The sequence below is a fragment of the Acinonyx jubatus genome, chromosome A3 (assembly GCF_027475565.1).
Source record: "Acinonyx jubatus isolate Ajub_Pintada_27869175 chromosome A3, VMU_Ajub_asm_v1.0, whole genome shotgun sequence".
NCBI classification, from domain to species: Eukaryota; Metazoa; Chordata; class Mammalia; order Carnivora; family Felidae; genus Acinonyx; species Acinonyx jubatus.
This window is the reverse complement of record NC_069388.1, coordinates 30,054,977-30,343,334: the sequence shown is the minus strand read 5'-3', so window position 1 is coordinate 30,343,334 and position 288,358 is coordinate 30,054,977. Positions and strand designations below refer to the sequence as shown.

The window sequence follows — 288,358 nt, the reverse complement described above, 5'->3', positions numbered from 1 at the left end:
ATGATGTCTGCGAGTTCAATAGTCAACACATGGCGGGCAAGGCTGAAAGATTTATTCCCTCTTCTTCACTTTCTTCCCATTGGGATTCCAATGGGTCTAAAAGTCGAAGGAACAATTTCTAGGAAAGGGATTAAAAGATGACATACACCAAATCCAGGATGTGTGACAGAACCCAAGAATCCCTAAAATCAAGTTAAGCTCTGATGGAATACCAGCTGTTTGCGGAAATTTTCTTGTTTTGATTCTGTTGAGTATTTTGCTGATTTCCCTTAGGATTTAGCATTTTTTCATGTTTCCGGCTCTCTTAGCTATGAAGAGAGGATGGGGGGGGCACTTTTGTTCCCAAGTGGGCCAGGCTGTGATAGGGGAGCATCCCAGTGCTGGGGGCAGTGGGCTGACAGCCTGAGAGACTCCAAGGGGAAAACAGAAACTCAACTTTCCCATCAGAAAACTTTCCTCACGTTCTACATGACAAGTACGCATATACATATACATCTAATACATGGTTATGTGGCAACTGTCAGCATCCTGTCAGGGAAGCAGAACTACTATGAGTATTATGAAATAAGGGATTTATGTGGGAATCAAACCTACACAGAGGTGGGAGGAGCTTGGGAAGTAAAAGTCCAGGAAGGGGCCTTGGAAAACGAGAGAAAAGTCTTTCCCCAGCCGTCCTGGGACACTGGGGCAGGGGGACAGGTTGGAACTTGCAGGGGAAGTGGGGAAGCCTAGCAGGCACACCCACCTGCCAGAGTGGGCTTGCAAAGGGGAGGTGGCAAGTCTATACAAGCCTACTGCCTCTTACAGCTACCACCTCTGAGACTGTAGCCAAGAGAGGGAATCCAGAGGGGGCACCCAGTGGAAATGCCCAGGGCTGCTGTTGGTCAGCCGGACCAGGGTGAAGTGCTGGATGCTGGGTAGGGGAGAGTTAGGATGACGTAGAACCTGCCCCCACCTTGTTTGCCTTTGTCATTATATCTGACCACAGATTTCAGAGAATAGAGGCTGCTGACGTATTTTTTTCCCCCACATCTCCTGCAAACTTCTCTTTCAGCCAACTCTAACCCAGAATCACACAGAGAAGGGGATTCTGGGAAGAAGATTCAGTGTAGTCAGGTCAACACAAGCACAGGACCGTTGTACATGTGTGTGTGTGTGTGTGTGTGTGTGTGTGTGTGTGTGTTTAATTGCAAAATTCACACATATACCTGTGCTTGCTGAAGCAAATTGAAATAAAGTCATATGATATAAAAGAAAAGAAAAATTTATCTCTCCATTTCCATTCAGGAGTAACTACTTCTAAGTCTTAGTTTTTCCTGTGTGTATATATGATATATATGTACATGCATATACATTGTTATACATGTACAGATTATACATATTTACAGACTTTTTATATATATAAAAAATAGAATCAGGCTATAAATATTCTTTTGCAGCTTGTCTATTCAATGAATGCTTCGTTGGCTTCCCGTGCCATCGTTGCATTGACTATATAGCATAGCATTTGTTTATATGGGCTAGAGAGTGAGATCTTCCTGTCTTTTTATTGCAAATATGTATATATGTCGTTGGGTGTGTGTATGTATGCATACACATGTTTCTGAGTTTGTGCACAATTTCTATCAACCATATTTCTAGAGGTATAATGTCATTAAAAACCATATTTCTAGAGGTATAATGTCATTTTACATTTTGGGGGCTCCTGGGGAGCTCAGTCAGTTAAGCGTCCAACTCTTGATTATTTCAGCTCAGGTCCTGATCTCACCATTTGTGAGATTAAGCCCCTCGTGGGGCTCTGCGCTGAGAGCAGGGATTCTCTCTCTCTCTCTTTCTGCCCCTCCCTTGCTTGTACCCTCTCTCTCTCTCAAAATAAATAAATAAACATTAAAAAATTTTACTTTAATGACTCTAAATGAACAGTCCCCCCAAAAAGTTTATACTAATCCATACGCTCATCTACAGGATACACTTACTTCTTCTGTTCCGCATGGATTATGCCCATTTTTCCAATGTACTATTTGTCTTTTTATATTTATTTGTCAACTGTTAAGTACAGTGTGGATGTATAATGTAATTCAGCTGATTATCTTTTAATTTGTTTGGCGTGTCTTTATTTCAGAAATTTTATGTTTAGACAGAACCTCTACACTCCAGGATTATAAAGCTTTCACTTATATTTTATTCTGGTTCTTTAACTTGTCTTTTATTTAGATCTCCAAGCCACCTGCAATTTGTTGTGATGTGTACGTGTGTAGTAAAGCATTTAACCTTGTGTCCCAAGGGGTCTGGCCTTTAATCTCAGATTCTGGGAAGTAATCCCTAAGTCCTTGAAATGTCACGCTTGATAGGAGTGTCTTGGCTTGCCCGGGAGCCTTATGTCAGGATGGATAGTCTAACTGTATGATTTATGGTAGAGGCCGAACAGTCTTAGAACAAGGGCTGGCCATGCCAGAAGAACAAACAATATGACTTAGGCTAAGGGCTCTGGGGTCATGTGGTATCAGATGACCGGCAGATCGAAATTAGCTACATGGGCGATCAATCAATCAATTAATCATGCCTATGGTATGAAGCCCCAATAAAAACTCTAACATCAAGGCTTGAGTGAGCTTCCCTGGGTGGCAATAGTCTGTGCATATTGTCACACATCGATACCGGGAAAGTAATGCATCCTGACTCCCAGAGGAGAGAACAATGAATATTCTATATTTGTTACACGGCCCCAGATTCCACCTATGTGCTTCTTCCCTTGGCTGATTTTCATCTGTTTCTTTTCCTTGGAATTAACTGTAACCATAGAGATAATAGCTGTCCATGAGTTCTATGAGTCCGGGCAAATGATGGAAAGTGAGGACGGTTTGGGGGAGCCCCCCACACCCACAATGGCTGTCAAAAGTGAGGGTGATCTGATGTAGACTACCCCCCCCCCGCCCCGCCTTCTCTGCAGTTGGCTAAACTCTCTCAGGGAGATAAGGCAAGAATCCAAAACTTTTCTCTCTCTTTTCTAAATGGACAACCAATGTCACCAGCTCCTTTTCCCTCTCACAAACTTAGAAGGAGAGCTCAATCATACACTGAACTCAGGATGTTGCATAGAAATAAAATATTGATCTGTCTCAACATGAGACTGAACTGTTTAAGGAAGTTTGTGACTGGGTGGAGATTGGTAGGAGACGGAGGTGGGTTTGGCGTGCTCCTTGGGACCATGTTGAAATCAGCGCCGTTCTGAAAGAAGGAGTAAGACACTTTCCATACCTGTGTCTTTCTCAAGCCCTGTTCCCCATAGCTGTGGCCATAGGTTTCATGCCACAACCCCCAACCCCCATCACCAGCTGTCACACAAATGCATCGTCAGCAGGTACTAATTAGACTCCTTTGGATGATACCGTGGAACCATCACAACAGGAGGCACCCATCTGAGAGTCGTTATTTTACTCCATGTGTCAGTTTCTTCTCATCTCCCATTCTCACGTGTGTCCCTTCCCGGGGTATTTATGGAGTGACAGGAACTGTCTCCACAGCCCCCCATCCAACAGGGTCTTCCCATGGGGCTTCTGGCCGTGTCCTCGTTGGAGACATAGGCCCAGGAACAGTAGAATTCACCTCAGGCAGTGGCCAAGTTTTTCTGCAATTCCATTGTTTTGTTTTGATACTTAATCAAAAGCATATTATGCATAACTGCACAAGAATCCTCTTGAAGCTGGGGGGTCACTTCTTTCAGAGTAGAAAGTCATGGGAGAGAACAGTGTTTCTGACCCGTCCTGTTTTGAAAGGCCTTGCCTAGTTCCTCTGATTGCCTTTGCTTTTCATCTGTCCTTATCCTCTCCTCTGGCTGTAGGGACAACACACTTACGAACGCCTCCTCACTCCTTAGTCAAAAGGCCAACGCTTTTTTTCTGTCTGTAAAGGACACATTCCAATGAGGAGAGACTCCAAAAATCTAGAAATATTTCTTTCAGCTGCTCTTTTGCCCCGGGAGTGCAACCACCTTGGCCTTCAAGGCACCCACATGCTTCACCCCAAATTTTTCCATGCTGAGGTTTATCCTCTCAGCCTAGCTGCTTCCAAAGGGACTATTCCATACGGCCTGCACCACCTGAGCCCCTCCCACACGGGGAGAGGAACACAGCCAAGCATGCCAAGCAGCTTACGTGGACGCAAGAAACCCAGCTGAATGTGCAGTACAAAATACAATTTAGTAGAGAAAGCAAGATTCTGGAGCTACGCCGTCCAATGTGGTAGCCACTGTCCACACATGGCTACTAAAATTTAAATTAAGTGAAACTTAAAAAGGGTTCATAATTAAAAAATTTTTTTTCAAGTTTATTTTTGACAGAGAGAGAGAGAGAGACAGAGCATGAGCAGGGGAGGGGCAGAGAGAGGGAGACACAGAATCTGAAACAGATTCCAGGCTCTGAGCTGTCAGCACAGAGCCTGACACGGGGCTCGAACTCACAGACTGCGAGATCGTGACCTGAGCCGAAAGTCGGACGCTCAACTGACTGAGCCCCCCAACAAAGGGTTCATAATTTAGTTTCTCAGTTGCACTAGCCACATTTAAAGTGCTCAATGGCCACAAGTGGCTAAAGCTGCCATGCTGAGCAGTACAGGCGTAGAACATTCCCAATCACTGCAGAAAGTTCTATGGAATAGTACTGCTCTACAATAAGCCCTTCTTGGTTTGCCTGGAGGCCTGTCTTCCACCTCTACTGAGTCATCTTGGGGAAACACTCAGTTCCTTTTTGTAACTACCATTGTCTCTATGTCCCTAGGGCCTTGTCCTCTCTATGGCTACGAGTGCTGTTTTCGCTGGTGTGCCCCAAGTCATATATTTTGGCAGAAAATGTTGTTTACAATTCCCAGGGGGGTGTTTATATTTTGATCCTCGGCAGACCAGCTGAAGTGAGAATGGGTGTCATCAGTCACAAGCATTGAAAATCCAGTAGGTTTAAATGGAAACACATATGAATGTGTGATGGACGAGCCCAGACATTCTTCTTCAAGGAGCATAGTTCGTTTCCTACTTGGTAATTACCATATGAATAGAGAGGAGGCTTAGAAGACAAATATTCCAGCAGAAAATCTGTTTATTAGCAGGGGCTGCGCCCACGTCTTTATACTTCCAGTCGGTGGTGCCGGGAGACACGTCTGTGGGTGATAACAGCAGGCTGTCACTGTTGCCAGCCTTCCCTAGCGATCCTCTCACCCGGACTTCCTCGCCCTGCCCCTTGTCGTAGGCCATCGATACAGCGTGATGACATTTTTGTTTGGCCGTCCAGAGATCCCCAGATGTTCTCATTCTTGGGTCTCCCCACTCCTCCCCAGGGGTGTCAGTGGTTTCGTAGCTGCAGCCAGACCACAGCTTCTCCATGCATCTTTCTAGTAACTAGCGACCGGCGCACTCTTGCTTTTCGCTCTTTGGGAGGGTCACGAGCATCTCTTGAACATGCACCAGAGTTCATAACCGTTGCCCAAGGAACCGGCAGAAAAGCAAGTAGAAACAAAAGAAGTGCCTCCTGAAGACCAGCGAGGTCTTTAACTGTATGTTCGTTTAACTCCTAAAGCTGCTATCTCAGCCAGTGGAGTGCTAGCCATGGCCTTGCTGTGTGAGGGTCCGTTGCACACACTGGCAGACAAAAGGAAGCCATCACCTCCTGGAAATGGCCGAGCTGGAAGCCGTGGACAGCCGCGTCCTACCCTGGGAATACCGTGGCCCAGGATGCTTCAGGATCCGAGGGTGCAGCCTGCGCGAGGCAGCTCAGGGGGCAGAAGGAACCCCAGGGTGAGGAGCTGAGAGAATCAGGTCCTGGTTGGGTGCTGCCATTTCTGCACAGTGGTCTGGGCATTGCCTTATTCCCTCCCGGCCTCAGGAGGAAACGTAGATCACTCTCAGGAATCTACTGATTCCTGGAATCGCATGAACCCCATGGAATCGCAATGTGCTGAAATGAGATGCACGTAACCGTGCTTCTCAGACTGCAAAGATCATTTATTGGGTATGTGCTGTGAAGAAACACTACCCTTTTACCCTCGTCCCCTGGAGGGGTCTGAGGGACATATGAGAACCCCACACCTGACACAATGTTTCTCCTGCAATGTCTATTTCATAGTTACCCCCAGTTAAACCCAGTTCTGTGTTCTCTGTGGCCACATTCAATATTCGCACATTAACCACGATCTCTAGTTGTAGACTGGAGGCTCTGATTAATCTTTTGACAATTGGGAGTCAGAATTGGCAAGGAAAGATTGGGGATATTACTCCTGATAGTGTAATTCACTCATGGCCCCGTTTCTTCACCTCTCTCCCATGGCTACACTTTTGGCCAATAACTTTTCACTTTCTCTCACTAAACAGGGGAAGTCTATTTCCTCCCCATTTGGATATGGACCCAACCAGGTGGTTTGCCTTGGCCAACGGAGTGTTGCAGAAATGATAGTGTGACAATTTTGAGCCTAGACCTGAAGAAACCCTGCATGGAGCAGAGATACTCGCCCCAGTCCTCCTGGCCAAGGCCAGCCTTTGTGACTGACTACACAACAGTCAGCTAGCCCCAGACCACGAGTGAGTCCGGCCAACACCAACAGAGCTGTCTAGAGGACCCCAAAAACACAAGTGATAAATGTTGACTATGGAATGCCACTGAGGTTGCGTGGGTGTTTTTTATGCAGCGTTATTTTGGCAATAGAAAACTGATACCCCCTTGTAAAATGAAGAATGACCCCTTCCTTATATTGGGGATAGAGTGAATCTCTCCGAGGGAAACAGGATTTTGGTAGCTGTTCTAGAAAGACATCTGGGCTTTAAAATTGTAATCTCTTTCTGCCACTGTAAATTTTTAATTCTCCTAGGTGAAGCCATTGACTCTACCTTGGGCCCATTCTTGCTCAGACCCCTAGGCCAGTCAGTTTACCATTCTAGTAAGATTTAGGGAGCCCTATAGCACTAGCTCAATGATTCAGAAGTTCAACCTAAGGCTACTTTGCTGCAGAATCTGTTCTGTTCTCATCTCCTTCCTTGTGACTAAGCCCTGTATTATTCTCAGATTCACACAGCCATGACCATCTCGGTTCTCAGGGTCCACACTTTCTTACTCCTTTGGGTTACTGGAGCCCTATGGCTGATGTCTGCTTTCCAAAATGGAAGCACCACAGACTGCCTCTTGCCATAGTTACGTGTCTAGGGTATAAGTAATAAACAACAACAATGGATTACCTTTACTCTATAATGTATTTTCTACTTTTACAGCTGGATTCTGTCTCCTCCAGGCCCCAAATGCCTGGTCCACTCTGGAGGAGTACTTTTTCTGTCTTCGGTCTCATCCTACCACCAACCCAAACCTTTCATGACGGAGAAAGCTGGGGTTTAGAGAGGTTACATGACTTTTCTAAGGTCAGAACACTAGTAAATAGGTTTAACATCCAGGTCTACCTTCCAAAATCTGTGCCATTATTAACTCTTCAACTTATCAACTAAGTTAACCTGCCTAGGATGATCTGGCATGGAATATTTGGTCAACATTCCCAAATTTTCTAAGTCTAAAAAAATCAGAACCTGTCTTTTCTCTGATTCTTTGCACCTAGGAATGCTAGTGGCTTTCAGTCTAATAGCAAAACAAAAGCAAAACCAAAACAAACGACGACAACAACCCAAAACAGGAGGACTTGACTCCCTGACTTGGGGGGCAGTTGTACACACAGAATACTCGACACCACCAACAGATTATTTTTCAAACTCTCTCCTCTGTGCCACAAAATCATGTTCTTTAAATGTTTATTTATTTTTGAGAGAGAGAGAGAGAGAGAGAGAGAGATAATGTGAGCGGGGAGGAGCAGAGACAGAGAGAGGGAGACCAGCTCTGTGCTGTCAGTGCAGACCCCGATTATAGGGCTCAAACCCACGGACCATGAGATCATGACAACTGACCGAGCCACCCAGGCGCCCCATTAACTGCCTTTCAAAATGAATGTATGAGGCATTGTGTTAGGGCTGACCGTAACTGGGAGAGCTTCAAATTGCCTTCTCTGTAGAATACAATGTTTATGATGGATAAATAACAAACCTGTATTGATATGAAGTTCCATATACATTATCAAAACTCTACAATACTCATCATAATTATGTAGAATGTGGTCTAGCAAAAAATTTGGGGGGCAAAGAAGAATTTTATCACATTGTTTAGAAATGCTGGCTCACATGATAACAGAAAGCAGACTACTTTTTACTCGTTTTTTAATACTCATCTGAAATTCTCAATAGACAGTGTACCCTTTCACTGCCAATACCTGAACAGAACACTCCCACCTCCCACTGTTGGCGTCCCGCTGCTTTGGGGGAACTCAACCCGGTTCAGGGCCCGTTCCTTCCTGTAGGGAATGCCTTACACTGTTGGAAAGATTTAGGGAGTTCCCACTTCAGGAGAAAAATGACTATTTGGGGGAGTTCTCAATCTTATAGGGGAGAAGTAGTGACTCACCTCTTTAGAGAGGGCTGAGGTCAGGAGAACAGGGTTCTTCTCCTGGGGAACCTGAGTCTGGGTGGTTTGGAAAGAGTTCATGTTCAGAAATGGGGCTACCAAACCAGGATGGCTCCATGGATATGACTCTGGTTATGATGGTACATAATTTGTTACGGTCATGGAGACACTGACGTGGGAGGACCCTAAGATGACATTAAAACACAGAGGGAGTGCTCTGCTCCTGTATGTTTGAGAGGAAGTTTACGTCTTTGGATTAGGTTTGGGTTTACCATCAATGAAGCTTGCCTTTAAAAAACTTTTTTTCTTTAATGTTTATTTATTTTTGAGAGACAGAGCACGAGCAGGGGAGGGGCACAGAGAGAGGGACACACAGAATCTGAAGCGGGCTCTAGGCTCTGAGCTGTCAGCCCAGAGCCCGACACGGAGCTCGAACCCACAAACCGTGAGATCATGACCTGAGCTGAAGTTGGATGCTTAACCGACTGAGCCACCCCGGCACCCCCAGGAGCTTGCCTTTTGAAGCAGGTAGACAGGAGCATGCTGACAGTGATTCCTAGATGCACGCTAGGGCTCCCCAAGGGCCAAAGGCGGGCGAAGAATGATGGAGATTATCTTCAAACCACCCTTAAGAGCCTGCCAGAGTTGACCAGGATGGATGGGACCAGGGTGCAGAAACTATGCTCTGCCATCCACCCGCTGGGACGTATTCCTCTCGGAGTCTGCCAGAGATTTTAGCAGGCAATGATTCTTTAATCCGAATGAATTATGGAGAAAGACAGCTTATGAAAACTTATGTGAAATTTGGAAAGACTGGAAGCTTTATTGTTCTCAGCCATAAACTGCACTCTTCAATTAAAACAAACAAGGTCTGGCCAGATGTACTTTAATGAATGAAAAAGAGGAACTTCTGATGATAATTTGTGTGCCTGTCTTCATTTAGGTTCTGAGTGGTTTAAAGAGAGTTCTCAGTAACATTTTTCTGATTACAAAAATAGTGAAATCATTCTAGAAATCACAGAAAAATATCCAAATTGTCATCACCCACAATTTTATCTCCCATTGTGTGTACAGATTTTTACATCTTGTCCTTCTCACTTAATAGTGAGCTTAAACATTTTTCTCTGTCGTTCATCATTCTGTGGAAATACTTTCAATAGACGTCTATTATCTCTTTGTGTGAATATGCCCTAAATTATTCATTCTATCGCCAATCACCAAACTTAAATATTTTTAATGTTTTCATATAGTAAATAGCACTGTGATGAATACCCTTGCTGAGAACTCTCTATATAATTCTGAAGGCTTCCTTATCATAGATGCCAAATTATGGAGTTATTGGAGAAAGGGGTGGAAGGGTTAAACTGTAGTGTAGGGCTAACCTGTAGCCTTGAGAAATAATAGCTTTGTTTTGACACTATAGGTTAAGAGTCTTATCAATCAAGGAACAAAAGTTCAAGGGAAATCAACTGGATTGGTGTTTGATTGGATTGGGGCAAGGGCATGTTGAGAACTTTGAAAAAATGGCACCGGAGGCAGGGTCAAGGAGATCAATTGCGGCTTACCGGCAGAAGGTCTGAACTGTTTCCACCCCCATCTGGGAACTATTTCTTTGTTCTGTTCCCAGGTGATGATAAGACGATGCGGTCGGCTATAAAAACTCTGTACCCCGGCTGTTCGGGACCGCACTCTGGTCAAGAGTGTCGGTCCCGATCGGTCGGCCTTGCCTCTCATTGCAATAAACTTTGCTGTGACTGTCACTGGTGCCGGTAGCATTCTGTTTCAGGAGTCGTGTGGATGCAACCCTTAGACACACAAGAAAAGAACAGCTGGTGAGGTCCACACTTTCAGGATGGCTCAAGAGGGTACCTAGCCCAGGGTGTGGCTCAATGAATAAATAATAACAACTGATTCTGAATGTGAATGTAAAAATCAGTGCTTGTTCAACTGGAATTTATACTGAATTTAGAATCCAATCAGGTCAGGGACAAGACGCTTACAGAACTGATTCAGGAAACAGAAATTTCCACCCATGTTTTATAATAGAAGATTAAGTTGGGGAGCTAAGAAAAATTGGATATAACTGTCCTTACTCCCCCCAAACCCCCTCCTCTAAACAAACCCCTATCATTTAAAGCAGAGACAGTCTTCCCACATCACTCCTTCCAGCCCAGGGAAACAGCCTCAGTCTTTCTCAACACCATACTCTGGACAACCAGTACCAATTAGGTGAGCCGAATTGGTATACCTGGTGAAAAGTATTTGCAATCCCTTGCCCCAAGGTATTCAGATCATCCAATTAAAATGGATAATGTAAATGAATTGCCGATGAATAAATAATAATTATCTTTGTACACCAATAAAAAATCCAGCACTACATTGTCCCAAGTTACTGGATATCCACACCAATATACAATCATTAGGAATAGCTATAGTTTTGGTTTCTGTTTTAAGTAGTTAAGCAGTTGTGATTGCTAATTAGGTAAAAATGAACAGATTCAAAAGAGTCTGAATGTGAGTGTTCTATCCAATTTCTCCTAGAGGCACGAGCTCAGACTCGCAGACACATGTTGACATCAAGGTCAGGATTGGTGGAGATAATGCAGTGAGGGCAAAATAGAGATAGAAGGCGGTTCAGGGCTCAACGTTATTCTAGAAGAAGCTACAGGGTCATAAAATGATACCCACGTGGGTGCCTAAGGTTTCACAAAGAAGGCAGGGCCAAGAGAGTTATTAGCATTAATAACTGTCATCTATGGAGCAGTCTGCATGAGCCAAAATCTCACTTAAATATTACAGCTATTAAAAAACAAAATTCGAGGGGCCCCTGGGTGGCTCAGTCAGTTGAGTGTCCGACTTCAGCTCGGGTCATGATCTCATGGTTTGTGAGTTCGAGCCCCGTGTTGGGCTCTGTGCTGACAGCTCAGAGCCTGGAGCCTGCTTCGGATTCTGTCTCCTTCTCTCTCTGCCCCTCCCCACTTGTGCTCTGTCTCTCTGTCTCTCAAAAATAAATAAATGTAAAATAAAAATTAAAAAAAAATAAAAAACAAAATTCAATTGAATAAATTTGAAGGTATGATTTGTCTCATTAAGTGATTCATGAAAATTCATGAATTGGGCAGCATCCCATCTAACAAATAGAGAGATGTTCCAATGAATTGTATAAAATTAAAGATTTTTGTAGACAGGAGGTTGGGGCAAGAAAGTTATTAGCAAAAGGAAAGAAAGGATCGTCTCAGGCCAGGACTTCTCCTTTTGGGGGAATGGGGCCCTGAGGGTTTTTATCATGCAGATGACCTCACTAGTGCTGGTCAGGAAATTTCCCATGGACTTGAAAGGTCTTGTTCTTGGGGCACCTGGATGACTCAGTCAGTTGAGCATCCAACTCTTTGATTTCAGCTCAGGTCATGATCTCACTGTCATGATGATGAGGGACCATAAGGCAAGCTGAGGGCCAAGCACAAGATAGCACAACCCCCCCCCCCCCCCCGCCCCCGCCCCCAAGTGGGACATGTGTGATATTCCTCAGGTGTTCACGACTGCCCAAGAACAAAGGAAAGGACAGAAAACAGATCGTTAAACTGATAGAGTCTCCAATCAGTTTACAAATATCTTATCAATAGCCAATCTCCTGGAACTCTCTACTGTCTTAATGATAATGCTTTGCCAGAGGGTAAAACAACTTTAGCTTTACAATAGCAGGCATCCAGTAATCTGTGAGTTTTTATCACATGGAAATCTCTTCAAGAAACTTCCTCTTGACTTTACCTCCCCCCCCAACTCCACATTATACAAGCAGTCACTCTTCACAACCCCAGTGCAGCTCTTTCTGCCCAGGGGTCCTATCCCTGTGCTTTCATAAAATCACCCTTTTGCGCCAAAGATGTCTTCAAGAATTCTTTCTTGGCTGTTAGCTATGAATCCCACCATCACTCCAGAACCTTATAAGTGAGATCAAGCCCACATCTGGACTGGGCATGGAGACTGTTTGAGATTCTCTCTCTCTTTCTGCTCCTCCCCCTTCACACTCTTTCTCTCAAATAATAATAATAATAAAGTAAAAAAATAAAAATAAGGGGCTCCTGGGTGGCTCAGTCGGTTAAGCGACTTTGGCTCAGGTCATGATCTCTCAGCTACTGAGTTCGAGCCTCGCATCAGGCTCTGTGCTGACAGCTCAGAGCCTGGAGCCTGCTTGGGATTCTGTGTCTCCCTCTCTCTCTCTCTGCCCCTTCCCTGCTCGTGCTCTATCTTCTCTTTCAAAAATAAACATTAAACATGAATAAAATAAAATAAAAATAAAAGAATAAAAAAAAGAAAGGTCATGGTCCTGGGATAGATTGAAACTGTAATCAAGTTTTGGTTCACTGCTGTGGGGGCAAATGACTCCATTTTGGGCTTGTCTCTGTCTCTCTGTCTCTCTCTCTCTTTTTCTTTTTCAACACATCTGTGTAGGGTAAGTTTTATTCTCCTTTGGCCCATGAACAAGCTAAGTCTCAGGGAACTGAGCGGTATGCTCGGGGTCACACAGCCCATAAGTGTTAACATTTGAATTTGATCCAACAACAGCGGGATCCAAAGAAAGCTCTGTAAATAACCACACTAGACTCTTCAGATGTGGCAGGCATGTGGCCCCAAGGTAGATGCTGGGAGGCTTAGGCCCACGGAAAAACATGCCAAGAAAGGCCAGAGATTGGGCCACTTCGTGGCGGACTCTCGGCAGAAAGAGTGAAGGGTCCCTGGAAAAAGACAGGCATAGTTTTGGTGGGAGCAAAGTCATCCTAGGCCCCAGGCCCTCTCGGCCATCTCGTAAAAGATTGTAAGAACAAACAGCCACTATCCGGAGGTAGCCTAATCGCATCAGGAACAATAAAACTTCCAGCACTGATTCAAAATTGAAGGTTGAACTGAGGCATGTTGAGTTCTTTACAGGACGTAACCCCCTTTGAATACTCAGATACCAGACCAACTGCAGCCAGAGAACTGAAGTAGACCGTTTGCCCAATTCCAGCTGTGTTCCCCATTGCACAAGCCCCTTCATGAATTTACATGCATCCTTAGCTTAAAATGAGAGGCCTGAGAAAATTGAAACATAAAAGCTTAAGTTACCGGAAACTGAAACCTAACCAAGCTTAACCAGCTTGTTCCGCTTCTGTACAATTGCTTGGCGTGCCCATGTATTCCTGATCAATCATAGTTGCCTGGCACAACCGTGTATTTCTGATCAACCATTGTTACTTGGCACATCCGTGTATTTCTGATCAACCATTGTTGCTTGGCACATCCGTGTATTTCTGATCAACCATTGTAACTTGGCACATCCGTGTATTTCTGATCAATCATAGTTGCCTGGCACAACCGTATATTCTTGATCAACCATTGTTACTTGGCACATCCGTGTATTTCTGATCAATCATTGTTGCTTGCCACATCCGTGTATTCCTGATTTCCCCATGACTTGTTTGTACCTGTCTATAAAAGGGGTGTAAAAACCTCTCTCAGGACCTCTCGGCATCACCGGCAACGAGTGCGCGGAGGTCCAGGTTTGAACCTGCAATAAATGACCCTTGCTGCTTAGCTTTGACTCTGGACTCTGGTGGTTCGTTTTTGGGGGTCTCTTAGACTCTGGGCGTTTCAAAAACTTGTCCAACACTGCTTGGGGAAAGATCCCTGGGGTTCTTTACTTGTTGCCAGTAAATCTCTGTCTTGGTGGTGTCTTTTGGCTCGACACCCACCACAGGGCCAACCCGGTGTCAGGTAACTGGATGAGATGTTGGATAACCCTGTCACTTAAGTTATGCATTTTAATTTACCCGATATCATTAAAATAACAAGATGCGGGGCGCCTGCGTGGCTCAGTCGGTTGAGCGCCCGACTTCAGCTCAGGTCGTGGTCTTGCGGTTTGTGGGTTCGAGCCTCCCTCGGGCTCTGGGCTGGCAGCTCAAAGCCTGGAACCTGCTTCAGATTCTGTGTCTCCTTCTCTCTCTCTCTCTCTCTCTGCCCCTCCTCTGCTTGCGCTTCTCTCTCTCTGTCTCTTAAAAATAAATAAACATTAAAAAAAAACCCAGGATCTATTAGTTAACTGCTTTATTTAGAACTGGCTAGGTACAGAGCTGCAAGAGCCAACAGGGTGTTAAAGAAATAGAGCATCTGAGTATAACGGGCTCCTTAATGTTACCTTCTACGCGCCTGTGTGTGGCCCCAGCCTCGATACTCCCAGTCCAATCTCTGGGCCAGTAGTGCAGGCCTTGCCTGGGTACATATAGACATACAGTCTCAGCCGCCACCCAAGACCTACCAAATCAGAATCTGCGTTCTTTTTTTTTTTTTTAATTTATTATTATTTTTTTTAATATGAAATTTATTGTCAAATTGGTTTCCATACAACACCCAGTGCTCATCCCAACAGGTGCCCTCCTCAGTGCCCATCCCCCACCCTCCCCTCCCTCCCACCCCCCCCCCCCTCCACCAACCCTCAGTTTGTTCTCAGTTTTTAAGAGTCTCTTATGCTTTGGCTCTCTCCCACTCTAACCTCTTTTTTTTTTTTTTCCTTCCCCTCCCCCATGGGTTTCTGTTAAGTTTCTCAGGATCCACATAAGAGTGAAAACATATGGTATCTGTCTTTCTCTGTATGGCTTATTTCACTTAGCCTAACACTCTCCAGTTCCATCCACATTGCTAAAAGATCCTCAGACCATGTGCACTTTAAGGTGGGAGAAGCACTGGTCCAGGGGGCACAAACCAGAAGGAAAGATAGGATGTAAAATACCAAAAGAACCAGCTAGCTATACTCAGAAAAAAAAAAAAAAGGCAAAAAAGATGTTTTGTTTTGTTTTGTTTTTCTCAGAAAAAAAAATAAGGTAATCGCAAGTTTAACTCAGGGAGGTAATTTTTTTTCTCCCTGGTAAAATTATAAGCAGATTCTGTTCACATAAAACAGGATGAACGAGACTACCGGCCTAGGAGAGTTGTTACATCTGGTGCGCACAAAATTGGAAGGAGCTGAATAATACAGTCTTGCTATTCCTTTGTGCGTGAGCTAGGCCCGGTGGCTTCAGGGTCGTTTTCTTCCTTTGTGACATCCCAAACCCAAGGAGATGCATGCTGTTAGAAATTATAAAATGCCCATAAATGTCTTGCAGAGGGAGTGGGAGAGTGGCAGGGTTGGGACGGGAGGGAGAGAGACCACTGGCTTAGGCGAGAGAAATGGAAAACCCTGGAAAGGAGGAGGGGCTTAGGAAGCTGACACTAGCTGAGGAGCTCAGACTTCTCCGTGGTTACGTTCAATTTCAGCCGTCTACAAACACAGCTCTCAGTAAGTAAAGAATAACTTTGTTGACCAGGAAATGGCCACCTATTTTTTTCAAAATGGAAATAGCTGGGGCGCCTGGGTGGCTCAGTCGGTTGAGCGTCCGACCTCAGCTCAGGTCATGATCTCACAGTGTGTGGGTTCGAGCCCCGCGTCGGGCTCTGTGCTGACAGCTCAGAGCCTGGAGCCTGCTTTGGATTCTGTGTCTCCCTCTCTCTCGGCCCCTCCCCTGCTCATGCTCTGTCTCTCAAAAATAAGTAAATGTTTTTAAGAAAAAAATGGAAATAGCTTTATTGTTTTCTTTCCTGATTATGAAAATTATACTTATTGCAAAGAAATTAAGAGTGAAGACAAAATGTGAAATGGAAAATGAAAATCACTTCAAACCCCAGACAGAGAACTATATACTAATATACTCACACGCGTGCGCACACACGTGCACACACAGACGCGCGCCATCCCATGCACGGAGTTTTACAGACCTGGTATCACATAAAACACTTTCTCAATGCCAGGCTCGGAGAATGTAGTGCTTTGTGCTCCTAAAACCCAAGGGATGGACAATTGAGATGGTCCTCTCTAGTTTGAGGGCTAGAAGTATACACAAGTAACTAATAATAATCTGAAAAAATTTTTAAGCTGTTTTATCAGGTCGACGCTAAAACAACAATATTCCTCCATGAAGTTCCCCTAGGTCAAGGTATATTTGTACAGCTAAAAAAAACCCCAAAAACAACGTAGCAGGTCAACCTACCCTCATTTAACTAGAATCTGTAACCCTCTTTCATTCGCCCTAATTCTGTGAACTCAGAGAAAATATAGGAAATGGGGAGGGGGGTTGTGGGGAGTGATGGTTAATTGCTTCAGGGAGGCTGCACTAGGTTGTAGGTGCCTGTGGCCAAAGCGCTGAGCTGGGCAGGGTCAAAGTCTTTAGATGGATGCCTTCAACACATTCCAGAGCTACAGGCGAGTCAATCCACCTAAACGGAGTCTCAGGGGCCCCGGGGGCCTCCTCAGTAGCCCCAGGCTTTGGAGCAGCAACCCCACCCACCTGTCTGGGGCACAACTGGTCACCCACCCTGCAGCCTGGATCAGTCCCTTAACTTACAGATTGCAGTCTAATAAATGCTTGCTGTGAGCCTCCACTGTGAGTCGAATGTTGACAGAGTGGCTTCGGCACTGTTCAGACACCAGGCTTCTTCCCCCGGTCTGGCCCATGTGCTCCTCCCCACTCGGAACCCCCACCTCTGGCTTTCTGTCTTACTAACCTTAAGAATGAGACCACCAATGATTCTACTAGCAAAAAATGGATTTGTTTGCAAATAGTAGAGAACTGCAATCTGGGACAAACAAGCCATGGCAAAACCATAGGTAAGTCCAACAAACAGAGGAGAGGACCATTGTTTTATGGAGAAGAAGGGAGACGTTGGGAGCGGTCATTTTGAACAAAAGTCCATCGAGGAGAAGCAAGATTTCACACTGGCCGAGGTAGGGGGTGTTCCATTTCTTGTGGGAGATACACAATACATCTTTTCCTGTTGGGACCTGTCATTGATAGTCTTTCCTCTTGAGATTCTTCTGTTGGGGTCGGCAATTGACAGTTCTTGTCATTGACATTGGGTGGTAAGGCTCTCCCCACCAGCCTCCCCTTCTAGCACCCCAAGTCCACATTAGTCAGGTTTCTCTTTACTGTCACACTCTCTTCCTCTGGAACCTAATCCAAGACCGACCACCTTGGCCTTGCCTGATGCTTGCAATCTTTCCCTCTTCAGACTGCGGGTCTGCTTGGTCCCCACACTGCTTTCTTTGCTTTGAGATTTGGCATCAGTGCCCTGACCCTGGCCATAATCAAGCATCCTGTGACTCTTAGAGCTTTTAGCAAGAGGGTCCTGACAGTCCTTCCTTCCTCTGCTAGCCTCCACATTTCAGGTTAAGTTTTCTTGGGTCAAGGCCTTGGCCACTTCCCCCACCTCCCATTTTATTTGCAAAACTGATGTATCTGCATCAGGGAAGGTGGTGATTTAAGGGCATAAGAGAAAAGTTAAGGTAGTTTCCATTACACTAAGTGGGGCAGAGAAAGGGGGCAAATTCCTCCACTGGAAATCCCACAAATATGAAAATAGATGAGAAGGTGGCATTTTTTTTATGCCTTGCTCATCAGAGGATAAAATCAGCATCATTTCCCTATGCTGTGAGAACTAGGTTGGAGGTGTCCCTTTAGGAAAAGGTTTTTTTTTTTTTTTTTTTTTTTTTTTTTTTAAATATAGAGTTCTTGGTCACTTTCCCAGATTCTTTTTAAAAAACAAACAAACTCTAACCCAAAGGCGTGTGCGCACACGCACACACACACACACACACACACACACACAGATGCACACACTCCTAATTTGCATTGATTCTAACCAATCCTGACACTTTGGTTACCAGTGCCCTTGAGGCCAGAATGAGGACCTGGCTCCTACCTGCTTCTTCTTAGGCTAAGGTTGATGATGCTGAACATCACAGTTGAAGACTGCCAAGTGGTAGCCAAGTCACAGAGCTCGTTGGCAGAGGAAAAACTTGGCAAACCATGGGTATCAAGAAGGGAAAAGACAATAATTGAGCACTGGGTATTATTTATAGATGTCTGGGGCTGGCTTGATGTGGACTCCAAACAAGCAGTTGATTTGGTAGGAAACTCAAAGGAGGCATCTTGTGTCATGCTGTCACGAGAACCCTTGGGTCTGAGTGAATTTTTACCTCTTCCTTTGGCTGATCTGGTTCGTGTTATTTTCCTGTTTCTTCTTGTGGATCCTCTCAGGTCTGAAGGTCAACCTGAACTCACTCTCAGCTTCTTCTGCTGAGTGACGATGGCCTTAAACATAGATTTGGCTCACTCGTCAGAACAGTTCTTTGAAGAATCCAGTTGGGAAGATGGCAACACGGGAGGTGAGGTAGCCAAGGTCACCAGGAGGGGTAGAGGAGCTGGAGCTAATCTTCCCTACAAGTCATCTGGCCTTGTTGGCCTTGCTGTGCAGAAATGCTGTGACTGTGTCATGTGTCCTCCAGTCATGGCTGATGCTTGAATAACTGACTGTATGTCCTACCCCAAACCCTGGTTCTTGTGCTATTCAGAGCAGTCTTCGCTATTGATGGATCATCTTAATTTCTTGTGTCACGTGGTTTTGTTTTTGGTTAAGCTTAACTTGTAGGACTTGGGCTTGAACTTGGGCTTTGAAATTGGGTAGAATAATACTGGAATAATATTTCCCTGCCACTTAATACCATAAGCTTAGTGAGTTTAACCTCCCGCTAAATCTCTCCGAAGAATTTTTGCCCTTTTATATCAGGCCGTAGTTCTGTTCAAATGCTTGATGTCAACTTTAATTATCGTTTGGAATAGTTACTCAGCTAAAAGGATCCGTTTCTTGCCCAAAAGGTAATTATGAGAATAAAATCGGTCCTATAAAGACATGTAATTTACTTGAACCTCTTTATAAGGCCGCCACAAGGATACAAGGACAGGAGGGTAACTCCTTTTGCAGGCACAAGAAAAAGTGGAGAGACACAGGAAACACACATCACCAGCTTCACAGCTGTCCTCAGACTTGGTCTGTCGGGAAGGTTCCTTTGAAGCAGCCACTGGGGGCGAAGAAGAAAGGATCAGAGCAATACTTTCCCCAGGCATGGGCAGGAATGGGAGGTAAAATTTAATTTGCGACAGTTTCACTCTCATCACACTGATTGATTTGGGGACTGAGTTGAGCAAATTGGTTGTTGGCTTGGGGCTTCTGGAGATAAACCTCATCTTCAGCCATAATTCCAAGTCTTTTGGTGGCAAATCGATGCAGTGAATTCTGTCCAAAATCCAGCCAGCCAGCCAGCCAGGATGTTTTGGCATCATTATTGGAGTTTGACTGGATCATTGCCTGAATTCAGAGAATCTTTTGGTGTAGAACACTGATGTTGCTACTTGAAAATGGCCATGTTTAGCCCCCTGTAACTGAATTGACAAGGTATTTGGCTGTGGTATGGCCGAAACCCAGCCATGGTCATAATCTCTCTGGGTCTAGTCTCTTCACTGGTAAATCGGGAATGAAAACATCCACCTTGTTTCTCACACATGGATGTTGACACATCACATGAGAAAAGAGTGACCCTTTACCATGGTATAACAAGAACACTGTAACTACCATGAAAGTTTCCAGAAAGGAGGGAAACAATCAGTCGTCACCAGTCCATGGCAGGACTGGGACCCTCCCAGGCAGACCTTGTGAAGACTGTGCCCTAGAGGTGCTGGAAGCTTCCTAATTGGCCCTTTTTCCTCTAAAGCACTGAGTGCATTGCAGTTCTTGGCAGGGAGCATACGTTTCCCTGAACTCACCCTACTCTTGTAACTTTGAGGTTTCCGTGTAGCTTTACAAGCACAGGCTTTGTAGGCCAGGCTCATTGTTTCTCTGACAATTCCTTAAAAAATATGGCACGCTTCTCTTCAAGTGGCTTCTAGTTGGCTCCCTGTGCCAGAAACAACATCCTATATTTTTTCCCCCAAACGTATTCCCCAAGTCTGCTTGATTTCTTTGCTTCCCAACCTATACATTTGTTTTTTCCATTATAGGTAATGTACCTATATTGAGACCAGCTGAATCAATGGGCTTGAGAAGGCAACATTCTCAGTGTGACCCTTGCCACAGGTCTAAGCCCCATTGGTTTACTGGAAAGTTTTAATGAGATTGTGCTGTTCAAAGCCTTTTTTGGCCTTATCTCTTAGGATTTAGGGTCCAGAAGCCGTCGGTCTTCCTAATATCTTAAGGCCCTTAGTCTCTGAACTTTATGGCTTTCACTCTCTGCTTATAAACCAGACACGCTTGAGTTCATCTCTCTCTCTTTTTTTAATTTTATTTTTAATTTTTAAAAATTTACATCCAAGTTAGTTAGCATCTAGTGCTACAATGATTTCGGGAGTCGATTCCTTAGTGCCCCTTATCCATGTAGCCCATCCCCCCTCCCACAACCCCTCCCGTAACCCTCAGTTTGTTCTCCATGTCATCTCTTTTTTATAGTAATATCTTCTAAGCCCAGCAGCAGCCAATACGCACTCTCACTCCGGATTGTTCCACCAACTTCTTTAGAGCCACAGAGTCAGCAAGCGTGTGGTCTGCTGCCACGACATCACACCAACACGGGCCTCCATCGTTCCTTCCGCTACCTGTGTCACCCCAGCACTGCCGCCTGATTAGGCCAACGCTGTGCAATTTTAGTCTTTTGAAGATGGCAGCATAGCACTTCCTGGCACGCATTTTTGTGCTAGGTTGACTAGGGTAGACCGCGATAACAAACAGACTCAAACGCATAAGAGCTCAACACTCGGACCCTTGCTTCTCATTCGCAGAATAGTTCAAGCGGATTCCAGACCAGCAAGGAGATCGTGTGTGTGTTTGTGTGCGTGTGCTTCTCTGCTCCACGCAAGTCATTTTAGAGACTGACGTTTCCTATGTGGCTTCCGTGGCACTACCCCATCATCCCATCAGCTGGAAGGGAAACGAGAGGGGGGAGGCTTTCGTGGGCCCAGACTTGCAGTGGCACACATCACTTCAGCTCATCTTCCTTCGGCTGGAACTCAGTCACATGGCCACAACTAACTTTAAGAGAAGCTGGGGGATGCAGTCTCACCGTGTGCCGGCCCAAGGAGAAGAGATGGACTTCTGTAACCAGCCACAGTGTCTGCCATAGTGCTCACACATCTCATCCGTAGAGAACTGGCCTCCCAGGTCTATGAGGAGGAGAAGGTGAGGCAGTGTTGTGGGAGAGCCCCTTGAAATGTTAAGGCATTGGGGATAGCATAATAAAATACCAGGTAAAATATAATCCAACAGAGAAACTGTCTCCATGTGGACTACGTCAGTAACTGTTTTCATCTGCTCTAGATCATTCCCTTATGGAAAAGGATGCCTCTCCATCATCAGAAGTAACCTCCAGATACAGGAACTGTACATCTAGCACATAATTTCTGGCACCTTTCACAAATTGTCATTGAGGAAGAATGTGTCAGCCTTTTATGCAAGAGCTTTGACAATAATGTGATACCTGAGCCAATCCTAGATACTCTGTCTACAGTAAAAAAAAAAAGAGAGAGAGAGAGAGAGCTGGAAAAACGAACTGTCGCTTCTGCATGGCTACATACACACGCCCCGCATCTATGCCAACTTGGGCCATGTCTGTCTGTCTGTCGGTCTCTCTCTCTTTTTAATTGAAATATAGTTGACACACAATGTTACATTAGTTGCAGGTGTACAAGGCAGTGATTGGACAACTCTGTGCATTATGCAATGTTCATCTGTCACCATACAAGGCTGTTACAATACCACTGACTATGTGCCCTATGCTGTACCTTTCATCCCCATGACTTAGTCATTCTATAACTGGAAGCCTGTACTTTCCCCTGCCCTTCACCCATCTGGGGCCGTGTCTCTTCATAAAAAGCCTGGTGGTGGAGCCCAACCCTACAGGGAAATATTTTCAGAATGAATACTGGGGAGCATGTGCATCCCAGGATTCTTTGATCTCAGGAAGGGTCCAAGGGGATGCAGAGATGGAGGGAAGTCTTCTGGTGGCTTCTGGGATGAGAAAAGGAGTCAACCCTTGTCTTTGGAAATACCTGAAGCGTTAGAAAAATCTGGTGGCAGTGGAATGGTTTCTGGGAAAAAAAATCCAAGCAGTTAAAGGGCATTTGATTAAGTGTCTGCATTTGAGGGCTAAAAAGAGACTTTTTTGACATGAAAGGTCGTTGTAAAAGCATATCTCATTTTATTCTTTTGATTACAAAACAATGTTTTCACTAAGCCCCCTCTCCTGTCTTCTTGAACCATATTAGCACAAAAATTGAAAGGTCTTGGCTACCTTCCCAGAACAAAATGAGGTATCAGTGTGTGTGTGTGTGTGTGTGTGTGTGTGTGTGTGTATGTGTGTGTTTCTAAATTGTTGGAAAAATCCTTGTCTTTCTACTCCTCAAGGTCATCCAGGGGTATAAGCAAGTAGTGATTTTTAAATTTTTTTTTTAAGTCAAAGTGAAGTATGTATCTTTAGCCTTAGACTATATTTCTTTTTTTTTTTAATTTTTTTTTAACGTTTATTTATTTTTGAGACAGAGAGAGACAGAGCATGAACGGGGGAGGGTTAGAGAGAGAGGGAGACACAGAATCTGAAACAGGCTCCAGGCTCTGAGCTGTCAGCACAGAGCCCGACTTGGGGCATGACCTCGAGATCATGACCTGATCATGACCTGATCGCCCAACCGACTGAGCCACCCAGGCGCCCCTAGACTATGTTTCTTTATCTATATATGTGCAAAATGTGTGTGCATATAGGAAGTGATTCTCATGCAAAAAAAAAAAAAGTAAATGGATCAGATCAGTACTTAAGGAGATGTGATTGCTTGTGTTAGTTCTAGTGTTACCAGTGATACTAATGGTGTTATTATCACTATTTAAACATCTTTTTAATTGAGATGTAATTGACATTACTATTAATTGCCAAAAGTATTAGTGTTAGATGCTTTAGTGAATGACCTCCAGACAGTAGACGAACCCTAAGAGTTTCGGTTTTATGTTATTCATGTTGAATTACCACTTAGTATAACATATCACGTGCTCAACACACTTTGTTTACGTTTATGCCCCTTCATTCCCACTTTTACTCACATTCTGAAGGGGAAACATGCATTTTAAATTTTTTTTTTAACGTTTTATTTATTTTTGAGACAGAGAGAGACAGAGCATGAACAGGGGAGGGGCAGAGAGAGAGGGAGACACAGAATCGGAAGCAGGCTCCAGGCTCTGAGCCATCAGCCCAGAGCCCGACGCGGGGCTCAAACTCACGGACCGCGAGATCGTGACCTGAGCTGAAGTCGGCCGCTTAACCGACTGAGCCACCCAGGCGCCCCAGGGAAACATGCATTTTAGATGGAAGAAACAGCCTATACAAAGCCCTACAGGTAGAAATGAGCCTGTGATGGCCAGGGACATCCTGTGGGATTTGGTTCCTCCAGTTATTTTGAAGATTAAAAAAAAAAATTTTTTTAATGTTTATTTACTTTTGAGAGAGAGAGAGAAAGGGAGACAGAGCATGAGTAGGGGAGGGTCAGAGAGAGAGACACACAGAATCTGAAACAGCTCCAGGCTCTGAGTTGTCAGATGATGCCTGATGTGGGGCTCAAACCCACAAACTGTGAAATCATGACCTGAGCCGAAGTTGGATGCTTAACCGACTGAGCCACCCAGGGGCCCCCCCTCCAGTTATTTTGAAACCTGCACAGGGTCTGGGGTGGGGTGGGAACATCCTGGCACTGCCCTTTGGGGTTCTTCTTTGGGACCTGAGTCTGGAGATGGTTCAGTCAACGTAGGGAATCTGCATGAGAGGGTGGGGCGTCATTTGGGCCAAACCTGAGGCTACGTGGGGGCATGCTCAGAATTCTGCGTTATTCTAGCACTTAAATATCCTTGCCCACTTTATGAACGGCCAAAAAAAGCCAACCTTACCTCAGTGGATGCAATTAGTGCTGTCAGCCGAACTAACACCCGAGATCATTTCCTTCATCAAAACTCAGTCCTTCCCTGAGCAGCTCAGAAATCCTGCTCAAGAAATGCTAGAAAGACAGGAATAGGTGCTGCACTTTCAGAGTTTAAAGCCTATTTCCGGGTTTCTTTTCTTTTCTTTGTTTTTTTTTTTTTTGTTTTTTTTTTAATGTTTGTTTTTGAGAGAGAGTAGAGGAAGGGCACAGACAGAGGGAGACCCTGGATCTGAGCGCACAGTTTGATGCGCAGCTCGAACGCACAAACCTTGACATCATGACCTGAGCCCCGAAACCAAGAGTCAGACACTTAACAGACTGAGCCACCCAGGCACCGCCTACTTCCAGGTTCTAAGCCAATAGTCCACATCTGGGCTTCCAGCCGCAGGATTTTGTGCACTTGTCCATGTACACGTTTCCTCCCTAGGTGAGAGTTCTCTGCTTTCATAAGACTCTCAAATGGGTCCATGATCCTGGAAGTTTAAGGAGCATGGGTTTGGTACAGAGGCCGAGTGTAAACAGTTCAACCTTTGATTATATCGTGCTGTCCCCACATGGAAATGGGCCACCCAGCTGCTTCTCGCGCGCTCTCCCTAGAAGGGCGCACATCTCGTCTTACACGCTGGCTAGAATTGCACAGCCACCCCTCCTTCCTTCTCTCCCCACTCTTCTAGTCTCAAAAACCTCCGTACCTCGTCTCCCCCTCGACTCACCAGCATGGCTAAGGCCACAAAGCCATGTTCACAAGGACCGAACCAACCTTTCCCACTGCTTTAGGCTGCTCCCGTCTCTATGTTCCTTAGACTATTGGCTCCGTCAATAAAGTGTTGACATTTCGTGCTATCCTGGAATTTAATAGAGACCAAGCCTCGCCCACTTCTGCATGCCCTGAGGTGATATCCCAGTAACGCTTTCACAAATGTCACCATCCTCATTACCATTCATAACCAACATTCGTAATTATAACCATAACACCATATGTCCTAAAATGCAGTTTCGTTTCTATATATGTCCAGATACGCTTTCTCCCGTAAGCCTGACGATATTGCTAGAGGCAGGCAGGAGAGGTGCTCCCCGTTTTTTCAGAGGTAAAGTAGCGGAGCACAGCCTAGAGAGACGGGCTTGCAGTCCCGAGGAAGTTAGAGGCAGGAGGAAGAATGAAACAGAGATCTAAATTCCTCTGCCTAGGGGGCGCCTGGGTGGCGCTGTCGGTTAAGCGTCCGACTTCAGCCAGGTCACGATCTCGCGGTCTGTGAGTTCAAGCCCTGCGTCAGGCTCTGGGCTGATGGCTTGGAACCTGGAACCTGCTTCCGGTTCTGTGTCTCCCTCTCTCTCTGCCCCTCCCCTGTTCATGCTCTGTCCCAAAAATAAATAAACGTTGGAAAAAAAAATAAATTCCCCTGCCTGCTCCAGGGCCACACTATACCTTTGTGTACATTTTTTTTTTTTTTTTTTTTTTTTTTGGACAGGAGTCGGGCTTTTTATTTTAAGCCACTCCAAGGCCCTTAACTGGCATCTTGTTTTAATTATGCCACTTGCATGCTGAATTTATTACGGTTGCCATGAGAAGATTTGATGGCTTAAGTCACTCTGGAGGAAAGCACCACAACCGGATTTTTAATTGGATTGGCTGAAGATAAATCAAGCATAACCACATGCGAATTTTTAAAATGCTTCTATTAGGCAAATAGAGCCAGCTTTTACCCCTGCACATTAGAGTTACTAATCATCTCCTATTCCTGATATTTTTTTTCTAGTCTTTTCTTTTCCTTTTGTTTGCCCGCTCTGCTGGAGACGCTGTGCCTCATGGGGTGGAAACGTGGATTATCGCATCGAACTTATTATGTGAAAATGCTGAATTGACTGCAGTTAGGACACAGGAGCAGGCTCTTTGCATCTCCATCTCCTCTCCTCTTCCTTACTCCCTCCACACTGAACCAAACCCGGACGCCAGGCAAAGCTTTAGATGGTCTGGAATGGGATTAAGAGCCGTGTGCCTAGTCCGTCACTCCCAAGAGGGAAGGTAAGAAATAATCCCCACCATTTGGAAGTCCACAGCTCTGAAATGTCTGCAACTCCACAAAGCTCTTGGACTGAAGGAGGTGACAAAGGCCCTTTCCCAGTGTGATTATTGGCAAACAACCCTTGCCTATTGGACCACCTTCTGCTGGTGACAAGTCTCCCCAGTATAGTGTCAAGGAGGTGCTAAATAAGGTAGATAATTGGGAATCGTGGAGGTAATCGTGTGGGTAATTCATACTAATTAACCCCGTGGACCACCAGAGCTAGCCGTGGGCAAACCAGTACTTTCATATGTGCTGGATGATGCCATTTACAGTGCAGGGTAGTTGGTGGGGTGGGGAGTGGGGTGGAGGATGCAGAGGCCTGGTTACCCCAGAAACCCTTTCATTTTATGAGATTGCGTTCTGGAGCCGATGTGGCCTGGGAAGCATACTGGAAAGAAGAAGGGGGATTACATCGGAAGGAACCGGCCCTGTGGGAAAAGAGGCTGGAACCCTGGACAGACATGGGCTGCTGGACTTGAGTCTTGGAGATGGACAGGGCAGCTCAGGGCCAGAGGGACACTGAGATTCTTGGCACTGGAACTTGCCATAAGAATCACACTTGAATTAAACCAGGCTCAAATAGTCTGGACATTGCTAATTGCACTATTTCCATCAGGCTATGTGGAAGAATGGCCACCCTTCCTGCATCTCTGTTGTCTCTATTAACAACCAGCCCCCTTGCCTCAGGGCAAAGTCATGAAGCCATTAACTGTGATTTAACTATCCAGATCCTTTGATTTCAAGGAAAAATTCCAAGAGCCATAGGTGATCTTTTGGGCACAGCTGAAAAGGAAAACTCGATGCGAGTATGAGTCGGATTATTTCCTTATTACGACAGAAAACCTATTTTGAAATTTCTCATAAACCCAAACAATAAGAAATATTTTGCCAAACCGGGGTAGAAGATCAAATGGCTAAGCCGATGCTTCCTTGGGTACATGCCTCCAAAGCTTTAAAGAAAGGAGCAAATATGTTCTGCATTCTTTAAGTCAACTCAGGAAATATTTGTTAACTCCTCACTTTGTACAGAGCATGGCACTCTGGGAAAAGAATTTCAGCAAAACTCTATAGCGGGGGATGTAAGACAGAGCAAGCCCCAACACAGAGTTGGTATCTTTCCATTTGTGGAAGCTTCTTTTTTAGCCTGACAAATCAAAGAGAAGCTGGCATCTGACACTTAAAAATGAAAAGATGTGGAAACCCACCATGACATTCTCTGCAACCCCGGTTTCCTAAAACGCGAAAGCCCTCATGGAACACGTTAACTCCAACCCAGTTTTTCTTGGTTCCTAAGATACTTCTTGACTATTACCGCATTTGAAAGATGCATTCATTTCTTCAGAAGCCTAAAATCAAGTGGCCCCAAAGACTGCCTACTGGTGTCCATGGGGAATATTCAACAGGGAGAGGCTTCAATAGTAGAGGAATTCAATATTGCAAAGTTTTCCATTCAGCAAACGGACATGGAATAGACCAAAGATTTGCTTCATGATGGAAAGAGAGTGTATCTGCTAGATAATTTCAGCAATATGGAGGCAGATCCCCTATTTCTCAACAGTGACTGGTCCCCAGACACAATTACAAAGTTGATGAAATTTGCCTTTAGGGACTTTTGCCCTGTTCTCTGCTCCATCCCTGACTTCCAGATGCCCTGCATTCCGGTCTACAGCATGCTGCCCTCGGATAGTTGTCTGTGGACGGTGATTCTGCAGCCAGTTGCCCTGGGACTTTTCTTCACCTTCCACTCCAAATCTGATCCCGTAGTCGAATGCTATTGTTGGCCCACTTAATTCTCCTGTGCTAAGAGGCTAGAGAACATACTGTTAAGATGTTGGTACTTTGAATTTTGTTGCACATTGCTTCACATCCTAACCCATAGTCAATTTGGACAAGTGTTCCACATGCGCTTGAAAAGAGTGTGCATTCTGCCGTTGTTGAACGCAGTATTGTGCTAAAATCTCCACAATAATTATGGGTTTGTCTATTTCTTTTTAGCGCTCTCAATATTTGCTCAGGTATTTTGAAGTTAAATTATTGGGTACATAAAAATTTAGAGTTGTTTTAAATTTTTTTTTAAGTTTATTCATTTTGGAGAGAGAGAGAGAGACAGAGCGTGAGCAGGGGAGGGGCACAGAGAGGGAGACACAGAATCTGAAGCAGGGTCCAGGCTCCGAGCTGTCAGCACAGAGCCCGACGTGGGGCTCGAAGCCACAAACCGTGAGATCGTGACCTAAGCCTAAGTCGGACGCTTAACTGAGTGAGCCACCCAGGCACCCCTAGAGTTGTTTTAGATTTCTGGTGATGCGTGCTTTCATCATTATGCAATATTCCTCTTTACCATTGGTAGTACTCTTAAGGTCTACTTTGTGTGATACCCACATCCTCTGTCTTTTATTTAATGTATACCTCATTATATTTAACTGCCCTTTTACTTTTTTAAAAAAAGTTTGTTTGTTTGTTTGTTTATTTATTTATTTATTTATTTATTTATTTATTTATTTTGAGAGAGAGAGATTGAGCACGGGAGGGACATAGAGAGAGGGAGAGAGATAATTCCAGTCAGGCTGCCTGCTGTCAGATGTGGGGTTCCGTCTCACAACTGTGAGGTCATGACCTGAGCTGAAATCAAGGGTCAGTCACTTAACCAACTGAGCCACCCAGGCGGACCACTGTCCTGTTCCTTTCAACCTTTCTGCATCTTTATACTTAAAGTGTGTTTCTTGTAAGCAATAGTTTTGTTTTGAAAATCTAATCTCACAATCATTGTCTTTTAATTGAAAGATTGTCTCTATATTTATATTTAATGGTATATTTGAATTTATGTTGGCTATCCCCCAATTTATTTTTTCATTTAGCTCATCTCTATTTGTTTCTTTTTTATCCCTCTCTTTTTTTTTTTTTTTACCAACTTAGTGTTTTTATAATTCCATTTCTCCTTCTCTATTATACTATATTCTTTTTTTTTTTAATTTTATTTTAGAGAGAGAGAGAGAAGGAGGGGCGGGGGGGGGAGAGAGAGAGAGAGAGAGAGAGAGAGAGAGAGAGAGAACCTTAAGTAGGCTCCAAGCTCAGCACAGAGCCTGACATTGGGCTCAATCCCACGACCCTGGGATCATGACCTGAGCTGAAATCAAGAGTCAGATGCTCAACCGACTGAGCCACCCAGGTGTCCCTATATTCTATTTTTCAACGTTACCAAAATGACAGCATTTATTTGTTATTTAGGATATAATATACATTGTATTTTACTGCTCCCTGGATGATTCGGAGGCTTTAGAACACTTTAACTCCATTTATAAACCAGGTCTTCAAAAATATTTAGACATCTGGGTTTTTTTTAGATTTGTATTACTCATCTTTTTATGACATTACATTCTTTTATTGTGATTACATTTGCTTTGTCTTTCTGCTATTTGGCATACAACTGGAAGCAATTTTTTAAGGAGTTCTGACCAGTGTGTTTTCTGAACCTCTCAAAGTCTAAAATTGGCTTTCTCTTGCTTTCCCACATGAATGACAACCTCTCTGAACATAAAATGTGGCATTTACAAACTTTAACCCTTGTTGATAACATGACTTTGTTTTTCATCGTGAGGTTTAAAGGAACTTTGCTTCAATATGGTTCAAATGTTTCCCAGTTTTTGTCCAGGGGAAGGTCTTTCCCCATTGATTTCACCTGTTACAGTTCTGTATTTATTTGTTTATTCCTTTTAAGAGACCAGCTCTGTGCCAACGATACCCCACGGAAAGACAACACGATTGCTTTCAAGGAGTGTCAAGGAGTATCCTTGGGGATAGATAAATAAAATATCCTTTACAATTTAAAGGATTAAGAACAATGATATGGCAAATATGAGACAGTGTGGAATCCGAGAAGAAAAGCACAAAGCCCAGATAGAGATTTACCTGAAGTAAATGTTTCCTGGAGGAAATTTGTGATCTTTTTCGCAACCACAATTCTCTCTAGATGTTGTTGTCACTAGTATTATTACTTATGAAACTAGCCTCCACCTCTCTGAAGGAAAACGTGATTGTCATTGTAACAAACACAACTTTATGCTCATGTCGGGGACCCGTGACGGGTTGCCCCCAGGGAACCTGTCTTCTCAACCAGTTAGCCCAGGTGGCGGATCTCCGAGTTATACCTACAGGAGGAGCTGGAATTTAATATTATTTGTGGCAATTAGTGACTGGAAGATCGTTCATTGGTCTCAGTGCATCCAGTTGACTATAGAGTCAGGGCTTTTGAACTGTGCAGTCTCCCCTCCATGCTCCACAGATTTGCTGAAACACATTTCTATGGCCTGATCAAGCAGAATGTGATAAATGACTTGTATGACATCTTCAAATACTGATGGAACCATCCAAGTGCGACTTCTTAGCTTGTACATTTCTCACCTTCCTCCCCCAGCAATGCTTGTTTACAAAGACTAATGAGGCTAAGCGAATCATAAAAATTACCGTTTGTCTTAATTTGGGTATTCCCAGAAGAAGACAAGTTTTCAAGGGCAAGGAGTGAACTTGGAATGCGTGGCTGGCAAACACCAGCAGGGGAGCAGGGCAGTGAAACGGGGAAGGGAGGGCAGCCGATAAAGAGCAGAGGAGCCCCAGGGGACTTGGAGAAAGCCCTCGCCCAGAAGGCTGCAAAAACGGGCAGCTGAAAGTAGGCTGGGGCTCTCTGAGGTGGGGAGACAGAGGGACAGGGAGCCAGTCAGTGTCGCTCCTGGTTCTTCATGCTCTTCGCCCAAAATACACCAGTCTTCACAGAATAATTTATTAAAAATGAAAAACCCATTCCTTTTAGATCCTTGAGATCCTTTTAGATCCCAAAACCTTTTAGAGCCTTGAGGAATAAAAAACACATTTGAAGAGTTCAGGTTACATCATCTCTCCCTGGACCATACAGCAACTCACAAGGAGTTCAAGATGGTCCCTCGGGGCATCCTTACTTATCCAGTCTGCCTCCCCGCCTGAGCTAACTAACTCGCATGGCCCATTTTCAACCTAACCATCTGGGGGGGAAAAATCCATTCTTTCATGGAGGAAACATATTTGAGCAGTTCCTCTGCTCAATAGAACTCCTAGTGGGCCAGTCCGATCCAGTATAGTTCCATTGCTTTGTAGTCAGCCCCAGGAAAATAACAAAGTTAGAAAGATGAATATATGCAAACCATGTTCTCGAAAGTATAACAGAAACTAATAAACAAATAAAAGGTAAAGCGAATTTTGCACATGCTCTTTTGAATAGTAATTGGATTAAGGAGGAAATCAAAAGAATAAAGGCAGCTAATTGAAAAATAATTAAAATCAGGGTAATTCAACATTAAAAATTATGGGATATGCATAAACTTGATCTCACCCAGGCATCCTGCTGTCCTGTCTTTGCACTTAGCCTGGCTCTGGTATGGTTGCAAAGCAATGTCACAATTTCAAGCATCCTACCCAGACATGACAAGATCTAGACAAAGGAAGAGACTGCATCTTCCTTAGATTTTTTTTAAATATTGAGAGACTTTTGCCCACACCGGCAGATACTGTCTAATATCTCATTGCCCAGCATTGGGTCACATGTCCATCCCAAAAATGACCAGCAAGGGAACGTGGTGACAATCATTAGACATCACAGACAGCAGGTAGTCAATTATGCAAACTATCAGATTTTTAGAATAGAGAATCTATGTCTATTTGGGGTGTTTCAGGAGCATTTTAAACATTTCCTCAGATGAGTTCTATGTATTTTTTGCTAAATTTATACTTACTTATATTTTCTCTTTCTACCATAAACAAAATCATCTCTGCTGTTACATTGTTGAACTCACTGGTGTTCTAAATGAAAACTGTGGGTTTCTACATATTGATTTTTATAGCCTGCTTATTTATTATAGTGTCTTTCTTGTTTGAAGAAGTTTCCAGTTAACTCTGCTGGATTTTCCAGGTGAAAGTCATACCATCTACAAAGAGGGATAATTTAACCTTTTCTTTTCCAATGTTTCCAACCTGAAATATTTTTCTTCTGTCCAGGAGGAGGGTCATACCTCCAATACAATGTTAAATGGAAGTGGGCCTCCTTATTGTATTCCTAATTTTAGTATTTATTAATTTCCTTTTTGAAAGTCTTTTTAAAAAAATGAAAGTCTTCTAAATTTAAGAATGGGTCAAATGCCATTTCAACATCAATATATAAAAAATAACGTTCTCTTAAGATCTATTGATATGTTGAATTATATTCCTTTCCTAACACTAAACCCTTCTGGAATGAATTTCTGGAATGAATCCTTCTTGATCATGCTACTATTCTCTTAATGAACTGCTTAGCTGTAGTTGCTCTCGTTATATAAATTATTGATATAAAACTTTAGTGTGCATATTTACAAATGAGATTAGTGTGTGCATTTTCTTTTTTTGTACAATTTATTTTAGCTTTTGGTGTCAATGTTATACTCATTTTATAAAAAATAATTTGGAGGGGCGCCTGGGTGGCTCAGTCGGTTGAGCGTCAGACTTTGGCTCGGGTCATGATCTTGTGGTTCGTGAGTTCAAGCCTCCCATCGGGCTCTGTGCTGACAGCTCAGAGCCTGGAGTCTGTTTTGGATTCTGTGTGTCTCTCTCTCTGCCCCTCCCCTGTTCACACACACACACACACACACACACACACTCTCTCTCTCTCTCTCTCTCTCTCAAAAATAAACAAACATTAAAAAAAATTTTAATTATAAATAAATAAATAAATAAATAAATAAATAAAATAGTAATTTGGAGATTTTTCTTCTTTTCTTATGTCCTGAATGAGTTCAACTAACATTATAATGCTCTATTCTTTAGAGGCTTTCTAGAATTATCATGTGAAATTATCTGGGCCTGCATTGGATGTTCTATGATTGCAAGGAGGCTTATACTTTAAAATTTTTCTCTATTTTTTTAATAGAAATTAATCCACATAGTTTTGGTCCATTTGGTTTTTGTATTTCTTCTAGGATTAGTTTCAGTGAATTATATTTTCCAGGACAATTATCTATATCAGCCAGGTTTTAAAATTTCATTTATAGTTGCATATTTAAAACCTACTTGAATGAAATTGTGCAAATAGTCTAATTAAAAAAAAAACCACTTTACTCTGTTGCTGAGGTTATTTCTCTTTACCCTTTCTTATTTTGTGTTTGTGTCTCCTCTCTTTTTACCTGCTTAAATCTTCTATTTGTCCATCTATTTTACTGATCTTTAAAAAAGAAATAGATTTTAATTTGTTAATCCTCTGTTTTTCTAACTTATTAATTTCTGCTTTTACTATTATGAAGTCCTTCCTTCTTCTTTTAATTTTTTTTTCTTTAAATTTGAGAGAGAGAGAGAGAGAGAGAGTGTGTGTGTGTGTGTGTGGTGGTGGGGGGGAATAGGGGCAGAAGGAGAGAGAGAGAGAGAGAGAGACAGAGAACCCCAAACAGGCTCCATACTCAGCACTCATGCAGGTCTCAATCACATGATTCTGGGATCATGACCTGAGCCAAAATCAAGAGTTGGACACTCAGCCAAGCTACCCAGGCACCCCATTCTTCTGTTATTTTGTGTTTATGTTCCCTAACTTTTTGAGTGGGATATTTAATGCATTGATTCTCTTTGTTTTACTTTTCTCAATATAAATATCTAAGGCTAAATTTTTCTTTATTTGAGATAGAGAGTACATGCAGGGGAGGGGCAGAGGGAGAGGGAGAAAGATCATCTTAAGCAGGCTCCATGTGCTCAATGAGGAGCCCAAAGTGCTGCTTGATCCCACGAAGCTGGGATCATGATCTGAGCCCAAACCAAGAGTTGGACTCTCAACTGACTGAGTCACCCAGGCACCCCTTATGGCTAAAATTCTTCTGAGCTCTGATCTGTTTTTGACCCATAGTTCTGGCATTTATTTAAATGATCATCGTTTTCTGCAGGGCACCTGAGTGGCTCAGTTGGTTGAAGGTCCAACTTCGGGTCAGGTCATGATCTCATGGTTTGTGGGTTGGAACTCCGCATTGGGATCTGTGCTGACAGCTCAGAGCCTGGAGCCTGCTTCGGATTCTGTCTCCTTCTCTCTCTGCCCCTCCCCACTTGTGCTCTGTCTGTCAAAAATAAATAAATGTAAAATAATAATAATAATAATAATAAATTATCATTTTCTGGAAATAATATGTGTCTTAGAGCAGGTTGCTATAACAAAATGTCATAAATTGAGTGGCTTATTAACCACTGAAATGTATTTCTCACAGTTCTGGAGGCGAAAAGTCTGAGATCATGGTGCCAGCACAGATGGGTTAGTGAGAGCCCTCTCTGGTTTGCAGATGGCTGACTTCTTGTAAACTCACATGGCAGAGAGAGGGTGAACTAGGTCTCTGGCCTCTTCTTAAGGCACTAATCCCATTCATGAGGATTCCATGGAACCTCATGAACTAATTACTTCTTAAAGGTTCCATCTCCAAATACCATCACTCTGGGGATTCGATTTTAACAGGAATTTCGAGGGGACAGAAACATTCAGTCCAAAGCACCAGATAAACATGAATGTACTTGCAAATCCCCTGGGTATTTTGTAAAATGCAGATGCCAACTGTGAGAAATAAGCCCACTGACCCAATCAGAGGAGGGACACAGAGTCTCAGAGCCCAGTGAAGGGAGGCTTGAATCAATGTTCTTGCAAGAGCAGGTGTCTGAGGAACAGGCATACTCCGGACAGTGACAGCAGGCAATTTATCTCCTAGTGTGAAGTCCCTCCTTTAATTCCTCATTGGCTGAGTACTACAGAGGTTACAGCCTTACCCGGAAGTGCCTATGCCCATGTAAGGCCAAAAAGTAGTCTGATTGGGACAACCGTACATTCCTTGAGATGACTCAGACACTTCAGTTCTTTGGCACACACTGATTGCAAAGACCACGAAAAATAAGCCCACGAAATGAAGAGGGGAAGAAGAACCAGGAAAAGAAGTGTCTAAGAGTTTGGGACTCCATCTTTGCTGGGGGGAGGGTTTGTACATATTTCCAATAGGTTGTAAACCAATTGCTAACAGCTTTTATTTGGTATATCTGAAAATGAATCATCTCACTTCTCACACTGACTCAGTAGGTCTGTGAGTCTGCATTTCTAACAAGCCCAGAGGGATGGAGATGATTCTGTCTACAGACTACTATTTGAGTAGCAAGAATTCAAAATAGGCTCTTCTTAAAATTCTCTAATCAGTTTTTTTCTGATGTTATGATTCTCTAGTTTTATTTTAATGTGATCAGAGAACGTTATCTGTATTATTTCTGCTTTTTGGAACTTATTGAGCTTTTCTTGGTGGTTAATATGAGGTCAGTTATCATGAATGATCACGTACACCTGTCAAGATGTACTCACACTTAATAGAGTTCCATCGATAACTACCTTATTGGTTATTAGTTTATGTTTTTATATCCTTAGTTAATTTTTGTCCACTTAATTGGTCTTGGACTTAGAACATTGAGTTAATTTTCTATTGTTAGTGTATTTGTCTTGATATAATATTACTATTAGGGGCTAAATAATATTTTATGTTCACATTGTCATGTTTATATAAACATTATTCACAACTGAGCATTGTAGCATACTACAATGTCTCGTTTCTTATTCTTTATTTTTCCTGAAGTTAATAATTGACTTGCTTTTAGTTTTCTTAGACTTCTTTTTGCCCTTTGCTAACTCCCCCTACATCTTCCAATAGCTTCTCAGTATGATTTTCCAAAAGATCACTCATATCAAGCAATCTATAGTTTCTATTTTTCTCTTGGATACCTGCCCTCTGGGAACCTCTATTCTCCTTTTATCAGAGTTAATAACACATTAGGCCTGATGACGTTGAGATGTATTTTTATTGTCATTTTGAAATTCCCTTTGTATTTCTCCTGGGTCGGATTCTCTGTTTCTCAGATCTCATCTCTTCCTCTGTCGTGGTTTATTCTTTCAATGTGATAGAGCACAGGGTGGGAGCTTGAAGTGGAAGACAAGCACAGACTTTGACTTCTAGTGCTTGGAACTTGCCCTGGGGGCTCTGTACAAATAAAATCCTATCATCATACCACATAGTAAAAGATTTGTCTGCAACAGGGAGAGAACATTTGGATCAGGTTATACAGAAAGGCAAAAACATTTGGGAAAATATATTGTCCGTGAAGATGGCTTTCATCTAGGACTTTGTCACCTCCAGAGTCACCTCTGTCTGTCAACTTTTGGTGTGTTTAGTCCAAACACTAGGCATCTGGCAGTCACAGTTGGACTGCTTGGCTTGTGTGCTAGCTTGTCAGAGCCCCATGCTACAGAGGCACTTGCAGGAATCTGTGACTGCTTGATTAGTATGATTCCTGAGTAGAGATAGTCTTGCTCTTCTGTTAAATTCCTTAGTTGTCTTTGAGTGCACCTGCAGGCAGGCAGGCAGCCTTATTCTCTTTGGAAATTGCCAAAAGGCATGAATGCTCTTATCAGTTGACACTGAAATTCCACACCCTTTCCCCAAGCAAACCTTCCTGGGCAATTGTTTAGACTTTTAGTTTGAGCTTCCTATATTGTTCGCAGATTTAAAAGAAGTTGAGTCATCATTCTTAGAAACTTGATTCACTCTTTCAGTCTGACTTGAACAAACTGGGCCCCCAGAAAGAAGTGTCAATATGAGTGAGATGAAAAATTGTCAGGACATGGGAAGCACTCTGCCAGTGTGGGACAAGAAATGAAGATAATGAGAAAGCGTGACAATTCCATGAAATATCAAGGAGTTGCTTAATAAGCCAAAGTCAGAGTCTCTGCAATAAATACTCATGTCGAAATAAAGTGTGGGCTGGTCTTGCCCTCTGAAGCGTCCTTGGAATGTGGGGCAGCTTGACCCTGCTAAAAGAATTCACCTACAGGCATTTGGAATGTGACCCATGACATCTGTTCTAGAAGCACTCGCTGGAAGATCAGGGGCCAAAGGGCATAGTTCCTCCCCACAAAGGATTAAAATTCTAGGAGGAAAAACAGACAAGTTAGCATATAAGATTGAATGAAACCAGGGCTACAAGAAAAGAACAAGAGAAATTTCTTTTGACTGGGGGTTTGGGGAAGGCTTCAGAGCAGAGTGGCATCTAAATTGAGCCTCAAGGAAAGACTTGGTGGGAGAATGGGTCAAGGGGCATTCACAGCTGAAGAAAACATTTGCCCAATAACTGAAGTGTGAAAGGGCTTATCCCATTTGGTAAATGGCAAATGGCCTGCTGTACGTGGAGTTAGGAGGGTGGAAAATGAGGCTGAGAAGGACATTTGGGACAAGATAAAGAGGACAAACCCTCAGAGAACCCTAAACTCCACTTTTAGGACCTTGGATTTAGTATAGAGGAGAGGTAGAGTCTCTCATTGTTTATGGAGGGGGTTACCGAATGAGTAGATTTGTGTTTTGGAAAAAGCCTTCTGTTAGAAGTTGGAAGAAGGGAAATTAGGAGGCAAGAAGGCCACCTAGGAAGGCAGGGCCGTGGAAGGGGGGAATTCCCAACAAAATCTCAAGAGATGATAGGCCTCCGGTCCTTGGACTGTACTGTGAATAGTGAGCTATGGATTGTAACCAAATAAGCAAGGATCACTGAAAAGGCGACTCAGGGGAAAAGTAGAGGGGCAAGTAACTGGGCAATTTTGTGCCAAAGTAGAATGCCATTTCTCAAAGAAACATAAGAAGGACAACGGCCTAGGCTCGGGGTTCTCAAACTTGGCTGCACAAATTTGGAATTGCTTGGGCAGCTCTAACAACTAATGGTAGCTGAGCCCCATCCCAAGAGATTGTGGGATCACACAAGTCGTGGGTGCCACCAGGGCTTCAGGATGTGTACAAGCTCTTAGGGGGATTCTAATACACACCCAGGGGTTGAGAACCATGGGTTAGTTGTTAACAGGTGTGAATTACTCATGCAGGGACACAGAGCTCAGAGATCATTACAGTGCCTGGTGTCCATCCACAAGCCGAGGGTGAGATTATACTGTTGCCAGTGTTTTGGAAGATAAGACATCACTTAAAATATTTGACTGGTTGTTAATTCAGTGTTCGGGAATAAGTATTTAAATTATATTTTCCTAGCAATTCTGAGTCAAGCATATAAATTGGCGCCTTTTTATTTTCTCAACCTTAGATAAAACCCTCATTTCCTTTTTTCTCCCTTTTTTTTTTTGTTAATATAATCTGGGGTTTCATATCAAAACTATAGTTACTACACTATTTTTAACACCAGAGCCCTTTCATTTCAAGAATAGTTTTGGCTTTTCCATTCAATTTTAGAAACAGATGTACAGTTTTCAGGCTTTTACTTTAACTGGTTTCTGAGCCTTTTTACCATGGTTTGCTCAACTTTATGTTTTGTATTTGGAAAATACCTTTAAGACATTTGTTTTGAGGAAGGCTGACATCCTTTGCAAATCCCTGTGTGATGGTTAATGTTATGTGTCAACTGGGCTAGGCTATGGTGCCCAGTTATTCGGTCAAATACCAATCTAGATGTTGCTGAGAAGGTATTTTGTAGATGTAATTAATATTTACAATCAGCTGATGTTAAGTAAGGAAGATTACGCTCCATAACATGGGTGGGCCTCACCTAATCAGCTGGAAGCCTTAAAAGCAAAAACTGAAGTTTCTCCAAGGAGAAGGAATTTCGCCTCAAACTATAACGTGGAAATCTTACCTGAGTTTCCAGCTTGCCAGCCTGCCAAGCCCCACAACCGAATGGGGCAATTTCTTAAACTAAATCTCTTACTCTCTTTCTCTCTCTATCCTATTGGTTCTGTTTTGCTAGAGAGCCCTGACTGATGCACTTTGAAGGTCCCAGCAATATCTTTTGTACCTATGAAATACGAACAACTTGGCTGAGTAAAAAAATTCCAAGGCCACAACTTCTGACGTCTGTGAGCTTCCAACCCTTGTTGTTCAAGAGCAATGATAAAGCAGCCCAACACTTGTTCTTTTGGGGTAATCTGATATTTAGGCCTGGAAGCCTAGAGGATTTTTTTCTCTAAGAGTTTTGGCCAACAAATCTTTAATTTTGGGTATTTTCCACTCATATTCCTTGGAACTCGAGTGAGCCTTTTCCATCTGCATTATTTGGATCTTTCTTTAGCTCAGGACATTTTTTACATTAGCACATTTTCTCAATTCTAAGATGACACCAATTGAAAAGGTAGTCTGACTACTTGGGGCGGGGATGGAAATGGCATGCAAACTAAGATATAAGATGCGTCTTAATTTCAGAAAGATCAAAATGGGGGGAAAGTATAATTGAGGAAATGTGAAGGATTGATTTTCGCTCCATTGGTTTTTGGTCTTTTCTGGGATTTCCCGTGTTTGGATTTTCGGTTCTCCATCCTCTGTTTCTATTGTATTCCCTCTTGTCATTTTCACCTGTTTGTTTTTTTTTTTTTCTGTATTCTCAGATTTGCTCAGTGTGTCACTCATTTTCCGACATCATTTTGGGTAAGTTATTATAACCTTCAAATGTGATTTTAAGTTCAGCATTTATAGTCATTTGAGTCCTTTCAAGGATTTATATCTGGGGCACCTGGGTGGCTCATCTGTTGAGTGTCCGACTCTTGGTTTGGGCTCAGGTCATGATCTCATGGTTTATGGGATCGAGCCCCACATAGGGGCCCATGCTGACAGTGCAGAGCCTGCTTGGGAGTCTCTCACTCTCTGCCCCTCCCCCCACCTCTCTTGCAAAATAAATAAATAAACTTAAAAAAAAAAAAGGATCTAAATCCTTCCTGATCTTGTACATTTCTGCGGTTCTCGTCTAGGTGGCTTTGCATAATCTCCTCATGGTTTTTGTCCCCTGACACTTAGAAGCCCTGTCTTTATGCATGCTGCTGAGAATACCATGCGACTTCTGGAAATTTTCTTTGGGCTACTGCCGGTGATGATTTCCAGAGCCATTCTCATCCCCTGCCTCATCTGGATGTGCTGCTCTCTTTGCTTGGTTCTGCTCAACTTTTTCCATAGGTCCTCTCTTTCCTCCTTTCCCAACTGGCTGGATTCCATCGCTTCCACGGGCAGTCTGCATGTGTCTCCCCGCTCATTTCTTTGGTAGGTAAGACCCCTCTCAGAATCACGGCCAGAGGTAAGGTTGGTATGCAGGCACCTGGTCCAAGTCCCATTCCCAGTAGCCTCTCCTCACCGCACCCTCTACCTCCCACCCCCTCCCCAGCCCAGCTCACCACCCTCTCTACAGTTGCTCACCCCCCCTACTTCTACCTTCTGGCCTCCGGACATCCACGGCAATGCCTGTGTGCAACCCATGGGCCCCAGAATGCACTGCTCTCAGGGCACCTCCTCCTTTTGTAAAGGGGTCCCCCTCACTTGTCTCGAAGTGATTCCCCGGAAAGTAAAAAATGGCCCTGACAGCTGGTAGCTAGCAGCTAACAGCTAGGCTGAAGCAAAGTGTTCCCAAATGAACATAAACAGCTTTCCCAGAATATAAACAATAATCAGGCAAGGCCACTCCATGCCTGAAACAAGGCAGAGACGGGGCCATACCACAACCACAAAAAGAAACCCTTTTCTTCCCTTGCTGATAAGAATAACCGCTGCTTCTTCACCAGTGACAAGCTCTCCAGCTCTGCTTTGGTCCTTCCACCCCCAGGATAAAAATGACTGAGACACCCCGTCACCAGATTGCCGGCACTTTCCGCCTCCACCCCCACCAGCTTTATCGAGATATAATTGACATATAACCCTGGGTAAGTTTAAGGTGTTGGTTTGCCACACGTATGTTGCCAAATGATTACCGTGAGGACGTTAGCTACCACCATTCTGTCACATAATTACTTTGTGTGTGTGTGTGTGTGTGTGTGTGTGTGTGTGTGTGTGGTGAGAACATTTGAGATCTACTCTCATAGCAATTTTCTGACAGGCATGGCACCAGGGCCACTACTTACTGACATATCCCATCCAAACCCAACTGCCAACTTCCCTCACCCTCCTAAGAATCACTCAGCACAAGTCCGAAACCTATAAGAAGAACCTCTTCACAAGCCGTCCTGTGGGTACCCCCCCCTCTCCCCGCCCCGTGTGCTCTCTCCCTTTGCTACAACAAGCTAAATAAACCTAACTTTGACCACAGGCACAGTCCTGGTGGTCTTTGGTTGGTGAGGCTCGACATCCTGTAAGACTAAGTCACTTCTGCTGTCATCATAAGCAGCTGATGTACAGTTTCAAATATTTTTAGGTATCAGCAAGGGATAATTACCGGTAATCAACCTGCTAGTAATTTGGCATGTTGTAAGAGTGTCCTGAGAGGATGTGAAGCTGATGTTCTCCGAAATGTGGCTCAGGCAGCTGGTAAATGCAGAGTTCCGCCCTCGTACGCAGCAGAGGCAGACTTCCCCGTCTGCGTATCATCAATATTGGAAGTGACTAACAGGAAAGTGTTCAGAGTTGGCTTGGCTGCCTGGAGGCCAGGGGAAGCCTCAGCTCTCCCGGACCCCTTTGAGCCTCCGGTTGGTTAGCCCCGATTTTTTTCTCACTTCCTCTCTAGCCTAGCGGCCAAAGCAAGTCCCAGGACCAGCCCTGTATTCACAGTGGGTGGAAGCTACAAAGTCCTAGGACAAAAGGCGTGGATACAGGATGGCCATTAATTGAAGCCATTGACACTATTGTTTAACATCTCTGTGTCTTGTCTGCAGAATGGAGAAAATAAAACCTACCTCACAGTGTTTTCTTGCGAAAAAATATAGAAAATAAATATAATGTGTAAAATAATCTACATGTATATCATATATATGTATATGATATATAAAAATGTATAATATATATGTATATAAATATATGAAATTTATCTAAAAGGAGTTAACATATTGAAAATGTTGGGGTAAGTGTCTGGCACCCGGTGGGTACTATACAAACATTTTTTATTGTTGTCTTGAGTTGATTGTAGTTTCATATTAAGGGTTTCTCGTTTTATACATTTTTTTTGGTTTTATTTAATCATCTATTTTTTGTGGTTGCCTGGTTAACCCTACAGTCGACAGGGGTGCATATTTTCATCAATACTATTTTTGGCCTACTGTTTTCCACAATCAGAGCTTACGACGTATATGCATCTGGGCTCATGTGAAACCATCCAGTTTCTTATTGCGAAAGTAAATATATTGTAATTTCCCTTGAATTCTCTTGATCAGTCTCACATTATTAGATGTGCTTCCCCTGAACTTGTGTTATTTGACTAACTTCCAAACAAAATCTCAAGGTATGTGTAATAAAATCATTGGGTTATTTTTAAGTGCCTAGAGCATACTTTCATAATATAAAATCTGATATAAGCTGAAATTGCAACTTTGAGGGTTTTTTCCCTCTCCAATCCTTGGTAGAGTTCTCTTCTCCACTGACAACTGGGATCGGGAGGGAGAGATTGTCCGAGGGGTCTGTGAAAGGCATCCCTTGGGATTGCACAGTACACAACCTGTGCGATCAAACACAGTGTCTCTGGGACTGTCCCCCCAGTGGACATGAGCTTTGGTCAAAAAAGTTGAAGAAACACCCGTAAAGAGCCACTTCTAGTGTAATTCTCACTGTGCTGTTTTCCTGAGTCCATTTCACTGGTTTGTCTCTGTTGTTTTTCATAAATTGAGGCAAATGCTGTTAACACAGGCTTTTTAGGGTAAGCCAGCATCGTACAGAGACCAAAACGCCTTTTAGATAGTTGCCTCTCAGTGTTGACTTGATTACATTTCACAGAGCTTGGCCAGCTCCAGCCAGCTTTCTTACAGGGATCTTCACAACCTACAGGGTTATCAAGAGACACGTCAGACTTTGAATGGCATGGTCAAGGTCAAGGTCAGGCAGTAGTGTGTCATAGCACTCCCATGCAGCCCAGCCCCTGACTCCAGGCCTACACAATGCCCACCCCACTGTATCCTCTCTTTTTTAAAAACTGAAAAAAAGGGAAGAAACAAAGAAAGCAGAGCACTGAAATCAACAACAGGTTCTTTCTAAAGACAAATGCACCATCTGGGGACAGATGGGATGTAAATATTAAACCTCCCCCCCAAAAACACTCAGAGTTACTGTCTGGTAAGAAACAGGCTTTTAAATTGGTTTTCAAATAGAGAGAGTGTTTTTATTCATCCTTATATAACTGTAAAAATGACTGAACACTTTGGACTATACATTTTTTCAATCTTTCCCAAATGAAATCACCTTTGGTAGAGAACCAAGCATGGAAAATTTCAGCTCAAAAAAAAAATGACTCTGTAAAATCATGGAGCAATTTAGAAAAAGTGGTGGAAAGAAAACATGTGTTTAGCCAGAGATAGTAACACTGGTTGGTCCGAAGTGGTTGAGAATGGATGCTTCTGAATAAACAAATTTCTATACAACCAAAGCATAATCTGTTATTGTTTTGCATGGAAATTCATCAATTTCTTTTCCATTGTTAGCTGTTGAAAATAAGGCAGTGCCAATATTTTTAAAAAGAATCGTTAAACAAATTTGGGGCCACAGTTTCATGTTTAATATCTTTGTCATACAAATGGAAAAGAAATACGGGTGGTAGGATTCCAGAGGTTTGGAATGTTTAAAAAAAAAATCTTTCAATAAATATGACAGAAATGTTTAGGTCTACTTTATGCTTCCTAAAATAACTAGCCAAAATTTTAAAAATAGAATGTCTTCTCAGAAAAAAATAGAAAGTACTGATAAAAAGGAAGAAAATAAAAACCACCTATGGCCAGTGACCGGAGATAGCTAATGTTACCGTTTTGTTTTTATCCTTAGCATTTGTGTGTGTGTACAAATTTAACTTTAGTTCTTCTTGCAAACATGGGATTAAACTTCACAAATTATTTCATAACTTTCTTTACACTTAATAACGTATTGTGTAATATAAGACTTTAGCATTGTTTTCAAATAAATCCAAGTCCCAAAACTGTGTATTTTCCCTTATAACTGTGGATATCACTTTTTAATGCTTTTTGATCAGTTCATTTGATCATTTTATTTTGCTACATTGACTATCATTCTACCAGGAATAAATCATTTAAATTACTATTTTTTTTTAAGTTTATTCATTTATTTTGAGAGAGCAAGTGAGTGGGACAGGGGCAGAGAGAGAGGGGGAGAGAGAGAATCTCAAGCAGGCCTCTCACTGTCAGTGCACAGCCTGACATGGGGCTAGAACTCATGAACCATAAGATCATGGCATTAACCAAGGCCAGATGCTTAACTGACTGAAGCACTCAGGTGCCTCTAAATTACTAAATTTTTATATTATCTTAATTTTTAGGATAAATGAAATGTTTCTAACTCTTTTTTTTTTTTTTTTTTTTTGCTATTCTTTTCTGATGTTCTTTTAAAGGACTTCCACATCGTTTTGTTGAGAGGTAATGAAGAAGATTTTGGATTGGAGAAAGCTTAAATTTATAGGTTAATTTGGGAGAGAATCCTTACAACGTTATCTGCCCATTTCAGAATATTATATATATAGATCCCTTCCTTTATTGACTTCTCTTTTTTAATATCCTTTGGTAAAGTTTTGTGGGTGTATTTATATGCCTGTGCTGCCTATTTGTGGTGCATTTGCTCTGATGGATTTAGCATTTTGCTTCTTTTAAAAGCGGGATGTATTTACTATTTTTTCTTTGATTAAGAAAAACTTTTTTTAATTTTTTTTTTTTTTTTTGAGATAGAGACAGAGTGAGAATGGGGGAGGGGCAGAGAGAGAGGGAGACACAGAATCTGAAACAGGCTCCAGGCTCTGAGCTGTCTGCACAGAGCCCAACATAAGCCTCGAGTTCATGAACTGTGAGATCGTGACCTGAGCTGAAGTTGGATGCTTAACCAACTGAGCCACCCAGGCACCTTAATATTTTCTTTGATTTTAAAGCAACACGTGCACATATTTTTAGAGGACTATAGGAGCGCTTATTTGCCTAACAGAACCTTCAGTCCCATTCCTGAAAAGCAAAAACATTTAGGTTTGTTTGCTGTTTTCATGGTGTTAAATTCTATAAATCCAAAGAATATAGATTTTTTATTCTTGGTATAGTAACTCTGAACTATGTTTATTTTTTTAAATTTTTAAAAAAATGTTGATTTATTTTGAGACAACGCGAGAGACAGAGTGCAAGCAGCAGAGGGGCAGACAGAGGGAGACACAGAATCTGAAACAGGCTCCAGGCTCTGAGCTGTCAGCCCAGGGCTGGAACTCACGAACCGTGAGATCGTGACCTGAGCCGAGGTCGGATGCTTAACCGACTGAGCCACTCAGGCGCCCCTGAACTATGTTTATTAATCGACACTGTCATCTTCATATCCTTCCCTCTTTAATCCACCCAATATTTGATATATTACTTTTAGTTGGTGGACCACGTAAGTTTTCTCTTCTGTGAAATGCCTGTTATTGCTTCTTGCCCAGCCTGTTTTCTTACTGAGTTGCATGTTACATTCTTACGAATGGTGGAAATTCTGTATATATTCTAGATACTAATCCTTTGTTACAAATGAGTTACAACATCTTATCCCAGCTTTTGGCAGTTTTATCACTCTAGAGTGCTTTTTAAAAGATTTTTAAAAATATTTATTTTAGAGAGGGAGAGAGAGAAAGAGAGAGAACACGAGTAGGGAAGGGGCAGAACAGAGAGGGTCTGGAGCCGGCTCTGTGCCAACAGCAGAGCCCAATGTGGGGCTCAAACTCAAACCATGAGATCCTGACCTGAGCCGAAGGCCAATGCTTAACCAACTGAGCCACCCAGGCGCCCCACTCTATAGTGCTTTTTAATGGAAAGAAGCTCTTAGTTTTGATACAGATGAATTCCTCTATCTTTTCATTTAGTGTTTGTGCTTTCTGTGGTTTTTATTTAAGAAATGCTTCTCCACTCCCAGATCATAAAATTTTTTTCCTGTATGGTTTGTAAAAGTTGTACCATGCACATGTGAGGTTTAATTTCACTTGGAACCGATCTTTATGCCTGGCGGGGGGGGGGTGGGGGGGGGTAGAAATCCAATTTCACATTTCCCGCATGGAAAAGCCAAGGAATGCCTAGAAATTCCAACTTTCCCCACAGCTCTGCCGTACTCACTGCGGTCTGATCGGGACTCCATGTTACTGCATATACATTTTAGAATCATCTTGTCAAAGTCCGTGAAGTAAATTGTATCAAGTCTATAGAAGAATCTGGAGAGAATTTTGGTCTTTGTGACATTAAGTCCTTTCATCTATAAACATAACACACTCTCCATTTATTTAGGTTAATATGCTAATATCTTTAATAAAGTTTTGTACTTTCTCCCGTGTTTTTGCACATAGTTTGTTAGCTCTATTCAGAATTGGTGTTGGCTTTCAAAATTGACCTTTTTGGTATTTTGACTTCATATTCGGAATCTTTCCAAATACTTTCACTATTTCTAATACTCTGTTCTATGAAGACCCTTTTATTTTTTCACCATAGACAATGTTAAATACAATGTTTTTTCCATTCCAGTTGTTATACGTTTTATTTATTTTTCTTGAGTCACTTCACTGCCTAAGACTTCCAGTATAGTATTAAACAGAAGGGGAGAGATAGGACATCCTTGCTTCACCATTTTATAGATGCTTTTTATCAGGTTAAGATAGTTCTTTCTATTCTTAGTTTGCTGAGAACTTTTAACAATGAATAGATTTATAGTTTTACGAATTGCCTTTCTTGCATCTATTGAGATGATCACATGGTCTTTATCCTTTCATTTGTTAAGAGATTTTCCTATGTTTAACTTTCCTGTACCCCTGGAATAAAACCAACTTGCTCATGATGATATTCTCTGAATTTGACTTGATAATTTTTTGTTTAAGATTTTATAAATAAGTTCCTGGATGAGATTAGTCAGTTTCCTGCCTTTAATTCTCTTTGCCTGGTTTTGGTATCAAAACTACACTAGCATCATAAATTAATTGGGAAGTATTCTCTATCTTTCTATCATCTGGAAGAGTTTGCATATATGGGAATTACCTATTACTTGGATGCTTGCTAAAACTTGACTTTAATACCACCAGAGCCTAGTATATTGTGGAAGGAAAATTTTAAACTGCAAGTCCAAATTCTTCGAAGGTTAGTTATAGAATATCAGAGTTTCTTTTTTCTCTAGTCTGTTTTGTTAAGTGGTATTTTTAAAGAAATTTATCTATGGGGGGTGGGAGGGAAGGGAAAGTGGGTGATGGGCATGGAGGAGGGCACCTGTTGAGATGAGCACTGGGTGTTGTATGGAAACCAATTTGACAACAAATTCCATATTTAAAAAAATGAAATAAAATAAAATAAAAAAAGAAATGTATCCATTTCGTATGTGTTTCCAATTTATTATTTAATAAACTACTCCTAAGAACACTTCCTCTGTTTTTAATTTTTCTGTATCTTAGCTTTGCATCTTTTTTTTCTCATATTTAATTTTGTTTTTTATCTTTTTTATTGATTAATCTTGCCAAGGTTTGACTATTCACATATTCTAAAAACATACTTTTAGCTTGTTAATGCTCTCAACTGTGTATTTCTTAAATAATGAATGTCTGCTTTTATCTTGTTTCCTTCTTTCTACTTCTTAGGATTTATTTTGCTGTTCTTTTTATAGCTTCTTAAATTGCCCGCTAAGTAAATGAGTCCTAGCCTTTCTCCTTTTCTAATATAAGCATTTAAAATATTAACTTTCATTAAGTGTACCTCTTTAACTACAAGTATAACCACAAGTGTTGATATGTGATTTGTTTTTGTTTTAGTTCAATTACAAAGAATGTTTCTAATTGCCATTATGGTTTCTTCTTTGCTTTATGAATTGTTTAGAATATTTCACTTAGAAGAATATTTAAAATATGCAAACACAAGGGAAAAAAAAAAACCAACAAAGAGGCAGATACAGTTCCAAGCACTAAGCCTGTTTCCTTTGTCAGAACAAGAGACATGGCATGATGCTGTCAGCAAGGGCCTAGACCCAGGGACATTGTGACCCTAAGGGGGAGGAAAGACAGAAACAGAAGATTGAGATTTAAAAAATAACAATTAAGGGGCGCCAGGGTAGCTCAGTCAGTTAAGCATCCAACTTCGGCTCAGGTCATAATCTCACCGTCTGTGAGTTCGAGCCCCGAGTCGGGCTCTGTGCGGACAGCTCAGAGTCTGGAGCCTGTTTCCGATTCTGTGTCTCCCTCTTTCTCTCTCCTCCCCCGCTCATGCTCTGACTCTCTCTTCTCAAAAACAAATAAATGTTAAAAAATAAAAATAAAAAAATAACAATTAAATTTGATGCCCATTCTGCCACTGAATAAATGAGCCAGCCCCATCCCCTTATTTGTAAAGGGAAAATAATAAAAATAGCTGCCAAGGGGTTTTCAAATGTATCCTGTTAGTGACCATGATGTTCCTGACCAGTGGGAATTTTTACTCTCTTTTTCACAGGTGAGGAAAAACTATGGCTTTAAGACATTATGTGATTCTTACTGTACAATGAAGTGTTTAACCTTGCTCAAAGAGAGGTCTAGACTTTGCTATACAATGGAGCAAAGATGATCTTTTCAACAAACGGCGCTGGGGGGCGTCTGGGGGGGCTCAGTTGGTTGAGCGTCCAACTTTGGCTCAGGTCATGATCTCACAGTCCGTGGGTTCAAGCCCCACATAGGGCTCTGTGCTGACAGCTCAGAGCCTGGAGCCTGTTTCAGATTCTGTGTCTCCCTCTCTCTCTGCCCCTCCCCCACTCATGCTCTGTCTCTCTCTGTCTCTCAAAAATAAATTTAAAAAGTTAAAAATTAAAAATGAACGACGCTGGAACAACTGAACATCCATATGCAAAAAACAAACAAACAAACAAACAAAACAAAACGAATCTAGGCACAAACCTTACAACCTTCACAAAAATTAACTCAAAGTAGATCACAGACAGAAATGAAATGCAAAGTGCAAAATGTGCCACTTCTAGAGGACAGCATAGGAGAAAATCTGGATGAGACGGGGTTTGGTGATGACTTTTTAGATACGACCCCAAAGACGCGATCCATTGAAAGAAAAAAATTGATAAAGTGAACTTCGTTAAAATTAAAAACTTCTGTTCTGCAAAAGGCACTGTGGAGAGAATGAGAAGACAAGCCCCAGGCCAGGAGAAAATATTCGCCTGGTGAAGATCTGGTAAGATGCTGTTCCCCAAAATATACAAAGAACCTTTAAAATTCAACGATATGAAAACAAGCAACCTGATTTGAGAATGAGCCAGACATCAACAGCCACTTCGCATAAAAAGATGCACAGATGGCAAATAAGCATGTGAAAAGATGTTCCTGTCCTAGGTCTTCAGGGGACCGAAAAGAAAACCACAATGAGACAGCACTACATGCCTATTAGAAGGGCCCAGGGGCGCCTGGGTGGCTCAGTCGGTTAAGCGTCCGACTTCGGCTCAGGTCACGATCTCGCGGGTCCGTGAGTTCGAGCCCCGCGTCGGGCTCTGTGCTGACCGCTCAGAGCCTGGAGCCTGTTTCAGATTCTGCGTCTCCCTCTCTCTCTGACCCTCCCCCGTTCATGCTCTGTCTCTCTCTGTCTCAAAAATAAATAAACGTTAAAAAAAAATTAAAAAAAAAAAAAAAAAAGAAGGGCCCAAATCCCAAAACACACTAATTCTTGGGGAGGCTATGGAGCAACAAGGATTTTTTTTCGTAGTTTATTTATTTATTTTGAGACAGAGAGAGAGAATGGGGAAGGAGCAGAGAGAGAGAGAGAGAGATTGAGAATCGAGAATCCTAAGCAGGCTCTGAACTGTTCGCACAGAGCCCAACACGGGGCTCAGACTCACAAACTGTGAGATGGGACCAGAGCCAAATGAAGTCGAGAGTCAGATGCTTAATCTACTGAGCCATGCAGGCGCCCCAAGAACTCTTACTCACTGCTGGCGTGAACGCAGAATGGTACAGTCACTTTGGAAGACAGTTTGGCGATTTCTTACAAAACTCAATATTCCTCCCGTGTGATCTAGCAATCGTGTTCTTTGGTACTTACCCAAAGAAGGTAAAGAAAACGTTAAGTCCACGCAAAAACCTGCACACGATGTTTGTAACAGCCTTATTCATAATTGCCCAAACTTGGAAGCAAGCAAGATGTCCTTCAGTAACTAAATGGGCAAATTAACTGGTCCGTCCGAACAATGGAATACTATTCAGCGCTAAAAAGAAAAGAGCTATGAAGCCATAAAAAGACACTGAGAAACTTAAATGCATATTACTGAGGGATAAAAGCCTATCTGAAAAGGCTACATACTGTATAATTCCAATTATATGATTTCCTGGGAAACGCAGAACTATGGAGACAGTAAAAGGATCAGTGGTTGCAAGAGGTTATGGGGGAGAGAGGGATGAAAAGGCAGAACACAGAGGAGTTTTAAGGCAGTGAAACTACCCAATGATGCCATAATGGTAGATGCATATTATAGAACGTACAATAGCAGGGCGCCTGGATGGCTCAGTGGGTTAAGCGTCTGACTTCGGCTCGGGTCATGATCTCACAGTTCGTGGGTTCAAGTCCCATGTCGGGTTCTGTGCTAACAGCTCGGAGCCTGGAGCCTCTTTCAGATTCTGTGTGTGTGTGTGTGTGTGTGTGTGTGTGTGTGTGTGTGTGTCTGCCCATTCCCTGCTTGTGCTCTGTCTCTCTCAGTCTCTCAAAAATAAGTAAATCTTAAAAAAAAAAAAATAAATAAAAGAACTATACAATACCAAGAATGAACGCTAATGTAAACTCAGGACTTGGATGACCAATTATGTATCCATGCAGATTCATCATCCACGTAGGTAATATGAAAACACCCTTCTGGTACAGGATTTTGATAATGGGTGAAGGCTGTACGTGGGGAAAGGAGGTATATGGGAAATCTGTACTTTCTGCTCAGTTGTCTTGTGAACCTTAAACTGCTCTACAAATAAAGCCTATTTAAAAACAAAACAAAAAACGACTGAACAGAGTCCTGCTAATGTCTGCCTCCCAGAGGCGCATCCTGCCTAAGACCCCACAAGAGGCAACCTTTAAACCTAAACGAAGAAGTCAGGGTTCCTCTTCCTGGATGTCCGCAGACACCAGCACCAAAAAGTCTTTCTCTGCCCCTTTGAGGGTCCCCCAAACCCTGCATGTGAGAGCATCTCGTATGCCACAGAACATCTACTGAGCTGCGGAATCCCCTCCGGGTGAATGAGTTTGTCAGAGTCTTTTCTGAGAGCCAAGGTCAGACACCTAAATAGGGGCTTCAGACCCACGACACATCTCTATGTGTCTGTAGGAATATAGAGACCACATCTCTAGGTCTGGGCTCACCGCTGCTCCCAGATAAAGCACTAATCTCCAGATCTCAGATCTGCACATTTACACTTGCTTTCTGTGGAAATGCTTCATTCTTATAGGGGGACTGCAGGCAGCATGTCAGGGGGCACAAGGCCAAGTTTGGGGAGTGCCCAGCCTTTCTGTGATTTTGAAGCCACACTCTATTAAGCGCTGTCTACTTTGCTCATGTGTAGCTGGTTCCGAACACGAATCCCCTACCCATTCCACCTGCACCGGGAGACCAGGGGTTGCCATTAGCGGTGAGAGGGATGGGAAAAGTTATCAAAGCCACTGGAGGGAAGAAGGGGTCAGGAGTAAGGGAGAAAAAAGACAATTAAGAAAGGAGGGGGCTCCTCCCAACTGTAAATCCCACTGGAAAAGATGTGAGGACCAAATCCAGAACCCCATGGAGTTCACTCCAAGTGCATTATGGTGGGACCAGCCGCCATTTCCAACCCTCCACCTGAGGTGGCTTTGCACACGTGTTTGCTCTGACTCAAAGCCCCCCAGCCCTTTTCGCCAGCTGCCCCCAAGTCTGAACTTACAGAGCAGAGCATGGGCACGAGTTCTATCTTTGGAAGTTCTTCCTCTCTCTCACCACTAAAAATAAACCATCGCAGCTGTCCAATGTCATTTGCAACAGACCCTCCCAGTGACCCTACTCCTCCAACCAAGGAAAACAGAGATGATGTATTGAGGGTGACATGGCTCCCCAGCCACGACTTCATTCTCCCCTCCCTTCAGCCCACTTCTCTCTGTCCAAGACTTCTTGGAAACGTTTGACTTCAGGAAAAAGTCATGAGGTTATTAAGCCCCGTGCGGTGTGAAACGACAAAGACAGCCCTTCGATGCCACCTAGGATTTGGGGTTCAGAAATAAGAGCAAGCGGGCAGGAACACAAAGCCAGAATTGGTGGGAAATACCAGGAGAGCGTTTTCCATAGGAACAAGGAACGGGGCCATTATGACTGGGATAAAAACAAACAAACAAAAAATAATTAATTGTGACCTTGAACCGTGCTCGCGAGTGGTCATATCTTTCCATGGTCAACTTTTCTAAGCAAGAACGACTTGAGTGAGTGTGATTCATTTCCGCAAATTTGTTCTAACCTGAGCTTTTAATTTTAGACCAGGGATCCAAGTTAAATATTTCATGTGAATAGACCAAGAATAGAAGATGAGAAAAAAAGAAAGGAAGAAAGAAAACCCTTCCTTAGACAAATTGCAATGCGTATTCAATCAGCATCCGTGGAGTGTCAGTGATCAATCAGGCACTATGCTCCAGATATTTCTACATCCACTCAGAGTCCTCACCTCATCATGCTATTTAAACTCCTGTCATCTTGGGTTCCATTTCCTCTGCAAGGAGATTACTTGTCCAATTATGCATGCAAAGTTGTCCTGAGTGGAGTTACTTCTCCGCGAAGGCCATTTGGCCCTGCCACGCCTAACTCCAAAGGAATGAATTTCTCAAAGTGAAGAAGCCCTGGATGGGCTAGGAAGGAGAGCTATCTGGGATAGCCAGCTGCTTGTGGCTATCTGAAAGTCCTATCAAGGAGAGCTCAGCGGCCTATCACGGCCCATTTCTCTGAGGGAGTTTGCCTAAGATCTTATCTCCCAGGATCTGATGGTACTCTCCTCTTCTGTCCTGTCTACTAAAGGACAAGGCAGCAAGTGCACTGTCAGTTCTGAACCATCGTCTCTTCTCGTCCTGACTCTGAGAGCCGCCCAAGATGTGGTTTGGGAAGCGGGGGGCACCTCATAGAATAGGCATGGACCCCATATATTGCCTTTCTCCAAACCTCCTGTTCCCATGTCCTGACTGGGGCCTCCCAGGGGAACAGACAACTCCCCACGGTTTCTCCGTGTTGGGGTGGGAACGGCCTGGAGGCTTGGCCTCCAGGAGTCTGCTCCCAGCTCCAGAGCCCTGTCCATAAGTGGCTGCAACTTGATAAATGGGCTTTATTTTCTTCTCATAAGACTTTCTACCATTTATATTACGACCTTAAAATTTCACTCTTCATCCAGCGTCCTTTGATCTTCAGGAGCTTTTAGTGTTGGGCATTGTGTCGGGCCAATAGCCTCCATGGAAGGTAAACCCCTCACTTCTCCTTCACCTGCCCAGGGACAAGAAAGCCAAGTGCTGCAAAATACCATGCCAACTCCTGGCACCAGATTACCTCCTATCCTAAAAGGCTCCTCTGGAATCAGCTCCTGCCTAGCCCCTGGAGCATTGCTGGAGCAAGGCCCCTGCAAATTGATTAATGTTTCCTGGGCCAGACAGGTTCCTCTGCAACTATTTTTACCCACTCACTCACTCAGGGTTTTAGACAAATTCCATGGTCAGGCCAATGCTTTTGCCGCCTACCACCCACAGCTTATATATCCCACCACTGAAATCCAAGTCTTATTTATAGTGTGAGCTCAATTCTGCAAAGTGCAATTGTGCATTAAGCCCACACGGATCGCCCCATGCCTGAGAGAGGCCAGTGAGCCTGAAACACAAAGGGCAGAAATAGTTTGGTTGGAAGGCCTCAGCGGCAGGCTTTTCCTCCCTTCCTTCTGGCTGGGCAGAGATGTGAACTGAGACCTTCCGGAAATAATCCAGGGTAACATTCAGGTGGCTGCTCAGGGCTTCAGAGGCAAGTTGTATCTGGGTAGCAAAGAAAGGGCATGAGGGAAGAGAAGTCTTTAATTTTATACTTGCTGTGCGCTAGGAACCGTAAATGCGTGACTCTGTCTCTGAAAACAGCCCTATTATATACACATGAGAGAAGTCTTACAGAGTCAAGACTTTGCTCATGGAATCCAGGTGGTGGATCCAGGTTTCTAGGATGTTGTGAGCTCACGGCGACGCCTCAGCAAAGCTGTAGGCATGGCCAGCTTTGTCTCGAGAGCTCCAGACCTCCCTTTTCTTTCTCTTGGTCATTAACTGGCCACCGAAATCTCACAGCCTCGTGGTCATCATCCCTGAATGGATTAGCCACCAGGGTGCTGTAAGCCTCGCAACAGTGGGAGATGAAACATGTAGAAGAGCATTTTAAACCCATGACAAGGGAGGGGAGTCGGAGCCTCCTTGATCTCTCTGCACATTGGGAGCCCCCACCACGGCTCTGAGCATCTGGGGAGACCCTGGCTCCTTCTGAGGGTAAACCACCCATTGTCAGGGCCCTTAGGGGCCAACTAGAACTGAACTGGCTTGTGCGTGAGCCAAGGCCTTTGAGGCTCTTCCAATAATGCCTCTCATCTCCATAAAGCCTGGAGTCCTTAAAAGGCAATTCTCTCCCTGACCCACACGTTCACCTACACTATCCCTTCCCACCCACTCCTGCCTCCAGCCCTGCCCTCATTCTCCAACCACTTGGCCTCCAGCCTGTGGTTCTTCCTCTTCATGCCGTTTCCTGACGTTGTCCTGGGAGATCCCAATGTCCAGGTAGGTGGCCACCCCTCCCATTTTGTTTTTGCCTCTCAACTCTTCCTCTCTTGCTTCTACTTTGTCTCAGCCTGTCATGTCCAGAGGTGAACCCTGAATCTCCTCCACTCCAGTCTTAACGCTCCAATGCCCTGCTCACTGCACTGACAACTACCCTCCCACATGGCTCCTACTGCTCCTGTTCTGCCACCCTCCCGGAGGTCCTATCCCTTGGCACACCCGCCCCCATTAAATAGGATGTCAGCTGCATCCCGGCCCGGCTTCTTTTTTCTCCAGACTGAATGCTTTTTGTTGGATTGTTCTCTCACCAGAAACTTCCATTTCCTTGTACACTCATCCTTCTGCTCACCTGGCCTGCAAAATGTCCTTCCAGAATCATGACTCCAATCTCCTTTCTCCACTTATGATGCCAAATGCTGCTGGAGAAAACCAATCGCTACAAATTCAAGTTCCCAAACTTGGCTTGACCCTAGGTGCCCTGAATTAAGCAATTCTCTTACTCTGGGGAGGCAGCTTATCTCCCACTGTCCTCAACGACTATTCCAACCTTCTTTGTCCTCATAAGGCCCTTACTAAACCCTTTCCCCATTTCTCACTCTCAGCAAAAGACCCTGCCTTCTACTTGAATGAGAAAGAAAAGTAGGTCATCAGACCTGAGCCCCCACGTGCTACTCGCACCCCCTTTTACACTTATCTACATCCCCAGCCATCTTCACTTTCCCGTACAAGGCAAGGCCTTTGACCCAGTCATCCTCTTTCCCTTACACCTGACCTTTGTCTTTCTCTGCTGGTAACATCCTCTCAGACTCTAAACAATAATGTTTATTTCAGGTTGCCCTCTATCTGTGACCCCCCCCCCCCACTCATCCGCACCTCCCAGAAGACTGTTTACTGCTTTACTCATGAAATCAGAACCATACCTATTCTAACCATCTTCCCACAGAAGTCACCCATTTCCTCTACCCCGTGCTCAGTCCAAATCCTGCTGGAGTTCTTTGCATCTTCAGTGTTCCCACCTCATTGAAATGTTATATTCCCTTCCCTTCCATATCACTGCCTTCTTCTGGTGTCTTTGTGGGCCTCCCTTCTCCATTTGGGGATCCTCCTTTTCTCCACTTGCCCCTTGAAGATCAGCCCAAACCCACTGTTCTTGTTCTCCTGCAATGACTTTATCCTTTTTCAGTTTTTAAAAAATTTTTTTTAATGTTTATTTACTTTTGAGAGAGAGAAACAGAGCATGAGTGGGGGAGGGGCAGACACACACACACACACACACACACACACACACACAGAATCCGAAGCAGGCTCCAGGCTCTGAGCTGTCAGCACAGAGCCCGATGTGGGGCACGAATCCATGAACCGTGGGATCATGACCTGAGCCGAAGTCGGACACCCAACCGACTGAGCCACCCAGGCGCCCCTCCTTTTTCAGTGTTAACTCCCACCCATATGCTAATAACTTCTGGATCCAACCCTCCAGTCCTGACCCTCATCAACTCAAACAGATTCACAGTCACTGAACGTTTCCACTTCATGCCCCATGGGCACCTTGAATTCAACAGATTTAAGTGGTTCTCATCTTCCCACCTCCAAACTGTTCTTTGTTCTAGATTGTCTATCTCAACTGGTGGCCCTGCCACACACCCGGTCAACATTAGAGACTTGAGAGTCATCCTTGAGCCCTTAATATTCCCAACTCTATACATTTATTATCTGACCCCAGTCTATCTGTTTGACTTCCTCAAATAGGTTCTACTAAACAGTAGCATGAAGGCATTTAAGCATTTATGGGATTTTCAAATACAGCACCTTCCTAGTAAACTAAATGAGTCCCATATCGCCAACCAGGAAGAGTGCAAGATGAAATTAATGTGGTTTCTTTCTAAATGTAGAGAAAGGTGTAAACCTATAGAGACAATATTCAAAATTGCATCCTTGATACAAAAAAAAAGGTCACACAATTACCAAGAAGCTGAGAAAATCAGCTGCAAGGTTATTTACAAAAATGATGCTCAGAAAGGGAGTAGCAGGAAGTTTTACCAAGTGTCACTTTGAGTATCACTTTGGGATGTAAGGTGAAAGGTGAATTTCTCACCCCTGACGTTCTCTGTTGGGATCTAACCAACGGTCTACGCACAGAGCACAGATATTCTTGAAAAGCTCATATGCCATCGATGTCATACGAGGGAGATGGTTTAAGTAATGTTTCATTCTCTTTACTCTGAACACCCAGCCTATAAGAGAAGAGATTTTTTTCATACAGTAAATGACTATTTTGAAAGCCACTGGACAGACTAGAAGCAGTCAAGTGTTCAGGAAGAAAGGGTGTGACCACACAAAGAATGTCCTTGAACGATTGGCCTTGACTGGGTGTTGAGTTAGGGTTTCCTTGTCTGTGCCCCCATTTGCCCCACACACATCTCTATCACTGCCCCCATCACACCGAATTAGAATTCTACATGTCTGTTCCTTTATTAGATGGTGAGCTCTCAGCAGTCAGTTTGTAGCAGGATTCTCGCACACAGGGTCATGACACCGAGGCTTTTTTTTCTTTCCAGGAAGCAACTTTATTTGTGCTGGCACTGCTCAGTTGGGTTTGTACCTGAAGAACTGAGCCCCAAATGCCACGTGGCATAGCTTTTTATACATTTTTTATTTTTTTGTTTCCCTTACCTGGTAACATACAAAACATGTAGTCTGATTAAGTGGTCTCATGTTACAAGGTCGTGAGGGATGTTGTCACGCACGCGTATAGCCAGGTTGCCTTGAGGTGTTTTTTTTGTCCTTAGGGAGGGGATCCTACCACCAGTTCACTGACTGGCCCATAGTAGGTGCTCAATAAAGATTGCTAAATGAATGAACAAGGAAGTCAATCAAGATTCATGGAATTGAAAGTGAGGTGGGTTATGTCTTCATAAACTGAACACTGGACGCATTTTTCACACTTCCCTGGGCAACATGTCTCATGCCATGTCTTTATCTCCAAAGAGAATTTAAATCACAACACTCTGTGGGGAGAAGCGGATCATTGAAGTGGGGTGGACTCTGGTCTGGACACAATTCACAAGAAGCAGAACTCTGGGAGGCAGCTCCCATCCTGAATAAGGCAGCAGTGAAAAGGGCAGGCAGGTCCCTGGGGAAGTTTCTCTCCCTCAGCTCCTGAACCTGCTTCTGAGCAGAGTTCTAGATCAAAAGAGAAATGAACGCGGTCCGTGTTCAATATTATTACCAACATTACACCTAACACTGCAAGTTCTACCCATGCTTCCAAAGCCACCCCTTCAGGAAGTGGTTTTCCTTATTTGCCCTCTCCCTAGTCCCTTGTCCTTTCCATGACATTTTAACATTGCCCTGTGCATGCACCATCACAGGCATTCAGTAATATAGATGAGGCATAAGTGGGCCACAATATTTTCAGCACTTGTTTCTGTCTAAGAAATATTTTTCTTAATTGCTTTGTGTATGGGTCGTCCCTCCAAGGAGAGTTGCCCTGAAGAAAGGAGTCTTCTTTTCTTCCCACCGTGCCTAGCATGGGACAGGTATCTTAGCATGGGATTGGGTTCTCCAGAAGTGTTTTCCTAAGATGGTAATACACAAGTAAGCATCTTATAAAGGAAGTCATCTCTGGGGAGACCAGTAAGATAGTAGGGGGGATGGGAAGCAGAAAGGGGAAGGAGCCAAGTATACAGTCTTGGCCTTGGCCTGATCTGAACTGATCACACTTGAGTTTGTCCGACCTCAAGGCAAAGGGCTTTCAGACTGCTGCCTCAGTAGTCTTTGGCCACAGGCACTTCAGGCTGTCCCCAAGTCTGGGCAGAGTGGCTCCAGGGGTTGGTTCAGTTCTTTGAAGAATGCTGGGAATTCAGCGCATTAGGAATGAAACACACAAGAGCTTGGGGTTGGCGCACAAACCTGTAACACAGTCCATGGAAGGGATTTGATTAGAGCAACGACAACGTGCACGACAGCCAAACACATTGTAGTTGTGCATAGGCTGCATGTTGTATCACTGATTTTAAATTCTGAGAGGTGGGGAGCCTGGGTGGCTCCGTTGGTGAGGTGTCCAACTTTGGCTCAGGTCATGATCTCACAGTTCATGAGTTCCAGCCCCACATGGGGCTCTCTGCTGTCAGCACGGAGCCCGCCTCGGATCCTCTGTCCCCCCCTCTCTCTGCCCCTCCCCTGCACTCCCTGTCTCAAGAATAAACATTTTTTTTTTTTAAATTGGAGGGTGATGAATTTCCAGATGGTTACATAAACTTTTAGCTCTTTAAAATGGTTTGGCATTTTGTAGTCAATGTCTGAGTCCTCGAGGGTTGAGTGTTAGCAAAAGCGGGTCCCAGGGAGATGGAATCACCTTCTTTTGGCTTTAACAAGTAAAGACAATATCTCTGAGCTCTTCCATTGTTTCCCCGTAGGTTCTCCCCTATGTTACCAGTGGGTGCTGTGCAGGGGCATACGTGTTCCATCACCCCAGCTCCTGTGCCAGGTGTGGGTAGGATTTCAGACAGGCCGTTGCCAATTAGAAAGCAGCCTGAAATAACTGGGCAGGAAGTGCAAAGAGGGATAAAAGGTAAACATCTACCCACACCTCCCTAGGGTCACTGGGACTCCTGATTCTGAGGGCAATTTCTCACTGGATTGGGAAAAACACAGCATAAGAAGACCAAAGCCAGAAGTGTCCTTTTCATGCAGGGCTAGTCTATACATGAGAGATGGCCTGGTCCCCCAAGAATAAAAACCCACACCCCCCTCATCCTCCAGTGATGACCAACATCACTGCCCACAGCCAGGACCATTTGTGAGTCCTTCCTCTGACTAAGTGATGACTCAGCATTCATTTCCTGGCGTTTCTTTTCCAACACAACTGATTTTCTTCTTTCAGAACCTGCATCTCTCCCCATAATCAGATGCGGGGGATCCAGAAGAGAGGGTGATTGTGGTCTGAAAAGAACGTGAAATTAACTGAACTCAAAAGCATGTAAAACTCCAAGGGCACAGACTTTTTCGTTTCTCACCCCCCCACCCCGCCCCCACCACCAATGATGAGCTTGGAAAAACCCTGCTTGCATTTTGCCCCAGCTTCTAGCTTGTTTGTTTTAGAAAGTCCATGAGGCTTTGAGGGGAAATATAATCCATAGGTTTGACGTCCTGTTAGTTTAACTCATCTTCAGCTTGTTTACGGGAGAGATTTATTGTCTATGAAAATTTTATAGACCTCTTGGATAAAACTCCCTCCCTCATATATAGATGTGATGTGCTTTTCAAAGAGCAGGTTGGTGCTATGTGTATACACTGTCAGTTTCATCCCAACAGAAAAAGAGAATGTCAGCTCGTGTACACACAGGTAAAAGAAATTCACCTTTCACATTGCATCCCAAAGTGATACCCAGAGTGACGTTCATTCTAGTCTGTTTCTGAGCATCATCTCTGTGAATAACTCTGCAGCTGGTTTCACCAACTTCTTGGTACAGAGGAGCAATACTTATTCTGCAAGAAGACATTTACACAAAAGATACACACCCAGCACAATAGAAAGGGTATCTGTGGTGTGGAGACGGGCCTGAGGAGAGAAGGTAAAAAGGGGAATGTATTAATAGAGAGTTAACAGAACAAGATGTTAGGTTTTAAAAAGGGAAGATAAAACCTCTGCTAATCAATTTAAGCCTCTCATTGTACAGATGATGAAGCTCATTTTACAGATGAGACTGCTGGGGCCTGAAGTCACACAGTGACAGATCCCAGGTCGGAACTTGGGTCTGTGAACGGCCATGTAGTGCCCCTCACATCATCCCAGGCTTTCTCAGTAGGGCTTATTTTCCTTGCTGTTTTCAGAGTGTGCACTGGGTCACCCCAACTAGACCCCGAGGTTTCTCAGGGGCTGAGCTGTCCCTTCTCCCTTTGTACCCCGTCTCCAATGTGCCACTGCCCTGCCCCGAGCAATCTGAATAGACCTACAGTCTCTCAAAACCCACAGTCTTAGACTAGAGTTTGGTCATTTGCTTCTCTCGCCTGCACATTTTCCCAGGAGTCATCACTTCCTCCATCATTTTATAGACAGCGAATATTTAGACACAGAAGGAGCCGAGGAGATTGCCTTGTGGACCCGCTCCTTCATTTTGTGAGTAATAGACATTTGGAGAAGGCCACTTCCACACTGAGACATTCTGATGTGGTTTAAAGAATGGACCATTAAATTCCTACCTTAAGAAAAAATCTTCCTGGGGGCTCCTGGGTGGCTCAGTTGGTTAAGTGTCCGAGTCTTGATTTTGGCTCAGGTCATGATCTCTTTGTTCATGAATTCAAGCCCCGTGTCAGTGCAGAGCCTGCTTGGGATTCTATCTCTCTGCGCTGCCCACCACCCCCCCCCCCAAAATAAATAAACATAGAAAAGAAAAGAAAAGAAAAGAAAAGAAAAGAAAAGAAAAGAAAAGAAAGAAAAGAAAAATCTGCCCAATAACACAAACCACCACAGACACCCTCATGAATTCCTCCAAAGAGCAAGTCAACGATAGGAGGAAAAAAGCGACAAGGCTCAGGGAGGTCTTCAGTGAACGTGCATAGAACAAAGTTTTACACATTGATGGGTCATTTTTTTAAAGGAGCTTCCTAGTTTTAGCTTTTACATTTTTGGTCTATGATTCATCTTGAATTAATTGTTATATATGGCGGAGGTAGGAGTTACTGTGTTTTTTTCCCATACACGTATTCCATGTTCTAGGACTATTTCTTGAAGACTTTCCATTTTCCATTGGATTGTTTCCATGTCTTTGTTGAAAATTAAAGGACTATATGAGTGCGGGTCCATTTCTGAGCCCCTTCTGTGTCATACATCTCTCTATTGATTCTTATGCTGCTTGAGTATCGTGACTTCATAGTTAGTCTTGAAATCATGCCTTGTAAGTTCTCCACTTTGCTCTTCCCTTTCCAGATTGTTTTAATATTCTAAGTTCTTTGCATCTCCATACACATTTCAGAATCAGCTTGTGAATTTCTGGAAGGAAAAAAAAAACCCTACTGAAATTCTAACCAAATGATGCAGCATTTTTGTGAGCTTGTCAAAACTCCTTCTTCAAATACCACATGCTTTCACTCGTATGCAGAATCTAAAAAACAAATCAAATAAACGAACAAACCGCAGAAACAGACCCATAAGTGTAGAGAACAAACTGGTGGTTGTCAGAGGGGCTGGTGTGGGAGCATGGGCAAAATGGGTGAAGGGGAGTGGGAGGTACAGGCTTCCAGTTATGGAATGAGTAAGCCACAGGGATAAAAGGTACAGCACCAGAAATATAGTCAATGGTATTGTAATGGTATTGTAATGGTTGCGGGTAGCTGCACTTGTGGTGAGCACAGCATAACGTACAGACCTGTCGAATCACTATGCTGTGCACCTGAAACTTAGGTAACATTGTGTGTTACTTCATTGTGTCAATACTTCAATTAAAAAAAGAAACACCCCTGTTCTAAATTTTCAGCTACGCGTTTAATTAACGATGAAACTGAGACCTACAGGAAATCAGGAGACTTGCCAGAGGCCACAAGTCATACGGGGGCCACGGGGGGGCTCCGGGTGTCTCCACTGCCAGCCTGTTTACTTGACTCCTCATAGCGTTTTGTCCAAAAATCGCTCAGCATCATCCAACGCATGGACCAACACCCACAGGGATAAAGGACTATAGCTGATAAAAGCCTCAGTCAGGGCCACCTTCTCTACACACTGAATGGTTTTCCTATAGGGAAAAAATGCCATTCGTTTTCAAAGTGACAAAGTCTTATCTTGTCACCATGGTAACCTATCTTCTTCGGGCATCCTGACTGGCCTCTTTCTTGAAATAGCTTTTCTTTCAAGCCTCCCAGGCCTGAAAAGCGGAGCCTGACTGTTCGTTCTGATGCCCGCTGGAGGGGGCCAGCACAGGATAGAACAAGGATCCATGTCTTACAACTTCCCCCACACAGGGACCTGTTTGGGAGAGGAAAGTGTCCAAGATGACTCTCCAAGGAGGCTGTGGACGGCAGGGGTTAACTTCTCAGAGTCTTGAGGGTGGACTGACTGGGTGCTGATGTGCATTGGTTCAAAGCCATAATTCTTGGCTTCAAGGACCTTTTGTCTACTTAAGTAACTGGGACGGAAACAAAGCAAGCCAAATTGTCAAATAGAGCCATGTCCCTTTCTCTAGGAAATCTCAGAGCCTTTGATTGGTAGCTCTGCCTGTGGTTCCCAAAAGGAACACGGCATGAAGAATTTCCCAAACTTACTTGACCACAAAGCTGATCTAATAGAATGTTGTTACTTTTATCATTCTTTTTCCAAAGCCTTGGTACCCCTGATGACAAGTAGCCATCCCCTTTGATAAATTCCATAGGCTGAACACTTGCTTATTCATGAAATACTCTTTATTAATACTTCCTATAGGAACAGGTCACAGTATTACTCTGCTCAGTGCTACCCCAAAGGCCCACAATGACCCTTACATGGTATGGATTTTGGTGATATTGTCCTACAGGCCCACATCCCTTAATATCAAACGTTTATTTGAACTCATACAATAAAAGTATATCAAAGATGTCCTAGGTATTTAGACAGATGCTTTATATCCTGGCTAGAACTAATCTGAGCTAGAACAGAAATTGGATTGTGAAGGGTGAGAGAAGCCCTTGACAAAGAACCCATGGGGTAGTGTGTTTGGGGGGATGGGAGGGCATCCACTGAGGGAGATCTAAGAGAGACATCAAGGCTGGGGCCACGAGGACATTTCCCATATCATGTGGTCTAGAAGCCAGAAGGAGAGCCCCTTTCTTAAATTTGTCCTGGGTTTTGAGAGTACAGGCTATTGGATTTTGAAGAAAGTGCAGTTGGGACCCCATTTCGGCAAGAGGTAGAAAATCCTAACCTGACAAGAGTAACTTTTCCACTTAGAATTTTGACTGAGGCCTAAAAGAAACCAAAAGCAAACTTGTTGGGTTAGAAGCACCCACAGAGCAAGTTGAACTTCCCTGAATCCACACAAGTCCACCCCAGCAGCCTTGCTGGTAATTGTTCACCACTCTGATCTCCTGTCCCTGCTCTGATCCCTGGGCTATCCTCTGGTGCCAGAACATTCCTTATATGTAGCAGCTCTAGAGAGGAACAAGTCAAACCCAAAGTCTCTAACTCCATTTGATAACCAGTCAGGATATTCAGGTCTTTATTTGGAAACTGCCCCTAGTGCCAAAAGGTGCCAAGATCTTTTAACTCTTCATAGGGCCAAGATACCCGGCCAGGGCTCTCTACCTAAGAAACCAGAACAACAGGAAAGACGCTTGGGTTATACACCAGGCACTTGCGTTGAAATTGTACATCCTATATTCCTTCAGCCAACCTGATTTCCATCAGAAGATAATAGTTTTGGGCATCTAAGCAAGTTATCCCAGAGACTGAGAACACCCTTTGCTGAGAACACCCCTCCAGAGAGCCCTCCCCAGTTATCCCAGCCTGTAACATTCCCATATCAGATGCCCTACAAAATGTTCTAGGCCCAGTGGTAGGCCTTAGACCTTTATCCCACCTCCTCATTCTTAGTGTGGACAGGTAGGGAGGAGAATCAATTCACCCTAGAGTTGGAATAGCATATATATGACACTCTTACCCCCACTCCCATCCTGGCCTGCGACAGACAATATTAATCAACCACTTGTTCTTTTCTTCTGAGCCCAGATATGTTCTCAAAATCCTTCTGCACAGTAATTGATAGGAACTAGAATCTAAGATGAACTACATTCTTCATTCCTGTTCTAGAGATTGCAGTGTGCTATTAAGAATGTACCATGAAAGAGATACAGGTTAGAATTGTTCAGAGGAAGGAAAGAATGTTTCATGCCTTTCTTTGATTTATCAGATATCTGTTGAGCATTTACTCTGTACCAGGCTCTAGGCTCAGATGATCGAAAGCACCATGAAAGTACAGAATAGGGGCAACCAAATCAGACTGGGGGGGTCAGAGGAGGCTTAACAAGAAGGAAAATTTTTAAGGAAGTAAAGAAACTAGATAAATTTGGAGGCAGAGTGGGGGAAAGCATAGCAGACAGTAAGAACAATTTATGTCAAGGCACAGATGTACAACAGCTACACAGAAGTTTGATGACTAAAGTAAAGGGTATCACAGTGAAACAACAGGAAGTGAGTTTTTATGTGTATTTCTCAGAACTGCGTGACTCAGGGTGTGGTTTGTGGACCAGCAGCATCAGCATCACCTGGCAGCTTGTTAAAAATGCAAAATTTCAGGCCCAATCCCAGGCCCCCTGAATCAGAAACTCTAAAGAGAAAGCCAAGGGAGGTGGGGTTTAATGCACCTTCCAGCCCAACATCCAGAAGCACTGCTCCAAAATGATGATCAGTGCCATTGCAAATCATTGACTTCACCTCCGTGTCCCTTGGGGACACCCACCATCCCAACTGGGCCCAGCATTTCCCCCACGGCACTCAGGGTCGCTTCCTCCCGTTTGGCCTGACTCCATGGAAGCTGGTGCCACCCGGGGTTTCAGACTCTACGTGTTAGTATGACTTTGATTCCCTTCCCCACACCATCTGACACATCCCATCTGCCCTCATGTCCTGGGAGCTTGTTAGTCTGACTAATAACCTGAATCCACTCAATATGGATAAAATGTCAAGAGACGAGATGACAGTGGGCATTGCAAAGGAGGTCATGTCAATCTCTTCAACCAGATGGACCTTTCTTCCTCAACCCCCCACTAGGCAAGGATGGAGGGCCCAGGCTCCCATCCTGACTTCTCCTCTTTCTCGCTGTGTGACTTTGGGTGAGCTGTTTAAGATCTCTGTGCTTCGGGCCCCTCAGATGTGAAACAGAGATAGTATTGGTATTTATCTCATAGGGTTGTTGTGGGGATGAATGAGTTCATACAGGTATAATAATTATTAATTTGTTAAAATTATAATAAATAAAAGTATTAAATCATTTCAAAATCATTAAATGAATAAGAAAGGTTAATAAGAAAGGTTAATAAGAAAGGTTAATTAAAGATTATTTAGAATTGAAATTATTGAAATAATAATATTTTAAAATACTAAGTGTTATTATCATCATCATTATTATTAATTATTATTATAACTATTACATTATTCACCCATTGCCATAGCCTCCCGTCCTCCAGTCTCTCTTCATTGCTCTTGGCCTTACAACCTAGCCCACTGGATATCGTGAGCATGGCAGCTTTGTATTGAACAGGTTATTCCCCTCCTCAAAAGTCTTTAGAGGCTCCCCTTGCCCATCTTTATCATGAATTCTGCATTTTTTGGTAGAGTAATGGAACCCATTGCTTCCAATGGACTCTTACAGACAGTAGTGGACCTTCTTTGGTTGATGTCAGGGGGTTGGAATGCCCTTCCAGCTTCTCCCTTTGCCTTTCCTTGCCCACCAAGAGACATCCCCATGGAACTCTGGGACCCAAGGAATGCAGCACAGAGAATTTGGCTTATGAAATCCAAACAGCAATCATTTTGCCCATTTGCTCCAGGATTATGGTCTCCTTCCCAGGAAAGAAAAACACCATGTGCAATCACACCTCACAGCTTTACTCCAACTGTTCCCTTGGTCCACCCATCAGGATGTTGGGCCTGAATTTCCCCCCTAAGTCTGGTCTCACTCTGCTATGTGTCCTCCCGGTCAGCCCAGCCCTGAGGGACTGTTCCTTCCTCTTGACCCTGGTCTCTCTTGTACTTGTCAGACACCCTCCCGCAGGCAGGGAACAACAGACCCTGGGGAGCTCTGAGAACAGAGGAGCCTAGGAGGAGCTATTTCCAACTCAGAATGTTCTGGCCGGTTGCCCAGGCTTTGTTCCGATTTCTGATGTTCTTTAGAATCTTCTCATTACATCACCGGGAGAAGCACAATTAAGTGCTACCCCCTTCCTTTCTTTTTAATAACTTTTATTGTGTTTCCTGATTGCCAATGTAATATATGGCCAATGTATTGGAAGAAATTTGTAAAATACAAACACAATTCTTTAAAAAAGAAAAGAAAGATAAACTTCATTGGATTTGAGAAACAGTTATTTTAGAAGGAATTTCTGCATGTTGGGAAGAGGAGGGCTGGTAGGTAGAATGATGAGCCTGAGAACTTTCCACACCTTAATCCCTGGGGCTGTGGATATACTGAGATCTCATGCCTGTGACTATGTTACCTTGCAGGGCCAAAGGGATTTTGCAGATGTAAATGTAATTATGTTCATTTCTTAGGCTGTATAACAACGTACCACAAACTGACTGGCTTAAAAGAATAGAAAAGTCCAAGATCAAGGTATTGGCAGGCCCATGCTCTCTCTCCTAGCTTACAGTTGTTACCAGCAACCCTTGGCATCCCTTAGTTTATGGTTACTTAGCTTCAGTCTCTGCCTCTGTCATCGCATGGCTGTCTTTCCTCTGGGTCCACAGGGCATTCTCTTCTCTGTGTTTCATTGTCTCTGCGTCTCTTTTTATTAGGACACCAGTCATATTGGATTAAGGGTCCACCTCACTCCTCATCTGACCTCATCTTGAGTAGACATGCAGAGACCGTGCTTCCAAATAAGGTCATATTCACAGGTATCAAGGGTTAAGGCTTCAATATATTTTGGGGGGACACACAGTTTAACTCACAACAGCATTATGGTGAGTTGACCTTCAAATAGGGAGATTATCCTGGATTATCTTGGAAGGCCCAATATAATCACATGCATGCGTATAGGCAGAGAACTTTCTCCTGCCAGAGTCAGCGAGATGCAACACCAGGGAAAGACAGAAAGATTCCAAGCTTGAGAAAGGTTCCACATGCTGTTGCTCGTTCTGACATGTAGGGAGCCACGTGCAAGGAACAAAGAAAGGCCTCCAGGAGCTGATGATGGCGCCTGGCTGACGCCAGAGAGGAAATGCGGACCTCGTTCCTCCCACCACAAGGAAGGGGATTCATCCAACAACCCAAGTGGGCCTGGAAGTATATGGTTCCCCAGAGCCTCCAGAAAGGAATTCAGACTTGCCAATACCAGGTCTGCCTTGGGAGACGTGGAGACCTGGTGACCTGGCGACCTGGCGACCTGGAGACCTGGAGTGGAGCAACCAGCAGGGTTTCGCTGTGCCTAGTTTATCACCTATGGAAACTGACAGATGATAAACGGGGTTAAGACACTAAATTTGCCGTAATCTGTTAAGCAGCGACAGGAAAGGAGAATATAAGGAATAACTCCAGCTTTCTGTCTTGAGCACCCAGGTAGGTACGGTTGTCTTTGCTCTGGTGGGGAAAACCTGAGAGAAGCAGTGAGGTGGGTGAGGCTGCCAAGAATGGCAGTGTTCACAAGATCTAGGAGAAAGCGCTGGGAGCACAGCAGGGTCACAGCTGGACTCATGAGCCCAAGGGTTAGCAGAGGTCGGGGGTAGAGTTAAAAATGTGGAAGTTGTGGCCCAGAGACAGTGTTCACAGTGTTCACCGTGATCACCCAGAAGAAGGGAAGGCGGTGAGCCCAGATTGAGCCTGGGAACTTCCAACCCTGGCTGAAACTGGGTTGAGGAGAGGAAGGGCAACCAACAAAGACACTGGAAGAAGTGGCCTCACAGAAGAGGAGAGGTCAACGTGGTGGTCAACAGGATGCATGATGGGAGACATCTAGTAAAATGAGGACTCAAAAAATCCATTTCAGTATCCCATACAACAAGCATACACCCACCATTTGACACACCAACCCCATTCATCGGGTTCTACCCGGAGAAATGAAAACGTATGTTCCCTCAAACACCTGTATATAAATGTTTAAAGCAGATTATTTATCTATCTATTTATCTATCTATCTATTTATTTATTTTGAGAGAGAGAAAGGGACAGGTGCAGAGAGAGGAGAGCAGAGAGAGGAGTGCAAAGTAGGATCTGCACTGTCAGTACAGATCAGTCCGGATGCAAGGCTTGAACTCACGAACCATGAGATCATGACCTGAGCCACCCAGGCACCTTATTGTAGCTTTATTTTAATCACCCAAACCTGGAAACAACCCAAAAGTCCTTTGACAGGTGAATGAACAAACAAACCATGGTTCGTCCATACAATGGAACACTACTCAGTCCTAAAAAGGAATGGACTATTGATATACCCAACAACTTAGATCCAAATCTGTATGCTGTATGGTTCCATTTATGTGATATTCTCAAAAAGACAAACTACAGGTGCAGAAAGCAGACCAGTTGCTGCCAGAATCCGAGAGAAACAATGATTACAAAGGGGTACCAGGAAGGAATTTTTGGGGGGGGAGTGGAACTATTTTATATCTTGATTATTGTGGTGATAGTTACATGACTCCATGCATTTCTCCAAGCAGAACTGTGCCCTTCAAAGTGTGAATTAACTTAAACTTAATTTTGTGGATGAAGGTAAATATTAATTTAAAAAATACCCAAGGAATCTAGCCATTTGGAAGTCAGTGGTGACTTTCAGAAGAGCTGTTTGAAGGGACAGCAGGCCTGGAAACCAGCCCAAATAGGCACATGAGTGACTGGGTGACTGGGGGGGGTGGTGGTGAAGGAGCAGACACCTGGATGCCAAAGGGAGGAGCAAGGGCAGAAGCTGGCAGGAGACCAGAGACTGAAGAAGAGGCATTTCTCATCCTCAGGAGCCAAGGGTTGAGTTGACCATGGCCCTTGGTTCATGACCCGCTTTCATCATCAGTTTGTGCAAGGCCCATCTCTGTCATTTCCCTTTAGTCTCTGACGCCCAAATGCTCCCAGGCTAATGTGTTTGTTTCATGCTTGAATATGTATGTATGCATCTGTAAAATATGAAATGTTCCCCTACTTGTCTTGTATTTGTGCTTTTCATTTACATAAATGGCATTATGCAATTGGCCTCGTTCTGTTTCTCCTTGTTTTAAAAAAAGATCTCATGGCTCTACCGCACTGGCTCATTGCTCTGAGAGCAGTGTAGTATTCGTCAATGCGTGTCCTCTGTACTGCACCTTCCATTCTCCTAGCAATGGACTTAAGCTTGCCTGTAGCTGCTCTGGTGGACATTTTTGTGCACATCCCCGTGTGACTGTGAACCAATTTACTTGCAGTATGTCCTCAAGAGTGAGATTGCTGGGTCAGAGTGTACTAAGCCTCAGTCATAACTGCAGACTCCTTCCCTGATCACTGTACCCATTTAGACTGCCACCAACAGCATAGGGGCACTAAGAAAGGGACCAGGTTTTTCACATAGGATTGTGGGTAGATGGAATCTTTTCTTCCTCCATGCCTCAAGTTCCCACAGACAGAGGCAACTCCTACTCTTTTCCCCAGGAGAGAAATGTACTTGGAGACTGATTCTCCTCTCTCTGCCTTCCATTTCCAGAAGGAGTGGCTTGTGAGATTGATAGATTCATGAGTATTCAGAGTGTGTGTGCAAGGCCTGCATCTCCTGGGTGTTTTCTCTTTGGGATTCTCAACCAGAAGATAGGTCTCTGGGACTCCTCTCCTCCATACGGTTTACTTATACGAGCCAGCTCTACCCCATATTGTGGGAGGCCTACAGTTCTACTCTCAAGGGAATGATTGTATCAGGAAGCCCAGCTGGTCAAATCTTCATCCTCAAATGTAACTGCAGCAATCAAGCCGATATTTTGATTTCTCTTTGCTTTAATCCTACGGTCATCTCCCAGTTAGCATCAAACTCAGAGCTACAGTAAAACCTTGGTTTGCAAGCATAATTTCTTCCAGAAACATGCTTGCAATCCAAAGCACTTGCATATCAAAGCGAATTTCAAGAACCATTGGCTCAGTTGCGGTCACCATGTGATGCTGGGCATCACATATGACTTGTATTGCAAGACATCGTTCACTTATCAAGTTAAAATTTTTTAGAAATGTCTGTTCATCTTGCGGAACACAATCCAAGGTTTTACTGTATATGGGGGACAGGGTATGATTTGCCTTACATCCTTAACGCATTGGTGCAAAGGCCTGAAGCCTTGAAGAATGGGTGTAGGGCCAAGCACTGGGGATTTAAGTGATTAAGGCTTGGACCTTGGGCTCATTATAAGACAAGGTCTCACAGTCCTTTGACTTCAGCAGACATGTTAAAATATGTTCCACAAACACGACATTCCTTGCTGACTCTGCTCCCCCCTCCCACTATGGGGGACTTGGCCAGACAGAATCCACGGAAGTACTAGTAACCCGAGTCTGAAAAACAAAGAGGAGCCGGGGAAGAAATGAGGAAGAAGGCATTCATGCCCATCAAACACGGCTGACCCTACATGTGGAGTAGATGCACAGGGACCCAGTTAAGAAACAGGTCCAAATGCTAACACTCATCCAAGACGGTCTGATAAAAGGCAGAGGGAGACGAATACTGGAGGGTCACATGAATGTTGCAGCACAGTGGCAGGAAAGGGATTTGCAGCTGCCATCCAAGTGGCACACGTTCAAGGCTCTGGGAAAAATCAGACAACAGAGTTGGTTCTTACCAGGTCCCTGGTAGCTCAGGACCCAGTGTACTTCCTGCAGCTCCAGGTCTGGAATCTCACAGGGAGCTCTTCCAGCGGAAGCAAACACGGGGACGAGGGGGCACCCCCACCTTGAGGTAGGTTTCATGGGCTTGAGGAATGTCATACGGCTGCTCACAAGAGGTGTCAGAGGCTCTGTCTCTAAACGGCGTCCTCACTGAGTTCATCTTTAAATGTCAGGAGTATAAAATTCAAAATGGTTTTCTACCTGCAGGATATTAAAAAAAGGAATACCTCAGATGACACTTGGTGACAGGCTAGGTTCATTCCATATAGTTAAAAATTTCGCTGAAAAATCAAAGCATCTGAAAAGCCACCCCATGGTAGAGAAGCAGTATATACAATAGACTTCTCCCACAGGTCTAAGGTTGGGGGCCCCGGAAGCAGAGCCTGAGGCAAGGATTTTGGTCCCAGGAAACACGAGTAGGACACGAAAAGTGGAGTCGGGAAGGGAAGAAAATCAACAAAGGGATGCTGCTATGGGCAACTGAGACTCTCAGGGACTGGTTGTGTCCACTCGAGCCATGAGGAAGCTGGAGGGTTTACCCACCAACTCCTCCTGTCCGTCATTTAATTAAAGGCACTGCTTCTGAGGGTTTCAGCTCACTGGTACTTCTGGACAGCCCCATATGTGGTCTGAGCGCACTCCCACAACCAGAGAAAGCCCTCAGCTGGAGAGTCTCGGGTGCTTGCAAGAGGAAGTCATCAACATCACAGTCATCGTGAACGCTAAGAGGATGCAAAAAGGGCACCAACTACATTTGGAAAAACAACGTGTTCTAGTCAGCCTCTTGATGAGAAAATTTCTCCCAGTTGAGGGTCATTCTCATGACACGTAGCCTGCGTAGCCTGAGGCTGGCATCAGGAAGCTGAAGCCCAGATTTTTTTTTTCCCTCTACTCTCCCTCGGACACTGCTGAATCGATACTGTTTCAGCAGGGGTAATGTATATTCGGATTAATGTAAATAATGGGTCCTGCTTGTGATAACACAAAAGGCTTTCTCCCTAGTATTTCTGAATTTCCTGAGCGTGCATCAATGCCGTGACAGTCCTGTGCATCCTCTAAAGTTTCTTTGCCGTAAAGTGTGAGCACTAGACGTTGGGTTGCATGAATCAACTCAGATGTCCTGAAGGAACTGCATCCTGTCCAATGAAAGACGCCCAAACCATGGCAGCGGAGGGGCTTAGACTCCACACAGGCACCTGAGTGAGACCCCTCATGGCTGAGGCCACAGAGTGAACATTGACAAGGGTGATTTAGGATTTTAATTTTTGTGAAGCTCTTAACAATTTTTATTTCCAGTGTCTCAGATGATGTTTACAAGCAGGTGTTTGGGTATTTGATAATGGAAGCTTGAGCTGAATCCCATCATTCAAGTGTAGGACAGTTTTCTCTCACCACCATTATAATAAGAGAGTTTTTAAAATCTATCATCTGAGCTCATTTCATGACCTCAGCTGAGCCATTTGTACAATGAGGCGTCCCCTGAGATGGGAACGCCAAGGGAGTGAACCCCCCCCCCCATACGATGTAGGTCTCAGAGTTGATTTAGTTAATGTATGGTGCTGATGCATTTCAGAGCCTTTAGGGAAAGCACTAAATTGCCCACCCTTGTGTTTTAGAAGATTCTTTTGATGTCAAGACACAACACAATGACACTCGAATAGATGAAAGGCAGAACTCTTTGTTACTTACAGTTCCGAATGAAAGAAGGCTGCCAGAATGAAAGAGCCCCACACACGGCAGGTTCACCCAAGCCAAGGTAACAGCAGGTCTGAGCTGAGGGGGCAGCTTATGCCTGGCAAGCGGTGTGGGGATGGCTCGGTTACTTGGGCTCTCTGTGGATTGTTTAATTTGAATAATCTCCCGGGCACCGGGGCATCGGTACTGTCCCTACTTGTCTGGGACCTGCCCCCAGAGCACTCAGGGCTGGTACATATGGCCTGGAGGATGAAAGCCTGATAAAGGAAGAGGTCAGGAGCGTGGGCTTAATCGGCTGCTCAAAACAGGGGAACTGACCAGCCTCCAGCCAGGGCTTCAAGACTGGGTCCGGACAGCATAAACAAATAAGTCAAACAACCTATATGACTCCTGGTCTCAAGGTGGTGAAAAAAAAATAGCGGCTGGTGTCGGGGTGTGGCTACATGACTGCGGCACCGAGCGCTCCCTGATAGACTGACTGCTCATCTCCTCCCCTGAAGAGGTGGCCACACCCCTGGTGGACCATGAGTTTAGACCCAGTGTCAGTGGACAAGACTCGGATATGTCAGAGGGTGCCATCTTCTCCCTGCTTTCCTGCCGTTACACCAGGACGGGTCCTCACGCTTGTGAAGAGACCAGCACATCCTTGGGAAGGGGTAGGGTTAGGGTTAGGGTTAGGGTGGAAGCCTCATGATAGCAATAGTGCCCGTATAGAAAAAGAAAGCAAAGAGCTTTCTTCCTCTGTCTCTGGTTCTCTGTCTCTCTGTCTCTCTCTCTCTCTCTCCCATGTAAGGCTATAACAGAAGCCAGGTATCCGCTGGCCAGGAAGAGGGCTCTCACCTAACCCTGGATCTGCCAGCTCCTTGATCATGGATTTTCTGGCCTCCAAACTGGCATAGAAAATGTTTGTTGTTGAACCTCTCGGTCTAAGATTTTTTCATGACAGCAGGCTGAAGTGACTCTGACGCCATGAAATTCCCTTTGTCGGAGTGTTCGTTCTGTCTCTCGCATACCCATGTCTTCAAAGCTTGATTCGTTCTCCAGCCCTGCTCATGCCCCTACCCACACCACAGTGCTAGAAGTTCCTTCCTCTTCCTCTTCCTGCTCACCTCACTGTACATTTCTATCCATCTCTATACCTCATAGGTGTTCAGGGGGAGATTGTTGTCTGTCTTCCCCTTGTATCTCCACGGCCTGGCATCGTGTGTGACCCCTATTAGGTGGTCAACAAACGAGGGAATTGTTACTCGGCCAGCGTAAGAAAGCAAAGGGCGAACTTGACTCACAGGTGTTGGGAAAGATGCATTCACTTGGTGTGCCCAAGGTAATTACAGGTCCTGGGTGATTTAAAGGCTGTTTCTGCAGGAGCCAATAAATCTTCTATGAAGGCCTTGTCGTCCAGCATAATTGCCCAGCTTGTCTTTGGCTGTTTAAATGCACCAGGTTATACCATCTGAGACTCTGGGAGTCCAACCAATGATCCTGCCCAGCCGGGAACACTCAGGCACGGGGCTGGAGGGGACAAGGCCCACTGTGGAGCCTTGGCAGAGGCTCTCATGGGAGGAGGGGTCCACACAGGCTAGGAAAACTCAGGGGTCAGAGAGGGGGAGTGTGGCAGAGTGGCAGATTGCATTAATTGCCCCGATGCTTACCCCTCCCTGAATCCAAGTCGTTTGCCATGTGGCTTAGTGAGTGTATATTCCTACCTCCACCCTCCAGGGAAGGAGGCAGGAGCAGAAGTCCAAGGAAAATTCTCATGCTACCTGTCTGGAGCTTGTTCTTATCAGTGCCTGAGAGTAGAAGGCATCCAGCCACTCCCATCAGGTACAACATCCGGGCTCTGGGCAGCTGCTGGCTGGGGAGCAGGAAAGCTGGGTCCTAGCTGCAGAGGGTCTGCAAGGTGTCCTGGCGCAGGCAGTCCCTGCTCCTGTCTAAACTTCAATGTCCCCAGCAACAAAGCAGGGCATTGCACGAACGTCCGTATCTTTCAGGATGGGCTAAGTGATGCAAAAATAACAGCCCCCCCTTCTTCAAATTTCATATGCCTTCAAAACAAGCCAAAAAGGTCGAGGTTTATTGGTGTTATCCTCACTGAGGACCCAGGGTGACAGAGTGGCCGCGCTCATTGTTGCTAGTCACCGAGGCAGGGGACAAAGAAGGGGCAAGGCATGCACACTGGTCCTTGCAGCTCCTGCCTGGAAGGGACCTGCTTCCACTCACTTTTCACGGACCAAGGCATGTCCATGACCAAATTCAACCTCAAACGGGCAGGGAGATACAATTTTACCCTGCGTCTGGAAGGAGAAAGACAGGGAACATTTGCAAACAGGTCTGATGGCTACTTTGCTCTCCAGACAGCCTGATACTTTTAGTGTCTTAAAATATTAAATGTATGGGGCGCCTGGGTGGCTCAGCTCCTTAAGGGTCCAACTCTTGATTTCAGCTCAGGTCAGGTCTTGATCTCACGGAAGCCCCACATCAGACTCTGCGCTGATAGCCCAGAGCCTGCTTGGGATTCTCTCTCTGCCCCTCCCCTGCTGTCTCGTTCTCTCTCTCTCTCTCTCAAGGATAAATAAACGTTTAAAAAATGAAACGTATCATTCTTCCAGCTGCAATCATCATAACTGTCCCTTCGTCTATCTCTCCTGTAAGGTGGCTTCTCAATTATGTGTTTGTAATCCACATACTGACTGGGGCCACCTGTCTTCAAGATTTAAATTAAACTGGCTGAATCCCCATCTGTCTTCCGGTGGCAAGTCCAATGCCCTTCTCCAAGCCTTCTGTGAATTGCAAGGCCACCTCCAGCAAGTCTCATCCTCACTTGCATGTCACCTGCAGTAGCTTTCCTCTCCTCCCTTCATTCTGACATGGAAAAAAAAAAAACAAAAAAGCCCCCTTTTCCTTGATCTCCCCTGAATTGCTTCATGCAGACTTTGCTGAAGGTCAGTGCCGGGAGAAGGATTACATCACAGAGCATGCGCACCCCCCCCCCCCCCCCCAATGAATATCAGACGTTCCTGTTCTCCTGAGATTTCACATCACCCTGCCACTGGGAATTTCTCTCTGGGCTTCGCTCTGCAGGAGAAACTCTTTGCCGTTGGGTATATCCCCTCTCCTGACAGCTTCTACCCACTCTTTCTTATGCACAGCAACATAGCTCCCTACCCTCCACTAGGTTCCACGGGTATGTTACACACAGAACACTCTCTCCGAAGCGTCTGCTAACCAAAGCACATCTACGGTGGGTCCTGGGCCGTTCGGAAGACCAGGGCCGAGGCCCTAAATTCCAGTCCCCACCCGCAGCTCTGGTCCCCTCCATAAGGAGAAGGGAGCAGTATAGAGATTTATGTGTCCACGGATCCCGGCATTGCTGCCTTCCCTTCGCTCCGTCCCTTAAAAGGCAGAAGTTGCTGAAGTCCGTTTCGGTTTTAAATAACTCTCTCTCTCTCTGTTAAATACAGACTCACTTGTTTTTATGAAGCACTCCTATGTGAATGCCAGGTCGCGCGCCCCACCCCCACCCGTGCGGAAGGTCCCAGGCTTCTCGTCAGGGTACAGATAAGGGAATGGACGAGAAGCCCTTGCCTGGGTCTCCCACGCGGCGCCCACGTGGAGCTCAAACCTGGGTCTGTAGCACAAACCCCCCTTTCTCCTCGGTCAAACTGCATCTTTCTGACCTCCTACCCTTTACAAGGAAGGCCTCTGCTTAAAGGAATTCAAGGCCTCTGCTTAAAGGAAGTCAAGAGGTGAATTTCAGGAGTGTTTCCTGCCATCACCCGCCTCTTTGCTTCATCTTGAAATACATGTTTCAGCCAGTGAAGGGGACGTCCACCCCCATGTGCCAAGCTCCGCCGTCTGCACCGGGGGAGAGCGGGGAGGATGGGGAAGGGCTTGTAGTTGAGCCACGGAGGGTACCGCTGTGCCGGAAACAGGGTTTCCTGACGCCCACCAGTGGCCCCCGGGCTCCCTGGGGAAGCTCCCGCGGGGAGGTCGGTGGGGGCTGAAGGCCGGGTATGGGCTGGACTGTTCACAGTCGCTTCAAGGAGAGCTTGCCAAGTTTCACCTGTCCATAGGGGCAGTTAATAAACATTCCCTTACATTTTCCTCTCATTCCCCCAGAAACTTGGGCCCCATCTTACTGCAAAGTTTGATAGCGTCTCACGGGCAGGCTAGGGGCAAACTGCTGGCCTGGTGGTGTAGGACTGATCCCTTCCACTGGACCTCACACCCTGGGAAATGCTCAAATATCCCCATTTCACACATGGGGAAATGGGGAATCCCAGGAATAAAGGACTCACCCTAGATCTCCCAATTCCTTGGTGACAATGGTGAGACTCAGTCCGCACGTCACCAGCAATCCAGTCCTGAAATGCTCCTGGACCCCAAGCCTGCCCCACGGGACCCCAAGTCGCCGGGATGTGGCAGCCAATCGCAACTCCAGCAGACGTCACAGTCAGAGCCGGGCGCGGGCAGACCCGATGCTTTTGGCTGGGTCTCATTAATGAGGGTCGGGTTGCATTTCTCCCTGTGGGTATCTGGGACCGGCAACAATTTTACCACAAAATAATGTCATTCTCTACTTCTCCGAGAGGGCATAATGCTTCCCATTGTGAACTAGTGGTGTCCTTGTTTCTGCAGATAATTTATATAGGGAAAATTCCTGGTCTGGTGCCGTATTCTCGCTACCAGGACGCCCTAATAAATTATACTGGAGCTGAAAATACCATGTGTTTTCCGCACCACATTTACTCTCCAAGTCCTGCATTTTCTAAGAACATAAAAGAATGTACTTCAGAAAAAGCTGGATGCTAAAGAAAGGGAAACCGCTCCAAGGTGGTAACAACCCTGCAGTTTCGAAGGGGCTAATGCTGGTGGTGACCGCTGAGAAGTGGCTTTCAACGCTCGCGTTTTCAAAGCATCTCCTTCCCGGTCAGCTCACGGCCAGTCTCCCTGCTGCTGCGGGAAGCAGAAGGTTCGTGATTTCCCCTGTGCTGTGAGTGGGAAGACAAATCCACCGTGGTGCAGCGGTTCACGGCGGGTTTCTGCTTCCCGGGCTTGGCTCAGGTCACTGCGGTGAATCTCGGGCAAACCGTCCTCTTCCTTTGCTTTCCTGATCACTGGCATTACCCTGTTGCAGTGTAATGGAAAGAGCTCTGAAGCTCTGGATTCAAATCCTGCCTCTGTCGCTTAATGCAGAGGGATCAGGGCACTTTGCCCCCCTTCTTTGAGGCTCAGCTTCCTCATTGATACAACGAAGACAGTGGAACCAAGGCCAAGAATAGAGGAGAAAAATATGGATTCATTTTCATAATGAGTTCATTTGATCCTACATGAACTACTTCCGAAGGACTTGTCTCTAAAGGGGGGACCTGTCTCTAAAGCCATTTTGCCTGCCCAGAGTCCATCCAAAGGAAGGGTGGGAGGCAACCCCACTTCCTGCTGTGGGAATTGGGGAAATATTTCTTTTTCCATGTCTCCTGACAGCAAAATATGGGTTCACGGCCTAAGCATGGCCAATCAGGTCTTCAAGCCCAGGATTTTGACTCTAAAGAGAGTGACACAAAGGGGTAGAGTCCGTTGGAGGTTTTTTCCATGTGACTGGCTGGAATAGAGGATGTCAGAGACGGCATCATGCAGGCTGTGGTGGGGGTGCCCACTGCGGCAGGGACCGAGTGTCCAGCAATGGAGGTCTCACGGGCAGACCTTTTCTATGGTCTCACGTCTTCTGTGAGCTGCCCAAAGCCCTTCCGATGAACTCCACGCAGCCCTAAGTTAAGCGGAAGCGGTTCCCGTTGCTTCTAGCCAATAGTTCTGACTCCCAGATTCTGTCAAATGCTCTATTGAGAGCATAGAGTAAACGTGATACTTAAAACGTGAACTGTTTCTCAGTTGTAGGCCAAGTAGGAAATGGACAGTTTAGTTCATCAGACTTTGCCATGATTCCCAGGTCTTTTAGCCAAGGGTCTCACTCAGAGGAGAATTTCTCCTGGTTATTTGCTGCCAAGTGGTCAGCATTCATTACTAATCAGTTCACATTCATTGAGCTCCTACTGTGTGCAAGAGATTCAGATCCGAATTAAGACTCAAAGAGCACACAGGTAAAGTCGTGCTTTCTTTCAGTCACTGGAGCTTTCCAGTTACCCCCAAATTCAGCTCCTAACGGATGGTAGCATGACTGCTGAATTCTTCCCTTCAATTACCAATTTGCAAAACAGCTATTTCAAAATGTGATGAATTCGGGTTTTTTTTTTTCCTGCTCTCTTTCTCTCTCTCTCTCTCTCTCTCTCTCTCTCTCCTCTCATGCTCTCTCTTTTTAAGATAAACCAGCAGTAAATGACATGATTGGGTCATTTGGGAATGGTCTGGATATCGATGATACAAAAATGTGCTATAATAGAAAGTACAGATTGTAACCCCAAAAAAGTACATTAACAAAACTCTGTGATTTCATTTATTACCTATATGTGCGACACGTACACAAGGAAAGATCTGGAAGGGTATGCACCAGCATGCTTCAGTGGATCCCCTGGTGGTGAGAATGTCTTAATTCTTAAGTGCTTGCTTATCTATATTTTCTGATTTTGTGCAATTTACCTGTACTGCTTGGGTACTAATGAAAGGCTATTTTTAAAAAGAAAAGAAAAGGGAATAAACAATCTAGCACAATACCCAGCAAATGCTAGGCACTCCAGAAATAGAAGCTATTAAGAAAGGTCTCCTTACTAAGACAACTATATATAAATATTTTGGTAGTTACCAATGACTTAGAAAAAACGATGCACCATCTAGAGCAAATTTGGAGACAATAAATATTTGGATACAACCAGATACTTAACTGTCCCTACCACTGCTTAGTCTAACTTTGTTTTGCTCGCCTCTGATTTATAACCAGTAACTTTTTCTTCACAATATTTTCTGGCTGTCCTTCAATAAATGGAAATATACAGCCTCATATTTAATAGATAAAAAGGTTTTCATTCTATGAATGTGCCGTCATTTACTTCAAGGTTTCTCAGCCTCAGAACTTGCCGGTATCTGGGGCGGACAGTTGTCTGTCGACCCATACCTTGTGGGGTGCTTACCAGCACCCTTGACCTCTACTCACACGATGATAGTAGCACTCATTTCTCCCCCAGGGTATCAATCCAAAGTGTCTCTGGACATTGCCAAACATCCCTTGGTGAGAAAACCCACATACATATATCTGTGTTTGACAACCACTGCTTTAACCACTTCCGTTTTGGTGGATAGATAGGCTGTTACACATTTTCCGCATCACAAACAATGCTATGCCAAACCTACCTTGTATGTTTACATCTTTGCCCATTTGTCTGATTATCTTAGAATATGTTCCTAGTGGGACACGTGGGTGGCTCCATGGCTTAAGCGTCTGACTTCAGCTCAGGTCACGATCTCACAGTTTGTGAGTTCAAGCCCTGCGTTGGGCTCTGTGCGGACCGCTCGAAGCCTGGAGCCTGCTTCAGATTCTGTCTCCCTCTCTCTCTGCCCCTTCTCCCCTCACACTCTGTCTCTCTCTCTGTGTCTCTCAAAAATAAACGTTAAAAAATTTTTTTTAAATAATATGTTCCTAGAAATAAAACATCTGGACAAAATATACGGACACAATCAGATTAAACTGATCTGATTATACCTATTCTCCCACCTATAGGCATATAGACACCACACCCAAGAGTATTTTATTCTTGCTAACATTTGCCAATCCAAACACTTAATAATAGTTTATAGATATCATTTTCCATACAAAGGATAACATTTTTGTGTGTTATTAGTTACTTGCATTTCTTCTTTTTTGAACTGTTTAAGGCATTTACCCATTTTTCTTTTAAAGTACCCATCTGGGGGTGCCTGGATGGCTTAGTTGGTTAAAGGTCCAACTCTTGGTTTCCGCCCAGGTCATGACCTTGCGGCTTTGTGGGTTTGAGCCCTGCACAGAGCCTGCTTGGGATTCTCTCTCTCTCCTCATTCTCTGCCCCTCCCTTGCTCGCTCTGTCTCTGTCTCAAAATGAGTAAACTTAAAAAAAATAAAGTGCTCATCTGGATATTTATATATAAATGATGCTGATTAACCTTTTGTTTATTACCCATACTGAAAAACCTTTTCTAGCTTACTAATTGTATTTTAAGTCTGTGATTTTTGTTACTGTACTGAAAATGTTGTTTTTAACTCGCAGAATCTTACCAGTTTTCCACTTGGGGTTTCTGGACATGATGTCTGATTAGAAAGGGTCTTCTGTACTCAAAGATTATTAAATGGTCAGTTATTTGTGCCTACACAATATTTTGTCTAATGATTTAAAATACCAACATCACTATATGCCAAATTCTGTGTCTGGATGTGCTAATCTATTTCATTGATCTATCCATTTTGGCCTACCACGTTCTTATTATTAACTTGGCTTTAAAATATCTTTTAATATCTGGCAAGGCGAGTCTCTTTATATCAATTTTCTTTTAAAAATTGGATGTTCTTGTACAGTGGCCATCATTACACTTTTCCAGAATAACAGTTTACTCATATTTTTTACTTTTAAGGAAAAAATGGTACTTTTTTTTTAAGGTTTCAATAATAGCAAAGACACCTTGCTTTACAAAATCGTTAGAAATGAGAGAAAGGATGTTTTTGAAGGAATAAATCCATGGAAATACCAGGGGACAAAGAGTGCCAGGTGGACCAGAAATTAGGAGGCATACCTGAATTATATAAAAGACAGATGGAATTGGATTGAAAGAATGTGGAATGTGGATTGAACACGGCCCAAAATGTGTTCAGAGAAACTTACTGCCAAGGTAGGAGTTCCCATAGATGTGCCAAGCTAAAGAGCCAATACGTGAAATGAGCAGATCGAAGACACACGGAAGGAAAATTCGATGGGGATCACCTCCATATTCTTCCTGTCCCTCTCCCTCTCCATGGTACTGTAGCACTGAGTGCCAGTGTTTTTATCTGTGAGGCTGGTGACTCCCAAAAGGAGCAGGGAGCCACCAAGCCCAGGAAATAGCTCATCACGACTGCCCGCGTGTCCATCCTTGCCCCCACTGGAGGCAAGCTACAACGGCAAATGCACCCTTTACAAAGAGACTAACAGGAAAAGACAAACAGATAAGTACACAAATCAGAGTAGCCAAACACTTGAGTCAAACTTAACACCATTCACCCAACTCCACAAAGAAGAAGAGCCAGCACCTGGGGAAAGAGAGTTCATGTCGCAAGGAGAAAGAAACATCTACTGAACAAAAACATGCTCTCTGATAACAGAACCAGTTGGGGAGAACTGGTGAGAACTGGGAGAAAGAGCCAATGTACCTTCTAGTAAAGATGTCCAGCTGACTCTAGGCAAGAATCACCTGCACTACTCCAATATGCAGACGTGCTACGGACACAGTGTGATGTTTAAATACATATCACTGAACTCAGAGGTTAAAATGGGAACACTTCCAGGTGTCAAAAATGAAGAGAGAACCTATGGTCATAGCAGTGAGTGAAATTGGATCCATACTCTCCCTCAGTGAATTGAGGATAGGGACTAAGATGGGGATTCATGATTCATGATGAGGAACTTGAACCTCACATCCTGTGCATCACAGGGAGCCGGGAAAATAATGATCTATGAATGAGGACAGAAAATCTTTGCCTGTTTATCCTTCCCAAGCCATATGATGAAATAGAAATAGAGTCACTAGTGAGTGACCAGAACGTGGATTTGTGCCAAGCTTGGGCATAAGCCTAATTCCCATACTCCTGGCAGTACAGGGGGAAAGATAGGTGTGTGGTTGGGGGGAGGGGGGAACGAGCATTTAATGTGTACACATTAAAAAAACAAGGTTCTAATGACTCATTCCTTGAAGAAAAACTCAGCATGAAAATCAGGAAATAACTAGGATGAATGAGTGTGAAAGAAGGCAAAATTTATGGAATGCAGCAAAATGTATTAAAGGAGAATATGTCTATTAGATGTTGGAGCTCCTAGACTGATTCTCTGTGATATTTATCTGTTCTCCTTATCAAAGGGTAAAAAGATAGATCTTTTTCCTCTCCATTTGGAGAAATTTCCTTGACATTAACTACCAGCTCATTTTTTCCCCCACTTATATATTTAATTTCCAAGAAGTTCTTTCTTGTTCTTTGATCATTCCCTTTTGTAACAACCTATACCTCCTTTATTGACGCCATGTCTTGTCAAATATATCCGTTAATTGCCGGGATGTTTCACAGTCCATTTTGTTTACTGAACTCTTTGTGTCCTCAGGAGTCTGTTACCAACGAAATGACATGTTCTCAACTGCCTGCAATTTGCCAGGCACTGCTCCAGGCACTCCAGGCAAGAAAACAAAGCGTTGCTGCCCCTGTGGAGCTTACGTTCCATTTGGGAGAGGCAGAAAATAAACTTATAAACAAATAAAGAAGTTAATTCCAGGTATTGATAACAGTTACGAGAAAGACACGTAAAAACTGGTTCCGAAGCTATGACTCCAGTAGGGCTTGGTCAACCGCCATGGGGAATAACCAACCAGGGCACAGCACAGAGAAATAAACAGATGGAGATACAAAAAGAGAGATTGGACTTGAACATAATGGATTAAGAAGCAGCAACATATTGCTAGATAGGAGTTCCTTTGCCTGTCCACATACATTTTATGTTTTTATTTTATTTTTTTAAATGTTTATTTGTTTATTTTGAAGTGTGCGAGTGGGGCAGGGCAGAGGGAGAGAGACAGAGAGAGAGAGGGAGGGAGCCCAAACAGGCTCCACACTGTCAGAACAGAGCCCCACGCAAGGCTCAGACTCACAGACCGCGAGATCATGACCTGAGGCAAAATCAGGAGTCAGACACTCAACCGACTGAACCACCCAGACGCCCCTCCATGTAAATTTTAGAATAATCTTGTCCATATATACAATACAAAAAAAAAAAAAATCTTGCTGGGATTTTGATAGATATTGTGTTAAACTTGTATATCAATTAGGATTTCATCACTTATTTATATTTTCTTTGACTTCTTTCATCAGTGTTTGTAATTTTCAGCCTAAGTCTTCTTTATGTTTTGTCATATTTAAGCCTAATTTAATCATTTCATTTTTTGAGCAATTGTAAGTGGTATAACATCTAAAATTTTTGTTTTCCATATACACATTGCAAGGATATGGAAATTAAATTGATTTTTGGGTGTCGATCTTGTATCTTGTGAAATTACCACATTTACTTATTAGGTCTGGGAGGTCTTTGGAGATTCCCCGGGATTAATATTTATTTAGACCGTCATGCCATCTGCAAAGAGAAGCAGTTGTATTTCTTCCTTTCTGATATTTCATGCCCTTTATTTCTTTTTCTGCCCTTATTGTAGTGGCTTAAAATTCCAGGATAATGTTAAATGGCAATAGTTTATGTCTTGCCAAACTGGGACATTTTCGGCCATTATGTCTTTGGATACTTTTTTCAGCCCCACTCTGTGCCTCCTCCCTGCTGGGACTCCCCTGACACGGATACCACACCTTTCGTTATAATCCCACATCTCCTTGGGGCTCTGTTCATTATTGTCAGTCTATCTTCTCTAATTCATTCTGGGTCATTACTCTTGTCCTGTCTTCAGTTGCAACCAATCATCCCACTGCTTTCTGCATTCTTCTATCAAGCCCAACTATTACGTTTTCATTTCAGCTGTAGTAAATTTCAGTTGTGAAATTTCCACTTTGTTTTCTTGGCTTTTCTGACTACTTGTTTTCATTTGCTTCAAACATGTCCATAATTGCTCATGAAGCATTTTTATGATGGCAAATAACCAGATAATTCCATCTAATCATTTGTGTTATTTCAGAACTGGGATCCGTTGATTGACTTTTCTCATTCAGTTTGAGCTATTCTTTTTTTTTTTTTTTAAGTTCACGTACCTGTTTTCGTTTTTTTTTTTTTTTAAATGTTTTATTTATTTTTGAGAGAGACAGAACACATGCATGCAGGAGCACGGGAGGGGCAGGGGGACAGGACAGAGGATCCAAAGCAGGCTCTGCGCTGACAACAGAGACCCCAATGCAGGGCCCGAACTCACAAACTGTGAGATCGTTACCTGAGCCAAAGTCGGTTGGACATTCAACTGACTGAACCACCCAGGTGCCCCCTGTTTGAGATATTCTTGATTCCTAGTGTGATATATGTGATTTTTTTTCATTGATCCTGAACATTTTGAGTACTATTTTTTGAAACTAGATTTTATTTAAATCTCATGTTTTAGCAGGTCTCTGACGACAGAGCTCTTGTGGGCGAATGGGGTGCCATCTCCTTACTCCCAGTCGGGTTTAGGAATCCAGGTTCTCCAGTCAGCCTCCAATGACACCCAGGTTGGAAGACATTCCTCATTAACACCTGCTGAGGGTGGCAGTCTAGGATGTCCACATGGTTTCCACAGACATTGGTGGGGGAAGGGGGATCCTCATTATTGCTGAGCAGTGGTGAAAGTCTTGACATCCTCCGATATCTCCCCCAATACCACACTGGTGGGGAGGGACGGGGTGGGGGGGTGCCTCCATATTGCCAGGTGCAGAGAGTCCCCATGTGATATCCATTGGCAGTGTGGAGGGAAGGAGTTGTTAACCTAACGTCTAGGCTCCCTGTTTGATCTTCTCCAAAACTACATGGTAATTGTGTGACACATAGTAACACTAGAACAGCTGGAGCATCTCATAACAACCTTTCAAGGGTACAGGGTAGGGACTTTTCTGGCAATGGTGGAGGTGGGGACATATCAATTTATCTGATCAAAATACAATGGAAATAGCAATCAGCAACCAAAACAGCCTTCAAAAAATAGAAAAGAAATTCTTTATATTTAGACACTAGAAGGCACAGTTCTAAATGACTCATTGCTTAAGAGAAAAGCACCCTGACAATCATCAGATAGTTTGGAGTGAACAACCATGGAAGAAAGCAAATCTGTGGGGAGGCAGCCGTGGAACTTCAAGACTGATTCTCTCTGGTGCTTAACTGTTCTTTTTATCGGGAGGTGAGGCAATATGTCTTCTCTCTATTTTGAGAAATCTCCAGACATGATCTTCAAGTTTCAGCTATTACATTTTTTTGCTTCTATTTTACCAATCACAGATTTAACTTCCAGAAATCCTTTTTTTATTCCCTAATTGTTCTATTTAAATAGCAGCTTGTTATTTTACAGTTGCAACATCCTGTTATGTTTATCTGTTAATATTAACTTGAGTGTGGTGGAGGGCATGGTGTCTTAACATTCTGTTTCATTCACGCAATTACTTGTTTCCCCGGGGGATCTGTTACGTTTTCCTCTCCTGGGTTTCCATTTTCATACTGTTCGTTTTCTTCATATGTGTCTTAGTTTGGTTATCTCTGAAAGCAGATCTTGAGACGAGGGTTTGAGTGCAAGTAAACTAACTAACCAGTCACGGCTGGAGGATTAGGTGAGCCAATTCCAGCGTTGAGCTCTAACAAATAAGGCTGCAACAAACATTTGTACGGAGGATTTTGTGTGAACGTAAATTTTCATTCTTGGGGATAAATTCCAGAGTGTAATTGCTGAGTTACATAGTAATTGCATGTTTAATTCTATAAACTGTCACACGACTTCCAAAGTGGCTAAACCATTTTATATTCCCCACCAGCAATGTCTGAGCGATCCAATTTTTTGCACCCTTACCAGCATTTGGTGTTGCCACTATTTTTTTTTTTATTTTAGCCATCCTGATAGGTGTGTACTGATAACAGTGATGGTTTTAATTTTCGTTTCCCTGATAGCCAATGATGCTGGACATCTTTTTATGTGCTTATGTGCCATCCATACGTCCTCTTTAGCGAATTTGTTTTTCATGTCTGTTGTCTATTTTCTGATTGAATTGTTTGCCTTTTACCATTGAATTTTGCACATTGTTTTCATATATTCTCCATACTTCTGCTTTGTCAGATCGACGGTGCACCAATATTTTCTCCCAGTCTCTTTTCACCTCGTCACGTGAGCTTTCACAGAACAAAAATTTTTGACGGTATATATATATATATATACACATATATATACACATAAATATGTGTATATATGTACATATATATATACATATATATGTACATATATACACATATATATGTATATATAGACATATATATGTGGATATATATATACTGTACATATATATGTGTATATATATACACATATATGTGTATATATATACTGTACATATATATGTGTATATATGTGCATATATATACATATATATGCACATATATACACATATATATGTGCATATATATACATATATATGTGTATATATATGTGTATATATATATGTGTATATATATACATATATATGTGTATATATATACACTGTACATATATATGTGTATATATGTGTATATATATGTGTATATATACATATATATGTGTATATATATATACTGTACATATATATGTGTATATATACATATATATGTGTATATATATACATATATATGTGTATATATATACTGTACATATATATGTGTATATATGTGTATATATATATGTGTATATATACATATATATGTGTATATATATATACTGTACATATATATGTGTATATATGTGTATATATATGTGTATATATACATATATATGTGTATATATATACTGTACATATATATGTGTATATATACATATATATGTGTATATATATACATATATATGTGTATATATATACTGTACATATATATGTGTATATATGTGTATATATATGTGTATATATGTACATATATATGTATATATATATACATATATATGTATATATATGTACATATATATGTACATATATATGTATATATATGTGTATATATGTACATATATATGTATATATATGTACATATATATGTATATATATTTGTTTTTATCCTTCTGAGAGGATCAAACGCTGTGTAATATTATGGGAGTTTTTTTTTTGCGCTTAATATTTCCCCGATTCATCAAGTTGTAGCGGTGTTCCCTTAATGTTGACAGCCGTACGACACGTTATTGTGTGACTGTGTTGCCGTCTGTTCGTCGGATCCCCAGCGTTGGGCATTTGGGTTGTTTCCAGGCTTTGGTTGCACGAACGAGGATGAAATGTACATTTTCCACATAACTTTCTTCTGTAAGTATGAAAGAATTCCTACTGGCGTATGCCTAGGAATGGAATGATTCCTCCATAGGATGGGTTCAACCTGGGGATGGGGCTCAGCAACCTTGTCATCTGTGACTGTATTTGCCTCACACCCAAGCCTCTTTACTCTTTCTTATGCCTCTCCTAATGATACCTTTGCCACTCTATTTTTTGATTATTTTTTAATTTTCATACTAGTAAACCTTTGAGACATTTGGGAGACTAATAGATGGTGATAAAGATGCCTGTTGGCCTCTGTTGCCCCCATTTAATAAAAGAAACAAAAAATGAGGAAGACTCTAACCTCAGGATGAAGGACAGTTCTTCCTAAGAAAAGATGGCTGGCATCTATACTCACATCTAAAAATGAAGCTATTTTAATTACTTGAAAATAGAAAAAAATACACATTTAAAATTTTATTTTTATATGTTTCCATTTTTTAATTTCATAATTTAATGTTAATTTTATACTACATAAGATATAATTTTTCCCTTGATGGAAGCAGGTCAGTGTGTGGCAATATATTGGGCAATAGAAAACACATTAGTGGTTGAATTTCCAACTTTTTTGGGTAAATAGTTTTTAGCCCAGTTGTCAAAAATGGGGTTTCAGGGTTCCTGGGTGGTCAGTGGAGCGTCTGACTCTTGATTTCAGCTCAGGTCATGATCCCAGAGTCATGGAATCAAGCCCCATGTTGGTCTTCATGCGGGGCATGGAACCTGCTTGAAAGTCTCTCTCTCTCCCTCTATCTCTCCCTCTACTGCTCATGGTCTCTCTCTCTCTCAAAAAAAAAAAAAAAAGTTTTATATAGAAACAAATGAAAAAGGTGGAATCCACACTCAAAGTCACCTGTGATGGTTATTTTTATGTGTCAACTTGCCTAGGCCACCAGCTGCCCAGATAGTCATTGTGAGGGTGTTTTTGGATGAGTTTAACATTTGAGTTATTCAGGTAGACTGAATAAGGCAGATTGCCCTCCCTCATATGGGTGGTCCTTACCTGATCAATTGAAGGCCCAAATAGAACCAAAATTCTGACCCTCCTTGTGAGTAAGAGGGACCTCCCCCTGCCTGGTTGTTCGAGCTGGGATATCAGTCTTTTGCTGTCTTTGGATTTGAACTGGAAACATCAACTCTTCCTAGGTCTAGAGACTATAACTTTCAGACTGGAACTTATACCATTAGGTCTCCTCCTTCTCAGGACTTCAGATCTTGAGACTTAGCCTCCATAATTGTGTGATCTGATGCCCATAAGTAAATAGATATGGAAAGGTATACATACATAATTATGTAAGTATACATATTTATTATAAAGAATAAATTTGGGGGGGCACCTGTGTGGCTCAGCTGGTTGGGTGTCCGACTTCGGCTCAGATCATGATCTTGTGGCTTGTGAGTTCAAGCCCCGCATCAGGCTCTGTGCTGACAGCTCAGAGCCTAGAGCCTGCTTTGGATTCTGTGTCTCCCTCTCTCTCTGCCCCTCCCCTGCTCGTCCTCTGTCTCTCTCTCTCTCTCTCTCAAAAATAAGTATACCTTCAAAAAAAATTTTTTTTAAAGAATAAATTTGGGGTGCCTACATGGTTCAGTCAGTTGAGTGTCCAACTCTTGATTTTGGCTCAGGTCATGATCCCAGGGTCGTGAGATTCTCTCTCTCCCTCTGCCCCTCTGCCCTGCTCATGCATGCACTCTCTCTCTTTCTCTCAAAATAAAATAAAATAAAATAATGCATTTGATTTATTAGAAAGAATCACACACTTATGGAGGCTGAGAAGTCTCAAAAGCTGCAGTCAGAGAACCAAGAGAACAGATGGTGTAAGTTCCAGTATGAAATAAACAGATACCCTCTTGGTTCTGCTTCTCTGAAAAACCCTGGCTAATATATCATCTTAAGCCATCTCACTCAATTTGGAACATTCTAGGTGCTCCAGAGAAATAGAGAACAATGGCCCTGTGGTCATCCTGCCTTTCCCCAGCAGGCCTGGGAACTGGGAATGAGGGGACAAGGCTGATCTTCCACTTGAGAGGCTACTGGGGAGATCTTCAGGGCTCCCCTACTCCCCAACGGCCCATGAGGTCTGTGAGGCTGGGGTCCCATCGGCATGATGCAGCGTGCTCAGGGAGCTGTAGGCCTCGAACAAGCAGAGGGATACTTGGAACTCATGGCTCCATTGAGTGAAGGCTACTTCAGGCGACTGCCTCCAATTCATCAACGATAAGAACATAAGCTTCCTTCTGTCGTGACTTGACGTAAATATACATCCGTAAGTGGAGATACACGCCTGTCTACCTCCTCTTCCCATCAAGGCTGAGCCAGGACAGCCTCTGGCTGACCTCCAGCATCCTGCCTTTTACAGATTACCTCCTATACTGTTTTCCTAGAAATTGTTTTCTCAAACAACCCGAATCCTTTTGCCCCAGAACAGTGTAAAGCACCATTTAGACTAAGTTTTCAAACAGAGTGTTAAAGTGGTTTCATAGCAACATTACAAAATTATCTCTCAGACTGTCTGATAATTGTCATTTTGGTCCAAGGGAAACCAGAGACATTGCCCAGGGACACGAAGGATGGGCGGCTAGAAGAGAATCTTCAAGGCCAAATGCCTGGCTCGCAGTTCTGAATTTGAAACACCTGACCTAGCTGCATTATTTTGGACGAGCTCAATCACACGCTCTTGAATGGTTTTTGCCTCCTTTGGTTTAAAAAAAAACAAAAAACCAACCTAACATTCTTCAGAAGGAGCCCTTGAAACACAAAGCCTCTCAATTCTCCCTCGGTGGGCAGTAATTTTCCTATTCAGTTTGTTCTTTGCGGGGAAAAATCGTCACAATTCTAGAAGTTACCATTTTTAAATGCCAGTACCGTGCTGGGTATTAATTGAGGCCCTCTGGGCAATGGATACACCTGGATGCTGGTGGGCGAGGCAAGGAAGGCTGTCTTCAGAGTCCTGCTCTCAGGCCCTACCCTGCTGGAATAGAGCAGGCCCAAGGAGCTTGGCACCAGGAGGCCATGGGGAATGTGTTCCTAACCTCCAGGATGGTCTTATGTTAAAACCATTAGGTACACAAGACTCTGATGTGTTCCCAGCATGCTCTCAAAACACTCAGGGAAACCTAAGTATAAGTCAGTGGCTTTCCTCTTCCCAGAAGATGCAACAAACTTCTAAAAACTAATTTTCTTACTATTAAAAAAGTAGACAAACATGGAACACAGAGTCATAGACTCCAGTGTCCTTGGGGTCTAGACAGATGCTAGAACAATGTGGCAGAGTCAGGCATAAGACAGCGGATCAGTCCTTAGGTGTGACCAACAAACTCAGGTCAGTTGTCACCGATGACCGGTACCTGGAGACTGGAACATCTTGAACCTAAAATAGCCTGCGTTAACATCATGGCGGCCATCCACCCCAGTTTCTGCAATACCTGCCGCTTGCATTGTGTCTGAACATCCTCTTCAAAAGCTTTTCCTTGAGGAGAGAAAAGGGGAAGCAAAGGGTGGAAGCAGACGATGTGCTGAAAGGGGTAAGAACGGTGCGTTTTCAGAGAGCGAATGGCAGCCGACGGTTTTGCTCTAATGGAAGGATTTTAGGCACAGGTAGCAAATGCAGCGGGGAGTAGATGACTTCTTCATGGAGTTGGGGGGGGGTGCATATTTAGCTGCTCCCTAAATTCTCTGAATAACCACCAGCTACCCACTCTGCTTAAGCTAGCTCCAAAGATTGGTTGGGAGGAAAGGGGTTTTACAGTGCTTCTCAAACATAAGCATGCACAAAAATCACCCAGAGGGCTTGTGAAAACACAGAGTGCTGGTCTTTACCTGTGAGTCAGCAGGACTGGGGTGGGATCCAGGATCTGGGATTCTACCGGGTTCACGGAGGATGCTGATCCATGGGCCACACTCTGAGGAGCCCTCGGACAGGGGCCTTGGGACATTGCTCACAACTAAATAACTAGGGGCCATCTCTTTTGTGGACTCACCATGCTCTCTCTCTCTCTGTCCTCCTTCTTCTGCCCTCCCGTGGCTAGAATCTCATGTATTTGATTCCGGACGGTTGGAGAAGAGAGAAGAAGGGAGGGTGGGAGGAGGGGAGGGTGGAAAGGTGGGAGGAGGGGAGGGAGGAGACACCACCACGCTCCATTCTGGAATGTTGCAACACATTAGCAGCTTTCACTTCAGGGAAGAGGTGGCCCAGCTGAGGCCTCTCTACAAAACAAGAGAGGCCAGGGGTCATTTCTTTATGGGAAGTGTGTTACTACCAGTGGCTTCTTCCAGAAAGATTAGGTTCTTCATATTCAAAAATATTTTAAGCCCTCTTTTTAAAAAAATCAAAACTGTTGGCAAGCCAGAGAAAAGGCAGGATGTTGTCTTGTTTTTAAGAAGTCACCATGTTTTCATACTGACTAGAGAGCTGGGAAAGAGGAAGCATCCTTCTAGGAAAGTCCTGCAAACAGCAAAATAACAAATTGAGTGAGGACTGTAGTGTTCCAGGCCTGGGCTGTGGGGAGACCCAGTTCTTGCCCCAGAGAGTGGGGACGACTGCCAGAAGAAAGAGAGAAGAAGGAGAGAGAACGACTGCCAGATGAAGAGTGGGAGACCACAACAGGCACAGGACCCGAGTCGGCCTTAAGGAGGTGCAGTGGGGTTGGGATGTGTTGTCCAGAGCCAACTTCAGGACCAAGGTACCTGCTCCCGCGGCTGCCAAGAGTGTTGACTGATGATAACGCACATCTGAGCCCCCCTCCTAGAATTTGGACTCAGGTCCAAGGGGCTATCTCCCCAAAGGTGACATCCCTCCTCAGGAGCAGCCATTTCTGCGGGCTGGCCAATGCAAGGCTTCAAAGACTGGATTCCTGTGGTGGTTCATTTTATGTGTCAACTTGGCTGGGCCATGATGCCCAGATATTGGGCCAAACATTATTCTGAGTGTTTCTACAAAGGCGTTTTTTTAATTTTTTTCTTCTTTTTTGGATAAGATTAATATTTAAATTGGTGGACTCCAAGTCTGAGTAAAGCAGGTTGCCCTCCATATTGTGGGTGGGCCTCAGCTAATCAGTTGAAAGACTTAGTAGAATAATGACTGACTTTTCCCAAGCCAGAAGGAATACTGCCAGCAGACTACCTTTGGACTCAAACTGCAACAGTCCCCTGAGTCTCCAGCCTGCTGGCCTATCAGATTTGGGGCTTGCAGTTTCCATAATAGGTCAATTCCTTAAATATCAATCTCCTTTTTTGGAATACATATTCTTTTTATCCCCAGCCTGAGGGGCATCTTCCGCGTCCTATTCTGGGATTCTGGAGTTAGAATGATACCAAAGGCCACAGCCCTAGTAGGAGGCACTTCATGCTAAAAGTGTGAAGGAAAAAAGTTACGTTTAGGGCTTATCTTTCCTTTATCTTTGCTCATTACCTCCTGGTTCTACGTCCCCTTCATCCATTCACCCCAAACATCCAGCTCTTTGATGAGGCACATGACTCCCAGAAGGAAAAACGATCACAACCAATTTATACCATGGAATGCATATCCCTTCCAGAACTTTCCATAGCTTAACAAAAAAATGATGCTTCATCCAAGGCAAGCTCTTTGAACAGATGAACTCAGATTCTGAGAGCAGCTGAAGTAGGCATTCAAGCCTTTCTCGTTTTCCCACCAAACTCATTTTCCTACAGGGCACCTGCTGGTTGGGAAGTTCTGATGTTTCTTCACAAAAACACCCATGGTCCTGTCTTTTTTCTAGTCTCTGTGCATGGTCATTTTTAAGGAATAGAACCCAGCAGAAAGCCACATCAAGGAAAAATGCAATCTATGAGTTCATGGAATGCAAAAGCCCAGGGGTGAGGTCGAATGTTTCTATCCGGGCTACAGCCAATTTCAAGGAGACTTGAATATCTGTCCCTTTTTCCCCATCACTCTCCCTGTTTGCCTTTGGGGTGGATTCCTTCCCCCTGCTTCTTTCTTCCTGCTCCAAAGAAACCTCCAGGTGATCTTTCCACCTCTTCACAATTCATCTCAGGGAACTGAGAGACCCTTTGTCTCTCACAACCCACATCAACCTCAGCAAGGATCTCTGATTGGCTGGGTTATATGAACAACGCTCTGATTGGCCAGCTTGAGTGCATGCTCCCACCCCTTGGCTGACCAAGCTCTCCAGGAACACCTGGTATGGAGGAGGGACAGTTTCCCAAAGAGAGGACCCTGGAAACAGACACAACAAGAATATGTAAGCTTTTGTGACCAGAGATACTGGCTTGTTTTGGATCAACGATGCATTATTATTTTCTTCCTAATTAGTGCTAGAGTGTGGGATATGGACACCTACACTGGCCTATCCCCCACGGCTGTTCTTTCTCTCCTGTTCTGGTGACAAGTCTGAGGCTGGCTGGGTAAGAGAGCTTAGGACTTTTTCTTCACAGGTCTCAATGTCTAGCTTTGGAGAAAAGAGCGGAAAGGTCCTACTTTGGCTTCAAATTTCATCCAGCTTCTCCACTCCGACTGATACCAGAGAGTTCTGAATCTGGTGGACCGTTGGGTATTTCACAGCCATTGATGAGGCTTTGGTTCTCATTTGTATCATGACCCTCCGTCACCAGAACCCAGAATGGAGAGGGGGTGATTCTTGGGCCCACACTCCCGAATGTTTATTAGCTGTTATCACCTGTCTTTACTGCTTCCCTAAGAACAGGGACTTCTGACTTGGCTCCCACTATACCCCCAGCGTCTAGCAGAGTGGGTGCTCAAGATGTAATACATTAACTAATGAACACGTTTGGCCAGAAATGCATCCTTCAATTTTGTTTTTCTTCCCAATGGTGACACGTTGACAAACATTGGAAGCAAAGTGTGGAGCCCACTGGAAATAAAAGCCATACCTTGCGTCTGCCAGAAATTCTTTGCAAAGTTTCCCTTGCCAGAGAGCCCTGTGTGGGAGTTTTCTGCAAAGCAATAAATAATAACTTACACCCACCCTGCACAGGCACATTTTATTTTATTGGCTAAATATAAACAAGTAACTGCAGGCTTCTTCACGGACGCCCACGCGGTATCTCTCCACCTTCCCTAGATGGGGTTGTGCCCCTAGTCCTCCTGCCTCCTCCCTCCCCGGAAATAATCCCCCACGGGACCAACCTCCCAGACTCCTGGGGTCAAAGGACCATTGGTTCTGTCAACGGCCAACATGCCGTCGCTTTATCTCAGCCTGCAGATAACATCATTCCTTCACACAGAGAAAGGCTACGTCTCGGAAGATCCGTCAGGGATGGCTTGAATCCCAAGTCCCCAGAAATGAGGCCGAGCAGAAAATTAGCATTTCCCATAGAGACAACACTGCTGTTCAATGAAGGGAAAACTCCCCCGGCTTTGGTGGCTGCTCTTGTATCACCTCCTGAAAAGCACCTCTTTTATCTCTGAACTTCAGCTTTCCAGATTTATTTTCAGAGAGGTTCCCCATTACCGCCCCTTCCCTCATGTGGAACAGCTCCTGTGTACCCTTAGGCTCCTGACCTTGGCGCAGGATCCTTGGAATTGGTGGAATGTGTATGTCTCCCCCGCCCGACTTTGAGAACATCGTGAACAGCAACCATGTCTTAATTTATCTTTAAATCCCCAGAGCCTAACACATGGCAGACCCTCCATAAACATGCTCTAAATGAATGGCGGGGGCCTACAAGTGTGCGTGCACAAATGAATGAATGCACCCGTCTCCCGTGCTTTATATCCATCATCCTGTTGATTCCTCACAAGTCTACAAAGAGGAGGGTTTACCCCTGTCACATCCCCATTGCATAGAAGGAAAGACTGAAATCAAAGACGTTAAACTACTTGTGTCAGTTCACCCAGCGAGTGGGGTGCCTGGGTGGCTCAGTCGGTTGAGCGTTTTGACTTCGGCTCAGGTCATGATCTCATGGTCCGTGAGTTCGAGCCCCATGTCGGGCTCTGTGCTGACAGCTCGGAGACTGGAGCCTGCTTCGGATTCTGTGTCTCCTTCTCTCTCTGTCCCTCCATATCTCATGCTCTCTCTCTCTCTCTCTCTCTCTCTCAAAAATACATAAATATTAAATAAATAAATAAATAAATAAATAAATAAATAAATAAGTAAGTAAAAGTTCACCCAGCGAGTAAATGGCAGAATCAGGATTTGAACTCTGAGGAATCTGACTTCCGAACCAATCCCTCAAGAGATCTTCAAGCCAGTTGAAAGTTTCCCGGCCCCCAGTCCTACCCAGTGGCCAGTTACCTTCTCAGAGGATTGTTCCTCTACAGGCTCACCTGAACATCAGTCTTTCCAAGACTGGAAAGAAGAAGTGAGAAGTGAAGATGGGGAGAGGTAAGGTAAGGTAAGGTAAGAAGCAGGACTAAGTCCTCTCACTTCCTGTAAGCATGCTTTAAAATACAAATCTTGAGTAAAGCTGCAAGGAAAGTTCCTTACTGAACAACGTGCAGCCACCGTTACCAGTTATTTAATCCTCCTCAGTGGTCAAGAGAGAGGCAAGTCTTCCAGAGAAATGAAAACACCCTGATGGAGGAATGTGGGAATGAAACGGATTCAAAACACTTTCTCTGATCCAAAAAAGCACATGCTGTAAGGCAAAAAAAAAAAAAAAAAAAAAAATCATTGAATAAGAAGCAAAGATGTTTCCATTTAAAAAAAATTTTTTTAATGTTTATTTTTGAGGCGGGGCGGGGGGGTGGCATCGCGGGCAAGGCACAGAGACAGGGAGACACAGAATCTGAAGCAGGCTTCAGGCTCCAAGCTGTCAGCACAGAGCCCGATGCAGGGCTCGAACTCACAACCTGCGAGATCATGACTTCTGGCGAGATCATGACCTGAGCCGAAATCGGAGGTTTAACCGTCTGAGCCACCCAGGCGCCCCAAAGATGTTTCCATTTTAAAACCACTTAGCTTGTACCCGGCTCACTCCTTAGTCTACACCACTGCCACCTCCATTAAAAAAATTTTTTTTTAGTTGACGTACAGGATGTTTTTTAAGTACATGTACTCCACTTGACAGATTAGCTAATCTTTTTAACAAACTATTAATCGTTTGGGGGGCTCCTTTGCATTACTTGCAAACTGAAGTCTCAAGAGCATGAGCCAAAATTTTGAAGAATGACAAGAACTAAGGCAGACACAGCAGGTTCCTAACACTGCACTTCCACTTGTCCCTCCCACACCCATAGCAGACCTCTCTAACTGATCACAGCATTGAACTTGCATGAGGGCCCAGAACCATTCTTAAACACATTCTGGTAGGTGGGCTCTAATAATCTGTGAGAATATCATACCAGCCAATCATCCCACCATTCTCGGCAGTGAAACACATGTTGACTTAGGAACTAGGGTGCCTGTGCTCAAGCTGTAACTTTCATCTAATGGTTATAGGACTGGAAACAAGTAATTGACCCTTTCTGGCATCGTTTTCCTACATGACCTAGAGTTCATAGTAGCTGAACCAAAACTGGTCCAGGGAAATAGATGGCCCCAAACCGCAAGAATGACAGAAAGCATATATACAATGAGTCTATCACAACCTGGACAACGATACCGAGGTCACTTGATAAAAAAAATATTGACTAGAAGGTTGATGGCATGAAATCTATGAGGGAAAAGAAGATTGTAAACAGCATCAGCCAAAAACACAGGCAGAGAATAAACTCCAGGAAAGCTAAGGTTTTAGAGAGCCCCAAGCCAAAAATTCACAGACGCAAGGAATGAGTGAGGGTTCTCAAGTATTTGCCAGTGTGATCATTTGGGGAAGAGGGTGTTTTAGCTTCCTGGGGCCTCCCATACGTACCACAAGTTGCATGACTTAAGCAACAGAAATGTTTTTGCCTCATGGATCCGGAGGCCAGAAGCCCAAGACCAAGGTCTCAGCAAGGTTGGTTCCTTCTGACATCCGTGAGGTAGAATCGGTTCCACGCCTCTGCCCCAGCCTCGGTGGTTGGCTGGTGATCTGTGAGGGCCGTTGACTTGTAGAAACGTCACCCTGACCTCTGCCTTCATCCTCACGTGGTGTGCTCCCTGCGTGCATGCGTGTGCCTAATTTTCCCCTTTTTGTAAGGACACTTGTCCTATTGGATTAGGGCCCACCCTAATGACCTCATCTTAACTAATTGCATCTGCAAAGACCCTGTTTCCAAGTAAGGTCACATTCTGAGGTAATGGAGGTTTGAGCTTCAGCATATTAATTCTGGACGGACACAGTTCAACCCGTAACAGGGAACTGTCGTCAGAGCCACTCAGTAGCTGGGTCCTCCTTTTCCCCTTAAGTAGCAACAGCTGGGCACCTATCCCTGCACCAAAGCAGGAGATTACACAGGACAGCCAGAGGAAGCACAGAGCCACACATGGTTACCGAGCCCTCAGAGAGACGGGGAAGCCCCCCTCCCACGAAATAATCTCTTGGTAGAACCCACCCAGGAGTGAGTCCTATATTCCCTTTTACACAACCGTCAGTGGAAGCCTATTAATCCCAGGAATTGTTTTAGAAAATCAAAACCAGCCATTTAACTATAACAGTGATAGTGGATCGAGACAGGCAGGGTTTATCCCAGGCATGCAATGATGTTTCAACAATTGAAAACGTACTAATATAATTACATGACATTCTAAGGATGGGAGACAGAGTCTACAAATACCTCAATAGATGCATGTGATCAATCGCATTCCTCGTCCCAGTTTCTATCCTTTCCCGTATCCACACTTTCTGCCATGTGACCTTGAGTTGCTTCCTCCAGAGGCCAGGTGTATCTCCCCCACATCACTGTTGTCGGGCTTTGCCATGTGACTCGGTTTCACCACTGAGAATGGGTGGAGGCGAGAGTGTCCCAAGCCTAGCCGTCTTGTGGTATCATTTGTTTCTGCTTGTCCCCTCTTATACTTCTGCCATCACCATAGAAGCCACCATTTGCTGGCTAGGTCACTGGTCCCAGAAGGATAAGAGACATTTGAAACAGTCTGGATTCAGCCTGAAGCTTAGAGCCAAGCTAGACTAGCCAAATCCTAGTCAACCCACAAATGTGTAAGAGAGAAACATAATTATGGTACTAATCCACCGAGTATGGGTGATTGTTGCACAATGTTATTGTGCCAATAGCGAAATGATATGACGCAGCAAAGGCCTTTCGTAAAATTCAACACTGGCCTCTGATCTAAAATACACCCCCACACATACTCACACAACTACCTGCCAACTGTAGTCAGCTAATAGGACAAAAAAGCTTCCTTAATCTAAGAAAATTTAAAAAGATTTTTTTTTTTTTGCAAGAAACTTCAAACAAGCTGAATGGTAAAACACTAGAAATAGTCACATAAAAGTCAGAAACAAGACAGAGATGCTTCCCTTCAGGGATATTTTGCAATAATGCACCCTAGACAAAGAATGAAACAAGAGAATAAGAAGAGGTACAAATATTGGAAGAAAAGTGAGAAAAATGTCTTTGTTTACAAAAATACGGCTGCTCATCTAACGAATATAAATTCACCAAAAACCTTTTAGAACTAACACCAGAGTCTCAGTAAATGACCAGACACAAGATCAAGAGATGAAATTCAAAAGTGTTCTTCTACGTGAACAAAAACCAAATAGAAAATAAGAAAGAATAATGGTAAAATATATATATTATATATAGTTATAGTATATATTTATTATATATATGTATTTATTAGATATATAAGTATATAATAACTATATGTAATATATAATAAATATAATATATAATATATAACATAAACATATAATATATAATAAATAATAAATATAATAAATACATAATATATAAATATATAAGATACATATCCCACTTAATTTATAATTAAATATATTTATAAATTAAAATATAATAAATATATAATATATATATTTAAATATATATATATCTCCCATGTATGATAGTAACCAAAAAGAAAAATAAAAGCAGTGATTACTTTTTTTCACAGGGCTCATAGATACGAAAAGACTCCGGTATTGATGGCAATATCTTCCCAGACTGATTGCTACATTCAGTTCACTCCCAGCCATGGCCCCAGTATTATATTCCCTTTTGAGAGCACCTGACAGACCGATTCCAAAACCCATGTCAAAGAACAACATGTGTGCAAAATGCCAAAATAGTGACTATACTGGGGACAGGTGGAACAGGGTCATATATATCCCAAAACGTATTTAAGAAAATTTTTGAAATTATTTTTTTAAATGTTTATTTATTTTTGAGAGAGAGACAGAAAGAGTGTGAGCAGCGGAGGGGCAGAGAGAGAAGGAGACACAGAATCTGAAGCAGGCTCAAGGCTCTGAGCTGTCAGCACAGAGCTGGACACCAGGCTCGAACCCAGGAACCGTGAGATCATGACCTGAGCTGAAGTCAAATGCTTAACCGACTCAGCCACCCAGGAGCCCCAAAAGCTCTTATTAAAAAACAAAGATGGATTCTTTTCCAATCCAACTACAATTTTATTTACACTCAATGTATATATAAGGCACAGAAAGATTAGAAGGAAAGGATAGATACAAGGCAAACAGTGACTAAAGAAAGCTTTATTAATACCAAACGCAACCTAGTTCAATGCAGACAGTAGAAATAGGCTTAGTGTGTAATTAATGCAAGAAGAGAAAAATATTCCAAATTTGTATGCCTTGACACCAAAGCTTCAATATACCAAAGCTTGTGGTGTATTTTTATGCCATTAACCACAAGAGCAACTTCAATAACACAACCGGGTGTGACTTTTCCTCCTTAACACCCCCCACCCCCACCTGCCTGCCTCCCCAAGTCCCACTTCCCTAGGAACATCTCCAAAATAAGCCAGCTACACCCCCAGCGTATTCAGGCTCTGCTTCAGGGAAGCCAGGCAGGCAGAATCCACATGGGTGAGTGCTTTAGGAAATGTTCCTGAGGAGGTAGGACACAGCCCCAGAAGTTTGGACGGGGTCTGGGAAGAGGAATGAAGGCGTCAGAGCATGTACCCGAGCCTGGGAACAGGCCTCAGGCAGCTAGCCGGGGAAGCAGTCAGAGTTGGAGGACGTTTGGCGGAATGGCGGCAGGGAGGGGTCCCCAGAAAAGGACAAGGGCCACAAGGACCGCCCTTGGCATTCTCCTCCTGTCAACTCTGGTCTCCCAGAGGCCCTGGCAGAAATTCAACCTCGCTCTCTTTCTGGCTCCCACCCCACCTCGCATTCCAGCCAAAGCTCAGTCTGGTGCAGAAATGCAACCCTCGCTTTCGGGCACAGGTATCACAGAACAAGAGGCCTCTTCTAGAAACCCAACTTTGTGTTTCAATTTGTTGACAAAGATAACTGGCTTCCCTGAGCAGCCAACACAAACTAGCAGCAAAAGTCCCTGCAGGCGGAAAACCCAGCCCCCACTCTCCGCCTTTCTGGAGCAGCTTTTCTGTGAGCAAGTTCTTGGGCCCAGGGGCGTGGGTTCCAGCCCCAGCTGGGGATGGCCTCCTGGCTTGGTGACCCCGGGATAGTCACTGACCCTCTCTCGGCCACAATTTCCCAGCTGTGCAGTGGGAATAAGAGCACTCCGTCCCCTCCCCCTCCCTCAGGGGTTTTCTTGTGTGAGATGCTGGGGCTTGAAGTGAAAGCAAAAGGCTCTGTTGGGAACCTCAATTTATCTACTGAGGTTCCTTTTTCCGTTCATAAAACATTGAAAGATGCCTACTTGATGTTCGATTGTATGCTAGGCATTGTGGGAAATTCCAAATGTGAAGGCCCCTCAACCAAGAGCCTGTGGATTTGCCTCTTTTCACCTGAACAATTAGCTACATTCTTACCCCCACCCCCATCCTACCAGCTCTTCCTCGAGTTCTAACGTGCAACCTTGACTCCATCCTGTTCTTCCCCCCAGGGTGCCGACCTGTTATGCCCAGAATTCGTGATCCCCAAATACCGCCAGGGAGCCGAGTCCGATGTAAAAGCAAAAGAGCCTTTATTCCAGCTAGCTCGAGCTCAATCCCCTACCTGCACCAACGCAGCGGTGAGATACCGGGGAGAGAGAGCGAGTTTCAAAAGGACAAAGGTTTTATTGGGACCTAGGAGCAGTTGGTGAGGTAATGGCTATGGCCTCAGCCGTTTGGCTGGGGAAGGTTCCAAGTCCTGTTAGGCAGGTGAGGGGGGGGGTTACTCAAGGGGAGGAGGTGTGGTCAAGGTGAAGGACACAGAACAAGATGGAGTCGGCCAGCGTAGGCCCGCCCTTTCAGACCTACCTTCTTCCGGTCAGTCTCTCAGCTGTACTGGCTCTTCCATCTCACCCCCCAGTGTCCTCATGCTTTTCTCATCCTGAAAAAAAGTCTATCTTTAAATTTGCTTTGTCACATCTGCGCCCGGCGTTGTCAACCAAGCTGTGCTCTCGGCTCTCAACTCGGTCCAGACCAGGAGACTGCAAGCTTTTTCTGCAAAGGGTCAGACAGTAAATATTTTGGGCTTTGCAGGCCTTGTGGTCTCTGTCACAACTACTCAACTCCCTCATTGTAGCGCACGGGCAGCCATAGACAACACGTCAACATGTGGCCGTGTCTGTGTTCCAATAAAACTTTGTTTATGAAGACAGGCTGGATTTGGCCCACAGGCTGTAGTTTGCAGGCTCCTGATCCTGGCAGTGCTTCTTAAATGTTAATGTTCATGAATCACCTGGGAATCTTGTTAAAATTCAGTCTCTGATTCAGGAGGTCTGGAGTAGGGCTCAAAAGTCCGCATTTCCTTTTTTCTTTTTTTTTTAAATATTTATTTTTGAGAGAGAGAGAGCACGAGCAGGGAAGGAGCAGAGAGAGAGGGAGACATAGAATCTGAAGCCGGCCCTAGGCTCCGAGCTGTCAGCACAGAGCCTGACGCGGGGCTCGAACTCACAAGCCATGAGATCATGACCTGAGCCGAAGTCTGACGCTCAGCCATGTGAGCTGCCCAGACGCCCCTCAATAGTCTGCAGTTCTAACAAGCTCCCAGGTGATGCTGATGAAGCCGGTCTCGGGAGCCAGGCTCTAGATGGCTTGTGTGACAGGTAGAGCCTGCTCAAGTGCCACTCCAAGCCCCTTCTCCCTTGCTGCCTTCCAAGAGAGAGGCTGGAAAAGCCACATAAGCACTTTCTCATCCTTCCCTCTCAGCCAGGGTGTCCATATGGGCCAGTTGTGGCCAACATGATGAAAGCAAAATGCTGGAGGTCTTTCAAGAGTCCATGAGTTGCCCCCTTCTCCCTCCCCGAGTTCTCAACAATGTGAGAATTAAGACAATGGAGTGGCATTGGAAGGCTTGAATTATTGCCCTTATTACTTATAAAGGCTGTTACTGTGGAAAGCGCGGTTTATTGCGAAATGGGCCTGTCAACTGAATTGCCGAAAGAGGCAGACTGATGGGTCCCACGTGGATGGGACAGACCCTGTCTGGGTGGAGAGATGGGGGTAAGACTTACGGCCCAGAGGAGCAGCAGTGAACTGGTACCTGCCGACAGGCTCCCTCCCTAGAGGAAAACTGGGGTTCACTCTTCCCAAATTTAGCAACACATTCCACCTCCCCTGGGATAGGATAAATAAAAGGCAGCAGGAAGCTGGAAATGTGTCCCAAGGAATGGAACCATTTCAAGTGAGGCAAGCATATCACTCCCTCTCCAGCGGCCTCCACCTTTTGGTTCTGTTAAGACACTGGGCATGAGGCGCCTGGGTGGCTCAGTTGGTTGAGCGTCTGACTTCGGCTCAGGTCACGATCTCGCGGTCCTTGAGTTTGAGCCCCGCGTCGGGCTCTGTGCTGACTGCTCAGAGCCTGGAGCCTGTTTTGGATTCTGTGTCTTCCTCTCTCTCTCTCTGACCCTCCCCTGTTCATGCTCTGTCTCTCTCTGTCTCAAAAATAAACATTAAAAAAAAATTTTAATAAAAAAATTTAAAAAAGTAAAAAAAAAAATAAAAAAGACACTGGGCTTAACCACTAAACCTTCAGTCAGGAGCAGGTGTGTAGTCTAATAGGGAAGCCCCACATCCACCTTCACAAGACTGTAACAACCACTTTTCTCTTGGGACTATGACAACTACTTCTTTGCTGTGGCATTTTCCTGGGAACCCTGGTGCAGAATTTTCCCCATGGCGGTCTGAAATGTGTCAGAAGAGTACATGAATTAAACTCCAAGGTTATTCTGGACCCAGGGCCCCAAATTCGTCCTCTGTTCTAATTTATGGCCCAAATTGTATCCAGGCATGTTGTCCACACCACTAATCAGAGTTCATGGATTCATTCATTTGACAAATAACGTAGTGAGCACCTGTTTTGTTCCAGGCTGTGTTCTAAGTGCTAAAGACGTGAACAAAGATGAACAGCCTGCCCTAATGCAGTCGTATTCCAGCAAGGGGAATGGACAAGAAACAATCATCAATTATATCACACGTTTGACAGTGGAAAGCATCATAGGAAAAAGAAAAAGTAGAACAGGGACGTGGGATCAGGAATGCAGTGAGGTAGGGGAGTGTTGCAATATAAAAGGTAGTCAGGGTGCATACTGGAATTGAAATAAAATAAAATATTTTTTAAAAGGTAGTCAGGCTAGGTCTCTACCTTCAGGAAGATTACATCGAGCAAGCACTTGAAGTGAGGAGTTAACAATGTAGGTAATTAGAAAAATGCATCCTGTACATCAGATAGTCGTTGCAAAGGCCCTGCGGTATAAGTAGGTTTGACCTGTTCAGCGAGGAGCAGATTGGCTGGAGTGGAGTGACCAGAAGAAGGGGGAAATCAGAGAGGTAATGGAGGGTCACATCCAAAGGGGTAGAAATGACCCCAAAGAGGAGGCTCTTGCAGGTGAGAGAAGATGATAGCTTGGACTGAGATGATTAGCAGTCGAGGAGGAGAGAAGAGGTTGAATCCTGGGTAAATTTTCAAGGTAAAACCAGTAGGATTTCTTGGCAGGCTGGGTGTGTGAAAGGACAGTCAAGGACTCCATGGTCATCCTTGCACTGAGATTAAATGAAAATATTAAGATACGTGATGTTGGGGACACCAGGAATGGCAAAGTGAGGAGTGTGGCCCACACAAAAACAATTATTTAAGTGGCAAAAAAATATTAAAAAAAATATTTACAGGTTCTAGAATCATCTTAAGGGCATACAGCAAGTAGAGAAACACTCACTGAAGAAAATCTATGAAATCTCATTAAGGACAGCAGAGTCCATGGTATCTGAGCCATGACCTGCTCCCTCCTCCTCCTCCCACTCTGTGTTATGGAAACTCTACTCTGTTGAGTGTGGCCAAGAAGACAAGGACTCCCTTTTCCCTCAGTTCCCAGGCCGGGGCTACAATTTCGCTCTGAGAAGGGCAAGGCTCCAGTGTTTCTCCAACCCCGTGTTGCAGAACCACTATTCTGGGTGGGTGTGGATGAGGGAACCCACATCCAGTCTCTATTCGTATGGTGGAAGCTCTACTCCAGCCGACCCTGCCCCAGCTCATTCACCAGGTGGAGGTTCCATGCTGATAGGGAAAAGGCAAGAAGACAAGAAGCTACCATCCCTCCTGAGGTCTCGCAGGGCAAGAGTGTCACTCAACGTCCAGGAGAAAAGGGCCATTGTCCCCACTCCAGGTTCAGTGCAGATTCTTCCCAGGGGAAGAGACAGGCCAGAGAAGGAAGAGCTCCACAGTCCTGCCTGAGGGGATTGACTTTATTTGGAAGAGAATGGGGAGAATTCCGTGTTTAAGGGTGTTGTTGAAAACCAGGAGATCTTGGTGAAGGGGAATGGAGGGCGTGCTGGTAGCTCGTAATGCTGGTAACAGCCAGTGAAATGGTGAGTGACCAAAAGTTTAACAAAAAGAAACAGGGTAAAAGCTAAGAAGAACGCTCCTGTGGTCCCAGTTGACCCTGGGGGTCAGGCAGGCTGTGCACATGTGGTGGTCTGTGTGCGGGAACAATCAAAGCGGGACGTGGGTCAGACCTGTAAGCATTCCCCAGTCCACACACAGAACAATCCTGTGCCTCCCAGGGCAGGAGTTTAAGCACAGCCCGTGACGAAACACTGGCTAAACACTGGCTTCCAGGGGGCTGTGAAAAGAGAACCACACACATCCTAGAAGTCTTGACAAATGCGTGCAAGCCAAGGCTCTACCCTTTCAGGAGTGATGCAGGAAGAACTTCCAAGCTAGCCCCTGGCTGAAAGTGGACCCAAACCGTAAATTCCCTGGACTGTGGTAGTAACCTTGAAGCTACACACACACACACACACACACACACACACACACACACAGTCTCGCTGGCTAAAGAAGCCTAAGCACAAACTTTGACCAGTAAGTAGCTTCTGTGGAGTCAAGGATGACGCCCTAGGTACCCAGAAAAACAAATCTGAGCAGGAACGTCAGAGGCTGCACACTGCAAGGGAAATAGACTTTACCAAATTAGTGGAGCCAGGTCACTAAGCAAATAAACAAACATCAAGCACACAACAACAACAATAACCCCAGAGGCGGAGGGGAATCAGTAGCCAGAGTTACTACAATATATCACCGAGATACCCTGAGGCTAAGTGACACTAACCAGTAATTTAAATCCACACTGAAAAATAAAGAGCGCCAGTAAAAGTAATCGTGGAGCCAAGCAATAAACGATGGCATAATGGCATATTTCTTCTCCTGTCTTTAATTGATACAAAGAGTGGTTGCGTAAAACAGTATGTATATAATTGTATTACTGGCTCCACGAAGTATAGAAATGCAATGTATTTGACGGTATTGGGAACAAAGACATACTGAAGTAAAGAAATTAATCCAACCACATGGTAACTGGCATCCACAGGAATGAATGAAGAAAACTTGAAATGGAAAATAAGATTAAGTTACCAAACTGTACGTATATCTTAGTTTTCCTCTCTTAGCTTCTATCAAAGACATTCAGTTATGTAAATTAATAATTATAGCAATGTGTTTCTGGGTTTGCAACATAGATAGAGGTGATATTGGGGACAATAACAAAATGAAAGGGGACGGGCATGGAGTTATACAGCAGAAAAGTTTTGGAATTCATTGGAATTATGCTAGTAAAATCTGAAGAAAATTTGGTAAGGAAGCCGTATATTGTAAGCCCTACAGCAACCGCTGTGATAATAACTTTAAAAATATAGTGGAACAGTCATTAAAGTAATTAAAATGCTATTCTAGAAAATATTCACTTAATACAGAAGACAGTGAAGGAGGAGCAGAGGGGGACAAAAGAGAATGAGGCATAGAAAACAAAAAAGCTAAGTTGTAGGTGTAAATACAGCCATGTCAATAAAAACACCAAGTATAAGGGAATTAAATTATCCAAACAAAAGGAAGAGATTGTGGAAAAGAGCAAGATCCGACGGTGTACTGGCTCCATTTTATTTTCTTAATTGCCTTTGTTAGCATTTTATACACGTAACAAAATGTTATCATGTTAATGATTTTTAAGTGTACAATTCAGTGGCATTAAGTACATGTAGATTATTGGGCAACCGTCCATCTCTAAAATATTTACATCATTTCAGACATAAACTCTAAGCCTACTAAATAATAACTCTCCATTCCTCCCTCTCCCCAGCCCCTGGCAAACACCATTCTACTTTCTGGCTCTATGGATTGGTTACTTTAGGTAAGGTGGAATCATAACAGTATTTGTCCTTTGGTCTGGCTTATTTCACCAAGCATAGTATTTTCAAGGTTCATCCATGTTGCGACAGATATCAGAATCGCATTCCATTTTACGGGTAAATAATATTCCGTTCCTTTAGCGAGGGTGGTATTAGCTATTTACTTATTGATTACACTTTATTGAGGTATAATGGACAAATAAAATTGTATATATTTAAGGGGTACAACATGACCATCTGAATTCTGTGGACTCTACGAAATTATTACCATAATCAGGTTCATTAACACATCCATCACCAACTAAAACATAGTTATGCTTTGTTTTTGTTTTGTATATATATAGGTGAGAATCCTTAAGATCTTCTCTCCTAGCAAATTTCAAGTACACAACACAATATTATTAACCATAGTCGTCATGCTGTGCATTAGATCCCCAGAGCTTATTCATCTTAGAACTGAAGGATTGTTCCTTTTGACCAGCATCTCCCTATCTCCTCCACCTCCTACCCCCTCATAACCACTGTTCTACTTTCTGTTTCTGAGTTCATTCTTTTTGTTGTTGTTGTTGTTGTTGTTTGAGATTTCACATATAAGGAAGATTATACGGTATTTATCTTTCTTTGTCACAATGGGGAAAGAATAGTCCTTTTAACAAATAGTATTGAGATCATTGGATTCCACGCGCAAAAGAACGTATTACGTAAAAATTAACTTGACCTAAATGTAAGAGCAGAAATTGTAAAAATCTGAGAAGAAATCATAGTTGCGAACTTCATGACCTTGGGTTGGTGATGATTTCTTAGGTATGACACCAAAAGCAGAAGCAATGACAGAAAAAAAATACATAAATTGGACATCACAATAAAAATTTTCATGCTGCAAATACATGTTTCACACACACACACACACACACACACACACACACACATGCCCTAGATGAAAAGACAATCCATGGAATGGGAAACAATATTAGCAAATCATATATCTAAAAAGAAACATACCAAGAATATATAAAGAACAGCTCAATACCAAACAGACAACCCAATTTAAAAATGGGTGGGGCACCTGGGTGACTGGCTCAGTCAGTTAAGTGTCTGACCTCAGCTCAGGTCACGATCTCACGGTCCATGAGTTGGAGTCCCACGTCAGGCTCTCTGCTGTTAGCACAAATCCTGCCTTGGATCCTCAATGTCCCTCCCTCTCTGCCCCTCCTCCACTAGCGCACATGCACTCTCTCTCTCTCAAAAATAAATATTTTTTAAAAAGAAAAGGAAAGATCTTCAACATCATTCGTTGTTAGGAAAATGCAAATCAAAACCACAACGAGAGAGCACTTCATACCCACTAGGACGGTTACAATCAAAAAGATGGGCAAAAACAAGTGTTGGCAAATATGTGGAGAATTTGGAACCCTTGTGCATCATTGGTGGGAATTTTAAATTTTTTTTTTTAACGTTTATTTATTTTTGAGACAGAGAGAGACAGAGCATGAACGGGGGAGGGTCAGAGAGAGGGAGACACAGAATCTGAAACAGGCTCCAGGTTCTGAGCTGTCAGCACAGAGCCTGGCGTGGGGCTCGAACTGACGGACCGCGAGATCATGACCTGAGCCGAAGTCGGCCGCTTAACCGACTGAGCCACCCAGGCGCCCCGGTGGGAATTTTAAATGGTTCGATCACTTTGGAACCAGTTTGTCCCTCACAGTAGTAAACACAGTGTTACCATATCCCCCAACAATCCCACTCCAGGCATAAAATCAGGAGAAATGAAAATATACATCTACACAAAAACTTGTACGTGAATGTTCACAGCAGCTTTATTCATAATGGTCAAAAAGTGGAAACAATCCAATGACTAATGAATTACAGACAAAATAAGGCATATCCAAACAATGGAATGTCATTCAGCAATAAAAAAGAATGAGGTATACGATATACACTACAAAATGGATGAACTTTGAAAACATGCTAAGTGAAAGAAGCCAGTCACAAAATACCACGTATTGTATGATTCTATTTATTTAAAATGTCCAGAATAGGCAAATCTATAGAGCCAGAAAGTAAATTAGCAGTTGCCTTGGGCTGAGAGGAGGGTGTGGGGGAATGGACAGTGACTGCTAACAGGCATGGACTTTCTTTGAGAAGTGATCAATACTATTCACACTTAGGGCACCTGGCTGGTTTAGTCAGTTAAGCTTCCGACTTTGGCTCAGGTCATGACCTCATGGTTCATGAGTTCGAGCCCCGCCTCAGGCTCGGTGCTGACAGCTCGGGGCCTGGAGCCTGCTTCGGATTCTGTGTCTCCCTCTCTCTCTGCCCCTGCCCCGTTTGCACTCTGTCTCTCTTTCTCTCAAAAATAAATAAACCTTAAAATTTTTTTTTAAAATAAACTTACATTGTGTTGATGGTTGCACAACCCTGTGAGTGTATTAAAATTCACTGACTTGTATACTTTAAATGGATGATATCTATAGTAGTACATGTATTATATCCCATTAAAGATGCCTTTAAATATCCATACAAAGATGTTCCAATAATTAAATGCATAGACATTGCAATAGTAAAATGCTAACAGGGGCACCTGGGTGGTTCAGTCGGTTAAGCATCTGACTTGGGCTCAGGTCACGATCTCACGGTTCATGGGTTCGAGCCCACGTCGGGCTCTTCACTGACAGTGTGGAGCCTGCTTGGGATTCTCTCTCTTTCCCTCTCTCTCTGCCCCTCCCCCACGCATGCTTTCTCTCTCTCAAAAATAAATAAATAAACTTAAAAACATAAAATAATTACATAAAGTGCTAACATATAGTGACGCTTGAAATTTGAAAATATTTCTTCAAACATTAATTATATCCAGCCCTGCCCCTTACCTGAATTCCAGCCCACGTTTCCTACTGCCTGTAGCCCCCCACCTGGATTTCCTGTTGGCCCCTCATGCTCAGATCCGGTCCTGCTCTTAGGGGCCCCTCACCGATATAGCGTTGCCATTTCTGCAGGCTTCTAGACCGAAAAGCTCCGTACCCACTTTTGACCTTGGGTTGGTCATCTCCCTCGTTCATAAGTCCAGGTGATTTCACTTCTGCCCAAGGTCACCCACTCGCTACCTCCCCTCCATGCCGGCGGCTGCTGCCGTAGTTCAGTCCCTCAGTTTTGCTCCTGCATCAGGGATGATCTCTCACTTCTCCCACCATCCCGCACCAATCAACGCCAGGCTAACACCCCCAGGAAGAACACAGCCACATCACACCAAACCGCAGTGGCTCTCGGTGGCTCCCTGTGCTTATTGAATAAAGTCCAAATTCCTTCTTCTGGAAATTCAGGACTTTCTAGGTACCTTTTCCCCCTATTTTCATCTGTCCCTGACGATTCCCTTCACAAATACTTTATATCAAAAGCCATCTGCCTTTCCCTTTGAGCATCACTAAACCTCTCCTTTGCCTTTGCCATGCTGTTACATATCCCGTCTCCTTGTCTACGAACGTCCAGATGCCTGGTGAGGCTCCTCCAAGAAGCTCTTCCCAAGCTGGTGACAGCACCTCCTTCTTGTAAACGGTCCTCACATTCTATCATGTAGCAGTCATGCTGCAGACAACCGTTCATCAGATATTGTAACCCTCTAGGTGCATCCCATCTTGTACTGCTATTTCTAAGCTCATTCATCCATCTCTTCTTTTCCTTCAATATTACAACCAGTCTTTGCATGGGATTCTTCGGGGCCTAATCTGTGCTCGGAGCTTCCAGCACAGGGCCAGGCACTTAGTAGGTACTCCGTAAATATTCATGAACACAAAGCAGAGAGAAAAAAACAGAAATACTTCCTGGCTTTGCAGAACTTACGCTCTCACGTGGAGGCCAAACATAAATTATTTTGACGCAAGACAGGAGGAGGGAAGTATACGATAAATGTGTCCCTCAGTGTTATCGAGCACAAAGGTGACATTTAACACAACTGAGAGGAACAAGAAGAGGTTACTGACTGGGGTGGGATCCTAAGGGATGGATTTAAGATGAAGAGCATTGCAGATTAAGGGAATAGAATCAACACGTACCCAAGTAGAAAAGTGTCAAACACATTTGCAAGAGGTGAACTGTGGGATACGACTGATGAGTAGGGTGTATGCTCGGTTGGAAGGGGAAAGGGTTCTGTAGCCGGAGACGAGCCTTGAAAATTGTGTTGGAGACAGATCACAGAGAGTGTAGGACTCCAGGCTACAGAATTTGGACATTATTCCGCGGGCAGTGAGCAGCCCTAAAGATATTCAGTTGAGCAATGATAGAGCTCAGGGGTTAAAGGAGACTGAAACGCCTTCCTATAAAGCAAACTGTGTCTCGATGAATAATCAGCTGCTGATTTACCCGATTTGTAAATCTGGCTGTTCAGATTTGAAAAATGCCCCTTGCAAAATGGGGGCCGATGGTGATTAATTTTTAAAGGGACAGCAAAGAGTGTAGCTCCCTTCTTTAAAAAAAAAAAAAAAATTGTTACAACCTCTATTTTCCTAAAGTATGCATAAGTTAACCAAAGACTCCAGGGTAAGTTTCTGTTTGGATAATGTTTATTTTGGTACCTTGAAAGCTTGGCAGTTGTTTAGAAATTCAATTACCACTCTCCTTTAAACAAAACCACCCTTGGGAATGGTGGGTTTGAGCTGATCTCAATATATTAACTTGACATTATGAGGCGGTTACGCTGCAGGTTCAGAGGGTTGATTAAATCTTAAAATGAGCACAGAACAGGCGCCGAAAGCACACACTTTGTTTAATTGGCTCTTTCAACAGACGAGACAAAGGGGGAAAGAAACAGCAACATCAATGGAGGCTATTTTTATTATTGTTTAAAAGGAGGCCTCCGCTGTGTCAGATGGGAAACCTAGCATCAACTCTCGCGGCTTTTCTTCAAGACTGCGGATACGAGAAAAGTGCAAATTGACAGGGCTAGAAGGAAACTGAGGCTCCGAGCCACATGTAAGCCAGCTGAGAGGAAGAAAGGAATGTTAAATACTGACACGGTCGATCAAAACTTTAATGTGCTCTAGCAATTAATCATTGTATATGCGTATACACGTATACATGTTTTTGCACTTGATTCTTAGCCAAGAATCAATAAAAAGGCCAAGAAGCGATACGTACGCATTTTTTTAACCGAATCCAACGGTTTTAGCCCACGGCAGAGATATTTAGATATTTATTGTTCACTGATAATAATCAAATGTTTCTTCCTCATTTCCCAGCCTCCCTGTTGGTTAGATGGAGGCCAGGTGACTGGTTCTGGCAAAGGCACTGAGAGCAGAAATGAGGTGATATCACTAGTGAGCTGAAGCATTCAGGAGCCCGTGTCCTCCCTCCATGCCTTCTCTTCTCCTGTTACAGGGGTCCAGGAGGTCCTGGGTTCCCGGTGAGTCAGCTCAGTGATAGTAGAGTGTCTGTCAACCTGGATTCCTGAGCAAGAAATAAAGTTTAGTTATGTCAAGCCACTGAGATATTAGGGTTTCTTTGTACCACAGCACAGCCTCGCCTATTCTGACTAGCCCATCCCCAGTAGCTATCCTTTCTGTTACCGTGCTGGATCCCCTAATTTCTGTCTGGACATGTGGCTACCCAAGATGAAGACTATATTTTTCAACGTCCCTAAGTGCCTGAGAGAAGCAAGACATTTAAAATCCAGCCAACGGAACGTAAATGGCAGTATGGTCTCTTCCTTAAGAAGCAGCAATAATATCCCTTTTTCTCTTCTTCTTTGGCCTACTCTTTATTGTGCTGCCCGGAGGGTAAATGCTGCCATCTTGGACAAAGGGTCAAGGCCACAAGAGGCGCAACAACAGGAGAAGAAGCCAGAGTCCCCGAGAGCATGGAGCACCACACCCATTGCAGACAGCTTCGCCATATTTTTTTTTTCAACGTTTATTTTATTTTTGGGACAGAGAGAGACAGAGCATGAACGGGGGAGGGGCAGAGAGAGAGGGAGACACAGAATCGGAAACAGGCTCCAGGCTCTGAGCCATCAGCCCAGAGCCCGACGCGGGGCTCGAACTCATGGACCGCGAGATGGTGACCTGGCTGAAGTCGGACGCTTAACCCACTGCGCCACCCAGGCGCCCCATCTTCGCCATATTTTTATGTGAATGAGAAATAAATTTATACTTTCTTCATGCCATTGTTGTTTCTAGAATCTTCCATATATTTAGATGTTTGACTATGTCACCAAATTATCTGTCTTTCTCACTTCTTCTACAGATGTCGTGGAAATAAGTGGCCAGAAGAGAAGGCCAGAGGGGTGCCTGGGTGGCTCAGTCGGTTGAGCGTCCGACTTCGGCTCAGGTCATGATCTCACAGCTCGCGAGTTCCAGTCCCGCGTCGGGCTCTGTGCGGACAGCTCGGAGCCTGCGTCGGATTCTGTGTCTCCTTCTCTCTCTGCCCCTAACCCACTCGCATTCTGTCTCTGTCTCTCTTAAAAATAAATAAACATTAAAAAAAAAATTTGTTTAAAAATTAAAAAAAAAAAGAAGAGAAGGCCAGAATCAGCGCTAGGGCTGCCCAGTAGAGTGGATATTTTAGATCACTCAGGTTACCTAGGACAGCTTTACAACTCTTCAAGAAAAAAAGATCCTGGAAGCAGTAGAGGACATGTGACGACGTAGGTACGGTTAGTAATAGAGTCTCTGATTACCTTACCTAGGAGGTAGAAGCCATAACTGTTCATAACAACTTACGAGTCCATTTCTTTTCTTTTTCTTGACTCTGAGGTAAACTCCTGGCAAGAGAAAAGCCACTTCCCGTCTCTGACTTGACTTTCTCTTTTTTTTATTTTTAGGTTTCCCACTTGAGAGAGAGATTTCTCTCCCCATTCTGAGTAAAACCCATTGCTACTTATTTGCTGAGCGTTTGCCCATTTCTTATTTTTTCCCTTCATGATATGGTCCCTTCCACATCCTGAAGTCTCAGTGGGTGTGAACTTTCCTTATTCTTCCTGTCCATTTCACTCCCATAATTTATGGTTTGCTACTGAGAGCCCTGTTCTGCTATGGAACAGAATAATTCCCATACCCAGTAAGTGTCACTAGAAGGAAAGCTCCACCGAGGCAAGGATTTTTATCGTGTGTCTCTAGTGCCTTGAAAAGTACCTCGCATATAATAGGAATTCTATAAATATTTGCTGAATTTAACATCGAACAGTCTTCTCTGCTTCCCTCACTACCACTCCGCTATTTCCTTCTGTGTTATATCAGCTTATGTGTATTCAATGCACAGAAATATCCCGAGTGACCAACGGCCAGAGTCCAAAAATATATAAATATCGAACTTAAATACACGAATAGGCATCTTTTTTTGGCATAAACTTTGTATAATAGAATTTTAAGCAATGGATAAATTAAAGCGTGAGTTTATTGTAAGCCATACTGCGTTGAGAATACATTTCTGGGTGTACGAGCTCTACCTAGAATCGTGCCGTGATAAAAACCATCTTCCAAATTCGGTGGCATACAGCAAAAAAACACTGAATTCTCATGCTCCCATGGCTGCAAGGTGGCTAATTTAAGGCTGGCTCAGCCGGGCTTGGTTCCAAGTTCCAGGCCAGATCCAGATAGGCCCTACGTGTCTCCATATTTTCCACGCGAGGTGGTTACCCAGGGAATGCTCGTCCCACGACAAAAGGCACTGAGCACAAAAGGTAACTCCAACTGCACAGGCACTCTGCTTGTGACCTACCTGCTAACATCCCATTGGCCAAAACAAGTCACATGATCATGCTCAACAAGGGTCAGGGAGTAACTGACCACTATGAAGTGCTAGCAAAGGCATGAAGGCATACAGAAAGTGGAGAATTGAGATCAGTGATTCACTCTGTCACACCAGGTTTGATAAATCTCCAACGTGAAATCGGGCTATTTTCTGATAGAAATGCATCTCTATTAAATGCTGCGAACTGACACTAGAAAGGAAAGTGGAGCATGAAATCCCCAGAACTTAACTCAGGGGTCCCTAATTCTGGAAAACAGTCTTCTGTTTCTTTCTTTCTTTCTTTCTTTCTTTCTTTCTTTCTTTCTTTCTTTCTTTCTTTCTCTCTCTTTCTTTCTTTCTCTTTCTTTCTTTCTTTCTTTCTTTCCTTCTTTCTTCTTTCTTTCTTTCTTTCTTTCTTTCTTTCTTTCTGTCCTTCTTTCTTTAATGTTTATTTGTTTTTGAGAGAGAGAGCGCAATGCGCAGGGAGTGGGGGGAGCAGGGAGAGAAAGGGAGGCACAGAATCTGAAACAGGCTCCAGGCTCTGAGCTGTCAGCACAGAGCCCGACCTGGGGCTTGAATCCAGGGAATGGGGAGATCATGACCTGAATCTAAGTCAGATGCTTAACCAACTGAGCCACGCAGGTGCCCCAACATTCTTCTGTTTCCAAATGAACCACACATGCTGGGGAAAGGTGGTGAAGGTGTATTCTGGATTCACACCTTCTCCCGAGCTTATCATGTTCCATCCTTGTCTAAAGCTTTTGACTCTTCCCCGGGGGAAACCCTCGCCGGAGAAGTGAAATCAAGAAATTTTATTTACTACTTTTAACCTCATTGGGATGATGGTTCCTTATCTGATTAAAAAGAAAGTACCTTGAATGCCAGAGAGGATTACAGAGTTATGGAGGGTAGGCAGTATCAGAGACCGACCAGATTCCCATCAACAGTATGGGTCCTTTGACATCTGACACATCAATGGCTTCCCAGCCTTGTTGACTGTTGCCTCCCTACTGTGGTCCCTCTAGGGACCCTTGACCTGGGGTCCTCAGACTGGACAGAATTTGGGGGACTCCTGAACTGGGGTGGAAAAAAAATTAACTAATGTGTAGCTAAACTAATGTTTAATTAATATAATAGCATTTAGCACTTCCCTCAATTATGAATGTAGGTAACAACCCATAATAGTGTCAGCAATGCCTGTGCCTTTATCACCAAATCACACATTGTTTTCTTATCACATGATGCTTGTACATATCTTTGGTAGATATCTTTAGAGATGTGTGTGTTGAGCACGACTTAAAAACGCAATAGTTATTAAATCCATTGCTAGATATGGTTCTGTGATGTGTTCTACTACATTAGAAACATGTTTTGCTAATATTTTGAGAACTGTATTTGTAATCTAAGTATTTTGTGTCATGAATGTAAAGACATTATACTGAAATAAGTCCATTGGCTTTACCAGTCTGCCATTGAACAAGTAAGATTAAGAACTTCTCCCATAGGTGAGGTCGCTAGACCCTCAGGAGATGCATTGTGGGTTCACCATGTGCTTGTATGCAACAGCAGGTGCTGTGCCCCAAAATATCTTGGACGTATGGTTTCAGTTCATTCCCTTTTATCCATATTTCAAACCCTTTCCCTTTTCATCGCTGTGACTGTCCTCTGCAGAAACTATCCCAACCCCACTCCAGTTTCTTCTTATGGTTTCTAGACAATCTGTAAAAATCTCTTTTTTTTTATCATTCGTTTATCATATCTTAGTCTCCAACTACAAGGAATGGTCAAGATGGGTTTAACTTAGCAATATCTCCATATTTAATGTTAAATTTTTTTTTCAACGTTTATTTATTTTTGGGACAGAGAGAGACAGAGCATGAACGGGGGAGGGGCAGAGAGAGAGGGAGACACAGAATCGGAAACAGGCTCCAGGCTCTGAGCCATCAGCCCAGAGCCCGACGCGGGGCTCGAACTCCCGGACCGCGAGATCGTGACCTGGCTGAAGTCGGACGCTTAACCGACTGCGCCACCCAGGCACCCCTCCATATTTAATGTTAAAAATGTCCTCCTGATCGTGTTACATCTCTTGAGCTGTCACCAGGGAAGAGAAGTTCACCCCACTCCCTTGTCTGCCAGTTCTTACCTTAGGAACTATCGCCTGATACTGACACGAAGTCTTCTCTCCATTAAGGATGGTTCTGCCTTCTTCCCCAGATCCACTTTGAGACAGCTTCATACCCTCTCCACAGAGTCTTTTCTCTTTTGTACCAAGCAGCCACTGACTCTTCAAATATGGCAAAGGCCTGCTTGGTCTCCAGACCTCGCCTCACCCTTGTCCCCTCTGCATGCCACTGTGGGTGTATGGAGCCCAGACGGGAGAGTGATGCGTTACACATCTTCCACGTGCCACCCAACTCAAGACTTTGCTCATTTCACTGTGGATACATCACGTCTGTCTGGGCGATCAAAGATGAGTTTGTTTTATTGATGCTTCGTAGATGACCAGTAGGGATGATCCAGTCAACCAACCATTTATTGATTCACTTCACATTCACGATCTTGTACAGAATGACCCTATCAAGCCATATATATATATATATATATATATATATATATATATATATATATATCCTGCTATGGACTGAATGTTTATGTATCCTCCTCCCCAAATTTCATATGTTAAAATCTTAACCCCAAGATAATGATATTAGAGATGCGGCCCTTGGGAGGTGATTAGGTTCTAAAAGTGGAGTCCAAATGAATAGATTAGTGCCCTTATGAGAGGCCCCAGATTCGAGCCCTGTGTCAGGCTCTGTACTGATAGCTTGGAGCCTGGATCCTGCTTCAGATTCTATGTCTCCTTCTCTCTCTGCCCCTCCCCCACTTGCATTCCGTCTCTCTCTGTCTCTCAAATGTGAATAAATGTTTAAAAAAATTTTTAATAATAATAATAAGAGACCCAAGAAAGATTGCTCACTCCCTCCCACCATGTGAGGACACGATGGGATGTCGGCAGTCACAACCCATAACAGGGCCTTCACCAGAGCCCTACCGTGTTAGCACCCCAATCTTGGACTTCCAGCCTCCAGAACCATGAGAAGCAAATTTCTGTTGTTTATAAGCTTCCCAGGCTGTGGTATTTTGTTAGAGAAGTCTGAACAAACTAAGATACCACCTGTAATGGACATTATGATGTAACACCAGATTCCCCATCAGAACTCATTGTCCCATCTGCTGAGAGTGCTTCTGGTTGATTTCCCTGAGCTGTTAACTCTTCCTGGAAACTACCCTTGGCTGGAGATAGCTACCTCACCCAACAGGATAGTCACATCCAATGACTGGTCATTGGGGGATATAGAGGCTCAGAACTCTCCTTGTGACATTAGACAACTGTGAAGGGCCATTTCAGCCTCAGAGCACTGCGTAGGTCAGCTGAGACCTTTGTTGAGACTGCATTGCGGCCCAGCTTCTCCCAGTACTTGATCCTGCTTCCTTCCCATTCACAGAGTTTGATCCCCAGAGCTCCAACAGCTCCACATGCTAAAACCTCATCTCAGAGTCCACTTCTGGGGGACCCAACCTGCAGCACTCCCTCACCCCATTCCAGGGCCCTAACCCCACCAGACCTTAAATATACCACTCAGATGTCCTGTTTATTGCCATATCCCCAGTACCCTCTACAAGGCTTGGCACAGAGGAGGAATTTAATAAATGTTTAATAAATTGAATTTAATCTGCAAATTTGACCAGCCTGCCAGAAGTACCCTCCTCCAAGTCTTCTGTAGTAAGAATCTTGGCAGTCTATAAGCTATTTGCCAGTGGGTCAAAATAAACAACTTGCTAGTTAGCCATCTAGAGGTGCTCTCTGAGAGCAGTTAACGGTCCTGGCAGGTGTCTCAGGCCATACAGCCAAACACCAGAAGGCCAGTGCCAAGAGCCTACTTCCTTGGGGTCCCTGTCACCCCAGGTTCCAGGCCTCAGTGAGACCAGCTTATAATAGACAAGTGGGCACCGAGCCCAAAGCACTGCTCTTGTCCTGCACAGAGGGACTTCTCTCTGAGGCTGATGCTTAACCTTTAATCTTGTTTTGCTCTATCATTGTATCTTCTGGTTTTTAACCACATTATTTTTGAGCCATATGAATTTGTTATATTGCTGTAGGTTTCACAGGATCAAATATTGGGTATTTCATATACTCAACCTGAGTGTTATCCAGCTTAATTTTTGATTATAAACATTTATTCTTACTGTATCTAATTTGTCCTAAAACTTGCTTTTTTGTATGTTAATTTATACCTTTTTTTACATCTTACCACTTTGTTCTTTCATTCTTTTTGTTTTAGCTTGATTTGTCATTTTGTTCATTAGCATGTCCTTTTAAATTGGCTTCAGATTAACAAAGCCATTTTCCGTCCCACCACAAAGAGCTGAGTTCCTATGAGATTCTCCTTACAGCCCTTGAGGACTACTGGGAATGTCGCAATTGGTCTCTCCTTTAGGAGAAGACTGTCTTCCTCCTATCTACCCATGCCAAGTACTGCAAATAGGAAAAGATAAGGGGCGCCTGGGTGGCTCAGTCGGTTAAACGTCCAACTTCAGCTCGTCGTGATCTCGCAGCTTGTGAGTTTGAGCCCCACATCTGTGCTGTCAGCACAGAGCCTGCTTTGGATCCTGTCCCCCTCTCTCTCTGCCCCCCCACCCCATGCACACTCACGTGCTCTCTCTCTCTCTCTCTCTCTCAAAACTAAATAAGCTTTTAAAAAAAGAAAGAAAAGATAAAATATTAATCCATGTGCTTGATGCTTACTTTAGGGCACTGGTTCTCAACCTTAGCCCTACATCAGAGCCCCCTGAATTTTTTAAAATTCCAGTGCCATTGACATACAGTGGGTTATACTTTTCAGGTGTACAATATAATGATTCAACAATTCCATATATTACTTAGTGCTCATCAAGGTAAGTGTACTGTGACCCGCTTTACCTATTTCACCCATCCCCCCAAGCCACCTCCGCTCTGGTAACCATCAATTTGTTCTCTATGGTTAAGAGTCTGTGTCTTGATTTGTTTCTTTTTTCCCCTTTGTTCATTTGTTTGGTTCCTTAAATTCCACACATGAGTGAAATTATATGGTATTTGTCTCTCTCTGACTTATTTCACTTAACCTCATGCTTTCTAGATCCATCCGTGTTGTTGCAAATAGCAAGATTTCATTCTTTTTTTTATGGCTGGCTAATATTCATTGTACATACACCACATCGTCTTTATCCTTTCATCTATCGGTGGACACTTGGGCTTCCATGATTTGGCTATTGTAAATAATGCTACATAGACATAGGGGTGCCTGTAAGCCTTTGAGTTAGTGTTTTTGTGTTCTTCGGGTAAATACCCAGTAGTGCAACTACTGCATCATTTGGTAATTCTATTTTTAATTTTTTGAGGAAACTCTGTACTGTTTTTCAGAGTGGCTACATCAGTTTGCATTCCCACCAACAGTGCATGAGGGTTCCTTTTTCTCCACATCCTCACCAACATTCATTTCCTGTATTTTTGATCCCAGCCATTCTGACAGGTGTGAGGTGATATCTCATTGTGGTTTTGATTTGCATTTCCCTGACGATGGGTGTTGTTGAGCATCTTTTCACGGGTCTGTTGGCCGTCTGGATGTCTTCTTTGGAGAAATGTCTGTTTGTGTCTTCTGTCTCTTTTTTAATTAGATTGTTTGTTAGGTGTCGAGTTGTATACATTCTTTATGCATTTTTGGATACTAACCCTTTATCAGATATATCATTTGCAAATATCTTCTCCCATTCAGTAGGTTGCCTTTCACTTTTGTTGATTGTTTCCTTAGCTGTGCAGACGCTTTTTATTTTGATGTGGTCTCAATAGTTTATTTTTGCTTTTGTTCCCCTTGCCTCAGGGGACCTATCTAGAAAAAAGTTGTCACAGCCAACGTCAGAGAAATTACTGCCTGTGCTCTCTTCTAGGATTATTATGGTTTCAGGTCTCACATTTAGATCTTTAACCCATTTTGAGTTTATTTTTGTGTGTGGTGTAAGAAAGTGGTCTAGTTTCATTCTTTTGCTCATAGCTCTCCAGTTTTCCCAACATCATTTGTTGAAGGTGAATTTTTTTTTTTTTTAATACCAATGTTCAGCCATTCTCGATCACATGAGAATATTGGGGTGGGGTCCAGGCATTAATATTTCTTAAGCTCCCCCAGGTAATTCCAATGGCGGTAACTTTGAAAACCACTGGTCTGTGACTGCTCTTCAAAGTGTGGTCCGTGGACCCACAGCAACAGCATCACCTGGGAGCTTATGAAAGATGCAGAACCCGGAGCGCCTGAGTCACTCAGTTGGTTAAGAGTCCAACTCTTTGTTTCAGCCCTGGTCCTGATCTCCACAAGTTTGTGAGTTTGAGCCCTATATGTGCAGAGCCTGCTTGGGATTCTCCGTCTCCCTCTCTCTCTCTCTGCCCCTCCCCTGCTTGTGCTCTCTCTCTCCCACTCTCTGTCTCAAAAATAAATAAATAAACTTAAAAAAAATTTTTTTTTTCAGAACCTTAGGCCCCACTTCAGTCTTGTTGAATTCTAATATGCATTTAGCAAGATTCTCAGGGGATCTGTGTACATACTGAAATTTGAGAAGCATTGATTTAAAACACACTTTGATGGGGTTTGCATTTTCACCCTTCTTTTTAAAAACATCTTTGAAGACTTGAGGATTCTGCATCACAAATATTTGCAAGGTTAATCATTTCTATTCTCTTTTTGATTTACCCTATCTTATAGGAGATAGTAATTTGGCTAGTTGATGATAAAATGCCTCTTTCCCAGTTGGACTAAATTGTTTCTAATTAAAGACGTGGAGAAAGTTGAACTGATCAGAAGTCCCTCTTGAGGAGAGCATCATGTTTCTTTGGAAGGTTTGCCTGGAGAAGCCTGGTGGGGGAGAACAGAGCAGCCGTGGGCAGGACCATCGGCAGGTGCCAAAATCTGAGTGGAGGAAGAAAAGCACTCTGCTAAAACAAGGACAGAGTTGGCTCCTGAGAGGGAGAGGAGAGAGAGAAAGAGAGATGGGGGAGAGGGAGACACAGGCAGAGAAAAGAACTTTCAAGATCAGTGGAAGATGGGTACATGACCCCTCAAACTCTCCATAAGGGTAATGAACCCCTGGGTCTGGCAACAATTTGGGGGAAAACAGTGAAAAGTCTTAGTGCACCCAGGTTATGACATAGAAACGGAGTAGAGATTTGATGTTTGGATACAGAAGCTATGACCAAAAGGACCATGAGGAAAGTGGCCTTCTAAGGTCCACAGAAATCACCCAGGGAATGCTTTGGGCCATTAGAGGCTGTGACACTAGGGTGTAGAGTCCAGTTTATTTTGATATATAGGAGTGGGAAGGCCTTAGTTGAGGAGTGGGTTCAGTGTCTTGCTTCCCCCCTCCTGGATTGCTGGAGACAGGATAGGTCCTCCCCACTGACCGAGGCTGCTTGGAAACTGTAGGTTTGACTTAGGCTTGTTTGGGAAAAGCAAGCAATTCCTGGCTTCCCCAGAAGCTCCTGTCCCTGAATGGTATTTCCAACCACATTTCCCAGAGGTCCCTGAGGACAGTGAGAGCTCTTCCCTGTCTGACTCCAGGCTTCCAAAAAGCAGGTGCCACGTTTGCTCTTAAACTCTTAAAACCTTCAAGCCTTCGCTAAGTTGGGGCCAGAGCCTCCAGATGCTGTGCTGGAGAGGATGGCTTTCCTTCCTCCAGCTGGGAGGACCTGAGACTGTTTCCTCTCACAGGGAGAAAGTTGGACCATCTCTGCAACACTGTACCTCCCCCAAGCTTTCTCACTCAACCAAACTGAGCATTCTTTTGCTGCAGGATTTGGTAGAGGCAAGAAAGTGTTTCCCTTCCTCCCCTACTCAGTGGGACTCAGGACAAGCCTGGCCCTCGTACCCAGCGTGCTTCTCTTCAGACTGCTCGTGTGCTGGCCAAAACACGTCAGCAGCAAGCACGCCATCCTGGTGCCAAGGGGGTGTTTATAAAAATTGTCCAGATGCTTATTTCTCTATTCCAGAAATTGCCTTCTGTCTGATCCAGTTTACCGGTTTGTGCCAGAACACTGGGTCTTGAAAAACTGTAAAGAATATTTATCAACATCACCCAGAAGTTTTCTCCTTCAGCCATGCCATTCTTCAACCCCACCCCCAACAAGTACATCATTCTAAATTGTTAGGGATGGGGATTTCAATACATAGATATTTCCTTCTTTTTTTCATGTTTCTTTTCTCTTTCTCCGCACCCCCCCCCACCCCGTGTTTCTTAATTGTGGCAAAAGCATACCTAAAATTTATCATTTTCAAGCGTGCAGTTCAGTGGCACTAATATTCCATTTCGATGTTGGACTCAAACTGGGATTGTTGGCCGTCTTCCAAGAACTGCCTGCTTTGTTGCATCCCTCTGATCTCCAGCCTTGTTTTTGCTTATAGGACAATGACCAGAATGGCTCTCCTTAATGAAAAGTTTGTCTTCTAATCTCGCTTAGGCTCCCTGCTGTCCTGTAGGTGTGCCCAGCCATACAAAGCTGACTGGCAAGCCCCCGGGAAATCTGTGCGTCTCAGTGAAGTGCTCGTTTGTCTTTGGTGTGTTCTCTCTCTCTCTCTCTCTCTCTCCCTCTTTTCCTCTCTTTCCCTCTCCCTTTCCCTCTCTCCATGCCCCCCCTTCTTTTGGGTCCTGCCTTCACCTGTGAATCATAATAAGTGAAGACTCAGCGTGGGCTCGTGTGACTTCTGATTCCATCTGGATAAGTCTCTGAAGGATGTAGTTCTGCTTAAGTAGAGAAGGAAGGCAAGGTATCCGTGGTGGGATGTGGCACAACACAGAGACCGCTAACTCCAGACTTACTGCTCAGGACACACTGATTAAAGCAGGGCGTAAAAGATCTCTGCAACATAAATCTGAAGAGGGAAATCAGCGTTAAGATGAAGGTGCCAGAGTAAGAGAGGTTAGTTTTATCCTGAAAAAAATAGGAAGCCACGGAAGGTAGAGGAGGAGTCTAAATCAGTCTGGGTAAGGGAGAGCTTGTCCACAAAGAAGACGTGCTGTGGTTTGAGCTGCAGGCCTGCTGGGTCCAGGTTCTGCCATTAGAGCAGGAGAGGAGGGACCCAGGGAGTTGGTGGGCAAAACCCAGGAAGGACCAACCCAGAGAAGGTGGTTGGTGACCGGGAGTTGGGGAGGAGAAAGGTCTCGAAGGGGAGCTCCAGACATAGAAAGACTGCAGGAATAGAGCCAGTCACAGACAGGAACCGCATTCTGAAGAAGTAGCCCAAGCAATGGAGCAGATATTTGTCAGCCCTCGCCCATCTCTCTTCCACGGTGACATCTCCACACTGAAGGGTGCCCCTCGGGAACACCTGCCACCCACGGACGGTGGGCTTTTCTGACTGTGAGAGCCCACTCAGCCCACACATAGGAGCAGTCGGAAGTCCTCGAAAGTTAGTTACCCAGGGGCAGCCTCCTATCCGTATGGACAGGAGTGGTGGACAAATACCCCAGCTCCCTCACCCCTCAGGTGGGAATACTCTGAGGTGCGCCGTTTCTGAGTTCTCCGACGGGACTGAGCCTCCGTTGCCCACTTGGGAATGGGCTCGGTGGCACATCCTTCGTTGGTTGTCTTCCTTTGGCTGTCTATCGAAGTTTCCCTCAGTTCCCAAATAAATCATTCGCACCCTAATCCTTGTCTCTGGCCTCTTTCCAGGGGGGGCCCAACCCAAGGGAAGCCTCCCCCTTAGTGTGTAACCAGAATCCCTAGATATCCACTGAAGGTGTGCAACACTGAGCCCGGGGGTCCCCTCTCCCCTGCAGCCAGCCCTTCGCTGTGGTCTTCTGGGTCTAGTTAACCCAGCCAGGGGAGGAAACAGACACAGGGGGCTTCACAGAGGCAGGGCACCTGGGCACGTGCACCACCTCTACCACCAAGGCCATGGACAAACTCAGGGCTGGGAAAGGGCCCTGGGGGCCTGGAGCCCCCTTCACCACATTGGAGGGAAGACAGGGAAGGTTGTGGACATCGAGGGGACCCCACTGGGGGCAGCAGGTGGGGTTCTCTTGCTAACCTGTCAGACGCTGAGACTGCTTTGCTTCTCTTCATCAGACTGGAGTCCTGGGGACTTTGTGGGGCATCTGTCTGCCACCTTGTGCTCTCCACGCCTAACTCTAAGGCAGAGGAAAAGGATTTGTTAGTTTGATCAGAAAGGAAAAGGAAAGTGATATTGGGACCGCCCACGATAGCACCGAGGCTGCCCACTCTCCAGCTGGCCCTCTGGCAAAAAATGGCCGGGGTTTGCCCATTGACTTGCCTCGGTGCTGAATAAAGAGCTGATGGGGTCTCAGGCTGCTGTCCACATCAGTCATTACCGGGAACTGGTACTGACCCCAGTAGCTTGCTGGAAATTAGTGCGGTGAGGAGAGGTCATCCGGATGCAAACAGGAGATGCCAGACCAATGAGTGAGATGCTGTTGCCAAGCCCAATCTCAGTCCCTCCCAGGCTGAGCCAGGCCCGGCGACTGGGGCTACAGTCTGAACGGTCACGGGGCTACAGGCCCTTAAAAGAGGTTCAGCCGTTCTCTCAACCTGGCCCCTGACACTTCACTGCCCACTTCTCAGCTCCTGTCAGGGATGAGGTCAGGGAGTCCCCTTGCCTGACCTCACAGTGGTCCCCTAGCTGGCATGCTCCTCTCAGCCCCCTCCCTGCCACTCTCTAGGGGCCACAGGCATGTTCCTGGATCTCCTCCAAACCCTACACGGCCCATGGGAGGCTGGAGCAGGGCTGGGCAGGGAAATCTCAGGGCCTTTCAACACAACCAAGCCTCGCCATCATTTTTACTTTGTCATGACCTCTCCCTGGAGGTGCAGGCCACTCTCCGAGGAGGGCTTGGCCTCCTCCCCAGCGCACGGCAAGGTGTTCCCATCCGCTCTGGAGTTTCCAAACCTGTCCCATCTGGTACGCACATCCCCCACCCCCAGTATTTTGACCAAGAGGGAAACAAGGGAGCAAGTCTGGACTCTTCAGTTCTCATCCCCCCACCCATAGCTCCTTTCCTGGAGCCCAGAAAGGGTCCTGCTCCTGCCTTCGCCACCGTGTGACATAAAGTGCGTGTCCCCACACCATGACTTCGAGTGGGACACCGCTGAGTTTTCCCAATACTTTAAGAGGAACTTAGTGGAGCTTAGAAGGCCCTTTCACATATCCACAAAGCCCAGCTCTGGCAAGCACAAATCCTTGCCTTCCGCCATTCTCGTTCTGAAGGGGGCTTCCCTGAGAGCTCTTCCTGCTTCCTGAGCATCAACCACTGAACGCTAACTCCTTTGTCTCCCTCTGGGTCTTGTTTCATCCATGAATCATAACAAGTTGAGGCCCTGGGAACGACAAGAACTGTCAGCAACAAGGAGTGCATCCTTGAGTGTCGAGGGTTAACACCAGATCTGGATCTGCTCGGAAGTGACCTTGACCTCCCGCTTCCCACCGCCTGGTTTCCTGGAACCCATAGTAAACATGAAACATTTACACGGGCTTGCAGGCTTTGGGCCTCCTTGACTCACACAGGATGAAAAGCCGATGGAGAGCAAAAGCTCTGGTTTCTGTGTCAAGGTGACCCGCAAGCACCTTGGCTCCCACTGTGGCAGCCGTACACCCCCTGTGGTCAAGGAGGCCAGAGAAGCTGGGAGCTTGGGGGGCTGCTGGCCCTCCTGATATGGAGATGTTGGGTATCCTTTGTCTCCATTCCTCTATCCTTCTATGAAGATAAGCCTACTGGTCAGGGTTCTCCAGAGAAACAGAACGCACAGGATGTGTGTATACATAATAGAGAGAGATTTATTTTAAGGAATTGGCTCATGTGATTGTGGAGGAATGATGAGTCCAAAATCCGATGGGGGAGGCTGACAGGCTGGAGACTCAAGGAAGAGTTACGGTTCGACTCCCAAGGCAGTCTGCTGGCAGAATTCCTTCTTGCTCAGTGGAGGTCAGTCTTTGTCCTATTAAGGCCTTCAAGTGATTGGATGAGGCCCACCCACACGGAGGGCAATGTGCTTTACTCCAATTCCACTGATTTAAATGTTGATCTCATGGAAAAAACACCTTCACAAAAGCATTCAGAATGTTTGGCCAAATATCGAAGCACGTGGCACAGCCAAGTTGACACAAAAAACTGACCATCATACTAAGTAACCATAGTAAACATAAGGCGATTGATTGCATCTCGAAGCTTCTATTATGACCATAATTGTAACCCACAACTACTGTCTAAGTGCAATCACTGATGTTTCTCTAAGTGCCATTCTGCTCCAAGGGTCTGTGAAAGGCACATTGGCGCAAGAGGGGACCATTTTTTTCCCCACCTGACCACTGGCATCTACAGCCCTGTCTGCAACTATGCAGGGAGACTTTCCCCTACTCTTTCCTTGGCTCTTGCTTTCCTCGCAGACCACACAACAGCCAAGCTTGGGGATGGGCACCCAGCATCGTGCTGACTGCCCAAGAGTCACCCCTTGGCTGACCTGGTCCTTGGAAGGCCCTGGAAGAAGGTCTGCTACTCACGGAGAAGACAAAAAATGCTCAACTGTGGTCTTTTTTTTTTTTTTTTCAAACTTAAGGTCTATTTATTTGAAAGAGAGTGAAAGAGAGTGAGCAGGGAAGAGGCAGAGAGAGAAGGAGACACAGGATCCAAAGCAGGCTCCAGGCTCTGAGTGGTCAGCACAGAGCCTGATGCGGGGCTTCAACTCATGAACCATGAGATCATGACCTGAGCTGAAGTTGGAGGCTTAATCTACTGAGCCACCCAGGTGCCCCTCAACTGTGGTCTTAAAAACGAACATCCCCTCTCATGATGCACAAGACTTTATAGTTTGCAAAGCATTTTCACATCCACTATCAGTTTGAGCCTTCCCAAAGCATGCGAGAAAAGTCTTGATTCTGGCCTCTGCTGCTGCCTGAGGCAGTCAAAGATGGAGCTTTCCAGATTTCCTCCGCCGGCTGACCCAGGGGCTGCCCTAACATGTCTCACTTGCTCACGCTGGCACAGACATGTGGGGGACCCGGGGGAGGCTCAGTGATGGCAGGCTTCAAGAACCCCTCCAGCTCCGAGTCCCTCAGCCTCAAAGATACGTCAGGCTGCCAGCCCAGTCCTGAAGACAGAGAAGCAAGCCATGCCCTGGCACTCCATCAGCCACTGAGTCCCCAAAAGGCCAGGATGTCTGGTCTGGCTTACAGCCTTGAAAAATGGACTCAGCTCGTGTTATCAAGAAAGCCAACAAACGGCCCCGGGAAGTTATAAAAGCCCTTCAGCTTCTCATCTGGCAAGACAGCGTCTGGAAGCCCCGGGTTCTCTGTCTGCTGAGCCCCATCCAAGCCCAGTGGACAGGGTAGCACAGACACAGCTGTGGTTGTGTGTGCCTGTGCGTGTGTGAGTGTGTGTGCAGCTGTGCACATAGACGCATATATTTGTGAGTGTTTGTGAATAAGCGCGTGCATGTGGATAAATATGTGTGTGGATAAGTAGGTACCAGGTGTGGGGAAAGGGGGGCCACGAGGCCAACGTCAAGCACATTTGAGTTGAAAACCCAGCCGGAGTTACTGATAAAGAAAGGAGAGGGCCGGGGCGCCTGGGTGGCTCAGTCGGTTAAGCGTCCGACTTCAGCCCAGGTCATGATCTCATGGCTCGAGAGTTCGAGCCCCACCTCGGGCTCTGCGCTGACAGCTCAGAGCCTGGAGCCTGCTTTGGATTCTGTGTCTCCTTCTCTATCTGCCCTTCCCCTGCTTGCACTCTGTCTCTCTCTCTCAAAAATAAAGATTAAAAAATAATAATAATAAAAAAAGAAAGTAGAGAGCCAAGTCCTCAGCAAGACCCATAGTTCACAGGGAAGCCTGTGGTCCCTGCCCTTGGAGAATATGTCTGTGGAGGAAATAGACACACAGCAAATACTCAGATCCTAGGACGCTGTGGGGACTGTTTTAGTTCAGAACCAGAGCCAAGGCAATGAGAGAACTTCCCCATGCAAGACCGTGCATGTGGCCCCAGAGCTGGATGGATGTGGGGGAGGCTCTTCTGCCCTCCAGGGACCTCAGACTACTGCTGGGGCAGCCCCCAACACAGCAAACAGACCAGCGATCAAGAGCACCAAAGGGCCCCAACCAGGTGCTACATGAGAGAGGAAACAAGCTGTGTGAGGTCTGGAGAAGCAGGGACACGGCTGGCCGGAAGGGCTGGCCAGCAGCGTCCATGGGCTCAGTGCCACAAGGGGTAGGTGGTCAGGGCACGGAGAGCCACTCTTAGTGAGCAGCAGTGACTGTCAGAAGCCCAGGTACTTGGCCCCCACCTCTCTGCTTCTCTTCAGTCCCAACCTGGCAGGAAACATCATAAGCCCAGAGGCGGGTCTGCCCTTAACATTTGTGAAGAGGTGAGAGGAGACAACAAAGGGAGGCTCCTAACACACAGCCCACACCCCTCTCACGGCAGCCCTGCACCACACAGGGCTTTGCCTGCACATGTGTGGACAACTAAGCCTTCCAGTCCAACCTCTGTCCATAATCCTGCCTCCCTGGTCATGCTTGCCAATGGCACGGGCTAACCTTGGCACAACAGACCCAGAGAAGATGGCCACACGGGGCACAGTGGCAGGATGAGGCCATTTTTTTTCTTTCTTTTTGTATTCTCAAGTTAGTTAATATACAGTGTAGTCTTGGCTTCAGGAGGAGAACCCAGTGATTCACCTCGTACATATGACACCCAGTGCTCATGCCAACAAATGCCCTCCTTAATGCCTGTCACCCATTTAACCTACCACCCCCACCAACTCTCAGTTTGTTCTCTGTATTTAAGAGTCTCTTATGGTTTGCCTCCCTCTCTGTTTTTATTTTATTTTTCCTTCCCTTACCCTATGTTCATCTGCTAAGTTTCTCAAATTCCACATATGAGTTAAATCATATGATATCTTTCTATGATATTTAGCTTAGCATAATACCCTCTGATTCCATCCACGTTGTTGCAAATGGCAAGATTTCATTCTTTTTCATCACCGAGTAATATTCCATTATATATATATATATATATATATATATATATATATATATACCACGTCTTCTTTATCCATTCATCCGTTGATGGACATTTGGGCTCTTTCCATACTTTGGCTGTTGTTGCTAGTGCTGCTATAAACATGGGGGTGCATGTGCCCCTTCGAATCAGTATTTTTGTAGCCTTTGGATAAATTGCTAGTAGTGTAATTGCTGGGTCGCAGGGTAGTTCTATTTTTAATTTTTTGAGGCACCTCCATACTGTTTTCCAGAGCAGCTGCACCAGTTTGCATTCCCACCAACAGTGCAAGAGGGTTCCCGTTTCTCCACATCCTCGCCAACATCTGTTTCCCGAGTTGTCGATTTTAGCCACTTGTACCAGTGCGAGGTGGTCTCTCATTGTGGTTTTGATTTGTATTTCCCTGATAACAAACACTATTGGGCATCTTTTCATGTGTCTGTCGGCCATCTGGAGGTCTTCTTTGGAGAAGTGTCTATTCATGTCTTCTGCCCATTTCTTCACTGGATTATTTGTATTTCGGATATTGAGTTTGGTAAGTTCTTTATAGATTTTGGATACTAACCCTTTACGGATGTGGACATTTGAATAGAAGATTCCAAAGTCCTGCTTACCCTGAGTGTGGCCTGGAAGTGAGGGAGGTGACAGGGGGTCAGGAACCCCTAGTGAGCAGGGGTTCTCTAAAGCAGGACTGCCCAAAGCATGGTCCACAAAGCAGACCCAGCCCTAGAGCCGCACTCTGCACCCTGACTAGGTTAGCATAGAAATCGAAGAAGCATTTAGGAAGCTTGTAGCAACTTGACCACCTAATTTTGCCTCTTGAATCTAATTAAACCAAAACTGGGGCTTTGTTTTGTGCGTTTTTCTTTAACATTTCGCTTCTCTAGTAATTCATTTTTATTGTAGTTTACAAAAGCATTGGTCCACAGCAGATTGGGAGATTTAAAATCTGGTCCTTCAGCACAGTCTGAAAAGCTTTGCTCTGCAGCACCGAACAAGGTCAGAGATCCCGAGTGCCCAGGTCTAAGGGTCACACTTCCTGGAAGTTATGTCTGGGGAATAGGCAGCCCAGTCTCTCTGCGGGATATGCGGAGGCTGGCCCCAATCAGCCAGTCCTTCAGAGTGAAGGCAGCAGGGCCCTCCGGAAAAGGCCACCGTGAACAAAGGCTCTCACGGTGGGGATTGGAAAATTTCCTGCAGATGACATCTGTGCTACACACAGGAGTCCCAATACTTGAGTCTCTGCTGAGCCATTTGCCAGGCGGGCAATCCTGACCCAAGGCACCTTCCCTCTCTGAGCCTGTTTCCTCATCTGCAAAATGGTATAAGTATTAAAACAGGATAAAGCATCTGAAACCCTCAACCCACTCAGCATATGAGGTGTTAGGAGGCTGTGAACTCAGAACCAGCTATTCCTGCTGTGCTCACACCCAGGATGGCAGGAGAGACCCTGGGTGGGGGAGTAGACATCAATAGGCCAGACCTGGATCCATATGCCCTCTACCTAGGAACTTGATCTCTGGTGGCCCTCACTCCCACAAGCCTCCTGGACCCCTGCAGTCACAGGGCCTGCTAGCAACTCTGCAGGGAACACTCCCACCCAGTGGGGCCTGAGTCATTGCTCCTGTGGGCCCCCAGAGAGGGATGAGGGTTAGCAGGAACCTAGGATCCCGGTAGGAATACAGACACTTAATGGTTCCCATATGGTGAGCTCAGAAGCAACAAATACTAGACATATTACTCAGCCCCCACAAGGCCCCGTACCCAGAGATGGCGAGAAGGGGCAGGGCTGAACTGGTGAGAGTGTAAACTTGGAGGTCAGAAGATCTGGGGTCCAGTTCTGATGACATCGTTCACAAGCTGTGTGACTTCTAGCTAATACTATGGAGGATTCATCTTGGGTCAGGTTTCCCAGAAGCAGAGCCTGAAACAGGGATGCGGGTGTGCACAGGTTATTGGGTGGAGAGAGGGGTTCTCAGGTAAAAGAAAGTAAGGGACACAGGGTAGGAGACGGAGCTTAATTGGGCTGTGGTCTCAGCTGGAATCTAGCTTCAGAAGCCTGACCCCATGTGGAGCTCTGGAGTACAGATGGCACCACAGAGTTGTCCCTCCCAGAAACAAGGAGGCTGAGCGGTTACACTCCCAAATCAGTAAGTCATTGACCAAAATCATTACACCCCATATCAGTAAGTATAACCAGGTGTGGTTATACTCTCCCAGGCTTCTTCCACAGGGCAGCTCCCATCAGCCAAGAGAAGATTGGCTCCCATCATTCTCCCAGAGAAGATTCCAGAGGTAAGCCCTCAGTAGCCAATGCATGTAGCTACTGGGGGAGGGTCCCGTGTCCTGGGCACCAATAATATCTACTACAGAGTTGTTGTTGGAATTAGTGAGATCGTTGACATGAGTACAGCCGTGTCCACACACACACGACACTCAATAATGCCAGTCACATTGCGTCACAAGATCACAATTCTAATATTGGCTGTGCAATATTGCTAATGCTCAATATTGCCAATATTGGCAAACACACTCTCATGGTACCTTTGCCAAGTCCTTTTACCACCCCATTCCTCTTAGCCTAAAGCACCCTATCAAGGGGAGGGGGTCTCCCGGTTGTTCTCTAAGGTTCCTTCCAACTCTCAAGTTCAGAATTCCAGGTTCTATGCACTTCTGGGTTAAAGACCCTGTTGTAGACCCTCTTAATCTCCCAGATTTAGTATACCAAGAAATATAGTGAAAAACTTCTGGTAATACAGGAGGTTTCACAGAATGCCACCCACCCCAACCTACTTGCCCCAAATTCCCTACGTCCTCGCTGGCCACGCATGTTGTCTAATTTTCCATCATTCCAAAGGGCTTCACTCTTTTTGTAAGGCCTGACCCCTCCACGTTTACTTATATTTCCAGTGCCTTGAGAGGGGTAGTATATTTAGTATGTGATGGCTCAATGATTTAAAAAATAAGCTGAAAGCTGCGATCAATGGGCTCCTCCACAACTGGAGGGTCCTGGGAACTAGTTGAGAGGGAATCAAAGAGGGTGGAAGTTCTGTTGACAGTGGTGTCCAGGACGAGTGTCTGTGGCAGAATATGAGTCGTGGAGCATTCTCAGCTCTATTCCCACCACTTACACCCTCCCCACAGCAGTCCCACTCTGCTGGACCCCCAGGCAGTCCTGGCCTCTTCTTCTTTCCTTCCCATCTTTTCCCACACACCAAAACTTATCTCTCCCATGTCCCATCTCCCAACCATGCAAGGTTCTTTGCTCTCTGCCAACGACTGAAGGTGAAGGAGCAGATTGGTTAACCCAAGACATGACATGATCAGCAGCAGAGGGCAGTAACGGGACCCTGGGCACCGAACTGGGGGTTACACTCGGACTCTATTCCCTCCCCTGCGCTATTTGTAACCACGGTCAGTTGCATATATGAACAGAAGTTTTTCCCCTCCCTGTGCCTCCACCCTTACAAAGTGACTTTGCTGCTCCTTCCCTCAAGAGGCGAAGTCTCCCTCCACTCCTTGTACCTGAGCTTGGCCAGGTGATTTCCTCTAAATAATAAGACAAAGGTGATGCCAGCAGTGACTTGAAGAGAGCTGTGGGGGGGGGGGGGGATTGCTTCTCTTGCTGCTCTCAGGAAACCTACAGCCACCATCCTACAAGCAAGCCTGGGCTAGCCTTCTAGAGGAAGAGAGACCACGTAGTTCAGTTACCCCATCATGCCAGCCAACAGCCAGCCAATCACCAGTCTCGTGAGGGAGGCCACCAAATCTCAGCTGACTGCAGACTCACAAGTAAGTTAAACAAGATCAACAGAACTGGCCAGCCAAAATTACTGACTCACAGAGATCATGAACTAAGTACATGGTGTTATTTTAATACACTACGTTTAGGGGTGGCTTGTTACGTGCCAATAGCTAACTGATACAATAACAAACTTGCATGGTCAGTCAGAGAGGCAGAGAAGCATGGGACCGAGTCCTTGGACTGGACTTTACATTTCTCTCTTTGTTGTACCACAGTCTTGGTTGAGTCATCAGACACACACACACACACACACACACACACACACACACTGAGACTCAGTTTCCTCATCTTTGAAATGGAGACAGGGTAACTGTCCCTCTTGGGGTTGTATTGCTTCTTCTTATGCAGCCCCAGAGCATCGCTCATCCTCAGTCTTCCAGGTTTCCTGCACTCAGAGCAGAAATCCCTCCCTCCCTCACCCCCACTGAACCCCAGGGGACTCCAAGAGAATGTGTGACTTCCACCACAGCCCCAGCATCCACCCTTCGTGGTCAATCTGAGAAGGGTCAGAGGGGCTTGGTATCTGGTGGGTGCGAGTGTGGGAACAGTTTCTAGAAAAATTTATGAAAAGCAAAACACAAGCTTCTCCCCTGGGAAAGAAAGAAGGAAACACTCAGCTCCAGTTGAAAGACAAATTTTTGAAGAAGGAAAGTTTATTTAGAGAATAACCAAGCCCCTAAATCAACAAGCTGTGGCCTTATCTCTGAGCATGTGGGTCATTATGATTCTCTCTGCTCTGCTGACCACTCTTGGCCAGGCTGGACCTTGGGGCAGAGCCCTTGGGCCCAAGGTGGCCGAGGAGGCAGAGCCCTGGGGACTGAGCCTTGGGTCCAGTCATGTGCTGAGAGCCAGAGTTGGGGAAGAAGAGGTGCCAGCAAATGGGACGCTGCAGGCTGCCCTATTGGCTTTTATTTTTAAAACTCCTTATCATTTCTCTGGAGATTTTTTTTTTTTTACTGCCTCGGGCTGCGTGCTGAAGGAGGTCCAAGCTGTGTGCCCCTATCATCCTTCTGTGTCCCCTGGGGCCCCCACCCCACACATTATTGTTCTGTGAAGACAGAGAGACCATATGCACTATGCTAGTTTTCAGGAGGTTTTTAGGACTGGCCGAATGCAGGCAAGACTCTTTGAAGCAAACCTTATATCTGACAAGTCGGTAGACTCAAACAGTAGACTCAAGGTAATTATTCCATTTTCTGAACGATTTGCAGCTTGACCAAAGGACCAGACATTTCTTTTCTTTCATGGGATGTGACTGAGAGCCTCTTACTTGACATTAGAGACCTTACCGAAACTAATCTACTCTTTGGAGACTACCTTGGGGTCAAAAGCAAGGATCTCGATTGGCAGCAGCATGGAAGGACGCCACCTGCAAGGCACCTGGGGTCCACATGTGGCCCACGTCCAGGAACAAGTGTCGTGGGCTCTGACAAGGGCCTTCCAACTCTAAATCTCTTGCCATCCTGCTCCCCAAACTACCTTCTCCAGGGCCCATAGCCTTTCCTGAGACTTGCCATCTTACCGACAGGGAAGAATTCCTCTCTTACTTGGATCTCCCTAGATGCAAACCCCAAGGCAAGGAAAATTATTCCGGAAAATAGTGTTTGGGGGACAGGGTGGGGAAATGACGTGGGGAAGGGAAGAGAAAGCAGTCAATATCGTTTATTATTACTTATGTTGAATATGAACACGAATATATCTATATACTACACAAATATTAAAAGCAATGGTCCAATCCCTCTCTATCCCATCTGTTGAAGAGAGAGATTCATTCTAGAGCACAAGGCAGGGGAGGGGGGAGGCAGTGAAGGCAGAAATGCCACTTCGATGCAGGGGAAAGATCACTAGACTAGGAGACAAGGGTCCTGGTTCCAGTCCTGGCTCTACCATTGGCTTGTTTGGTATTCTTTCTGGACCTCAGTGTCCTCATAGGCGAAATGAATTAGATGAGAACCACTTGGCCTTTCAATATTCTGCAAACATACTCTATTAGCCAGGAGGCAGTTGCAGAAACTGAAAACTACTTGAACTGTACTAAGCAAAAGTAGATTTAATGCGAGACACCAGGGATTTAGAGAACTTTCGGGAGGCTGAAACCACACAGCTGAACTAGCTCAGCAGAGGAGCTGTTTCTGATGCCACACACATAGGACCACAACACCTCACCGGCACGGGGCATCACAGGTCCCCGGTGCAGCGCTTGTTCTAGAGTAAGGGCATACTCTGCAGACCTCCACAAGAAAAAACACATGGATGCCCTGATCCCTGCCCCTCAACACCCATGAACTTAGCGACTAGACACTGGAACGCACTACAGAAAACCCCAGCATCTCAGTGGCCAAAGCCTGCTAGCCAGAACAACCAATGGAAGCGGCAGAAAGTTGGCCTCGGTTTCAATCTCGTTCAGAACCCTAGCTTCCGGGGAGTCTGGCAAATGTGGGTTTTGATGTTCCAGCCCCTCCATATAAAAAGGGCACTCGAAGGAAGTTGACATGGATGGTGAGCCCAAGGCACTCTATCCCCCCCAGGTGCTCTGGGCCCGCACAGCTGTGCGGCACACCTGAGCTTCAAAGAGGTGTTGGACATAGCCCTGTCCCCAAAAAGCTTATAGTCCAACTGTGTAGCCTAAAAGTGCAATACAATGGTGCAGTTACCAGTAAAAAGTCAGTACCAAAAGATGTGGGGGAAGAAAGGCAGGAAAGGACTCGAGGCAAGGGGGTAGACAGTTGCTTCCAGGATGACAAGAAAAAGTGCAGAGAGGAAAAAACGTGACTCCTGGAAGGTCAATTAGGGAGAGAGGCAATCTAAGGGGAAGGAGCAGAAGACGCACGGGCACAGATGGACAAGTAGTCATTTGAGAAACAGCTGTGTGAGATGCAGGGCCAAGGCAGGAGGTGCACAGGGTAGGGGGACTGGCCACACAGGTGAGGAAAGGTGGACCCAGCAAGGGTTGCAAGCCATGCAGAAGACCTTCGAGGGCATGGGACACCAGTGAAAGATTTTAAGCAGAAAAGAAATATGGGTACAACCAGTCTGGTAATCTGGATCCCTGTAAAGAGAAACCGGAATTCTAGAAATCCAAAAGACTGGACCAGGAGATTCAGGGAAAGACAGACTAAGAATAGAGGGACAGGAATGCGGAGTGGGAAAAATCACAAGGAACTGACTTCTGGTCCAAAGTGAGCTTCTGCAGGCACAGCTGTGCTTAGTGCTTCATGTAGCTGCGTCAGGGTGAGAGGCCACAGGTCAAAGTCAGTGACCAATGCAGTTTCACTAAGCAAGAATATTCTCAGTGACTTGTCCCTTCATGGAAACCCTGCCTTACCCAAAATGGATGGAAAGTTCTAGAGGTGAGGAGTGAATTGGGGAAGAGAGAGCATGAGCGAGGGGAGACAAAGAGAAGGGAAGAAAAACAAAAGTCTGTGATTAGGTGTATTCCCAAACCATGCTGACCAGTACTAGGATGTAGTCCCAGATCACAGCCTAGCCCACGTGCCTTCTTTGAGAGCTGAACTTGGCCCCTCAAATCCTGAGTGGTTCTCTGCAATCCCCTGGGACTTGCACAAAGACCTTTCTCAGTGACTTTCACCCCCAGTCTTTGGGAAGCTTATTTCCATCCGTGAAGAAAGAGAACTGTGCCTCCCTCCTCCGCCTCCCCCATCCATTGCCCAGGAACCTTTGTTCTTTCTTCACCAAACACTTCTCCAAGTTCACGAGGAGAACAAATGTGCTCTCCTGGGAGCAGCATCTGAGATGGAGATTGGGTGCACATAATCTAGCGGAGGAGGGACCTCAGGAGAATGGGAATGAGAAAAGCAAATGGGGCAGAGGACAGAGCTGAGCAAGGATGTGCTCTCAGCTGGAGTCTAGCATAGAGCTCTGGGCATGAATGGCACCACAGAGTAGACATACTTTGAGGTAAGAGGGCCAGTCTTTTGTATCATGTCAATTGTTGGCTAAAAGCTGCCCTTCCCCAGCAGGGGACATGTAACCTCCAAGAGGAGATAGTTCGCACTCAGCTGAGGGAAATTCTAGGGAGAAAGAGCCCCTTGTGAGCCTTCAGCAGCCAACACAACCACTCCACAGCAATGGAGAAACCATACCCCCTCCTGGCAAAGGGAATCTGGACAGGGCACCAACAGCATCCAGTGCAGGTGAAATGCTCATTTTGTCAAGCTCACTGCACTGGATCCTTTTCTCCTCACCATGCCTGTCTTCTAGGAGACTCCCTGTAAAAAGTCAAAAGAGCCCTGACCTTGAGGAGAACAAGTGAAGAGTACAAGTGGCCCCATGGGTCTCTTTCACATGGCTATGGGTACGCCATGAATCCAAGCAAGTCTTCTGGAACACAACTTCTCCCACCTTCCACTCTCTGGCTCAGCCCAGGTCTCAGGAACCTGTACCCCCCACAATAACTGGTCCACAGAAGAGTTCACTAAACTTGTTCTGTGGTCCCACAGGTATTCAGCTTGGCTGCCCCTAAGCACTGGGAAAGATGTTCCTTCCAAGTTGAGAGAGCTCTCTCAGATAGCTTTACATGAGCATAGTTCTGGCTAAGCTGCAAAGTAACTACATGAGCTGCTTCTCCAATTCAGGATATGATATAGAACACCTTCTTTCATATTGTCTTAATTAATCATTCAAGACCTATTAGTAGAAGTCCAACATCTCTGTGTCAAGCAGACTCCTCCTTGCAAATTTTCTAAGGAACTTGGAGCCTGAATCAGTTTGAAGAGGGTTCATTCTTGCTTCCAAATGCCAACAGGAGAGAGAACTGGAGTCTCGCCAACTTCTGGGGCTGTAACTTCTTATTTTTTGTCAGTGTCCAAGACAGGTCGTTTGCATCCTTGTCCATGGCTGATGGACTTCCCTGGCCCAGATGCACGGAAGGCCTCATGTTTGGCATCCAAGGCTGCAACCATATTAGTTTGCAGCCCATGCTCACTCACCAGATCCCAGAGATGACAGCTATGATAGAAGACTCCCACCTCCACACATGTTGGACAGAGCAGGTTCTCCCTCACCAACCCCTTGGTCTTCATACCAAGCCCCATCCTCAGCTTAGTGAACTCCACTTCTAGAACCTCATGGCTCCTCCCAGCCCCTGGGCTTGGTCCACCCCAACAGGTTTCCATAACTTGGCATCTCCAGGAACAGACATTGAAATCTTTGTCCTTTTTCTCATGAAAGATCCTGAGACCCTTATGCAAATAAGTTCTTCTAGTAACCTAGAGCTCTGCATAATGGGAGAAAGTTTCCCTCAGCTCCACAAAACAAAAGACTTAGGACAGGTACTCTGGAGTCCTCTTGTATGTTATTCATTCAGTGTTCTGGTTCTTCCCTCCCTCTGGCTCAAAATAGAATTGCACTTCTCTGCCCTCTTGTGGTCCAGGTGGGACATGTGATCAGTTCTGGCCAATAAGGTATAAATATAAGTGACACATATCACCAGGGCTGGCTACATAATTTATAGGGCCCAGTGCAAAATAAAAGTGTGGGGCCCTGGTTTTTAAATTCTTAAGGTTTTCAAGATGGCGACAGCAGAGCATTAAACCAAGCACGGAGCCCTTCTGAGCCTGGGGGGCCCTGTACATAGCTTACATGCCCATGAAACTGGCTTTACTTGCCACTTGCAAATTGGAGCATTTAATTACCTACGTGAAACACTCCAGAGGTCTTTCTTTTCCTCCAGAAGACCAGCAACATTTGAGATTGTGGCTGCTTCATCAACCTGGGTCCCTGACAGCTACCAGGAGCAGAGCTCCTCCTCCACAACCCATAATGGACAGGTGGCATCGCAATAAATAAGCCTTTTTGTGGAGTTGTTTGCTATTGCAACATAGGTATCCCATCCTGATTGAGGCACACCCTAACCCAAGACAATAGCTTTCTACTAGGCATATATTTACCCCTGTAACACTGCCACTCATTTATCCTTTCTAAGCCCAAACGATAACTGTCTCCCCCATCCTGTCAATCTCATGAACAGCTAGCTCCTTCACTGGATGAAAATCTGTACCTGGTTATGAACCACTTGCATAACTTTTCCAGGGCGTCTGACCCTGGGTAAGCCCTCAGGAACTGGAATTCTAGAGATTCTAAATATTTTGAAGTTTTCCATCAAAACTCCTTGGACTCTTGTACTCCACATTATAAATGCCAACACAAAAGATCCTAAACAAAAAGCATTAACTCACAGAACTAGAAGTGCAGAGGTAGGGTAAGCTCTGGCTCCGTTTCTTAGAGACTCTCTCAGCTTCGCCCTCCTCTGAGGGGAGCTTGTTCTCCGGCTCCCTTCTCAAGGTGGCAAAATGGTGCCCAGCAGAAACAGGGGCAGTGCGTTGCTTTGTTCAAAATAGTGGAGAACACAATGAACCTTTCATTTAACCTTAAAAGTCCTTCTCTTCAGCCTCATTTGACCCAGCTAGGTCATGTATCCGTTCCTGGACCAATAACAATGGTGAGGGGAATGCCAAGTGCTGATTGTTTCATTCATCAACGTTTATTGAGCATTTGTTGAGTTCGGGGCATTATTCTAAGTTCTGTGATGACAGGAGCTTAAATATGGCCTCTGGAAATATATATTGAGAAAGGTGGGATGGGCTTTCCATAAGTGGCTTCGACTAGTCAGAACTGTCCCACCTCCTTCCGTCCTCGGCTGGGCTGAGATGTGCTTTCTTTACCTGCATGGATTGGGGGAGTGGGAGTAGGGGGCAGGCTCCCAGCACAATGTTGGGGTTCTGCCAGAGAATGGAAGAGGGAGTGGATATTGGGTAGACAACCAACTATGACTGCTCTAGTCCTTTTTCTGAAAAGATTTAGTTTGTGAAACACATTAAGACCTAATTTTGCAGTAAAACAGGCTTCTGCATAAATTGCAAACAGAAATGTCAATAGTGCAAACTCTTTTGCGATATTTTCACAGTATGTAGGAAAAGCTATAAAAATTTTATATCTAAGGGATTTTATATTTAATGATTCCAAATCCCCAAATTTGGTAACCAGTTGCCATAGCTCTGCCCCCCATCTCTCTCAGATCAAAGTCAAACTCCCCCCCGCCCCACCCCGTCACCCCTCCTCTCTTCCTTTCTGCCTTGTCCCTCAACAATCTCTTCAGATCTCCCAATTCCTTCAAGGTTTGGCCATGACACCAACCTTGAGATCCAGGGCTCTTGCCCTCATTTCCAAAGGGATCACTTAGTGATCCTAATTGTTTCATCCTGAGTGGTTCTCTGCAATCCCCTGGGACTTGCACAAAGACCTTTCTCAGTGACTTTCACCCCCAGTCTTTGGGAAGCTTATTTCCATCCGTGAAGAAAGAGAACTGTGCCTCCCTCCTCCGCCTCCCTCATTATAGAAAATATGAAAAGATAGAACATTCTGGGCCCACGGGTAGCTCTGTTGGTTAAGTGTCCAACTCTTGATTTTGGCTCAGGTCATGATCTCCTGGTTTGTGGGACCAAGCCCTACATTGGGGTCCGCGCTGACAGTGTGGAGCCTGCTCAGGGTGCTCTCCCCCACTCTCTCTCTGCCCCTCCCCAGCTCACCTGCATGTGTGCACACATGCTCCCTCTCTCTCCCTCATTATAAGTAAATAAACTTAAAAAAAAAATACATAGAATAGTCAGATGAATAAAAATAATCATCCACACCCAGAAAATATTTTGGTCTCTCTCCTTTCAGTCTTACTTTTATGTATTTTTACGCGGTTGAGCTCATGGCGCATCTATAACTTTATGTTTTGTCTTTTACTCCTATGCAACATTTATGCAATATAACATGCCCCATATTTACAACATCTTTATAAAGATCTTAGAGTTTAATGATAATCTGTCCTCAGACAGCCTGTAGTTCATTCACTCTCCCTTTCCCTTGAGCATTTACTTTGTTTCCAGTTTGCTGCTACTATAAAGATTACGATCATTTCAAGCAAGAGCCTTTTACCAAATGGTCTCCTTGACATCGATTCCCAGACATGGAATGACTACATCATTAGATATAAAATTTTTACAGCTTTCCCCACGTGTTGTGAAAATGTCGCCAAAGAGGTCGCACTGTTGACATTCCTGTTTACAATGTATGCGAAAAGCTGTTTCACTGCCGGCATTAGCTTCCAGTAGCTTCCCATTGCTGCTGTAACAAATTACCACACACTCAGGGGCTGAGAGAAACACAAATGTGTTCCCTTTTGGTTCTGGAGGCCAGAAGTCCAAAATCAGTTTCAATGGAATCAAGTTGAGGTGTCAGCGGGGCTGGAAGCTCTAAGGAAAAACCCGCTTCATTGCTTTTTCCAGCTTTATGAGGCCACTTACAGTCCATGGCTTGTGACCCCTTCCTTGAATTACAGTCCCTTGCCCCTATTATCACATCTCCCACTTCTCCTCTACAGACAACTCTTTCTGCTCCCATCTTATAAAGATACTTATGATTACCCTTAATTCCCACCTAGATAATCCAGGATAATTTCAAACTCCTTAGTTTAATGACATTTGCAACATCCCTTTTGCTCTATAAAATAACATTCAAGGCTTCCAGAGATTCGGGCATGGACATCTTTGGAGGTCACTCCTCAGCCTACTCAGTACACTCTTGCCCACATCAGGTATTCCTGTTTTTCCTTTACTTTGGACTAATTTGATGTATGGGACATTAAAATATCAATGATGAGTGAATTTACCTTTTATTATTTTAGTAATTTAAATTTCCTCTCTTACAACTTGTCTGCTTCTTCATGTATCTGTTGAGATATTAAAACTAAGCTTACCAAATTCAAAATTATTTTTACATATTAAGAACATCAACCTTTGGGGGCTCCTGGGTGGCTCAGTCAGTTAAGCATCCGACTTTGGCTCAGGTCATGATCTCGCGGTTTGTGGGTTCGAACCCCACATCGGGCTCTGTGCTGACAGCTCAGAGCCCAGAACCTGCTTCAGATTCTGTCTGTCTCTCTCGCTCTGCGCTTCTCTCGCTCATGCTCTGTCTCTCAAAAATAAATAATATGTTTTAAAAAGCTTCTTAATTAAAAAAAAGAGGGGCGCCTGGGTGGCTCAGTCGGTTGAGCGTCCGGCTTTGGCTCAGGTCATGATCTCACAGTTTGTGGGTTTGAGCCCCGCATCAGGCTCTGTGCTGACAGCTTAGAGCCTGGAGCCTGCTTCTGATTCTGTGTCTCCCTGTCTCTCTGCTCCTCCCCCACTCATGCTCTGTCTCTCTCTCTCTCTCCTTCAAAAATAGATAAAAACATAAAAATTTTTTTTTTAAAAAAGAACATCAACCTTTTGTTTGGTGTGTGTATTGCCAGTACTTTAATGTTTGTATGTTTTCAGCAACTGTTTTTTTCTTTTATATCTCTTTTGCAATTTGTGTTTGATTTACAGAGAGGGAAGTTTTCTCGGGGTGGGGGGGGAGTATAGTTCTATGAGTTTCAACAAACGCACAGAGTTCATTGAACTGCCCTCTCTCTTGATATTGGTAATATGTATACTTTTCTGTTACTATTTTGATTTCTGTTTAATTATGATGGGGTGGGAGCAGGATGGACTACCGACAGAAATTTTTAATGTTATCTAATAAAATTTGTAACTTTTATGATTTCTTCCAACTTTTTAAACCTTATTAAGTATTCCCCATCTAGAGATTTCCTCATGCTTTTATAGCCTTTTTTATATTATAGTTGGTTCTTTAATCCATTGAAATTTATTTCGCTGTACAGTAAGATGAGACTCTAAATTGATTTTTTTCCCCAAAGTTGTAAAGCTATTGTCCCAGTACCATTTATTGAATAATCCATTTCTTCCCTACTGTTCTATGAGTCTTCCCCAAGGAGTCATTTAAAGGCACAATTTGAGGAGGCTAAATAAACTCTTACAGTTTTTTTAAAACCTGAATTTTCTTGCTCGGAAACACAAAAGAAATCTATGCTAAGTTTAAAAACTTTTATTATTAATTGTTAACACATCTTGGATTCCCAACCCAAAAATAAATTAAAAGTAGTTGTTGTTTTAAGTCATTAGTTTTGTCTTCAGCTCTATAGTGGAGCTAAATGAAAACTGACAGGTTTACCCAACCACCTAGTGGTTATCTGTGGGGTCTCAAAAAACTTCTACGTAAAATTTTGTACCTGGAGATGGATGGGCGGAAAAAATTTGTACTTGGTACACACACTTGGTGTGTGTACGCACATGTGTGTGTGTCTGTGTGTGCGTGTGTATCTAGTGTTTGTTTAAGCCCTTGCTCCCCAAACTTTGATTTCCCCAACCAGCAGCATCAACCTCAACTGACAGCTTTTAGCAAGTCAGGATCTCAGGCCCCGCCCCAACTTACTGAATGGGGATGTGCATTTAAAAAAAAAATTTTTTTTAATGTTTATTATTTATTTTTGAGAGCGAGACAGAGACAGAGTGTGAGCGGGGGAGGGGCAGAGACCAAGAAGGAGACAGAGAACCCGAAGCAGGCTCCAGGCTCTGAGCTGCCAGCACAGAGCCCAACACAGGGCTTGAACTCATGAACCACGAGATCATGACCTGAGCTGAAGTCAGACACTCAACCAACTGAGCCAGCCAGGTGCCCTGGGGATGTGCATTTTAACAAGATCCCCGGGTGACCCATGAGCAGGTTAAAGTCTGAGAAGCACGGGCTTCAGCATGTGCTGAATTACTGCTTGATTTGACTAGGGCTTTCATTTTGATAAATTCTATCTGCAAAGCATGGTCTTTTAACCACAGCAAACGAACAGAGACCCACCCAGGTAACTCCGTTCAAGGGCACCAAGAAGCATCAAGGCAGCTCCACGGGCTGAGTTGTGTGGTTCTTCCCTCAACCTGAAGAGTTCCCTGGTCATCACTCCTGTTCTCTACCATGAATGTGACTCAGCCACTGGCCTATCTCCTTACTTTCCCCCCCCGGATACATATTGGCTGGTTCTTTCTATAACTTCCAGATAAAATTCCATAAAAGGATTGTCTGATTGCCTAATGATTGGCTTTACTCCAGGAAGCAGAACGTTCATGCCAGGCTCTCTCATGGCCAGCCTGGGTATTATCTACCCTGGGGCCCCTTCCTTATCACCAAGGGTGATACGATTTCCCTTAGAAGGACCCATGGGTGTGGAATGCCCAATATTGTCGCACATGCTTTTCTTACACTTTAAAGAAGGAAGCACTGTGGTCCATCACAGTCTGAGATCTGAGCTCTGTGCCTGAAGATGAACGGAATTTGTTAAAACATTCGTAACTTCTCCCCAAGGCACTTCGTGTGTGATTGGGTAGAGACTTAACTGTCCCTAAAGTCAGGAGTTGCTATCCCACCCATATTTATTTTTGTATTTGAGTATAGTTGACACACAATGTTACATTAACTAACGTACAGGTATACAACATAGTGATTCAACAAGTTTATACACTGTGCTATGTTCACCACAAACGTACCTACCGTCTATCCCAATACATTGCTATTATGATATCGTTGACTATATTCCTTGTGCTGTGTCTTTTATTCCCATAACTTATTCATTCCATAACTGGAAGCCCCTATCTCCCATTGTTCTTCATCCACTTTGCCCAACCCTCACCCCCCCCCCCCCGGTAACCATTGGTTGCCCGTAAATCAAGATCACAGTCTTGCCCACAACTTGCTCATCATTTGACCACTAAAACAAACCAGATATTGAGTTTTAATCTACTTATTTTGCCCTGGTGTTTCTCTCCTGGCCCAGTGTGTTTGGTTCTTAAGCCCAGTACCTGGGCTCTCCTATCTTCACCCCACATGTAGGTTAATGTCTCAACTACTCTGAGCTGAGCGAGCTTTCCAGGTGGCTGGGGAGGGCAGAAGCTGATAATTCCAAGGGCTCATCTCAGGCCTGTCCTCTCCATGCCAGCATTCAGAAGTCATTTTGGCCAAATAGGACACAAGGGCTAGTGACCATTTACTGAGCACCTGCCAAGCTGAGGGAGAGACAGGAGGAGATTTAGTCCTTACCCTTGGAGAGCTCACCATCTGCTATGAAGGTAAACCAACTTACAGCAAAGAGAAAAGCAATTCAACAAAGAGGAGTTTTTACTCGAAAGTAGTAAGAGAGGAGAGGCCAGGTAGTCTGGCCAGAGTGTTCACCTTAACATCATAACACCCACAAGTGTTCGTACATTCATTTTGTACACTAGCTCATTCATTCAGCAAACGTGTGGAGCGCTCAGTGTCATTTAAATCCTCATGCTCCTGAGAGGCAGATAGTATTATCAGCACTTTACCGATGAGGAAACTGAAGCCCAGAGAGGCAAAAGGGACTTGCCCAAGGCCACATGGCTCACAGGTGATAGGGCTGGGATTCACGCTGGGGGCTGCTGCCTGATTCCCGAGCTCCCACTCTCAGATGGTGTGCCGTTGGCTCCTTACCCGGGGCTGGGACTCAAAATAGCAGGAAAGGAGGGTGCTCCTGGAAGAGGGTGGTGTCAGGAAGCTTGCTGTTGGAAAAATGGGAGATGTATTCTCCAGATAGATTAAGAGGAGCATTTGCTGCCTCCTATAGAAGAATCTGGAAGGTGATAGACATTGGGGCTACTCGGAGAGATCTAAAGGGTAAATGACAACCAGATCAAGGACAGAGGAGCCAGACGGCCTCAGAAAGACCTCAGAATCCTTGTCTTCCCCAGTATTACAAAAGCACATGAGCCTTTGCCCATACACCCCAATCCATGTAAGGAAGAAGAGGCAGGGTAGCTGAGGGTGGAAGCAATTTTATCCCGAAGATCCCAGGCATTAGTTAAAGGGAACTGGATAAGATATTGTATCATAGTAAGTTCTAAAACCGGGGGTGGGGAGGGGCACCTGAGTGGCTCAGTCAGTTAAGCGTCCAACTTCGGCTCAGGTCATGATCTCATGGTTCCTGAATACGAGCCCTGGATCGGGCTTGCTGCTGTCAGCATGGAGCCTGCTTGGGATCCTCTGTCTCCCTCTCTCTCTCTGCCCCTCCCTGCTCATGCTCTCTCTCTCTCTCTCTCAAAAATAAATAAACCTTTAAAAAGAAAAAGAGTAGGGGTGCCTGGGTGGCTCAGTTGGTTGAGCGTCCAACTCCAGCTCAGATCACGATCTCATGGTTTGTGGGTTCAAGCCCCGCGTCGGGCTCTGTGCTGACTGCTCAGAGCCTGGAGCCTGCTTTGGATTCTGTGCCTCCCTCTTCCTTTGCCGCCTCCCCACTCATGCTCTGTCTCTCTATCTCTCCCTCAAAAATAAACATTAAAAAATTTTTTTTAATTAAAAATAAAACCTGGGGTGGGGAGACCAGCTCCCTTCAACCAATACTGAGTGGGTGGGGGTTCGGATAAGAAAACAGCCGAGAAACTAAAGACACCCCACATTTTCCCTGATAAGTGAGTTGCTGGCAAGTGTCTTATAAATCTGCCACACACACAGCGGGGTCACATCTGCGGAGGTTGGTCTCTAACGTAAGGTAAAAAATCATATCCAGTGTTTTGAAATACCTTAAAAATCCCTTCAAAGGCCACCATCCTGGCAATCAGCCTGGTCAAACTCCGGAACATAAAGCTGATCGTACAATTGATTGCTGGAATGAAAATGCACATCTTGAAACCTCACGCTAACCGTCGAGCGGCTGGACCCTGGGAGGGGTCGTGAGGATCCGAAGGTCAGTGTAGCCCAGCAGAGCAAGCGTTCCCGCTGCGACAGGGAACACAGTCACGGAAGGAGGGGGAAGTGACACGTCGGTCATGTGTGTGACGTCTTCATAGGAGATAAGCCCAGAGGTCCTGGAACTGAGACAACAGCCCATGGGCTGAGAAGAAAGTGTCCTTGCAAGGAAGCTTCTGCTCCTACGGACATTTATAAATAAGTTCAACAGCCATCTGCCTTAACTGCTTTGACCAACCCGCTGCCTGATCAAGAAGGCAGGAAACAAGAGGTCCAGCCTACGCTTCTCCAAGCCCACACGTCACAGCTAATTTCCACCTCCCCACTGCAGCCATGCCAGTGTGCCTGCAGCACTGATTCCAGCAGTAGACATCGCCTGACGTCCTCCCCTGGAGCTAAGGTGCTGGAGGCCCACATCTGACACTTGAAAGGAAAGCAGAGCTGAAACATGATGACCGTCTTCCACAAATATGAGTCACGGCCTTCTCCCTTCATCCGTGTTTCTAATAAAGTCTTGCTGAAGGAAGAGCGAATTGTGGAAGGCATCAGGGAAAGGGAATCTGCCAGTGACTAATCAGACTCCTCAGTTCTACCTGTAGGGATTCTGGAAGCAGGATGGGCTCCACTGGACTGTGAAAATCCTTGGTGGCTCAGGTGTAATTCGGCCCAAAGAAAAATACTGGATTACCATTAATCTGAGTAGGTAAGGACTACGGATTAATTTAAATACTAACGATGCATGGTCTCACTTGTGCTCCCATACCAGGCAATAAAGCTTGCCATCATAATTCTCATTATATCATTGTGTTATTTCTGTAGATCAAGGCTCAGGAGCAGCCCTGGGAGCCCCACGTTTTCTCAAGTTTGAAATTCATTCATCAACGTGGATGGAACTGGAGAGTGTTATGCTAAGTGAAGTAAGTCATACAGAGAAAGACAGATACCATATGTTTTCACTCTTATGTGGATCCTGAGAAACTTAACAGAAGACCATGGGGAAGGGGAAGGGGAAAAAAAAAAGAGAGGGAGGGAGACAAACCATAAGAGACTCTTAAAAACAGAACAATCTGAGGGTTGATGGGGGTGGGAGGGAGGGGAGGGTGGGTGATGGGCATTGAGGAGGGCACCTGTTGGGATGAGCACTGGGTGTTGTATGGAAACCAATTTGACAATAAATTTCATATTAAAAAAATAATAAAAAAAATAAAAAGTTCTTATTTGGAAAAAAAAAGAAATTCATTCACTTATTCAACAAATATTCTATGTGTATCCTATGTGCACCAGGGTCACAGCACCCAACAAAAACAACAAATCCCTCGATCTTAAGAAGTTGGTATACTGTTAGGGGAAAACGATCAATAAACCAATTATTTTCAGTGTATATATATTTAATATATCAAGTGGGTGAATAAGGCACTAGAAACTGCTAGAAAGGGATGCTATTCGATATGAATGGTCAAAGAAAGTCACTCTGAGTAAGGATCCCAAATAGATGAGGAATGAGTCAGGCTGAAATCTGAGGGAAAAGATTCCAGGCAGAGGGAATAACAAGTCCAAAGGCCCTGAGGTGTGACCTTTCTTGGCAGGTTCAGAAAACAGCAAGAGGGGAGTGTGGCTGGATCAGAATGAGCAAAGAGAAGAACAGTAGAAGCTCAGGTCAGAGTGGTGATGAACGCCTGCCCTGTTCGTCATGGAAAGGCTCCATATTTTACTCTGAATGAGATAAGGAGCCTTCAGTAGCTTTTGAGCAAAGAAGAATTTACATACGGATGTGACCTACACTTTTAGAAAGATAAATCTGCTTCTAGTATGGAAAATGAGGTTGGCAATAGTGAGACCTGTGGGAAAAGCAATTGCACTCATCAAGACCAGAAAAGACAGTAGTTCAAACCAGGGTGGTGACAGTGGAGAAAGTAAGAGCTGCTCAGATGTTGGAAATGTCATGAAAGTTGAGCCAATAAGTTTTGCCACCATGCTGGACTTGGAGGATTAGAGAAAGAGGGGGATCAAAGATAACTTTAAGATCAATCGAGACTTCAGTTTTTAAGAATGGCCAATATTTATTTACTCCAATTTCCAAAGAGCTCTGGAGAAGGCTGGCCAGCCCGGCAAGCTTTCCAGCAGGAAAGAAACAATCAGAACCGAGCTTGGGCCAACGGCCTGGTGGTAGCACCCAATAAGAAGAGTCCTCTGGAAGGAGGTAGAGCTCAAGAAGGTATGGCTTCGGCAGCGTGGGACATGGTTGTGAGGTGAGAGACCTGGTCACTTTCATAGTTTTCCACACCTTCCCTAAAACTGCCAAACTATCAAAATGTTGTGTGTGATAAGATTTCTGTGACTATGGGCTTTGTGCCCAGTCTGTTGTTGGGAATTTGAAGAAATTGGCAGGAAGTCTCTGGACTCTCAGGAGCCATAAAATTGGCGATTCCAGCCACTTATACCCAGATATCCCCATAGCAGGGCCCCTTCCCTGCCAACATCAGAATTCTAAAATATATTTATTCAAGTGTTTTACACGGGCAGCTTATCTCCTCACCAAACTGGTGGGTCTCTTGAAGACAGAGATGACTTTAAACTATTTAGACCCTCAGAGACTTACTCAAGCTCCATACAGAGCCCTCAAACTGAACCTGATTGCATTAGATTAACTTGGATTCTATAATGCTCATCGAAACTTTGGCTTAAATTCTAGTTCCTTCATTATCTTAGTTTGGAGTCTCCCAAAAGCAGACCCTGAGACAAGAATTGCCACGGAAGTGGTTTATTTGGGAAGTGATGTCAGACAGCACCAAGAAAGGAGTGGGAAAGTAAGACAAAGCAGGGAAGGCTGCCCATGCAGGGGACATCATGAGCAGGCCACCACAGTGAAAAACTAGGAGCTCACTTCAGCTGGAGAATTCTTAGCGACTGTATAGAGCACACATCAGAGCGTCCCACATAAGGGAGAGGAAGCTAGAGTGTTTATCCACCAACTTTCATCTGTCATTAGTTCAGGGCTACTCACAGGACTCCTAAGCTCCAGCATTCCAGCTTGCCTTATATAAGGCAATTCCAAAAACTGGGGAACATCCTCAAACAGTCTCAAGTGCTTATAGCAGGAAGCTTTAGGAGGGAACGGGAATAGTGAGTGCCAAAGGGATAACATGGGGAGAGGGCATCAACAGCAATTGCAAAACTAATTTTCTTCCTCTTTTAAGTGATAAAGACAATGCTGGCTCACAGAAAAACTAAAAAGAATGGTTGCATCAATTCTCTCTCTCTCTCTCTCTCTCTCTCTCTCTCTCTCTCTCATATTTTCTCCCTGTTTCCATGTTGTTGGCTTTCTTTGGTATTGGATTCACTCTGAGCATCTCTTCATGTCTTCGTGGGTCAATGGCAATAAGACCATAAGAACAACTCCAATCTAACATCATTTGATGTCATCCTCACATTCAGAAATCCCAGAAGAAAGAGATTTGCTTTCCCAAAGCCTTCAATAAACATCTCATTGGACCAGGCTGAGTCATTTGCCCATGCCTAAGAGGGGCCATAGGAATGAAATAAGGTCGTTTGAAAGTCCAGGACTGTGGACCCACCCAAGAGCCTTAGAGGTTCGATTTAACTTCACAATAACAACATAAACAATGTGAGGAATCAAAGGCCTATAAAGGGGTAGACATTTGTTCAAAATCACACAGCCACTATGGGCAATCAATAAGAGAATGACGGACCACCCAATAGAAAAATGGGCCAAAGTTTTGAACAGGCTTGTTTTGAACAAGCCTTTCAATAAAGAGGATAACCAAATGGTCAATAAACATATGAGGTGCCCAAACCCATCAGTCATAAGGGAAATGAAAATTAAAACCATAATATCATATCATTACACAACCATTATGATGGCAAGGATGAAAAATACAAAAAGTACCAAGTATTAGCAAGAATACAGAGCAATTGGAAATCTCATACATTGCTAGTAAGAGTGAGGTTGCTGAAAACGTTTTGGAAAACTACTTTGTATTAGCTACAAATGCTAAATGCATGCCTATTCTATGGCCCAGCAATCCCATTTCTTGGAGCATGTGTAATAGAAATGCAAACATATATCCATCAAGACATGCACAAGAATGCCATAGCAGCTTTATTCATAGTAGCTAAAAACTGGAAATGAATCACACATCCTTCAAAGGCAGAATGAACAAATAAACCATGGTATACCATAAAATGAAATACAGTACAGCAATGAAAAAGAATGGCCTGTTGTTGCACACAATGTGGATAAATCTCACATACACAATGTTGAGGGGGAAATGACAGACGTAAAAGAATATGCACTGAATAATTCCATTCATATGAGTTTCAGGAACAGGCAAAATTAATCTACGCTATTAAAAGGATAGGGGCACCTAGGTGGCTCAGCTGGCTTAGTGTCCAGTTCTTGATTTTGGCTCAGATCATGATCTCATGCTTCATGGGATCGAGCCTTGCATTTGGCTCTGTGCTGACAGCATGGAGCCTGCTTGGTATTCTCTCTCTCCCTCTCTCTCCCTCTCTCTCTCTCTGCCCCTCCCCAACTCATGCATGCTCTTTCTCTCTCTCAAAGTAAATAAATAAACTTAAAAAAAAAAGTCAGGGTAGTGGTTACCCTTGAGGAGGTAGTGACTGGGAAGAGAGCACAAGGTGGGGGGTTTGGAGGTGCTAATCATATTCTGTTTCTCTGAGTGCTGGTTACACGGGTGAGTTCAGTTTGTGAAAATTCATCAAGGAGCAGTACACTTTTGTCCACTCTTCAGAATGTATGGTAGAATTCAATTTTCTTTAATTTCATGAAAGACAAAAAATTATCCATCTTGTTAATTAAAGAACTGCAATTAAAAAAAACCAAGGCCTTTCTGTCCCAATCAGAAGGTTTTTTACCAAACAAATTCTTCAGCACACATTCAGGGTCCCCTTTAACAGGTTCCCAACAAAGCTGATTGCTTCTCTCTTCCACTTTATTGGAGAATGGAGTCCCGTTGCCTCTCTTATCCTTACCCATGTATGAAGGTAGCTTCCCAGCCTGGCCTGGATCTTTCCCTTGGCAGCTTGTACCACCCTCCCTGCTCTGGGTGGGAGATAGCTGCCAGGATTCCAGCCTCCTTTTTCACCAGCTCTTTCTCTTCTGGAATTTCCTTGAGCCAAATGTTCTTTGAGTCTTTGGCTGGTCTTGCTGAGCTCCTTCCAACTCCTGTTTAATTCCTTCAATGGGTAAAAGTGTTCCAGATTCAGGATGAACAGATGGATGCATGAAAAATGAAATTCACATAGTCATGAAAGCCTTTGGTCCTCATTGCCAAGGTCAGATTATAGAATCCCCTAGAATTCAGGTCATAGTAGACCCTCTACCCCATAGGAAATTTGAGATCATGTGCCCTCAGGGCTCCAGCTGTGGGTGGGCTACACTCAGGGACCCACTCTGTCTTTGCTGGTCTCCTTGAGGTGATAGTATGTTTCTGGAACAATATGTGAAATTGGACTTACAAGTTAGTCTAATGGCTGGGGTGGGAAAAAGCAGTCTATGGCCAGTATCAGGTGTTCTCTGAGGCCAGGACTGGAGGTAAGTCTGAGATGGGTCAGAAGTCCATCCATAGCCCCAGGGGGTAGGTCATAACCACCAACTCAAGTTTCCCTCAGTGAGGAACAGATCAAGTTCTGTGTCAAGACAAAGGTATGCAGATGCCCTGGCAAAAGATACCCAAGCAGCCACCCTGACTCAGAAAGAAGATGTGGGTTTTGGCTGGCACTAGTGGTACTTTCTCCCAATATCCAAACTACTTTGTAGTAAACTTTCAAGTCAAGGCACGTCTTTTGGCAATACTCAGGACTTAACAAGCTTCAGGGTCACCCCAAGTTCATTTCAATCTCTTTCCTCTTTAGCAAAGAGCTTACCCTGAGAAACCCTGCTTCCCAGGCCCACCTGACCCTTCCCTTGACCTCAGACCTACCTCCAAGTGCATCCCCTCAGGCCCTCAACACTCATTGTCTCCCAGCTCTCATCATGAGCACAGTGAACCCCAACACTCTCAGAAGTTTTCAGAAACCTTATACCCACAGGTTCTCATGTCGAGGCCATCTACATAGTTTGGGTGACCCTGGACACACTCTCTGAAATAAGGATTCAAGTGCAAGTTTAATCTGGGAAGAAGTGACAGCAGGAAACACTCGCAGGAGAGTTCAGAACTGAAGAAAGGGAGAAAGAATCCCTCCAAATGGGTTATATTATCCAGCAAGTTACCACCGTAGGCTTCTGGAGCTACCCCCATTGTGGAGGCATGGGAGATCATGCAGAACACCCTTCAGAGTTACCTCAACTGAGGATGAGGAAACTGTCGAGGTGTCTTTCCTGCTCTGTGGCTCTCGGACACTTCTTGATTGTCCTATACACCGGCCACATGCGCTCCCCAGCCGGAGAAGGAAGTCCTGGGGCAGAGTCACAACGGTCACCATCAGCAGCTTTTGGGGTGCAGAGTGAATGCTGCACGGATGTGGGCACCAGCAGCATCCGCTAAGGTCCTCATAATCATATTGCCAGCATCCCTCATGCCAGTGATCACAGAGGACTGATCAAGCACTTGGCCCTATGTACGGCTGTGCCATGGGGACAGAGAAGAGACTCGGGCCCCAGCCTTGGGCAGACGAAGTTCACACCTGTAGCAAGAGCCAACGTCTAACCAGATGGCCAATAGCCCCCGGCCTGACATATGACCTTTATGAACATGCGCTACGTAGGAACAAGTGCAGGAAGAAGGGATGCATCTACAAGTTGGCCTTGAGTAATGCATGGAACTGCACTGGCAGAAGGAGGAGAGTAGGCCTGCAGGGTCAGAAGGGGTGAGGGGGTGAGCAAGGCTGGGAACGAGGGTCCGGCTAGCTGTGCGTAGGGCTGGCAAGGTAGGTCCAAAGCAATTTAGTCCAGCAGCCAACTATCCGTTAGCTCCCTCTGTGCCCGTGGTGTGGAAAGCAGGGATGTTGGTTTGATTCATTATGCATTCTGCTGTGGTTATCATTATTTATGGCTTAGAGGGTAAAGAATCATCAGGCAGTGCCAGAACAGCAAGAATTCAGGAAGTTAGCTCGGATGAAATAAGTGATAGGGATCCATGGAAGCTGGTTGGGCAGGGGAGTGGCCTGATGAAAGAGTTATTCACATTTGTGGCTGTGCCTTCACCAGGAGGAAAGCAGGTGTCTTCCGGGGCCTCTATATTCCTAGTAGAGCATCTCCTTCCGTCCTCCAGAGAGCACCCCCTTCAGCCCATGTCTACCTGAGGGCACTGTCTGATGGGGGAGGGGCTCCCCTGAGCACAGAGCATGCCAGAAGTGCCCCGGGGTTAGCTCCTCAGCAGCAGCCCTCACCCAGTGAGGGAAGGCATTGGGGAGCAGTGCTCCAGCCAACCCCCCTCTCAGGGGGATATTCGAGCAGAAGCCCCCAGCAGGACAGGGTTTCCTGAGGGCCCCCACCAACCCATTAATGCCTCCACTGGTGTTTCCTCCTTTCCCTGTCTCACCACCCCACTCCTCAGAGTGACTCCTGCCAGAGTCCCCCAAATAACCCCCAAACAACTATCTCAAATAACCCCCTTGGATCCAAATTGTTGTCTCAGGGTCAGGTCACGATACATAGCACGAGACAGAGAAAACATGTGTATGGCACTTACATATGAGAATTGCAAGTAGAAATGTTTAGTAATCTTTCTCTGGATCTGAGGGGGCTGGCAGGGAACTTGAGAACAGGAGAAGGGGGGCTGAAGGCAGAGAACTCTGGGGGGTAGGTCAAATATTTTCTTTTCTCTTTTTGGTGAAGCAACGGTTTGGTAAAATCAACTCAACAGTTATTCATAAACCACCATGTTAAGGGAAGAGCGTCTTAAACAGATCACTTAAATTGTCCAGGGCACCCAACCAGCCTGCTCACTGAGGCAGAGCATAAGTGCCAGACAGAGATACAGCACCTGTCCTGGTTCCGTCTGTCCTCAGACTCCCATCCTGTCTCCCGGGCATCCATCCCCATTCATGCAGTCACTCAGCTCCCTAACCACGACGCCAGGGAAAGCGACACTAACAGTGTCCTATTGATAACCCCCACTTGCAGTGCCACACCCCACACCCAGCTGCTAGCACCCACCTGTTCCCTGGCCACTGGAGTCCACTGTGCTGCCTGTAGCACTGGCTAGACACGCCAAACGCCCCAGGATCGGCTCTCAGCCACGACTGGAGTTGGTGGCTGATGATGCAGCAATCCCCTCGGCTGGGGTAACCTTGAGACATGCACTCTACCCTGCCTCCCAGGGCTTCCTGTAGAGCTGAGCCCCACTGTCCTCCACAGTAACAGACTGAAAACACCTCCTGCAGTGGGCTGACTTCCCTTCTCTGTCTCACTTCCTGCTCCCTAGCCAGTGTTTCCTGGGATCACCTCCCAAGTAAGGTACTTGAACTCTCTCTCATGCTTGCCTGGCTCCTGCTTCTTGGGGAACCCAGCTCAAGGTGAGAGCGGGCAGGTCCCCTCTTCCCTCTGAGTCTGTAGTCCAGGGAATAATATCTTCTGTCCTCTCAAATGAGGGTGCCTGGGACAAGATAGGTTCACTGAACACTTGAACACAGTAAGAGAACTGTCAACATTCACTTGATGATGATAAAAGTTCAAAGCTCACTAGGGGAACGTCATAGCTGTCACTTTTCAAGTGTTTAATACAAGTCAGTTCATCTCCTTTGAACTGGATGACCAGCCAGTGAGGTGGGATTTATTATCCCAATTCACAGATGAAGATATTGAGGTTCAGAGAGTTTTAGGAACTTGCTCAAGGTCACAGAGGAAGTGATGGTGCCAGGATTTAAATCCCATTTGACCCCAAACTCTGTTCTTATACCCTTATGCAAAACTCTTTCCAAATAAAAAAGCATCATCTTTATATCCGGTGTTGGTTGTATACTGAACTGGGGGGAGGGGGGAACTACCTCTTTTTACCTTGAAAACCCCTGTTTAACTTCAACCTTCAGCTCAGGTTTCACTTCATCATGGAAGCGCTCTCTGCCCCCTTCCCCAGTAAGGCTGGGCTAAATGCTCAGGCCCCCACTGGACCCCATGCGCATGCCTCAAACCCTGCTGTGATTCTCCATTTACTTTGCTGCCTACACTCACCTCCCTGCCCAGCTTGAAATGGCTTCAGGAAAGTTCCCAACCGCATGTGCCCAAAGGCCTGGGGCCCCTCAGGATACCAAGAAGCAAGAGTAATAATAACAACAAAAACAACAACTCAATAAACAAAGAAGTGACTATCGTGAGGATACAATGTCTCCCTACACATCTCTGTCAAAAGAAAAAGAGAGTGTCATTTAGTCAACATGCCCCCTTAGCTTTTCTGGGGCTTGTTTTCCTCCTCTGGTCTCAGTGACCCCCACAGCCTTCCACTTCTGACAAGGGGTGCTTCTAGGGGTGTCCTAGGCCTGCTGGGCATCTCAGGGGAGACAAGGAGTGTAAGATCTCCTTCAGGAACTTATCCTAAAGCTCTTAGACATGGCCCAAATGACAGTATGGGCCCAGGTGCCAAATGGATTCAGACTGGGGGAAGTTAGAAAAAGAAGGAATCAAAGCCATGTCTCTGTCTTCCCCTGTGATGAGAATACCTGTGAATGGTCAGGGATGGGGTGGATACTGGCAGGGGGTGAGGAAATGGGAATAGGAAGAGGGCCAGGCTAGGGTATGAGATCAACCAAAGTGCCAGGGGGGTAACTTTGGATCAGTACTGCAGGAGGTCACATCAGGGACAGGGGAGCTGGGATATTGATACCTCGGTCAGTCATTAGTTAAAAGCTGCCCTCGGTGTGTAAATTTCCAACTTACTCGCAGTCACAAGGTAGGTTCCAGCATGAGGGAGCCTGGGAAATGTAGTTCTCTACAACCTAGAGCAGAGACCGGTGAAGGAAGAGAAATGAGTCTGTGAGCAAACCAATGAGAGGCGTGCCAGCTGACCCAGGGGTCTGAGACTCATAATGCTTGAAATGTTGTTCCCAATTTCTATTTCATGATTTCAAAAAGATAACTCAAACCTGGCCAATGAATTCTCAGGATTTCCTGAATTTCAAGCCTGGTTATAAGATTCCAACACAAATGTCACCCTCCACAACAGGACAGCTAGCTCGGCCAGGTGGCATGCACCCGGGAACTTCCAGCCCTGGAATTTTCAGTTCTCTGAAGTCTCAAGTCCTGGCTTCTTGCCACTGGAAAGGAGACCAGGACGAGGTGTTTCGTGTGGAGACACAGCTAGAAGTTGTGGCTGGTTATTGAAGAAAAACCAGGTTAGACTGCCTTTGCAGTGACAGAAAAGTGGGCCTTGCTAAAGCTTTTCTAAAAATTATTATAAGCAAAGACATGTCTGGGTTTCCCCCAAGATTTTTCGGAATATCAGTCTCCTAGGATGCAAAGCAACCCAGTGTCCACACACGAACAGCATGCTGGGATGAGAAGAGCTGAGGGGGAGAGGTCACTCTGGAGAATGACAGCAGGACACCGGTGAAAGGCAGGGACTCCCGGTACATCCACAGGGTCTCTGATCATTCCCCCTGCAAATGTAGGGCATTTCCCCCACCTCCCATCAGGCCTCAGAGGTCCCAAAGCTGCCAACTTCTCTGCCACACATCCTCACCCAGTCCCATTCATTAAGAATTGACCCATTAAGAGTTGTGTGTCTCCCTCTCTCTCCGCCCCTCCCCCACTCATGTTCTCTCTCCCTCTCTCTCTCTCTCTCTCTCTCTCTCTCTCTCTCAAAAATAAACATTGAAAAAAACAACAAGAATTGACCCAGACTCTAAGCACTCCTTCCATCCTCCTCACCATTAAAATATAGTGGTCCAGGAGACAGTGACCTGTAAACTCTGTTACTAGGATGTTTCAGTTTCCTGGAGCTGCAGGACCAAAGCCAAAGCAATGATGCGGTAATGGCAAGACCTTAAGCATGTGATGAGCCAATGGGAGAGATCTGGGAGGGGGAGGGGGGGAGAGGAAGCCTCTCTGGAATTATCAGTCACCAGGACCAGGAGTTCTAGGACTGGAAGAGCGTAGGAAGTACAGCTCCCCTTTTTTTTTTTAATGTTTTTATTTATTTTTGAGACAGAGAGAGACAGAGCATGAGCAGGGGAGGGGCAGACAGAGAGGGAGACACAGAATCCGAAGCAGGCTCCAGGCTGTGAGCTGTCATCACAGAGCCTGACAGAGATCATGACCTGAGCTGAAGTCGGACACCCAACCGACTGAGCCACCCAGGTGCCCCCAGCTCCCTTTTTAAACTCCCACAAGCTCTCTGGACCCAGCACAAATGTCCCCCAGGGCACCCAGACACATCAAGTTATAGATGCTGAATTAGAAGGCTCTGCAATAGGGAGAGATGGGATGGGGACCAGATGTCCAACATCAGTGCCAGCTGGTCAACCAGTAATTAGTGTGAAAATTCCCTTTCCTCAGTTCTTAGTGACTTTTTATTCAGATTAAAATCAAGTCAAGGCCCGATGCAAGAAGATCTCTTTATAATCCCAGAGCAAGCAACTCCCTCGAAAGGAATAGCCAGAAAAAATGATTATCTTCATGTTCTGCTTGCAAGGCACATGAATGTCTGAGCTCTGAATGCTCCTTCACTGAACAAGCAAAGGGCACAGATAAACTGTACCTTGAACCACAAGCCATGGCTGTGAGAGTACCTAGACTGGTTTGGGATGGCCCATATCAGTGCCCACACTATTACCAGCAGAGGCACCAACGTAGGGTATTTTCCTCAGCACCATCACCTCCACCCATCCTGATGGAGTCTTCTCGTCCATCATCACCACCTTGGTGAGCTTCACCATCTTCTTCCCCTTTATAATGACCAACATCAACACCAAGTCCAGTTCAGTGTCCTCTCCTCTGGGCAACTTTCCCAGCCATCTTTTCAGACACAATTTGTTGTTCCTTCCTCAGTGACCGCCCCCCCCCCCAAGATGGCATACTCCTGTGGAGTACGACTTGTGGGTCAGTCTCTCCTATCAGCCTGTGAGCTTTTCAGACACTGAACTGATTTTCAGTCTTTGTTTCTCTAACATCCAGCAAGTGCCTAGAATACACAATAAAAGATTGAGAGGACATTTCAACAATAGGGTGCTTAGTTCTGCTTCCAACTTCCACTTGCCTGGTCTACACAGCTCTAAGTGAACTCATCCCTTCCTCCCTACAGCCCCCACTACAGCTGCGGGCCTCAGAAGAATCGTTGTGCTCATAGGTCCCCTCTTCTGCGTCTTCCCACCCCCCCGCCCCCAGCAAGTGGCCAGTTCAAGAGTTACTGGAAAAGAAAGGGCAGCCATCGGTGGTATTCGAGAATAAACACCAACAAGACTTGATAGGCATAGAAAATGGCAATGAGAGTGGAGCCAGATGATCTCAAACGAGGCTGCTGCCGCTGACCGACAGGACAGTCCAAAAGAGACCTGAGGACAGGAGGGAGGGAGGGATGAATTCAGTGAAGGACAAGATGTCTATAGGAGGTCAGCAGTGTTTAGCGGGAGATTCTGGAAGATCAATGGAAATACAGGACACAAACCTACGGGAAGTGGTGTACCTGAAGCTGGACATGGAAAATTTGGAGTTCCCCCACGCTGAGGTTGAAAACTAAGGGTGTACAAGATCATCCATCCGAGAGGTCCAAGGACAAGACAGGGTAAAGAGCAAAGAAGAACAATCAGCCCAAGGCTGGGCTTTGGACGCACTATCATGTATTGAGGGCAGGCCATGGGGTGAGGACTCCGGGAATAAGTTGGCCTAACAGGGCTATATTTGAGCCTGAACAAAAGGGAAAATCAGCCATGCTGATCCTGCCTTTATTTAACATTTTAATATTCTATTCATCGTGGATTTTTGTATTTCCATTCTTTTAATATTTCACGAAAATGTTATCTTGAGAGAGAGGATCGAATGGAGCCGTCCAGCAATGTCCTTCTCAAGGAAAAAAAAGAGACCTGTGGCAGCTGAGTCCCGTGGCCAGAGCCCAAGCACTGGATTCCACCGGCCAGGATCAAATCCTGGCTCTGACATCTCTTAGGTGCATGATCTCAGGCAAGGCACTTCTCTTCCCTATACTTGGCATCCTCACCTGGAAAAGAAAACCTTCCTCGTGAGGTTATCACAGTGCCTGCCTTACATAGCGATCCCTAAAGAGTTGTCTGCACCCCCGGTCCCTAAGGTGCTAAGGAGGGAAATGAATAGGCTGGACAATGGAGGAGATGCTAGGAGTGATGAGTCCAGGGAGGACAAAGAGGCAGTGCAGCCTGGAAACCAGGCGCCTTCTTCTCCACGTCTGACAGATGGACAGAGCCAGACAGAACTGGAACACTGCATCCACTGTCCACATTTTATATGTTGCATTACACTCTATTTTTTAATATCTGTGACTTCCTTCCATTTGTGTGGGGGATGGAGAATGAAAACCTTCCCACAAGGCAGGAAAGGCCCAGTGCTCAGAGCAAGCTGGAGCCTGGCCGCTATCTGACCCAGTCCGTTCTCCCTCCCCTGTCCTCCGGAAGCATTGTCACAGACCCTTTGATCAGTGCCCTCACGGTGACAATGCACAGCCGCTGTGTGGCTCCCGGAGGACTGGGGACAGTCTGGGGTGGGGAGGGGGCTCTGCCATAATTTCCTTCCCAAACCTTTTTTTTTTTTTTTTTTTTTTTTTTTTCAGAAGCCTGTAACTCCCCAGCATGTTTTTCCCTGGTGGAAAATGTCCATGTTTGGTGTCTGCCCAAAGGAGAATCTCTATGGAAAGTTTGAGAAAGATTCCCTCTGGCTGGGAATGTGAAAAAAAGCCCGTGCCTTTCCCATTTGGAAAAAAAAGGAAAGAACATACTTGAGACGTGGTTATTTTTGTCTCAGATTCAGAAGGAACTGACTTGGACAGTGCTCACTTGGCCTGCATTCCCATCGCTTTGTTGGTAAAGGCAGATAAACTAAGCCACACGGAGGTGATGCCGACCCCCAAATGCTCATGTCTCTTCTCAAGAATCTTTTTTGTTTTGCCCTTTTATTAGATACAGCCCACAAATAACAAAGTGTGCAACTCTTAGGAATCTTACGTCTACAGCTTGATGAATTCTTACATGGGCGTATAACCATATAACCACCGCCCAGATCAAGATATATAAAACATTTCATGGGGCGCCTGGGTGGTTCAGTGAGTTAAGCATCTGACTCTTGATTTCAGCTCAGGTCACGATCTCATAGCTGTGAGATTGAGCCCCGCGTTGGGCTCTGCACTGAGCCTGGAGCCTGCTTGGGGTTCTCTCTGTCCCTCTCTCTCTGCCTCTCTCTCTCTCTCTCTCTCTCTCTCGTTCTCGCTCTCAAAATAAATAAATAAACATTGTTTTGAAAGCTATAAAACGTTTCCAGTACCCCAGAAGTCTCCTTCCAGCCACTTCCCAGTCAACATTCTCACTCTAAAGCTAAGCAGTTAGTTTCGCTTATTCTTAAATTCCATGGAAATGGAATCATCCAGTATGTATGCTTGACTTGTCATTTCATTCACTCAACATAATGTCTATGAGATTCATTCATGCAATCACATATCATATCAGTCTGCTAGGGCAGCCGTGACGAAATACCACAGACTCAAGGGCTTAAACAACAGAAATGTATTTTCTCACAGTTCTGGAGGCTGGAAGTCCAAGATCAAGGTGAAGCTTCTCTCCTTGGCTTGTAGACCGCGTCTTCTCCCTATGTCTTCACGCGGTCTTCCCTCTGTGCGTGTCTGTGTCCCAATTTCCTCTTCTTACAAGGACACCAGTCATATAGGTTTAAGGGCTATCCTGATGAGCTCATTTTACCTTAATTGCCTCTTTAAAGACCCAATCTCCAAAGACAGTCACATGACATACCAGGGTATAGGACTTCAACATACAAATTTGGGGAGGGGAACACAGGTCAACCCATAATACATATTATACTGAATGTTTGGGGAATTTCTTCTATTGCTGAATTAGATCCCACTGTGTGATTCTACCACAACTTATTTATTCATTCTTTTATATCAATAGATACTGGAATTATTTCCTGCTGGGGACTATTGCAAACACTGCTGCCATCGACATCTCTAGTACATGTCTTTTAATGAACATAGGCACTCATGTCTGGTGCATACGTACCCGGGCGTTCAGTTGCTGCGTCATAAAGTATGGGTGTGAGTAGCTTCAGCAGACACTGCCAGACGGTTTTCCAGCATGGTTATAAAAGGCTTCACAAATTTAAGAAACAAAACAGATGAACATAGGGGAAAGGAAGCAAAAATAGGATGAAAGCGAGGGAGGCAAACCTTAAAAGACTCTTAAGTGCAGAGACTAAACAGCGCTGCTAGATGGGGTGTTGGGTGGGTGGGGGGATGGGCTACATGGGTGATGGGCATTAAGGAGGGCACTTGCTAGGATGAGCACTGGGTGTTATATTTAAGTGTTGAATCACTAGATTCTACTCCTGAAATCATTATTGCACTGTATGTTAACCCATTTGGATTTAAATTTGAAAAAATAGAAATAAAGGGGCGCCTGAGTGGCTCAGCTGGTCGGGCATCTGACTTCAGCTCAGGTCATGATCTCGCAGTTTGTGAGTTCAAGCCCCGCCTCGGGCTCTGTGCTGACAGCTCTGAGCCTGGAGCCGGCTTCGGATTCTGTGTCTCCCTCTCCCTCCACCCTTCCCCCACTCACACTCTGCCTCTCTTTTTCTTAAAAATAAACACACATTTAAAAAATTGGAATACAAATAAAATATAAATAAATAAAATGAAAAGACTACATATTGTATGATTTCATGTATACGAAATGTCCAGAATAGACAAATACACAAGGCAAATTAATGGTTGTGGTAGCTTACCTAGGGCTGAGGGCAGGGGCTGGAGAGTGACTGATAATAGGTGCGGGGTTTCTTTTCGGAGTGATGAAAACATCCTAAAATTAGATGGTGATAGTTGCATAACTCTGTGAATGTACCAAATAAAAACTTCTCTTGTGTGCTTTAAGTTGTATAACATGTGAACTACATCTCAATAAAACTTGAGATGCAAAAAAAAAAGAAAAAAAGCTCCACACCTTTGCCAACGCCGGTATTAACACACCCTTTTATTTTAGCCTCTCAGAGAATCTTAAAAATCAACTTTCAAAGCAAGTTCAGCTGCAAAATCTATGCTCCTGGGAATCAGGGAGTGCATTTGCCATACATATGTGTGGATAACCCCGATTTCTCTTGTGCCTAGAGCTCTGGTCTCCTGCCTCCACCCGACTCCTGCTCAGGAGTCTTGGGAGTTTTAGTGGGATGTGTCCCCAGTTGGGACTGGCACAGCATAAGATCTGGGGGAAGCCTAAGGCCAGTGAGTAACTGACTGAGGGAGAAGGAGAAGGAGACAAAAGCAACGAGCAAAATGCAGTTTAAAGAGTTGTTTCTGGCCACCTGGGGAACGAAGGCTGTGTTTGCACCACAGAGAGAGCTTCAAAGAGCCCCTGCAAGACCGTCTGTTTCCTCACTGACAGTTGCAGCCAGCCTTTCGTGAAAAGGAAATCCTCAGAATCCCTCACATCCGGGAGCACGAGGAGGCTTCTCCGAGAACACCCTTCAAAACAATGGTCACCCTGAAGGTGCTGGATTCAGGACGGACCTTCCATCCACCTCCCCCAACCCCCCCTGCCTATTCCCTCCCCTACCTTGCCTGCCCTAGTGCTGGAAACTGCCACAGAGCAGCAGTCCCCTACATTACAGCATTTGCTTTCCTAGTGTCTTCAAACCTCCCAAGACCGTCCAGTCAGAGAAAGACAAATAACCATATGATTTCACTCATATGTGGAACTTAAGAAAAAATAAATAAATGAGCAAAGGGGAAAGAGAGAGAGAGAGAGAGAGAGAAATCAAGAAAGAGACTCTTAACTGGAGAGAACCAACTGCTGGTTACCAGAAGAGAGGTGGCAGGGGGGTGGCAGGGTGGGTAAAACAGGTGATGGGGACTGGGTGACGCACTGGGTGACGCACTGGGTGACGTATGGAAGTGTCGAATCTCTATATCATATGTTTGAAACTCATATAACACGGTATGTTAACTAACTGGAATTAAAGTAAAAACTTATTTAAAGAAACACACACTCTGAAGACCACCTAGACCTGAAGGGAACAGGAAGATAACCATGTCTTATACAGGTCCCAACATGCGAGCCTGGACCCTCAGAACGGGCAGGAAAAACATAAAGCGAATCCTTACCTTACTCCTTGGACCAAAATAAAATCCAGTCGAAGCAAATATTTAAGTGTAGAAAAGAAACCATGAAAGTATTCGGAGGCAAGAAATTAGTAAATGTGCTTATAATCCTGGACTGCAAAGTCCTTTCTAAATAAGATAAAAACCCAGAAACCATTAAGGAAATGATTGCTACCTACAACCACATAAAAGTTAAAATTGTTTGAGGGATGAAAAATACCATCCAGAAAGGCAAACGATAAACAGCAGGTGGAGGGTGAAACTTGCAACCCATCTGTCAAAGGCTAATTTTCTGAAATCACACACACAAAAAACTTTTTTGTATTCATTAGAAAAGGCCTAACAATCCCATAGGGGGAAAAAATGGAGGAATGGATGAAAACAGGAGGTCACAAAAGAAGAAATCCAGATGTCCAATATACATAAGAAAAAAACGCTCCACCTTAATCATAAATAAGTAAATGCAAGTTGAAACTGTAAGATACCTTTTCAAAACTGATCGTACTGTCAGGATTACAAACAGGTAACAGCAGCCATTTAGTGAGGGTTTGGGGAAACAGGCATGTGTGTGCACTATTCGTGGGCACGTGCATTGACGGAGCCCTTCTGCAGGACGACCATTCTCTACATATTTGATCTGTTATTGTCACGTTCTTTTGCAAGATGGCTGCCTCTGCTCTAGGTACCATCCACATTTGAGGCCAGAAGAAGGTAGAAGATTTAATGCTAGGGAATGCTCCTCTCCTGCCTGTCTCTTACACTCATTGGCCAGAACTGTGTCACATGAGACCGCTCCACCATCCAGTTACAAGAGTTTCTGGGAAAGTGAGTATCTAGCTAAAAAGAAACATATTACCACGATTGCCTTAGCCGACCATGATTTGTCTTTAGAGGCTGAGCACCTTACCACCCTACATAAACTCCTCAACAGGGATTATCTGGGTGATAATATTTTATTATAACAATCAATTATTTTAATTCTAATTATAAAAGTGCTTTCAATGAATGGGTAAATAAATCATCAAACAAGCTAGAGATATGGCCATCTGGTTGGCTTTATTGAGAGCCAAGGATAGATGGTAATACATATTTTGGTGACTTCAGGTGGGGGCAATTTAGAGGATCTGCCATGGCAGAAGATGGAACAGTAAATCTCTCACAGGCACTGGGTCTGCTTTAAGCTCCCAGACCACACCCAAAAGGCCACTGATGGAACCCAGAATGTAGCCATGTCTTGATCGTTTTGGACTCTCTCAACATTCAGGAAACTGGGGACTCCCCCCGGGACTCAGGGAAGTTGCTTTGTCTAAGGTGCTGACAGACAGGTGGGTTCTACTTAGCCCAAGTATCACTAGCGTCCCTGCCAGAGAAAAGAGTAATTCCACAAAATGCTCTGAATCCTAGCAGGATCTGCGTTCCTGCAAGGCTCTCCCGTTTTCTGCTAGATGGCTCTTCACCTTAGTCATGTTCAGTCCCCCACTAGTTAAATGGGTCAAGGGGATCCATCACCTCTAAGGCCCTTTCCAGGTCTGTAGGGCAGCAGTTCTAAATAAATACTCTCCCTGCACCAGAGCCTCTATGGGGTTCACTATGGGAGATCCTGGAGGTCCAACCCACTGGGACTCAAATCCTAGCTCCTCCCATACAAGCTCTAGAAGCCTTAAGCAAGTTATTGAACCCCTCTGAATTCATTTACTCATCTCAATAAAAAAAGAAAGAAGAAAGAAGAAAGAAAGAAAGAAAGAAAGAAAGAAAGAAAGAAAGAAAGAAAGACTTTGCAGGAAAGGAGGCTCACCTGGTTTCTACTCCAGCTGAACCTTCTGGGTGCCTTCTGGGGTCCCAAGTGGCCCTATGTTTCCAAACCCAGTGGGCACGCCTTCATCCTTATTTTTCCTTTTTTGCAATATCTGATGGTGTCCCTTCCATCCTCCTCCCATCCTTGAAGCTCCTCTCTCCCCTTCTTTGAACCCAACCTCTCCTGCTTTTCTTTTTCCCCAGTCCACACTTCTCATTCTCCTTTCTGGGATTTTCTTCTCCTGCCACGCTTCATTTATTACTTTTTTTTTAAATTTTTTCTTATTTTTGAGAGAGAGAGAGAGCATGAGTGGGGGAGGAGCAGAGAGAGAGGGAGACACAGAATCGGAAGTCGGTTCCAGGCTTGGCGCTTGTCAGCACAGTGCCCGACTCAGGCTCCAACTCAGGGACCACGAGATCATGACCTGAGCTGAAGCTGGACGTTCAACCGGCTGAGCCACCCAGGTACCCCTCTCCTGACACGCTTTAAATACCAATGTTTTTAAGCAGGTAAAATAATGCTCTACCTCACTCACGATAAGAGGAATGCAAATTAAAACAATAAGAGATCGTTTTTCACCCATCAGATTAGCAAAACATAAAGAGTTTGGCAACAGTTTGTGGGCAATGATGTAGGGAAACAGGCACTCTTGCACATTGTAGAGTGCGATTGGTAAAAACCCCTTTGGAGTGCAGTTTGGCATCATCAAAATTTGAAATGCATAGGAGGGTTTAATCCAGCAATTCCATTTATAAGAATTTGTAGTCGAGAGAAAATCTACCAGACATCTACCCAATGCCCATTCTCTCCTTCTTTATGACAGAACCTGATTTTGTTGGCAGAGCGATGGGCCAAACTAAAAGATATGTCCCAGCCTCCCTTGAGACAGAGATGGTTGCTTGACACAGGTCTGACCAATGAGATGTAAGAAAAAAGAAAAATGTTTGGAAGGCTTCTAGAAAAGTCCCTTAGGGGCACCTGGGTGGCTCAGTCGGTTGAGCATCCGACTTCAGCTCAGGTCATGATCTCATGGTTCATGAGTGCGAGCCCCACATCGGGCTCTGTGCTGACAGGTCAGAGTCTGGAGCCTGCTTCGGATTCTGTGCGTGCGTGTGTGTGTGTGTGTGTGTGTGTGTGTGTCTGCCTCTCCCCCACTTGCTCGTTCTCTCTCTCTCTCTCAAAAACAAACATTAAAAAAGAAAGAAAATTCCTTTAAAAGGATAACAGACTTTGCTGACAATGTACCTTCTCCCCTTTGTTGTCTTCTCTCCTGCCTCCTGCCTGGAAAGAGGATGTGATGGCTGGATCTGGAGCAGCCACCTTGTAACCACAGGAAAAGAGTATGAGGACTTTGCTGTGATATCATTGTGCCACTAAACTAATGCCAGCATTTGCCTACCCCAGATTTCTCACGACATAAGAAAAAAATATGTCCTTACTTTGTCTAAATCTCTGTTGAGTTTTTTCTTACATGCAGCCAAAACTAATCCCTAAGTGATGTATGTACAAGGATATTCTTGCTGTATTGTTTATGTAGCAAAAGCCTCAAAACACACTGAATTCCCACTTATAAGGAACTGGCTAATTAAATTATGGGACCTGCATGTGGTGGAGTATTATGCAGCTATATAAAAGAATGAGATAAATTTTTATCGTTACTAATAAGGGATAATTGTCAAGATATTTATTTATTTTAAGTTTTAAAAGAAAGAAAGTAAATATAATGCACTAACATTTATATAAAACTGCTTTATAGGCTTAGAACATTTCCAGAATACAGGAGAAACTCACGTATCTCTGGAGAAGGGGTCTGGGTTGTGAGGGATCAGGAACAAGAGGAGAACTCGCCATTCACTGTATACCCTCTTGTGCCGTTTGAATGTTCACTGTGTGCATATTTTATCTCCCCAAAAAGTTCATGAGAATTGTATTACTTTATCGGACAGAGAGAGGTAAGAGGGAAAGCCAATTATTTCCATGACTCATTCTTTTCATTGAATGACCCCCCAGCCCATGGCCTCAACCACCACATGTATAATAATAGACCCAAACCTGAATTATGCAGTTCTGAGCCTTCAGATGAATGCCACACTTACTTACTGGACCACCCTCTGGGCGTCACCACCCGGAGGCCCTGTGGACACCCAAATGTAGCAGGTCCACACCTGCAATGCTGGTCTTCCACCTGTGTTCTCGGTAAAGTGGCCAACGATACCCATTCGGTGGCCCTGCCATCTGGGAAAGGAGGGAATCACTTCAAGTCCTGCTTTCCACCCTCTGTCTCGAACCTCCCTCCTCTCCCATCTGGTTCCGTTGGTCTCCCTAGAGATGCCGCACTAGTTGAAACCTTCCAAAAGCACAGGCAGAAGCCCCAACCCGCTGCTTTGCCCCTCTTTGCGTGCCCACCCTCTTCACTTCTTGTTCACTGTCTTCCCTCCTGGACTGGCATTCCCATGAAAAGAGGGACCACTTCTGTGTCTTCCACCGCTAAATTCCTCGTATTGATAGCGGGCTCTGAGGGCAGGGGTTGCACACCGATCGCCTGAGCTAAAAGCTGTGGCCAGCCTCTCACCCTGCTCTTCCAGTCCTGTCCCATCCATCCGTCTTTCCCGCCAGCCCCCAAACCGTCCACTTCTCTCCATCCCCGAAGCAACTGCCCTAATCCGGAACTTTCCGCTTTTCCAAATGATGCCCACACCCCTTCACAGGACTCCCTACTTGGCCCCTCTGACACGAATGTCGGAATGGATTATGCAAAATGGCAATCTTGTCATGTCACCCACCGATAAATAATCATAATAAATAAATAAATGTCGCAAAGCCAACCTCTACCTTACACCTTTGAGACTGTCTCAGAGCCTTGGCCTCAATCACATGGAACCATTAATACTTTTTCAAAAATGGCAGTGCTTCAGATCTCCATGCCTGCCCACATATTCCTTCCTCCACGTGGAACACCGCCACTGTTTCCCATCACCACTCTTTAGTTTTCCTGTTACTTCAATCTTTCAAACTCAGCTCAAAGGTTACCTCCTCCAGGAAGCCATCCATGACTACCCAGCTTGACAGAAGGTTCCTCCCATCAGGACTGTGAGCTCTTGAGGGAGGGGCCGTGTCTCATTTGATTCATACCTTTGGTGCCCAAAAAAGTGTCTAATATAGGGAAAGCGCTCGATAAGTGTTTGTTGAATGATCAAATAAATAAATCAGTGAATGAATAAATGGATTTTGCTACAATAAAATGAGGCATGTATAAATTACCTGATACCATGCCTCGTCCGTAGCTGCCCAGAAAATTTACTTTCATTCCTTCCTTGCACTCTCCTGTCACTCAATTTTCCCTGGTCTTCCCAGCCCACGGGTGCCAGTGGAGTCCCCTTGACAGGCAGGACATGCTTGGCCCCACCTCCCACCTTGCCTGTTCCAAAGATTCTTTTTTTTTTTTAATGTTTGTTTATTTTTGAGAGGGGAGGGAGGGGGAAAGACAGAGAGAGAGAGAGAGGGAGACACAGAATCTGAAGCAGGCTCCAGGCTCCGAGCTGTCAGCACAGAGCCTGTTGTGGGGCTCGAACCCACAAACCATGAGATCATGACCTGAGCCAAAGTCCGATGCTTTACCAACTGAGCCACCCAGGCACCCCACCTGTTCCGTGATCCTGAAAGACCCCAAAGGGTCTTGGAAACTTACCCATCAGCTACCTTTCCCGCATCACACCTGCCGTGTGTGTCCTCCTTTGCCCCAGCCCCACCTCCCGGATCCATGCAGCCAGTCCCCAGGGTTCAGAGGACAGTGCCGCTGGTCCCGTGCAGGGTGCTGTGTCCACGCTCCTTCGTTTATACTCACGGCCCCTCACTCCACCAGGTTCAGCTAGTAAGAGGTCCTCAGACCTCCCTGCCCTCTCCCCGCTGACGTTCCTGCTCCCCGGAGTAGGTTCCTGCCTCTCACACCCACTGGGGGGCTGGCTTCCTTATCACCCCTCGCCCTCCCCTGCGGGGTGGTCCACTCTGTCTTCTCCAGATTCCAGGGTCCAGGGGCCTCTCGGGAGTCCGCGCTTGCTTCCCCGCCTGGCCTCACTGCCCACCCTGGCTTCACAGCTGGGAGCTGGATCTCTACAGCCGCCAGGAGGCCAGAACGGACATAGTTTATTCCCATCACTGCTTCCCTCTAAATCTGAACCGTGACCAAGAGTTTAAAAAAAAAAACACACAAAAAAAAAACAACAAGAGAGAGATGAAAACCCACAGGAACAGGACGTCCTTTTCAGTTGCCTCCCCAATTCTGTCAGGGGCTTAGTCCAAAAGAGGCTTTAATTGGTCAAACTATGTGTTTTTCACCGAAAGAAAATGCCATAAGTGAAATAAGATTCACATTTGGCACGGGGGTGGGGGGACAGGGAGAGAGGGACCTCCTCTTTGTCAGGCCCTTCAAAAGGAAATCGGGGCAGGGTGGGGAGGACCCAGAGCCCCCCACAATCCCCAGGGGCAAGGACTCGTCCCCAGGGACACCCTGGAGTCTGTGTCCTGCATCGGGCCACAGGGGCCGGCACGGTCTTCCCTCACTTCCCGGCTGGGCGCCCAGCACCGACCTCACACCAGCTGCCTGCTCCCTGAGCGTGTGGGAGGGGTGGGGGCTGCAGCCTGGGAGCATGTGGCCCTCAAGCGGAAGAGGCCATGAGGGAGCTGCCAGCCCCCAGGCAGATGAGGCACCAAAGGCCTGTGCAGAGCGCAGGGACAGGAACCTCTCCTCCGTCTACATCTGCTCCCTCCTCCCATGTCCACTCGACAGCATCCCATTCAGAGAATCTCGTGAGGTCCCCGCAAGACAGGGAAGAGGCTCCTGTCTACTGGGAGACAAGCGTTAGATACAAGATATGTCAAAATGACAAAAAAAGCAGTCACCTCACGGCAAGTCACAAACTCGCGGCGCGCTCCTTCTGGTGAGTGTCAGGAGCTCCCAGATAAACTCACCATCTCACCCAAACCTGCCCCCAACAGAGTCTGGACTTCCATTAGAGCTCTATTTTTGCCACCTTGAGATCTGAAAAACCTGGGGGAAGGGCATATCAGTTCCCTGAGAAGAGTAGGGATTGATCACAAAGACACAGGAAGTCCGCTGTGTGTGTGTGTGTGTGTGAGAGAGAGAGAGAGAGAGAGAGAGACAGAGAGAGAGAGACAGAGAGAGATGACAGGGACAGGAAGAGGGGGAGAGGAGGAGGAAGGAGAGCTCCAAAGAATTAGAAAAGAGGGGCTGGGGCCACAGCCAATCAACCCAGCTTCCCAGGTCTCAGCTGCCCAGGATCAAGGTGAAACTGAGCAGTCAAGAATGCCTTCCCGGGGTGGACCAGGGTCACTCTTGACCCCCTCACTCACAGCAGGTCTTAGGCCAGTGGGTTGCCTTCTATTGTCAAGGTCACCTTCCCCAGCTGAAAACCGACTAGAAGGTCTCCACATGGGTTAGGGAGAAAGAAGGAGATACCTTCAGCAAAGGGACTGGCACCTCAAAGGGAACGTCAACAGGAAGCAAATGCCTCAGGTTGTCAGCGCGGGCCAAGGCAAGAGGGAACAGTGTCCCAAGAAGGCCCCGACAAAAACAAATGCATTTTACCCGAGAAGAGAGAGGACCTCAGAGGTGTTCTCTGGTAGGCATTTTGTTACATCCATGAGCAAAGACAGTTGGATCTTGGAAAGGGGAAGGTGGGGCAGGGAGTTCCGCTGGGGTAGAGGAGGATGGAGATAACGGACCAGGGGAAAGGAGAAGCCAGCAAGATGAAGGCAGGAGGAGTGAGTGGGGGGGAGGGGGAGCAGAAATGTGCCAGAGGCCAATGGGAGCTGTTAGAAAGGTTTGCATGGTAGAACTGGGAGCCTAGCAGGAACCCTGCAGGCCACGTATGCTCACCTCACAGCTATGCCTGGCACCAGGCCTAGGAGATAATCAGGCAAAGTGTCCTGCAGACTGGTCCTAGGACTAGCTCAGACCTCATCAGGGCCTGCCTCAGCCTGACGTCCAATGCCCCGATGTTTGTTTTCCGCTGCAGAACCTGATTCCCCGAATCCTAACTAGCCCTACCACCCAAGCTGATATTCTGAACAGCCCTCACCCAGCTTCTTGCTATAGAAGCCCCGCCAGGCAGCTTCTCTCCCTTATCTCTTATCCCCGCCAACATAGAAAGAACCCCGGACAGGAATCCAGGTCTGGTCAGGACAGGGGATAAGCTGTCACCCACGTCTGGGCCTCTATGTCCTCCGTGAGGAAAATGGGAGCCATAACATCAGCCCTGCCTGTGTCACAGGGCGCTTCAGGATGGAACGAGGTAAATGCACGGGAAAGCTCTTTGGAAACTTTCAAATGTTGTGGAGGTTTATTATGATTATTATTCATGTCTGATTTTGCCGCCTCCGTGGAGCCCCAGCTCCACTTTGTGCCTATGCGATGCCAAAACAACCAGTCAAATCCATCAAAAAGTCACTCAATTGAGTGGGAAAAAATGCAGGCGGCTCTGTTGCGTGCTATCAGAAAATAAAGCCACCAGCATATCACTGGTGTTTTTGGGAACGTGCAGTGGGTTGTTCTAGGCACTGGTTTTGAGTTTTTCTAAGGCTTTCACCTCCTGTGAACCAAAAAAAAAAAAAAAAAAATGACGATGGAAAAAATCAAGGCCCTCAATTGTTTCCCAGGAGTGAGGATGGCTGGATGGCTTCAAGACGCCAGGCTTAGGGGAGGTTGGAGGGGGGGGGGGGAGACAAAAATTCCTGCAGGGGAGGGACCATTGTCACTCTTGAACCCCTCCCTCACCCACAGCAGGTCTTAGGCCAGTGGGTCATCTTTGGTTGGCAAAAAGTCCCCTTCTCCAGCTGAGAAGCGACTTGGGTAAGTCCCCACATGGGTCAGGGAGAAAGAAGGAGATACCTGGATGGTTAGCCAAACCAGCAAAGGCTGTAAAAGCCCTGGCCCTGACCACAGGGGCTGGCACCCGGGAGATAGAGACCAAGAGAAGGAGGGGTTGACATCTGGGGGTAGAGAAAATTGTGAGATAAAAAGATGCTTTTAAATCAGAAATGTCCCTAGAGGGCTGCTTTAGAGTGGCAAGTAACTCAAGCCAGTTAGTTTCTCTCCATGTGAGCAGTTCCATAAGCATTTTGCTGGGAGAAAAGATGGAATCCAGTTTTTAAGAAGCGGCTTAGCTATCATCCATGAGTTTTATTTATGCAGGCCTTTCCAGCACACCATTCTCATCCGAAGGCATCTGCCTCTGAAATGAAGTCTCTGGATGGAATGGGAACATATATGAGTGAAAAACCAAGTCGCATCCTGGATTTAATTCTATCAGTTAACAAGTCTTTCCCAAGCAGCTGAGGACTCCCAATCCCTGGCTAGAGGCCAGTGGGGGCGGGGGAGGGGAATGAGAGAAGGGCGTCAGGGAGAATGAGACCCACAGGATATGAGAAGGGCCATACCATGGGGTCGCAGGAGTTCAGAGGCATGTATAGGCTAGAGCTGTCCCCACCAACAAAGTAGGTCTTGAGATAATATCTGGGAAAGAGACTTTGTTCAACATTAAGTTGTTTGTCCAAATATGTATTTTGATAATTATTAGCATGTGTTTGAAATAGCACTTGAAAGGTGATTAATGTAGTAGACACCATCGGGGTTCCACCTGTATCCCTTGGCAACCACCCATTCCCATAACCCACCAGAATGGGCAACTCTCTCCCTGGGGGTTCCCTTGGGCTGCTGGAGCATGAGTAGGGCGCTGGCTACAACTGACAGCAAATTAGCCCCACCCCCAGAAGCTACACCAATGACTGATGGGAATGGGTGTATAGATACCTCACCTCCCTCACCCCACAGATGGGATAACTCTGAAGTTCTTGAACTTCACAGTCTCCTAGACCTCAGATTTCTCCCAGATTTAATCCCCAGAGGGATTAGGCCCCAGTTGCCTCCAATGGCAGCTAGCCTGATAACTCATGTTTACTGGCTGCCTTCCTTCCTCTGCCTCATTCCCCAGCTCCTCAACAAGTGCTTCCTGGGATCACCTCCCCAATAAACTATTTGTACATGAATCCTTATCCTTGAGTCTACTTCTTGGGCAACCCTAACTGAAATTATACATGTATTTTTATCACCCTTTCAAGCTTAATTTTGTATCTTTTATCCTATTTAATCCTCCAGCAGCCTAAGAAAGTGGAATTATTTTTTACATGATGGACTGAGACCCCGAAAATTAAGATAACCAGCTGAAGACCACATAATCAGTAACTGACACATCTTGGTCTATGTTTAATATCTGATATGCTGACTCCTGCCCTGGTACTCCCTCCATCACACCCCACTGCCCCAGTCATTCCCATCTCTAAATAAACTCTGCATGGGGTGCCAGGATGGCTCAGTTGGTTGAGCATCTGACTCTTGATTTCAGCTCAAGGCATGATCCCAGAGTTGTGGGATTGAGCCTCACATTGGGCTCCACACTGAGCGTGGAGTCTACCTAAGATTCTCTCTCCCTCCCCCTCTGCCCCTCCCCCATTCACACTCTATAGCTAGCTAGCCAGCTAGATGATAAATAATAATGTAACCCCAGAGTTCATGTGGACAGTGTCCTTACAAGAGGGGTATGTAGAATGATACATTTTCTCAGACTTTACATATCTAGGCTATAAATAATATATTCCTGCTACCTTTACCTATGAATAACACCTTAATGGAGCCAAGAACTCTTGGGTAGCAATCCTAGAACTCTGCAGATAAATAATTCCCAAAGTACTGTAGTGGCAATTACCTATGGATATTAACAGAGGCATAACATTTGTTATTGGGAAACGTGGATAAACGAGGAGAAACCTTTTTTTTTTTTTTTTTTCCAAATTAATGGGCTTTCTAAATTTCAAAAGTATTGCTCCATCGCAGTCCCCAAGCGTGTGTCTGTCTTCCAGAGCACAGCCATCATAGTCTCCCAAGACAATGATGGACATAACATCTGCTTAAGATATGATTTTGTAGCATTTACCCCACTTTCTTTATCAGCGAGAATTCTGAGTCCAGACTGAATTACTTTTCTCAATATACCTGAAGTATTAAATCTTCACCAGGATGCACTGAAATGTCAGATTCTTTGTTATTCTGTTATTGAAACACAGTTCAGCTTTTATTTTTACTGTAATTTTCTCACTTTATTTAAATTTTTATGGAAATTGTTTTCCAACACTACCTATCTATAAGAAAATTATTCAATAATTAGAATATTTGATTTTATATCCCAGAGCCTCCGTTTCCCCCAAGAATCTCCAGCTTTCCTTTCTTTTTTTTAGTCTCCTCAGAAAGCTATGTATGATTTTCTTGTATGAAAATATTTACAGATACACTTTTGAAAGTGTCTCTGTTGGATAAATAAAGATGCATTCTGTATTTAGTGTAGCTATATTTTATTGGCCTGGGTGATACTGTCTAATCGTCATTCTTTTTTTTTTAACATTTTTATTTATTTTTTTGAGAGACAGAGACAGACAGAGCACGAGTGGGGGAGGGGCAGAGAGAGAGGGAGACACAGAGTCCGAAGCAGGCTCCAGGCTCCGAGGTGTCAGCACAGAGCCTGCCGTGGGGCTCGAACCCACAAACTGTGCGATCATGACCTGAGCTGAAGTCAGATGCTCAACCGACTGAGCCACCCAGGCGCCCCAGTCTAATCATAATTCGTAATAATAGTGAAAGAAATGAGGAGATAGATGACCTCTGATAGCAAAATTCTCACATTTTTTTTTCTACCACCACGTGGAAAATATTTTCTCTTGCATATGTGTACCTTATTATTTAGGGTTGTGCAGTTCAGGTCTTTTGATGTTCATCAATCATTTCTGGTCTCAGGAAAGTATCCTTTCATGCCTTTAATTCTTCTGCTCCATTTTTGTGGTGGGCTCCATGCTTTCTCTTCAGGGTTGTCATCTTCTCTCTTATCAATGTCATCTCTTGACCTGTTGCATGGCGTTCTAGACTTTCTTAAGTTTGCCTGAACCATCACTAATTTTATTTTCTGCAATGTCATTTACATTTTATGCTATTGAGTTTTCATCTTGTTTGAACAAATAATGCCGGCTTGGGATGGAAAATAGGAAAGGCGAAAAAGTAAATCTCCCTTCCAACCATGCCCCTCAGGCATTTCTCTCCACAAAGGTAAGCACTGTTACCAGTTTCACAGAATCCTTTTAGGAATAATCTATATACAAGTATACACAAACACACACACACACACACACCATCTGCATATCTATCTCTTAATATGTTTTTAGTGACAAATCCCTATACTGTTGGGAATGGTCGTATGTCTTGACAAATAAGTACATTTCCCAACCTCTTCAAGCCTCACGTTGTCAGTTATGACATTTATGGGTGCAATAAAAGAAGATAAAAAGGTGGATCGCCAAACTCAAAGTAGCATATGAGGAAGCTACTTGTTTGCCATGACAAAATGGCAGCTTCCAGGCTGGTCAACAAGAATCCAGATTCCTTCCATCTTTTTGTTCTTCCAGGCTCCCACATATCAGCGTGTTAATCTGAGTCTTCATGGTCCCAGGATGGCTGCAGGAGTTCCAAACATTGTACCAGAAACAATGATTTCTAGAAGCAGAAGAGTGGTTATTTTTCCTTGTGTCTTTTATAAAGAATGAGAAGATAATTCCCAGAGGATTCCAGAAGTCATCCTCTTTGCTCCCATCTGACAGAATGTCATCATTCGGCCTAATGCTTAAACCAAACATTGCTTATAAAAACAGGATTTCCAGGAGGCACCTGGGTGCCTCAGTTGGTTGAGAATGCGACCCTCAACTTCGGTTCCGGTCATGATCCCAGGGTCATGCCCCGCATTGGGCTCCGTGCTGAGCATGGTGCCTGCTTAAGATTCTCTCTCTCCCCCCGCCCCTCTCCCCTGCTCATGCATTCTCTGTCTCTCAAAATAAAAATTAAAAAATAAATAAATAAAAGTAATTTAAAAGTAAAACAGGATCTGGGAATGCAAGCTGGTGCAGCCACTCTGGAAAACAGTATGGAGGTTCTTCAAAAAAACTAAAACTAGAACTACCCTACGACCCAGCAATTGCACTACCAGGCATTTATGCAAGTGATACAGGTGTGCTGTTTCAAAGGGACACATGCACCCCCATGTTTATAGCGGCACTATCGACAATAGCCAAAGTATGGAAAGAGCCCAAATGTCCATCAATGGATGAATGGATAAAGAAGATGTGGTATATATATACAATGGAGTATTACTCAGCAATCAAAAAGAATGAAATCTTGCCATTTGCAACGACATGGATGGAACTGGAGGGTATTATGCTAAGCAAATTAGTCAGTCAGAGAAAGACAAAAATCATATGACTTCACTCATATGAGGACTTTAAAGCACAGAACAGATGAACATAAGGGAAGGGAAGCAAAAATAATATAAAAACAGGGAGGGGGACAAAACAGAAGAGACTCATAAATCTGGAGAACAAACTGAAGGTTACGGGAGGGGTTGTGGGAGCGGGGATGGGCTACATGGGTAAGGGGCACAAAGGCATCTACTCGTGAAATCATTGTGGCACTCTATGCTAACTAATTTGGATGTACATTTAAAAAAATAAAAAATAAAACAAGTTAAAAATAAATTAAAAAATAAAATAAAATAAAACAGGATCTCCAGGATTTAACCAGTTAGGACCTACTTCCTAAGATTAGGGGAGGAACGAGCACAAGGCTTGAAGATAGCTCAGCCACCACAAGGCTCTGTTAGGAAGGAGGGATAGAGGGGAAGTTCCGTGAGGGCTGGATGTTGGGTACCCAACCAACTACATCTCTACAGCACACACTCTTACTCACATCGGTCACCACCAGTCTTCCACCGGCTCCCAAATCTCCAGCTCAACAACTTCCAGTGACCTCTTTTCGGTAAGGCAAACACCCGCCCTCCCCTGCCTCCCACACACATCCAGTGTGCCCTTCCCACTCCACGAGAAACACTCCTGCCCTATGAAACTCCTCTCAGGGCATTCTGCGCCCCTGCTGCTTCACAAAATCTAGCAGCCCCCCAGAACACGCTTTTCCGGAGGCCCTCTCTAGTGGTTACCTGCTTCATCTCTCACATCCCCAGCATCCAGGCGTGGGTAATTGCTCTGGACTGAATGTGTGACCCGCCCCCCCAATTCCCAGGTTAGAATCCTAGTTCCCAATGGAAAGGTATTAGGAGGTAGTAATTAGGTCACGAGGGGAGAGTCTTCATGAGTGGGATTAGTGCCCTTCTAAGGACAGACCAGAGAGAGCTTCCTTCCCCTGTCTCTCTGCTCTCTAAAGGGAAGATGCAACAAGAAACATCCACAAACCAGGAAGGGGTCTCTCAGCAGAAACCAGATCTATTAGCACCTTGATCTTCGGCATTTCAGCCTCCAGCCCTGTGATAGATAAGTGTTCATTGTCTAAGCCACCCAGTGGATGGTAATCTGTTACTGTAGCCCAAGCCAAGAAGGCAGTTCCCCTTGCTTCCGAGTCCTGATGTCCCACTAACTAGTTGAAACTCCAGATCCCTTGAGACTCCGGGTCCTATGGCATTGTCCCCCTTCCCTGCTCCTCACAGTTGCCGTCCATCACACTGCTCGTCACTCCTTGTTCGCTAACAATCATGGCACCGAACGGCAGTGTTCCTCTCATTTCCAGTAATGGTGGTTTTACGATCCACCTGTAGACCCCCACTCAAAACCCTCCTCTTAACGGTGACACTTCCTCTCCCATACTCTTTCTTCACCCAACCATTTCTAAGGTCACAGTCTGGGCTTCGGCACCACTCAGATAATCTCTGATACCTACCTATTTTTTAATTTCATTTTAATTTACATCCCAGTTAGTTAGCATATCGTGCAGTAATGATTTCAGGAGTAGAAACAATCTATTTTTTTAAAAGCTCTCTGACTGACAATACCCAGGAAAATGCACACATGTATTCACTTTTTGATGCAGCTAGCTCACTTCTAAGAATCTATCCCAGTGCTGCACCAGCAAAAATATACCAAGATGTAGGACTAAAGTTAGTCATAGCAGCATTATTTGTAACCGTGAGAGGCTGGAAATGATCTAAATTTCCAACGATAGGGACTAGGGACGTGGTTAAGCTAATTACAGTTCATCTGTACTATGGGCTACTATGTCACTGTAAAAAGCAACAGGGAAGATCTGCATAAACAGTTAAAAAGTGATCTCCAAAATATTTTATGTTAAAAAAAAGAAGAAGAAGAAGCAAGGTACAAGATAATGTGCATAGTTTGCTACATGTGCAAAGAAAGGAAAGAAAGTGCTATGGTGTGTGTGTGCGTGTGCGTGCGTGTGTTTGTGTGTGTGTGTGTGTGTGTGTGTGTGTGTTTATCCAAAAAGAAAGTGTCTTAGTTCAGGCTCTCGTAACAAAAACACGATCCACTGAGTGACTTAAGCAGCAATCATTTATTCCTCAGTTCTGGAGGCTGGAAAGTCCAAAATCACCAGAGCCAGAGTCTGGTGAGAGTCCACTTCCTGGCTTGTAAACAGCTGCCTTCTGGCTATGTCCTCACATGGAAGGGAGAAGGAAGAAGCAAGATCCTTCACGCCTCTTGTTTTAAGGACACTAATCTCATCATCAGAGCTCTACCCCATGACCTAATTACCTCCCAAAGGCCCATCTTCAAATACCATCACATTACATTCATGTTAACATATGAATTCTAGAGTAATCAAACATCCTATCCATAACAGGAGGGAAGCAAAAACTAATTTTTAAAATGGTTAACGATAAGGGGAAAGAGAGAACTTGGGAGATGGAATGGAATTTTGGAATCATATAAATGTTTCATATAATTTTTAAAAATAAGTTAATTCAGGGGACGCCTGGGTAACTCAGTTGGTTGAGCATCCGACTTCGGCTCAGGTCATGATCTCACGGTTTGTGAGTTCGAGCCCCGCGTCAGGCTCTGTGCTGACAGCTCAGAGCCTGGAGCCTGCTTCGGATTCTGTGTCTCTCTCTCTGCCCTTCCCCTGCTCATGCTCTGTCTCTCTCTGTCTCAAAAATAAATATAAACATTAAAAAAATAATAAGTTAATTCAGGGGCACCTGGGTGGCTCAGTCAGTTAAGCATCTGACTTTGGCTCAGGTCATGATCTCACGGTTGGTGAGTTCAAGCCCCGCATTGGGCTCTGTGCTAACAGCTCGGAGCTGGAGTCTGCTTCAGATTCTGTGTCTCCCTCTCTCAGCCCTTCCCCCACTTGTACTCTGTCTCTCTCTCTCTCTCTCTCTCTCTCTCTCTTTCAAAAATAAATTAACAAAATACATGAACATTAAAACATTTTTACATAAGTTTATTCAAAAAGAAAAAAAAGCATCTCTGAAGGTAAAAAAGAAGCTTAACCAAATTAACTTACTGTATATAAGGTTGGTAGAATAATCATACAGAAAAGAAATATTTCAAGTAACTCAGAAACACAGTGTTTTGACCACGCATCCCTATAAGGCCATATAGGGAGCTATATTCTAAAAAGCAAAATGAGCAAGAAATCTTAAAGTGTACATAGCAGTTTCATTGTTGGCAATAAACTTGGACTGTCTGTTTCCTATTGCTGCTGTGACAAATGACCACAGATTTAGCGGTTGAACCCAATGCAAATTTCTCATTTCATACCTGTACGTCTGGACACAATTCCTGAGAATCGTGAGACACAATTCCTCTCCATCTGTGAGCCTATGAAAGTCAAGAAACAAGTTATCTGCTCCTAAAGTGTCACAGAGGGATAGGCATAAGATAACAGTGATAGACATTTGATTCAAAAGAGAAGAAAATGGAAGGGAAGACACGTGTCCCAAGCTATTTCAAAATCCAGCCGGAAAATTTGTTCCATGGTCTGGGATTAACCCTTTCTGGCTCATGTCCCCACCCTAGGAAGCAGCTTTCATTTCTTTTACGAAGAATAGCACATGTTTGCAGCCCAGTAGTTTTATCAGCTTGTTTCTTGCCTGTAGAATTGGGGGGGCCCAGCTGCCTTCTTTCACATTGTACTTTGTACCTTTCCGTCTAAGCCGGCGGTGTTTCTGCTGGCATAAATTTGCAAGAGCTTTGTGGATCTGCTATGTCTGTCTCAGGGATTTGCTCCATTAGACAAGAGGCTTCCCCTACAGAAATCTCCTGGACAATCCCATCTCTGTTCCTGGCTTCTGAGGCAGCTGAGGGGTCCATGAGTCACACACCTTCAAGGCTCCTCCGTATGACTGGATACTCTGAACACTGATCCCTCCAAGGCACTAACAGAAGGTTGTTCATCCACACCCTTCCATTTCTTTCCAGAGCGTGCTTCCTGACAGCGCATGTCCTCATTTTAACTTCTTTGGTGTTCTGAATAAGCTGAGATTTCCCCAAATTACCAAGCTCTGGTTCCTTTTTGCTTAACCTATCTCTTTCCTCTTACATTTCATGATAAGAAGCAAGAAGAAACCAAGCCCCATGTTGACCACCCTGCTGAGAAATCTCAGCTGAATATCCAAACTCATCATTTGCAAGTTTTGCTTTCCACAGAACTGTGGGACACAGTTCAGTACACTTTCAGCCGATTCCCTTTTCACCAGCTACCAAGAACGTGTTTCTCATCTCCACCCGAGCCTTACCGACAGCTCTTTTAATAACCATGTTTCTGTCGATGGTCTGCTCCCGATGACCCCGGTGCCCTCTGAGACAGTTTACCCTGCTTCTCACTCCCTTCCGAGTCAGCGCTAACACAGCCATTCACATCCATATGTCTATTAACAATCTATTTGATGCAATCTAGGTGTATTTTTTTCTATCATGCTCCAAAAATTCTCCCAGCTTCCAGCCATTGCCCAATTGCAAAGCCACTTCCACACTTGTAGGCATTTATTTCAATAGTTCCTTGTGTCCAGGCACCAAAATCCGTGTTCACTTCCTACTGCTGCTATGATAAACTACCATGGCCTAAAACAATGCAATTATCTTACAGTTCCAGAGGTCAGGAGCCTGAAATGGGTCTCACCGGCTTAAAATAAATGTGTTAGCAGGGCTGTATTCCCTTCTGGAGGTCCTGGGAAAAACCTGTTCTCTTGCAGTTTCCAGCTTCTAGATGCTTCCCACATTCCTTGACTCATGGCTCATTTCCACCTTCAATGCTGACAATGGCCAGTCTAATCTTTCTCCTGAGCTCTCTCTCTAGGTTGGATGCTTCTGCCTCCCTCCTCGCCATTTAAGGACTCTTATGATTACCTTGGGCCCACCTGGATAACCCAGGATACTCTCCTTGTTTTAAGGTCACTTGATTAATAAACTTAATTTTTTTTTTTTGTATAAATGTTTATTCATTTTTGAGAGAAAGTGTGGCCAGGGGAGGGGCAGAGAGAGGGGGGGACAAAGTAGCCTCGGCACCAACAGTAGCTAGTCCAACGCGGGGCTCGAACTCACAAACCATGAAATCATGACCTGAGCTGAAGTCAGACACTCAGCCGACTGAGCCACCCAGGAGCACCTAGTACACTTAATTCTATCTGCAACCTAAATTTCCCCTTGCCATGAAACATAACAAATTCAGTTTCTAGGGATTGAGACACAGACACGTTTGGGGAGTGGGGGGTGTATTATCCTGCCTTCCATAGTCAGTATTTTTATTTTGAAAGATACGCACATATATATGTACACACACATACAAACACATATTAAGATAAAACAAATAAGTAATTATAGTAAAGTTATAAGGAATCAAACTGATTTTTAGCATATGATAAAAGAGATACAGATATAAACTCAGAGTTAAGTTAAAACCCTGTATGGCCAATAAGCATATGAAAAAATGATCAACATCACTAACCATCAGAGAAATATAAATCAAAACCACAATGATATATTATACCCATTAAGGTGGCTACTATTTAAAAGAAAGAAAGAAAATAACAAGTGTTGGAGAGGATGTGGAAAGATTGGAACCCTTGCACACCATTGGTTGAATTGCAAGATGGTGTGACCACTGTGGAAAATGGTATGGGGGGGACTCTCAAAACATTAAAAATAGAACTCCCATATGATCCAGCAATCCTGCTTCTGGGAATAAATCCAAAAGAAATGAAAGCAGAATCTTAGAGATATTTGTGCAAATACCAAATACCTATGTTTATAGCAGAACTATTCATTATAGCTAAGAGACAGAAGCAACCCAATGATCCATCAACAGATGAGTGGATAAACAAAACATGGTGTATACATACAGCGGAATATTCTTCAGCCTTAAAAACGGAAATCCTGGGGAGCGTGGGCGGCTCAGTCAGTTAAGCATCTGACTTCGGCTCAGGTCATGATCTCACGGTTGGTGAGTTTGAGCCCCGTGTCGGGCTCTGTGCTGACAGCTCCAAGCCTGGAGCCTGCTTCGGATTCCGTGACTCCCTCTCTCTCTGCCCTTCCTCTACTCGCTCTCTGTCTCCGTCTTTCAAACATAAATAAACGTTAATAAAAAATTTTTTGTGAAAAGAAGGAAATCCTGTCACATGCTGTAACATGGGTGAACCTCGAAGCTATTGTATTAAGTGAAATGATCAAGGCCATTGTGTTAAGTGAAATGTGACAGTCATAAAAACACAAATAACAGACGGTTCCTCTCATATGAGGTGTGTTAACTAGTCAATTCATAGAGACAAAGTAGAATGGTGCTTACCAGGGCCTGGCAGGAAGGGGGGATAAGTAGTTATTACTTAATGGGTATAGAATTTCAGATTCGCAAGATAAAAGAAAGTTCTGGATCTCTGTTTCACAACAGAGAACAAACTTAACACTCCTGAACTATACACTTAAAATGGTTAAGATGGTAAGTTTTGTGTTATGTTCAAAAAAATTTTTTACGTTATCTATAAATATTATCACAATAAAGAAAGCACGAGAATCAAGTTTCTATCATTGTTTTTTTTTATTTTTTTAATTTTTTTTATTATGAAATTTATTGTCAAATTGGTTTCCATGCAACACCCAGTGCTCATCCCAACAGGTGACCTCCTCAATGCCCATCCCCCACCCTCCCCTCTCTCCCACCCCCCATCAACCCTCAGTTTGTTCTCAGTTTTTAGGAGTCTCTTATGTTTTGGTTCCCTCCTTCTCTAACCATTTTTTTTTCTTCCCCTCCCCCATGGTCTTCTGTTAAGTTTCTCAGGATCGACACAGGAGTGAAAACATATGGAATCTGTCCTTCTCTATATGACTTATTTCACTTAGCATAACACTCTCCAGTTCCATCCACGTTGCTACAAAAGGCCAGATTTCATTCTTTCTCATTGCCACGTAGTACTCCATTGTGTATATAAACCACAATTTCTTTATCCATTCATCAGTTGATGGACATTTAGGCTCTTTCCATAATTTGGCTATTGTTGAGAGTGCTGCTATAAACATTGGGGTACAAGTGCCCCTATGCATCAACACACCTGTATCTCTTGGGTAAATTCCTAGCAGTGCTACTGCTGGGTCATAGGGTAGGTCTATTTTTAATTTTTTGAGGAACCTCCACACTGTTTTCATAAAAACCCTCGAGAAACTCGGGATAGAAGGAACATACTTAAACATTGTTTTCTTGTAAACTGTATTTCAGAATAACCAAATAATTGATGAAAGTTCTTCTTCATAGAGGAATCACAGCTAGTAAATGCAGAAGGAATGACAGATTTAGAAAAGAACAGTTTCACATCCCCAGAAGAAATAACGAATCTAGGCAACATACCAGGACACAAATCTTGAAGAGAAGTTTGTGGGGAAACTTTGTAACAGAGACACCAGGCTGACAGCTCCTGAGCCAACAGTTCATTCTTAACATTCGAAGAACGAGACAACTAGATATTACAGAATCCCTAATGTGACGTCAGAGGAAATCTATGTGTAAAGTACACTTGCTAGAGAAACACAGAAGAATAAAATCTAAAAATGCCTAGATGAACATGGTTCACAAGATCACAGGGAGGTGACACCAGCAAAAATGGCAGAGTGAGGATCTCAGAAAATTCTCTCCTCTATAAAATAAAAAATCATCAGAACCAACTTTCTCAGAACTCTGCCAATCAACCTGAGTTTATTACTAACAGAGCATTTATTAAATCTAGCTAAATCTCATTAACAACAGTGAGCCGGGGGTGCCAGGGTGGCTCGGTCGGTTAGGCATCAGACTTTGCTCAGGTCATGATCTCACGGGTTCGTAAGTTGGAGGCCTGCGTCCGGCTCCCTGCTATCAGCACCAGCCGCTTCAGATCCTCCGTCCCCCCGTTTCTGCCTCTCTCTCGCTCTCAAAAATAAATAAACATTAAAAAAAAAAAACCCAACAGTGAGCGTTGTGGCATTGCAACTTGCCCTCACCCCTTGTCCCACTCTCCAGCTCCAAAGTAGTCTTAAAAAATAAGAGACACACTCCCCCCCCAACCTGCAGTGAAAAGTCGCAGACTGTCACTCCGCCAGAAGGAACAGAAGAGGGTTGAAGCCCTTTCAAAGCCACAGCCCTAAAGAACGATCATTTTTTGACCTGTCTGGTTAATTCTTGGAAGATCCCACTTACAAGGCTATCTGTAATTGACCTGACTCCGTGCTTTCCCAGTGAAAAAGAGTAAAAAGCTTTTTTCCCCTGGGGGGACATTGAAAATTAAACGCAAATGGTAACTTCACACTACCTAGGGTGGTAGATAAGAGTCGAGCAAACATCAGGCTAACCAAAAGGCTTAAAAGGAAGAGCTGGCAATGAGATATCCGTAGGTGCTTTGAAATTCTCATACACATTCCTGGGGATCTGGAACATCACGTGCATGTATAGGCTGTGCGCAGGCTCAGGAAAGGCCGGAGAAGGCCCTGAGCTCTCACCTCTGAGTAACTCTAAGATCTACCCACACAGGTGAAGGCTTAAGGAAGGGGTGTAAGTGGTCTGGTTCAACACGTACCCAGAGCCCCTTGGCAAAGACTCGTTTCCAGGTATTTAAAACACTCTGTCCAATCGTTAGTTAGCCGACCACTAACCTAACCACACAGGGACTTCAGTGGCCACTCTTGACAAAGAATACAGACTTCACGGAATTCGTTCAGAAAAGTCATTAAACAAACAACATCTGCAACAAGCAGCAACCAAAACCAACACTGGGGAGGGGGCTAGAAATCAATTTCCAGGCCTGCTACATTGTGTTATTTTAAATGTACGGCTTTCAACAACAAAAAACTATGACAGGTGCACAGAAGCAAGAAAGTTGGACCCACACACGTGAAAAAAAGGCAATCAGTAGCAACTGCCCCTGAGGAAACTGAGATGATGAATTTATCGGAAAAGACTTCAAAATCAGCGAGTTTAAGTGGAATGAAATTGTTCAGCCACCAAAGGAATAAAGTACCGAAACATACCAAAATACAGATGAGTCTTTAAAATACTATGCTAGGGGCGCCTGGGTGGCTCAGTCGGTTAAGCGTCCGACTTAAGCGTCCGACTTCGGCTCAGGTCATAATCTCGCGGTCCGTGAGTTCGAGCCCCGCGTTGGACTCTGTGCTGACAGCTCGGAGCCTGGACCCTGCTTCGGATTCTGTGTCTCCCTCTCTCTCTGACCCTCCCCCGTTCATGCTCTGTCTCTCTCTGTCTCAAAAATAAATAAACATTTAAAAAAAATTTTTTTTAAATAAAATACTATGCTAAGTGAAAGAAGCCAATCACATGATTCCGTTTTAACGAAATGCTCAGACTAGGCAAAGTCTATAGAGGTAAAAAGTAGATGAATCATTGCCTAGGACAGGGGGTGGTGGGTATGGGGGAATGGGGAGTGACTGTCTATGAGTAGTGGGTTTTTTGGTGGAGAGAGTAAAGAGATTGCTCTAAAAATGAATTTGGTGATGGTGCACGCATCTATGAACCTGGTAAAAATCATTGGATTGTATTCTTTATTTTTTTAATGTTTATTCATTTTGAGACAGAGCGCGCACGGTTGAGCAGGGGAGGGGCAGAGAGAGAGAGACAATCCTAAGCAGGCTTCCCACTCAGCATGGAGCCCAACACAGGGCTTGAACTCACCACCCTGAGATCAAGACCTGAGTTAAGATCAAGACTCAGATGCTTAACCGACTGAACCGTCCAGACGCACACACCCCTCCCCCACTTGTCATTTTTACTGCTTTCCTCATAAAGTCCTGTTTTGTCTGCTATTAGTACCGAAACACCATCTTTTTTGTTGTTGTAAAGATTTGCCTGGATTTTAACCCTTTCGTTCCCACCATCTAGTGCTCCTTGATTTATGTGTGTTTCTCATAAACAGCATAGAGCTAGACTTCATTTATGTAATTGTTGCTTTTGCTTCAATCTGGAAATCTCTGTGTGTATAGCTTAGATGACTATTAAGTGACCATCATTTATATATTTTTCTGATGGTTGCCATTACACTGGACTTATTTCTACCATTTTATTTTGTGTTTTCTATTTACCTGCTTCCTCTTTGCTTATTTTTTTTTTCTCCTTCCCTGACTTCTGCGAGATCACACATGCTTTCTTAATTCCGTTCTTCACCCCCACCTGTTTGGAGAACACATATTTTCATTCAATAAGTAGTTATCTTTATATATACTTCTCATTTTCACATGTTTCTCACAAACATCTAAGCAATATCTGTATCCCCTCCTTTTTTTTCTTTTTTTTAAGTTTATTTATTTTGAGAGAGAGAGAAAGAGAGAATGAGCAGGAATGAGTGGGAGAGGGGCAGAGAGAGGGAGAGAGAGAATCCCAAGCAGACTCTGGGTTGTCAGCACACAGACAGACACTGGGCTTGAACTCACGAACCACGAGATCATGGCTTGAGCTAAAATCAAGAGTCAGACGCTTAACCCACTAAGCCACCCAGGCACCCCTGGATTGTATTCTTTAAATGGGTAAATCGTATGGTACCTGAACTGTATCAATAAGGCTTTAATTTTAGAAAATAATAAAACTATGCAAAGAAGGGCACCCAAGACGTGACCACACAAGGGAGAGTTGTTTCTTGGCCAGATGCTGCTCACCCAGCTTCTTCACACTTGAAAAAAAATTCTTGAAACTGTAATTATAGGCCCCTGTCTACTTCAACTTCACTTTTCAAGAAATGGAGAAGGACCACAATAACCCCGTGCTCCCATTCAGTCTCAGCCTTAATACTCTAGCTGCAGGTGCACTGAGGGGGGTATCACCTGCTAGCTCATTTAAGTTGCTGCACGGAATTAAAACGAAAACCAGCAGGCATTTACTCAGTCTTTCAGTATTTGCTGGACACTTGAAAACTCTCACAACCAGGAAGCATGTGGATTAATGAGCCCAGAGTCAAAAGATGGTCAGTGGGCCAGTCATGACAAATGACCCAAGCCGAGTGGGGACCCAAGGGTGGACAGAACAGATATGCTCCTGCCCTCATTCAGCCTCAAGTCTAGTAAAAGAGGCAATCATGAGCCACGTGCTCAGCCCAGGGGAGGACCCTAAGGGACAGTGACAATACTGCAGGAGCTCCTGAACGAGAGGCCACACAAGGACTAGGCAGTTGAGAAGGTCCAGATGCCCACTGGCAGTCTCCCATGGGACCGGAGTGGGGTAACGTACTGTTTCTTCATCTGGGTGATGGTTACACAGGTGTGTTTACTTTATAACAACTCGGCAAGCTATTTACCTGTGATTTGTGCATTGCTGTCTCCATACGTTATGCTTTCATAAAAAAGTTACTTGAAAATATTCCGATTCAAATATTCCACTGGAATCAAACGTAGACACCTTTCTGCATCTCTCTATGGCGCCCACTTCCTCTCTAACTATGGCGCCCACTTCCTCTCTAATGCAACTCACTCACTCCATCCTCATTCTCTATGCTCTAAGCTCACCAGCCTACATTTGGTGGCAGAAATGCCCAAATTGCCCTGGCCTGAGAATCTTCTACAGGCTTTTCTTCTGCCTGAGGTGCATTTGTCTGTTCTTCGCGAACTTCATATTTCTAAAAATCCAATCTCAGTTAAAATGGCATCCCCTCAGAGATGCCTGACCTCACCGCTCTACCTACATTGCCCGGCGCCCTGCGTGGTCCTGTCACAGTGCCCTGTGCATGTTCCTCATTGCACTTTTGTGTCTTATCACCCGTCTCCCAGGATAGACTATAGTATCCATGGAAGCCAATGCTGTAGCTCACTCAACATTTTATCACCATGCCCAGTAAAGTGTTCGATGTGTAACACTTGAAATAAGTGTTTGCAAATGAGTGAATAAAGAAACAGAAGGCAATGCTCAACCCAAGAGGGGAGCAAGGACATGGCCTTTCAGGTGCTGTGGCAAGACAATAAGTGAGGTGTGTTGGCAGAATCTTGTGGCCCCCATCTAGTCACCCTAGACTAGCAATACTGGGAGATGATGAATTACAGTTACTCCTAGAGCCAACCTTTCAAGGGGAAGGTTGAATGGTATTAAATGCATTTAATAGCACAATGAAAGGAACAAAGCCCCTGTAATTCCCACCATCTCCTTACCCCTACCAACCTGGGGAATCGGTGGCATCACAGCATCTTGATTCTTAACACAATGGCACAGGGGCAGTTCTGGCTTGTCAGAGGATGTGACTGTCAAAGCATCTTTGTGTGCAGGTGTGACGATGCTTTTCCCACACAGCAGGGACAGACTGCAGGCTGTAATTTTGCCCTGGCCCCCTATTATCAAAACCATACCATTCCTCCCTAACCTTAGAGTATATCTAAAAGTACTCCCCTCAATGTACCAGGTGCAGCCGGGGAAGGTCTCTTAATGCCAAAGGAGATGTTTAGAAAGTAGGAAGAGCTTAAATCAGCGCTGGTCAGAGAAAAGGCCAGCACCCCTGGGTCAGCCCTACACCAGTAACCTGCCCCCAGAAGGAAGCCATTGGCCAACCCTGGTGGCCTACTCTGACCAGCCACCTGCCCACAGTCCAACCCCTCACCTGAGTACAGCCGAACCCTCACTCTGTGCACAACCTGACCCTCACCCTGCCCACAACTTGACCCCTCAGCCTGGCCTCAGATGGACCCCTTGATTCCAGGTACACACAGTCTTGCCCTTCAGTGTACATCTTATTTCCTTACCCATACTGTGAACTTTCTGGGGCAAGACACCAATGCCTCCTGAGAAACTGAATATACAAGTGGACAATGACCAGACCATATATGACAATAGACCCCTTACCCACAATCTCTAGCAACCAGCCCAGGAAGTCAAATGCCCACAGCAACCGGCCTAGAATGGTCAGAAATTGCTCAGTGGCTTCCAGCTTCTTTATTTCATGTACCCACGTCCAACCCAGGACCAACCAGGCAAAGGCAAATATGCTTCCCAAGCAGTCACATAAGATGCCCCTCTTCTAGCCAGGCTCCTTCCAGGGTCCCCAACAACCTCCAGTCACTGCAGGCGTGCCTGAAGCCTTCCTTTTGATGTTTGCTGTAACACTTTCCCGCTCCCTGCCTGCCTTGAAGTCCCTGACAAATGCAAATAATGGTCCCTTGCTATGACAGACTCTGAATAAGCAGTTTCTGTTTGTTCTCACCTAGGTGGTCTTCCTTTCTGTCCAGTTTTCCTGGAGGTCCCAACAAAACACTGCAGCCCCAGCCTTTGGCCAGGTGCGTTATATGCTGACAACGTACTCGTGACTTCAAATCCACACCAGTGTGGTGAGTCAGCACTTTGGTCTGAACTCCCCTCTCTTTGCAGTGAGTCCTTAGCTACTTATTAGCAGCTCAGGGCCCAGGTTTTTTGGTGGTGTCTCCTTTGTTTGCATTCTTGGTAGAATTGGGCCATCCCTCTTCACCTCTTTGGCTCTCTTTTATGCTTCCATTTTATGCTGTTCTGTTAAAATTCTTGGTCACAGGAAGGAGAATCACAGGCCAGAGCACAAGCAGAGGCCCCCTGTAGACCTGTAGATCAAGCGAGCCTCACAGAGCATTGAGTTTGTAGTTCTCACCGCACTAGAATCCGTTCAAAGTGCTGTGGGTCACCAATAAAGCTAGATAAGGTTCCTCTTCCATCTCAATACCTTGTCTAGACAGTCTTCTCTCCGGTTTTTCCGAAAGAGCACAAATTGTCAGGTCTGTGTTTAGAGACAGTCAACTGTCAGGACAGGAGGTCCTAAGACACAAGGGGCCAAAGCATGACGTCTCTACCACCCACTGCCAGCTCTCATGGGGTCATCCAAGTCCTTTCCTCCTCCAGGAAAACCCCTGCCTCTAATTTGGATGTTAGAATCCAAATTCTCGTACCTGTCTTTCTAAATGGCCTGACTTCACCACGGATCATTTGGGGGACTCTGGGGAACACGTGACTTGCACACAATTGTTCATGTGACAGAACTTTAGAAAACAAAGGGAAGAGGATATTTCGATCAGCGTACAGAGGTCCCCAAAGGAAATTCTGACTTAAACACTGCTTCACTGGAAGATTCTTTGGCCAAAGCTAATGAATAATTTGAAAACTTAAGTAACAGCAAACAAGCCTCTGCCTTTATCTTCCCCCTCCTTGCCCTCCAGTTACTTCCCTAAATGCAGCCCTGCCTCTGCCCCTCCACACCGCCAGTGACTCCTCCCTCCTCCTCCCTGCCACCCCCTACCCTTTCCCCAACAACTCCAAAGATCCTTAAATGCCAGTCACTGCTAAAGGCTCATGCCTACCACAGGCCAGGTATCCAGACAACTGTAGTATTTAAACCTTGGACCAGAACTGAATGAATAACTACAACGAAGGATTTCCCTAAACCCAGAGAGGACCAGCAACTATTCATAGAGGAATGTAGAATTCTTCTGGGAATTGAAGAATGTGACCCAGGGTTACCTGAGCTATTATCAATTTCACACACATTGCTCCGAACCTCACTGCTGAATCCCGGATGACAGAAGTTAATGAAACTGACCAGGATCTCTCTTACCACCGTAAACCCCACGGTCAAAAACAGGCCCCCAAAGTAGAGCAAGATCCCCCAAAATCCACACCTGAAACTTCTCTAATAAAAGTCTGTTGGGCCGGGTGCCTGAGTGGCTCAGGAAGTTGAGCGTCTGACTCTCGTTTTTGGCTCAGATCATAATCCCAGGGTCGTGGGATGGAGCCCCGCATCAGGCTCCACATTGAGTGTGGAGTCTGCTTGGGATTCTCTCTCCCTCTCCCTCTGCCCCTCTCCTCTGCTTGTGCATTCTTGCTCTCTCTCTAAAATTTAAAAAAAAAAAAAAAAAAAAGTGTTGGGCCACAATTCTAATCATGCAAAAGAAGAAAAGCTAGGCTATGGTGCCCTGTTGTTTGCGTTGCTGTTTGTGTTGCAAACACCAATCTATGTTGGTGAAGGTATTTTGCAGATGTGATAAATGTCTACAGTCAGTTGACTTTAAATAAAGGAGATTACCCTCAATAACATGGGTGGGCTTCATCCAATCAGCTGAAGGCCTTAAGAGCACAAACTGAGGTTTCCCACAGAAGAAGAAATTCTGCCTCAAGACTGTAACATCAAAACCCTACCCGGGGCACCTGGGTGGCTCAGTCAGTCGGTTAGGCAACCACCTTCACTCAGGTCATGATCTCACAGATCGTGAGATCGAGTCCCGCATCGGGCTCTGTGCTGACAGCTCAGAGCCTGGAGCCTGCTTCGGATTCTGTGTCTCCCTCTCTCTCTGCCCCTCCCCCATTCAGATTCTATCTCTCTCCTTCAAGAGTAAATAAACATTAAGAAAAAGAATTAAAACCCTACCTGAGTCTCCAGCCCACTGGCTTGCCCTACAGATTTCAGACTCAGGACTGCTACTTCATTCATCTCTCACCTGAATTTATAGCCTGCACTACAGATTTTGGTCTTCCTAATGCACAACTGAGGCAATCAATTCCTTTAAAAAAAAAAAAAAAAATATATATATATATATATATATATATTCAAATACATTTATCACCTATTGGTTCTGCTTCTCTGGACAACCTGTTACAGCCCCTGCAGATCAAACAGTTAGAAGACCTACTTCCCAACTGACCACCTTTATTAGCAAGGATACGTGTAGGTATTATAAGTAAAAGGCACACTGGTAAAAGATCATTCCATTTTACAAAAGAAAAGTCCCTCCATTTAGGTCAATGAGGGTGCTCCAGAGAAGGAAGAAAACACTCAAAATCCTGCCTTATCCATAAACATCCAATGTAAATGATTGCACATAGCGATGGTCACCGTTAACAATTCTTGGTAGACCTAAGTGCTACGGTTTATACAATAAACCTTCTTTGTTCAACTTCTTCCTCAGAGTAAACACACCACCCAGGTGGCAGATATTTCAAATAGCTCACGGAATTTCCCTGTCCTCCAGCCCGTAACGATAACCCTTGGGCCTTGACTGAAAAACTTTCCTTCCTGCTCTGTGTGAGGCCCCTGCCAATTTAGTAGAAAAAGATATATTTGGCCAACAGAATTGTGACACGAAGCGTATACCAGAGGGACTCTTTCTTCAGGTTCCAGAGGACTTTTCTGCTCATAATCAAGTCGGGTCTGTTCTGGGTATGCCTTTACCTTCTCCTTTAGATTTGATGCTTACACCCGAAAAAGCCCTGGACACCATTTGTGACTCTCGAAAGGAAATGCTTTGGCAGCTGGATGCCAATCTCAACCAAGGTGTATTCGTTTCCTGTGGCTGCTGTTACAAAGGAAACAAACCAGTGGCTTGAGACAACAGGAATTTATTCCCTCACAGTTCTGACAGTGGAAGCCCAAAATTCAAGATGGTGGCAGGGCCACGCTCCCACCAAAGTCTCCCGCGGGGGATCCATTCCTCGCCTCTCCCTGCTTCTGCTGGCAGCTGGCAATCTGTGGCCTCCCTTGGCTCCTGGTCTCTGTTCTCTTGTCTCTGTCTTCACGTCGCTTCCTCCTCTGTGTATCTGTGTCTCATCTCCCTCTGGCTCACTCGTACCAAGATACTTATCATTGGGTATAGAGTCTACTTGGATAATCTAGGACGATCTCCCCATCTCAAGATCCTTAACTGAGTTGCATCTGCACAGACTCTTTTTCTAAAGAATGTAACATTCACGGGTTCTGGGGATTAGGAGGTGGACACATCTTTTGGGGAGCCACCAGTCAATCCACTACACAAGGTTATGAAGCTAACTAAACCACCAAAGAATAGGTCTCTGGAGGGATTCAGAGAGGCCCTTCTAAAACACCAACATTTAGCTTCTGATTTTCAAAAGGAAGAATGGAGACCAAAAAAACAATCTCTTCATAACCTTTACTCACATAATCTCTGGCACTCTCAAGGTGGCCAGTTGGTAGAACCAGATGATTTCAAATGGATATTAGCTGAATGAGTCATCAGTGTTCCTCTGCTACGTATGTGCAGACCCAGAGCAGCCTTCTGCCCAGATCAGAGCACTCGCTGGGCCCTGTGGGGTCCAGTGACCACCTTCCTTCAAAGGCCCGAGGCCCTAGACGGCAGCCCAAGCCAAAAACTACAGGAACATGTCAGACGCGTTCCAACCCTGGGCCCTTTCCATTCCCTTTTGGGAGCAGGGACATGTACCACTGCAGTCCAGCTCCTACTGGTGCCTCCCAGAAGCACTCCTCCTAGAACGAAGGTGCCCGCTCCTGCCCTAGACAGACCAGGCTCCCTGGAATGTAGGAGTCCTCCCTAGTTACCTCTTGCAAAAGGCTGGCAGTCAGGGACAGAGACATATGCTCTAACCCTCGACAACACTCAGAGGTGTGCAGTCCTTCATGCTTTGACTCATTCACCGGTTTCTTCATTTGTCGATTCACATGTTCCTCCACCGACTGAACAAACTCCCTGAGCAACTTCAAGAGCCCAGGCTTGCACTAGCTGCTGGGCACAAAAAGACAATTATGTCAGTCACTGGAAATCCCAAGAAGGCCACTGTCTCCAGATACCACAGGTAAACAGTGAAATTACAAAGTACTAGAGAGGAATAAATCAAAGACAATGGAGACCCAAAGGAGGTGAGTGGGATTTTTGCAGATACTTAATCCCCACGTGGGACAGTTATTACCACCATTTTACATTCATGGGGGAAATGGGGGATCAAAGAATCAGTGACGGGGACACCTGGGTGGCTCAGTCAGTTAGGTGTCCGACTTCAGCACAGGTCATGATCTCACAGTCTGTGAGTTCGAGCCCTGTGTCAGGCTCTATGCTGACAGCTCAGAGCCTGGAGCCTGCTTCGGATTCTGTGTCTCCCTCTCTCTCTGTCCCTCCCCTGCTCATGCTCTGTCTCTCTCTGCCTCAAAAATAAATAAAACCATTTTTTAAAAATTAAAAAAAAAAAAAGAATCAGTGACTAACCTACAGAAGAGAGAAGAAGGGGGAATTTGGTAGGAGCCCAAGGGATAAGGCATGGAGAACACTAAAGTGGGGAAGGCCAGTCTCACTTCCTAATTGTCTTCCTGGGATACTTGGGATTTTTTTTTGCTTCCTCCATCCCTCTGTCCTCCAGGGAATCATTATCAAGGGAAATCCTCCTTTTTTCACTGTCTTTTCTCCCGCAAATCTTGGCCCAGGAGAAAGGAAATGGAAAATGGCTGTGGGCCATCGTATTTGTGAGCTGGAAGGTTGACATCCCAGCAGGAGCTGTCTCAGCCTCCCTAATTGGGATTGGAGTCATGCAACCCTTCCTGGCCTCTCCAGTTGATTATAGGCCACTTCCTCTCAGTTGACCGGCCTATTTCAATTCTGTGTTAGGAAATCTCCCTCGTTAGCATTTGCTGCTCTGTTTGAGGGTCAGAGAATTGGTCAGGTTAGCAAAGTTTTATCCCTGGAACTCTCTCATCTTTCTTTTCGTTTACCACATAAGATTCTTATGGACCGTCTTCTCCTCTCCTGGCATTACACACAATGGGTAATCTGATCTCAGGGGCTGGATGAGATAGTAACTTTGTATGTCACCTCTACTAGCAGGTACAAAGAAAATGTGATGTAGTGAGAAACACTGGTTGTTGGAGTTAGGAGATCCAGATTATAAGGTAGACTTTTCGGCACTGATAAAGGAAGGTGAGAGATTCCCCATTGGCAGTGGGTGGATTCCACTCTAAAGGGATCGCCAACTCTCCGTGAAGGTTAAAGCAATGCTAGCTGAGTCTCCACTGCTCACTTTGATTCCCCTTGTGCATTCCCAGAGCTGAGTGAGTTGGAATTCTCACCATCACCAGTTCATTCCCAAATGGTATCCCAACTCTCACCTTTTTGTAGCAGGCTGTGCTGGAAATGTGCATGGTAGGATTGGTCAGAAAGGAAGAGCCACATGAAAAGCATCCACTGGGTCTGGATGGAGTGTTAGCTGGGGTTCAGAGCAGCCAATCTACTTACTCTTTTCACAATCCATCCACGAGGCATTGCCTAACTAATGCCCAAATCAAGTCTTCCTGGGACTCTTGCTGTCCTGCAGCACAGAGAGACTGGATGGTCATCAAATTCATTCCCTTTTCCCTGCGCAGTTGGCTGAACCACATTTCCCCCTTGCATCTAAGTGGGGGCATGGGCTTGGACAGAAGTGTTGTGTGTGGCTCCTAAAATGTCTGCATAAGCTGCCCCAGTCCCCTCTGTTCTTTGGGCAGCTGGTCGTTGACAATTTAGAAAAGGTCTCCAGGATCCTGGAGAATTTCCAGGCTCCGGGAAAAAGTGGAGCCACGCATTGGAAGGAGCCTGGATTCCTGAGTCGCCTCATAGAGATCTGTCCCTGAGAGCTGCCGACCAGGTACATTCACACTGGATGTTGAGTAAACAAGAATTAAAGTTTCATTGCACCAAGCCACGCACACTCGGGGGTTGTTTATAACAGCTTTTAACCTACCACAACCAATCTCTGCCCCACTCGGAAAGTTTTCCACCCCAGTGGGTCTTCCAACTTTGTATGGTATCCTGCTTCTCAGCTTATTTCCTCTCCTAAGGAAAATTTAAAAATAAATAAAAATTAAAAAGAAAGAAAGAAAGAAAGAAAGAAAGAAAGAATGAATGAATATCTCTTAGGAGCAGAAGCAAGCACAGCTGCAAAGCAAACACCAACTCCAAGGGTCTGCAGAGCCGTGGGCTGCTTGCCAGGCTCTGAGTGGGGTATCGTTCTATTGGCTCCCGTTGCCAGCCTCTACCATTTCCACTGTGACGGGAGATAACAGCCACTAACTTCCAACTCCCCTAATTTTAAGCAAAAATTAGCATAAATAATCAAATCATAACTGGCCTCAGGGCGCCTGGGTGGCTCAGTCAGTTGAGCGTCCGATTCCTGAGTTCTGCTCGGGTCATGATCTCATAGTTCAAGGGACTGAGTGCTGCATCGGGCTGTATGCAGAAAGCACGGAGCCTGCTTGGGATTCTCACTCTCCTTCTCTCTCTGCCCCTCCCCCACAAATGCATTTTCTGTCTCTTTCTCTCAAAATAAATAATAAATAAACCTTTTTAAAAAAATCATAACTGGCCTCAAGTTCCCTGCAGGCTCAAGGGATGGGGCTAGAAGGACAGATTACAAAGTATCTCCTTCCGGCAGACAACATCCTTTCCCCGGATTCTCCCTGACCCACGACCACCAGGAGGTGCCAGTCCTGAGCTCCCAGCTCTGCTAGGTTGAGGGTGAGGGGAGGTAGCCTTGAGGCCTCCCCCCCTTCACCCATTGCCCCTGCTGACCACAGTATGTATCTGGGGCGAATGGCACAATTAGGGGGATCAGGAAGGCTGAGGTCATGGGTCAGTCAGGATTATAGGTCTGGTGGTAGCCAGGGGTACAGTCAAGCGCTGGTAAGCTTAAAAGTTAGGCTAGGACTAGAGATCCGTTTGCAGCTGGAGAATAGACTGGATGTCCATGTTCTTCACAGGGACTGATACCGGGAAGTGGCAGCTTTAACCGGGTCTCCCAATGATATGTATGAGTTTGCACCCTTTCAGATTCCACTGCTATACGGGGAGGGTGGGGGGGAGTAGTGGAAAAGAGTTCCTCTGGATTTAGATCTTCTTTGAAGATTTCATTGGAGAGAGTCTCCCGGACTCAGATATCAAACCAGAGAAAACTTCTCCTCCTCCTAACTCTTAGGAACGCTTTCTGCTATTTGAATTCGTGAGCCCCAGAATGGCAGGGACTTTGCTTTATTCAACATCATAAGCATCAATAAGGCAACCGTCATTACCTTGTGTTGAATGAACGAATAAAGGCTGGTGGGGTGGGAGGGAACTGGGGGCTGCTGGTCCCCGAAAACAGGATACCTATCAGGAACACCTTCTCCATCAGCGTTCTCTCCCATCCAGCATTCTGACTCTGAAAGTGACAACTGCCTGCAGCATCTTCATGAGGGAGGAGGAGGTCCAGATCTCCTCAAATCCCTCATGACCTTTCGTAGGGGCTGAAGTCCAGGTTAATCAGCGCAGGAGTTAACTTCTCAGTTGTAGGATGAACTTCTTTTTCTTTACGCTCGCTCTCAAGGGGTCTCATAAGGGAGGGGAGATAAACGCAGATGCTAAGTTGTGCATCTTAAATAGAAGCTTTTGCCACTGGATCGCAGAGAACCCAAGGGCCACCAGGGCTCGCCTTGCTTTCATTCCAACTCCCTACAGTAACTTCTCAAAGACCCAAGAAAAAGGTGGACGATGCAATGGGAAAACTGAGGGCCTCAGAAAAGCTGTTTCTAAGCTCAGACTCTAACAGCTTTGGCTTCCTGGGCTGGGGAGGTCGGTATGAGAGGGTGTTACCCATATCTCAACATTTCTCCCATTTTCTGCTGTTTCTCCAAAGCACTTGCTCATCTAGGACTCTCAAACATCCTGCCCTGTGTCATCCACAACTAGCGGGCACCAAAGCCATGAGTTCTCCACCTCTTCCCAGACAGCTCTCCAAATACACCCTCATCTCCCTGGAACAGCTCAAGCCTTCCTCATCCTGCACCTACACGCTTACCTCTGCCCTGCAATTCCCTTCTCCCTACCACCCAGAGTGTCCAACATGATCCCTACCTACCCTGCTTAGTATCTTAACGTCAATCAAAGGAATGATCCCTTTTTGTCCCTCCCTACCCAGTCCTGCTAGTTAGCAAGAGGCTCCTCAAACCCAACCCTCCACCTGTGTCTCCGGTTCATACCAGCTCCACAACCCCTCGGCCCTCAGCCCTCCCTGTCCAAATCTTGCCCTGCCAAGCCTCACTCAGCCAACAAACCCAGGCACCGTTCTCAGGCTTCAGTGCATATTAACTTATCCAGTGTTCACATCATTAAATAGACACTAACTTCTCTTATCCTCATTTTACAGATGAAGAACTGAGACACAAAGAAGTCAAAGAGCTCATATGGGACACAGCCCAGATTTGGAGTCAGACAGTCTGCCCACCCACCCCTCCCACCCCCACTCTTTAACCATCGGGCCAAGTGCCCTTTCCCACCCTCCTGCACTTAAAACCCTCCCTCCCCAGAAGAAGGCCACTTATTTAGTGTAGCAAAGAAGTTTTATTACAACTTCTGATAGGAAGCAAAGTAACAATGCAGAAGTTGGTATATGCGAACCGATGTGTGGTGGGCAGGGTCCGAGGGCCTTAACCATATAGTCTTTTGTTCCTTTTCCCATCACAGGCCAGCACTGGCATCTGATCCCTCCCGGTCTCTCTCCACTCCACGGCACTGGACGGAGGTGTTTGAGAGCCTCGCCCGACCGGCGGCTTGAAAGGAGTAAGGAGGTGCGGCAGATCCATCCAGGCAATCCCAGGAGGCGACCCGCCGCGGTATTGCGCGGTCCAGTCCGCAGTCCGCAGATCCCGGGCGCTTGCTGCTCTCTGGCGGCCAGAGCCGGGAGCCCGAGAGCCCGGGGACCCGGGAACCGCGCCGTCTCCGCTCCGCGCGCCCAAGGGCACCAGCGAGTGACCGAGAGTCAGGGGGAAAGGGCGGGAGGAAAGGGGACGCGGCGGAGGGGCAAAGGGGAGGAGGTCCGGCAGAGGCGCGGAAAAGGGCGCGGGAAGGGGCGCGGAGCTGACCGCCAGAAGAGAGGGCGGGCGGGGGCACCCGCGGCGACCTGCTGCCTTGGGGCCGGAGCGGGCGTCAGCGCCGCGGCCCCTCCGGACCCCAGAACTGCCGCTCGCCCGGCGCGCACTGCCCCTTCTCCCGGCGAGTGGGGCCCCCTCCCTCGGCGCCGACCGCCCCCTCCTCCTTCCCCGCGCTGCCCCTCCTCCGTCCCGCCCCCCGCGCCCGGTGGAAAGCGAGCGCCGCAGTGGCTTTGCCTGCACTGCCCGGCCCCTGAGCCGCCGCTCTGCCCGCTAGCCTGGGCACGCTCAGAGAGCGGCGTGCGTCCCCGGCCCCCGGCTCTTCGCTCCGACTCCGCGACACCAGCCTCGGGAGCCCCGGCCGCCGCGCCGCCGGCCCCGCTCCGCTGGCGGACAGCCGCGCTCCGCGTTACAGCAACTCGGGCAGGACCCCGACGGGACCCGCGCGCCAGGCTGCCGCCCGAGCCCCGCGGCTATGCCCGGGGCCCCTCGCCTGTCCGGTCGCTCGTCCTGCGCCCGGGCCCGGCCCCCGACGGCCGCGCGTTGAGATGACTTTCCGCGACCTCCTGAGCGTCAGTTTCGAGGGACCCCGCCCTGACAGCAGCGCCGGGGGCTCCGGCGCGGGCGGCGGCGGGGGCGGCGCGGGCGGCGCGGCCGCCTCGGAGGGCCCGGCAGTGGGCGGCGTGCCGGGAGCCGCCGCCGGCGGCGGCGGCGGCGGCGGCGTGGTGGGCGCAGGCAGCGGCGAGGACAACCGGAGCTCCGCTGGGGAGCCAGGGGGCGCGGGCGCGGGCGGCGAGGTGAACGGCACGGCAGCCGTCGGGGGGCTGGTGGTGAGCGCGCAGGGCGTGGGCGTGGGCGTCTTCCTGGCCGCCTTCATCCTCACGGCCGTGGCGGGCAACCTGCTGGTCATCCTCTCCGTGGCCTGCAACCGCCACCTGCAGACGGTCACCAACTATTTTATTGTGAACCTGGCCGTGGCCGACCTGCTGCTGAGCGCCACGGTGCTGCCCTTTTCGGCCACCATGGAGGTTCTGGGCTTCTGGGCCTTCGGCCGGGCCTTCTGCGACGTGTGGGCCGCTGTGGACGTGCTGTGCTGCACGGCCTCTATCCTCAGCCTCTGCACCATCTCGGTGGACCGGTATGTGGGCGTGCGCCACTCGCTCAAGTACCCCGCGATCATGACCGAGCGCAAGGCGGCCGCCATCCTGGCACTGCTCTGGGCCGTGGCCCTCGTGGTGTCCGTGGGGCCGCTGCTGGGCTGGAAGGAGCCGGTGCCCCCTGACGAGCGCTTCTGCGGCATCACCGAGGAGGCAGGCTACGCCGTCTTCTCCTCGGTGTGCTCCTTCTACCTGCCCATGGCCGTCATCGTGGTCATGTACTGCCGCGTGTATGTGGTAGCTCGAAGCACCACGCGGAGCCTCGAGGCCGGCGTCAAGCGAGAGCGCGGCAAGGCCTCCGAGGTGGTGCTGCGCATCCACTGTCGCGGCGCCAGCACCGGCGCGGGCGCCGGCGCCGACGGGGCGCACGGGACGCGCAGCGCCAAGGGCCACACCTTCCGCAGCTCTCTGTCCGTGCGCCTGCTCAAGTTCTCCCGCGAGAAGAAGGCGGCCAAGACGCTGGCCATCGTCGTGGGCGTCTTCGTGCTCTGCTGGTTCCCCTTCTTCTTCGTCCTGCCGCTTGGTGAGTGACCCCTCTCCAGCCCCTTCCCTTCCGCCTTGAGCCTGTGGCCGTGCCTTCCCTGCACCCAGACTTGGATGGCCTTCCCGGGTGGAGGGTGCCTCTCCACCTGAGCATGGAAGGTTGACTCAGTAACCCTCCTGGACTCTTAGGCGGGTGCACTTTGTGGGCGACAAACGAGAGGCCTTTCGTGCCTGCAGGATTCATTTTCCAGGCTTCTGACTTCTGTCCTCCCTCTGAATTGCCGTTCCCAGCCGAACCCCCAAAATACAAGAGGTCGGTGGAATCTGTGCGGGCACATGCCCATAGCATGTGGTCAGCGGTGTACATGTTCCTCTACATACCCGCCCTCCCAGCACACAGCCAGATGTGAATGCCAGCCCCCCTGCCCCCCACCCCTGGGAGGTGGGTGCACTGTGGGTGGGCCTACTTTCATTCAAGGCCAACATGCATGTACATTAGCAGGTACTGGAAGCCACCTGCTTTTTCCCACACTCACTCCGTGTCTGTGAAAGCCCTGGGCTCTCACTTCCGAAATCTCCTCTTGGAAGGGGGGGGGGGGGGGGGGGGGAGGGGCGCCTGAGTGCCATGAGAAGGAAAGGGAGAGGGGCAAATTATCAAATGGGAAGTTAATACCATTCATGGTTGTTTCTGACATTTACTGAGTCCTTTTTTCTGAGAACTTTCTTATCTCTTTCGGCAGGCCCCCTGCCGTCCTGGGAGGTAGGCGGCTTTTCTCAGGGGCTTAGTTCCACCCCTGAAGGCCCCTCCTAGAGGGCCTTGGGCTGGGTCAGCACAGGGAGCAGAAGGGGAGCAGCATCTCTGGGGACGCATTTGCCCTGAGTCATTTTGCCCATGTCTGCAGGCTCAGTTTGGGGCCTCCCGAGCTGCCTTTCCCAGGCCTCGCTCCCTCCACATTGTGCGGCTGAATCAGGAAGGGGACAAGGGCTTCCCTCCTGCTCCCCTGCAGGCCCTCTCCACGCAGCAGCAGCCGGAGTGAACTTTATGCATTATAGATTAGCGTGTCGCTCTCTACTAAAACCCCTCAATGCTTTCCACACTGCCCTGGAAACAAAACACGCCTGTGAGGGTGACCTTCAAATTTATTATTGTCCAAACCAAAATGAGACATTATGAATATTTATGCTGGGATCACAGGCACAAACCAGGACAGCGGGGGCAGACCCGGACACAGGGTCCCCCTCCTGGAAGGAGGGCCTTGAGTGATGGCCTCATGGCTTTGCTGCCCTGCCGCTTCCTCACTACGCGCTCTGGCTCCCCTGACCCTCTTCCAGTTCCTTGCCCACACCGAGCTCATGCCCTTGCATTTGCTCTTCCCTCTGTCTAGCCTGCCTCCCCCCACCCCCATCCCCGGCTAACCTTAGGTCTCCGTTTCAATGTCCCCTCTTCAGAGAGGCCTTCCCAGACATCTCAGTCTCAGCGTGTCCTTCTCTGTATTTTTCTCCCTGGGGGGACAAGTTTCTGTTCCCTCACGTCTGCGTGTTGCTTGGCTGGTGCCTGACCTCCCTGCACTGGCCAGAAGCTCTTCAAGTCCAAGGCTGTGTGGTCACCAAATCCACAGTGCCCAGCACAGTGCCTGGCATGTAAGGAGCAACGTAGCACAGCAGCAAGCCCCGCGGGCTCCGGCTCCAGATAGCCTGGGTTCAAGTCCCAGCTCTGCCCCTGACTCGCTGTGTAACTTCGGGCAAATCCCCGAACCTCTCTGTGCCTCTGTTTCCACATCTGCAAATTCGGGACGGTGGTGATGGTAGCAGTGCCCACTTGCAGGGCCACGGCAGGAGTTCAGTGAGTTATTACATGTGCATACAAACGTCACATGTCGTGAGTGCCATGTAAGCCATTGCTATCGTAGTAGCTGCTTGCTGAATATATCAGCTGCTCGCTGAATAAATCACTGACTTGGAAATCAGCCAGCCAGAGGCTGCGGTGGGGGTAGAGGGAGGCAGGGACACTGAGCCACACATTTGGAGGGTTGAGCAGGCAGGCAGGAGAAAGCCAGTGCGCCCCCCCCCCTTTAGAAACCTGCCCAGGATTTAGAACGTTCTGCCCCCCCGACCAGACTCGCCACCCAGGCTCCTTTCTCCCCCCAAACAACCCCCACCATGTCCCTGCCCAGCTGTGCCCCGTCCCGGGTGCCCTCATTCCCCTCTGCCGTTCGCTTCACACTGGCCCCCTGTAGGGAATGATCAAGCTGTGTACAGAATTATGTTCTTTTATTATTTGGGGTTACAGAATGATGAACAGATAAGGAGAAGATAATATACCAAGTGCCCCTGTATCACCCGTATTGAACAGATGTTAACATTTTGCCATATTTGCCTCAGATCCTTTTCTTTCTTTTTTCGAAGAAATAGAACCCGGCCTCAAGTAAGTCCCCTCCTGCTGTCCCTTCTTCCTTTTCTCCCTCCCTCCCGAGAAGTGAATGTGGAGTCTGTCACCCCCATTCATCTGTTTATACTCTTACCGCTGACATCCCCATCCATAGTAACGTACAGTGTGACTTTAGGATGTATATAAATGGCATCAGGCCGTGCACATCATTCTTGAGTTTGCCTTTTCATTATGTTGGTGAGATTTATGCACGCTGGTTCATTTTAGCAGCAGTATCGTATTCCGTGCGAGGGTGTTCCGTGGGGTGTTGATGGAGGCTTCTGCCGGACGTTAGAGTTTTCACGTTTTTCACTGTTAACAGTCAACAAAGGGCTACTGGCTTTGTTTGTTTTTTGGTTTTTGTGGGTTTTTTTTTTTTTTTTTTTGACATTTAGAGCACGTGTGCTGCTTTTCCAGGAAGTCATCCCTACATTTCCATGGCCTTTGGCTCTTTTTCAATCCTTCCATCTCTGCTGCTCCTCACGCTTGGTGTGGGACCCCCAGCGTGTCCTTGTCTCCTCCCTCCTGCCAGTCTGTGCTGTGCCCAGCCTCCTGAGTCCCAGGGAAGAGCCCAGAGCCCTGGTGGAGCCAAATTGAGTGGAATCTGGCACTAAGGAGCACGCAGGACAGAGGCCAAGCAGGGAACCAGAATATTCTGATCCGCCGTGGTGTGGCTTGGAGGGTGGGGCAGGGCCCCAGAGAGAAGGGGGAGCAGAGCCTGTAGTCGGGGCAGGAGTGGCCTGAGGGCTATGCAGAAAGGAGAAGGGGCCAGGAGGTCCTGACACCCCCAGCACTGGGCCCAGGCCTGGGAGGAAGGTTTCTTTGAAGGAACAGGGAAAATTCTGAGCAACAACTTTTGGGGGGAATGTGGGATCCAAGGGGATGGTATATCTTGGTATGAAAGTACCAATATATGGCTGGGGCGGGGGATGCTGGGAACTTAGATAAAGGGGACCAAGAATGGAGGTCGTTGCCAAAGCATGAGCATGGGGTACAGTCTCGCAGAAATAGGATGGAGGGACAAAGAGAAGAGAGGGGCTGGGGACAGAGCTTCGGGGAGCACCCACTTTGAAGGAACCAGAAAGCAGCAGAGAAGGAGAGCACCAGGAGGACAGGCATCTCCCTCCTCCCAGGCCCCGGTCTCCATGCCGGGTGTGACCAGCACCAGAGTTGGAAGGATTGAGAAAGAACAGCGTGTGCCAGCTCAGGCTATAGACTGTGGCACCTAGTAGGGCCCCAACCCAGGGGTTGTCAAACAGACCCAGGGTGCCCCTCACCCACTCCTCTGCACACAAAGCTGAGTGGAAGTAGGAGCCACAGCCGCGGCGGCGACACAGCACAGCCGGTGAGCAACCCCGACATCCCAGAGACCATTGAGACCCTTAGGAAGGGATCCCAGGGTCCCAGAGGGTCATTGGTCCTGGGGCCATGGGACTGCCATCTATAAACCTGAGATGCTGTGGGTCAGGCCAGCGTGACAGCTGGGAGAGACACAAACCCGTTGTCCTGAACCACGGAGCCTCTGGGGGCCCAAGACACTGGCTAGAAAGGACTGAGTGAGACGCAGACACGTCACCTGAAATCCTGAGGGGCCAGGAGAGGGATCTCCCACACCTCCACTGTCCCCTTTCCCCATAAGCAGCAGCAGCAGCAGCAGGGCACGTGACAGGCAGGCAGAGGCTCAGCTCAAAGAACCTGATGTTCTTTCTATCACGTGTCTGACCCCAAGATGCCAGACACAAGGCCAGGAAGGGCGGCCAGGAAGGGCTCCTTCTGGGGCACCCGGGGAGCTGTGTGTGGACACAAGAAGCGTCGCTCCCCCTCATGGGAGGGTGCCCACCTGCCTGGCATTCCCTGCTGATGCCCAGCTGAGCCATCCCGTGCACCAGAGTGCCCCTGCATCCTGGTTCGCCTAGGACCAGTCCTGGTTATTTATGCCTGTGGACGGGCATGATTCCTAGTGACGCTCCCCTTTCACTCTCAAAGGTGTTCCAGGCTGAACAACAGAATATACGGTCACCAATTCTTGGGGCCTGTGGAGGAGGGGATCTTGGAAGCCCTGTCCCTTTCAGATATGTCCCCCCTCCCCTCACCCCAGCAAGCTGGCGCGGAACTTAGAAAATCACAAGACATTGTGTAAAGGCCCCTCCTGACATCTAGAGGAACCCAAACTTATGGAATATGTTTGGAGAGGGGCAGCAAGTTTGTACCTGCTGCTTGAAGACTTCCACTGAGGACGCCCAGAGAAAGGGGGCATGGTGCAGGCTGGGGCCGGCCGGAAGTACACCTGATTAAAGCCTCTGGCCCAGGGCACTTAGTGCAGGAGTCCTCTCACCCCCCAGAGGTATGGGCCAGTGTTTGGGGGTAGAAATCCCTGTGGGCAAAAGGGGAGCAAAGGAACTGGGGGAACCTTGCCCTGGCAAGCCCCCATCTGCAGAAGAACTCCCCCTTGGGACCTACACACACACACACACACACACACACACACACACACACACTCACTCATGACAGCCCCACCCTAGCAACCACAGGCAGACCCCCATCCTGCACTTGGAGCTCCCTTTGGTTGGGCAGGTCACCAAGCCTCACTGGCCTCTGAATTGGCCTCAGAATGTGCTCAGTCACGCAAAGCAGACTCGGAGGCTCAGAGCGCACAGTCCCCTTTCAAATACAGGGCGTACAAGCTGTCTGGAAGCTCAGATACCAGAAGTCCCAGGACTGTCCAGCCACAGTCCCAGAACCCCACCTCCAGCTATCTGTGAGCCATACCTGGGCCTCCCTCCCACACTGTCAGTCTCAGCCCTGTGATATCACTGCCCACCCCCGACCACCCCTAGATTTAGTTAGGTACTCCTTCATGCTCCCCTAACACTCCGCACATGTTTTGATCACAGTGCATTGCAATGGCCAATATTCTTACACATATCACAAAGCACGAGGGCAGAGGAAACTATACATGTGTAGATACAGAAGCATGAAGGTATTTGTGGGGTGCCTCGTGGCTTGGGAGACGTGGAATGGAGAGCCCATAAGAAGAGGGGTCACAAGATGAGACAGCAGGCCATCAACAGGAGAAAAGGGAGATAAATTGTGGTGTTTTCATTGGCTGAACTACCATACAGCGAGGAAAAATAACAACCGTGTTGCCTGCAGTTAAGGTGGATGAATTTCACGGACACTGTGTTGGGCAACATAAGCCAGATCTGAAGTTAAAACATGCATACTAGATGATTGTATGTGTATGAAGTTCAAAAACGGGCAACACTCATTGATGAGAAAAATCAGAATAGTGGGTATGTGTAGTAGGTGGTATTGACTGGAAGAGAGAGCAAAGAAACTCACGATATGCTAACTAATTTGGATGAAAATTTTAAAAAATAAAAAAAATAATTAAAAAAAAGCCTTCTGAAGAACCGAGAATGTTCTAGATCTTGGTCTGGGCAGTGATTACATCGGGGTGTGCACATCACATAGTCATCAAGCTATATTCTTGCAACGCATGTGCTTTCTAACTTGACTGTCATCATCTTGTGGCTTAATTAGAGAGAAGACAGGACGAGGCAGAAGAGAGGCTTGAGCCATGCTGAGGAATTGGTGTCCAGACTGGAAAGCACACATTGGCAGCCAGCTATGGAGGGTAGCATGTGCATGTGCATCTGAGAGTGTGGAAGGACTCATCTCCCCAAGTTCCCCGAGGTCGTGCAGGGACCTATGGTCACAGGGGGGAGCGGTGGGGGATGCTTTGCTGCAGGTCCTAAGTAGTGGCATCACTGTTCCCTGGCCCAAAAGCCTGAAGAAAGGGCTGGCAAGCCATCCCCTCTCTGTGCCTTTGCGGAACCTGGCACATAGTAGGTGCTCAGTTAATGTGCACAGAGGGAGGGAGGGGTAGAACCCACATCCTCCCTCTCTTCACATCCTCCCAGGACAAGAGTCTGAGTGGCAAAGCACAGCACTCTTTTTTGTTTGTTTTGTTTTATTAGGATAAGAACACTTAACACAAGACCTACCCTGTTAACGCATTTTGAAGTGTATGATACAATATTGCTAACTGTAGACACGGTGTTGCACAGTAGATGCCCAGAATTTATTCATCTTAAGTGAACGTTATACCTGTTGATTGACAACTCCCTTCCGCCTCCACCAGCCCCCGGCACCCACCATTCCGCTCCTTGATTCCCATGACCCAGCTTCAACATCGTCAACCCAGGGCCAGTCTTGGTTCATCCCAAACCCCACCCACTGCCCCACCACTGAGGATTCTTTTGAAAGAACATCCAGACATCATATCAGTTCATCTGTAAATTCTTCAACATATATTTCTAGAATGCAAGAACTTTTTGAAAAATAGCTACAATCCATTGTAATGCAAAAAAAAAGATTGTTTAATATCAAATACTGTCTACTTAGTGTTCAGATGTAGCCAGTTGCCTCATAAATTTGTGGTTTGTTTGAATCAGGATCCAAATAGGGTACATGTTGCAGGTGGTTGATTTGCCTGCTAGGTCTCTTAAATTATAAGATTCTCCTCTCCCCACCTTTTCCTTGAAATTTATTTGGTGAGGAAACCAGATCATTTGTCCTAAAGAGTTGCCCACAGTCTGGAGTTTGCATCCACATGGTGCCATTTAATGTGTCCCTCTGTTCCCTGCACTTCCTGTAAACTGGCTTGATCAGATTCCGGTTCAGGGCTTTGGCCAAGAATTCTATTTGGCGCCGTTAAGATTGGTCAGAGGCTCAGATGCCTGATAAGATGTTTCAGGCTCAGCTTGTACTTTTTCCCCCCCAGAACCTGGGAGCCACCATTTCTCTGAAGAGCCTTAGTTTCTCTTAGTAGTAAATGATCGTTTAAAGAACACAGTCTGAGCTCTCAGCTGTTCCGTGATATTGAGTTAGTCCCTGATTCAGCAGATAGAGCTAGGAAGTACTAAGAATGAATGCATGAATGAATTTATGAATGAGAGAGAGAGAGGAAGAGAGAGAGGGAGACAGAGGAAGAGAGAGGGAGGGAGGAAGAGGGAGGGAGGGAAGAAGGAAAGAAGGAGGGAGGGAGGGAGGGAGGGAAGGAAGGAAGGAAAGAGGCAAGAAAGGAAGAAAAGGAAGGAAGGAGGAGGGGAGAAGGAAGGAAGGAGGAAGGGAGAAGGAAGGAAGGAAGGAAAGAAAGAAGGAAGGAAAGGAAGGAAAAAAGGGGGAGGGGAGAAGGAAGGAAGGAAGGAAGGAAGGAAGGAAGGAAGGAAGACCACTGACAGGGTGTACCTAGGAACTGCTCCTCTGCCTATATCCCTGCTGCTACAGAAGGGTGTCCAAGGCCAGACAAGTAGTTCCCTGCCAGCCTCACAGAGTTCATGGATCCTGAGGCAAGCATGGGGGGCACAGGACTTCTGATCTATTCCTGGTCCGTCTCAAGCCAAGGGACCTACCAGTTACCTCTCACCATGGAAAACTGGCAAGGCAAGTTATCCAAGAGAATTGGCTTGGCATAGCTGGCCCCACAGTGCCCTCAAATCACCCCTCTGTGTTCTCACAATTCATCTGAGAACGGGCCCCTATCCAGGTCTCCTCTTCCCAACAGCCTTCCATGATTGTACCCACTTCAAAATGGCCTTATCTCATACCACTCTCCCCTTCCCCTTCTCTGTTCCAGTGATCCTAACTTCTGTGTTGGCCTCCAGCATCTCAGGTTCCCTGCTGCCTCAGGGCCTTTGCACATTCCCTTTCCACTGTCTGGAATTCTTTCTTCAGATGGATGCATGGCTCACTGCCTCACAAGGTCTTCAGGTCTCAGCTCAAGTGTGCTTTGTTAGGCTTGTCTGACCCTTTAGAGTATAGCAGAGAGGTCTGCTGGTGGCAGAGGTCCCAGCCTCTCTTGACAAAGGAGCTATTGAAAGCCACTGAGTGAGACGTTGAGAGAAGCAGCAGAGAGAAAGCAACTCTAGGGCTGGGAATTCCTTCTCTCCTAGCCCTGCTGGCAAGAAGATGCCTGAATATCTAAATGAATGTGGTATTTTTTTTAATGTTTATTTATTTATTTCAGAGAGAGAGAGAGCAGGGGAGGGGCAGAGAGAGAGGGAGACAGAGAATCCCAAGCAGGCTCCACACCATCATTGCAGAGCCCAATGCAGGGCTCAAACTCACAAACCCACGAGATCGCGACCTGAGCTGAAATCAAGAGTCAGAGGCTTTACTGACTGAGCCACCCAGGCACCCCTGAATGTGGTATTTTTAACCCCGCTCTATCTCTCTGGCCAGAGAGAATGGCTGCCTGGGGATGGAAAAGTGACTCGTGATGGAGGGGGTGGGAGAGGGGGCAGGCTGGGGTGCAGCCTGATATTTCATGGTCGGCTGCAAGTTATGAGCAAGGCTGGCTGTGAATTCTGACATTCTGCCAAGAACAAGTTTCCTTCTGGTGATGCCAGAAGAGTGCTGTTAATCACACAGTCCGCCCCATGGCTTCAGAGCGGTCACTCCTCAGCGAGGCTTGGCCAGATCGGTCCAGCTGCAGGCCTAGCCGGCTCCTCAGTAGCATCTCCTACACCTGGACGTCACCGGTCCTTAGGAGAGGGGACTGGCTTGTGGTCATCAAGGCCCCAAACACAAACCTCACAGGCTGTGTCAGTGTCCCCAACCCTGTGTGGGCCAGGCTGGCCCAGCCAACATACCATAGGATAAACTTACCTGCCGACAAAGGAGAGGCCCTGCCTTTTATGACTGGTGGACGTCCAGCCCTCCCTGGACATTAGGTTAGGCTCCTGACAGAGGCGCCCCAGTATAGGGAATGGGGAAGGGCAGGTGGGAGCAAGCCTGATGGACACTCACGTGAGAGCAAGGTCAAGGAGAAGAGAGAAGCAAGCAGGAGTTGTTTGTGGTCTGCAGTCACCTCCCACCTGCGTTCTTACTGCCTCTCCTCACAGCTGCCTAAGTACAACCCCTCAGCCCCTGCTCTGGGTCAGGCACCTGTGTTCGTGGCCAGGCTGGAAACAGCCATCAATCTCATTCCTGCCTTCGAGAAACCGGGAGCCTAGAAGGGTAGACAGAGCAGTAACAAATTTTACTAAAATGCAGGCTTGCATGAAAGGGCACCCAGGCTTGGTGGGGAGAACATCTGACCTGAGGCCGGAGGACGGGGTGGGAGGAAACAGTTGGGGCCAAGCAGAAAGGCAGACGGAGGCCAGCCCCTGTGGGAAGTCCTGCCTGCAGCTTCAGCCTTCGGCGTGGGGGCAGATTTGGAGGGAAGCAAGCCGTAGACAGCACTGTGCCCTAAAAAGCCTCGAATGCAACACCAGAAAGCCTGGGCTTGGTCCTCAGAGCCACCGGAAGCCACTCACGCTTTTCAGAGGGATAAGGAGAGAAACCCGTTTTAGAAAAGGCCTCCAGCAGCGATGTGCAGAGTGGAGAGGCCAGAGGACCCCAGGGGCAGTCCCAGCCATGCAAACAAAATGAGATGCCAGACTAAGCAAAGGCTTCAGGAGCGAGGTGAAGGGAGGGGGACCCCCTCTAGAGAGAAACTCGAATGTCCCGGCCGTGATGGCCAGTTGGACACGTAAGGTAGAGAAGAGGGACTCCTTCGGCAAACTCAGCAAGTGTTCAGCACCTACTGTGTGTTCGGGGTGCTCAGGAGATCTCTGGGGCCACGGGAGTGCCGTGCCAAGCAAAACAGGCACGAGTCCTGCCCTGTGGACTTTGCTGCAGAGAGAGATGATAGACAAAATGAAAAATAAATAGCACGGGAGACGGCAGGAAGTGCCAGGGGGCAGCAACGGTGCCAGCTGAGGGGGGGGGGGTCGTGGGCGGGAAGACCATGCAATTTGCCGTGGGAAGACAGGGAGATGTCACCACGAAAGTTAGGGCATGAGCCCTGTGGGGATCTGGGGGAAGAAGATTCTAAGGAAAAGCAAGTGCAAAGGCCCAGGGTGGGAGCGTGTCCGGCATGTCCAGGAAGCAACATGGAGGGCAGTGTGGCTGGAACAGTTGGGGGGCAAGTAGGAAGAGGGGACAGCAGAGAGGTTGGGGGCCACATGTTGAGCTGTGTAGGTCATGGGGTCTTAACAGAGAGGGGGAAGGGCAGCTTTTAGAGAGTCTGGGAGGCCAAGGAGTGATATGGAGTGATATGGAGTGATATGTTTAAAGAGTCGCTCTATGGTCACCTGGGTGGCTCAGTCGGTAAGGCATCTGACTCTTGGTTTCGGCTCAGGTCATGATCTCGCCGTTCGTGAGTTCGAGCCCCACATCGGGCTCTGTGCTGACAGCACGGAGCCTGCTTGGGATTCTCTCTCTCTCTCTCTCTCTCTCTCTCTCTCTGCCCCTCCCCCTCACATACATGTGCTCTCTCTCTCTCAAAATAAACATTTTTAAAAAACAAAAAAATAATCACTCTAGCTGCTGGGTTGAGGATAGATTGCAGGGTATAAGGGTGCAAGCAAGAGACAGTGGGGAGGCTACTGAGTTACTCAAGGCGGGAGATGATAGTGTCTTGTACAGGGTAGGAGGGCCCCTGGAGTAGGGTACTATTGAGTTCTGACCTCAGGCCCTTCCTCTCTGCCCTCAGTCACTCCATTCTATAGCCACCAGCCTCGTCATTGTTCTGCAAACATGCCAGGGCCACCTCAGGGCCTTTGCACTCGCTGTTCCCTCTCCCTGCAATACTTTTTCCCCAGGTGTCCACAGGCCTCATTCAGCTCTTTACTCAAATGTCACATTCTCAGCAGGCCTTTCCTGGCCACCTTACCCAAAATTTTTACCACCACCCCCAGCTACCCACAGACTCATGAACACACACCTCCCATCTTCCTTCCTTGCAGTACGTTTTCTCCTTAGCATATTTTATTACCTGATATGGTTGCATTTTCCTTGTTTATCCTATGCACTGCTGGCCTTGCCCAATGAAATGTAAGCTTCATGAGGTCAGGATAAGTGTGAAATGCCAGCAGACACCCAAGTAGAGACGTCTGGGAGGCAGGTGGATCTGAGTCTGGAATCTGGGAGAGCCATCTGAGCCGGAAATAGAGCTGCGGGCATGATCAACCTAAAGTCAGTGTTTAAAACCACAAGCTGGGGGGGGTGCCTGGGTGGCTCAGTCAGTTAAGTGTCGGACTTCAGCCTCAGGTCATGATCTCACAGTTCGTGAGTTCGAACCCCGCGTCCGGCTCTGTGCTGACCACTCGGAGCCTAAGGTCTGCCTCATATTCTGTGTCTCCCTCTCCCTCTCTGCCCCTCCCCTGCTTGCACTCTATCTCAAAATAAATGAATATTTAAATAAATAAGTAAGCGGGGATGAAATTGCCAGGAGAATGCAAAGGGAAGAGATTACAAAGACTCTTCTGAGAAGGACACTCCCTACATTTTGCAGCGGAGAGGTGCGGAAGAAGCAGCAAAGGAAATTGACACCGAGTAGAAAGTCCAAGAACGTGGCGCCCTGGGAGCCACGACTGTGATGAGAGGAGTCAGGGATGGATGAGAGTGGCGTCTGCAGGTTGGGATCTGGGAGGAGCGGGGCTGTTGCAGCAAAGCAGTGAGGAGCAGGTGCGGAAGAGGCGTCGGCAGGTGTGGACAGAACGAATAGAGAAAATGACGTCATAGCCTGAGAACCAGCAGAGAGGGGGCAGCTGTGACAGGGGCATGCTTGCAGGGGACTGATGGATGGAGAGCACCATCAGCAGGGATGCTGACCTTGGGCAGGAGGAGAGACCCCTTTATTACCAAGGAGGAGGAGAGGTGAGGAAGGCTTGAGCCAGTGCCTGGCTTCTTTAGCTTCTGTTTTCTCTGTGAAACAGGAAGCGAGATCAGCTGCTCCAGAGGAGGCAAAGGCGGGGAAGTAAAGGCTCAGGGGGCTGGCGCAGGACTCCGGGAGAGCGGGCTGAGGGTGAGCGGCGAGGTCACTGGACGCCCCGGACAGAGCTGAGGGCGGGGACCCTAATGTATTCAGGGAGCCGGTGATTCGCTCCAGAGTTAGGGTCTGGATGGATAAGTACAACCCAAATCCAGAAGGATGCGGACACGGGAAGACTGAGAAGGGGCATCTGCGGTGTGAGTGGATAGGAGTCTTGGCTAAGCAGGGATGATAGAAACCCAAGAGGCTGGCAGAAGGTCAAAGTACGGAGAAGAAAGAGAGGACAAGAAGCTGCAGTCAGCAGTGGAAACCGGGTTTTAAGTGAAGAAGTGCTCAGGCTTATTTTTTAAAAGGACCTCCCAGCTGCTGTGTGCAGGACAAGGTGCGGGGCTTCTGGGGCTGGAGCAAGGGGCTCACTTAGAGGGGCACTTTGAGGAGCGCCTGGGTGGTTCAGTCCATTGAGCCTCTGACTCTTGGTTTCAGCTCAGGTCATGATCTCATGGTTTCGTGAGTTTGAGCCCCACATCAGCCTCAGCGCTGATAGCGTGAAACCTGCTTGGGATTCTCTCCCTCCCTCCCTCTCTGCCCCTCACCGGCTCACGCTATCTCTGTCTCTCTCAAAAGTAAATAAATAAAACTTTTTAAAAAAAAAAAACTATGAAAAGGCACTTTGGGTAGATGAGGATAGTCATTTGAGGGTGGCACCAAGTGGGGGGGGATTCCAGGACCAATAGTTGTTGGTGACAGATGGGATGCAGGGTGTGACAGAGAGAGGGCTTGGAATGTGTGGAGCACCTACGATGTGCCAAGCATGTGGAGAGCTTTCCAGTTTAAAGATAAGATAGACAGGGCCGCCTGGGTGGCTCAGTCCATTAGGCGTCCGACTTCGGCTCAGGTCATGAGCTCACAGTTGGTGAGTTCGAGCCCCGCGTCCAGCTCTGTGCTGACAGCTGGGAGCCTGGAGCCTGCTTTGGATCTGTGTCTCCCTTGCTCTCTGTCCCTCCCCCGTCCGTGCTCTGTCTCTGTCTCTCTCTCTCTTTCTGTCTCAAAAATAAATAAGCATTGGGGGAAAAAAATAATCAGGGTAAGATAGGAAACCGACAGTAGCCTGCAGCTTACTTGGCCCTTAGAAGTGAGAAGATGTGCTATGTATGGGGAGAGTACACCTAACTGCTAGGTTGGGAGGGGCAGCGCAAGGAGGGCTTCCAGGTGGAGGCACCTCTGGAGCTGGCACTAACAGGTGGAGGAAAGAGGAAGGGCAATCCAGGATGAGCAGAGGCCAGAGGGCGGCAAGTAGTGAGCGTAGCCGTTTAGCCAATGCACGAGAAGACGGAAGTGAAGACTGCTGAAGAGAAGCGGGAGCCACAGGGGAAAGGAGAGCCAGGGTGTGACGCTGGGCGCCGGGAGAGAGGGGTGGGAACTGAGGGAGGGTGTCCCACGAGGGCCTCTGTTTCTAATGACAGCTGCCAAGTTGAGCTAGCACACCTGGGCCCTCGGCCTGCAGGGAAGGTTGGGGACAGTGCGGGGAGTGGGAGAGGGAGCCAGCTCGGGGACGGAGAAGGGGGCTGCCAGGTACTGAGACACAGCGGCCTGGTCTCAGAGGCCTCTGTGCTCATTGAGGCTTTCCTGTAGCTGGGCTATGGGGCTGGCAGAGGCGTGCGCCGGGCCCCTGGAGAGGGACGAGAAGGCAAGACAGGTGAGGCTGGCCTGAAGTAGCCACAAGCCCAAAAGTCCAAGTGGCTAGGGACCAGCAAGCTGGGGGTGGCCCAAAAAGGGCTTGTCCACCGATGTCCCCACAGCAGGCCAGCATTGCAGGGACAGTGCCCGTCAGCCAAAGGCCCATCCTCAGGGATCTCGGGGCAATTCCCCATTTCATCCATGCACACAAAGGGCCGGGAAGTGCCCACAGGCCCCTCCGACCCCAGAGATCTTTGTGAGAGGTTGGAGCCGGTGGGGGATGGGCAGGACAGCAGGGAGCGTGAGACTGGGTGCGGGGAGGCATGGAGGGCAGACGGCAGCACTCTGGAAAGAGCTGGGTGTGAGGCTCAGAACTGCCACTTGTGAGGGGAACAGAGGTGCTGTTGCCTGTGGAAGCTGGAGCCCAGGCACGGACGTCTGTATTTTCCGGGCAAGATGTCTGCGCACAGTGGGCAGAGAGCACATGAAACGATTGTGCCAGATGCTGTTAGTGACCCTGGACCTTGAGGGGCATATGGGCTGACTTGCACCCCAGGCCTGCCGGCATCTTTGCCCAGGGGCTTTCTCCACCCACCAAAATCTTCATCATCCACTCACACAGCAGGCAGGAAGTGTGGGAAATGAACACCCCTGGGAGTAGCCCAACCAGTGACTGATGGGAATGGGTGTATAGATACCCCACCTCCCTCACCCCGCTGGTGGGATAGCTCTGAGGTCCCTGAACTTCACGGTCTCCCAGAGCTCCCAGTGGGATTGTGCCCCCCAGTTGCCCGCAGTTCGCACCTTGCACTTGAATCCTTGTCTCAGGATCGGCTTCTGGGAGAGCCCAAAGTAAGACAGAACCTCAGCAGGACACAGTAGGAAAATCTTGGGGCAGAAAGGCTGAGTGGTTCCCGGTTCTTTGTGTGTAAGGAATTCTCAGCCTGTAGCAAGCTTCTGCACAGGTTGCTTGAGCATAAATTAGAATAGTGTTTATAACACAGCCCGGGGCATAGTACAATACTCCATATCACCCACCGATCTGAGTAAACACCACGCTGATAACCATGCTGTTTGGCCGGCTTCAGGCTCGCAGCTGAACGCATAGTCCACTGATTTGTCATCCTGCGCTAAATATAAAAGAATTGTGGCCTGAGTCAGAGTTATTTTCAGCACTGTGTCTTACTTTGCAGCCATTGAGGGATGCTATTCAGAGAGCCACCTTCCTGGAGCCTGAGGTCAACCCTGGTGGCCCCCACATTCCGAGGACAACTGTCCAACTCCTCTCCCGGGGGAAACTATCTTCTCAACATATGCTGACTGATTGCCCAGCCTCCCCCGAACCCACCAGGTCTCGGCTTCTGTTCCTGGCTCCTCTCCAGAGCTGGGAGCTGCGTCCCTTCCCGGGGCTGAGTTGTCCTCTCTCAAAAGCCACAGAATAGGGAGAGGGGAAATAAAGACACACCAGTGTTTTCATTAAGAGCCTGCTAAGTCCTGCCTCTGAGATGTATTAATCTTCATAAATCCCTTCCTAGGAAATATTCTTTTGATTTACTTATTTTGATTTTTCTTAATGTTTATTTCTTTTTGAGACAGTGACAGAGCACGAACGGGGGCGGGGTAGAGAGAGGGAGGCACAGAATCCAAAGCAGGCTCCAGGCTCCGAGCTGTCGGCACAGAGCCGGACGCGGGGCTCGAACTCACGGATCTCGAGACCTGAGCTGAAGTCGGACGCTGAACCGACTGAACTCCCCAGGTGCCCCGAGAAATATTCTTGTATTTCACAGAAAACGTGAGACTTGGATGGCCAAATAACTTGCTCAGGGCCGCGTGACCACAGTATGAGAGGCCTGTCCCTCGTGTTGCTGTGTGACCTTCCTCTTCTGCCACCACCACCGTGTCTCTTGGTACCAGGAATTCTCCCTAGGGCGGGAGGTGGGTGATGTGCAAGGGCTCCCGGGTCAAAGAAGGGGGCATGGTGCCTCTGCCCCCTCTGGAGGGGACCCTGCTTGTTTTTCTTTGGGGGCAAAGAGAAGAGAGAGCGGGTCCCCTGACTTGTCAAGGACCCCTGCCCCTGGCCTGCTCAGCCTCACGGGCACCCACCCACAGCTTTTGCCTGGGATGCCATGCTCTCGCCACCTTCCCCCTCCCCCTGCTGCTGCTGAGGATGTGAGCATGAGACGGTGGCTTTTGCTTTCTGGGTCGTGCCCTCGCATTTCGTCAGGTGCCTTTTGAAGACGTGACTCTTTCAGGTCCGTGGTGGGGATGCCAGGGGAGAAGTTTGTGAGGAGGGTCTTTCTGACACAGCTCAGATCCTAGTGCACCTACTCCCTCCTGCCTGGCGCTCTGCTCCCGCAAAGCCATCCCCAGAGGCTTGCCTGACCACTTCCGCTGAGACAGCCCCCCTGACCTGCATTCCAACAGCCATGGGCATTGTGTTTATTGAGCCTTAATTCTAGGCTCTGTCTCTTGCCTGCTTGAAAATATCCAGGACTCCCAACTACTCACAAATAAATACAGAGATTCCCAGCATTTTTTAAAAAAATTTTTTATGTTTATTATTTTTGAGAGAGACAGAGCACTAGCGGGGGAGAGGCAGAGAAACAGAGGGAGACACAGAATCTGAAGCAGGCTCCAGGCTCCGAGCTGTCAGCACAGAGCCCAACGCGGGGATGGAACTCGTGAACCTCAAGATCATGACCTGAACCAAAGCCGGATGTTTAACCGACTGAGCCACCCAGGCGCCCCTGAAATTTCCAGCATTTAAGGGTCTTCACCATCTGTCCCAAATGACATTTCCTCGGCATATCCCATAGGACACTACCAGGCCCCAAAGTTGTAATCCTCTTACCCACCTGTCCCCTCCACTCCTAACACCTGCTCCTCATCCTGCCAGACTCCAGTCCATCCTGTGAGAACCCTGGCAGCCCCACCCCCACCCCACATGCTGAACACTGCCATCACCCCATCTTCATTCCCTTGGTATTTTATGCACATAGCTACTGAGAGAACCTAGCCATGTTTGTTGTGAGCCCAGCGCAGTGCCTGATGTGGGGCAAGCCTTGGTCAACATTTAATTCAAAAGTTCTTACCCTTTTTGTGTGAGAGACTACCTGGGCATCTGGCAAGCTTGTGGAGCCCTTCTTAAGAGTTATGCTTTCAAATGCATAAGCTAAAACACAGAGGATTGCAAATAAAACCGATTTCACTGAAAACATCAAAATATTTGTGAATGAAATCTGTGATCTAGTAAGTGATGTGCTTCTGGGTTAAGGCATTAAATAGCAGGGTTATCTAGTGGTGGGTTCTGATGATTGTCGTTTCCAAATAGGAGCATACACAACATTGCACAGCATCTGCAGCAACTGAATGTGATAGGAAAATATCTGCGGGAACTGTAATCTTGGGTGGAATCCTGTGAAACTGCCAAGCCAGCACCAGTTTTGAGCGACAAGAACCGTGATTTCCTATGGTTGGGTGTCATTCTATTCGGGTTTATTGGCTACACTCATCATGGAGGGAAATGCTCCTTATCAGGTAGAAGTGAATAAAATGGAAGATGATTTTTCCTCCTCCAAGTGCGTGGACCCTTCGAATTCTCTCAGGGACCCCTTGGGGGAGATACGTTGAGAGCCCCTGGTGGATGACCTTGCGCCTGAGGGCATCTAACAGGCGTGGGTCTCTGCCCCCTCCCTCCCCGCAGGCTCCCTGTTCCCGCAACTGAAGCCCTCGGAGGGCGTCTTCAAGGTGATCTTCTGGCTCGGCTACTTCAACAGCTGCGTGAACCCGCTCATCTACCCCTGCTCCAGCCGCGAGTTCAAGCGCGCCTTCCTCCGCCTGCTGCGCTGCCAGTGCCGGCGTCGCCGGCGCCGCCGTCCCCTCTGGCGCGTCTACGGCCACCACTGGCGGGCCTCGACCGGCGGCCCGCACCCCGGCTGCGCTCCCGGCCCGGGCGCCGCGCCTCCTGGAGCCCCGCTGGCCCTCACCGCACCCTCCGCCCCCGGCTCCCCGGGCACGCCCGAGATGCAGGCTCCTCCTGTCGCCGGTCGTCGCAAGTCGCCCTGCGCCTTCCGCGAGTGGAGGCTGCTCGGGCCGTTCCGGAGACCCACCACCCAGCTGCGCGCCAAGGTCTCCAGCCTGTCGCACAAGATCCGCGCCGGGAGCGCGCAGCGCGCAGAGGCCGCCAGCACCCTGCGCGCGGAGGTGGAGGCGGTGTCCCTGGGAGTCCCCCACGAAGTGGCCGAAGGCGCCACCTGCCAGGCCTACGAATTGGCCGATTACAGCAACCTCCGGGAGACTGATATTTAAGCACCCCGAGCTAGGCCCTGAGCTAGGCCGGGGAGCGTGCTGGGGAGGAGGAAAGGGGCTGGGGGTGCGGTGAGGGGAGGGCAGGGAGGGAGGCTGGCTTTGTTCAAGAGGCCGGTGCGGCATCAGGGACCTGGACACTGATCAGGGCGGCTGCTCTCTGGCCTCCCTGAGGAACTGGGGCCGGGGTAAGGCCTTTAAAGTTGACAAGTTTTGGCCCCCTCCTGACACAGGTGCCCGGAGCTCCTTCTTGAAGAGGAAGGGGCTTCGGGCTCCGTGGGGCCACTGGCTCCCAATCCCTGTTTGAGAAACACTGTCCCATCCCTGCTCTGAACCCTGGGTAGACAGCCTCAAGTATGGCCAGGCAGGCCTGCCTCTCCTGGATGGAAGGGGCACAGAGGCCCTGCTTGGCTCTCTCCAACGCCTCCCCTGGGGAAAAAGTCCGTGGGGCCAAGGCTCTCAATGGACACAATTTCTCCTTACTGCCGACTGGAGGAACCCAGTGGACCTGCCAACACCACCAACAAACTTTGGTGGCAGATTGGATGACCATCGTACAAGCCTGTTGTATTGACCCATGGACCCACTCCCCACTACAGAGGCTCTATCATGCATACCCCATCACCCGGCCCTGCCCCTCATTATGTCCAAGGGCCTTACTGTTTACACTCTGTACATAGTGCCTGTGCCCGTCACTTCTTGCTGGGATCTGGAGCCATCAAACGGGAAGAGCTTTGTTTGTCATTTTGAGACATATTTATTGGTAAGAGTACTTCTATTTTGTCCAAACTGTGCAAACTGTCCCTCTTTAGCTTGTAACCCATAAAGAATTACTTTTTTTTTTTTTCTAAAATCCTTCAAGTTCTAAAGCCCCACAACAGGATAGATTGGGTCTGCATTCACTTTCTAATTGCAACTTAAGGCCTCTTCAACTGATGGCTGCTATCCTCTGGGAATTTTAGCATGACCAAAGGACTCAGGAGTTTGGTGGCTTTTAAAATTCACATGATTAGTCTTGGGAATCAAACAGTAATCATAAGCATAAATTTTCGCTTTGTCAGTCTCCCCAGATGTATCTGTGATGCTCTGAGGGCCTCAGTGAGGAAGGTGGCCATCAGTTAAATGGGTGAAACATTACATGAAAAAATATACAAGCCCATGTAGACAAGTGTACATGATGAGTGAAAGAACACCTACCTAGGAACCATACTTGTTAGCTTTGAGTGAAATGTCCAGCACTTGTCACATTCTCAAGAGACTGCAGGTAATCTAGTCTTCGGCTGGATAATATCAATCACATACATACAACCAGAGTGGGGGTGGTGACTGTGGTCCCGTGGAAAGCTGGTTAGGTGATACCCCAGGGTGTCTGGAGTGGGGATTTTCTAAAACTGGAAGAACCAGTTGCTGGGCCCCATGTGGACCAGTAGTTTGAGCCAGAAGTTTCCATCCTGTACTGAGGAAGTAGTCTGAAAGGTGCTTGAAAGGTCACCACAATTTCATAAGGTAAAAAGACTGCCATTATTGGTGCCCAGGAGCAGACATTTCATACTGTGGGTCTACAGCAGGGTCCAGATCCTCAGGCCTGGCATCCCCCAAAGGCCCAGGAAGGGCAGTTTAAGGTGGGGGTGCTGGGAACATGCTGCAGGCCCCGAAGAGGGCCCACTTTACGGCACATTGGCCACCCTAAAGCTGGGGACACTGGGGGACAGTCCTTGCTCTTTTCTCACCGAGGTGGGGGCCATTCCTCAAATCAGGGGTCAACGAAGGGACAGGCCCCATTGTCAAAGAACTGAACATTGGGCTCCCGGGCAGGGGTTCAGTGGCAGGGGAGGGTCTCTGAGCAGGTAAACATGGGCTCCCACATGCCAGGGCAGGTAAGCCCACAGGAGGCCAACAGCGGGGACAAGGGAGCACGCTGGGGAGGGAGCCTTCATAAGGGGAATTTTGGGGGGTCCTCCCTGTCCTGTCGTGGTTAACCTGTTAGGCATGCAGGCAGGTGGGGCTGGCAGCTTGCCCAGTACTTTCTCCGGGCACAATGACTAATCAGCAAGACATGTCTGATGTTCAAGTCTCAGCTCCCATCTCCTGGGCACCGAGGCCCTCTGCACACAACTGCTTCTTCCTATACCCCCATACCAAGCCTTCAGGAGATCAGGGAGAGCTGAAAAGCCCCCAGAGAGGCTGTGCCACAGCTAAAGCACTGAGTTGCTGACCTTGGTGTCAGGACACGCCAAAGGGTCATAGAATAGACACATCTGATTAGAGATACTGTCTCTTCGGTACACAGAGAAATGAGGCCGTCGTCTCCGGGAAGCCCCCAGGAAAGGTCAAGGTGGCTGGGAGAATGCGAAGACTCTCAGCACTGATTAGAATGGGAATAAGAGTTCCTTTACACAATCTTCAAGAAATGGGATGAGGCCTTCAGGGAGTTTGTGAGTGGGAAATGGATGGCCCTGTGAGATGGGACAGGGCGGAACGAGCCTCCAAAGACACTGGCATTTGCCTAAGCCCTTTGCCCCCACCATCCTTAGAAAGTCTCATTCCTGCTTCCCACTCCGGGCCCCAGTCCAGTCTGCCCGCCCTTGCCATTTGAGCTGGGCTCTTGCCACCCATCTTGCCTTGCTTCCCACACTCTTTCAGGGACCTCTGTCCCCAGCATCCCCCAGAGCCGCTTTTGCAAGTCACCTGGGACGTCTCATTTCCCCGACCTCCTCCCTCTGTCTGCCACAGTCCACGCTGGTGGCTGAAATGTTCTTCTCCGCACCCAAACCACGCCCCTGGGATCTCTTCTGGTTCCCTGGCCACACACTCTCTCTCTCTCTCTCTTCTCTCTCTGCCTCCTGCGCAGGCGCCTCTCTCTGCCATTATATGTCCCCCAAGGTTTTCTTCTTCCTCTTCTCAACTCTCCACACGATCTCATCCATTCCAAATGATCTCAGTGACCACTTGTATATAAATGGCTCCCAAGAGTTTGTCTGTAGCTCCAGATGTGTGTTCACCCTCCACCCGCCTGGGTGGATCCCAGACACCCCAAATACCAGGCCACTCGCCTCCTGCAAGGTCATCTCCTCACCTCCATGTGGGCAAGACAAGGCCACTGGTGCTGAGGCCACAGGCTCCTGGAAGCCCTGAGCCTGCCCACCTTCTTCCCAAGATCTTTCCAGATCCCCTAACCCAAACGAACCCCCACGTATCCCTCAGCCTCCCTGGTAGCTTGCACCAAGGTCATCCTGGCTTCAGACCCACTGCTAGAATCCGTACCTGTGCATGGGGAGAAGGCCATTCCCAGAACTGCTCAGGGCTGGGTGTAAGTGTTCGTTAAATCCTGGACTGATGGAGCTGGCCAACTGACCCTTCCCTGGGACACTGCCCCATTGCCCACCTAATACTCAACACCACTGTCTCACCCCTACTGGTTCTGCCCATCCTCACAAGGCTGGAGCCTGTGTCCTCCCCCAGCCAGACAGCCAGCTGTGCCTGGACTTCTGCAGGAACACCCGCTCTATGTGCCTTCCGACCCGCCACCCCTCCACCTGGAGCCCCACCCCAAGCCTTTAGTGCCTCCTGCTCCAGGCGCTGACAGGTCCTGGCAAAAGGTTTGGGACCTTGGTCGCCCTCCCTTCGCGACCTGTCAAAGCCCCGACTCTTCAGTGCCCTCCTGACCCTGTTTCTATTTCCATCCTGTTACACCCCTAGGGACTTACATGTTCACCGTCTACTTGGAAAGAATTTCCTTTTTTTCTTCTTCTTGTGGCTCCAGCGAAGCACAAAACCAGATGCTGGTAAAAGCTAAACCGCTCCCGCAGCCTCTGCTCAGAAGAGCTCTCTGGGGAGCCCTGTGGACTCAGGTGGTGTTGGAAGCAGGGTCTTTGGGCAGAGGGGCTGCTCTGGACTCTCCTGCAGTTTGGGGCTGGCTCTCTTCCCTTCCCCACCCACCCCCTGGCAAGAGCAGGGAAACAAAAGGCATGCTGGACAGGACCCCAGCCTATATCCTCAAATTGCTCTGGTCTGGGGAGGAACTAAGCAGGAAATGCAGGATGCATTTGGAATCCAGAAGAAATCCAAGAACTGGGGCCATGACAGCCTGAGCTCTCAGAGCCGGGATCTGGAGGGAGGGATGCATGGGAGGCAATTCCAGGGACCTCCCCCATGACATTTATGGGCGTTCCCTCCAGGGGTTCATCATTCACATGACTCCACCATAGCGTTGTGTCAACCTCTTTCTGTCCTGCCAGAAACCACAGAAGGGGTCCTCAGAGGGGCCAGATTGGCCCCACTCACCTCTTGGGCCAAGCCCCAGAGGTCATAGGTCACTGGCCAGCCTATGGATTGGCTAATTTGGGGTCGAGTCTGATCAGCTGGGCAGGCAGGCAGAAGTGGGTCAGATCACGTGGTATAAAACACAGCTGTCCAGGTGCCAGTGTCCGTGGGTGGAGTGATATTCCCAGATGGGCCGGGAGCAGACAGCCATGGACATCTCTAGCACGCTGGAAAGGTGAAGAATGCAACTGCAGGTAACGAGGACGCTGAGGGACAGCTGCTTAAACATGGGGCGTCGTCTTTCTCACTTGACAAGTTACAGGGTGGGTGGCTTCGGGCATTGTTCATCGCAGACACAAGCTCTGCCTCTGCCTCTGCCTTCTAATCTCTGCTGTGTCGACTCACGTACTCTCTGTTGCCTGATCATGATCAATGTTTCCAAAATCCACATTCTTATTCAAGACAGAGAAAAAAGGAGAAAAGTCTGCTTTTATCAAGATAACAAAAAGCTTTCCCTGAGCCCTTTCCCTAGCACACCTCCACTCGGCTCTTATGGGCCAGAACTGAGTCCTATGAGCACCCTCCAAGGGAGACTGATGAAGAAAATAGGTTGGATGCTTGGCAGCGAAGGTCCACACTCACGTGATTTTGTACAGCCCACAACCTAAGAATGAGTTTTACATGTTTCAGTGGAAGGGGTAGTAAGGTGGTTGAAAGAATATGTCATGATGAGAAAATTACACAGAAGTTTCCTCTTGGCTCACAAAGCCTAAATTTTACTATCTTGCCCTTTACAGGAAAAGTCTGTCAACCCTTGCTTTAGGGCAACAAGGACCCCAGCCTCCCACTGGGCACACAGCTATTCTGAAGAAAATTAGAATTCTGGCATTAGGAAGAAGCAAAGAATCACTATCCAGCAGTCAGGCTCAGTGCCCACTATCTATGCCAGTCAATACGTTTCAAGCCCGCATCCGCTTATCTAATCTGCAACAGCATAAGCAAAGAGCTCCCCCTCTCACTAGGAACCTGACAGAAAGGGGTTTTTCTGGAAGCCCCCAGCCTTGAGGACATCTTCCCAGACTGGCCAAATGTGTAGGATTTGGAAAGAGACCGGTGAAAAGGAAAGGGAGCTACTAGGCAGGATCAACACTGGCTGTGTCTCAAAAGGCTCAGTGGGACATTATTTGCTCAATGAACTTGCCCCCAGCCAAGGTGCCAGTTCTTAGTATCACAGGTCTAGAAAATGGACCCAGTTAGGGCTCCACACTTACCAGCCTCCTATAAGCTGACACAGACAACCTAACTCACTAGGACATGAAGTTCCTAAGCCCAAGACCAATGTGTTCATTTTTAATGGAAAAATATAACTGTATGTTTACAAGCCAGTGTCTTCGTGATGACAAATGAACTTGTTGGGAAGCCAAACTGTGGTCTGAAAGTCCCTTAGTGCATTCAGAGGCTGAGCAGGAAAGTTAATAGAAAGAGCTGTTGATTTAGTGCACCAGGCATAGGGCTCCATCCTAGTTCACACATTCACCTCCTTGTGCATCCTGCCTGTTTCCATGATACATCCCTCTTCAACCACCCATCCAAACGACTCATGCCTCCATCCCAGCCTTTTGTCTTTTTCTGTGCCTTTAAGTTCGCTTTACCTATCTCCAATCTCATCCATCATGGACCCGTTTCAGTCTGGAACCCTCAGAAACCAGCTCTCAGGGAACATCCCACGGTCGTCCTAGTGGGTCTACAAGCACCAAATGCCTGGACCTCTTATAGATCAGGTGGTTGGTGTTCCTCTAGCTTCAGATGTGAACGGCACAGGTGGGGCCCACATGCCCTCTGATGCATTTCAACCAGCTAGCACCCACCAGCCAATAACAAATGGCCAGGCAATGGTCATTGAACAATGCATGCATTTGATAATATTTACTGAGCACCTACTTATGTGCCCCGTAGATGGGGAGACATCAGTGTACAAAAGAAAAAAATTTCTGTCTCCACAGAGTCCTCATTTCAGGAGAGACAGAAGTGATGGGTAATAAACAACATAAAATATACAATAGGTGGTGACAAGGAAATGTAACAGGGGAAGGGAACAGAAGTACTGAGGATGGGGGAGATCGCCCTTTTAGATCAAGGACGCAGGGAAGTCCTCAGATAGGAGGTGATGTCTGAGAAAGGGCCTGAAGATGATAAAGGAGTGAGCTATGCAGACCTCTGGGAAAGAGCATTCTAGGCAGAGGGAGCAGCAGGTGAACCAGTCCTGACTGAGGAGGAGACCTGGTGTGTTCACAGGTTAGCGAGGAGGGCCGAGTAGGCAGAGCATATCAGGCAAAGGAGGGGAGCAGGGGCTGAGGGTGCCAGACGCAGTAGGTGATGAGTGCCAAAGCGTGCAGGGCTGTGTAAGTCACAGCAGGACCCCGGCCTTCCAGGTGCGGAAAAGTGAGCCGGGTGGTGCCTTCGGAGGCCTTGAGGAAAGAGGAGACAGACAGCATTGGACTCTCGGTGAACAGGGTCACTCTGACTGCTGTGTTGGGATAAAAAAGCAAAAGGACCAGAGCCGTAGCAGGAGACCAAATGGAGAGAGGTGACGGCAATAATCCGGGCAGGAGATGACGGTGCTGTGGCCACTGGCCACAGGGATGGAGAAGAACGACAAAAAAAGGTAGATTCTAGAGATTCTGCAGATGGCATTTCCACGTGCCACACCCACACTCAACATTCCCAAGCTACCATCTAGACCTGCTGTCTTGTCAGGAGTCCCTAACAACTCAGGAAAGTTGTTTTTTCCTGCCCCTCTTCTATCTGTCTCCCTCTATATTTAAGCATATTCTCAAGTCCTATTCTTGGGTTCCTTTTCTTTCCCTGTTGCCATCCACAGGAACATTCATGTGCCAAATTTGCATTTCCAACCCCAACACTATCTCTAAAAGGTTGACTCTGGTTGTCCATACCCAAATTTTCTCCTGACTTTACTGCTGAAAGTCATACACACTGTTGGTGTGGGAAAGACTTTTTAAATAAGTACAGTATTTCCAACTTAAGATGGCATCCTGTCAAGCCCTTCAGAGCCCTCCCCTTAAAACACCAACAAAGACCTAAAAAGAGGATAGAAATTCAAAACAGGTCTGTAGAGTAAGGATATCAGTCAACCATTTGCAAATTCAGCAAAGACTTCATGCTCACTGGACTGTCCAGGCTTGTGGCTCTGGGGTCAAAAGAGACCTGAGAGCAGAGTGGGACAGCAGAGCTTCTCAGATGTTCCATTTGATGGAAGAGGAGTAGCCATCAGCTCTGAATTTTTAGAACAAAGTTCTTCCTCATTAGCTGAGAACTGGGTAGTTTGGGATAGAAGATCTCTCCTCAGTCTGATAGAACAGAACTAAAAGAATGCCCACTGGCTTCTGTCTCCTCCAACTCTTTGAGCCAGAGTCAAGCCATGAAATGCATCCTCCAGGGAACTGAATCCCTTGGCCGGTTTCTGCCAGGCCCCTTTGTGGGACTGAGCCACCCTTGTACACTGCTTGTTCTATCATCAGTGCCTAGAAATATCCCCTTTGGGCTGAGTGACTCCCCAGAGAGAGGTGTATCAGTCAGCTATTGCCACAATAATGCTGCAAAACAAACCACCCGTAAATTCACAGGTTACAAGAGCAAGCATTTGTATTTCTTGTTCATGTGGCTGTCTGCAGGTCCTAGGTTTGGTTCCAGGCTTCTATGGACACAGATCTATTCCATTTTTCTCCATATTCTCCAGGAAACATCAGCTATCAGGGGCACGTTCTTCCCATGACAAATGACAAGTACATGAGAAGTGAAACCCAACTGTGCAAACGTTTAAAACTTCTGCTCATATCACATCATGTCATGTCTGTTCACGTTCCACTGGGCGAAACGAGTCAGATGGCCAAGCCTAAAGTGATTATGCAGGAAAAGAAACTGCTCCCAAAGGGAAAGTGATTGAACATTTGCTGAATAATCTTCCACTCTATCACAAGTGGCTGGGTTAGGACATCAACATATGAATGGGGGACACAATTCAACCCAGAGTAACCTCTTTAGTGGGAGGAGATACAAAGTCACATGGCAAAGCATGGGGTCACAGGGAGGAGGGAAGAACTTTTGTCATCATCTACCACAGTGGCAATACCAATCTAGTTCTTGCTCTGAGCCTGAACAAACAATGGCCCAGACTGGAACACCCACTCGTGTGGCCTAGAACAAGGACCCCACCATCCCAAGCCCTAGGTTCCTCCGTCTGTTACCGGGGGCTCACATTTTCCGTGAGAAGCAAATGAGATCCTATTGTACATGTGTGTTGAAGAAAAGAGTTATAAAGAGAGACTGTGGTTTTCTGACCCAAATAGGGTATCATACAGGCATAAAGGCAAGAGGCAAATATTCCCAGACATGAATGAATTCTTCTTTTAAAACAGTACCCTTCGAAAAAGCCCAGTCAACATAAACACAATGAAAAAGAATAAATCTGAAACAAAAAGGGGCTATAACTGAAGTCCCAGAGAATACTGTGAACAATTTGAAAGCAGTAAATGTTTAAACCATCATGAAAAGGCTGATTTTCTAAGAAAATATAAATCACCAAAATTGCATCCCCCCCCCCAAAAGTAGAAAACGTTAACAGAATGTGATCATAAAAGAAATTAAAACATCAAAGTTCTACTCCCAAAAAACCCAAATGCAACCAGTTTTGCAAGTAAGTTCTTTAAACTTCCAGGAGCCACATATTTAACATTCTATACACACTTTTCTAATGCATATAGTAAAAAGATGCAAAGCTACCCAAATTATTTTAAAAGCCCAAGAGGGGAAGAAAGAAAAGCCTGGAAAGCCTAAGATAAAAAATCTTAGGTCACTTGTGAACATAGATGCAAAAGCCTAAATAAATATTTGCACGTGAAATCCATCAGCATATTAAAATAATAATATGTCATGACCAGTATGATAGATTATATTATAATTATGAAAACATTTGCTGCCCCAACCTGCTGGGTACTTTTCTGCAGGAAGATTACATGCCTATTCACTGACATCAAGCAAGTTCAGCCACTGATTTGCTTTGACCAATAAAATGCAAATAGAAATAACATATGCCACTTCTGAGTAGAAATGTTAAGATGTTCCAGTATCTCTCTTTTCCATCTACCATGAGATGCTCCATCAACGTGGGCCCTAGAATTAAGAAGACATGAAATAAATCCTTAGTGCTCATATGTCATGAGCAAGAAATAAACATCTGTTGTAATTCACTAAGATTTAGGGATTGTTTGTTACCAGAGCAGAATTTAGCTTAAGCTGACTAATACACCAAGGTGAAGACAGTCTCCAAAATACAAGGAAAACATTAGAAATATTAATGTAATTAACACATTAACAGATAAATGGAGAAAACCCCTATGATAATCTCAATTGATACCAAAAAAGCATTTGATAAAATTCAATATTCACTCATAATAAAACAGTTAGATCTTGAAGGGGATTTCTTCAACCTGATAAGAGGTACCCACTAGAAACCAAAAGCAAACAGCATACTTAGAAACTGCAGAAGCATTCCCATTAAAGTTTGGAACAAGGCTATGATCCCCTTATCGCTCCTTTACTCAACATTGTACCAGTAGCTACACTTAATACAGTAAGGAAAGAGAAAAAGACACAACAGGTACATTAACAGTAAAAAAAAAAAAAAAGACTATCAAATTTGGCAAGTAATATGACCTTCTACCCAGAAAACCCGAGAAAAGTCCTGGATAAATAATTGAAACTAATAAAAGAGTTTGCATTTAGCCAAGTATAAACCAATATTCAGGAATAGCCTTCCTATTCCCCAGCAAGGCAAAAAAATCAAATCATCATTTGATGGCATTTCATATCAGTGGGGAAAAGGTGGACCACCCAACAAGAAATAATCGGGATAAGCAGCCAATCCCTGCCTCATACCACAAGTCCACTAAAGATCTAAACACATAAAATAAATGCTTAAGAACTCTTTTTAAAAAACACAGAATCCTATCTTCACGACTTGGGATAGAAATGCATATTCTTAAATAGGTTACAGAAAGCACCAACCATAAAAGAAAAGATTCATGAACGTCTGTTCTTTCTGAATTTAAAGCTTCTATATGTCAAGAGACCCCATAAACAATGCAGCTGACTGGAAGAAACTATATGCAGTTCATATCATGGACAAAAAGACTAACCCATGGCGGAGGGGGGGGAGGAGAATTTCTAATAATCCCAAGAAAAAATATCACTAGTTGGGAAATGCAATTAAAACAAAAATGAGACACCTGGTTTTACCTACCTGGTGACAAAAAATAAATAAACACGAATTCTTCATTACACTGAGTGATGGCAAAACGGCGTAGATACAAGTGCTCACATACCCATCTGTGGGAGTGTAATTTGGCAAACCACTTTTCAGGGTAATTTGGCGGGGTCTTCCAAAACTGAAAATACTTACACCCTATGATCCAGGGACCTTTACACGGTGCACACAGAGGCATTGTCTATGGTTATTACAGCATTGTTTATAATAACAAATAACTAGAAACAAGAAAACATCCATCCTTGGCAAAGGGGATACTGAAGTGAAGCATGGTCATACAATGAAATGTTATGTATCAGTTACAAGGAATATATGAGATACATAATTTCAACAGAGTTCTCTTTTTGTTGTGTGAACAAAAAGCTAATTGAAAGAGAATATGGGGGCACCGGGTGGCTCAGTGGGTTAAGCATCCAACTTTCTTTCGCTCAGATCATGATCTCACCATTCATGAGTTCAAGCCCCGCGTCAGGCTCTGTGCTGACAGCTCGGAGCCTGGAGTCTGCTTCGGATTCTGTGTCCCCCTCTTTCTCTGCCCCTCCCCCACTCATGCTCTGTCTCTCCCTCTCAAAAATAAATAAACATTAAGATAAACTTTAAAAAAAAGAAAAAGAATACGTACAGGGTGATTCCATTTATCTAAAAATACATACACATACAAAATACTATATAATTTTCATTCACATATCATGTATGTAGAAATGTATTTTTATATTTTGGTAGGACAAACACCAAATTCTTAAGATGGGGGATCAGAATTAAGAAAATGATCACAGGAAACTCCAGTTTTATCTGTAAAGTTCCTTTATTTTTAGGAGAATATTTTCACAAGTACTTGTGTCACTAAAAACTAATTTTTAAAAATCTGAGAATTTTCGGGGGTGCCTGGGTGGCTCAGTTGGTTAAACATCTGACTTCAGCTCAGGTCATGATCTCACGGTTCATGAGTTCAAGCCCCACATTGCGTTCCACGCTGACAGTGCAGAGCCTGCTTGGGATTTTCTCTCTCCCATTCTCACTCTCCTCTCTGCTCCTCCCCCACTTGTGTTTTCTCTCTCAAAATAAATAATAAATTTTAATAAATCTGGGAATTTTATATCAATTATATTATTACCTTCATCCATGTAATAAACTTTTTTGTAGCCTTGTTAAATACTTGGATACTATGGGGATATGAAGAGGCAGTCACTGTGAACCACCTAAGACACATGATCGCATTATTGGCAAACAAGGCAGGTACGATGATGACAGTAAAAAATCAAACTGAAGCGCCTTGGGAATTCAGAAGACAGAAATCTACTACTAGAAGGGGCAGGGAGTTATGGATAAGACAGTAAAATCACCAGAAAGCTCCTTAAAGGGGATTACCTGGATGCTGAGTCTTAAAGCTTTGGCAACCTGGGAGAAAATCTTGAGACAAGCAAGGGAGAAATGACACCTTCTTGTAGGGAGACACAATTGTAAAGACAGCGGATTTCTCATCAGAATCATGGAGGCCAGAAGAAAGGCACAGCATTTAAGTACTGAAGAAGCTGCCCATCAGAATCGTACATCCAGTGGAAATGTCCTTCAGAATGAAAGGGATGGGAGGAGGCTAGAATGATCCATGTGGTGATGAAGACATCAGTAAGAACTCACACCTAACACAGATACGGATAGGTACATTAAAAAATACTCACAGATGTGTAGATACATAGGTTAGTATACACACAGCTCTGTCAGCCGAGAGGGCCTAGAAGCAATGATACCTCTGTGGCACAAGCACACCTAATGCCCAAACCTTGGTTTCTTTTTTTTTTTTATGTTTATTTATCTTGAGGGTGGGGGGAGGGCAGAGAGGGAGGGAAAGAGAGAATTCCAGGCAGGTTCTGCACTGTCAACACAGAGCCCCACGCGGGGCTCTAACTCACAAACCGTGAAGATCATGACCTGAGCCGAAGTTGGATGCTTAACTGACTGAGCCACCCAGGCGCCCTATCAAAAGGGCTAGGATTCTGTACAGAAATGTCTACTTCTATGACTAGGGCAGGATGTCACAGGATGAGCCTAGAATATCTTGTAGTGCCAGAAAGTAAAGAAGCACTCCAAAAAAGAAAAAAAAAAAACAAAAACAAGCCACACACACACATTGATGGGGGTATGTCCAAGGGACATAGGAGTCCACTGAAAGATTTCCCAATGATCAAAGCTGGAACAATATAATAACAAGATTAAGTAGTATTGGACAATCCAAAGTATAAAATAAATACCCATGAATCCATTCTGATACATAAAAATAACTGAATAAATTAATAAAGGATTGGGATGGGGGGAGACACAATGCTCCTGGGCAGAAGAATCCCAAATAAATTAAGGTAGATACTCTAAAGAAGGGGAGCATCACTCCTTACTTGCGGCTGCACAAAGTGACTTCTTTCCAAAGAGCAGAGCACGGAAAGGAGGAAAAGACTAACTTCCCGGTGCGGAAACCTGACAAACACAACCTCAACCAGTGAGCAAGGCTCATATCAACAGTCCTAAGTCATGTTGATGGTACCTACACTTGACACGATGACATAGAATGGCACTTGACTTCTGTGGTTTTCCTCCCCAAAACCTATAACCCCAGTCCAGTCATGAGAAAAACATCAGAAAAATTCCAGTAGAGAGGTAATCGTGCAATATACCTGGCTGCATTCCTCAAAATTGGTAAGATCATCAAAAACAAGGAGAGTCTGAGAAAATGTCATGACCAAGAGGAACCTAAGGAAACGTGACAACTAAATATAACCTAGTATCCTGGGTGGAATTCTGGAACAGAAAAAGGGCATTAGGTAAAAGCTAAGGAAATCTGAATCAACTAGAGACTTTTGTTAATAATAATGTACCATCATTGGTTCTTTGGTTGTAACAAGCATATAATATTCATGAAAAAAATGTTAATAATAGGGGAGATGGTTGGGGGAGGGGACTCTATATATTTACTTCTTCCTACATCTGAAACTGTTCTAAAATAGTCTACTGATACCACAAAAGAAAAAAACCCTGATAGAACGAAAAGGATACATAAATACAAAATTCTAATTAGACCCTTTAACACTACTCTCTCAACAATTGCTAGAACTATATAGAAAATCAGCAAGGATATAGAAGAAACCAAGAATACCATCAACCAACAGGATATCATCAACATCCACAGAACACTCCATTCAACAATAGCAGAAAACACATCCTTCGCAAGCCCATAAATCATGTACCAAGAGAGCCCATATGCTGGACCATAAAACAAACTCCATAAATTTAAAAGAGTTTAAATCATACCGTCCAACTTTGTTTGGGAAACCAAATAAGTCACATTTCTTATTCATTCGTTCACTCATCTACTTAGTGAACGTATTTCTCAAAGCATAATTAAATCTTCTTTGAGGCTGGCATACAAAAGGAAAACACTAAAAGTCTGGTAGAGAAACGGAAGAGAATGGGAGGGTATGGAAGGCGGGAGGGAGGGAAGGAGAGAGGGAGGGAGGAGAGAAAAAAAATCTCATCTCAGGGCCAACAAGGTCCCTTTTTACTGTTAAGAATGAAAAATAAACGATACTCCAGAATAAGTTACAATGTTATTTTACCCACTTACTCAACATAAATTAAAGGTATTTTCTGTGATTTGTTGGGAGGTCTCTTTCTTGTTGAATTCAGAAAAGACCACAGAGAATCCAGGGCACACACGTTCTCCCTGCAGCCAAGAGGGCTGTAGTCCTATATGGCCAGCAGATGGCGCCAAAGGACAGGTTTCAAACGATGAGGTCTTCCTCGCTTCAAGAGACCCTGGAGTCAGCAGGGATCCTCCCCGCCTCTGCTAGCCTTAGTGAGAAGGGGAGCCAACCCAGGCCTTCCAGTGTGTGTGTGTGTGTGTGTGTGTGTGTGTGTCTGCAACCTCAGGATCCCCACCACCAACTGCTAGGGTAAGGATAGTGAGAATGCAGAGAGCAAGTGTAGAAACACTAGCATGAAAGGAAGGCAAGGGAAGGTGGTAGAAAGAGGAGAGGGTGATGGAAAGACAAGAGCATCTTGAAATGTGGATGGGAAGGATGGAGTAGAGAGAAGGGGGAGAGGGAAAGGTGAGGCAAGGTCCCTGAGTTTGGAACATGAGATGCACAAGTGGAGGGTCACATACTTCCTTTGGGGTCAGGGATGGGGGAGTGGGGGGGGGGGGATAGGGGTTGGTGGTCCCTATAAGGATGGGTGTTTAGATTAGCTATTTGCAGACCCGCAGAGGAAGTTGCCTCCAATGGCTTCTAGTGAGCCTATGAAGAAGGACACTTTGGGAGACATTGCTGTCTGTTGACAGTGAGGAGACAGGGGGGCTCGGGGGTTGAAGGGGAGAACAAACAAGGGAAATCTAAGAGGGTTGCCTGAAAATTGCTCCAATACTGAGCTCATTGAAATAAAACATGCCTGACATTTTGCATCCCCTAACAGAAAGCCAGGTTTTGAACACACCTGCAAAATCAGCGTCCAACAACCACTGCCAAAATCATGAAAGGCGAGAGCAGATTTTGTATCCGCATCTCCAGTTAAACAGTATGAAGCAACCCCTTCCTTTCTTACATTAAATGCCTACCATCAGCTCAGATGTCCTGGATGCCACCTTAGGGCCACAAGTCTTCCGTTCTGTTGAGATTAGATTACCCTGCCCAAATCAAGAGCAGCCTCAACAAACGGCACAGCCGGTCATTATGAGAAAACACGGCCTCGTGTAACTCTACCATTATGTTTGGCAGACCATTAATTAGGCAGGCGGTTCTCTAGAACTGAACCAGCAGCCCACCTCGCTCTGCACCTTGGGCTTACCCTTGGGCTCGTCTCAACAGGCCCAAGTAAGTCAATGCAGGGAAACTCAAATCAGAGATGCTTCTCTCCTACCTTTGTACACAGTGCAGACATTCCAAGTGGCTCCCACGAAGTAGGAGCTGTTAACCTGTCCCATAGCAGCAAAGGTGGAGAGGCACGGTACTTGCCAAGTACCCCAGGCCCCTTGAAGAAACAATTCTGAGGCTTCCACATGGCCACAACTGAAAGCCTTGCTCATGAAGTCACTGATGCCCACAGCACAAGACATCATGCAACTATCCTACTAGAATCCTACGGCCAGAAAAGAAATTTCCTCTCACGTGACCTTCTCTAGGTGACAGGAAATGCAAAGCAGGCGTTGGCGTGGGTGTTGGCCCGAGCATGCCACATTTGCCACCCCTGATAGAGTCCTTTGAGTTTCAATCAAGGCCAAGGCTGCTTCAGAGACTTAGTCACAGCAAGGAATTCATCCCGTGTTCCTGGTACATCTAATCTGTCTTGCTTCTGAATGGCCCTTGCATTTATCTGCCTCAAATATGTGTATTTAATGTTTTATTTATTTTTGAGAGAGACAGATTATGAGCTGGGGAGGAGCAGAGACATGGAGAGACACAAAATTCAAAGCAGGCTCCAGGCTCTGAGCTGTCAGCGCAGAACCCGACGCGGCACTCGAACTCGTGAACCATGAGATCATGACCTGAGCTGAAGTCGGACGCTTAACCGACTGAACCTCCCAGGCACCCCTGCCTCAAATCTGTTTTTGAAGCTGCCAATCATAAATGCTACCCACATTAAATGATTGTTTGATAGGGAGGTAGCACCCTGGAAGGCTCTGGCAAACTCTCCAGGGCCACCACTCCCATACCTGTCCCCACATTTCCCCCAGGGCTGTTCCCTTCCCCCTCAGATGGCATCCCCTGCAAGCTGCATGGCCTTGCACAATCCCACACTGTCCTGGGAACCTCAATTTCCCCTGCTGTGAAACAGTCCCCACCTCCCTCACATGGCTGCAGGTGCCTAGATGAGGGGACATAGGCAAGGAGTCTGATAAATGGTGACATACTAGTAAACACAAGGCCAATCCTTATCACCAGGCAGCCAGAGGGACATAAGTAGGTCCTTCCTCCCTTTATCTGCTCTCAGGATGTCATCCCTGTTGCAAGGAGGAAATTTGTTGGGTCAACACAACCGTATATTTTTGGATGGAAGGGTGGAGGGAAGGATGTCCTCAGACTCTTTTTTAAACTTCATAAATTGAGTTATATCACACACACAGAAAAGTGCATAAACCTTCAGTGTGTAACCCAGTGCATTTTTACGAATGTATGCACCCATGCAACCACCACCCAGATCAAAATATGGAATAGTTCTGTAACCAGAAAGCATCCCTGTACTCCCTCCCAGGCACTGCTCTGTCCCCTCATATCTAACACGATAGTTTTATAGGTTCTTCAACTTCACAGAAAAAAAAACATACAGCATATAGCCTTGTGACTGGCTACTTTCACTCAACATAATGTCTTTGAAATGAATCAATGTTGCAAATATCAACTTGTGTTTTTCTATTGCTACGTAGTATTCCCTTGTATGGAGGTAGTATTCCCTTGTATGGAGGTAATACGGCTCGCCTGCTTTACTATGGATGGACATCTAGCCGCTTCCAGTTTTTAGCTATTACAAACTATGTCGCTATGAACATTCTGGTACATAAGTTTGGTGGGCATATGCATTCTTATCCCTTGGGTGGGCACATGCCAGTTTCAGTAGAATCTGCCACAGAGTTTCCCAGTGTGGCTTGCCCATTTCCACTCTCTCCACCAGCAATGGCCTCCTTTTCTTTTTTTTTTTTTTTTCTTTTTTCTTTTTTTTTTTTTTTTTTTTTTTTTGGTGGCACCAGCCTCCTCTTTTCATGGTTCAATAAATAGAATGAGCCTGCAATGTGGAGTCAGACCTCCATGACCTCGGGTGCCATTACTTAACTCTTGTAAGACTTGTCTCCCCATGGGGATAAACTGCCCTCCCCAGCCTGAGTTGGCATCCATATCCAATTAAGAGACCCGTGCACCCAGCATTAACAACTAGCACCTTGCCTGGCAGGTGGCCAGCTCTAAGTAACTATTCCCTCCCTCCCCGCTACCCACACCTGAAGCTCCCCAGCGTGCAATCATAGAATAAACATTTATAGCCTTCTGACCCTCATAGAGTCTTTTAAAATTCCCCTGCCAGTGAGCCTCAGAATCTACCTATTACTTTCTTCCCCCATACTTCTGTGACAGGCCACTTCTACCCATTCCACCACAGTTAGTGGGGAAAATCCAGGACACGGGGAGGGTGCACACTGGATCACTGCCTCCCAAGGCCAAGTTAACAGAGGATGCTTCTTGCAAAGCAACTCTGGGCCAGGAGGGAGATACACCCCTGGACCAAAGCAAGGTCCAAATTTACGTGGTCTGTTTAAGTGTTGTTATGGAATGATCTCCAAGATACATTATGTTGACTAAAACAAGCAAAATGCAGGACAGGATGAATACTTGGTCACTTTTGTGCAAAAAGGAGAGAGCAGGGCCCATCTTTATATTGACATATCTAGAAATGGACACACAAGGCACTAATCACGTGGGGTGTGGGGAGCAACAGTGGTACTGGGGGCAGGTGTGGAGGGAGGGGTCTCCACGGATCCTTTCATGACTTTGAGCTTGAACCACATCTTTAGCTCCTCCTATAATTTTTATACAGTTACAATCTTTTAAGCTATGTGGCAGGTGATTATGAACCCCTGACCTAAACTCCAGGGGGGACCAACCTTGGTGAAGCAAGGACACCTGTTAGCTGTGTGGGCATGGCAGGTGTGCATGCAGGGAGGGTGTGTCGGGAGGTGCAGGTAGGCATGTGTGTAGGCGTGTCTATGTGTTAGACATCTCCACCATAACCCAAGGAAACAGGGGACAGGATGTAGAGTCTTGTTAGGGGCAGTGCCTTCAACTTGTGAGAAGGGAGCCCAACCTAAGTGCACACAGAGTCAGGCCGGAGGGGGGTGGGGGACGGGGTGCCGAACCTGGATTTCCACAATTTCCTCCACCACCCAAATCCCCCAAGTCTATATAATTCAAACTCTATCATTAGCAATCTGGAGTCAAATCTGCAGTAATAAAATGACTAACTGTTCTTTAAGGTTCTGTGCATGTGTATGTCAATGTAGTTGTGTGTAGCTGTAAGGGTGTGGGGTGCTATATCTGTGTGGGAGTGAGTATATGTAGGTGTGTGGATGTGTGGATGTACTGTGTGTGCACACAGGTGAGTGTATGCGTGTGTGCACACGTGTGCAAGTGACTGTATGTATATGCGATGTGTGTGCTTTCACTCAGTAAAAAAATAGCAGAAAAGACTATTCGCCCCCCCTCTGCCCCCCATAAGTGATAGGCCCTTGGACAGCAGGTGAGAAATACTTAGGTATATCACAAAAAAAAAAAAAATGGCCACCCTATCCACCTTCCCAGAAGTCAACAGCAGCCACCCCAAAGGTCAGACCTAGGGCCCCACAGCCAGGTGACACTGACTGATAATTAATGCATCTGAGGTTGGCATGGAGCCACAACAGATGTCCCCTCCCATGGAACTCACCTTCGCTCCATGTGGCCATGCCACCCAGTAGGGCTCTGAGTAGTCCAGCAAAGGGCCGGTGGGCAGACACAGGCCCATCCTGAAGGAGCTGAGCTGAGTAGTAAGGAGCCCTTATCCCTGAGGGGTCTCGCCGGCAGGAAGGCAAACAACCACAAACAGATTGAGGTGAGGGGAGACCCCTTCCAGTAAGGCAGGCACCCTACCTTCTGGGGGCACAGCCAGGCCACAGCCCTCCCACCATCCCCTCATTCAAAGAGGATATGCTAACACAAAGTACAGACACACACATAAGAGGCTGAGGTAAATGGAAGAGACGAGCTGAGGGGTACGGGAAGGGCAAGCCTCTTTTATTATCCCAAAATGCAAAGTATTGAAGGCACTTACAATGACAAGGCAGGAGGGGAGGGGAGGCACAGGGAGGTAAGAGGTCAGAGGTCAGAGCACAGAGGTAAATCAACGGGCCCCACCCTGGTCACCACCCGGCACAGAGAAAAGGAAAAGCTACAGGACCAGATCTGAAGCCAGTCGGGGTGTCTAGCTCTACGAAACGTACAAATCCATTCTACAGTGGATTAGGAAATTAGGAGCACACGGCAGCAAAGGGCAGGGCTGGCAGTCACGAGTTAGTGGCTCTTTAAGGAACACGCTCAGGAGTGAAGAGGGCCCTCAGGTCCCCTGCTGGAAGAGGTCCTGGTACATCTCGATGAGACGGGCAGCCTCGCGCTGGCCAGAGAGCAGAGCACCATGGGTGGTGGAGTAGTACTTGCGGTGAGTGGCCTCACCCGAGAACAGCACCTGCATGGGCTGGGCCAGGGGATGGGGAAGTGAGGGGGGAAGAGCAAGAAAGGCTAGGAGGCTACCTGTCTGCCCCAGGAACCCCCCCATCCGTACTACAAGTCAGAGAGCAGGCACCTGAGATGCAGGTATCGCTGCTTCCACAGGATGAGGAGTTGCCCATCCCACCTGGCCACCTTCCCCTGCTTCTTCCCCAGACATCCAGGTCTCAGTTCTTTCTGCTCTGAGGCTGCTAGGAGTCCCAGATCTGCAGTCTCAGAGGCTCATGGTGCCTCTTACTAGTGAACTCAGGGCAAATGGTTTAACCTTCCTAAGGCTTGATTTTCTCATCTGCAAAATGGGTTTATACCATCTACTTCTGATGGTGGTTGTAGGGATTAGTTGAAACAATGTATCTAAAGCACTTAGAACCTGGAAGAACATAAGCACTCAATAAAGTTAGGCGGTAATTTAACAAACCTTTATGGAGCCCCTATTAGGGTCCAGGGACTGTTCTGAGCACTTGGAAGATAAAAGGTGACCGGGCTGCTGCTTTGAGGAGCTTCCTTGCTGGTGGGGAAGCCAGACACGAAACCCAATTACTAAACGGCGTCATGTGTGACTTGATGGGTGTTTGGGCAAGGTGCTGAGAGCCCAGAAAAGAGGCCCCCTGTAAGGGGGATTGCACAAAGCTTCCCAGAGGACAGGACCTTTGGGCTGCTTCTCAGAAGATGCTAGGTAAACAAACAGGCAAAAGACATTTCAAGAAGAAGGAAAAATGAGGGCAAAAATGCACCAAAGCAAGGGACAGTGAGAATTTTGGTACAGCCGGGGCTCCACCTCGAGAAAGCAAGCTGTGTAGGTAGGGGTCCAGGCAAACTACAAGTGCTTGCATTCCAAACTTGAGTTTGGACTCTATCCCACTGCGTCTCAAACTGAATGTGCAAAGGCACCAACTGGGGATCCCGGTAAAATGTAGGTTTTAATTCAACAGGTCTGGGGCGCACTGAGAGTCTGCATTTCTAACATACTCCCACATGATGCTGATGCTGCTGGTCTGCAGACCACTCACTTTGAGAAGTGCAAGCTTTAACCCACCAACAAGGAGCCCACAGAGGTCGTTAAGCCGCAGAGGGGTGGGGGGAGGCTTATCCGTGGCAGAAGTAGGCGAGCTGCCTACTCCCACATCCATTCTGCTCTTTCTCCTCGGTAACAAAGCCCTGATTTTTAACTGGATTCATTGCCATCCAGAATAAAAATGACGCATCCCAACCTCTTTAGCAGCTGCTACAGGCATGTGACTAAGTTCTGGCCAATCAGCTTCAAGTGCACTGTGGTTTAGAAGCACTGACTCAGCCCCAGGGGTTCCTCTCTTTTGCCTTGTCTGCCCTGAGAGTGGCAGCCTCACAGCCCTCTAGAACCACAAAGTGGCCTTGAAGACGGAGCCAGGTGCCAATGGTACTGGGTCCTGATACCTACCTCTGGATCGCCCTTTGTGTCTCTGTGTGATAGAAGCAAACTCTGTCTGCTTTAGGCCCCAGTTACTTTCATGTTGTTTTGCTTTTTGCTGGATGCACTAGTCCTAACTTGATGAAGGTGACAAGAGAAGGTTTGCTTTTCAGGAGGATGGCTGCAGCATCTAAGGGCCTTTTCCTCTCTCCCGCTGAGCACAACCAGGCATGCCCAACACACGCTGGAAATCTTCTTCACCAATTACACCAAAGAACTGTTTTAAATATAATCCTGCTGGGTTTTAACATTTTTTTTTTTTTGTATGTGTCTGCTTGATGGGGGAAACTTGAAGTCCGCTTTATGAAAACAGAAATATATACAATTTTTTTCTCAGATTTATTATTTTTCTCTATTGTTTATTATATAGTTGATATAATTTAGGGGAGGGTCAGTACTCTCAATTTTATTTTCTGAAACATATTAGGGGGGAAAAGTAAATAAAACATATTGGGGAAACTTACTCCTACTGAATGAGCGCTGTCCAACAGAACTTTCCATGGTGCTAGAAATGCTCTATAGCTGCACAATCCAACAGCCACTAGCCGCACGTGGCTATCAAACTTGAAATGTGGCCAGTGCGACCAAGGAGCTAAATCTTTAAATCTATTAATTTAAATCATAATTAATTTCAACTAAATGTAACTAATGGCTAGAGCATAACATGAAATGGCTCAGCTTTTACAACCTCAAGAAAGCTTTTAATATCTGTTTGATTCCATTTTTTCTTCCAGATGTGAAGTGCACGTGACCTTGCTTTCTCCTTCATCATCTCCTTCATCACAGGAGCTACACCATCTGCCTCAGCTTGTCTCACCCCTCGGCGGAACACCACCCTCCCCCCCCCCACCAAACCCCCACACAAAACCCCTGCCCCCCCTGCCCCCCAGGACCTCCTCACCCTGCACCCCGCTCACCGCCAACTTGGAGCTCTCGGTGTATGGCAGGGGCTTGGCCAGCTTCTCCACATCTGCCCCACTAGATCCCACCTGCGTGTACGAATAGGAGCCTCGGAAGTAGGGGTTGCTGCCCCAGGCCGAGCGCAGGATTCGCCGAGGTTTTGGAATGTTGGGGTTCCCTGTTGGGAAGTCGCAAGAGCCGAGGGGAAGGGAGATGATAAATGGCTGCACACAGAGGACACCCCTGAGAGGACAACTGGCACTCCACCTCCCTGGCTGCAAGGCCAGCCCCCGCCAGCAGGCAAGGGGACGCAGGAAGAGGGGTGGAGAGGCTGGGGGCTCTAGCTGTTGGCCCTTCAGTGCCTCCCTGCGGACCGCCCAGCAAAACAGCTCATCTCTCTGGGTCCCTCGATTTCCTATATGAAAAATGTTCAACTCAGAGGATCTGACAGTGACACGCAAATGCATCTCACAGCAGGGCAGTATGGGTAGGAAATGGGCGATCGGAGGTTTGGGGGTGATACCTGAGTTTTTACCCTCAGCCCTTAGAAGAAACACAGCACCCACGGTTTTCAGGGTTTCAAGTTCCAAAGTGCGTGCGGAGGCGGGGGGGCAGGGGGGGGGGGTAGGCTCTCCCAGTGGGCATGCCCCTCAGCTGCACCATCTGGGGATGCGGAAGAGCCACCGCAGGCGCAGAAGATGCAGAGGGTGGCAGAGGACCGGGAGGGGGCAGTGGGCGCGGCGGCGCGGGGACACACCTGTGAACTGCCGCAGCATCTCCGTGCAGATCTCGGCCACCGCCTCGTCGTCGCACTTCTCCATGACGAGGGCCTCCTCGCCGCAGATCCAGCCGCTCAGCACGTGGCCGTAGCGCTCGGGCGGGTAGAGGACATCGAAGCCGCAGATCTTGCGGTACCAGAGCTCCGGCGGGTAGGTGAGGGTGCCGCTCTCCGCCTCATCCTCCCACACAAACTGTATGCTGTTGCACTCGGGGCCCCAGAAGGGCTCCTCGAATTCCAGAAAGATCTTGTCGGTGGTGCCGATGCCCAGGCGGTGGATGGCGGCCACCTTCTCGGTGGGCAGGCCCGGCCGGAAGAAGCTGGTGTACTGCCTCTTGAGCACGCCCAGCGACACGGTCACGATCACGTGGTCCGCCGGGATCACCTCGCAGTCCTCACACTCCACCAGCACCGGCCACTGCTCGTCCTCATCCCGCCCATCCCCCCGGGGCTCCTCTCCCCCCTGGCCGCCCTCCCCTGCGTCAAGGTTGTGGTCACCCTCGCCCCGGGGCTCAATCTCAGGGCCCCGGGGGCGGGCCGAGGCCTGGTCCCAGTGCACACAACGGACTGGTTTCCCCAGCTGGATGACGTGGGCGGGGATGCCCTCAGCCAGCAGCTCCACAACCCGAATGAAGCCCGAAGGGATGATATGGTGGGCCCCGGGGATCTCGGTCCACTCCCCAAAGGCACTCAGGGACACATCGTCCATGCTGTGCGAGCTACTCTCACAGCTCTCCACCTGCGGGAAGAGCCAGAGAGGAGCCGGGTGACCACCAGGGCTCAGGCGGGGGTCAGAAAACGGGACCTCAGAGCAGCCCCGCCCTCCTCGGACCCAGATGCCCCAGGATCCGTCTTCTTCCCTCTGGCATCTGTATTCAACAAAGTTCTGAGAGGACAAGGATACCTTCAGGTACTGCTGGATCATGGCGAGTTTCAGGCACTTGGTGGCCTCAGGGTCGTCAGGGTCATCCCTGATGCGGTTGCGCACCTCTTCCCGGGTGAACACCCCCACGCTGTTCTGACTCTCAGCATTGACTGGTTTACCATGCCGGAAGAACTCCTGGGTCAAGTTATAGACCTGCCAGAGAAACCCCAGGAGACTGAAAACACACCTCTCTTCGCACCTCCCTCCATCTCAGACCAAAGGACCCCAGCTCAGAAGTCCCCATGTTCCCGATGCTCCCGGATATGCTGAGCCCATGGCTCCTCATCCTTGGTGAATCAGTGTGGCACTCCATGCTGCGCTCAGGCTACACCAACAGGGCCAAGGTTCAGGGCTGGCAAGCCGTCCTGGACAGCCAGCCAGCTTACTTGCTTCCAGATCACCATCTAAGGCCCCGTGGGTCTACGAAGGAGGGACGGAGCCCTGGAGGCTCTCCTGCAGGGCCCTTGCTGAAAACAAAGTAAAACGTTTGGTGCCTGGTGGGAAAGGAACCGCCCCCTCAAGGGCGCTATGTCCCCTAGCAGACCACCCACTGCAGAACCTGGGTCTGCACACCTTTCACTTTTCCAAGAACCAAATGCCCAAACCCTCTCCCTGCCACTCCTGCCCAAGCGTATCTGCTTCACCCTCTCCCAGGAGGGCAGTCTGGAACTGCTGCCTGGCCAGTGTTTGGGGGAGAGGGAGCAGGAGGAGCCCTGAAACCTGACCTCCCAGGAGCCCCTCCCTGGCCCTGCTCAGGTCCACACAAAGTGCCCCTTTACTGCAGAACCCAGACATATTTAAGCAAGATGACCATGCTGGGGCAGGGCATGTGGTGGGGAGGGAGGCTCCAGTGTCCCAAGGAATGAAAATACATTTCACAGGCGTATTTTGGCAAGAACTCCAAACCATACCTTATCAACAGAAAGCAACAAACAGTCCCTTAGAGCAGGGTCCTATTATGTCCTGTGCCTGCCAGGCACGTAACTCCCACCCAACACTGGGCAGATCTCCCTGAAGAAACTAAGCCAGTCCTGGGCCAGTCATGGCATCCCCAGAGGGCAAGGTCTGAGTCCCAACATTCACTCAACAAACTTTTACGGGGCCGTGCCAAACACAGATTGTAACGGTGAGGAAGACGGACACAGCCCTGAGCCCCTGCCTTCACTCAAACTGGGGAGATCTCATAACTGGGCTGTTTCCGCAGGATGCGCTGTGACAGGAAACAACCCTCAGGTTTTGAGATCAACACAGATGACCTTGGACAGTTGGCAGTGAGAGACAGAGGAAAAGTATTTCAGGAAGAAGGAACAGCATACTCAAAAATGAGGGCGGGGAGAGAGAATGTAAGCGACTCAGTCTTGCTGAAGAGGGCAGTGAGGAAAGAGAAAGTTACAAGAGATGATTTTGGAAAGGCAGTCAGGGGTGGGACATGAATGACTAAGAGTCACGTCAAGGACTCTGGACCCTGGCATCACTGAAGGGCTGTGAGCATGAGCACACGCCCTCTCCCTCCCAGGACACTGGCAACAGGTGGGCTCCTTAGCCAAACATCTATGGCTGGTGCCAATTAGCGGTGTGGTTCCCTTCCCAAAGCGAGTCTGAACTCGGTCAGCACACGTTCACGGGAATCACGTCTGCCCTGCAATCCAGCCCTGGTAGAGGCCCTGAGGCTGCAGGGTAGAGAAAGGAAGGTGACATTACCCATCCCCTACCATTCCACTCAGGGAAAAGCCTCCACATGAGATAGAAACATGAATTAAACATGTCTCTGTAGCATACAGTCTAAAGAAGAAGATGAGTTAACTTGTTCACTTTTCCTCCCTACAGTCACACGTTGCTGGGCGTTTGGCCTTAACTGGAGTCCTCAGCAAATTCCTCACCCAGTACCACGGCCAAGGAGTCAGGCTTTCAGTGTGCCTCCTCCTCCCTGGGTTTTCTTCCTTGAGTGATAAGCAACATGGTAGCCAGTGTTTAGCTTATGTTGACCAGAGGCCGGAATGTACAGCTGAGGACAGATAAATTTAGTCCATCTAAACACGATTCTTTGTGTCCACCACACCAACTGGGACAGCCTGACCTGCACACGGGGTTGTCCTATGGGTACAGTCTTCTGTCCTGGATTAAATTACATCTTCCCAGTGTGACCAAGGGAAATGGCACAGGCCTGTAACAGTTAATAATATTCACCCCCAATTCTCATTAAGCACTTTTCATCAGGATCTCATTTAATCCTCATGACATTCTGAAGTGGGTTTAACTATGTCTGTTTTACAGGTGAGGAAAGTTAAGACTCAGAGAGCCCCCAACAACTTGCTCAAGGCTACACAGCTAATAAGTAGTAGAACTAATATTTGAATCAAGGTAGTCTTGCTCTAGGGACTAAGCTCTATATGACACGAGTGCACGAATTCACTTATTTGTTAACAAATGTAACAGATTGAAATGAGTAGCCCTTCGAAGTCACCTCTGGAGGGAGGCTGAAGATTTATTGTGAAGTCACCCTCCGGCAGGGCTTCATATGCTTAGAGCATATCTCTTCAGAATGGCCTCCAGCTTTGGTTAGGAACCACACACAAATAAATCGATCACTTTCCTCAGGGTTAACACCTTCTCCTGCCAACCCAAAGCACCACCCCTCGGACTGATAACCCATTTTATCCATGCTACTCTCCACAAGTCACACTCTTCATTTCAAAAGTCAAACCCACAAGCGGAAACTGATGATGATCTACTTTTAAGTTTATGTAAGAGAATAAGTAAGTCATGGACCCTGAAAAGTCATTCTCAAGAGGCATCCATGCTGAAAGCACTCACAATAACCTGGATTTCAGGACGTGACTAATTCCCAGTAGACCAGGAAGGTCTACTTTGAAGAATACTAGCTCTTATCTGCTCGTTAACAATTCAGTCTCCTAGCACATGAGTAAGAACATACAGTACCATGGGATTGCATATAACATACCTTGTGGGTGTACACATATAAGTCACAGCACGCCTGCCCTCCACTGAACAAGGACCATCCCCAAAGCAAGAGTCATTTCTCCTTTTCCATACCCAAGAGCCAGAAGATGTACAATAGGTGCTTTTTGGCCAACTTACTGACCCAGAGTGAAGGGTCGTTATACTACAAATGACAAGCAATCAGAAGGCAAGACCTACGTGCTACCTTGCTTGTTAAGTGCAGTTCGCAGCACCACTGAAAGATACTAAAAATATGAACTTTTTTTTTTTTTGAGAGAGATAGAGAGCACACAAGTGAGCGAGGGGCAGAGAGAGAGAGAGAGAGAGAGAGAGAGAGAGAGAGAATCCTGAGGCAAGGCTCAAGCTCACCTGTGGCAGGGCTCAAGCTTACCCAATATGGGGCTTGAACTCATAAACCGTGAGACCATGACCTGAGGGAAAGTCGGATGCTTAACCGACTGAGCCACCCAGGCACCTCTATGAACAGTTTTTTAAAAACCTGAACAAGACAAGGATGCATGTCATTGCCACTTCTATCCAACACTGTACTGGAGATGCTATCCAGTGCAATACAGCAAGAAAATAAATAAGTGGTCTTAGGCTGTGCTGTCCAATACAGTAGCCACTAGACATTTGTGGCAATTTAAAATTAAGTTAATTAGCTCCTCAGTTTTACTAGCTACATTTCAAGAGCTCAAAAGTCACATGTAGCTAGCAATTACCCTACTGGACAGTGCAGGTCTAAAACATCTCCATTATTGCAGAAAGTTCTGCACAATGCTGGTGTGAGGATTAGAAAGAAAGAAAAAATTCTCATTTTTTGGTATAGTATTATATACATAAAATTCTAAAATATTATTAGAATATAAATTAAAATAATATCTTAATAGAAGGAAAAAATTCTCGTGTTTTGGTATAGTATTATAGACATAAAATTCTAAAATACTATTAGAATATAAATTAAAATAATATGTTAATAGAAAAAATTCTCATGATTTGGTATAGTATTATATACATAAAATTCTAAAATATTATTAGAATATAAATTAAAATAATATGTTAATAGATATAATATTAGCATTAAAATAATACTTCATCAAGATAGCTAAAATCAACATGTAATATAATCAGTTATAGTTCTATATATTGGGAAAAAATTGAAAATAAAGGGTTTTTTGGTTTTTGTTTTTTGTTTTTTTAAGTTTATTTATTTATTTTAAAAGAGAGAGAAAGAGTGCGAGTGGGGCAAGGGCAGAGAGAGTCCCAAGTAGGCTCCATACTGTGGGGCTCAAACTGATGAACCATGAGAGCATGACCTGAGCTGAAGCTGGACACTTAACCGACTGAGCCACCCAGGTGCCCCAGAAAATAAAGTTTTAAAAAATTACAACTTAAAAGAGTATCCAAAAGCAACAACAACAACAATCACTACCCAAGTACCCAGTAATAAATCTAATAAAAGGTGCTTAAGGCTTTTCTGAAGACATATGTAATCATCTGTATCAGTGACCTCTTACCTCGTACTTCTCCACCCCTCACCTTCATCCTGTCCTCAAATTGTCCTGCTTTTCCAAATACGGGGCCCAGAGAGTGTGCAAAGACATAACCAGGATCATAGAAGACCCCAGCAGGCACTCAACTCCCCCCACACTGCCGGCGTGCTCCCCGCCTCCCACACCCATGGGTCCAGCTGCCCTGCTAACACCTCACCTCGTTGTATAAATCACTGAATTCCTCAACCACGTCCTTGGGGATCCTGTGGCCACGGTTGGTGAGGTAGCAGGCCACGCCATTCTTGGAGTAGAGGCTGATACGGCCCACGCTGCGCTCCCCATCAGTTGTCTCTTCCAGAAGGCCATTGGCTTCTGCTAGATGATAGATGGGATTCCCATGGGAGCCATGGATCCAGGTGGCTCCCAACTCAAAGGTGGCGTGTCCTGACGGTGACAACAACAGGCCCTTAGAGGGGCAGGGATTTCTTCACAGAGGGCCAGAACACTGCCTCAGCCTTCTTCCTCCAAGAGGATCCTTCCATCCCCTCAACAGAGCAGGAAGGGGAATTAGGCCCCTATCTGGCAACCAACCAAAGTCTTCAGTGAAAAGTTCCCAGGGGAAACTACATGTGGCACAAAATGGATTCCACTTTACAGCTGAGATAACTGCCACCCTGAATGCCTTTGTGATTTGCCCCCAGAGTCGCTTCACTGGACTAGTTACAAGGCTCTGCTTTTCCATCCCACCTTTGTCTAACACAACACCAGACACTGAGACCTCCTTTTTCATTGATGGCTCTCCCTCAGGAGATACTGTGTGGGCACCTGAGGGTACAGTGGTCCCAGTGAGGGGAGAGAAGTTACCTGAGGTCCTCTGGCCCGAGGTCCTCATCTGACCTTACTCCAATTCCTCAACATTCTCCAGTGGCCCCGGAGTCTAAGCCCCGATCCCAGACAAAAAGTGGCCGGAGGGAGGGCAAACATTCCAGGCTGGAAGACTCCTCCTGCAGGCAGTCTCAAATAGACTTCCAGAGAAAACTAAACTCTGTCTTCCTAAGGCAGAAAAACCTTAGGTGGCAGAACCCCAGGAGTCTGTCTAGGGCAGGGGGCAACTCCTGGACCCAAGTTGGGACAGGGCTAGAGCTGGTGCTGGTCCTACCATCCCATCCAGAGCCAAGGTACCAGATGCTCTGAGGCAAGCTGCCTCTGTGCCTGGGCCTCAGTTTCCTCTTCCGATGCTGTAGGAATGGTGGCACATTGTCTCCTTCCCTGCCTAGTTCCCAAGGAAGTTGAAGCAAAGCAAGGGGAAGAGAGAGGAACATTTTTTGGTGTTTTGTTTTGTTTTGTCTTGGAGGGCCGAGTCAAGATATCAGGTGCAGTTAAGTTTTTTGCTGAGACGGTCACAATAATTCCTCCTCTGTCCTTGTACACATAGCCCTTTGCAACGTGACCTTGCCAGTCCTCCCATCAAGAGGTAGAGTCCATTTCCCTACCCCTTGCATCGGGGCTGGCCCTGTGACTTGCTTTGATTAACAGAATGCAGTGAAAGTGATGTCTGCGGCTTCCGAGCCCAGGCCTCAAGAGATCTTGTGGCTTCCACTTTCACACTCTTAGAAAGTGACCACCATGGAGAGGTTTACCCTGTTGGAGACATGTGGCCCAGCCAAAAAGCCAGTGCCAACCACCAGACAAATGGGTAAGGCTGTCATAAACAAACCAGCCCCGGTCAAGCCACCGGATGACTGCAGGCGAGTGGGAGATTCCAGGCAAGACCAGTGAAAGAACCACCTGCCTGAGTCCTGCCCAAATTTCCGACCCACTGAATTTAAGCAAATAAAATGGTACTGTTGTAAACCGCTACATTTTGGGGTGATCTGTTACGCAGCAATAGTTATCTGATATGCCATAACAGACAACAATCACCCCTCACCCCAGGAACAGGCCATTCTTTTTTTGTGCATCCCCTCTCCTGGCTGTTTCTAATTAAACCACTAGTTACTAAAAATAGCCCTGTATATATGTATGTGCCAAACAGCAGGCAAGAGAACAAAACGGTCAACCTCGTGCTACCGCCAGTGAGACAGAATTTCCTGAGGTCTCTGGGAGAAGATGCAGGAATGTGTATGTCCCTTTGTCCAGAAAGGTGGGCAGATGGGATGGCACCAAAAAACTAAAAACCCAGTGCCCTGCTTCCAGTGGGTTCCTAGTGGGCATTGAGAGTATTTATTACTAATCCCCCTTTAATTCCTCAGGCTTGGGGTTCCCCAAAGTGTCTTGCCTGGTTTGAGCTCCCAAGAGAGGAAGAGACCTTGGGGAGGGGCCTGGACCCTCCCCAGGGCACGCAGGGAGCTCCAAACCACAGTCACTGGGCAGTGACATCCAGGCGTGGGACAGCATCCTTCCTGGACGGACATTTGGCAAAAGCAGGAATGAGGTGAGGAGCTTGAGCTCAGCACCCCACCCCTATTCCCCAGGCTCTGCAACAGGGGGGGTGGGCAGGCCCTGGTCGAGAGAGATTTCCTGCCCTCACCTGCCTGCCCCTCTATGACTGCGATCCTTGTGACACCCCTGCATCAAAGGGCACCAGCACCATCCAGTGTCCCTGGGGCTTCTGGCCCTCGACGCCTGCCCCGACCACTGAGATTCAGAGCCACCGCCTCACACCGTAGCAGGTCCACCCCTGGTTTCAGCCCCGTATGTCTGCACACACAACACACGCAAATTCGCCCTCCCGAGGACGTGCTCTCCCCGCTCCTGGCGGAGTCTGCCTTGATCACATACATCACTCCACGCGTATGGCCCCTTCTGCTACCTGCCCAACTCTCCCCATCACCTGAAGTCTGCCCAAGGTCCCCCAAGTCAGGAAGGCCCCCACCACCAACAGGTCAGCAGATCATGCTTCTTCGCAGCTTCCCGCACCCCATCTCTTCACCCCGCCGCCTGTTCCATGCGTGGCATGTCCCAGCTGTCAGCTACCCCTGAGACTGGGCCATTTGTCCTCATCTTCTGTTTCTGCGTCATACACTGAATGTCTTATCAAGACTCAGGAACCACAATGGGAGCTGCCCCTTCCCTAAGGCTCCCAGCCAGCCAATCACATGTCAAGCGAAGCGTCCCAGGGCTTCCTGCTGGCTTTCCCCAGGTTTATGAGTGCTTTGGATGGCACTTTCATCCCCCCCTGCCACACAGTCCTGTGTGTCGCAGCAGAAGATGGACACAACCTCACATTGCCCTCCAGGAAACGCCCTAGAAGACTCTCAATACGATCGAATGCATGGCCTTGCTACCCCATGTGGGAACAGAGACACAAAATCCTCTGGAGGGTAGCCATCGAGCGTGGTCCCTACCCACTCGGTCTCTCATTGGTCAGACTCCCTGGCTGGGAAGTGCTGACCTCCAGCTGCATTTCAGGCAATTCCCCCACCCCTGGTAAAATCTGCCCAGTCCTGGGGAAAGTCTCTTACCTGGAGGCTTTCTCCAGAGGCCTCATTACTCTGTAACCTGGACAGATCATCTTCCCAGGCAATGCTAAGATCTGCCCATCACCCACAAGGAGGCCCCAAGTCCCAACCACTCTGCTGCCCTGAGCTCCTACTGTCCCAAGACTAGCTCTCAGTCATGATATGTTAATTCACACTCAAGAGGTAATGACTAATAAGAACTTACAGAATTACTCTTCTTGTGAAGCAGAAACTGGTCCACCCACTGCCGAGACACTGGCCTGGGTGTCCTTTCCTTCCTAAACACTTGAACTCTAGGTCATGTTCCAAACACGAAGGCCAGAGCCCCATCTTGCCCACTTCAGAGGGTTGCTCAGAGGGCAAAGGAAGCTTCTGGCAAAGGCCCACTTATCCCAGGGAAAAACCAAAATAATGAGATTTGAGGCAGGGCCAGAGCACTGAAGGACAAAAGGTGACCTTGGCGCGGGTGGAGGGGGGATACTTACCAAGTTTCACGCTCTGCACGCGGCCTCCGATGCAGGTGGAAGCCTCGAGCACAGTGACATCCGTGAAGCCCTGCTCCAGAAGTGCTTTGGCCGCAGCCAGGCCAGCCAAGCCAGCACCGATCACCACCACGCGAGGCTGTCCCCTTCTCCGTAGGCCACGACTGAGAGGGTCATTCGCACTGTCGCCACTGGATTCACAACTTTGCATACCGTCCGCACTGGCCTCCTAGGAACCTGCAGGGGGCAGGGGTGTCACAGCTTACCTGCTCTGCCTTCACTTCCCACCTGTCCCATGGGACACTCATGAGCTCTGCCCTCAAGGGGGCGGGGCGGGGGGGGAACCTTCTTGAGCCCTCCTGCTCTTCCGGAGACCTGGACAAGAGGAGCCATCTCCAAAGGATGTGGCAAGGAGGAGGACAGACAGAGGGAAGGAGAGAGGTAGAAAATATGCACTGTGGGCCCCCACCGGCAAGCAGGACTGCTGGGAACCCACCCTAAGCCCCTGGGATCCGTCAATCCCACCCCCAACCTGCTAGGCACACTGCCTATTCCCCAAGGCTGAGACTAGAGCCAGCCAGGAAGGGGATGACCCAAAAAGACCAAATTCAAGAAAAAACTATTGACACTGCTGTCCCTGAACAAGCTCGCTCTGACACGGCTGCTGTGGTCCAGCTCACACCAATCCCAGATGCCCACACAGATGACAGGATGCTCACACGGACCCCAGGATACTCACACAGACCGCAGGATGCTCACACAGACCCCAAGATGCTCACACAGACCGCAGGACACTTACACACACAGCGCTGGACCCTCTACTTTCCCTCCCGTGCGTGGCTCTTCCCTGGCACTCTTTCTCCTTTGCCCCTTCTCTCCTCCTCTAGCTTTCTGTTAGTCTTTCACAGTGTGAATGAAGTGGCAATTTGGTGGGCAGGACATAGTCCCGCCCTCCCCCCAGAAAGTGCCACGAGGCCGGTATCGGACGAGCCTCTGCTATTCCGGGTAGTTCTCTGGTTGTTTTCCCCCAGCCACCCAGCCCCTCAGTCACCGCAAAGCAGCAAGGAGCCCAGGAAACGGTGGACTGTGAGGACCCATGGCACCAGAGGCCAGACATGAAATTGACAGTTACACTAAGCCAGCTTGTTCAGAGACGCCAGGCTAGGGAGCTGATGGCTAGGCAGCCAAGGGGGGTCCCTGAATCACCCCAGTGCTGGGAGAGGCTACCGCCTATTCCCAGAGTGACCACGAGGGCTCCAAGGTGCCTGTGGGCCATCCCAAGGGGCTGCTCGGCTCTCATCCTGTCTCTGTTCCCTCCCTGGCCCAAGCAACTTCGATTCCAGTTGCCTTTGCTGAGGGTTCAGTGGTAGAACCTACTAATAACAGGGGAGGAAGGGTGTCTGGAAGGTGGCTGCTGGGCAGTGCAGCAGACAGGGGACATAAAACAACTGTCTCCCCTACCTAACAAAGCTCAGTGTAACCCTTCCAATGACACAGCAGCCCCACCCCCCAGAATACGCCCAAGAGAAGCAGGACATAGTCCACCAAACACACATGCTAAGGAATGTTCATAGCAGCTTTATTTATAAGAGCCAAAACAACAGAAGCAACCATGGGAGAATGGATAAATGTACGCACTACGTGCAGCATTTTCATGCATATTCTTCAGCAATAAACAGAACCAAACTACTGGTGCCCTCCAACAACATTGCATTGAAGGAAAGAGGCCAGAGATAAAAAGTACATATTGTATGACTCCACTTACATGAAGCTCATGAAGAGGTAAATGAATCTGTGGTGACAGAAGAGAGACCAGGGGGAGGAATAGCTGAAAACAGGCAGGAGGGAACTTTCTGGGGTGGAAGGAATATATGTCTTGATCTGAACGGTGGCCACACAGTATACATACAAAGATCCACCGACCTGGACAGGTAGGATTTGTGTCATTTTTATATGTATGCGTGTGTACCTCAGTAACCATTCAGATATTCATTCCTGGCAAGGAAGGCAGTCAGGCAGGCAGGCAGGAAGGAAGGAAGGAAGGAATGAAGAGAGGAAGGAAGGAAGGAAGGAAGGAAGGAAGGAAGGAAGGAAGGAGAGAAAGAAAGAGAGAGAGGAGAAGAAAAAAAGGAAGAAAGGAAGGGAGGGAGGGAGGAAAGAGAGAGAGAGAGAAAGAAAGAGTGGGAGGGAGGAAGGGAGGGTAGAAGGAAGGAGAGAGTAAGAGACAAGACAGAAAAAGAGACAGAGAAATTAAAAGAAAGAAAAAGAGAAAGAGGGAGGAACAGAGAGAAGGAAGAAAGAAAGGAAGGGAAAAAGGGAGGGAGAGAGGGAGGAAGGAGAGAGAAAGAGATGAGAGAGAAAGAAACAGAGAGAAAGAAAGAGGAAGGAAAGAGAAAGAGACAGAGAAAGAGAAAAAAAGAAAGGGAGGGAAGAAAGAGAGAAAGAAGGAGGGAGGAAAGAGAAAGAGACAAGAGAGGGAAAGAGAAAGAAAAAGAAAGAGGGAGGGAGGAAGGAAAGAGAGAATGAGAGAGAAAGAAAGAGAGGGAGAGAAGAAGAGAAAAAGGGAGGGAGGGAGGCAGGGAGGGAGAGGAAGGAAGGAAGAAGGAAGGAAGGAGCGAGCGAGCTACATACTGACTTCTTACATCTGGTCTGATCATTAAAGCTTCCCCCACCTTGAATGGCGCCCCCCAACATCTCTTTATCATAGGCTTAGCAAAAGGGTCTTTTTCTAAATACGCTGGGGCTGTTCCTCATGCCTCCCGCCACCCACTCCGCCGGCAGACGCCATACCTGGGCACCTGGGCTTGGACGGGCCTGTCCCCCCACTCCCGCCCCCAAATTCCAGGCAAACCCCCAGACCCAGGCCGACCGCCTGGGTGCCCGGGCTGTTCCCTAGACGGCCGGAAGGTGGCGCCCGCGGCCCAGAGCCCTCCGAGGCCCGAGTCTCCGCTGGAGGCCGGGGCTCCCCGCCCCCTTCCAGAAGAACGCGGTGAGGCTCCGCCTTTCCTCCTCCCTGCAGCTCCGTTCCCTCTCCTATCCTTCCCCGCTCCCTCCAGCGAGGTTCCTTTGGGCGTCTGGGAGCACGGGGTCGGGCGGCCTGGGTCCTTTCCTCCCTGCGCCCTGCCACCCTCCCCGCCCCCAGGTTCTCCTTCCGGTGGACTAAATTTAGAGGGGAGGGTGTGGCTGCCTGCACCCGGCGGCCAGGGCGGCCAGCGGGAGGAAGGGTCGCCGAGACGACGCGGGGTGGCGTCACGTTGGTAAACACACTGGGTGCTCGGAGCTGCCGCTGCCGCTGACGCCACCTGCCAGGCACCCCGCGATGCGACGTGGCGCTGCCGCCCGCCCCGCCCGCGTGCCTCACCCCCAGGACTGGGGGGCCGCTGCCGGCGTGCTGGTGTCCTGGCTCCATCAGCACCCCCCCGGCCGGGGCCACCCTCCAAAACCGCCTTGCTTATACAGTAAAGGGGGGGGGGGGGGACCGCCGCAGTTCTCAAACCTGACTGGTGCAACCCCTTCTTGAAAATTTCCTGCGGGCTCCAGGTGTGACTGGGATAAAACTGGGAGGGACCCACTCGCCTCTGAAGTCTCCTCACAAAACCCCTAGTTCCCGTGGGGCACCCCGTCTGGAAACCGGGGTCTAGTGAAGCTGGAAGCTATGGGGAAAGGATACTTGGGGCGCAGCGCCTCCCCAGCCGGCTACCTGAACTTCTGGCTACCCTCAGAAGTGGCCAGCTGGTCCTCACTACATTGTTGTGACAGTCGCATAAGGCCTTATGCGGATGTGGCAAGACGGACAATGTTTTCAAGAGCCTCAAGTGTGAAAATCATTTGTAAAGTTCTATAACTAAATTCTGAGCAGAGAGCCTTGGGACTGGGGTTCAGAAATGCCCCGTGGGGAACGCAGGTGGGCAGTTGCCTTTAAGATGAACACAGAAAGGACCCTGAGTTCCCAATGTATCAGAGACCTTGCACTCAAACAGCACAGGGGTGAAAGTGAGTAATGAGCAAGGGCCATGTGGGTCACCTGCACCCATGACCTCCTCCCCCCCCCCCAAGGAATCCCACAGGCCAGTTCCTTCCACGGGTCAGAGAAGCCTTACACAGGGCCCACAGAAGGCAGAGAGCTGAGAAAGCTGCCCCATGGCCCCCCATATGGACACACGGAGCCAACACACCCTGGAGTCCAAACTGAAAGGGACAGAAAAATCATGTGTAGGAACGCCTACTCCGTGCCAGGCCCTCAGCGAAACGCTGAACTGGGCCTTCCAGTGCTGTTATCTCCAGCCAGGGTAGAGAGGAGAGGGTGAGAAGCAACTTGTTTTCTGTTGATTTGTGGCATCTTTTCCTTTCAGCTTTTTTTTTTTTTTTTATTTTATGAGAAACCGGCTTATTGAGGAAGAAGAATCAGTTCATGCTCCTTGGTGCCTGCCTGTCCTTCTCTCGCCTTTGGGAAATAAATAAATAAATAACATCCGCTCCTTGATCTGTATGCACAGGAGAAACAGAACACCCTGTACTTTTTGAGCAGATAAAGGAGAGAAGAAAAAAGTGCTGGCTCAGCCAGGCGGGGGGGGGGGGGGGGGGGGGATAGGGAGGGGGAGGAGGGAGGCACAGGGCAACGGACACTTGTCTTCTTGCTCCTGCTTCCATGGAAAAATGAGGGTGGGAGCCTGGGGCTCCCATGTGCCCAAAGAGGCCAAGCCTGGTAGCTTCAAGAAATCAGGCCAGCCATGGCATGAGTATCCCACCCCCACTCTAGATGCCCCACTGCCTCCCCCCGAACCTCTGCTCTGGCCCGCCAGCCAACACCTCCCCCTGCTGCCCACTGCCCTGACTGAACCTGCCCAGGAAGCCAGTCTGGAAAGAAGGCAGCAGCAGAAGAGAGGAAAAGAGGGAAGAAAGGCCCCATCCCTTTGTCAGGGTCACCCAAGAAAGAAGGATGAAGACGAGAAAGCGAGGCGACAGAAATGGGCATTGGCGTTGCCACTTTCCCACCCCACCTTCTCTCAGCATCCCCACCAGTTGCATCATCACCCTCAAATTTACCCTCCAAGAAGCGCCTCCGATTGCCAAATACCAGAGACGTACTTTAGTCCTGGCCTCCGACTGCTGACCCCCTCTTGGAAATGCCCAGTACTGAGCAGGGGGCACCAGGCATCTTCTTGTGCTTCCCCATCACGATTAAAACCACAGGACTGCCAAGCGGTCCCAAGGCTCAAAGCTGAATGCATCCTCAGAGGAAGACCTGCCCTTATCCATCAGATCAAGCCATGTCAACCCCCCAGAATCACTGTCGCCTCTCCCCTCAATTTCCCCCCACACACCCCTGCCTCCTCCATCTGAACTGTACCGCTAGACAATTGCTGGGCCTGCCCCAAGTCACGCCCAGGCCTCTCATAGACCAGGAACGTAACCCAGCAATTCACTGAGCTAACCGTGTACCAGGCATAGGGAAGGCCTCGGCATATCGGCCCCTTGCCCTCTGGACTCAGCTGACCTTTCTGGCTTCAATTCTCACTCAGATGCCCCCAAACATACACACACACACACACACACACACACACACACACACACACACCAACTTCACTAAAGTCTTGGGATCCCCAGCACTGCCCACATGAAGGCCTCATAGGAAATATCCCTCCCTCACACATGTCACAGAAGCCAGCTCTGGATTCTCTTGACACGCACACCCTTGTACGGAGTATTGGTTATGCAGCTGTGTGACTGCACGGCTGTATGTTGTTGGACCCACCAGCAAGGTCTGCTCCCACTGACCTTTCCTGAAGCACCCTGGAAAGGGGAGTTCCTTGCACTGGCTGGGCTCTGCAGTGATCCCCCACGTCCCCACCCCCATCCTTCTTCCATTCCCCAAGCATGGACATCTCACCCCAAGAAATCCTATTGTCTGTTATTCCGTAATGAGGCTGCAACCCCACAGTCACGGAGCAGGGCATGGTCCCAGGCTACACTGGGTGACTTCCCCCACCCCCCCCAAGCCCTGGGAGTGAACTGCGAGGAAGGGTCAGTAGCCCAGTTCACTGCAGGGCGCCCCTTCCGCCTCAGGCTGGAGTACACTTCAGCTCACTTCAATCGGCAGGTCACTTCCCTCCCCAACAGCAGCCACTATAACAAAAAACCGGCTGCCACAAAGGGCCAACTTCCCAGGTGCCCCACCGCCTCCCCAAGTCAGCCTTCACAAGAAACAAAAAAACTCTACCCATCCTTGGCTCCCCTCTAAACACAGCCTACTCTTGGGGCGCCTGGGTGGCTCAGTCGATTAAGTGTCCGACTTCAGCTCAGGTCATGATCTCACGGTTTCCCGGTTTGAGCCCCGCATCGGGCTCTGAGCTGACAGCTCAGAGCCTGGAGCCTGCTTCGGATTCTGTGTCTTCGGATCTCTGTCCCTCCCCTGCTAGCACTCTGTCTCTCTCTGTGTCTCAAAAATGGAAAAAAAAAAAAATGTTATAAAAAAAAAAATTAAACACAGGCGACTACTCTCAAATGTGTCTGCCTGTCTTTTTCTCAAGGTCACCTCATTCTGAGCGACCCATTTCCTAGAGGACAAGAAGACGGCCAAGGCAGCTAGCCCACCCAGCTCACCTCACCTCACCCTTTAGGATCCAGACTCCTCCAGCTGAAGCGCTCCACTTCCCACCTCCAAGCCCTATGCTTCCTCACAGGAGCCCTACCCAGGGCTCTGGGGGCCATATGCACCCTCCCCTAACCAACTTTGGGGACTTACAATCCTTTCCTCTGAACAGATACTACTAGTGCCCAAGGGCAGCAGCCCTACCTCAGTTTCCCTGGAGGGACCCCTCTCTGCTTCAGGCTTCTAACAGATGGGAGGGAGGGGCAGGGAAGCTGGGGGGCTGGCCCAGGGGAATCTCTTTGGACTGCCTGGCAGGTCTGGGGAGGGATTTGGATTCTCCTGGGCCCCCCAGACAATGCAATTATTCTTCAAATGTAAAAAATGCCCAGAAATCCCAGACCAGCTGCTTTGCACAGCCGCGGAGACAAAGGGGCTCTGTGTCTGCATGTGAGGCCCCTCCCACTCCTCAACCCCAGGGAGGGGCTGGGCCCCGAACTCCTCCCCACCAGACCCTCCCCAGCCCTCCTTGCCCTGGCCGGCCAGCCAGGAAGTGAAAGAGGCTGGGCTGCTGGGCCAAGCCTGGCCAGCCACAGGGGCATGAGGGTGGGCAGTGAGAGGGCATAAGCATGGGGACAGGGCAAGGGCAGCCTGGGAGCCCAGACCCCGGCTCAGTCTTTTCCTTACCAGGTGACCTGGACTAGTGGGTTCCCTTCTCTGGGTCCCACCCGGCCAACACCTCTGAACTTAGCCCAAAGACACAGCATCTGTACCCCACCTCCTGGACACACTGGTTTAAGCCCCATCTGATGCTTAACGGCCTCCTTTAGTCTTCCAGCTTTCCCATCTGTAAAATGGGCATAGGGACCTCTACCTGGTAGGACAGCTGGGAGGAGTAAATGAGACAGCACCTAGCAGGGCCACCTCTGAGACAGCAGGAGAGGGAAGAAGACCCCTGAAGAAACCAGTACAGGGGCTTCGCCTGGGACCCAGGACTCCATCTCACTTATAGAAGAACCCCAGTCAGCATCTGAGCTCAGACCCAGGCCTCAGCCTATGGCTGCAACCCTAGTATCAGACCAGACCTTAACCCTGACATCAATCAGAGTGCATGGACAGCCTGTGTTTGACTGGCCCCAACTCTGAGTCAGCCTACATCCTACCCAGTTCTGGAGGGTCGGGTATCAGAGACAATGGTCATTAGGCAACCCCAAGCTCATAAAAGGGAAGGCGTGGGAGCCTCATTCCACAGAGCCCACCCACCAGCAATGTTCTCTGGCTGCCACAGGCCCACGTGGGCAAGGGGCTCTGGGGGCCCCATCTTCCGTCCTGGCACTCAGACTTCTCTCCCAGCACAATGTCTTTGTTACCCACATCTCCTCCTCACAACTAGATGCATAAAGTCAAGTCCCTAAAAGCGCAACTTTAAAAGTCTTTGTAAGCCTTTTCAGAAGAGAAGCAGGAAGCCTATGCTGCATCCTGCATGGAGAGAGGCAGCCCTTGACTTGGTGTATGGGGGGACAGAGCCAATGGCACGGCCCACACAGGCACTGGCGGGTAGGAGGGAGAGGCATTCCTGGAAAGGTGAGCTCTGTGTCCCCACCCCTACTTCCCTTGATGCTCCCTGGACCCAGGAGGATGGTTCCAGGACCCCAGTTTATAGCCACCTACAGAGACAGGCCTTGGAGATAACCCAGCCCAGGCTAGAAGCCTCGCTGGGGGTGGAGGAGGGAAGCAAACATGGAAGGAAGCCAGAGAAAGGGTAGAGTGTTTCTGATGGGCCTAACGCTCAGCCGGCAGCCTCCACCTCTACGACTGTGTAGCCAGAGGGAAACAGGTAGAGATGGGCCAGGGCGGAGCCCCAGACCACATTCCTGCCCCCACAGTCACACTGAAACAGCTTTGTCCCACACTCCACCCTAGAGATCTCACCCTGAGCACAAGTAAGTGAGTGGCTCACACTCTGATCGTAGATCAGGTCAGGAGCCAGTCATGACCACTTCTAAACACTCGGCCATGAACCTCTCCAAATCTGGGCCAGCCCGACCGGCTCAGCTTCCACCTCCGACCCCTGCTCCTCATCCCCCATGCCCTGGGTTCCCATTTTTGTGCGTGACCGCAGGCAAACATCCTCTCTGGCCAGGGAGGCAGCCACCTCTGTGCCAGCAGCGCCCATCTTCTTCCCCTCAGATCCCAGAACTTTCAGGTGTAAGCAAACCCCGTGCCTCCTCGGCCCAAGGAGAGGTCAGGGGTCTGAGACATGGACTGTGGACTCCTAGATGCTCCTAGAGAAGATGAAATTACCCAGACAGCCGCCTCTGCCCCCAACCAGTGAGGCCTTGGGAGAGTCCATTAGCACTTGAGCCTCACTTTTCCCATCTGTAAAATGGGAATAATAAAATGGGAATAATCACCCTTGCCCGAAGTGAGGCTAGCCCGGACCCCAGACCCTATTGGCCAGCTTCCAGGGTCTCCCAGCAAAGTCCTAAAGGCACAGGTCTCATTCTGGCTTCCTTCAGCAGCCCTCAGGATCAGACGCCAAGGCCTGGATTTCCTCCCTCCAAGCAGGACCTGACACCCAAACTCTGAGTCCCCCTCCAGGAAGTCATCAAGCACACATGTGTAAGAGACCACAGAACTGATCGCTGTCCTAGGGACCACGCTGGTGCGGGGCTGCCCTTGGTGAGCAGAGCAGGCTGTGGGCAGAGTGGGCCTGAAGGGAGATGGTGCTCACAGAGACACTCCTCTGGGAGGAAGTTCTCCTACAAGGGCTGAACTTGAGAGAAAATTAGCCTCAAGAACAAGGCACCAGCCCTGTTCTGAGGCACCCAAATCACTATGGCCCTTGGGGAACCCCAGGAAGAAACACTTACCCCCCTCCCTCCCTCCCCCCTTCCCTTCCCCTACTTCCTCTCTCCCCTACTTTCCTTCCTCCCCTACTTTCTCTCTCTCTCTCTCTCTCTCACACACACACACACACACACACAATCACAATCACAAAAACACACTTTCCTATGGTTCACTTGATGACCTAGTTTAGTCAATAGTCCCCTCTTTTGAGAACATGTTCTAGCATCATGGTTTGCATATAGGTTCTCCCTGGGATCAGATCACTTGTTTTTTAGTACCAATGGTTTGTGACTTATTAGATGAGTGACCTAACCCAATGAGGACAGAGAGTGCCTGCTTCAGGACACCTGGGTAGCTCAGTCAGTGGAGCATCCGACTTCACCTTAGGTCACGATCTCGCGGTTCGTGAGTTCCAGCCCTGCATCGGGCTTGCTGCTGTCAGCCTGTTAGCACAGAGACCACTTTGGATCTTCTGTCCCCCTCTCTCTGCCCCTCCCCTGCTTGTGTTGTATCAACGATAAATAAACATTTAAAAAAAAAAAAAAAAAAGAGTGCCTGCCTCACAGGGTTGAGTGCGACAATGCAAAATACTTAGCCCAGAACCAGGCATGTAGCAGCAATGGTTTTTATATTTGTTTTCCTACAGGCCCAAGTGCATACTAATCAGGGTCACCAAGGGAGGCCTGGGTCAGGAGACCAAATGTGGCGGGGATGTTGAGCCAGTAGAGAAGTCTCAGACCTTCCTGAAGGATGACTCCAGAGCAAGACCTCTAGGCCTCAAAGAGAACCATCCTAGCCCACGGTGATAACTGCCATGGTCTGATGACAGGGGAGGAACAAAGATTAGGAGAGAAGGCCATCCCACCTCCTGGCGGTGCTTGGACCTCCCAGGCAAGACCTATGAGGCTGTAGGTACAACGAAATGACCACCCATGTGGTCACCAGCCTCCATGATGGCCCTCGATGACCTTTGTCTCCTAGTACTTGTGCCCTAATGTAGTCCCCTCCTAAGCTGACCTGTGTAACCAATAGGATATCATAGAAGTGACAGAGCATGATTTCTGAAACTGGGTCAGAAAACATGCTGTTGCATCCACGTGCTCTCTTGGACTGCTTAATCAAAGGGAAGCCAGTCACCACCTTGTGATGACACTCCAGAAATCCTATCAAGAAGCCCAGGAGGCAAGAGTCCTACCACCAGCCAAACCATCTTGCCAAGCTGTGAGTGAACCACCAGGAAGCAGATCCTCCAGCCCAGGCAAGCCTTCGGATGAGTGTGGCCCCAACCGACATCTTGATTCCACCTCCTGAGAGACCTCGAGCCAGAAACACCCACCTAAACTGCTCCCAAATTCCTGACCCACAGAAACTCTGAGGATGATGAATGTTTATTACTGTTTTAAGCTACTACATTTGGGGGTTGTTTGTTACAGCAATAGGTAACTAACTACAGTCAGCAATTCTGTCTCCCCAGAGACCCCCAAGGGAGAGACCCCCCCAAGGGAGAGACCCCCAAAGGAGAGACCCCCAAAGGAGAGACCCCCAGGCAAACTCCCCACTCTACTCAGGAGCCCAGCTCCCTTGTTTCTGAAATTCAGGGCTGTGGCGGAGTAAAAAGACAAGGTGGCCCAGGCCCCACAATTTACAAGCCCACGAGACAGGCACTCCTACCTAACCAGGGATTCACACTCACCTGGAGATTTTTACAAATGACCAATCCCCAGCCCCCTTGCTGGGTCATCTAAATCAGACTCTTGGGGTGGGGGCGTACAGGACAGGGTCTAGCTCTCAGTGATCCTGGGGAAGACTCGATTTCCATCTGTGGAACAGTAGTTGCCCTCATATCTGTTCTGCTTTCTCATGAGTCCTAAGCTCTCCAATCAGAAGTCTTCAGAGAGATTTAGATGTTTTCTCTCCCCCAAGATACAGCCCTGCCTGGCACTGCATTAGTCCCTGGGGAGAACACAGCAATGGATTAAAGAAAGAACGTACATGATGTGATAACAGCAGTGATGCTGAAGATGTGATAACAGCTGGGATGGTGAATGCGGGAGAACATGGGCCAGGCACCTAACGGGGGCAGGGAAAGGAGTCAGAGAGGATTTCCAGGGGAGACCTGAGAAAGGAGCTCCAGCAGCACAACGGCAAAAGCTCGGAGAGACTGCTTACAAGATCAACTCTCAACACCGCTTTTCCCTCCCTCCAGGGCTCCTCCTCCAAGCTGCTGGCCCCACGTGGCCGCATTCACCTGACCTTCCTCTGCAGCTGCAGCCGCCACCACCTAAGCCACTCTGCAGGCATGACGGGCGCCCCTGAGCTTCCCCAGGTGAGTCGGCCACACACGAAAGCTTGCCCCCATGGGGGCACCAAGGAGAAGGGGCAGGGTGGCCCCGACACCCCAGAGGGCACAAGACTCCACAGGCGGCATCCCAACCCTCCAGAGAAAGAGGCAGGATGGTCACGCTCGCGCTCAGCAAACAATACAGGCATTGCAGACCCAGCATAGTGCAGGGTGCAGAGCAGTGAGATGTCCAGGTGAGATGCCCAGGACATGGAGCAGGGGTGAGGATGGGGAGGAAGCCTTAGCTGCATCTTAAAGCAGGGGGGCATGTTCCAGGCCTAGGGTGTAGCCAGTGGGGAAGACACTGGAGATGCATGAACAAGGTAGGAGAGAAAATGAGGCCCAGGGAGGGGAGGGGTGAAAACAGGGGCGGGAGGAAGCAAGGGACAGACTTTTCATTTACTCATTCATTCATCCGTTCAAAAATGTTTTGTCTTCACACCCATTAGGATGGCTACTATAAAAATAAATAAATAAATAAAATGGTGAGGATGTGGAGAGATTGGAACCCTTGTGTGCTGTAGGTAGAAATGTAAAACGGTGTAGCTGCCATGGAAAACTGTGTGCTGGTTTCTTTAAAAATTAAATATAAAGTTACCATGTGATCCATCAATTCCACTGCTGGGTATATATGTGAAAGAATTGAAAGCAGGGTCTTGAAGACATATTTGGACACTCATGTCCACTGAAGTATTATTGACAATAGCCAAAAGGGGGAAGCCACCCAACGTCCAGGGACAGATGGGTAAACAAAATGGAGTATATGCACACAATGGAGTATTATTCAGCCCTTAAAAAGGGGGGGGGGACATTCTAACACCTGCTACAGCATAGATGAACCTTGAGGACATTATGTTAAGTGAAATAAGCCAGTCACAAAAGGACAATTACCTTGGGGCACCTGGGTGACTCAGTCGGTTAAGCTTCCAACTCCCACCCAAGTCACGATCTCACAGTTTATGGGTTTGAGCCCCTCTTCAGGCTCCAGGCCGATAGTGCGGAGCCTGCTTGGGATTCTCTCTCTCACTCTCTCCCTCTCTCTCTGCGCCTCCTCCACTCATACTGTCTCTCTCTCTCAAAAATAAATAAACCTTAAAAAAAAAAAAAAAGGACAATTACTACATGATTCCACTTATACGAGGGACTTAGGGTGGTCAAATCCATAGACACAAGTAGGACGCCAGGGGCCAGGGAAGGGGGGAGATGGGGAGTTAGGGTTTAATGGGACTGGTTTCAGTTTTGAAACATTAAAAAAAAAACCTGGAGACAGACAGTGGTGGGGATAGTAGCACAACACTGTGAATGCACTTAATGTCACTAAACCGTGCCCTTACAAACTGGTTAAGATGGTAAATTTTAGGCGATGTCTATTTTACCCCCAAAGAAACCGTAAGAAACAACTACGGCGACAAAAGCGTTTGGTGAGTGCCAAACGTTACAGCCGGCACTCAGGGTACAGCAACGACCAGAGGCCTCCGCCACCCGACCCCCCAGAGGATCTAACAGGTCAGGGTGACAAGTTCCACCAAACAAAAGAAGAGCAGGGTGAGGGGAGACGCAGCTGCTCTGCGTGGGGAGGTCAGGGAAGTCTGGCCGATAAGGTGACATTGGAGCAGAGGAAGTGACAGGCAGAAGGGGGGATCAGAGGATGAGAGTGCTCTGGTGACCTCCTGGGGATTGCTGGATGACAGGATGTGGGGGTGAGGGCGAGGGCAGGAGCAGGATGACTTGGGTGACCAGTCATGACACGGCCAATCCTGACAAGTTCCGTGTCAACTAGTTGTCGCCTCTCCCCTTCACGACAAGCCTGTAGGGAGGAAGGGTGAGAAACTGAGGCTGAAGAACTTGGTGCGGGATTCTCAGGCAGGGGGAGGGCCCAGGGGCTATCACAGCCCGGAGCAGCAGCCCCCTGACCGGGGCTCGTGTCCCCTTGCAGAGATCCACCCATTCCTCGGAGGGACCCTTGAACTTGAAGCCTGGGAGGCGTGAGCGGGCGGCTGACGAGGTGGCTTCCCTGCGGGGCTTCTCCTCTCTCCCTGCCAGGAGCCGCAGCCTCGGATCTGGGGTGAAGGAGGACAGCCCAGTCAGCACTTTCCACGGACTCTTTCAAAACCACTGACAAGAACCGAGGCTGTGAGACAAACTCAGCCCGGGCACAGTGCCCCCTGGCCGGCCCCTCGTGACTGCACAAAGCCCGTCTGTGCTGCGGCTCCAAGCCCAGGGAGGAGGGAGGTCTCCTGCGAGCCCATCCTCTCTCCTGAGCCACCACGGGGTCCCCACTCTGCCTAGCCCAGGACACCCCGCCCACAAAGAGGCAGCCTCGGTGGCAGGGCTGAGCTGCCCAAGGCTTGCCGAGCCCAGGCAGGGTTTGTGGGGCCGTGAAATGCTTAGCACTGATTCCGTACCCCTCCGCTGTAAACTCTTTTCTGGCAAGGCCCCCTCTCTTATGGCCTCCCCGTTCACCACAGCTTATCACAGGCGAAGGTGGCACACACACCATCACAAAAGGAAAAAAGGAAAACATCCTCGAGAAACCCAGCCACCAGACACACTCCGTAGCAAACTTCTCTTTACTGAGCCCTTGGTGTGCCAGGCCCCGTGCTGGGGACTTTCCATTCACTGAATCATTTAATCCTACACCCTGCTGCCCATTTTACAGATGAGGAAACAGGCTCTCAAAGGTTCCCAGATGGGACGAAGGCCACCCAGAGAGAGTGAGGGGCAGAGCAGGGCTTGACGACACTGAGCTCATCTCTTTCTGCCCACTGCCTGCTGGGTTCTCAGGCTCCCACTCAGCCTCCCAGGACAGCGGGCCCGAGGGCTGCCCTCAGCTTGGCACTCCCGTCTTACCCTCCCCACAGGCTGACACTGAACACATTGTGCCAGGCACTCGGGGCTGGCAGGAGGCATCCCCAAGCCTGGCGGCTCAGCCCAGCTGCCCTGCCAAAACCTAGGCTGCCACTGGGAGGCCACCTGCCTCTAGGCCAAGGTGTTGGTGGGGTATGCTGCGGCCACCCTAGCCTCTCTACCCAGTGAGGCTTGGCCTAAGGCTTGCCAGGCACTACGCTATGCCGGCCACAGCCCTTTGCCCTTGGTTTTGTCTTCCATAAACACCTGGCCCTGTCCAGGAATGGTGTTCTAATTGCTTTTGCCTACACGATAGAAAAGTCTAAGAGCAACTAACTCGTACTTCCCTCTAGACAGTCACCTCCTTTCTCACTGGCCCAAGACATTCCCCTCCCGGTAACTTCAGAGTGGTTTCACTGTGCTCTTCTAACGAGTCCTAACACAGGATCGCCCAATAAAGGGCTCTCCATAAAGTTCAAGCCTGAAGCAGGACCCCCACCCTCACCCCCCGCCCCCGCCCCAGCAAGAGCTGGAACCGGGTCTGAAAAGCCAGTGGTGTTCATTTCAAAATGCACACGTGGGCCCTGAGCCCATGATTTAATCCATAAAACACCTACAGAGTTAAGACGCTGGGCTTGGACAATAAACATATTCTTCAAGTCCTTTTGTTGAGTTCAAAGACAGACTTAATAACTCACCAGCTTTTGAAATCGAGAAATGTCTGTTCTTATAATTCTGTCATCATTATCACTATTTTTTGCTGAGCACATGTGAAGTACAGAACACAGTGCTGAGCACTTCACGTAGAATATATCAGTTAATCCTCACACCAACGTGTCCATCCCACAGAGGAGGAAACTGAGGTTCTGAGAGGTTCCATAATCTGCCATCCAACATAATGCGCTCCAAAAATCGCTTAGTAAGATATTAATGCTCAGGCTTTACGTTTTAAAACCAAGAGATGAGTCAATTTCATTGTCTTTTCCTGAGATAAATTTTCAGGTTAACTCAAAAGTTTTGCATTAATTGTGTATGATTTTTTTGATTTTCTAAAATAAAGAAGATCAAAAGTCATCCGTGTATTTAACATTTAAAAGCCTCATTTAAAGGGGCGCCTGGGTGGCTCAGTTGGTCGAGCAGCCAACTTCCGGTTCAGGTCGCAATCGCGCAGTTTGTGAGTTCAAGCCCCGCATTGGGCTCTGTGCCGACAGCTCAGAGCCTGGAGCCCGCTTCCCGCTTCGGATCCTGTGTCTCCCTCGCTCTCTGCCCCTCCCCCACTCGTGCTTTGTCTCTCTCTCTCTCTGTCTCTCTCTCTTTCAAAAATAAAATATTTAAAAGCTTTGTTTAAAAATCTTTCCCAAGGATGTTTGCCCACTGGTGATCCTAAGTGTCTCCTGTCCGAGTCATCTTTTTTTTTTTTAAGTTTATTTACTTTGGGTGGGGGAAAGGGGAGGGGTAGAGAGAGGGAGAGAGAGAATCCCAAGCAGGCTCCACACTATCAGCACAGAGCCAGACTGAGGGCTCGATCTCACAAACCATGGGATCATGACCTGAGTTGAAATCAAGAGACAGCCACTTAACCAGCTGAGCCACCCAGGTGCCCCACAAGTCACCCTAAAATCTAGCTGACCTGAAGTCTCATCAATTTTGGCCAGTCCAAAAGAAGGACCCACCAGCCTCTCCTCCCTGGGGTCTAGAGTTTGGAGGGCTGGGCTGGCTTGGAGGAGAACTGGCAGTGGGTATAGAGGCATGGTTGAAGGTCTGGGGACAGGCCCTGTGGGGGCTGTGAGGTAAAGAAAGAACATCACACCAGATGTCCTAGAACCTTGGCTTTGAGACCCAGTCATGCCATTCAGCACTGCCAGTATCTCCATGCTCCAAATGGGGCAACAGCTCATGCCTGGTGCAGCCATGTGGAGAGGACAGGAATTATGGGTCTGCCAGGGCCTGGCACAAAGTTGGCGGAGGGTGGCTACGTTCTTTCTTCTGTTTCCTAATAACTTGTAAATCATTTCCAAGTGCTTCTTCTCCTGGTCTTAAATCACACCTTCCTTAACATTCTCCCCCAAGAAGCAACTAGAAGATAAAGGAATCTGGATCGAGGGGGGTGGGGGAGATGGGGGGGCGGGGGTCTTCCCCTCCCCCACAGCCAGGCCACCCTGCTCTGGCTGAACCTGAATGTTTTTCTTCAGCTTCTGTCCCTCTCAGCCTCTGATGTAGAGGGAGCAGGAAAAGCCCTGGTGCCTGCCTGTTTGAGGAAGAAAGAGACGGGGCACCAAAGGACAAGGCCCTGGAGCTGGGCTCAGCAAGAAGGCGCAGGAAGCATCGTCTGCAGGGGCCTCCCTGAGCGCTTCATCACTGTGTCAGCCTGTCCGCCCCAGCGCGCCATTACAGCAACTTCTCCTGGGTCACCTTGTGAGCGGCCACACCCCATCTCCTCCACCTGAGCTACTGAACAAAGAATCCTCACACCAGGGAGGAAATGAGGTTTGGCAAGGGGCAGGGCAGGGTAGCCTCAGTGACGGTCCCCACCAGCCACCAGGGAGGGGAGAGGGAGCGGAAGGGCACAGGGGACCCTCCCCTTCCCCCTTCAGCATGTGCAACACCCCTTCCGGGAAGGTGACATGGTGAGATTCTTAACCTTTTGGAAAAGTGACTCAGAGCTCTGAGAATCTGAGGATAAGGGTCAAAGGGCCAAAGGTCTATAAGGGTCACATAAGCAACCCAGCCCTCCCTGTGCTTTGGGCCAAGAAGGGGCACAGCTATTCTGTGAGGAAACCCAATGTGTGCGTTTGAAGGGGGTCCCCCACCGCCACCCCACCATCACTGCACACCCATGCCATATTTCGCACTGAATCATTGTTTTGTTTTTTTTTTAATTTATGTTTTATATTTGAGAGAGAGAGACAGAGAGCGAGTCGGGGAGGGGCAGAGAGACAGAGACAGAATCCGAAGCAGGCTCCAGGCTCCGAGCTGTCAGCACAGAGCCCGACGCGGGGCTCGAACTCACAAACAGCGAGATCATGACCTGAGCCGAAGTCGGACGCTCAATGGGCTGAGCCACCCAGACGCCCCTGAATCACTGCTCTGATCCAACCACTGCCCTGCTCAAAGACTCTGATGGCCCCGGAGGCAGGTCCCTGACACCCTCCCCCTGCCCTCAGGGCCCCTGTCTCCCACAGGCACCCTCTGGGTCTTCTGACTCCCACACCCAGAGGAGGGCCTGTGAAATCTCATTAGGTCAAAATCTCCCCACCCTGCCAGCCACTCCTCCAGGAAGCAGGTCCTTGCTACCCTCTACAGATTACTCCTCCAGTCTAATCAGGACCCCACCCTAAGCCCCACCAGGCTCTCTAGTGGCCTTTGTGCCTGTTCATGTCCCCAGCAACTGTCCCCTTCCCTGGGTCCCTCCTGGAGACACTGCCTACAGCCATGTCAATCACACAAAGAGCAGCCAACCAGTATTTGAGTGTCACAACGGCCCTACAAGGGAGGTAAGGTCATCCCCATGGTCCAAATGAAGACACTGAGGCACAGAGCAGTTTGACTTCTTGCCCAGAGATCACAAACCCCCTCTCCAAGGTGAAAGGCTGGGAGACCTTGGGCAAGGAGATGGCAGGAGAAGGGGAGGGGAATGGTCCTCCCAGAATTACACAGACCCCAGCCTGGTGACCACTGTGTCCTAGGCACCACACACGTCTGCCCAGGTCCCTTCCTCAACCACCCAGTGAAGTGAAGCAGAGCTGTTGCTGCAAGAACCCAGGGCTGACTCTGGGCCCATGTTGCCTTCAGACCAATCCTCCCTCTGCAGTGCCCTTGTCTTCCGCTGACTGTCCAAATAGTATCCATCCCCCAAGCCCACTTCCCCCAGGGAGCTACCCATCCATCCTTCTGGGCCCACCCATCTTTCCACATCTTTCCACATCAGCCCTTGCCCACCAGGTGTTTTCCTGGTGAGTGGAACATATTATTAGGACACCTTCTCCCCCCAAAATTTTCATGGTCAAATCAGTTTAGAAAACACTAAAAGGTTTCTTTTTCTGCAGGACTTGTCAGAACCTTTAATTCTCCTAAATGCATTCTGAATCTCCCATAGGCTGATGGAATGAATTTGACAGTTTCTACCCTTATCTGTCCCCAAACCCTTGAGGTTTCTCAGAATAGTCTTTGTGAAATGCTGCCCCTTCCCACCTTTCAGAACAGCCTGGCACAGTAGAGGGCACACGGGCAGGGATCATGACAGGGGGAGGGGGAAGTGTATCCTTTTAGGACATTGACGGGACATTTGGGGAACTCAGACTGAGAGCCCCTCAGTCTCTCCTTTCCACCCTCCCCCGGATGAGGTGACTGTCTCCTCCTGCCAGCATCTGGAGGGACCTCACCTGACTGGGGCCCTCAGATACCACCCCGCACCCCAACCCCACCAGCCTATGTAGGGCCCAGAGAGCAAGGGGCCTCGGAAAATCCCTAAAGCAGGCTGGACAGTTCTTCTGGGCAAATTACTTAATCTACTCCATCATCACTATTGAGTTTTAATATTAAACCAAAATTAAAATGCATTAAGCTGCCATTCTGAGAAGATGCGGTTCCCCACTCAGCAAACCCTGTCACCCTCCCCCCTGCTCCCCAGGGAAGGGACCAAGTCCTTCAGTTAACAGAAAACTAGGGCCTCAGAGGGTAGCAGACACTTGCCTGTAGTGGCCCAGTCAGGGGCAGCGCAGAGAGAAGCATCCAGGCCTCCTCACGTCCAGGTATGCGGGGAGGTGGCCCAAGTGGGATAAGACCCCAACAGTGGCTCACGTAACCATCGGTGGCCACTACAAAGACTCACACAGGCCAGGGAAAGGGATGCTGTACACACTGGGGGTGACAGCTTAGTAGCTGGGGTGACTTTGGGCACTTTTAGGAGAAGATGGCATGTCTGGGGCTGGAGTCAGCTGTCTCCCCAGTCTCCTCGGCCCCACCCTGGCTGCAGGAAGAGTGCTCACCCCAGATTGGCTACCCACAGGGCCGGGCTCAGCTGTGGGCAAAGATAAGATGCTCTGTATCCCGGCTGTGTGTCACCCTGACTTGGGGCAGTCGCCTAAGACACTTTTCATGGTCTTGAGAGTTCCTCACAGTCAGGCGCTCTGAAAATCAAAGGTCTCAGACCTTTGTCACCGGTCTGAGACCCAGACTCCCAGAGCCCCTTCACCCAGCCCCACCTCCCAGCAGAGTGGCCCCTGCATCCCACACCCTCTACATACTCCCCTCACCTCCCACAACACAGTCCACAGGAGCCAGCATGGTCCCCTTTACCTCTTCTAGATCCCACCTGACCTGCACCTGTCCCTGTACCTACCTGCTTCGGCCCCCAGGTCCCCAGTCTCAACCCTCACTACACAGAGATGGCCCATGGACCAGGTCTGCACCACCCAGGAGCGTGTGGGAGATGCAGAGTCCCAGGCCCTGGCCCAGACCTACTGAATTAGAGCCTACATTTTAACGAGATGCCCATGTGATCCATGTCTATGTTAGAGTTTGAGAAGCACTTTTATAGACCACTGGTCTAATCAAGTCATTGCACCCGAGGCCTATAACCTTCAATGGCTCCCCAGGGCCTAGTGAATCAGGTCTAGACTCAGCAGCTTGGCAGTTAAGACCTTCCCTGACCTGGCTTCAACCCAGTACTCCAAGCTTGGGCTCCCCCTGCCCCTTGGGAATGTCATCCCCTCGTCTGTTGGCTAATGCTGCCCAGGACTTGGGGACCCTCTACAAGCACTGCCTCCTTCAGGAAGCTGGCCTGAACAGTACCTCATTATATCACATCTGGAGTGGCTCACTCATTTCCTGCAGAGGAGAGCTCTTGTCCTGTGTAGCCAGTGGCTCCGTGCACCAGGCTGGGGCACAGGGTGCTGACCACAGGTAAGAGGGCCCAGCACCCAGCTGGAATGTCCACCCTCAGCTCCAGCCTGACAGCGTCAGGCTGAGCCCCAGCTTTCATCTCAACTCAGTGGATGAGTCTCCCTGCCAAAGAAGGGGCACTCCCGAGACCCATGGGCCTGCTGAACTTCTAGCAGCCATGTGCTTACCCTGCGCCGCAGTTTCCCAAAATGAAAAGAATGCCACCAACTCTGCCCCCTTCTCTCCCTGGGGGACTGGAAGGATCTGCTGAGATAGATGAGCAGATTCCTTAAACTGTGGGGCTCAGAATTTGGAGCCAAGAAACTCCATCCCTGTATGGTCAGCAACCCTTGTTTGGCCGGCCAGCCAGACCCTGGGGAAGCCAAGTGACCTGCCCAGAGGCGTTCTCATGACCAAACAGGAAAGCCTCGAAGGACAGGGCTGCCACACCCACCGCCCGCCTCCCTCCTTCCTGGCCCAGTTCCTCGGGGCTGGCACCTCATGGGAAGTCCTCACTCCTTTATGCTGGGTGTGCAAGAAGCCACTCAAGCATGCAACCTCAGGAGTTGCCAACTTCTGCAACCTCTAGGGAGCAAAGAAAAAGTCTCTCCAATCCCATTTTACAGACAGACAAAAAGAGGTAAGGACAAGACCAACAGTGATGTGGATTAAGCTGAATTCGAGTCCCATTTCTCCGTTCCCCCAGCTCTGCTCCCACATTCAACCCAGCCCTACTCAAACCTCCATGCACACTCCCCAAGGCCAAGTCCAAAGCTCCACCTCACAACATTGTAAAGTAATCCAAAACAGGCGGTTTATCTGCAGAGCCCCTCCTGACCTCGTGAGCTCTCCAGAGGCAGATGAAGAGGGGAAAGGGCCATGCTAAACCCAGAGGGGTGACCTTCTAATGGCATCCCGAGCAGAGAGCTGCTTTTGCACCAGAAGTACTTGACCTCCCCAGCACCCCAAAACCACAACACGCATGACGCCCAACTACTTGGCCTGGGCCTGGGGCCCTTTCTAGAAGGAAAAAAATGGGGCATGAAGCAGAGGACCTCAGCTGCCCACTCTGAGTGAGGACCCCTTCTACCTTCAGGGTATGGCTTCTTTCCTACCTCCCCAGCCTCCAAGGCCAGGCACCTCTGGGAGTCAGGCAAAAGCACTTGTTAGTTAAGAAGCCTTCAGCTGGTGTGGATGTGAGTGGCAGGGGAGAAGTGTCACAGTGGAGTGGTTTACAGCACAGATTCTGGAGCCAGGCTGCCTGGGTTCAAATCCTCACTCTGTCACTACTGAGTTATAGGACTGTGCCTCAGTCTTCCCATCTGTAACATGGGCATGAGACCTACATTCTAGAGCTGTTAAGAAGAGTAAAGGAGTTAATATTTGCAAGGTCTTTAGGCCATTGTGTGGCACCCAGTGAGTATACCAGGTCCCTGGCCCAGCCTCTTGGCCTCTGCTTGATTTTTCCCACCCAGGATATTCTCCTTGCTCCCACCTATTCCAGCTCAAGACCTTTCGTAGGCATGTCAGCCTGACCTTAGATCTGAACCCTTAGCCCCTATTCCATTGTCCCCCTCACAGTGTCCCTTGGCCCTCTATTCAGGGCTCTCCCGGATCTGAGGTCCCCTAGCTCTTAGCTCTCCATTCTGAGATCACCAGCCACACAATTTAATTCTCAGCTGGCTCCTTTGTGCAAAGAAGAGAGCTGTGGGTGGAGAGACAAGGGTCTATAGAAAGATGCTCAGCTCCAGCTTCCTCTTCCAACTCCTGTCCTCCAGGGCTGGGCACCCAGCACGCACCCAAGGGATAGGCCTGAAATAAATCTCTGTCCGCCCAGATCACCCCCATCTCCTGACTTAGAGAAAACACACACACACACACACACACACACACACACACACACACACACAGCCCTCTGTGGACCCAGCCTGGATTTCAACCAAAGAGAGCAAAGGAAATCATTTATGCCCAACCCACCACAACCCACACCAACTCTACACCCCCAGACCTGCCCAATCTTCCCTAAGCAGACAGGCCTGCTTTTAAGCCTCCTGTACCCTCCCCATGTCCCTTCTTCACATCCCACTGGCCCTCTCCAATTTTTACAGCAGTTTATACAACTGCTTTTGTGGAAAGAAAATAAAAATCCTTGGGGTCACTGCTTCTGCACTGACCGCAATACCCATGTCTTTCTCCCTGACCCAGCCCTGACCTTCCCACCTGGCTCAAGATTTCCTGAGAGTCAGCCAGGGACTGTGTTGGATGCTCTAGATACAGCAATGGGCCATCCAGTCAAGGTCCAGCACTTGAGAAGCCGGACAAAGTAAACAGATAACTGCAACAAATAGTATGGACTGTGATCAATATAATTAAGAAAGGAAAGAAACCAGGTGCTATGACAAATTACAGGGGAGTGGGGAGGGGGCCTCTACCAAGACTGGGAAGGCACATTTAAGTTGAGACCTGACAATGAGAAGGAGCAGAGCCAGCCCAATAGAAAACCCTGGACGAACATTCCAGGCAGAGGAAACTACACAAGCAAAGGCCCAGAGAAGGAAAAAGTTTAGGGTGTTCAAGGAGCAGAAGTGATTCAGATGTGGCGATTGGGAAGAACGCAAAGGGGACAATGGTCAGGATAAGGGTGGAGGAGGTCAGCAGTGGCCAGATCATGGAGGGTCTGATCTTTGAAATTTTATTCCAATGGCAGTAGGGAGCTATCAAGGGTTTTAAAGGAATGTGATTATGTAATCACTATTTTTCTAAATCATTCTTGCTGTTCTGTTAAAATAGATTTGAGGTGGGCAAGTGGGAATTTGGGGGAAAGCAGGTAGCAGCTACTACAGCACCTGGGCAAGACCCAAAAGGTGGCTTGGCCTGGGGCAATGGCCTGGGGCCATAGCAGTGAAGTCAGAGCATGAAGAACAAGCCTGAGATAGATTTTGCAGCAAGAGTCAAAAGGACTTGCTGTTGCGCTGGATGTGGGAGGGGGGCAAAGGGAGGAGCTGGTACCATCTGGTCCTGCCTTTAAAGGTAGGTGGGTTATGGGCTATTTAGAGAAGGCCCAGGAAGGTCACATTTGGGGAGTGCAGCCAGGGTTCTGTGTCATCCATATGAAGTTTGCATACCTATGAGACATCCAGGATACCCTAAACCATCAGATGGGTGGCTAGCTAGAAAAGCTAGGGCTGGTGACAAAATCTACTACTTAAAATCATGAGAAGAGAAATGATGTACATTTAAGATCAATGTGTTTGTAAAGTAATGCTTGATTTGAAAAATCAGAAGAAAGAATGAGGGCTTGGAGGATAGGTAAACAGTGGGGAGTCAGGAGAGCCGAGGGGCTGAGGACAGAGCCCTGGGATCCCCCAACCTTTAGAGCTGAATGAAGGAGTTGTCCCCAAAGACAACTAAGGAAGGGCTAGCCAGGGAGAGAGGAAGAAAACCAGAAGTCAAGAGAGGATACTAACTCTAGAAAGAGAGAAGATCAACAAGACCAAGGTGTGGGGGGGGGGGGGGGGGGGGAGGGGGGTCGTCAAAGAAGACCTGCTTGTAGGGGCGTGGGAATCACTGGAGACCTTGACTGGGGCAGTTTGCGGTGAAGTGGTAGCACCAAGCCGGGTCAGGTGAGCTGAAGGACCCGAGGGATGTGCTCCAGAGGAGCAAGTGCGGACAGCTCTTTGCAGAAGTTCTGCTGTGAAAAGAAGTAAAGAAGTAGATCTGTAGCTGAGGGGGAATGAAGGATAAAGGGGGAAAAAAAAAAAAAAAAAAGGAGCGATAAGTGAGGGGTGGAGGGTATTAAGGCATGTTCTTATCCTGTTGGGAATCGGGGGATAGGAAGCCACTTCTAACGCTGGAAATCGGAGTGTGGGACAGGGAGCAGACCACCTTGGAGCCAAGTGGAGGCGTGGGCGTGTGGCGGGAACTGGAATGCTTTCTCCCTGCCCCCCCCCCCAACAAGAGGGAAGGGGGGCAAACGTGGGGCCTTCACTGCACACACTTTCCGATGCACGCCTACTCAACCCTGCATTCGTGCCCACTCCAACGACCCCTGGGGCTTGTTCCAAACACCAAGTTGCCCCTCACGGACTGGCACGGATGTGTCACCACCAGCAGGTTCTGCAAACAACCTGTGGGCACATCTTACCATTCGTGCCAGCCACTGCACTTATCGCGTCGAGGCTGTGGCCCCTTCCTAGCACTAGCTCAGAGGGGGTCCACCGGCCCTTCACCTGCCCAACCCCCAAGGCAGTGGCCTCCCTCAGTCCCTCCCCCAAAGTGAGCACTCAACACACCCTACCCCTTTCCCAGCCTGGCTCCCTATTTGGCCCTCTGGAGAGAGCGGCTCCCCGCCCCCTAGACCACCCGGACAGCCGGAGGGAGGGCGGCCCAGCCTCTCCCCGAGTCCCGGTCGTCGCCCCGGCGCCTTCTCTTCTGTCCCCAGCGCCCACCCCCCGGACCGCCCGAGTCGCCGCGGGGCGCCCGCGCCAGGCTTTGTCTGCGCCCACCGAGCGCGCCCGCCGGGCGCCCGGGGCTCTCCCCTGCTGCACGGAGCTCGGGGAGGGTCCGGCCTGCCCTCCACCCCCGCGCGCTGGCCTGGCCAGCGCAGCCCCCGCCCCGGGATCACCGCCCCGGGCCGGACCACCGCTTCCCCCGGCGCGAGCGAGGGGGCGCGGCGCCCACCGCTGTCCGCGAGCCTCCGGCACCGCCGCGCACCCCAGCCCTCCCGCGCGAGCGCCGCGCTGGCCGCCGGAGCCCCGGACCGCCGGAGCCTTCGGGGCCGTTCGGAGCCCCTCACCTTCCCGCGGCGGACGCAGCCCCTGCGGGCGTGAGCGAGGGCCGGGGGCTCGGGACGGGGGGGGGGGGGGGGGGAGGGGGGCAGGGGGACTGGGGGGCGGACGCGCGGTACCTTTCCCTGCTGAGCCGGGGAAGTGAGTCTGTGGCGAGCGGCGCTCCAGCCTCGGCCTCCTCCTCCTCCTCCCCTCTTCTTCCAGCCGTCTGGCTTCCTCCTCCAGCCGCCGCCGGGACCGTAGGGGCCCGAGCCAGCCGCCGCGGCCTGCGTGGGGCCCCGCTCCGCCTCGCGTCCCCGGCCCACCCCGCCAGGTCCGCCTGGGCCCGGCCCCCTGCTCCGCCTCGGGGCGGGGACGCGCGAAGCTCCTCCCCGAGCCCGGCCCCCAGGGAGCGGGGAGGCGGGGGCCGCGGGGGCCGCGGGAGCCGCGGGCCCCCGGGAGGAGGGGTGGGGGCCCGCCCCCGAAGCCCCCGTCCCAACGCTCCGTCTCTAGCTGGGCGCCAAACGTACTCACTCATCCCCAAAAGGAGAGTAACCAGCCCAGCCCTGCCGGCCCGATGCTGGGCGTAACTCGCGGTCAAGGCTGCCTGCCAGGCGACCAGCAGAGCCAGGACGCGGGCCTCAGTTTACCCGCAGAGTTGGAGGGAAGGGGCGCCCCTCTCCTCCCGGAGCTGCCTTCACTCCCGCAGACCCTTCGCTGGATCTTAGTTGGGGTCAGTGGGTTCGTCCCCAAGGGCCGCCTCATTTTCTCCCCAACACCCGTTGCCTCCCCGGCCACCGCCACCGCCACCACCCTCTACCCCGCCTCTGAGACCTCCGCGCCTCAGTCTCCAATCCTAGGCAGTAGGGGGTTGGCGCAGGGCGCACTCACAGAGCCACAGCCTGTCACTTCGCAGCCCACTACGTGGAAATGGCCTCTGTAAGAAAACAGCCTTCGCTGGGACGCGCTGCCTCATCCTTGGTTTAATAAAAAAAAAAAAAAAAACGAAGCAAATAGGTGTGAAACCGAAGCAAATAGGTGTGAGGGTCACTTTTTCTTTTCGTTTTTAAAAAAATCATAGTTATTTGGAAATTACTTGTTTATTCGCCATTTGAGATTCTGCAAGCACTGCTCTGGTCCCTTGTAGAGTTTTCATTTGTGCCCGTTTATGGGGAAGGTCACTTGGTCTCTGACCATTTCATTCTGTGAACATCTCCAGGGCCTCCTGGAGCTGATAGAGACCCAGTCCAAGTGGGGGGAAGCCTTGGATGGAAGCCAGGCCCCTGCCCTGAACTGTCTTTCAGGGTGAGGAGGGTGCCACATCTAACCTACACCTCACAGCCAGTCCCAATGCAGAGCATAGGTCCGCATGAGTGGAGGCCAGGAGAGCAGAGGTGACCCTACAGAAATGGGGTTTGATGCTCCCCTGCAAAAGGGACCCACTAAGCGTACTGGTTAAGGGGCAAGGACATGGTGCATTTGAGGTGAAGTTTCTTCTCAGTAGAAAAGTCCTGGTCATTGCCCACGCTAGTCCCTTCATCCAGAAAGCCTTTCTGCCCCAAACCCCTGTATCCCCTTCGAGTTTAATGTCACCTTCCTCAGTGAATCCTTCCCTGTCACCAAGGAAGCAGAATGCTTTTGAGTAGGCTCTCAGAATTAGATTTCCTGGGTTTGAACTCTGCCTCCATGTGGCCTCCCTGTGCTTCAGTTTTCTCATCTATAAAATGGGACTAATAAATAATACCTACTCCAAAGAGTCATTGGATTCAATAAAAATGCTAACATGGGTTTGACAGATTACAAATGACAGAAAACTACTCAGAATGGCCTAGTGTAAGCAAATAGGACATGTATATGCTCACATAACAGAAGACGTCAATGGTCTGAGATCTGCACACCAAGAGGTTTGAAAACTACCAAGACTTAGTCTTCCTGTCCTTATCTCTCTTCTCTGCTCCTTGCTGTGGCAAGATGGCTGCCAGCAGCTGTAAGTACCAACCTCACAGCTCAAGTCCTCGTTGCTTTCAGCTGTCCCAGCAAAAAGCCAAGGTTACACCAAGTTGGCTCTGCTGGGTCACATATCATTGTTTGGGCCTGAATCACATGCCCAGCCCTGGAGTCAGTCCCATCCTAACCACAGGGATGCGGAGTGAGGAAGGGTGATGTCAGGGCACTGTTTACAATTAGAAGGTGAATGGACCCAGAGCTGTGTGCCAGACACACAGAGAGTTCACATAAAAAAAATAAAAAAAAAAAATTGGCCATCGTTAGGAGCCTTCATCAAATTTCAGGGGTGGCCAGTACCTTTTGAACACCCTTCTGTGTTTAGGGAACTTTCCAGGAGCACGAACCCTGCCCCCCCTTCTCCAAAGCCAAAAATGCTCCTTCCCAGTCTTCTCTGCAGCTGGGGTGCTGGCACCAACCAGGCCCTGCAACCAGATGCACCACTGAAGATTTTTATGTGGAAGCGAGCATGTGGGAAGACAGGCGTCACCCAGAATCCGTTCAGGAAGATGGTAGCAAGGACGGCCCTGGAGGCATCTGGCTGTAAGGATGACTGTGACAGAGGTGCCAGAACACTTGCCTAAGGACATGTCAGTTGTCTCTCGCTGCATAACAAACCACCCTCAAAACTCAGTGGCTCCAAACAACAATTTCTTATTTCTCACAACTCTTTGGGTGGACTGGGCTCAGCTAGACAGCTCTTCTGCCGCGTGCTTGACTGGGGCTGGAACAATCCAAACGGTTTCTCTCTCCACGGGACCTCTCCTGCAGAATAGCCTGGACTTCCTTACAACATGGCAGCCAGGCTTCTCTCTGGGGTGAGATGGAAGCTGCCAGGCATCTTGAGGCGTAGACCCAGACGTGCCATTTCATTATTTCTACCACACCCTATTGGCTTAAGAAAGTCACCAAGCCAGCCCCTATTCAAGGGGAGGGTAAGCAGACTCCACCTCTTGATAGGAAGTGTGCAGTGTGGTATTAGTTTGGAGGGCTGCTGCAGGAGAGTCACACAAAGTAGATGGCTTAATCAACAGAAATTCCTTGTCTCACAGTTTTTGGAGGCTGGAAGCCCAGGATCAAGGTGTCTACAGGTTCGCTTCCTTCTGCCAGGGAGAATCTGTCTCATTACTGTCTCCCGGTTTCTGGTGCTTTGCTAGCAATCTTTGGTGTTCAGGGGCTTGTAGATCCATCACCCCAATCTCTGTCCTCATATTCATCTTCTCACAAGTTCCCCCTGTGTGCATGCCCCTGTTCTGTGTCCAAATTCCCCTCCTTATAAGGACACCTGTGGATTAGGGCCCATCCTAATAATTTCACTTCTACCTGATTATCTCTGTAAAGACACTATCTCCAAATACGGTCATATTCTGAGGGACTGGGGACTAGAACTCCAACATATCCAATAAACGTATGGGGGAGACATAATTCAACCCATAGAAAATGAGCACACAAGAGTGCAAGGAATCCTTGGTAGCCATCTTACAGATAATCTATTACAAAGCAGAAGCCTCAAGGAATACACACCTCTCTCTTATCTTCAAGAATGGATTTCTAGGGTACACAGTTTCAGATTAGGGCCTAGAACTTATTTTATTTTATCCTATCTTATCTTATCTTATCTTATCTTATTATTTCTTAGAGAAAGTAAGCCAGGGAGGAGCAGAGGGAGAGGAAAAGAGAATCTTTTTTTTTTTTCAACGTTTATTTATTTTTGGGACAGAGAGAGACAGAGCATGAACGGGGGAAGGGCAGAGAGAGAGGGAGACACAGAATCTGAAACAGGCTCCAGGCTCTGAGCTGTCAGCCCAGCACCGACGCGGGGCTCGAACTCCCGGACCGCGAGATCGTGACCTGGCTGAAGTCAGACGCTTAACCGACTGCGCCACCCAGGCGCCCCAAGGAAATGAGAATCTTAAGCAGGCTCCATGCCCAGTGTGGAGCCCAACACGGGGCTCAATCCCACAACTGTGAGATCATGACCTGAGCTGAAATCAAGAGTCAGAAGCTTAACTGCTTAACTAGCTGAGCCGCCCAGACACCCCAGGGCCTGGAATTTTAAATACTTCTTACAAATCCTACCACCACCACCAGCTACCTTGGGTACAACCAATTTTTCTCTACCCACCCCCACCATGAGCCAAGCGGGTCTTTGGAGCCTGATTGGTGCAAAGTGGATTAGAGCTAAGATGGTTCCCTATTGCTTCCTCCTGGAACAATAGGTCAGGTTTAAGCACCTGACTAGCTGTGAGGCCTTGAGCAAGTTCGGCAAAAGCTCCCTTTTGTCGTTCTTAAAATGGGGGTGATGACAGGAGCCTGTGGCTCAGGGTTGTGACGAGGATTAAAAAGGAATAAGAGATATAAAAATCAATAACCAAGCCATCAGGCCCCCTCCAGATATCAGTAGTTATTAGCATCAGTCTCTGCCACATCCATACAACTGATTTAGATTCTGTTTTGTGTTGAAACATTAGTCAAGCACTGATCACAGTGAGACTTCACATGTGTGGAGCACTTTATAGTTTACAAAACACTTCCACACCCACCACCCCAGGGAGAGGTCAGAGTAACAAAGAAGGGCTTTAGGAAATTTACTAATTATAAGTAATGCTGGTTTCTGTAAGAAAGAGACCCAAGAACACAGTGGTTCAAACATAACAGAAATTCATATCTTACCTGGACAATAAAGAAGTATTCCTATTTCATAACAGCTTTCCTCCGCATTGTGATTCACGGATCTAGGCTCATTCCAGCATGTGCCTCCAACAACCATCAAGGTCTTGTATTCATCAGCACAAAGCCAGCCACAGAAGAAAACCTTAGCTTGAAAACTAACATTACTTCTACTCACATACCATTGATCAAAACCAGTCTCATGGTCATACCTAACTACAAGGGAGGCTGGGAGATATGTTCTAGCTGTGAATCCAGGAAGGGTAGAAAAGTGACGTTTGGTGACCAGCCAGCAGTCCCTGCTATGAGGAAGTTTTTAAAAGTTCTGGAAGGGATGGGACATGTAGCCCCAAGGAAGCATCGTTCACTCCCAAGGAGGGTATAGTGGGTTGACTTAATGGCCACAATTCTTCACTTCCCGGTGTAGTATTTTGCATCCATATTCTTGCCACAATTGAGACAGGTGGAGTGTATCTTCCCATCCGCTGATGTTAGGCTTGAACGTGTGGCTTTCTCTAGCCAATGAAATGGAATAGAAGTGGTGGTGAGTCTGTTTTGAGCCTCAGCTTTAAGAGTTCCTGCATGTTTCCACTTCCTTTTGTTCTTTCTCCACCTCCATTAGAAACGTTCCCCTGGATAGCTACTGCCTTTTAGCCTGGAGCTGCAGATGAACACACGAGAGGCAGACCAGAGCTCAGCCCAGAGCCAAGAGCCAAACTCACCCCGACCATATCTTGAAGCACCTATCTGATCCAAGCCTAGATCAGCTAACATGCAGCCAACCTCTAGATGCATGAGAGCAGCACAGCCAACCCAGCCAGCAAACATACACGTGAGAAATGAATACTGTTGTGTGTTTCGTGGTTGTTACACAGCACTGTTGTTGCAATAGCCAACTGATAAAGGCAAAGAGCAACCTCACTTACCCGGGCTTTTCATAAGTATGTCAATTTCATGTGACTGAAGAAAGAATTAGAAAACAAGAGACTATGTGGCTCAAAACCAGACCTGCATAGCCATACAGTACGTGAATATCGCATCTGATGTCAAGGCACATTTCTGTATACTTCTGTCTGTCCTCTCCCCATATCCTGACTGGTCTCCTGAGGTTTCTCCACCAGGACAGGAGTACCTGATCTTCCGCCAACGTCTTTGGCTACTATATGGTTGTCCCGATGGAACGATGATATATCAACGGAAAGACGCTAACAGACCCAGGCAAAGAAGGCAAGTTCCATCATTGTGGGTAAGCCTACAACTTTGTACACCCAGGAGCGGGAGACAGTGCAGCAGGCTGTGATGGAGAGACTAGTACCCATGGCCTTCAGGTCCCCACTGAAGGAAACCAGCCGCTGCTGAGACTACCCCATCAAGATGAGGCTCCCAACAGGTCTGCTAAAGCAGGTCTTCTCAGACTGCAGACAAAGCAACTGTGAAAACACAAATTCTGATTCAGCAGGTCTGGGGTGAGGCCTGAGATTTAAGCTCCCAGTTGAATGCCACTGGTCCTCAGGCCAGACTTTGAGTAGCAAAGCTCCAAAGCGATGGTATCAGTCTCAACTGCACACTGGAATAACCTGGGGAGCTTTTAAAAGCACCGACACCTGGCTCCCATCCCCCCACAGGCAGGGGGCCTGTGGAGCACCTGGGAACTCTGGCTATTCCAACGTATAGCCACTGTTCTAAAAGCTCCCTTCACTGTTTTCAAGGGGTATGTGCCATCTTGCCCCCTCTCCACTTTTCTGGAGGCTCTGGCTCTCCGTTTGCCCACCCTTTTGCCAGGTAAGAGAATTCAATGTTTTTAACTAAAGTGATTCCCATGTTGTGAAAGAAGAAACAATTACGGGTGCCTGGGTGGTTCAGTCAGTTGAGTGTCTGATTCTTGATTTCTGTTCAGGTCATGATCTCACGGTTGTGAGATCAAGCCCCAAGTCAGGTCTGGCTCTGCACTGGCCGCGGAGCCTGCTTAAGATGCTTGCACGTGCTCTCTGTCTCTCTCAACTCTGTGTGTGTGTGGAAGAAGAAGGAGGAGGAGGAGGAGGAGAAGAAGGGGAAGGGGAAGAGGAAGAGGAAGGAGGAGAAAGAGACGGAGAAGAAGAAGAAGAAGAAGAAGAAGAAGAAGAAGAAGAAGAAGAAGAAGACGACATATATTGGGGTGGCCAGGTGGCTCAGCCGGTTAAGTGTCTGGTTTCGCCTCAGGTCATGATCTCATGGTTCGTGGGTTCAAGCCCTGTGTCAGGCTCTGTGCTGACAGCTCCGAGCCTGGAGCCTGCTTCGGATTCTGTGTCTCCCTCTTTCTCTACCCCTCCCCTGCTCATGCTCTGTCTCTCTCTGTCTCTCAACAATACATAAATGTAAAAAAATAAAAAACACATATAAAAAGGCAAAACAGGAAGGCAAAAATGGAGTCCTTTAAATTGAACAAATGTGACCTTTTGAAAATCTCACTCTCCTGCCCTTCTTTTCCTCATTCCCTCTTGCACAGCACAAACACCCCCAGGTCTCCCTTCCATCCACTGGAAAGCTGGCTAACAGGATGAGCAGGGCTTTAACTAATTCACAACCAAGGGAAAATACATGGGAAATGTGTTGCTTTTTAACTAGGATAATTTAATAGCTGTTTTATATCAAAACAAGGATAGGAACGTGGAATTGAGCTTAAATTTTATGTGAATTTTTGAGGTGAAACCCCAGACTTCAGAATAATGCAGGGTTTGCCACTGACGGCCTCTGGATGGGGGGTTAAGGGTGGGGGCCAACCTTTGGGGGACTTAGAAGGGTTGCCAGATTTAGCAAATTAAAATACAGGACACTCGGTTCAATCTGAACCTCAGACAAATAGAGTGAGTGGCAGAGTTGGGCACCCCCAAGTCCAGGTCTGTCTGGCTCTTTATCATAACAGTAGATACACAGTCAGGCTATGAGGCAGACCCTGGTGAGCTCCAGATGACCTCAGGAATTCCGAGAATCCTCTCGAAACATCAAGGGGCATCCGCCTAGACTCTTAGCTACTGTGGATTTTGTTTGTTCTTTGGTTTTTTTTGTTTGATAATCTTTGTGTGCTTGGGCCCTGGGCTCAGAGTTTAGTAGGAGTCGGGTCCCGGGTAAGCACCCTGAAAACAGCATCATCTTCCTGGCCTTGTTGCCTCCATACCTCTGTTTAAATGCCCATCACGACCATCACCTGTCTCCCCACAGGTCGGGCCTGCCTCCTGCCCCTTTCCCCACTCATACCACTAACCCCGGGAAACATCGTTGATCAATCCTGAACAATGCCACTGCATAGGATGTGGGGAAATCAAGAAAAACAAACTAAAATGTGGTGTCCCAAGTCCCATGAATTAGGAGGGAAGGGCCCAATCAGGAGAGGCAGAGCAGAGGGGATGCGGGGAAGAGTGATCCATTCCACAAGCCTTTTGCCTTCTCTGCTCCTATCTCCCTCGTGCAGAAATGGGCACGCTGAGCGAGCTGCCTTCTGACACTGTTATTCTGGGCACTGCCCTTCTTGCTTCTGAGACCTCCCCACTCCTGAGGAGCTGTGCACTGGGCACTCAGCTTCCGTGGGGAGATCTTGTCTGAGCCCTGTGTTTGTGCCAAGCACGCTGGGCCATGAACCCCAGCAGCAGAGGAGGTGACCTTGGCCCAGCTGATTGCCCCACAGCATCCCAGACATCAGACCATTAGACCAGGACCTCCTGGCACTGGTAAGGCAGACGGACCTGGTCATGGCTGAGTGTGTATGCCTGTGTGTCAGCACCCTGGTCCCCACCCCACCCTGGGGGGGCTGTGGACAACCTCACTGACCACAACGCACCGTGTCAGCAATAAGTAAACAGGATGGATTGATTGCTGCCTCCATAAGCGGAGAGATGCCAGTCACCATCTAAACAGGAAAGAAAACAGCCTGTGGGGAGAGAAGCCTTCACTATTCTCTGTGATGTAGGAGAGAAGGGGGAGGAGATAAACAGAGAAAAACAGATGGACACAGAAGTGAAGGAGAAGAAACACTGACGGAGTCAGACCCAGGAAAACAGGCAGCACCAAATCCAAGGTTTGGGGGCTGCTGTGTTTATACCAGCTGCTCAGTGCCCTAAACCCCACCCTCCTCCCCGTGGAGGCCTCCCAGCTCCTCCTACAGGCCCTGCTCAGACTACAGCTTGTCCTAGAAATCCTCAAGGATAAACCACCCCCAGGGATCCCTCTCTTTTGCACAGAAAAGGTCCAAAGGGTGTCTCCAGCCAGACATATTCCCAGAGGCTCATCTCCTCTCCTTTTGGGTCACTGCTGAGTCTCATATTGTAGGATACAGGATTTCTCCCATTTCCAAATAGAGACACTGAACCCTTTGTGGGTCCAGCCAAGGCCACCCCCAAGTGAGGAACAAATTTAGCCGCCTGCATCTAGCCTTTCGACCTCCATCATCCTTCCTGGTCCACTTATCGCTGACCTTTCTCGGCGTGCCCCACCCCCTGCCGTGTCTTGATGGGAGCACCCAGGGCGGGTGACTCAGGTAGGGGGTGGCTAGGGCTGCTCACTTCGTGGGAGGAGCCTTTACCCATGAAACAGACCATCCTCTGAGTCACTAGGAGATCCTGGAGGTTGGGAGAAGCTGACTCATCCTCGTCTCTATTTTGCCGGGGAAGGAAAAGGCCTCACACACGGGGGAATGGCCAGTTCATCGTTCTTTTCTCCCACATAATTGAAAACTGCAATGGAGCCATGTGGAAAGATGGAGCAGGCCCCAAAAAGGTCCTTGTGACAACTCTAGAAGACGTGACACGGGGAGAGAAAGGAGAGCCTGGGGTCCTTTCAAACCACGGTGGGCAGGAAACTCAATACTCAAATTTAGATTTGAAAAAAAAAAGTACCTTCGAAGGACATTGTTTGT

The 288,358-nt window shown here is 47.2% G+C and overlaps 2 protein-coding genes and 2 long non-coding RNA genes across 15 annotated transcripts; 1 reads left to right on the top strand and 3 right to left on the bottom strand.

Annotated features, from left to right (window-relative positions):
• Positions 1-124,521: 124,521 nt before the first annotated feature.
• LOC128311146 (uncharacterized) lies at positions 124,522-139,806 on the bottom strand. Its single transcript, XR_008289197.1, has 3 exons — positions 132,596-139,806; positions 125,854-127,157; positions 124,522-124,695 (listed from the first exon to the last, which is right to left on the bottom strand). It is a non-coding gene; the product is annotated as an uncharacterized LOC128311146 (long non-coding RNA).
• Positions 139,807-149,629: 9,823 nt separating this feature from the next.
• Positions 149,630-192,042, bottom strand: LOC106980159 (uncharacterized). 5 transcript variants are annotated; one of them, XR_008289195.1, is made up of 9 exons: positions 191,882-192,042; positions 188,790-188,877; positions 182,001-182,060; positions 164,167-164,240; positions 163,446-163,534; positions 158,131-158,189; positions 156,415-157,596; positions 154,599-154,712; positions 149,630-153,491 (listed from the first exon to the last, which is right to left on the bottom strand). It is a non-coding gene; the product is annotated as an uncharacterized LOC106980159 (long non-coding RNA). The 5 variants fall into 5 exon arrangements; XR_008289193.1 differs by having other exon boundaries at positions 149,630-154,712; positions 191,882-192,041; XR_008289194.1 differs by lacking the exon at positions 188,790-188,877 and having other exon boundaries at positions 149,630-154,712; positions 191,882-192,039.
• An 8,734-nt stretch (positions 192,043-200,776) lies between these two features.
• Positions 200,777-222,021, top strand: ADRA1D (adrenoceptor alpha 1D). The gene is made up of 2 exons (XM_027069269.2): positions 200,777-202,987; positions 220,579-222,021. The coding sequence occupies exons 1-2, from the start codon at positions 201,856-201,858 to the stop codon at positions 221,181-221,183; spliced, it is 1,737 nt and encodes a 578-aa protein (XP_026925070.2). The 5' UTR covers positions 200,777-201,855; the 3' UTR covers positions 221,184-222,021.
• A 653-nt stretch (positions 222,022-222,674) lies between these two features.
• On the bottom strand, positions 222,675-279,132 carry SMOX (spermine oxidase). Of its 8 annotated transcripts, none has more exons than XR_008289191.1 (8): positions 278,937-279,131; positions 253,524-253,757; positions 249,795-250,021; positions 245,103-245,276; positions 244,178-244,937; positions 243,438-243,598; positions 233,155-233,426; positions 232,553-232,841 (listed from the first exon to the last, which is right to left on the bottom strand). XR_008289191.1 is itself a non-coding variant. In XM_027069628.2 (8 exons), the coding sequence occupies exons 2-8, from the start codon at positions 253,729-253,731 to the stop codon at positions 240,904-240,906; spliced, it is 1,758 nt and encodes a 585-aa protein (XP_026925429.1). In that variant the 5' UTR covers positions 253,732-253,757; positions 278,937-279,132; the 3' UTR covers positions 240,557-240,903. The 8 variants fall into 8 exon arrangements, 7 of the variants coding, with proteins under 7 accessions (XP_026925432.1, XP_026925433.1, XP_026925429.1 ...); XM_027069628.2 differs by lacking the exons at positions 232,553-232,841; positions 233,155-233,426 and adding exons at positions 240,557-241,041; positions 241,492-241,581 and having other exon boundaries at positions 278,937-279,132; XM_053200207.1 differs by lacking the exons at positions 232,553-232,841; positions 233,155-233,426; positions 278,937-279,131 and adding exons at positions 240,557-241,041; positions 241,492-241,581; positions 272,840-273,071.
• Between the last annotated feature and the right edge of the window lie 9,226 nt (positions 279,133-288,358).

Excerpts from the sequence above, each read along its gene's own strand:
- ADRA1D (XM_027069269.2), top strand. The coding sequence starts at position 201,856 with ATGACTTTCCGCGACCTCCTGAGCGTCAGTTTCGAGGGACCCCGCCCT. Across the intron at positions 202,988-220,578 it reads CTTCTTCGTCCTGCCGCTTG|GCTCCCTGTTCCCGCAACTG; the intron begins GTGAGTGACCCC and ends CCCTCCCCGCAG.
- SMOX (XM_027069628.2), bottom strand. The coding sequence starts at position 253,731 with ATGCAAAGTTGTGAATCCAGTGGCGACAGTGCGAATGACCCTCTCAGT. Across the intron at positions 250,022-253,523 it reads CGTGCAGAGCGTGAAACTTG|GACACGCCACCTTTGAGTTG; the intron begins GTAAGTATCCCC and ends TGTCACCGTCAG. Across the intron at positions 241,042-241,491 it reads CTAATAGGGGCTCCATAAAG|CCCATGCAGGTGCTGTTCTC; the intron begins GTTTGTTAAATT and ends CCCCTGGCCCAG.